This window comes from Apteryx rowi, unplaced genomic scaffold, assembly GCF_003343035.1.
Source record: "Apteryx rowi isolate R43461 unplaced genomic scaffold, aptRow1 scaffold_89, whole genome shotgun sequence".
NCBI classification, from domain to species: domain Eukaryota; kingdom Metazoa; phylum Chordata; class Aves; order Apterygiformes; family Apterygidae; genus Apteryx; species Apteryx rowi.
Genome location: NW_020451193.1, coordinates 155039 through 357309, shown reverse-complemented (window position 1 = coordinate 357309; position 202271 = coordinate 155039). Strand labels below are relative to the sequence as shown.

The window sequence follows — 202271 nt, the reverse complement described above, 5'->3', positions numbered from 1 at the left end:
CCCCCCGCCTGCCTGCGCGGCCCCGCAAAGTTTCGCGGCGCGGAGCCGAGCCGAGCCGAGCGGCGGGTAACGGGCGGCGGCGCGGGGCTGCGGCGGCGGTGGGTCCCGTCCCCGCCGCGGGGTCCCTCCCACCTGCGCGGGTTTGATGTTTGTTTGTGTTTTGTTTTGTTTTTTTTCAGCGTCTCTCGCAGCCGTAAACTTGTTTCTAGAAAGCACAGCGCGCTCCGCTATGTAGGTCAGGGTCTTCAGCAGCGCGTGGGACTTGCGCGGCGGTTCTGCTGCCGCGGAAAGGTGCGAGGCGGCTCTGCGCGCTCCGAGCCCGACGGAGCTGTTTCCCGCATACCCAGGGACTTTTTTTCTTTTTTTAATAGTTGCACGGGCTTAGCTTGGCTTTCCTGCTTTGTGCATCACGAAGACTTTGGGAAAGGTAAATTCCTAAGGCAAAGGAGGCATTAACCTACATTAAGGAATCATCCTTGATGAGCTAATTACCCGTCAGCTGTAAGTGCACAGGCTTCTTCACCGCAAGCCCCTAGATGGTGGTGGCATGCTTAAAATGTTAAACTTTGAGCCCTGGTAACGTTATGTTTCAGAGCATGTAAAGGAGAGGTAGGTGCCTGGTTGTGGTTTTTGCAAGTGCAAACCAGAAAATTCTTCTTGTTTCAGGGGAATTATCGTGAGAATATTCGTGCATGTGTGAATGCTCATATTTGTTTTCTGTTGGCTTTTGGGAAAGACTGTTAAATGAACTAGAGTGCTCTGTTGATGGATTTTAAATCTTCAGGACACTAAGTCTTTATGGTCAAGCTTGAATGGAAAAGTCTGAAAATGGAAATGTTTGAACACCAGAAAAGTGTTGTGCTTCTAAAATTATGGGCACTCAAAAGTTTAAATAAATCTTCAAAGGGAACGTTTAACTGCAGCTAACTACTACTTATGGGGGAGGGAGAAGAAAAAAACTTCCCATTCTCTTTGCTGCTGCTTTGGTGATTTATTTCACACATAACAAAAAAGAGAAGCAAAACAAGTCATCTATTGTTGTCAAGAACCTACAAGCTCTTAGTATCTGAGTGAATGAAATGTGATAGGAAATAGTAGTGTAAAAACCTTTCTGAAAAGTTGATGAGGGCATCTCTGTATGATTGTGTTCGAACTGTTGCTACTGCAGGTATAAAATGAGATGTAATGGCCATGCTCTGGTGGGAAGTCTAGGTTGCTAAAGGCAGAGTGGATATGCTTCTTGGAGCTTCTGCCTTTATGGTTCACTAGTGCATGACAGCCCCCCCTTTACTTCAGTTCTGAAAAGGGGCTGTCGAAAAGGAGAAGAAGCTGTCTTTGCACAGCCTAAAGCTGATGCTAGAAGGGTTTTGTGGAGCTTGAGAGGGTTGGATTGCTTCTTCTTTCCCAAATATGTAATCTTGCTGCTCTTTCCAGTTTACCAGCTCGGTAGATTGCTTGGAGGAGAGGGAAGGGAGACATGTTTTTTTCTTCTTTCTGCGTTTTGGTTGCAGAGATGTCCCACCATGGCTTCAATCTTGTTCTAGCCCTTTCGGTGTTCAGTCTCCCTGAATGGCACTAACAGCAGCTTTTTCTGTAGCTCGCACCTTTTCCAGTGGTCGGGGATTTATGTGATTCTTGTTAGGTAGAACCCTGAAGACAGAAGTAAAATTGATAGTTGTGGAATTGATTATCTAGTTTAACTTTTCGCTGTTGTTTGATTAAGTAATCCATGAAGTGGTAAGAAATTAGAAAGGAAACAGTCGTCTTGCTGGTATCGTCATTAAGTGACCCAGTTTCTATGCTTTTTCCTGATGAATATCTAATGGATGGTTGGTTAAACTTAAAAGTACTAATAAAAACTTGATGGTATCAAGAGTTTTTTTTATCATCTTGCCTCTTTATGTAATAGCTGGAGCTGTCCATCATTGCAAGCCAGTGCAGATAGAAACATAGCTATTACCAGATAGACAAATGTTCCCACGCTGACACAAATCTCACTGAACTAACTATTCTTCGCTGTTTGCATCATCTTAGGGTACTTTTCTTTTGGGCTGTTAAGTTTTAAGTGAGAGGATGTCCTCCTGCTTGAGTAGAGTTGCTCAGGGATAAGATGGTATAAAAACACGAAAAGGCATTGTGGAAGATAATCTTTCAGGGGAGTGCAGGCTTGTTAGCTAATTAGCTTTTGAAGTCCTTAGGTTTCAAACAGCAATGAGGACTGGTGCGTGAAATATAACATGCTTAACCATTGTTATTGTCTTTGCTCTTCAGGTTATCACAAGGGACTGTGGTTTGAGAATATTTGCTCAAAAAGCTGGAGAAGTTCTGAAATGAGACATTAGTGTTACTTTTAAAATGAACAAATGAACATATGCTGCAGCTGTTAGAGAGTCCCAAATCCTGAAACGTTTGTCAGTCTGTGACAGGACGTACCAGTACAGGACTTCAATGTGGGTTTTTTTCTAGTGTACTGAAGCACCTTGCAAACATTATATCATCTGTAGTTAATAGGGAGAAAACATGACTTTGCAATCTGAATAGCATGTGTTGTGAAATTCTGTGCTTTACCACTTCGTGATGCTCTTTAAAACCATTGAAATTCCTTTAATGTGAGCTTATAGGAGATAAGTATTTTAGTTCTGTGATTTTTTTTTTTTTTGTTTCATTCAGCAAATGGTAGTACTAATGTCACCCATCGGCATACGAGTATGTATTTCTTATCAGATGTGATTCTGTATTATCTCTGATGCAGTGAAGGTAGAGGCAGATGTTAAATGCCATAATATTGCAGTTTCCAAAACAGAAACTTACTTCAATCTGTAGACTGGACTTGCATCTCTTACTCCCAAGCGGATGTTCTCAGCAGGCTGTCAGAATGCACAGAGGGCTGAAGGAATTACAATAACTTTGCTCTACTGTGTGATCGTAGTATCATATATTGGCTGATCTTCGCCAGAAGCTCTGCTTGCCTTACATTGCAGGTGTAAGTCAAATATTGGTTGAAGGGCAGCTTTCTTTTCTTACTTTGTCCACAAGTGCAAAATGTACAGAGTCTCTTGAAAGGTGAAATTTCTCTTGGTCCTTTTTTATTGCAGCTCCACAGAGCATGATTATCTTACTATTGTAAGTTTGTGTTTTATTTACTTAACAATTGAAAATGTTTTTAAAACATTTTAAATGTGTTAGAAATTTGAGTATTCTAAGGATTTTAAGAAATGGTTTTTGTAAAATTAATGTTTTCTGATTTTTGCATAATGCACAGCAATTTGGGGGAATTAAGGCAGAAATCATATCTGCACAATGCAGTCATTTAACTGCATTCTGCATTGTTAGAAGTAGTGCTGTGGAACAGTAGCTAGTAGTCTAATGTTGCATACGATGGAAGTGAATGTTATTAAGTAAATATTGCTTAATTCATGACATCAATAATATGTTAATAAAGTACAGGATCACTTTTTTTTTTCTTTTTTTTTGGTATAATGTGACTTTTAATGACAGGAGGTCAGGATCTTACTTTTTGTTCGCAAAAAATGCCTTTTTTCCTATGCCCTGCAATACATCACATTCAGTGGAGGTGAGCTAACATATTTCCAGGACTGATGAATCATGCCCATTAACTTTCACAGTTTAATTGCGTGGTTTCTTTCTAGATGAGTTTTCTCATCAGATTGTCTGTAATACTTCTTTTTAATCTCTGAAATGTAACAGTGTATAATCTTCACAGGTATGTTGTACATTCTGCATGCAGCTGTGATTTTTCTTGTGTATTAGCTAAAGCTGACATTGCTTTCTATAAGCATATTAATTGACGAGTTAAAAATTCATTAGAGAACCTGAGCTGCCAAGGCTTGTAGAAATAGAAGCCTTGTAAACCAATCTAACTGTATCAGTGCAGCTCAAATCCTTTGCTTATCAATATTGGTACCTTACCATTTTGCTGGTGTTGAACTGCCAGACAGACCTTATAATGACAGGCTTTACTAATACATATCCAGCTACGTTAGAGTTTTACTGTTTAGATTATCTCAGCAGTATTTGGGTATGAGCAAGTTAGGTTGTTATGAAAACATTGATAATACTTCAGTTTATTCCTCAGTGAAATTATGCAATAATACTTCAGTTATTGAAAGCAACTTTTTTCTGGCATTAAACTTTTACAATATGGAAGTTTAGGGGGATTTTATCTAAACAGATTTTTTTTTTTTTGGCTTGTACTTGTACTCATGTTAGACATCCAAAAAGTCCTTTTAACCTCATGTCACCTAAATTCTTTTCAATTACATAGCCTTCTCTAAGTACTTCTTAGGTTTTAAAACCTTGTGAGTCCGCCTTCAATACAGAGAGTGCAGAAATAGGTTCCACTTTACAAACAGGTGAAGTGCACCCTCTTCTGCGGCAGAATGCAGGATCTGCATAGTTATGCATCTTGGATAGCTGAAGTTTACAATTTTCTAGACCTTTTCCAGATTATTTTGCTTCATGACAGGATGATGTGTACTGGTAAAAATGCTGTGATTCTGGAATATATTGGACAGTATTTTATTACTCTTGGTTTTCTGTGGGAGAACTGTTTGGTGCAGAGAAGCCAATGCTGAAAATGCAGAGGACTTGGGCATACCTGCAACCAAGTTATTCATTCTGCATGCAAGGTAGGGTAATCTTGTCTCCTGTGGCTCGGTGAATCATGCTGAGAGATGTCTCACAAAGTCTTGTTTTGCAAACAAACTACAAAGCTCAAAGCTTGTCCACTCTCTGATAATATGATGATGTTCACCCCATTACTCGCGTCTGTGTGGCAGGGAAGGTGATCCTGGTAAGACTAAGGTAAATCTTGTGTATAAAGGAGGTTTACATAATTGCTTAGTACAGGTATTGAAGAGGAACTCTGTATCTGACTGAAATGATGGCTGGGGAGCTAAGGTACAATTAATTGAAGTGAAGCCTGGATTAGATTGCAGTATTAAAGCATCTTTTYTTTTTCCTTAAAAAATAACTTTTATAAGTGCCATGGTATTTTTATGTTTTTTGGTGGGGCATGGCAGCCAAAATGCTGCCACTCTAGAACTGGCGTATTCTAATGTTGCGTGGTTTATAATTGATTTATTTAATGGCTGTTTGTTGGTGTAGTGCTGATTTCCAGCAGAGGATGCCACCTACTGAAGCCTTAACACTACTGAGCATTACTAAACTTGTAAGATCTAATGAGCTTATAGCGTAAGTGGTTGTAGCTGCAGGCTGCATTGTTCTATTTTTACTTGTGCAGGTACCAGAAAGTTAAACATATGGAAGGAGATTTTGTTTAATAATCCGTGCTGTTGAGCTTTAATTTGACACTTCTTAGTACATCCCATTTGAATACAGTAGACTATCAGGTCTCCTTGGGCCTATTACAATTTGATGCAATTTCAAAGATTAATTAGTTCAAGGATCAATGTTGTGACAGGCAGCATCAGTGCAGCATACTTCAAAAAGGAAGGAAAGATTAAAAACTCTGTAATGTTATTTATGTGACTTTACAGTGTTTATTTGAGGAAGGTAAATTGTCTCAGTGTTGTAATTTTGAGTTTTATAAATGAGCTCCTTTTCCTCAGTCAGGAAAAAAAATTGACTGTAGAGACCCATTATCAAGACTTATCCCAGAGAAGATGTGTCTTTTTAAGTAAACACTGAGAAGGTTCTTACTCTATTCTGTTCAGCAATACTTCCAAGGAAGGGTACAGGAACCTCCAAATGGGATTTTATAATGGAAGTGCTAACATAAGCTAGCAGAAGAGTATCTGGTCTCTATCTTTGTGTGACTGCATATCACAAGTGGAAATTGCATAATCTTTTTTTCTCTGGTTACCTGCTAATAATTGGACTGTGAATCTTTGACTTAGCATTGATTGCAGGTAAGTGCCTAGATGCACTTCATGTTTCTTTTAAAATGAGATTGTTTAATAAATATTGCTAATTAAAAAAACCCTCTTCATGGCTGTTCAAATTATAAATCAGTGTAAAAGCTTTACAGGAAATTTTTCTGCTTTTGTCCATTTCTGCAGTCTGTTATCTGCAATGCAGGTGCATTCTGTGTCGGACCACTGCGTATTTGGTAGAGTCTGGGACCTGTGCATAGTCAATACCTTGTTTGATGCTTAACTCATTCCCTTTTTAATCAGAGAAACAAGTATACCTGTATTATATACATCAAGCAGCATTAAGACAACTTAGAGGTTGCAAAGTTAACTATTTGAAAATTAGGAAACACCAGAAATGATGTTGTCCATACAACCTTAGCTGAGCTTCTTGAGACATACACATCATGAACCATTTTTCTTTTTTGTGCAGGACTGTCACAACACTGTGTGCAGCATAGGTATTGCTTGCTTGGTGAGAAATGACTCTCAGATTTCTTGGGGCATGGCTTGTCACTCAAATGTTATTCTGAAAATGAGAGCTTTTCGCTGCTGCTCAGACTATAGTAGCTGTGTGCTTAAAAAATAACAAATTTAATCTTTGCAGCTCCTCTGACATAAATGGGTGGCATTCTCCCCATTTAGACAGAGAACTGAGGCACCGTGACTGGTCTTCAGTAATGTTAGATGTTTGGCTTGAGAGTTGTGGGAGCTGGTGGGTCAGAATGCGTGGAATGGAGTTCATCTTCGTAGCAGAGTTTCAGTTGCTTTGAAAAGCAGCATGAGCATTCAGCACTGTCGTAAACTGGAGCTCTCTGTTATCTAGTTAGGCTCCCAGCAAATGAATGCACAATTAGTGATTTTTGTGTAAAAATTAAATGACTTGCCTAGCATTACTAGTAGCTCTGTGGTGAAGACCAGGCTACAATCAGATTCTGCACTGCAGCATTCAATTGCCTTAACCTTGAGAGATTCCTTTCTCTTGCAGTCTTCTGCTTTTTTTTTTTCCCCACAACTTCTACAGCAAATGAGGCAGGTTTTTTTAGGAAGTAGTTTTTTTATGACTTATATTTATTGTCTTGATTCATCTCCAAAATGGGTCTAATCTGTGAAGGGAGGGGAAACATGATCTTGTAGTTTAAGGAGCTTTTTAGCTTTTTTTAAAAAAGCAACTATGAAATTCTTAAATTCCGTACTAAGGAATCATGGTAATTTTTGTGTTGTTCATCAGCGCTTTTCAAATGTTTAGATGCAGAGCCTGGCTGTTGGAGCTTATGGAATGACTGATAGAAGAAATAGACTTGTTACTGCTGTATGGACCAGCATTAAAGGCTTGACATACTTTGTCCATGAATTTCACTGGTATTTGCTCAGATATCTTCAAACCCCAGCCTGGAAAACTTCACGGTAGTCTTTTAGACAGGTGACATCAGAAGCAGCAAAATCTTATTATAGACAATTTTGGGCAGCCAAAATGGAATTATGAGACATGCTTCTAGCCTCTTATGAAAGAATACTGAGTACAAAGTATGGTAGGAATGTTTGATGTTATCCTCTTATTATATTACATTAAACTGCTGAAAGACCGATCTGTTTTTTTCTGCAAATATATAAAGTAATTATTGAAGATGGAAAGCACTCTTCTCATGCAAGTATCAGAGACTGCTGTAGCTTTACTGGTGTAGGTTTGAACAAGACTAATACCACTGTACTCAGGACCTCTTCTGCACTGGAGGCAGATGACCTGGATGCTCTTGAGGATGCCATATTCCTGAAAGGCTAGACAAGAGCCACCTACACTGGCATTTTCTTTCTCTTCTAAACAGGTTTGAGGAATACATTTCAAGTCAAGTTCTGCTGTCTTTCCTCAGCATGTGGGTTGGTCTCACAAACTCTAGAATGCTACAGGAATAGCTTAAGAAACCAGACAATGGAGCTTATGAACTTCAGCTTGCATCAGAGAAAATTGCATTGATGTTCTCGGTGATAACAAATGTTGACAAAACTAACATCTTAATTTGATTATATTGTCAGCTATGTTATAATGCCATATGTTAACTCTGTAAATGTGATGAGTCCCAACTGTACCTTCATAATTACAATTTATCATGTAACTCGAATAGGATGGAGAGAAAAAAATGAGAAGTAGATGCAACAGGAGTGCTGTAATGCTTGCTTTTAAGTCCCATAGTGAATTTGCATTAGCCGGTATTTGTACATTAACTTAGTGATGGTTTGTTGCTGTAGTTTAAAAGAGACTGAAAAAACCTCTGCTCTTGGAGAGACCTGCTCCCCATGGAACTCGTATTTATTGCTCTCAAAAGCTTTTCAGCTTGCTTCCCTAAGTCTAAATTGGAATATTGATCAAGCTTTTGTATAGAAATTTTGTAAGAAAGGATTTGAATTTTCTTCTCCATATACAGAGCTGGGCATCTAGATCTTGGGTAAGGATAGGAAAATCTGCAAGTGTTCTTGTTAGGAGCAAGGGCTTTATCCTAATCCGATTTACAGAAGGTCGGGGGGTGGAGAAGGGGAGGACATGCTAGTTTTAAATACCGGGTCACGTGACACAGAAGGACTGCAAGGACTCTGTGGCCAGAGCGTGGGGCTTGTTATCCCTATATGCAGCACCATGGCTCTTCCTGCTGCGAACAAAGTTGACCAGAGGTTTATGGCTTTGATAACTATGGGGACTGTAATGGGGAGTTATGAGTCAACAGCATGTTTCATACTTAGTGTGGGGGTCTTGGCAGATTTGCTTTTGTGCACTACTGTATAAATGTGCTTTTAATATTGACATGATGTTTTGCATGGAATGGGTCTTGATTTTGGAGGGTTGAAGAGCACATTTTCTGTATGACACTACATCAAAGTTTTGAATGCTTTTGATTATATATTTTTGAGTGTTATCAGTTGAATCAGTTGCTGTTATTTTATATATGTTTATATATATTTATATATTATATATAGTTTATATATGTTATTATATATATATTGTTATGATGCTGCTGTCACACTCTGCCATCTTGAGAGATGAGAACCTTCAAATTCCTTTCATGTCAGTGACTCATTGCAACAAACAAATATATTTTAAAAGTGCCTCTAAGGTTGAAGTAGTTGGCATTGGACCCAAAGGGTATCAGTGTTGTTTAAACTGAATGTTTCAGCTTGCTTTTTTTGAATAGGCTAGTTTTCAAAAAAGGCCATTAATATTTTCTTTAAGCATYGTATGTCCTTCATCTCCAGAATGTTTGCTACCAAGATTTGTTTTTGTGTTTTTCAGACAAGCTATACACAGAGCTTGAAATTCACTTATTGGAGTACTGTCAAAGGCATGATGGAGCTAGTAAAATAATGTGAAGATGGAAAACTTCCTCAAGATTGCTTGGGAGCCTTCAGGTTTGAAGGTCACCTATACCCTGTAATTCTTTGGAGCAGAAGGGGATGGACAGGACTTGCCGTGTTGTGCTGTAAGGGGAGGAAGGGAAAGGGGGTGTCTGGGTGACCCCTGGCTGCCCTGGGGCTTTCTCACTGGAAGATGCAGAGTCTTTGAGGAGACCTTACACCTGCTGAGCCCTCTCTGAATGACCTTGTTGCAGTCAGTCTTGAGGAACTAAGCCTGGCAGGGTGGGGGAAGTGAAGGACTGGCCTGTGACCTTGCTTGGGTGCTTTGCTCCACCTATCATGTGTGGGAGGTGGATCTCATGAGTTTTTTCTAGGCTGTATAGCAGTCTTTTGGCTGTTGGGATAGTCTAGACTTGTGCTTTACCAGCTGCTTCTGGGGTGGAGGCCGGGCTCGAGCTGGGGGTTGGATTTGCCCTCTTTTCTGCTCAGGAAAGGGTCAGAGCGGGTGGCAGGAGGAGAGGGAATCTGTGGGAAAGAACAAGCCCAGGAAAGGTGAGAGCAGCAGAGAGGGCAAGCTGGAGGCAGGCTTTGAGGAGGAGCTGGAGAAGGAGTGGAGACTCTGCAGGGCTGACCACGGGGCACCTGTGGCCGGGCTGGATGGGCAGACTACAGTGCTCCGTCCTTGTGCTGCTCCCGTCACTGTGATTGCCTGCCAAGCCTGCCTCTGCCGTGTCCACCCAGACCACTTGTTGTCTTGGCCATCGTCCTTTCCTTCGGTAGTTTTATGTCTTGACTTTTCTGATTTCCTGACCCTGGCTTTGGCTAACTGACCTTAGTATTTGACCTAGTCATAGTAGCTGATCCACCTCCCCATTCCTGATTGCAGCCTAGTTCCAAAAATTAAAAGTAACCACCCAATAGCTGGGGTGCCCAAGCAAAATGTGAATCTTCAGGTGGATGCTGCCCCATTTTTAAACAAAAATGTTTTTGAGCCACTTTTCCAGTCAGTCAAGCCTGAAATAAACCTATTTTTCACTGTTTAAATCTTTCATGTACCTTTTTTCCCCCTCAGTAGAATAAAAAAAGCCCTTTATTTTAAAGCTTGGTTTGTGAAATGTGTATATACATTCAGAGTGAAAAATGTATGCTCCTGCTTGTTTTAAGGTATTTGGTGGGAAACCAGAATTATGAAAACTGAAAACTGTCATATATGCACTGAACTATTCCTTGCAGTTAGTTATGATTGTGACTGCTATATATTAAGTTATATGTTTTATCAAATATATGTAATTACTTTCTGAGATGAAAATTCTTGCATTTGATGATGAATTGCTGTGCTTACTACAATTATTAGGTCACTAAAAAGAAGGTGGGAAGGGAACAAATATAAAAAATATATCTCTAAAAACGCTTTATCTAAAAAGCTCTGTTACAGGATGATTTTTATGCTGCATTTTATATGGTCCTGGTATAATAGGTTTCTGGCTCACTAACAGACCCTCTAGGTTCTATAGTAATACTCTGAATACTGAAAAGCCCTCTTGGACTGTGATTTTCTTTATCTTTTCTTCAGTTAACGTCTGCATCAGATTTACCTCTAACCCTTCAAAGGTCTGTTACTACCTGACTGCACTGACTGCAAAATCTGGTATCAGGAAATACCTCTGCCCCCCACCTCTAAATGAAATACACTGATAAAGGAATCCTGTAAATAGCCTGAAATGTTCACACTTGCATCTCACTGCTAGATTTAGATGTATTTGATCAGTGCTTTATATTACTGCATATATAGACTTTGCTTGTGAATTTCTGTCTTGAAATGCATAGGAGTTTTGGCTAGCAAGAAAAAAGTGGACCAAGTGTAAAGACTGTACACAGGACTGCATTACAACACATGCATGCAAGACAGTTAAGTCTTAAAAACAAACAAACAAAAACCCCCAAAACAACAAAAAAGCTGGCTCTGAGTTTCATGGAGCTTTCATGCTGTGAAATTAAATATTGATGTTTTTTCAGATAAAGTGCCTGTTTTGTAGAAGCAAATAACCATCTGCTTGAAATGTCTTCTAATATTTGGCAACATTTTATAGAAAATATTCCAATTTTAGGTTCTCTGATATGCAACAATGCAAAATTATATGCTTAGCTGACCCTTTAATTAGCTGTCATTCTGTCTCACATGACTTAAAGCTCTGTGGCTCCTACATAAAAAATGATATATGACTTAATGAAGTGGAAAGCTAGAATGGGTTCACCTCTCCAATTGTTTAATGTTTTCCCCTAGCTAGTGACTAGTGCACTGGAGGAGAAGAAAGCAGCAATAAGCATCTTCTCATTTATTATGGCAAGGATATAAAAGTCCATATTGCTGCCAACTTATGGTTGTTTGCTTCCTTGTCACATACCCAGTTTGTTGGAGTGAGGGGGGAAGTGTAGCTCTTTCGTAAAGCATAAAACCAGGTAAGAATAGAAATGCATTTTTCTTGCTCAAACTTAATCTAATGCAGCTGTTTCACATATTCTAAATCCAGCTCTAACTTTTTCTCAACAGTAGAGATAGTGTGCTAGCATGGTTTAGTTCCAGTGGTGTGGGGAAAACCCTGAACAGGCAGTTTCTTCTGTTAGTTATGCGTTTCTGGGGAGCTGTTTTTCAAATGGCTGCTTTGACTACTTCAGTAACTTTTGTGTACCGAGAGATTATTGCTTGTCCTGTTGCTTTTGTACCACAAGTTTCTCTAATTATTATGTTTCTGTTAGTTTCATAATATTTCTGTCTTTACAAAATGTTTGATATGGTGGTTCTGATATTCACAACTGCAACACTGAAATTCAAATTAGTTAATTCTGGTTTTATATTGGTTTAACTAGTATAAACATGTCTGGCTGCTTAAAGTTTTGCCAAGTATTCTGGAGTGAGGAGGAGAAAAATCAGGGATATTGTGGTAATGAACAGGCCTCAAACTTGTTCTGAGCTCAAGTGATCATTCGTGTTCCATTTGGAGCAGCTGTTTCTTGTAATCAGTGATGAGGAAGCATTTGAAGTTTCGGGAATAGCTTGAAAATTCCATTTTATTTTGTAATGCAGTTGCATAATTTAAGATCAATTATCGCCCTCTTTCAGGAGTGCATTACTGATACACCTGTTTCTAGTATCTGTGTGTGCATGTGGAGAAGACATTTAATTATGAAGTAGCTGTGATTAATGGACACTTCCTACATATTCTAGGAAGTTCCTCTTCCTTATGTAGTTTGTAGTCCTGTCTCTGGAGCTGTGAAGTCTAGAGCCTTTGCTGTTTCACATTGGTGAGTTGCGGTCCATCCTTGGAGATCTGTAGATCCGTTCTGTGGCATTTGTGAAGTCTGGACTGAACTGCTGTTAATCTTCAAAGATCTGTGTGGTACCTTTGCAGTTTGTATGATACCACATGTTAACTACAGAGCTTACAAGTGAAGACGACTATTACCTACTCTTGTAATGGGAGATCACGTATATTTTGGGGTTCACAGGGGATAATGTGTGTTTTGCTATTGCCAAGTATTTCATTCATTAATTATTTCAGGATATGTAGAATTTACAGGTCCTTCCTTCAAATTATCACTTTCTGCTGTTCATAAATCTTTGTTCAGTGTTTGTCAATTTTACAAGCTCTTCTGGAACTTGCAGCCTGTGGCTCACTTGGTTCAGGAATTGTTAGATATCTGGAAAAAAATAACACTCCCTTATGACCAAATGGCTTCCCAGCACTGGCAGTGGGTCTAATTACAAAAGCAGGCTGCGCAGATCATAGTTACACATCTGTATCTCAGACTTCTGGGCATTGAACTCTTCGTTCTTTTAAGCGTTAGCAGAAGATAAGCCACAACTTGTGGTTTTACAGTTGCAGTTTGTGCTTATTTTATGAACTCACTTAAGACAACAGAAGTACAGTGTTCAAGGAACTTTCCAACCTTCGTAGGGTATGTGGCAGAGCTCAAGAAACTAATGAAAAGCAAAGGTTATCACTCTTGGAAAGGTAGGTCAGTTCTTTTAAACTTAACTATATTTGGTGACGTGCTCGGCTTGTCATTCTAGAACTGAATTGCAGAAGCTTTCCCAGCACACCTGAAACTGTTTCAACTTCTTCTGGGAGACCTCAAACAAGTCATAATTTCTGGTAGACTTTTCAAGGAGGTTATTCTGTAATGGCTAATAGGGATCTTGCCCAAAGTACAATTCACCTCAAAATAGACACTTCCAGAATAGATTAAGGAGTATGCACACCACTTGCAGAATAATCCTCAAAGTGCTCACTGCCAGAACAGCAAATTTCGTAATACAATCTCACTCCTGCTTTTCGTGGTGCTATGTAAGAAGCTCTGCCTCATTCTTTTCAAATCTGTATGGATGCTTTTCAAAGGTTTACTTGTCAGGCTTCTATCTCAGTTGCAAACCAGAGTTTTTGGGAAGGATGATTGCTCCTAATTCTCTGCATGTGTCTTTGTTCACTCTTCACTAAGAAGTAGATTAAGGTCATCTATTGAGAGCTGCTCTGCATGTAGGGTTGTATTTTAAGGTGCAAATTAATTAAGTGAATTTAGAGAAGAAACAGGACATTCTTGTTTAGATTGTCAACTAGGAAGAAACTTTAGTTAATACGAAATATGAGGATCTGTGTGTGAGGATAGATTTATAGATTTAAAGACAGATTTACAAGTAAATCTGTTTAGATTTGCATACAGTTAAGGTCTAGCTGTTGATGCTATTAAGATCTTCCAGAACCTTAATTTTTCTTTGGGCATCTCTTATCCAATTACCGAGTAGACGTATCCCTGCTTAACTTGAGATATGATCAGTTATATTTTACAGGATGGTATGTTTTGAAGGAGCTGTAATTTTAGTTACCCATTTTTCTGTGGTAAGAAATATATGTGCTAAGTATACATGTGAATATAGTAGGGCAACACTGGTAACATCTTCATTTACTTAGGCATTTATATATTTGTTGAGCACCCTAACCCCATTAGGTTATTAATGACCTGTTGGTTTGTTCTTGTTTCCTACTCTGGTGCCTTTTACTCTCGTGTGTTTTTAAGGTATGGATACCTTAATGTTTGTGGCTCCAGTCATGCAAGTGTATTTGTGTCTGTGGGTCCCTCTTCTAGGGCAATTGTCACGTGTTTACTGATCCACCTATGCAGAAGGATTTCTGAAATCAAAGCTGAAGTGTATTACTGCTAAGTGTAATTAGATGTTGGACTGACTGTGCAGTTTTTCTTTCAAATGTTCTCATTCATCTGTGTTCTTCAGTTAATCTTAGGTGACATTTTTAACTGCTGAATCCTTGGAAAACCATTCTGAAGAGGAGGCCTTTTTATTGAGAACTGGGGGCTGTGGGCCACTATATGCATGTGTGCTTGCTAAACAAGCAGTTCTAAAATGTTCATCATTGCTCAGACTGTATTTAAAGAATAAATATATTTTTCTGTGAAGTAATTTGATCAATAGGTAGTACTTAAGTAGGTAGTATTAGTAGAAGGCATTTTCTGCTGATTTTGTATATTTGAGTGGCTGATAAATGTAATTTTTTCTCTATATAGGAAATTTGGGGTAAGTATCCAAAAGGTAGTGTCAGTATGATCAAATCAAATATTTCCCAGGTTGGATAAAATACTCTATCAAAGCTGCAAACACTGTATGCCTTACTGGCAGTCTTTAGGCTTGCAGTGTTTTAGGAACCTTGGGATTAGTGTTTATCTGTCCTGTAAAGGACACAAATYGTTTAGATTAGAAGTAATCTGATTGTATTGAAGTACAAATTATAGCACAAAGGCCATTCAAGTGGGTTAAGTGACCAGGGATGGTAAACACCGTATGACTGCTGATTGGTTGATGCAAGAGTATTAACTGAAAGATAATGACGGATTTTAATCCAGATCTCTAAAGCACGACAGCTGTAGATCTCAAATGAGTTCTCTCTGACAGTGTTTTAGGACACTGATTTATTTGTTCTCAACTATTTTTCTTACACAAGAGTTAATTTGAAATATAATTCATTACTCCTATATAGAGTATAACTAGTCCATTTGTCCGTCTTTGATTAGGTTTTCTATCCTACTTTCAGTAAACGAGTTCACTCTGATTTTTATGCACACAGGAGAAACAGTGTTTTTCTTTCAGTGTTCTGAAGTATGTTAGGGTAAATTGTTAGTGTGAATTGGTTTAGGAAAATCAGTTGATGTTCTCCCTCGTTCCCTTCTTTTATCAATGGAATATGAAGAGTGGTTAAGTAATTTTAAAAAAGCAAACCAAAACTCATCCTGTGTGAGCATGATTTCAGAATGCTTACCACTTTAATGCCTAAGAAGGACAAGTAAATGTTTATCATTGATCATAAATGACACAAATTTTTGTAGTGTTTTTTATCTCAAAGGATCTATATGTATTTTAAAAAACAGGAATTGCATCACCCATCACTGAATTTATGGTATTCTGAGAGTGGCAAGTGGCAGCTGTTTAGCAACATAATGTAACATGGTATAGGGTGTGAAATGGAAAAGTTAGGTAGCTGGTATTTATTAATAACCTGAGTGTTGGGCCTATGCTGTGTTTTTTTGTTGCAATAAGAACTTGAATGATTGCAAAGTTTTGTTCTCTGTTAGATCTTCCTCAGAGCTTTACATCTGTGTGTGTATTCTTTAAATAAATTAGATGAATGACTGCGAAAGGGGAAAGTATTTTAACTTTGTGCTTCTGTGGTCCATCTGTCTATTTGGTTTGTGAAGATCAGCAAGAGAACAGATTGAATGGCAATAAGTTATCACTTACAGTCCAAGCAGTCAGGCACAAGAAAAAGAGTTAAGGTTCTTTAAGATGATACTATTTTAGCTTATCTGTCTTCATAGCTAGAAAATGTGCATGATTAAACTCTTCCTCAATTCTTTCTTAGGATTCATTCAGATATTCTGGATAAGGTATGCCTTCATGGCAGGAGCAGGCACTAGATAGCTCATGTACTGTAGCTACAGATTGCAGCAAGTGTAAGTAGATATGGACCTTGTCCCTTGGAAATACAGTATAATTCAAATGCAGTTTGGAAAACTTTGTGGTACAGAAATCATTGGTGAGCACCCTTGCAGAATTGGGAAGACATTGTTCAGTGTATGTTAAAGGAGACCCTGAACACAATTACCTTATAGCAGCCTGAAACATCTTCAGAAAATCATGAAAACAAAATTGTGAGCTACCTGGCTACTTGGAGCCTGTGAAGTCTCTTATTTTAATTTGCTTTCTCATAAATATAAGAGAAACTGCTTGGTACGTGAAAAGCAAGAATTTTCTTGGGGAAAACCTGAATAAAACAGACTTCCAGTAAATGGTAGCTAAATTACAGGTGTCATCTTGGGAGATAAAATCTCATATGAGCTCTGTGAGATTTTATCTATTTATTTTTTATATATATATGTAAAATATGTAAAAATACAGGCATCATTTGTCATGCTTGCTCAGGGAGTTGTGTAAGAACTTTGATCTGCCCTGAGACAGGGTAATTTGTTAGATTTTATTTATTGTGTTGACAGAGTAAACATATTATACAGCTCTTGGCAATCTGAATGTGGTTAATCCATAGGTGATTAGCTATGTACATTTTTTAGTCATTGGAATTTACAAAGTTGCACAGACCCCAGGGAAGAATTGAGCTTGCTGTCGTCCTTTGTGCACTCGGAAACCGTTGTCTTTGGGGATTTTTGCTGCGTGAGGAGCTGGGCCACAAGTATGCAATGTGAAACTTAATCAAATGTAAATGGTGACTGTTCCATGACTTTCTCCTGAGGATTTTTCATGATTCGGTATGAACTTCGAACATCTTAAGAGGCCAAGAGCTAGACTCCATCCTCCAGGCTGATTAATATCAGGATATAGTTGTACTGCAGTTGAAGGGTCTGCTGTGGCACCTGTGCATGCATTGAGTAGTACAAGTTAGCCATTAACATGCTGCTTTCTCCCTGTAGCCTGTTGTGATTTTTTGTTTTGTTCTGTTGTTTGGGTTTTTTTTGATATATGAAAAATCTCTTTCATTAAAGAGGGAGAGTGGGGATTAGGGCACAACCCCATTTCTTTAAAAATACTTGTTGATCACCTCTTGCTTCAAACTGCTGCTTGAACCAATGCCACATTTTAAAACATAAGCAGGATCGAGGAGACTTAGGCGATATCAGCCTAGCTGAAGAAGGGTCTCTGAAGAACCAGAGACCTTGTTAGCTAAAAAATGTTTGGGAACCGAACTCTCCATTTCACTTCAATTCTCTGTTTCAATTTTTATTTTTATTCTAAATTTGGAGAAAAGTCTCTACATTTTAAAAAGCAAACAAACAAAAAACACACTTAATCAAAACAATTACTTCTATAAAATTTAGATATGTTGAAAGTTTTCAGGTTTTCATTTTTAATGTTTGTTTGAAAGTAATGAAACAGGTGCTTGCGATGCTATTTAATTACTATGCAATTTATGAAAAATAACCATTTTGACAAAATTGATCCACTTACAGAGAAAACTTTGGCTACAAATCAGGATTTTCTGGGGGGTAGAAAATTTCATTGGAAAATGTTCAGCTGGATATATTTGGAAGTTTGTTCTGGAAACGAAGTCCTTAACATCCATTCCTTCGCAAGGATGTTTTGTTAGGGATCTGAAATATCGTTGCTTTCTTCTGTGGTTTCCTGTGACAGATGACAGTCTGTTTCTACTGACAGTTAAACTGGGCTTTCTTTGTGTGTCTCTTAGCTAAGGACTGATAAATATTTAAAAATGATAGAGTGGCATTTAATTGACAGTTTGGGTTACTGATCAAATCGGCCATTTAATGTAAGCTACAGGAATTACAATAGCTGAGATTCCCTCACTGGTATTTGCCAGTTATTTAATTGCTGTACCTAATGACTTGCGGTTAAATGAAACAATTTGTATATTATTTACAAGTATGTTGTTAAATGAACTGGCGATGCCTAAGCTTCCTGCTTTTTAGGGATTAGGAAGCGTTAGTGTCGTTTTGCAAATGTGATGAGTGCGCGTCTGGAACAGGAATGTGCTTTGCTTGCTGCTCTTGGTGGGTTCAGGCTGTGACGGGTGCCGGGAGCAGTTCTGCTTCTGGCCAGGGAAGCGGAGATCCCCTTTCTTATGGGGAGACGCTCCCTTAGTCTAGCTAAAGACAGGTCTGTTGTCAGAGCTTTGCGACTTTGAGGCCACTTTCTAGTGGGAATAGTGGGGCCTAATGTACTAATACATTCAAAAGTGGAGCTTGACGTGTTTAGGAATGGTGCTGGATGATAAAGGCTGAGGAATGAGGAACTGGACTTTGAGGCCTGTTAAGTCCTCTTGTTCTTAAGGTGATAAAGCACAGCAGCAGTACAGGACTTGAGCAGTGCACGGTTTAGAGAACATCAGTGCTTTTGCTTAGTTGCCAAAAATATTGCCAGCTCTGAACATTCAAAAAAGCTTGTGTCAAGTCCTAGAAGAAAATTTAAATTGATTTCTCTTTAATTCTCTTCCAGTTTTGAGCCTTGAGGGTTCATGTTTTCAGTCCCCCCTGCAAGGATTAGAGGGGTATTTAAAAAGCTAGAGTTCTGAGGGATTTTTATAGCTGCATAAAATAAAAAAGCCTGGCTTAGGAAAAATGCCGAATATTACAAGATAAAATTTTGAGAACTAGCAGCCCTGAACTGATTTGTTAAGTTTCACAAGCAAAAGAGAGAGACATCAGATTGATAAATTAGGTTATGCTAAGAGAACCTTTCTAAATGTTGGATGTTTCAAAATGTCATGTTTGTGATGCCAGCCCAGGAGCCAAATCCCACCCACTAGATCTTTTAACACAATAAATTTTCAGGCATTTTGTGTTTAAAACTATCTTAGAAGTTGTATTCAGTCACTGATTTTTCAGCTATTCAGCAAAGTATAATTTGAGCACAGGTCAACTAGGTAAGCTGTCATGAGAGAGAGAGCACTCTTCATTAATCAGATGATCTGTTAGATGAATTGTTTATCACAAGGATGTTTTGCATTATGAAGTATACTGCTAATACATTGCAAATATATTTTTTCCCCATCATAATTAATAAAAAGTTTAGGAAAACCAACAAGTGTCTCTAAGGAACTGAACAGCTTGGACAAGAGAGAGAAATGTACTGAAATAAGATATTAAAGTCAGCTTTACTGCAATCTTAAAGTTGCAAAAGGCTTTGAAAAGTGAATGACCAGAGAGAAATATCTCATGAGAATAAAATGGGATTTCGAAGGATAACTTCAGCTGTAAGTGCTGAAGTAAAAGCTTCTCGTTGCACACCTCAGCATTTTCAAGTGTGAAAAATACATACTCTGCTCACACTTCTGTCTTTTGGGGGGTTATATTTATTCAGGGGAGATTAACAGCCAATTTTCAGTGTGACTGCCTTCATCAGAAGTTTATCCCTTTCCAAAATGGCACTGTTACTTTTTATGGGAGCAGTATGCGTGAATTTCCGTGAAGACTTCAGAGTCATAGTTGTAAAGTGGAAGGTGGAAAAATGTTTATACCCCTAAGGAGATGCCAGAATTGTATTCTTTACATGATGGCAGTATAAGACAAACTCTGACTAGTATAATTTTATTTGCCATATCATTTTGTGTTAAATAACTTCATTTTGGTGTCAAGTTCTAATCCACATTATGATTACTTGGGCATTTAATAAGGTCATGTGTTATGCACATAGCTGCAATAGGGTACATAGATTGATATTTGTGGCCTTTTTTTGTAGTAGAGGAGGCAGTCTAGTATGATCTAAAACCACACAGGAGTCCACTGGTTGTAAAAACAGTCTTTTAAAGGAGACTACAGAAACTTTCTGTTAGGGAGCACAGGGAAACTGCCTTGTGTCCCTCATTGCCTTTGGCTGCTTGTGTGTTGGGCGGAGAGGAGTGACAGACCTGTCTCTTTGCATATACTTTTCTAGATTTTCTATCTTTAGGCGGCCTCTACTTTTTCGTAAGAGCTTTGCTGCCAATTGGAGGTGACTGTTTGGTATTCTCTTCTCCTGCCCCTGTCCCCTATGGTGTGAGTACTGGAGGAGGTGGTGCGCTTGTGCTGGCAGTAAGTGTCACCTTCCGGCATCGGCTGCCGGGCTTCCCCAAGGAGCTGTGCTGACACAGCCCTGTTGACATGGGCTGTAGCTGCAGGGGCTCTTATGGTACTGGGACCTTTGCAACCCCTAACTCACTGCTGTGCAGTACAGACCTGTGTGATCTGTCTTTGCTGTGTTCTGGTTTTGTTATACTGCTATTTACAGATGACTTGGCCATGTTCTGAAATTCCAGTTCTTAAGGAGTGGACTTAGGCAATATTTTTTTCATCTATGCAGATGCAGCTTCTACACTTGTACAAGGTTTACTTCCCTGCCTCGGTGCTCCTGAAAGTTTTCACATACTTGGTGGCTTAGAAATGTTAGGAAAAATGCACTGGTGGATGTGTGGCTTTTTTTTTTTTAATTATTATTTGCTCTGGTTTCTTTAGATCTTTATTCTTTAACTTACAAAAAAAGACTTAGGAGGTGGCTGAAGAAGAGAGGAAAGAATTATTTTATGTAGCTCAAGTGTCTAATGGCCCCAGACTGGGGAAATTGCTGTGTTCTCTGTTAACCATCTATAAATAAATATGGTACATGATGGTATTGAGGTAAAGTATATGTGGTTTGTAAAGCAGACAGATGTCGCCACACTGGTTCTGCTTTTTCTCTTTTCTTTACCCTCTCTCTGTATAGTAGGAGGACATGAGCAGGGGGAAGAGAGGAGTCTACAGAGATATGGGGGTGAGAAAAGATCGGGAGTTGGGAAAGAAATTGTAAGATGGAGAACAGTTATCAAAATGATAACAATAGAGAGACGTAAGGAAAGGAGTCAGGAAAAAAAATCCTGTCAGCAAAAAGAAAAACGTCTACAATTACTTCAGGCCGAAGGAATCTTTAAGTTCTGCAGAACTTAATCTTGCTTCTTGGTCTCAGTTTCCCTGCAGTGCCTTCTGAGCTGTAGGTGCCTTTTGCCACGGACTGCAATGAGAATCCTTTGCAGCTCTCAGGGTTTTAGAGGTAGGCAATGCATTAGAGCTTGTCCTTGAGATTCACCTCACGTCTGCTACAGTATGACTTACCCTTCTTTTATTGGGCGTTTAGAGAGCGGTAGCCTCCTGACCTGTATGTCTGAACTAAAATAAACTTAAACTAACCTAGTGGATATCAAAAAGTCTTATAAACTTGACAGCAGATGGCACATGCTTTTGTTTAGCCGTGTGTATACTATCTTGGTGGGTGGTAACTGCCTTAGGACAAAATCAGCATCCCACCAGTCACCATCTGGGGTGGCAGATGATATGTGGGACTGTCATGAATAAGCATTCTGATGTATGTAAATGTCCCAAGGAAGACACCGCTTGTTAGCACAGCGGTTGGTATGCAGTCAACACTGCAAAAAGCTCACTTTGTGCAGTATTCAGCAAAAACTGAATTCGTGTGCCTTAGGGCCATCTCTGTAATATGGGCGGGTGTAAGGAGATTCTTCTGAATTCTGTTGGTTTTGATGGTGAACTTGCATGGCGCTTATTTTGCACACCCTTAATCTTTGGTGCTTCTGTGATTAAAAGTAACTGTTCTGATTCTTAGGTATAGTCAGAGGTGATGTTTAGACACCTCACATCAGGTTAGACCTACTGCTGATAATGAGCATAAATATAAGGTATGCTATAAGCCCTTGCTTTGACAGTATAGTCTGAGTTGATGGGTGAAGGGAGGGGACGATTTGGGCACAAATGATGTGAAATTACTTGCAGAAGAGCAAGCAGTATTTCCGTTAGGGATGCAGGAATGAAATTGCAGGTGTCCTGGCGCAGCCCCATCTGGGAGAAGTGAAAACCAGAGTACACAAGGGTGAACTCTGAGGATACACACAAGCTACTTCCCTCACTCAGGCTGCTCCTGGCTCTGTGCACTAAACCTGATTCCTCCTGCCGTATGTGCTTTGACAAATACTATTTAGACCAGTTTTCGTTGGAAGGGCCCCTTGTCATTCATGTGACAGGTTCTTTACATAGAGTATTTGAGACAGTAAAGTTGGTCCCATAGGAAGCTCTGGCTAGTATTGAGTATAAACGTCTTTGAAAGGAAAAAATCTCTGCATCAGTCTTGTAATTTGCTTTATGTTGCAGTTAAGACATCCATTTTGGTTTTGGCTTGTGTTAAAGCATGTTTTATTTGCACTTAGCTGGTCTACATATCTGCTGAAATGAGTATGAAATAACAGTTTAAGAAAACGGTGCTTCCTTTAGTGAATCAAATAGCTGACTTCTTTTTCATGACACTTTCAGGATATTTGTTGCAGAAATCCTCTGACTGCAGAATATATGAACAGTGGGGGGCTCAAAATGTTTGCGCAGTTTCAAGCAGTTTGAGTTGCCATCTGTTCTTTGGTATGAGGGAGTTAGAGGGATGGAATAGACTATCTGAGTCTTCAGGTGGTTTTGCTTCTTCAAGTAGGCTGTCCAAATAGTATACTGATTTTGTGTTAATGATGAAGGCGAAGAAAAACAACCAAAACCCTACATGAACTCTTCCTTAATTCAAATGGTATCTTTAGCTTAAAATTTAAAGGCTAGAGGTAGGGATTAAAATCCAAAAATTTAGGAAGATACCATGGATACTTTATCAAACTCAAATTAGATTAATGTGACAGTGTGGTTGCACTGACTGTAATTTAAAGAAATGAGAGGGGTTTGTCTTTCAAAGTTGTATGAGCAAATGCACTCGAACAGGTTTGTTCTTCTTAATTCAGGGAAGATCAGTGTGGATTATCTGCAGCATGCATATGCCTTCTCTAGAGTAGGATATAAGATGTCAACAAAAACAGTAAAAGGCTGTCTTATTCTTTATGAACTGAAGTGTATATTTTAATGTGGAATAAGAAAGGTATTCAGAATGCTTTTTAACATGGAGCAGTCAAAGCAGTTGCTTAGAGCCTGAGGTGACTGCAAATTTGACTTTGAGAGAAGTCTGTGCAAGTGGGTGAATGGGCGGGTGGAATTATGGAGTGGCCCAGAGCTCCATCTCTGCCTCAGGGCTCAGAGTTTAATATCAGCACAAAATGTGCTTAACTGTGGTTCATTTAAAYAAGGAAAACGAAAAGAGAAGGGGTACATTCAGCGCACTGCTGACTTCAGCCTTGTCAGTTGCTGTAGATGATTTCAAAGTAGACAATCCACTTGCCTCTTCGTATGGTCTGTGACTCTACCATTTGGGTTGCTCTCTTATTACTTGATCATAAATCAAAAGTATTCAGTCAGACAAAACATGTAATATGTTCCCCTTTTGAGTTGTAAAATCCGGTGAAGATGCATCTAATTAATGTTTTCTGCTATTCAACATACTTTTTTTTCTACAAAGGAATACAAGAGGGATCCTCTGATTTAAAAGAATATTTGGATACAATACTTTGAAAGATGTGAGAAAAATCCCAAACCAGCAACCTGGTAGACTTCTAAAGATTTAGGAAATAGTCTTAGAAGGTTGTCTTGGAGACAATGATACATGCAGGAAACACATGTAAGTTAGTTTTTTTTTTTTCTTAATTTGATAATGAGTAGGACCATTTCATAGTCTCAGGTAAGCAGATTATGAAAATGATCAAAATGGATAACACATCTAAAGAAATTCACTTAGTGCATTTTTATTTTGGAAAATTTTGCATTTTTAAAAATTTTGATTCACTTTTCTGAAGAACTTTTTGAGGAGATTGCTATTAAGATGACTTGTACTTTTCAGATGTTTAACTTTTGAAAAGCAGCCCACTTATTCTTTTTGCTGGCTGCTCAGCATTTTGACACGTGGGATGTTTTAGTCCTGGCCTTGTCCAACAGGGAAATCAGTGAAGTCTGTCTCATTTTTTTGTGTTTTTATGCCTCATTCATGGGTGTTGCTTTGGAATTTCAGAGGATTTGGGTTGTAGGACTTTGATAGAAGACTAGAGTTCCTGGTGAAAATAAGATGCAGATATGACCTGATACTGACAATCAGTAATCTTTGGTATGTTGTGCATCCTTTTTGTATTTAAGGACACTAACACACAGATTGGACTAAGTGGCACCAGGCTGAATGTGTTACAGGCAAAGCACCAAGGGTGGCAGCGCAGTTATCAGGGAAGTATATACGACTGACTTTTTGCTGGAGAAAGCCAAGGAAGCTGAGTAGCCATCTTCTTGGCAGGTGTACTCTCCCTGGCAGGCTTATGCACATGGTAGATGAGGACAAAAGACCAAGATGCTGTATCCAACCATAGATTGAACACTTTGGGCCTCTACATGTTCTTCTGAAATTGGATAAGAGTGCTTAAGCTAGAGTGAAAGTTAACTAAAAAAAATTGTGAGTAATGGCTTAATGACAGATTCCTGAGAAGTAGCCACCAACTTGTCAAAATCATGTTACAGTGATGTTAGAAAATTATCTGCTTCTCCTGAAGCATCATCTGAAATAGCTGTCTAGACTCCAAACTTGATTAACCTTCTTGGCAGTGGTCAGATATATCATGTCAGGCCAGGACACATCTCTTTGGAAAATAAGTCCGTGTGTAAGTCCATTCCTTCTTGTTAATTTTAAGAATGCCAGCAATTTGTAAGTATGGGGCTGAAAGGAAATGGTCACCCTTCAATTTAGTTATCTACAAACATGGGTACATGCAACTGCAGCCTGTGACAAAACTAATACATCAGTTCTGTGATAATCTGAGTCCACAGTAATTTCATTTACTCCAGTTTAGCTGAACTCACAATCCAGTACTGTAAGACTAATTTTAGATTTACCAGTCTTGAATTGTCCTCTTTTAAGGAGAACGAAGAATAAATAGTAGCTGCTTGAATGCTTTCAGTTTTCTGAATTACCTTATACTGAACAGCTAATGTTTGTGTTGAGAAACAACCATCTGTTTTTGCAGTTTAAAGAGAATCGCATTCAAATGTTAAATATTCTGAAATGTGTTAGTGAAGAGCCTGTCAGCCATTTGTCATACTACACCATTCAAAATTTTCCATGTACAAGAATAGCAAGCTGACTTCCTATTTCTATTCATATTGATAAACTAGCATCAAACTACTTGCATGCTAAAACAGTATTTAACCTGGCTTGGTCAATGTGCCATCATTAACAGATTGTTCTTTATTATTTACTTTTATGAGCCATCCAGTTTTTACTGTAACTTTGAATTAAAATATTCTATGTGCTTTGTGAGCAGAGATGAAAGAGATAAAGAATAGCTGATCAGGTGCATATAGATAGGTCATAAATAGTTTGAGAGGTAGAAACATCACAGAATATGATGCTTCCTTGAGGAATTTCAGAGCAAGATGGAGATTAAACATGGCAGTTCTCTGTTTTGATTTGTACTAAAAGAAAAGGGATGCATCTTTTGAAAGAAAACTGGTCCCTTAGACATATGGGGGATCTTTCAAGGTTGGCTTCAAAATAGTCTCTAGTGCTTTCCTAACACTGTAGGATATTGAGCACAAGGCACTATGCATATGCTGTTCACCACAGTATCCCAATAGAACTTGTTGCCCAGATGGTGCAAACCATATGCCTCTCAATAGTTTATGTATGTTTAGGAAATACTGTCTAAAAATGTAAGAAAGGTCATAAGACTTACCAAAAACAGTGAGTTTTTTTTTTTTTTTTTTTTTTTTTTTTTTTTTTTTTTTAAATAATGCTCTGGAGATATCCAGGCTGGTTGTTTTCCTTCTTTTTGAGTGTTTCTTGGCAGAGCTGAGGAACTGTGGAATCTTATTTGCTCCAGTGCAAGACCACAGCTCTCAAGGCATGTGTACAGACTTCATTGGTCTGCCTGCACGGATGGCTTTTCCCCATCGGCGATGCCTAAGAGGTGTATAGTACAAGGCTCAGTCATATTCTTTTTGCAGTTGGCTGAATGAACCTTTCTGGAAACACAACAGAATAGAAAAATGATTTATGTTAGTAGTTGTGCCTGTGTCTTCCACAACTCATTTGACTGTTTCCAAAGGCTAAAAAAAGAAAATTCTGTTTGCCCATATGTAAGTTGTTAAAATACATTTTCTATTTTGCTTACCTGGCATAGATCCACAGAGGGATAGCATTCTAATTACATTTGCAGCATGGTGTTTCTTTGAAGTATGAACTAATTAGGAATGAGCATTACAAAAGTTTAGACCAGTACTCAGGAAAAGAATGCTTCATGTAACCATCACTAATTCATTAGGAGAACCAAAAGCTTATTTCCTTTGAGTAAAGATTTGCACATTCTCACCTACAGGACTGTACTATATATAATACTTCTTTGTAGCTCCTCTGAAAGCACAACTCTGTTTAAAAGTAAATTAGCTAAATTGAAAGGCTAATTGCCTTGAGCTTCAAGTACAAAGGATGTCCATGCTTAGATTTCTTTGCCAGCTGCAAGAGGCTGAGAAGATGTGGTTTCAGAAATCCAAACAGGGTATCTCATGACACCTAAGAATTTTAATGTGGTGTCATAAATCACTAATTTATGCTTGCTCCAGTATTGCTTGCAGAATCTATTCAGATAGATCACAGTTCTGTATACTGGGAATGAAACATGAGGGTGGGGACTTGTTTAGTCCGGTAACAGCTTATGTCGGATACCTGCAAAGCTCCTATGCTTCCGTTGCTTCCTCTGATGTTTTTGATTAGAAGAAAAATTAATGTATTTGGTTGGAAGCAGAACTTAGCTTTACAAGAGAAAGAAGCAGAATATTTCACATGCATGTGAAAGATGAATATGCCATACAATCCCTTTATGGACATAGATTTTCCAGACCATTTCAGCTGGATGTTTTCTAACACATTTGGATTTTTTCTGTTTCCTGCTTTTCCCTTCTTTCATGTTCTCACCTTTCAATTTTTAGTTGGGTCTAGTCCTCTAAAGTCACTGAGTAAATGCATTTACTTGCAAAGATATATCACTACCTTTGTGATATGTACGTTTCTCCAGTGGAATTCACAGAATCATGTCCTTTTTGAACAGGATATTTTAATTTGTGGAGGTTGTTATGTGTCAGCCACTGCTGAAACTTGGCCTTCTATGCTGTGCTGAATCCAGATAATACAAAAGTGAAAGCTGACAGAAGCAAGTTATATCAATATTAGTCTTAAATGGGAAGCATTAATGACTTGTTCACTAATTAATAAAGCCTAAAATATGTGAGCTTTTGAGCTATAGTTAGCTGCTTCTAAAATGAAGGTCTTAAATCCCTTGCTCCGTATAAGGAAACAGAAGACCCAGGTACGAGTAGAGGAGGGCTGGGGTAAGCAGAAGTTGAGGCAATTTGCAGGTTTCTTATAACAGTAGCTGAACAACGGGCCCTTCCCCGGCACTCCAGACTCAATCCCGGTTGTTGGCTTTGTCTAGGAAGGGCGCAAAGGATGTTGGGCTGTTGAAGGACAAAACAAATGGACCTCCTGAACTGCCGTCCCCTATGCAATTTTTTTCTCATGCTGCGCATTTAAAAGGTCCCTGCTTGTGACAAGTTGATGTCTGAATTGTGGAGCATGTGCAGATCTGGCTTGATGCCTCTTTGGAATGAATAGCGGTTTTTGTGGGTTCTGGGTAAAGGTTCAAAGTTGCAAATACACATACAGGTTGATAGTATTTCACATGCAACAGAAGCAAAATATTTGCATTGTATGATTGGTTCTAATAAAATGCAGTAGTAGGTGCTGTATGGAAAAGTGTATAAATATATTCACTTTAAATAAATAAATATGGATTCAAAACCACTTTGTTAGAAATCACACATTCTTTAAGGTTCTGTTGTAATAGCTTTTATATAGAAATCTTCTTTTCAAATAGATATCCATGTAAAATTATCCTTGTGAACATAAGCAACCGATAAATCTGGCTAGATTTTAACCAAAAAGAGAATATTGATCTCTTGTTATATTTTCTCCGTATGATAATTTTTACCTTTTCTCCCTTTTAATGAATTTATATTCTTGTTTTGAATTGTGACCCTACTTTTAAATACTTCACAATCCCATATAGAAATATGACTCTAACTGATCTTTTGATTCTGCAGAATATAATGATCATTTACTTACTCTTTATTTTCACTTCACTGGCTCTAGTCTCAAGTAGCTGCTTCTGTTACATTGCAATGTCACTGAGCTGGGTGTAAGCCTGGCCGGAACTGAAAGGCCCAGTTTCCTATGTGACTGCAGGTAAATGAGGGTGCATGCCCTTCACCGCTCCCCCAAAATCTGTCTGCAGCAAAAAGCTTTTAGAAAGACAAAAGAAAAGTCACTGGCCAGATGCTTGCTTGTGTAACTTCAAGTGATGATGAAATATAGAGATTAGAAAGAATGCTGTTTAATAAAAAATGGAATTAAACGTGTAGATACAACAGCCGCTTTCATAAAAGCGTAAAGGATTCAGATAGCCTTCTAAAGGAAGCTTCTCCTGGAAAGTACGTCTGCATTCAAGTTGTGGTTCTTATGCTAACTCCATGCAGAATTGTATTTGTTCTGTTTATGCTAGAGCCAGGACATTACAGCAGTTATTTTTAAAGGTGTGTTTTTCCAGCCCTAAGTTTAAAGAAGAAAGGATAACAAATTTTAAAGAAAAATAGCACCTTTCATATAATAACCACTTTAATTCTTGGACAAATACATACACCACCACAAGTGATCAGTCACAGTAAAAGCTGTATTGCTGTGTGCGTGCTGGGAAAGCTGCGTCACTGTTTGACACCAGCACTTTTTCCTTTAAACATTTTAGAAGGTACTAGACCAGGCTTTTCAAGCACGGATGGGCTCTGCCTGTGTTTAAGCATCTTGTAAGTGGCCTAATTTTTAAAACGTTAAGTACTTCATAGGTCCTATAGAAACTGGTGAGAGTTTTGCAGTTCTCCGTGACGTGAGCCCTTGGAGAGAGGCAGGGAGGTGTTTTGCGCCTCTGCTTGCAGGTTCGTGGGGTGCGTTGGGCGGGTTGGGAAGGCGACCACACTGGTTCCTGGAGGCGACGCGGTTCCCCGCTTTGTCACCGCAGAAGGCAGCAACATGCCGTGTCGCTGGGGCAGCCGCTGCGTTGCACTTGCCCGCTGTGTGCCCAGGGCTCGTCCCAGCCCGCCGGTGAGTGTGAAGCTGCGCCCCAGCCTCCTCCGTGCCTTGTTCGACCGGCTTAGCCATACGTGACTTTCAGGTGTCTTAATCCCCAGGAGAAGGCAGCTGGGWCTTCTGCTCAGGAAGAGGGACCTCTTAGGGCTGGGGCGGTTTGGGCTCTGGCGGGGTGTGCGGGTTCCCACCGGGTCGCCTGGCATGGCGGTGCGGCTGTCGGAGTATGCCGCCGCCTACGTGCCAGGCCCGGGGCTGAAGATGCTCCGTGTAGGTAACGTTTCAGAAGTGCTTTGCGCCTGCTATCCCAGCGGTCGCTGGGAGGCCGGTACTTCTCAGAATCAGGTCACCTTTTAATTTAGACACAGAGCTTTAGGCAGTCGAGGTTATTTTAAAATTTTGGCCTGTGCTTTCTGGGTCTTAAACTAAGTATCAAGAAGAGTTGCTTGAAGTACAACTGATTTGTCTTGATGCAAGACGGTACTTTTGTACTAAAAGTGAATTTAAAACTATTCCATTTGTAAACAAAAGCGAAACAGTGTTTTTTTGGTCTTAATTCTTTTGTCTGTTTGTTTGAAGAGTGATTTTTCTTTCTGAACTGACAGCTGGGATGCTGCCTGGGGGCGTAGGCGCTGTGCTTTGAGTCCTTGCTATGTGCGGTGGTTCCCTCTCAGTGTGTCCACGCTGTGTGTCTCCATGAATGCATTTTCGGTCAGGTCGGGTCAGGAGTGCACTTTTGAAGGAAGTCTCCTGAACTTTCTCCACTTACTTCCCTTTGGCTCATATCACAGAGCAGTCTGAGCTTACAAACTGCATTTCTTTTGGTTGAAATGAAGCCAGAACGTGCAGTCCAGGAACATCTGTGTCTCTCATGCTCTTGTGATAACGGATTAATTCAGTTCGTGGTACCAGACTAGAGCTGGTCAAAACAAAAACCCTATGAGACTGTTTTGGTGTGGTGGTCGGGTACTCGGAACCAACTGATTTGCCGTGTAAATCTGCGTCTTCTGGCCCATACTGCTTACTAATGCAGACATTACCCTCTGCCTTTTTTAAATGCATACAAACCAATTGAGTTTCATTAAAAGTTTAGTTTATTTAATTATTATTTGCTTTCTGTAATTATTTTATGGGATTTCTGATAGGCTCTGTTTTTTTAACTGTTATTTTATTATTAAATTAGTATATTCATATATGTTTATAGCATCTAAAATATATAATATAAAAATACTTTTTTTTCCCCCCAGAAACTTACTTCTGGAAATAAAAGAATACAACAGTACCTTAGAAATCTAAAAACATAGAAACAAAGGGACTAGGGGGAAGTTATTTATGGTTTAAAAAATGCATTGAAAAGTAACAAACACCAAAGCTCCGAACAGATTAAATTTTCAGATGAAAATGTCATCTAAGCTCAGCTGAGTCGAGGATCTTGGTTGCTTGCCTTGAAATATGATACTTATGCTTAAATGATTTAGTGTGACAGTGTCTAGCCTAGGTTTTCAGGATCACAAGTATGTTGTTTTAAAAAGCAGTTAGATACCTGGAACCTAAAATTTATTTTTAATAATAGTTTTTGTTTTTAACATTTAATGTGATGTATATTTTAATGAATGTATTGGTTATATTCTTTTTTGTTTATTTGATGACAAAACTAAGATGTATGAAATAAAAATATATGACAAACACTTTATTTAGAATACTTGATTAATGAATCATGCTTTAGGAGGTGTTTGTACAAATACTAAAATTTTAACCATGAACTAGAGTTAGGAATATGATGAAATACTTCCATCATCACATTTTTTATAACCCAAAGCAGGTAAGCCCTTTGGTTCTTATTTTCCGTATTTCTGAAATTAGTTTTGTTTACATTTACATACTTGTGCCAAAAGACCAACAGACTTACTCCTGGTAATATATTTGTCTGGTTAGAGAGGGGAATATTCTAGTATTGCTTAGGAATACTGTATAGTTCTTYTGAAAAATTAATATTACTGCTTCTGTGTTTCTTTTTGTGTGCCTCGACATACGCTCTCCATCACGTGTGCCGACTGGTAGGGGGGTAGGTATGCCCGAAGAGCAGTGCTGCTCACTCGGGTTCCTGGGCTGGAAAAGGGGCCTCRCGGTTAAAGCCTCTGTGCGTCTGAAAGATGGCTCGGTGCACACTTGCGAGGAGCCACGCTCCCGCTCTGGAGAGTAAATGCCTCTGCTTCTGCCCTTAGGTATTTTGATGGGGGGCATAAGCAGGGCACGTTTTACCAACAGGAAGCTGATGTGATTCTTGGTTAAAAACAAAATTTTGAGCAGTCTCAGTTGGTCTAAGCAAAATTTTGTTAAGTCTGTTATTTTTGGCAAAACTGTGAGCCATGAAACCGAAGGGGGCTGTTTCAAGTCTCAGGGAGGCAGTACTGAATCTCTTTATTCTTGTGAAGAAAAATGGAAGATAATTTGTGATCTATTGATGTTTCTGGCAGATGACCCGAAGTCTTTTTTTCTAATGCAAAATGATAGCTGCATCAAAAATCTAAAATAGGGACTCCTGTATGCTTGAGCTGGTTGATAAATCAATTTCTTACAAATTTCAAATAGCATTTGTCAATTTTATTTATTTTTACGAGATATCTTCTCTCTCTTCCATCACTGTCAAATCTAAATGGTTCATTGAAAGTAAATACCATGTTTGGGATGATCCAGAATATTCAGGATGGGAGGGAGAATAAAGTGTAAACAACAAATTGGTTAGCAAAGAAAACATTTTTTTTTTTCCCTTTTGGGTCACCCTAAATGCTTCTCCCCCTACACAACATGCTCCCCCACTCCTCTGACTTGTTTAGCTGCATACCTTAAATAAAATACGCCCACTCGCTCTCACACATGCCTGTATTTTTATGTGTAAAACTTTTTTTCTGCAGCTTGGTTCACTTATGGATGAGGTTTTTATTCTCTAGGGACAAATGCATATTTCAGGCTCTTGGATTATAGTTCATTTACTGCGTATTTGTGTAGCTCCTGCAAGGCTRACTTCTAGCTGACATTTCTCTGTGTAATAGTTTTAATGGTGAAGGTATTAAAGGTGAAGGTATTATAGACCACATCTTAATATTGGTGTGAAGGATAGAGCTTCTGGGGAAAATAAAAGTGCAAAGTGTTTATTAGTCTTACTTGAATATTCTGCTGTCTTCCAAACAATGTTTTAGTAACACCTTTTGTCATCATCCTTTTGGTCTAATTTTATTTGGGGCACTGTGTACTACTTTGGGTACTGGAAAGTGTAAAGCTTTGGAACCAATTTTTAGTGAGGCGAAGGAAAGGAAATGTAACTGAAAATACTCTCAACCTCCACTAGGGTTGCAATAATAAACCTGCTTTAAAAGAGAGCTGCAGAACAATCTAATGAGTGTGTTGTGTGCAGAGTGTGATCTATTACCACCGTATTATTTCTGAGCTCTGCAGTGTGTCACAAATGCATGTGCTTCTCTATTAAGAGAAGCTGCTGCAACTTTGCAACCTTATTTGTTGAAAGCATTTTAAAAAATAAAGTGCTGTTTTAGTAGTAAGCATTATTAATTGGGTTCTGGCAACAATTCTCTCTGTTTTGTAGGTATGAAGCGTCCATTAAGTCCTGGCCACGTCTTTGAGAATGGGATTATGAATCAACCAGCTTTTCTACGGGGCTTTGAAGAAAAAGGACTGAGGAATGACAGACCAGACTATCAATTAAGCAAAGAAAAGAAGAAGATACTGTTTTCCTTCTGTGAAGTGTGCAATATACAGCTGAACTCTGCAGCACAAGCTCAAGTTCATTACAATGGGAAGTCTCACCTGAAAAGAATGAAGCAGCTAAATAATGGAAAACTCCCTGCAAGTACAGCTCCTGGCACTTTGTTTGCAAGTACAAGTACAGGTACGTGATCAATATGAGAAGATGATTTTTGGTCAGGAAATTTGAGGAAGATCTTAAGCTGTACCTCCCCTCACCCAACATAATGATTAAGCTTCATATAAATACTAGTAATTAATAATATTTTGCCATGTTCATAATTACTGGCATACTTCTCGCTTTCTGTGAAGCCAGCTTGTAGTTAGGCAGTATTATGTTATTCCATGATTAATGAGAGGATTGGGCCTTACGAAGTTGAAGTATGGCTTATTTAAAAGTAGCTATTGTGGGTCCAAGTAGTTGAGTGCATCTTTTCATTTGGTTCCCAAAATAAAGATCTAGAAGGACAATGCATGTAAAGCAGAAGTTTTTACAGAAAGGTAGTGGTGGGAGGAGGAGGAGTGCTAGAGTTTATAGGCCTGGTCCTTCTTTCATCATTTCTGCTTTCACGCATCTGAGCTTTGATCTGTTTCATTAAAATGGGAAGTGATTTGACATAATAGTTTTTACTTATTTGGGACCTTTGTCTTCTTGCCCGTTGCTTTTGCAAAACATATGTAACGTGCAAAAGGACTTAATATACAAAAGGTTCATAGGTCTCTTTGGGTTTTGTGGTCTTTTTCTTGGTGTTTTTTGCTTCAGTGTTATTCAGAGTATTTATTCTGAAGAAGATGCTAGTATTTTCCTACTCCTCTAGGCATGTGAGAAAGTAACAAAGTGAATAAATAATTCATTTTTGTACAGTTATAAGGGTAAGGAAGTTGTGACACCTTCCCTCCCCCCCCCCTTTATTTTTAGGGATCATGATATGGCAGATGTTCTGTTGCCTTGATGTTTACAGTTTTATAAAGACTTTGCTGCAGGATTATTATTTTTCTGTGATATTCAGAAGCTTCCAATAACACTGAAGAAAACTTGTTAGAGCACATTAAGCATGCTTTTCTTGATGATAGTGAAAGTAGATGCTTGCTTTCTTCACTTCAGTTAATGTTGTTAAACAAAATTCAAGTCGTCTTTTGACATCCTGTAGAATCCAAAAGGGGCAAAGCTGAACTTTAAAGCATTCTTTGCATCTCACATTAAAAGAGATATAACAGTCATCCTTTCTTGTTCTGAGAAAAACGAAAAAAAATGCTACAGATTTAAGGAATTCTTGTCTAGAAGAAGAAGAAAGTGCTGCTTATTAATAGTTAGTACACAGATATTGATGAAGTGACAGACCTCAAATCCTTATGAAAGAGATTTATTCATTTTATTAGAAAAGTAGCATGGCAATGTGGGAGATTACTTTTTTTTTTAATGCAGTCAAACTGCATTAAAGAATAAATCAAAAACTTTGAAAAATACTGGTGGGAAAAAACAAGAAAATTGCTCCTTTTCCTTTTCTTTGTTTTCTTTCTGCTTTTGATCTTTTTTTATTGAATTTGACTTTTTTTGTGGAAGTCTGTGGTATAGTTTTGGTTTTGAATCTAAGCAGGGTATGGTTATCACTTGGGTAAGGCCTATAGTCCAAAAAATGAAATTATCATTGCATAACACCTGAATGACTTAATTGTGTACTTTCTTTAAATATCTTTGTGTATGAGACGTTCTCATTTAAGTCAAGTCCTCTGTGTGCTGAGAGAAAACATAAAATGTTTACACTGTATATTTTGTACTGGTTTATTGTTAGCTTAACCCCTGCACCTGACATCTGGCATCACTGTCCAAAGAATGCTTTAAGGCTGAGAATATTTTATGTTTGCTGGAACATACGTTTTGGAGTCACGGTATGGTGTAGGAGTTTAAATTTGTTTATTTTAGCAGTATGCTGTATCAGACTATATCCTATTTATTTACTAATTATACCGGTCTGTGCAGTGCATGTTGAAACAGGCATTCTGTTTTTATAGCTGAATGATGTTAGTTTCATATCATTTAAAGAAAAATACTTTGCATAGGCAGTTTATTATAATTGCATAGACAGTTTAATATGCTTCCTAAGAGCCAGTAGATGAACAAGATTTACCAAAATGTAGTCTTCAAAGAACACTTTCTAAAAATAAGTAGAAATCAATTGTCTTATAAATTGACGTTACCCAAGCTTGGTCCTAATCCATGTCCCTGGAGTGTTATTACCCCTTGTAAAGAGAATCTCTTTCCCATTTCCTTGCCTGACATTGTAAACAGTTAGTTGTGCAGATGGTAAAAGAACAATTATATTCATCTCACCTCGACAGCGACCAGACTTCCTTCCATGCGCAAAGGAAGCAAGCAGTCCTTCCCTTACCTAGCTGTTATAACTGCAGTACCCCTCTAATGTAGCAGGTGATGGACAGCTGATGGTTCAGCACAGCTCAGGAAGCTTTCCTGCAAAGGTTCCTGCTAATCTATGGTTGGAGTTATTTTCCTCTGTCTTTATGAAATGAATTTGAAATGTTCCTGTCACAAATAAGGTGACTGTAAACATATGTGACTGTAAATACATGTTGAAAGTATAGAAATCTGGATTACCATCCTCCTAAAACTGTCAGAAAACTGGCTTGGTCCTTTGTAACAGAATTGACCTGTGCACCACTGTTGTCTCCAACCTCCCTGATTTTTTCCACATGGTGATGAAGACGGAGGAGTTGTGAGGAGTATTTTCATATTCTTCCTCTTGTGAGGTCCTCTCTATGACAGGGTGCCTCAGAATGTTTTAAAACATCCTTTAGTCTTTGCTGCTGTTTGTGCAAGCAATGGTCAATGACCATTAGCACCCATCCTGTTTTACTGGAACCTGTGCTGAAGTCTGTCAACAATACCATGCTTACAAGCCTTTCTCTGCCTCTCTGCTAGGCACATCTGATACACTGCTGGCTTTCTGCCACAAAGAAAGAAATGATGTCTCAAAGTTTTGCAGCAATGTGCCTGGACAGAGTCTGGGCATACATCCTCCTTGCAACGCAGTGGCTGTAGGAGTTCATCAGGTCACAGTCTGGTTCTTAGGGTCCCCTAAATCACACCAGCAACCCAGACAACAAGGGCTAGAATATGTGCTCTTTGGAGGAGGAGGACCCTGGTTTGAGAGTATGGTACAAACTTGACTAATTTAAAACCGCTCACCTTATCTGCTGAAGAAAGCCATTGTTTAGGGGGGAAAAATAGGGAGGGTGGTCGTGTTTTAGTTAGTGCGGGAAGCTGATTGTGAATGCAGCACTGCAGAGCTTCCACAAGGTGGTGCTGCGGTCTGGGCTATAGATCAAACTAGTTGATCTATATTTTTGCTCCACAGCAATTTTCTTTGTTGATTTGTTCTGTTGTTTATTTTTATTTCTTAAAACCTGTTTTATTAACTAAACTCTCTGTAGGATAACAGTGAGTTGTTTGTTGTACTGTTGCCAGCTTTGTGAATGGTCTCATTCTCTCCGTTCTCCTTTGGAGACTGCTGTTGCTCCAGAACCTCTTGTTGCTTGTTCCCTGGGGTGTGTGTCTTGGTGAATCTCCTGATTATCTCTCCTTTGCTTGTGTGCTAACATAGAAGTAGTTGGTATAGTTGTAAGATGAGGTGTTCTAGAAATACYTATCAAAATCCAAATTTTTACCAATTGCTGGAAATGGGTAGTGTAGTTTCATTTTTGTTACAGAAGGTGCCCAAATTCTAGAAGCTGAAAAGTGGAATCGCTTTTTCTAGGGTCCTAGGCTGTGTTGGAGAGCAATGTGCTTTATGGTCCAGCAAGCACTCAGTAATGCCCTTTTGAAGATCTTCCTGTAGGTTTGGTAGGAAGCGAGGCTGGGATGTCTGTCCTTCAGTAGTGTACTCTGGCAGCAGCTCTACCTTTTTGCTCTCAAATTTCTGACCTCAGAGGACCGTGTTGAAAATGCTGTGGATGTCGTACTCTGACTCTTCATACAGACCAGTCCTACGATTAATGTGTTGCCATATGATACGAGGAAGTATCACAGGATGATTTCCTGTAAGATTACTGACTTTTGTGACAGTTGCGTGATATTGCTCATAATGACTGCAAGAATCTCATGGGTTATGCATAGGCTTTCACCTAAGACATCCCTCTTGAGGATGGAAGAGTGAAGGAGCTCTTTGCCAGCTATACTACTTCTCAATGCTGTTTCTCACGAGTCTCCCCTGTGAGCTAGGGACTTACTAACCTAACAAAATAAATACATAAATAGATACTTTTCATTGTGCTGTTGATTTAAATCGAGTCACAAAAAGGATCTGATAAAGCTAGTGCAAGGGAGAAAGTAAAACTATGCAATCTGGGCCATGGAGGAGAAAAAGAGAGCAGGAGGAAGTTAGGTTTCTCACTTTTGGTAATAGAGAAATGTTAGATCTACTTTGCCTTCTTGTGTCATGTCATATTAAAGTGGAAGTCTAGGCATCCTTTCAAGTTAATGGAGGCATGTAGGCTTATAATTAAGGTACTCTAAATTTCCCCTCTAAAGGATCCATGCACTATATAGGGAACTTAAGTATATTAGGTTCCCAAATTAGAAGTCTAGAGTTAGGAAGTGTGAATAATGTCCTCTAGCTATGTCAAATTAAAAGTGCCTTTATGAGGATCTCATTTAGAATAATAATTCATTTTCTAAGCATTTGACTCTTTGTTTATGTTTCTGTGGAAAAATTGAAACGACTGTTGGTAAACACTGAGAAATTGTTTTGAAAATATGCTGCTTTTAAATCTAAACCACCCACCTTCGCCCTGATGTGGATGAGGAAGACCATTTTTATTAAACTGCATAAAGAAAGTACTTTTCCAGGAGATTAGGTCAGTATACCTTTGCAAGATCAATGTTGAAAACATGAGATTAAGGGGTAAAATATGCTCTGTTACAACAGAGTAGAACTGCAGTGCATTACTATGATTTTGGTGGAGTTTTCCTTGGTTTTTAATTGTCAGCAGAATCCAATCCTAAATGGAAGTCATTGTATTTGTATGGAAGTATTTGTATGCAAGTTTGAACTTTACCTGGGCCAAGACTTTGCTTCATCGTCATCTTAAGACTGCTTTATGACAGCTTGATGGGGAGCAGAATTTTTGCTTACATTAAACCCCTTGAACTAGGTCCTCAAATTCTTTATCAGTGTTTGTATTTTATTTCCCTTAAAAAAAAAAAAAAAAGTCTAATGGATAGTTTGTTTTTTATTATGGAAGATCATTATGAACTGTTGTAGTGAATACTCAGAAGAATGCTAAATGTCAACCAAAAGTAACTTGAATAAGTTTGTATGCTGAGGAGTCCTACTATATGTGTGCATACACAGCTGTGGAATTAGTGTCCTTCTAACTAGGAAGAAGAGAAGGAGGGTAGGAAAAATGAGTGAGCTTACTCTGTCTTGTGTTATGCCAAAACCTTTTTTAGGCTTGTAGAAAGTCGGTTCCCTTTCTGCCTTCTCCATCTGCTGCCTACAACCCAGCATTTTTTAAAGTAGTCCTACCAGAGCTCCTTTGGGGACCCAGGATGGAGTAATGCCTTAGGGCTGTTGCTCCTTCTGCCCCTTTTCATTATGTGAAAGAGAGGTTGCCTCCTCCTTGTTAACCCAGTCTGGGCAAAATCTGTTTGTTGGTTTGTTTCTATTTTAATTGAAGAAGATCAGATTGTCTCCTTTGTTAAAAAGTAAAACTAATATCTTCCTCTGATGTGATTCAAAAAATGCATTCCCATAATGTATTTTAGATTAGTTGGGAGTTAGCTGTTGAGAAATTGTTAGTGTTTCACTTCTCACTATAATGCRTATCAACTTCTTTTCTTACTCAGTGTTCTTCTGAACAAGCTTGTCTTTGGTGGATGGTTCCGCATTATTTCTATCACTTGAGTATCTTCCATAATTTAATTCAAAAATAGTGATRTTACATAAGGTAACATTTTTCTTACGGTAGAAACATAATTGATTGCRGTTTTTCTTTCATTGCAGTCATAATTAGTTGCTTTGAAATTAAGAGGATTTATTATATTCTTTTGGTGCGCTTGATATTTCTTAAATGTTGATGATGAAAGTTGATGTCCGGTGACAAAGCTGATGTTACAGATAGTCTCTTGCTGATAACTACAAACTGCATCCATAATACTTTGTGCCATCTTTTAACAGCTGCACTGTGAAAGTACTGATAAAARTACTAAAAATAAATAGATGATATGTGTATTTCTGTTACTGTTTAATTAAGGTCGACTTTTAGTAATTGGGAAGTTGCATTAAAGCAGAACACTAAAAAAAATCTCCAATGGGGAGGAAAAAACCTTCTTTTAGAGTTCTTAAYGGATATCAGACATCCACCTGTAGCCTCTACTTTTATTCTCTTGGGGGGGGGAAGCATATGGCATTTGTAAGCAAACAAACTGGGTATTTGACTAATATGGAAAAACCATGGTTTTAGGGGGTTTTTTTGGGTGGGGTGGGAGTTTCAACATAAAAGTGGCTACTATGGTTGGCACTTCTTAGCGTTAGTATGCATAAATATAATTTCATATCAAAATCCTCTCCAGAATTCCTTGCTCAGACAATTTAACCTCTCTTCATGGGTCAATTATGTTGCGGTAAAGAAATATTATGTAACACATTAGATAATCCCATGATCTAGAATTAAAAAATACAGTTGAGCATTTACCACACTTTCAAACTGAGAAGGGTTGCAGAAACGGTGATGACACAATTCCTAGTCAGGTCAGGAGTCTCCCTTGTAATTCAGGCAGCCTGGGCAACTACCTGGAGAGCTGCTGAGATCGGTGGAGTTCATATTGCTGCAAGGGTCTCCACACCCATGGAAGGATGTGACCCACAGTTTATGGGGGTAGGYGGTTGGGTGAAAAGGAGTCTATAAATGCAGGGTGATCATTTTTATTCAGTGTGTATCTCCTGACAGTGATTTTTATAGTATTAAATGGCTGAAACAATAAAATAATGAAGTCAGATTTGTTTATTATTTTTATCTCTTAAATGAAAATCAGATACTTTCTGCTGTCTGGTAAGTATCCTCATCTGGGAACAGATCCTGCCAAAACTTCTCTCATAGATGTCTCATGACACAATAGTATATTTGGATAACTGTACAGGTATTATAATAGAAACTCCCATGTCTTTTTATTTCTTTGCAAACTTAACCTCTTCATGATTACRTCTGACTTGTATTACACTGTGTGTTTAAAATCTCTGTGGGTGTGAGTATGCACAGTGAAACATGCCCTCTTACTGTTTTTGCAAAAGAAAACGTGTGAAGTACCTGTAAAGATAAAAAGATTTGTATAGTGGGAAGTATCTGTGGGAGTAGAAGGAGCGTGAATTTAATAAGCCATGGAGATTTTCCATAGTAAGTAATTAAAAAAATCGTTGTCTTGAAAGATAAAGACATGTGGTCAAATAATGTCATGCTTTTTGTTGTTTTTTTAATCTGCTGGACTGTACAGAAGATTTTTGCTAGGTCAGTATTCCAGAATTTTATCTAAATATTTGTGCTACTGTTTAATATATAAACAAATGTGATACCTGATAATAGACTTTGTCAGTTGCGTGGTTAAAAAAGTASTTATTTGTTCATTTGCATAATTGCTAATTAATCTTATTTAGAAAAGCTGTAAGGAATCATTAGTTTTTATTGCAGGATTTTTTCCAATAATGAAGCTCATCACAATACAGGCTACTGATTCTCCCCTGTCTCATGTTCATTGTAGAAAAGACAGAGCTATTTTTAACATTCACACAATCTAGATAGATGATTCTTCGTTCTGTGTGGTTTGGAGCTAAATCTGTAGAGTCTTTCATAATCATATTCTTTTTATGGTTTGTTTGAATTTGATCACTGTGGCTGATTTCATGCATTGATAATGAAGGCTTAGGTTGCCTATTTCTCAGCATAAATTCACCTCAGACTTCTACTTTGACAGTGCTCTGTGTTTCGGTACGCATGAAGATACAGAACTGAAATTGCTTTGCTTTCTTTACAAATGACTCAGAGTGTGCTTGTCCTTCCCTAAAATGTTGCCAGCGTGTGAAGGATTTTCAATGAGCAATGCAATAAGCCGGCATCTGGGAAGGTTTGAAGCTGCACTGGTATAAGAGTGTACTGTCACACAGATGATCAGGGCTGGAGCCAAGTGTCTGTAGCACCGTAGATCATATTGGTCACATACTGGAAGTTTTGTTTATGTAACTTGGTTGCTATTTCAGCTGGTTAAATACTATTGCCATAATGTGGAGTGGACTTGCCAGTAGAGGTAAGCATAATTTTTATTATTAAACTTCACTGAATAGCTTTGTGGTATCATATTAATAGTCAATGCTTACATGTTTGGCATTATTTCTGTATCTGTCATTTGTATTCTAGTTATTCCAGTGGAAAAGACAGCAAAAATGGCAAGGTATATAATGCATATTTTTGTTCTCTTCTTATTTCAGTATTAAAAGCAACTCTGTAAATATGTAGCAAGCTGCCTTTCTTTGCTTGCTGTTTGCAGAGGGCATCTTTACAGTAGGTGACTTTCCTATGCATTTTAAATGGTTTTGGAACATGTCAATAATGGTGTAATTATTGTTATAGAAAGAAGCTAACTAGCAGTGTTACTAAATACCTCTTACCAGAGCTAGCTTTCTGGCTTGTTAAATCTCAAATTGTAGTTATAATAATATGTAAAATGCAAGAGCTGTTGGTTTCTCCGGATAAACAAGAAACTAAATGAAATAAATTGTATACTGGATTTGATATCTTGTGTATGACTGTCATTGTTAATATTAAAAGTTATGACCTGTCGTGCCCAGGGTAGCTTGCAGTAATTCATTCGCACTGACAACTTGCTTTGAGAAGGGTATAAAATTACTGTCGTTACTCCCTAACCATGCTTCAGTTAAATTTGACATTTAGTGCAGTAAGTTTTATTTAAGGGAACAGATAGTGTGCTAAAGGTAGCCTCTGAAGTTCTAGTAGTAAATTTTTAAGCTTGACAAAAGCATTATCGAAAACTAAATAGACTTTGTACCTATGTAAAAAGTTCTTATTGAGAATTTCGCCTATAGCAGCACACACAAAATTATTTAACTTCAGTTACTTATTAAGTGTTATTGTTCTGCTAATATGTTTAGTTTGTGATGTGACCTGCTGTGATTATGTTTGAGTCTGCTGGTATGATTTTTTTTTAATGAAAGAGGAAAGATGTTGAAAAATATTTTATTAAAATGTTGTTTTGCTTGCTAAAAATGTCTATGCTTACTGTGTAAAGACTGCTTTTTTATGAGGAACTAGGGCAGCTCATGTGTTTTCCTGCTAAATTTATTTGAGGCAGCTGTTTTATCGCTTTCAGCTCTAAAGTTATAGATAAGTGTGTATTTGTTTGACAGAAGATTCGAGAATTTCCATTTACTGCCAGTACATGTAAAGCTTGGCTAAGCAGACTGCATCAGGAGCACACACCATTTGTATTAGCCAATCTGTCTTTGCAAGTCCCAGGGCCACTATCTTGCTAGAAGCCACTGTGTGCTTTTGAAAGCATGAAATTAGTTTTATACTGAGCACATGGTTTCTCATTTAGCAGTTCTTTTTATGGTGATGGTCAATTTATGGTTCAGTGCCAGAATTTTGATGTTCTGTCAAAGCTGATTGTTTCTGCTAAGGTGTTCTATGGAGATTAAAAAAAAAAAAAAAAAAAGGCGGGAGAGGAGACCCCAATGAAGGAAAATTTTCCTCACTGACCTAAACAGCTAACGTTTTTTAGTATTTTAGACTTGCTTTGTTTTATAGTCTTTCAGATAATATTCCTAAGCATACATTTGTCATTCATGATATAAAAATATTAACAAATGCGTTGTCACCTTCTTGTACTTCATAGAGAGTTTAGTAATCAGTTTGCTCTAAGCTTCTTGCATGACATGGGAAATCCACTATAGTTCAATATTGTTCTGCTCTGTGTGCTTATTCAAAGATCAAGGACAAAATATACTTGAAAAAGGTGTATGAAGCACCCTAAACATTCAGGGGAGACATTGTCTAGAATGTATTGATCTGTAACTTTTGAACACATTATAGATTTCATTTTTAATTGGAAATATTTAACCCATAGGAGTCAAAATAAAATTTTGCTGTATATTTTTTAAAACCTCCTTTAATACATTTTATTCATAAATTGAGACAGCTTTTTTACCTGTGTTTCCCTCTTGGAAGAGGGAATTCTTATGCTGCCAAATTATAATTTATTCCCTCAGTTGCAGCTACCTTTTAGTGAAAGACTATGATGATTAACATTGTATGCTATTAGGCTTCATTTGGATTACTTTGTCCAAGTTGTATTAACGTCTCCTTATATTAGATATATTCGATAATTTTAATTGTGCTGATTTTAATACCAGGCTCCACAATTTTGACTTGTTTCTGCAATGAGCAGGTTTTATGATACAGTATTTGCTTTCTTGCCAAGTTGTGTCTGCAAGAGACAAATTCTGACTTTGCCTCTTGCGTGGAAGATCTGGTGGGCTCTAGAACCAATGCATTTCTGCTCGAAGCGCTGGAGAAAGATCCTGATTGGCTCCCGTATACCTTTTTGGGAAGGAAGAAGCTGGAGGCCATAGCTGATAAGTAAACTTTAAACTGGTGCACCAATTTCAGATTTTTTCATCATCATGGAGGAGGAAGAGAAGTAGAAGCTACAGAGGCTACTACTCCTTGTAAAAGACACTTGAAAGGAGCAACAGAGCATCACTGCAACAAAACTCCTTTCTCTAAGCTTTCTTGTTTGGATCAGCCTGTAGTCACGAAATAGCTGCAGATTGACAAGTTATTTTTTTATGTAACTTTAAAAAAATACTGTTGCTGTGTTTTTAGGACCTTTGAATAAATTTGCTTGCTATTGTTCAGTGTGTGTTTAAAGGCTGCCAGGCAGCAAACGTTGTTACAAACATTTGGAAAAGGATATGTCGTGTGTCACTACCATGACACATAAAACTTGTATTGTTTCTCTAAGTACTTTAACTAGTGTGCCTTTCCTTGGCCTTTTATTCTTTTGGGGATTCTTTTATGCATGATTTTCATAGCTATAAATACATGCTTGTTGTATTACAAGTAGGCTAGTTCTTTGTTCCAAAACCTTGTTGTATGCTTTCAACTTCAAAGACCTTGCATTCTCTTCCAAGTGTTGTTATTGCTGCATATTTCCCCTCCTGCCATTTCGTATTGATAAGTAATGAAAGAAGCAGCATCAGGAGTGCTAGTTAGGCTGGACAGAACTAGCTAGGTTCCTGGTAGGGAGCTCTATTTTTTCAAGAGAGTATTTGTATATCGGATTGCCAATTTTCACAGGCAATACCAGCATAATTTCAATTTTATCTCCTTTAGAAAACATGAATATTATGTATTAGATGTTTTGCATGTTAAGAGTGTGTTCAGAGGTTAGCAGCCCTGTTACTGCAGGTTTACTTACAAAGAGCTTCTGAAGGAGATGTGGATCTTGCAACGAAGAGGAAAAAATGGTTAGGGAAGTGGTTAGGATTTGTAAGCAATTCCATGTTGATGGTTTTGTCTTTGGGACCCAAGAATAGTCAAGCCTCTTCATGGAAATCTCGAATTTGCCTTTTTTTTTTTTTTTTTTTTTTTTTTTTAAGTGGGGGTCACTGATTCCTGCCGGAGGAGCTGAGTAAACTGAGAACTGTGAGTTCACTGTAGCAGCCTTGATGTAGCGCTACCTCTGGAGGCAGAGGTTATATATGTTGCCCTGCCCCCCATCTATAGGCTAAGGGGTTGGTGTTCTGGAGGTCTTTCCTGGAATGTTCAGCCAAGAAATTGTGTGCTTTTTTCATATGCTTTCTGCTCAGTTAGATTCTGAAGCCATGCTCATAATATGTCTTTCAAGGGAAAATGAACCTGTTAACTTCCCTCTTTCACATATGTTGTGTTGGTTGTTTTTTTTGTTGTTGCTTGATTTGGTTTTTTTATTCATGTTTGTTCGTTTGTTTTAAGTGTGAAAAGCAGTTTTTGAGGCTTGAGAAGGCAGGGTCTGAGAAGAGTGCTTTGTAGTAATACCAGCAGTGTGTTCAGATTAAAGGCTAAATTCCATGATCCTGGACCTATCATGAAGAAAGTGTTGCTTTTTGGTTTTGGGGTTTTTTTTTGGTCTGTGATTGAGCAGTAGAGATCTCAAGAGGAGATGAGGAAGTTTGTAAAATACTCTAAGAATAGACTATATAGCTGCTTCAAAATAAGGATTGAGATTCTGAACTTCATTCAGTATGTTACAGAAACTACCAGAGTGATATGATACGACTGTGAAAGCTCAGGTGAGGAAACTCTTCTTGGTGAGAAGAGTTTATTTGTGAGAAGTTCAGGCTTTTGACTGGACAAAAATTCTGGATACGATGTGTTTGATGGTGTCACTTGTCATTTTATGCAGTTGCCCTGGACAGCGTGTGGGAGATCTGTGTTCAGTTCCAGTTCCACACGCATGAACTTGAGCCCCACACTTGAAAGACTGGTGGTTGAAAGATGTTTTCAGGTCTACAGAATTCTGAGCTGGTTTTCTTCATTCTGTTGTGTTAGAGCTGTTTCACTTGGGTAATATTTATACTTCATTGGGCTAGAGGAAGAGAGAACAGGTGTCTCTACCTTGCTGAGCAAGTACCTTCTCCTGAACAGAGAACCTGTGCAGGAACTCTGTTTTTTCATGTTTTGTTTTTGTTTTTACATTTAGAAAATTGGATAGCAGCCTGCATAATTTGCTGTAAGGAGATTTAACGTAAGCCAGGGTACTGTTGTTTCAGCTTAGCTTTCTTCAAGCATTCTGTAATAACATAATTCAGAAGTCCGAACTTATCTGGAAGTTTTGGCTTCCAGGTGCCTCCATATCCTTTCTGTAGGATACTTCACATTGGAGGGGGTGGGGAGGAGAAAGGGAGAGAAGAAATCCATGAAGGATGTTCTTAAAATTATTTGTCATTTTTGCTCAGGCTGGATTCTGAATTTTCACATATGTACAGTCCTCCTCTCTGCCTGGAAGGTCTGAACCAATGATGTCCTGAACCATGTTTTGTTTCAACACAAAATGAAATCATAGTTCTAGGAGTGAGCAGTTAAGTGTGGACAGAAAAAAGAAGGCTTTTTCATCAGCAAACCCACTTAAAATAGAACGTGGAGAAAATAGAGGTGAGGAAGATTTCTAGGCTTTAGAGTGGCACATCTGGATAAAGAGTCACAGAAATCACTTCATCAAGAAAAAGCAGACTAGTTGGAAAGAACTGAAGTTTATTGTTAGGAATTGTAATTAGTGTGTGGTGGCCAGCTTTGTTAGTGGTACTGCTGAAGCCTGATATGCCTCTTGTAAGGTTCTGAATAGTGAAAATTCATCTTCTATAAAGTAATAATTGTAGAAGACTGTTTTTAAGGAAATATAAATAGCACTTGGCATCTATGCACCCAGGTTACTTCTGAAAATAAGTTTTGCACGATTCAGTCACTTAGGCTGGTGAGCAAGACACAGATTTTCAGAAAAGCCAAAGTTAGAACACAAGAAGTTTATTTACTGGGGGATTAAATCATCATGAAAACATCCTCAGTTTTTCCTATTAGACATGGTTAAAAAAGAAATGTTTATCTGAAAGTGTTGTAATACCAGATTCATTGTTAATAACTATTGACAACTGGCAGAAACAAGTAAAAATATTGCTGTCCCTTCTTCATTTTGTTTATCATTTGAAAACATTAGATCATTTTAATAATTTATCTTCTCTAATAAACATTTCTCCTTCCAGGAAAGATCTTTGTTTCTTTTTCTTTCCTCCTTCCTCCAGACACTGTTAACATACTTTGTTTTAGAGAATATTTTTTCATATTAGTTTTGGTGGAAAAAAAAATTTGTTGATATTATTCTCTTAATTGTGTAAGAGACTTCTGCTCTGGAATCATTGTTATTGCATGGTATCTATGCAGTTGGTATCCTTCTGTAACTAATATTTTTGAAGTGGTTAATCAATAAAGGTTAAACCCCAAATTATAAGGTAATAATTTACTAACATCTAATGAATTAAGTCTGTAATCTAGTTATCCTTTGTGACTGAATATTCTTGTTAATACCTGAATATTTGGATGACAAACTTATTTACTTAAATGCTGTATAAATCCCCAAATTCTAGAGGATTTTTGTTGCAAATAGTGTTTGGTACTTAAGGTGTTTCATATTGTTCACTAATATTCTACAATCCTGTGTTTTTTATCATTCAGTCAGGAGGCAGAAAAAGCCTTTTGCTATATTGATATATCAAAATATCTGCTAGCAAAGAAATAAAGTGAGAAAATTAAGAAAAGTATAATTTAGGGAAGAAAAGAGTTTGAAAGGTATTTATCCAAACTATTAAATATTTGTGAAAAAAGATTTTTGACCTGACATAATTTCATGTGTGCCTTGCTAATTATAGTTTGATAATTGTAATTTCTAATTTCTAAATGGATATCACATTTGTAAATACTTTTTGTTTGAGCTTTTACCAAAAATCATCATGTTGGTGAATTTCCAGTGTCCTGCACTTCACAGCCTGAAGCAAATCTATATCATCAACCCTGTATTCTGAACAGAGTTGCATGGAAATGTAAACCATGCTTCCCTGGTTTGTATAGCATTCCAGCTATTGCTAAAGCCATGGTCACTGTGCAAATGTGGGGGACAACTTCCCTAAAATATCATTGATCAAGCCCAAATTTACTAGAATCTTCTGAGAAATAAAATGGGGGAGGGGGGGCAGCAGAACAGCATGAGGTATTGCAAGAACGGAGAAAAATCATGTTGGATTTCCATGCTCTGAAGATGCTCAGCAGTCTAAATACACAGCTCCTCCTGCTCTCTTTTGTGCTCATGCTCACTTGTCAGAAAGTGCAAGTTCTTGGTGAAAAGGGAAAAGTTTGTGTTAGAGCTTTTAACTGTGATATACCAATTAGGTCAAGAAGTAAAATGAAACAAGAGGAAGGAATTTGTGTGAGCACAAAGCATTGCTGCATCCCACCCTGTCCAGCCGATAAAATTTTATGCCTGATAGGCATGTTATTAGATAGAGCAAAATTCAAAAGCTGAAAAAGAGCTTTATAAATAATAGTGTCAAATGATTTAATTTTTTTATTAATGTTTCAAGTAAAACTTTCAGCCACCTTTACTGAAAGTTGTATATTTTTACAGTGAAGTTTTGTCGATCTCTTTGCTTGTTAATGTAGGTTTCTCTGGGTAGTTGTCTTTTATGTACAAGAAATACATTTGAAGGTCTTAATTCATTGAAGACCAAGTGTTACTGCAGAAGTCATAGACCTGTTTGAAATTGCGGTTATGCATTTCATTACACTTAATCTGTCAAGACTGCAATGGCAGAAGGAAAGAGCAGGTGCCTTCACATAGTTTTAGACAGTAATGATCCTGTCTGTTACACTTAATTCTATTGGGCATCTACTCTAGGAAGACAAGCTATTTTTGGTACTCAAAATATGTTTATTTTGCTTAAATTCTTAGGGGGTGACAGAATGACAAAAGTATACTTTCTGTGTTAGACCAAATGCAGTTATTTTTCATACTTTTACAGTTTTGCTTCAGAAATGCTTGTTATGATCCAGACTTCAAATTAGTGGATGAATTGTGCAAATAAAGCGCTCTCTGCTTTTAAAGTATTCCTTCCTTGTACTCCTTTCTTCATTTGAAAACCTGGGATTACTTTTTAAGATGGTAAGCAAACTATTCTGGTTGCCTCAAGTCAGGCCTTAAAGTAATTTTAAATCACTTATACTAACAAACACAAAAGCACTTGAAATTAATGATGTCAGATGAAACTAGTGTCTCTACCTAGAAATGGACTATAGTTTGGTTAAAATTCTTTATACGTTTTATGTTATTAGAATTTAGTGTTTTTCCATAAAGTCAAGGGAAGAAGCTTCTAAAGAGTCCATATCAGAGCTAAGAGCAGCTTTCAGGTGTCCCTCACTCTTGGTCTAGTGGTATTTTAGTCCATCATCATCTTATGTTTGTTCCTGCAATTCCAAGTTACAGTGTCCCTGTCTTCCCTTTGTAAGCTTAGTGCAAAGCATCAAAGTTACTTTAACAGTTCTAAATAACGAAGATTAAAAATCCAAATCACAGAAATGTTCATTCGTTAATTGAATGACTATGGTGTGGAGAACATAAACGTGTGTCTCTGCTGATTGTTGATTAACAAACTGTTCTACGCTTCTGAAGTCCATTTATTCTATATGAGATGTTTTCATTCTCAGAACTGACAGTTGTGTACTATGCAGAAAGGAACAAATTCAGTCCCTGTGAAAGAGGATATGCTTCATTTGTACAGCACTGATTTCTCTATGGCAAAGGCACACTACTGGAAAAACGTAGTTTGGAAAGACTGAATGGGATATCCATGTATGTGATAGGGAGCACACCTGAAACTTGGGTGAAAAAATGTCAGTTTTTATTCTGTCTTGAATGCATTAAAAACCATGTAGCTAGAAATGGTATATACCATTGTATATGTCATGTATATGTGTGACAAAACAGCAGAATGTGATGGTAGCTGAGTGGTGATAATTTGCAAAAAATTGATATACTGCTGTAAATGCATTATCTATCCTGAAATCCATTTACTTGCTGTACTATTTTCTGGGCTATATGTTGTTTGAACACATTTTCTGCCTACCTCTACTAGGGTTCTGTAGTCAGAAATTCTGTTTTGCAAATTTAAGGTCTCAGGTATAACATAGGTGTTAAAGCAACAACCAGTAACAGTGCAGACATGCAAAAGAGGACTGTTTGGGGAGTCTTGTATATCATGATGGTCTGTCTTTTGTTCGTTCTGTCTGTCTTTCTCCTTAATGCTGAATGTTAATGGAACATGACTACTGTTCTGGTGTGGAGTGATCCACTGCCAGACTGAAGTTTTTTGAAGAGACATTTACCGATAAATTGAAAATAATGAGAAAAATGGAAGTCAATGTATTTGTAGGCCATATGTTTTCCAGCCTGATTTTTCTGATAGAAGCAAAATCAGAATCAAACTTGTATCCACTAGGATTCCTAGATTTTTGAGAACCAAAAGAATCAGCAAGTCTTATCTCCTGTACAATACTGGACAAAATAATTCCTTCAGTAGAAGCAATTATTCATCCCTAGTTTGCCAGTGCTTGCTGTTAAGTCCAGTAACTTTGCAGTTGAACTGTAATACATTATTTAGAGAGATATCCAATTTCAATGTAAGGATTTCAGGGGTAAATTTGCATCTTAGATTGCTAAATTTTTTGAGTAATCAGTTGCTTCTTCAGTTAAGAGCTGCGTTTTAATCCCAATTTGAATTTTCTATTTTTGAACTGCAAGGTATTGTTGTGTCTTTGCCTCCCTACTATTATTAGATATATTCTCCTAATAAACTATTATTAGATATATTCTCCTAATAAAATGCCAAGGTAGCTTGATTTAAAGATCGAAGTCCAACACTCTTTGTATTAAGTGAAAAATTGCAAAGGTCATGTAACATTTGGAAAGAGTATGTATTTCTCTTTAATAATATGGTTCATATCAGTAGTCTTAATGACTGTGATAAGTCAGAATGACAACCTTGCCTCTACAAAAATGGAAAGGTGAGACTTGATTTTTGAAGTCTTCACTACGTACTCTTTTAACAATAAAAAATATGCTTTCAGCCGGAACTGAGTCCATAAATCTCTGTTTCTTAGCATCTAGTTAGGAGCATGTTACTAATGCTTCTCTAGATTTTTCTGGACTTCTACTGTTCTTCTCCAACTTCATCTGGATTGTTTAGAAACAATATCATACCCTATTATATTAAGACTATTATCCTTGGGATGTCTAACTTATTTGGAGTTTGTCCCAAGTACCAACATTTCAATCCAGTGAGAGAAATGTGAAGCCTTTTTCTGTAGTTTGTGGGAAGAGTGGAAGCACAGCGTAAGCATACTAATTTCTTTGGATAACTAATTCCTTCCTGTTATACTTAAGGTAATGCTTACAGTAGCTGCACAAAACTGCCTGGACAAGATGTCATCGTTAGCAGGCTTGCTTCTAAGCCTGTGGCTGTAATTCAGAACGTTAATCTTTCTAGTACCTTGCAGGCTGGTCTTCAGGTTTTCCGACTCCAAAGAGCCTGTTGCCAGAATATGGTCTTTTTCTGATAACAGACTTTTTCCCAGAGAAGTAGGAGTGAAAAAGCTGTATGAATTTAAGTACTGCTTGGAATTTTTCTGTGATTTCTGTATCTCTGGAGGACTTCTATGCCTTCTATGATGGAATGACTGGCTGGGTAGATGAGGGGAGAGCAGTGGATGTTGTCTACCTAGACTTCAGCAAGGCTTTTGACACTGTCTCCCATAGCATCCTCATAGACAAGCTCAGGAAGTGTGGGTTAGATGAGTGGACAGTGAGGTGGATTGAGACCTGGCTGAATGGCAGAGCTCAGAGAGTTGTGATCAGTGGCACAGAGTCTAGTTGGAGGCCTGTAGCTAGCAGTGTCCCCCAGGGGTCGGTACTGGGTCCAGTCTTGTTCAACTTCTTCATCAATGACCTGGATGAAGGCACAGAGTGCACACTCAGCAAGTTTGCTGATGATACAAAACTGGGAGGAGTGGCCGATACGCCAGAGGGCTGTGCTGCCATTCAAAGAGACTTGGACAGGCTGGAGAGGTGGGCAGAGAGGAACCTCATGAAATTCAACAAAGGGAAGTGCAGGGTCCTGCACCTGGGGAGGAATAACCCCATGCACCAGTACAGGTTGGGGGCTGACCTGCTGGAAAGCAGCTCTGCTGAGAAGGACCTGGGAGTGCTGGTGGACACCAAGTTAAGCATGAGGCAGCAATGTGCCCTTGTGGCCAAGAAGGCCAATGGTATCCTGGGSTGCATCAGAAAGAGTGTTGCCAGCAGGTCGAGGGAAGTGATTCTCCCCCTCTACTCAGCCCTGGTGAGGCCACATCTGGAGTACTGCGTCCAGTTCTGGGCTCCCCAGTACAAGAAGGATGTGGCACTACTGGAGCAAGTCCAGCGAAGGGCCACAAAGATGATTAGGGGACTGGAGCATCTCTCTTATGAGGAAAGGCTGAGAGAGCTGGGCCTGTTTAGCCTGGAGAAGAGAAGGCTGAGAGGAGATCTTATCAACGTGTACAAGTATCTGAAGGGAGGGTGTCGAGAGGATGGGGCCAGACTCTTTTCAGTGGTGCCGAGCGACAGGACGCGAGGCAATGGGCACAAACTGAAACACAGACACTTCCATCTGAACATGAGGAAAAACTTTTTCACTGTGAGGGTGACAGAGCACTGGAAGAGGTTGCCCCGAGAGGTGGTGGAGTCTCCTTCTCTGGAGATATTCAAAAGCCGCCTGGATGCAATCCTGTGCAATGTGCTCTAGGTGACCCTGCTTGAGCAGGGGGGTTGGACTAGATGATCTCCAGAGGTCCCTTCCAACCTCAGTGATTCTGTGATTCTGTGATTCTGTGACTTGATCTTTCGGTGTAAGAAGCTGCTGTCTCTACAAGCTCTTTTCGCTTCTGGGTCAGAATGACCACCAATCCATACGTGTACCTGTATCCAACATAGAAGGATTTTAAGAGTGCAGGTCAGAAATAAATTCAAAAATGCTTTACGGTTTTGTATTTTAAGAATTGAAAATCAGCATGTAGGTTGGATTAAAAAAGGAAGTTGTTTTGTAACAGTTTCTTACAGTGGAGAAACTCCAACTAAGATAGAAGCAAACTTCTTGCCTTTCTGTGTCTTTGGATGTCTGTGAAAGTTAGTCACTTCTGAATAGCCTACTTTTTTCTGTCAATAAGCTCTCCATCTAGTTCCCATTACTGAAGGTAAGTAATTAGCCATGGTTGTGTTTTTTCTGAAACATGATCTTACACTCTTGTAGGATAAATTGAATAATTAATATTTTCATTTTATGTGATTATGTGCTGGTGTTTCTTCCCATTCTTTCATATTTTTCTCTGTGTCAGAGTAACTGATTTTTCCCTATAGTGAAGTCAAAAATTTCCCTGCTTTCCTGTGACTTGCATTCCTTTAGCTGCACAATTAACTTAAGTTTAATGTGTAAATTTTCTTATAAATAACCACTGAGGGCTTCCTCCTCCCCTACCCCCCCCCCCCAAACCTAATGTTGCCTGTGTTATGCTTCATCTTTCAGCACTGAGAATACGGTGTCTGAGTATTTTGACGTACAGTGGTTGGAAGTTTATAGTCACTGATGAACAGAAAGGCTTCTTTTTTTGGTAAATAGCTTGAACATTTGTAGAATGTGAGAAGTTGGCAAGAAAATATTTTCTTCTCAGGTAGTGAGCTTGGCTTGGTTCCTCTAAAATGACAACACATACAAGTTTTTTCTTCTTTGTCATCTGTCAGCCACACATACATCTGAGGCTTCTGATCTTTGGTTTAAATTACTGTTAAGTTTTTATTATAAATGTGCTACCTGCGAGAGCAAAAGGCCTATCAGCAAATATTTATTAATGTTATCTTCTCCCAGGCACATTTGCATAGTAATTTCTTGCTAGATTCTGTGCTCCTGGTTGTCAGATTTGCACTGCTTCTTGTCACTTCCACCAGAGGGTATTAAAAATAGTAATAAGAATTGGAGAGGACATGGAGCATGGAGGCTTAATAAAGTGCCTTCAAAAAAGCCAGAATGGATATCAAGAATTATAATGAAAATATCTGCCAATGAATGTCTAATAAGGGAATCTATTGTATGTACGTACTGTATATCTTGATTTCAAGATGAAAAAGTCATATAGTTGTTCAGTCTAGTCTTATGTCAAAAAAACTTTAAGCAAGACTTTAGATTGCTTTTTTTTTAAGCTAATCTTAAGCCTTGTCTTGGCAAAAAACCGATCATGATGATCTTTGCAAATGAGAGGCATTTTTCTCAGACCTTATTTGTTTTATGTCATAATAATTAACTGAATGATTATTTGTATTGCAGACATGTCTAAAGATTCACAGTTCCATTCTGCTGGACTTATATGAAATTATGGGAAAGACTTTTGCATCTGAAATTTTAAAACCTGTTTTGAAACATAATTCATGAAGACAGCAGAGCAAATTGGAATAAGAGAGGGATCTAGAAACAATTACTTTGCCAAAATCAAGTGATTATCTTGATGTTTCCCATGAAAATGAATATGTTTTGGCAACACTACTTTATATCATCATAGAAGAATGGATAGCATACAAAAAAGATCAAGCAGAATGACTTACTGAAGGTTTAATCTGTTTTGTTGCATATTAAATTAGTTTGTTGCCTTAGGGCAGTCCTTGGCTTGGGCAGGGTTGCTTTTTTTTGTGGTCTAAACACAATGTAGCTGATCGGTTAATGAGACAGCTATAAAAATTTAGTGTTTTTCCTTATACAAATTGCTAGTTGTTTCTTTCCATTCCTTGCAAGTAAAACTTGGCCATAAAGGCATCTCCTTTTCAAAGACAGGAATGAATCAATAAATCACTCTCAGAAAAAGAGTATGCAAGGTAACAGGCTATGAAGAATGAGATAGAGAGTTAGGATATAGCTGGTGTCTTCCTAGGGTTGTGATGTCCAGGGCATGTTATACATGCCCAGGTTTCCAGGAGTCCAGTTCTAAGTCTGTGATGTTAAATGCACAGTGTCCAAATCTGATGTGTTCTGAATGTTGGTAACTTCTTTTAAAAGAAGGAACGTAAATATTTAATTGCAAAAATCAGGAGGTTTTTTTAATATAAATTTGTCTCAGGGATAGGCGTGGTATAGAAGCTACACACCATATTGATTAGTGATCCTTGCACCCTGCCTGTTCTTTTCATCTGTCGCGTGCCGTTAAACCACCCCTGGTTATGATACGTTTGGATGATGTTACACAGTTGATGCATATATGGAATTTGCCTGAGATTGGTTTCCAGATTTTTGACATTGGCTTAATGTTTTACATTTTTGGTTGGGTGGAAGGGGGGGGACACACTTTTGGTACAATTCTGCGTATACATTTGAGCTTAATCAGCGCTACTGGAACACAGTTTTCATAGAACTTAAGTATCTACAGCAGATGATCCAGGAAGTTAGAATGACCACTGGTAGGGCTATACAATATGTCCAGGATGTCACAGTAATTGGAAGGAGCTATTAGGAGAATTTTTTCCTTCAAGTTTGGCACCTCTTTCTTAGTGCTCAAGGAGGGATTTAATTTCTTAAATGTAGGTATATGTTGCATGAATTATCTCTTTTCTGTTGTTTATTTAATGATGAAGGTTGAGGGACACAGCCAATTTCATATTGCTGGATGACAGGAATTTAGATTTGCTCGGGTGCTTTCTGACATGTGCAAATGAACCATTTCTAAAACATTCATCATCTTAAACTATATTTTCTTGGTTTTATACGTCAGATTTGTTAGCAAAAGCTTGCACATATGAATTTTTTGATTGCTGCATGAACAAAGAAGAAGCATGTTGAAAACCTCAGTAAATTAACGTCTTTAAATGACTTGTAAAAACTTAAAATAGAAACACATTGAATCTTATTTTTATTTTCCCATTACTGAATTATGTTTGCCTTGAGCCTCTTCCTTGAAGAGAATTAGCTGTACTTTTTTCCTTCTTATGTCTCACCTGGCTTTATGTGGAGTAGTCCTGCTTTTGGAGGGTGTAAATGACTTCTTTTCTTTGTTAGATGACTGAGTGTAGTCTTCTAGAGTTCTGTGAATCAGTCCAAGGAATATATTTGGCATTGCTCCAGGTGGTGAACACTTTGAGTGAGCTGCGGCAGTGCTTCAGGAAACATGGAGCTTGCAAGGCTCACTTTTCCATTGGCTGAAGCAGTAGGAACATCAGCTGGAGTCATTAACATCTTTCTTTAGGGGTGCCTGTAGCTGATCTGCCTCCTTTACTGGAATGGGCCACTGAAGCCAGTAAATAAGGCAATAAAATATTTCACAGCTAATAAATCTTACACACCAAAGGAAAATAAGATCTAAATGGTTCTAAGAAGAACACGGTCCTTTCAAATGTTAGAAGATGGAGGTCAGGTAGAAGGGCATGGATAAAGAAAAACTGTGCTATTTTTATAGGAAGTGGTAAAGATTGTATCACAGGAAACTTCTGAAATGCTTTTAAACATTGCAATAATGGAAAAAAAAAAGTAAAGGGAAATAGTCCTAAGCAATGTCTGAAAGAGAAAACACTTAAAGTACGTGAACGTAACTCAAGGAAATACCTGAGTGCAATAACATATCCCAAGGAGATAGTGGAAATAAGCAGAATACAGTATTACAGAATTTAAAAATAAGAAATCAAGTTCTGCGCGCAGTTTTATGGGCATGTGGAATTGTTTCAAAGGGTATTTCTTCATAACTGGGCTTTCAAGAATAAAGACGTGACCTCATCTGTTATTAAAGCTATTGTTCAAATTGTGATTTGATTTTTCAGAATGGTTTAGTTATTAGTCTTTCATCCAATGGGTTAAATCAGAAGTGTTTCAATTTATACTGTTTTATAGAGAGATATATATATATATATATACTTTTGTGTAATATACACACAGTAGATTAAAAAAAAGTATAATTCCAGAGTACAAAACTGAGGGGGAAAATGGTTGTACTCATCTATTTGAGCAGTGATAGAAGATTTCAGTGAATTATAATGGATTTAGTATTATATATATTCATAATGTGAATATGTATTCATATATGTATTCATAATATTCACAATATGTGATTCTCATTTGAGTTTATTTACTATTGTGTCTAAGCTTTCTCAGTGGAATTCAGGACTATGAAATTTAGCAAGAGTGGAGAAGACATACTAGTTGAAGTCACTGAGAGATGGATAATACTTAGCTGTCCTTTATAAAAATAATTACAAACAGCATCTTAATTACAGCTATTCAAAAACATGGAAAGCTTTTTGTGACATTAACACATATTATTAAAATAATTGTCCTGGAAGAACATCTGGAAGTGTTTTGAAATTTAATAGTTTAGGTCTTTGACCAACTGAAAACTTGAATTTCTAGGGTAGTCTCAAAATAGCCACTTTTTTTTTTCCAATTGTATGTTGTAACTGTGAAAACTGTTGTTTTCATTTGTTGGTAAAAATGAATTTGAATATATCTGTGTGTTGTGCTTGTGACATTGGATTTTTGGATTGTTTTTCCTAGCTTGGTGACTTTTATGGCCCCCATCAGCATTCACATCACTCTTATCATGACTGTCCGTCCAGAATGACTACTTGACTACAGTTGTCAGCATCTCAGAGGATAGCTTAGGCTCATATATGCCATTTAGAAAACTCCTTCCCCATAGTATTCCTTGTGAATGATGATGGTTTCAACTTACAGAGTGTACATTTGGTGACTGTTATTGTGGTGTCTTTATACTCTGAAGGATTAAGATGGTCCTTTGCTGCCGTTGTAGAGGCACTGTCTGTCTTCACTGTTTAGTATGTTAGATAAATGCTTTTCTGTTTCTCTCCATATGCAAGAGATTGCACAGCACAGAGCATGATGAATTAAAAGCGGCACCTGCTTCTCTGTCTATGTGAAATGACCTGCGTCCAGATGATTTTGTTTGGTTCGTGCTTTCAAATAAAACCTGCATCTGTGCTCACTGCCATGAGTCTAACTCTTTGGCTAGTTGATTCTTTTTGGAGAGGTGATTTAACACTGCATAGTTCACAAAAGCAAGTGTTTTTTGTGTTTGTTTTGTTTTGTTTTTTTTACTGTTGTCTTTTCCAAAGGTTGCAGTTAAACAGAATGATGTTGAAAACAGAAGCTAGATAGTCTAATTCAGCATCGGTGGCAGGTGTTGCTGTCTATTCCTCAAACGGTTTTTACAAAGTGTCATTAAGCTTAGCCCACAAATGGCTTGCAAGGGTTAGCACACTGTGGTGGCATTGTCCCTAATGAGGTGGTGTTGATGGTACTTACTGTCTTTATACAGAGTACTGCTGTTCTAAATGTATTAAAATGTTTTGCTCTTGTTTACATAGTTTGTTTTTATTTTTAGCATGTCCTATGTAGCTGCCTGTACAGATGCTCCCTGTCCTTCAGTTATCTTCTCAACTTAGCAACTGATTAAAAGAGAATTATCACTTGCAAAATTAGATCTGTGAAAAAACACTTTAGGATTGTTGAGATCAAGCCGCTACTTCGTGAAACTCAAGCTGAATTACAGTGTTTATCTTATGAGCAGTATTATGCACGGTATAGATGTTACGCAAGGATAAACTTCAGTTTATGACCACTGCCTTCATTAGTTTTTACATCTTCTCTCTCTAAGGTAGAGTTACATATCCACATGTCACAAATCTAGGATTTTGTATTTGGGCCCCTGAGATTTCTGAGAAGTTTGTAAAAATCATATGTTGCCAAGCAGCTTTCTACTGAGGTGTGTTTCTGGGAAGTTTTCTGTGGCTCTCTTGTTTTATCTAGCAGGAGTCTAGAAACAATTTTCACTCCAGAAATGTGTTGCTGATTTCCCTGTTCAAGATGGTAGCATACCCAGCATTGAGTCGAGGAGCTTGAAACTTTAGCTTTTAGGAAGATTGGACTTTCTTCAAACACATATGGAAAACATCAAGCTCTCTTAGTGTATGAAGATTAAATTGGCAGAAACCTGTAATATAATGCAAAATCATGCATTATGGCTGAATTAGGTCATGATTTTTTCAATCAATAGCTACATTTATTTGTGATAGGCCACAGTAACTACTAGTATGATAATCTTATCAGACATAACATTGATGCCACACTGCATGTTGGTTTGCAGTCTGCATTTTAAAAACTTGTTTCTTGCATAATAACATGAGTCTCTGTATTCATCTGTTAACGTGGAGTATACCTACTTGATTTTTTGGGGAAATTACACTTTTTTATTGTTGAAAATAAGGGTATTAACTTTTGAAGATTCGTATGAGCAATACAGGTATTAAATTAGCAAAGCCAGGAAAACTCAAGGTAAGCTTAGTATGCTAGTTCATCCTAGCATAACAGTTTAATGGTTAAGCTAAGTGCTGAACACTTAGGTTTGAGCAAGGACTTAATTTGTCAAGGAGTTGAGTTTATAGGCCAGCAGAACACTTAACTATATACTTAATTTTAAGTTTTTAAGTAATAGACTTGATGATTTGTAATAAAACACAGGCTTCTCTTACTTCAGTGAGTTAAAAGCAGTAAATCCTTGTAGCTGGACACATCACCATTGGTACCTACTACCACTGGAATTGTCCTTTAGGACAAAGTCTGGCCAGCAGGCTTTTGAAGGAAGCCTGTGTGTATGTAACTTATTGGAGAAGGTCATGCAAATGCTTGTATTTCTGGGTTTTGCTCTGGTTTTTGTCTCTTTGCTTTAGCTTAACTGTTACAAGGCTTTCTTAAATATTCAAACACTGAAGCATGTTCTGAGAGACTCATCAGGTGCTCTGCTTTTATTGACATATCCCTAGTAGAATGAGGGAGAACCTGGTGTGCTCAATGTGTCATACTTTGAGACTCCTTGGAACTGGTGTAACTTCATTTGAACTCGGATTGTATCGCTCACATCAGTCAGTTAAGTCTGCTGAGTTGTGAGCATTTTAATATCTGTTTGTTGCTTAGATTATTTGTGTTCATGTTAAATGAGCAAGTCTTCGATGTGTGATTTCATAGAAATACGCTATCAGTAACTGTGAAGGATTAACAATAGATGTGATCAAGTTCTACCCAGTTGATGGAGAATCAACCTACTTTTAACGTGTTTCTAGATTCTGCCTACTTTCACTTGCCAAATTTGTTTTTTAAAAAAAGTTAAATAGATGAATTTCTGCAGAAGACTATAAAATTTTAGATTATTAATACCTAATAAACCTTGACTTGTGTTATTTTGTCTCAATGTATCTACAGGACTACTTAAATGCAGGCAATATGTTATCTCTTTTGTAGTTACAGGCAAGTTTTGAATGTAGCTGATAAAAACTGAAAGGTTTATCTTTTTTGTTCTTATTTAGTGACAGACTCCCAGCTGTATCTAACTTTGTTTTGAATAATTTCAAAAGAAAGAATGGAACTTCAGTGTTGAAGTTTGCATTATATGTTGAAATAATGAGTTTGTGTTCTGTATCGATATGAATGAAATATGAATGGACAGAGCATTCCTGTATGCTTCTCTGTCCTTGCATATATACCAAAATCCACCAAAATTCAATAATACACCATAAATTGTATTTGTGTGCACACTTTCTAGCGTATTTCCTTGTCACCCTCTTCCCTCAATAAACAGCATTCATATTTATCTTTTCAAGTATACATTTCTCAGAGTAACTTAGGTTTTTTTTGAATGCAGAACATTCATAAGACTTTAAATCCTCACAATATTAGCTGTGCAGTTACTCTGGAAAGTTCATTTAGTGTATAAACATTTGCAGGCTTTAGGACTGAAGTACTGAAATCTGACTCATTACCTCCGTAAGATTTCTGTAGTCAGTGAATGTTTGGCTGATTACAATTTCATAGCATTTAGAAACTTTCTTAGCTCTTATTCCTGAAAAAATCTACAACAACTTAATCCAGATTAACCAAAGGGGAGCTAAAAGGTTCTGTATAGTACTTAATTATCGTCTCTCTTGGAAGCACAAATGTGAACAGTATATTTCCATTCACTTACTATATTTATAACTTTAAGCCTCTGAGAGTTTCAGAAATCATAGGTTTGTTATGTTTCCCTGCCAGCATGTGTAATGCATTGACATCTCTGTGAATCACAACAAATAGATGAATTTATTCTTTATTTACAAAATAAATTTTGAATACCTTTCCCATTTCTGTGCCAGTTCAGTGGTATCCAAATACCTTTTTTGGGATTGTTCCCCTTGTAGTTCTTGCTCTTTAAAACCAGCTTCTTCCTACATAAAACACAAATGTTGTTTTCTCATACTGTATATCCTCCCATATAAGTAAAATCTGAATTCATTCATATGTATTACGCTATGTTTTCATTTAAATTTCAAAGTTTGTTAGTATACTCTTTGTAGCATGTATTTGTAACTCTTTTACTGTCGCTTAAGTAAATGTCATTAAATTAAGCAAGCACTTCACTGTTACAGATTGTGCTGTTGAAAGGATAGGGGGGAATCCTCAGAGTAAAGGAAACAACTTTGAATTAAATCATCCAAAGTTTGTTCATCTGCTGTGTAGGTTAACCTTTCTTCATTTTGCTTTCAAGTTTTCACTTTTGGTATCTTACCTTTATGTGCAATAACTTCAGTATCCTGATAAAAATGTTATGATGGTGGGTTTCTTTGTCCCCGCCGTTTAGTAGTGATTGTAGGTGTGCATGTTACTAGGGTTTTAGCAGGTCTGTAGCGGGTTTCAGTCAGGGTTTCTGTTGTGCTAGGCTCCCTAATGGCGCAGCGTACAGGACAGTACTGATCTCCTGATCTACAGTGTAGTTTAAAACCAGGCTCGGTAAGTGTGGGATTACAGATAGTGGGGAAAGAACAGGGTTATAGGCCAAAATAAATAGGATTATGTAGAAAATACCTGGTGTTTATACAACCCAGATATGTATTGCCATTGCTTTTTCGCAAGCTGTACAGTATAGATAGGTTGAATATTAATCCCCTTTCCAACCATCTACTTAACCATTAAGAGTTGAGAATTTCTTTAAAATAATCCTTAGAGGTTTATGATGGCAAACAGGATGACCATGAGACGGAACAGCTTCAGGTTAAGGGTTTGCGTAAGGGGTGTGAGAAACAAATGCACCGATGTTCATGTTATCAGTGGAAGGATGGATGAGTGGGGCAGAGCAAGAGACTGCTTTGCAAAGGGCCTTGAAAGTTACTGATCAGCATTGAAAGATAGGCTATCCTAGTAATCCGCATTGTCTGATAAGAATGCCTCCACCACCAGCTCCTGTAATCGAGTTTTGGGGAGCACTGTGAAGTTCTTTGCAGTTCAGCCGTGCCTTCAAGTTGTGGAGTAGGGTGGTTCAGGTTGAGTCAGTTAGCTGCGTTTTGAGGGTCCAGTTTCTCCAGTTGTGGTCAATGAATAACAGCAAACTTCTAATGCAGGCATTTGTTCTGGTTTATAATGTTGGTCATGCCTATAGTATCCAATTACTGTCTTCCATTAGTTTGAGCGTAATTTTTTCATCCTATTCAGCGAGATTTGTTAACCAGACTTGATTTTTGATGTTGTATGTAGTGAGCAATGCCTTCCAGCAGTGCAGTTCCACTGCTGCGAGAAATGGTGCTCTAGTCAAAGCAGAACATTGACACCTCACAGAGCAAACCTCAGGTTAAACTGCAACCTGGGTAAATATTTGAATAAAAAGGAACCAGTGTGGAGAAGAATGTGCTGCAGAGACTTACTAGCAATATCTACCCAGAAGGACAATCCTATTGATTTTATTTTTATCTTGATGACCTTGTAGTTTAAGTTAATGGTTTCTAAACTCAGCTGACCTGTTTGTCTCCAGTCAAAGAGAAAGAAAAGTAATTTAGAGCTGAAAAACAGACTCCAAGACTGTGTTCACTGTCTAAATCTTTAATGTGTTTTAATCTGCATGGGTTTAGTAACAGTGAAAACATTGCAGTCCTGTCTGGATTATATGAATACAATGTAGTTCATCTGTGTTAAATAATGTATTTCTTTTTAATGATGTGGAAGTCGACTGGAACTATAATAAGCATATTTACTCTCACCTAATAGAAATTCTTGATGAAGCTGCCTTCTAAGGGGAAGAAGGAGGGAAAGGAAAGGAGTGGGGTCTTACTGATCTAAAAGCCAGGCTGCTGCTCGCTGTGGCATTCATGGTGTGGCTTCTAAGGCAGAATATGTTTGTGCATTTCTGCATGTACACTTATCTAGCAAGGAACACATTCTACTTTTGGGAAAGAGTAGGGCTTGCAGAATTATCTGAAAGAATGCTTTTTATGACAGATCGTTAATTGATTTTAAAATTGTCACAGCTTCTGCAAATTCAGACCATAAAAAGGAGTATACTGTGTTTCTTACAGTTGCTGTTAAGATGCATTTCAGTTTTCAGTTCCCACATGGCATGGTGAACTTCACCTTCATACCTAATGCTTTTAATAAAAATTGGATACTGGGCATTTGATAGCTGAAAAGGTTGTTATCCTCTCTTAACTGTTAACTATCAGAGCAGTCTGGAGAAGATCAAGAGGCACCATGGGATAATGTAATTGCGGCATTTCAAACAATTGCATCTGTCTTGAGAATGAAAACTGATGATAAGAAAAATAAAACAAAACATAGTTTCAGCATAATTATGGTCTTTGGTGGTTATTATGGGAGATTATTCCTTAAATATTTTACCCTTACCCCTTCAAAAGACTTAAGTTTGTTAGATGAGCAGATTTTTATTTCAGCAGCTACTTTATTAGGCAAAAGCAGAAGCTCTGACTCCCAAACCTGAGCTGACAAAAAGACCCAGAGCAGTAATTGTCTATTTTTTTCAAGTTTCCTGATGGAAAATTCATCAACTCTTATTAAATTATATTAAAGCATAAAGTACTTTGTCCTTACTAAAAAGTTGAGAGAAGACAGAGCCTATATAATATATAATTACAATATATTTATATATATAAAATATATAAATATAATTAGGTAAAATATAAAAAATTTAAAATTAGGTTTGAACATTTTGCTTTATTTTTTTATGGATTTAAATTATATAAATATATCTGCTCTTGAGAGCTCTCAGGGATCTGTATGAAGAATGGACTCTGACTCATTTCACATAGCCTGTGGGGAACTTGGCAGCTAGCTATTAGCAGTATAGATGGCAACCTTCCCTTACAGGTTGATAGTTATAGATTGCATGAGAATTCTTGATGTTATTTCTATGCTCTGGAAGTGTATGCTTAGATCTCCTATCTATTACTAGAAATAACTGCTCATCTTCTATGGATTGCACTATATATAGTTGCTGTATATTTCTGCCAGTCTGTGCGACTCGGGACTTGCTTAAGCAAGAAACACTGTACATGCACAGTAATGGGAATAGTCATGCACTTTCAATGGCTGTTTTGAAAAAGGACAAACAAGAGATAAGCTCTCTACTTTGATAATATTGTGCTATGTTAATTTAACGTTCTCATATTTTTTATTTTTATTTTATTTATTTTTTAGTGCATCTATTTATGGTAAGTCGTTCAGCGTTGGCAGTAGATGTATATATACTCAAACTTTACCATGACAGGCAGTTGCAAAACTGGTTAAGATTAAACATATTTTTGTTTCATACTGAGCTCTCGAAAGTGATTAAAATGACCAGCACTAGCTACACTGTTCTGCAATCTCTCTGCGTTTGGATACACAGCCAGTAATATTGGATGTGGTTTCTCTCTTATTCCCTTCTATTTATAAAGAGGTTCTTGCTGATACAGGATGACCATTGCTCTGTAAGGAAAAGCTAGGATGTCAGTCTTCCTCAAAAAGCAGATGTGAGGTTGCAAGAAGATACATTTTGATGCCAGTCTTTATTTCACTCTGTTGGCTTTCCCATATGCAAATGAAAGGTTATATGAAGGATTGAGATAAAGCTGCTCTGGCATTTCTTTGCATCTCAAGTTTCAATCTTTTTCTAAATCTGGCTCTGGTGTAGAGGCAACACTTGTCTCATTAGTCAGTTTGCTCTTGTCAAAGGCCAGTGATGAATGTGAATTGTTTGGGAGGCATAGACGGATGAGTACTTGTGCAATTCTGCTCAAAGATGTCTAACAAGAAAATACTGGATTATTGTTTATCCGATTTCTTTTTTTAGTGTGGAAATAGGAATATTTCACAATTCTGTTATTGCTATTCTTTGTTTATTTACACTGATGGTAGGCAGTTGCTTGGCTGCAGATCGAATTTATTTCCAAAAGGTATAAAGATTTCCTGTAAGGGTCCTTTCTAGTTTCAGGAGGGACCCATCTCTTTTTCGAGATGTATTTGAGAATGGCTGCCCTGTGCAGATTAACACCCTGGAGAAAGAATATACTCTGTGACAGGATTGATACTGGCCTGTATTCTTCCCACTGGTTTTGAAAGACTTGAAGTTCTTGGATTGTAGAATTTGGAGGAAGATCTGAGGAATTACACAAGCTTTTCCTTCCTGTGAGTTATTTTTTATACAGTTTTTTTTTTTTTGCTTTGTATATAAACATCTTCAATACTATACTTCTTCCTAAAAGGGTTACTTTCTCATATATGATAATTTATTTATTTTTTACCACTTGAGATACCAACTGGAACACACTTTTGCCTGTGTGTGCATCTTTCTTTAGATTTTTCTTAAGAGGTCCAATTTTTAAAATGAGAAACTAAGGTCAGTTTTACTAATATCAAGTTTCTGATTAAGAAATGAATTTTGGGGAAAAAAAACTTAAGAAAGACTGTTTTATCTACAGAACATAGACTGAGAGGAAGAAATCTTAATGTAAGTAACCCTAAAGTCAACCCTTTCTGCTCATCTTCCACTATATCTGCTTAATTACCATCTACCGATTAGATTTCTTTTGAAATCAATGAAATGAAAGATGATACCCGATATACTCAGTAGAACAATGGACAAGGTGACCTAGAAATATCTGCAAAATATAGAAACAGTAAAATAATACCCTGCTGCTTAAATAATTGCAGATAGTTTGGGGGGTTGGGGAGACTCCTTTCTCTCACTGCCCTTTTCACTAAGTGAAGGCAGTTAAGGCACTTATTTTAACCGGCAGTATCATAGTGCAATCGGCAAGCCTTAACTTCTCAGGTAATCCATTCCCAGAATATACAGATTATTTTTGTGTTTTGGGGGAGGAAGTGAAAATGAAATGAAAAATACAGTCCATTATCATTCATCTACCTTTGAAATGAGTTAGTGTGACCTAGCCTTGCAAGCTGCTCTGTGCAGCCGGATTTCTAGGTGCTCATGTCTGCGTAGCACCCCAGGGGAACAAACCAGGTAAGTAGAAACCCACCCAAGTGGAATTTATGACCTGGAGTTGTCATAAATTAGTGCAGATCACGGAATGTCAAGGCTGAAGTCCCAGGCAGCCACTACAGCAGCGGAGGGTTTGGGCAAGTAAAAGCAGGTGACTTCTAGACCAAACTCATATGCCAAAGCATTCTTAACTAACTTCTTCACTAGCCTGACTTCCAGAGCCGATTTCAAGGTGAGTAAACATGGGGCTTCAGTGTAATTCTGTTAGCTTTGTAGGTAGGTGCTGGCTCCATCTGCTGCCTGGTATGGCATTTGGCAGTTTCTGTATTCTCATTTTGACTAATATTTTGGAGGATTTTGTATTTGGAGGATTGGGGGGTGGCCATAAAAAGGTTTTTCTCCACTGTCATCCTATCAAGTGCTCAATGCTGGCCCAAGGATTTTTGGAGAAGTTAGTAAGAATAACGTGGAAATCTGTCTATATAAAATGACAAATCATAGCATTACCTGCTTGTTATTAGAGGAGATGTGAAAGTTATCTTATTGTTATTTTAAATATGTTAACTATTATGCAAATTTTATCATTTCATGGTGTTTGGTACAGTTTTACAGTTGTCGAACAGGCTTCAGAAACTGACTTATTTACAGTAAGTGGTCCTCTGCTCAAGGTAATTAAAATTTGCTTCTCTAAATTTAAGTTTGCCATTAAAAAAAACTATTGCCATTTCATGAAACTGGAAAATATGGAATGATCTCTGTCAATTGTTACCTGACCCCAAAAATGATTTCTTTTGATGAAGAAATTGCAAATGCATGTTTGTTGTGTTATTAAAAAATTATCATTGTGGTACATACCTGTTTTCTATATAATAAATTATACTCAAATTATTATAGATCACTGCAAATTAGTAGTTCAAACTATGTTTTATGGACATAAATCTGTGTCCTGTCATGCATAACAGTAGGCTGAGTATGTTGGTACTTTGCCAAAAAGGTGGCAGACTACTGTGCTATGAATCTGTTGAAGAACATAAAAAAAAAAAAATTTTTTTTCCAAGAGAAACGATAAAAATACATACCATTCTCATCGGGCAATTCCAAATGACTGAAATCTATTATTAATAAAATTAGATTGCTTAAAAATTCATAACAGGCATCTGGAATGACCTTCCTTACTACTAGCAGTGCTTAAAATGTCTCTTGAGAACTTGGGCTAGCTGAGTGAATGTCCTTATAAAGAAATGACATCCTATGTGCACAGGTTGTCCCATAGGGTTAAAACTGACATGTCTCAGTTTCCCTGTAGGAAAGATCATACCTAAATGCATGTCATAAAAGGCAGTTAAGGTATCAAAAAGCTTAGAGATTAAAACTGCAAGATCAGCATTTTATCCAGATTGGAAGAGCATGTCATTTATACATTGCAAATAACCTTCTATGCAGAAAGCTTATTGGACATAATGTGATTCAGAGATAATATTTCAAAGTGAAATAATCACTAGGAGATATCCCTATGATTTTGAGCTGTAACAGCATAGCCTACACAAAATTGATGTGATGTTTTAAAAATTATTAGCTTCAGAAGCTACAGAGCAAACTAATGGAATTTTCCTTCAAAACTGTATGGATAGAGCTCTGAAAACAAATCCAGTACTGTGGTACTGTTTCAGGGTTTTGGGACTGTTTGGTTTGGGATTTTTTTTTTTACTTCCATCCAAAGCCTGGAAATTTTTGGCCAGACTTCCATATATTTCACACTTGTTCATGCAGTTTTGGGAGCATGTACTTGTATTCATTGTAGCTGTACATACTTAGGGTTCTCACAGACATTCAAACAACTGTGTGCACCTGTGTACCTGCAAAGCTTTTAGGATGGATTTTTAACAGGTGTAAATTCCGCTTCTTACTCCAGTGTCTGCACAGATGCTGTCTCTGCAAAGGCCATGCACATGGTGTGATGGCTTCATAGAAGGAGAAGGCTGGGTGCCAAGAAAAATCATCTCTGTCAGTTTAGCAGTCTAATTGGCTTTAACATACAAGGCTGAAATAAAAACAAGATACTACATGTCATCATGCTCTGAGAGAGACTGGTCTTGGTAGAATAACGTACATGTCAGTCTGTTTCAGAGGGAATTTATTGCAACCCTTGTCCTGCTGGAATGGAGGTTTGCTGCCTGGCCCCAGGAAGGATCCCTCCAGGCTGCACAGAGCTCTTCCTTTCAGACACATCTTCTATTTCTAAAATCTCTCTTACATGGTTTCTGGTCTGCGGGGCGGCTACATTCCTTATAACTGTTCCTTCCTTCCCATGATCTGCAAAGCAGCTATAGTGATGCAAGAGCGTGTTTTTGTTCCAGCCAGCCATGAAGTGCACATCATTAAGCTGGAGTATTGCAGAAATACTTTGAGGTTCCAGTACAAGATATTGTGCAAACCCAGAAAAAAACAGCTGCTGACTCCAGACTCAACAAACAGGAAAAGGATTTGATGTTCAAGAAAAGTTAGCAAAGGAGGAGAGGCCAGTATCATCACAGTTGCACCTAATGGAGTGCTAATTAAGTGGAGAAATGATAGATAGAAGGATCAAGAAAGGGAAAATAGAGAGCAAGTGAGAAATAGGAAGGATTGAAAGGAAGGGAGTTTGGGGAATGTATAATTCCCTTCTAACTTGAAGAGACCGTGTGGGAGATGATTTGAGCCAGTACGCAATCCACAGAAGAGCAGACACATCTCTTCACATTTACAGGGCAGGGATGGAATTGTGCTTCTCAAATTGTGCTGGGTCAGCAGCTGAGCCCTGTGAATTAAGCAGGAGACTTTTCTAGGTATTTGTTTTACAACTGTAGCTTAACACAAATGCTAAATGAGTTGCACTATATCATACTTGAATCCTGTTGAAACACCCAGCTTAGGACTAGACTACGTGGCCTCCCGGCCCTGGCAGTAGGTTATCAGAAGTGCTTTCATCTCCAGATATTTCATGTTGTGCCCTGCCTTTAAACTAGAGTGTCCATCCAGAAAAAATAGCATTTCTAATCTGAACACAAGCAAGTGTTAGTATGTCAGATGAGTCTGCCAGTAAGATGCCTAGTTAGTGAACCCCTGTGAATTAGGGATGTTATTTCTTTTCATGATTTCATTCTTTTGTTTCTTTTCATTCTTTTCTGTTTCGTTTTCTTTTTGTTTCTTGTTTTGTTTCTTCTTTGCATCAGAATGTCAATCTTTTCATATCCAAACACTCCAACATCAGAGGGTAATTAGGGGCTGTTACTTCGATGAACTGAGTAAGTTGGTGGCTCTATGCTACATCAACTCTGACTATTTACGAAAGAACCCCCTGTCCTGCCAACAATAGGGGCTTTAAATTGATCAATGTGTCATTATCTACTTAATGTAAATGAAACAAATCAGTACATCTGATGGGTTTTTGTCTTTGCTATGGACAGGTGCAGCTTTTTCTTTCTCTAATGTAAAATTTTGTTCTGAAACATTCCAGGGAGAGACAAAAGGACAATAGAAATATTTTTAATGAGATTGTCCTTAAATCAGGGCATTAATGTGATTTGAGCTGTCAGCCCTTATTATGATATACCTGGATGTGTCATTTGTTTCTTATGGCTTCATTCTCTCAGTAAAACTGTCTTGATACTTCCTGCCTATGTCAAACTTTTTGGCATATTAGTCCTTGCAAGCAGTATGCACATATAAATTTTCTTGAACTCCTAAGCCTCTTACAGTCATTGGAAGGATTTGAATGTATTTTGAAACTAAATAATGTCTCAGAAGGCTGTCTTAAACTTACTTTTTTCATGTCGGTGCTAATGCCTTTCTCTTTTCTTTTTTTTTTTTATCATCAATCTGACATTTCTGTGACTATGACCTACTCTGCTTCCATTTGTCGTATGAATTGATTGGCTTGCTAACTTCTATTATCCCTTAACAACAGAGAAAGAAGCATACTGATTAAAAAAAACAATTTATCAGCATGCAACTTTTTATTGCTACTTTCCTAAGCCTTTCCTGTTTTTTCATATTTGTGATGTCAAAGGGGTGGCTCTCAGGCTAGTTGTAGAATTCCTTGCAAGGTATTCATGGTAGCAAAGTCAAATACTTTCCTTAGAAATCAGTACTTAGCTCTTACTGGTATCAACATATGATACAATGCGCTTCTCCCTGCCCATGTCCTAGAAATTTCTTTCAACACTCAGAATCCCTATTCTCTGCTCCTTTCCTCTTTTCTTTCTCTCTGAAAGCTCTCATGCTTTCGTTCACTAAGCACACAGGCTTCCCTAGACTGAGCATAAAACTCTCTGCACCAGGATTTGGGAATCTCTAGAGCATGAGTGTTGTGCTCTCAGTGACAGTACTTTGCAGTCTCAAGATACAAAAGGCATCAGACTGTTAGTGGACTATTAAGTCATTGTTGTTGTTCTTTCTTCTTTCTTTTTTTTCCTTCGTATTTGTGTGTTCACACTTCCTTGAAAAGCTGATTATGTTTCAGGAGCACTGCCTCTAGGGTTTATCTGTTGTGATGGGATAACTGTTGCCCTGTTCTGGTAAAGATCTCTGAGTAGGTCATTTTAAAATGTGATCAGAATAGAACATGCTTAGTAGCATTTGTTGTTGTATAGCAGGGCATATCACAGATTTTCTTTTTGACTTTGGGAAAGTTACAGATGCTTCAATTCATTATATATAAAATTTAGTGTACTTGTGAATCCTTTTTTGGTATTTCTTAAATTGTAATCTCTTTGGTCAGGAATTCTTTCTTGTGTATGTAGAGCTCTTAGTACTATGGAGCTTGATGTCATTTGACACTTCTCAGCATTACTGTAATACATATAATTATAAGTCATCAAGAGATGGCTTACAGAATTTTTCCTAGGCTTAATTGCAGCTACTTAAGCTTTGTGATTCCCATTATTTGTGTGAGCTCTTTCATCACCAACATAATGATGAATATATATGTTTGAATTTTGGGAGCAAAAACTGAGGAAGATAGATAGATATGCATGTATGACTTTAAAGTTTTGCTGTTTTCAAATACTTTTTTCAATTCTGAATATTTCTGAAAGATGTACAGAAAAAATACAATGCAAATACACTCAGTCTGAGAACTGAAAGGTGATGAGTGTTTCAGAATCTATGTATGCTCATTATTAAAAGGAAGGATTAACTGGATCTGTTATACTGCATGTGAAAGATTCTGTTTTTCAGTGATTTGTAGCACAAGATACAAAGCAGAAAATAAGTTTGTCATTTCTCTTTTGCAACTGCAGTGAAGTAATTATTTACTGGAATGGCTCCTAAAGTATCTGCTGTCATCTAGAGCTTATAATGACAAATTCTCATATTGGGTCAAAGCAGCAAGTGGCTGGGGTGAGAGTGATTAATGACTTCAACAAAAATAGGTTTTACTGTACATTTATAACTGGTGTAGCAGGCCTTTGATATTCTCAACAATATCTGTTAGGGTCTCGATACCGAAAAGGGCTGTGGACCTGTTGGACCCCTTGCAATCCTTGAGGCTATGGAAAGATTTAGGAAAAACTTTTACTGAGGGCTGGATCCAGCTGGGCTCTTCTGTATGACAGGAAGAGGAAGAGCTGGAATTCATATATGACTGGTTGTGCATATGTCTTGCTGGGGAATGTGATTTGAGAGTTTGGGAGAATATAATCACTTGCCACCACTTTGTTAACCTGTATTTGCATGTGCTACTACTCACTTGTATTAGCCTAATGTGGGGAAAAGACTAAGAGCAGAACAAGTGAACTCCTTGGGTTTGGATCCCCTTCTGCTCTGAGAAATTTCTGAGCAGCCTTGGGAGTTTGTGGTGTCCTTCAGAATTTATCTGTTGAGAAATGGATTTAACTGTTACTCCCTTTACATGTTTTTGGTAACATCTCCCTGCCCTGTTCCTATGTGTCTGCATGCTTTTCATAGGCTCTTAAGGATCAAATTATTCTGCACTCTTCTGACCTCTATTTTCTTCACTCAAACTTGAGCATAATTCTTAGGGATTGTAGAAAATGCACTGGATTAAACTACCACTCATCTGTGGCCAGCAGACTCCCTGGCATGCAGTGTTTTGTAGCCACAGTTTCTTCCCTTCTGTCTTAACTGCTAGCCAGAGATTCACCCACAAAAAGAGATTAGTGGATACACATTTACTGCAATTTTAAGTCCACTTACTCTGTTGCTTTTGTATAAAGCAATCAGAGTTTTGGCTTGCTGACTGTTCAGAACATAGCCCACATTGAGTCCATAAATTAGAGTGTTTGTCTGACAGCATTGCAGTATTCTCTGGAGGAAGGCACCTTGCCTTTGCTTTGAATCCCGCCTTGAATGCTAAAAACAAAACAGGGGTGATTTGGCACTCTCTATGCAACTCTTATTGCCTAGCAGAATTTGGAATAGATGTAAATCCTTTATTATAAGAGGCAGGATAGATGTGTTTTTCCTTGAAAAGATGTCTCTTTCATATACTAGCCATTAATTTAAGTCAATGTCTCTGGAGAATGCTTGCAGTTCATTAGTGTATTCCACCTATGTATTCATGAAGGTATTAATTTTCACTGAGATCTTAACAGTAACATTTGTCTGTTCATATATATGTAAAAAATTCAATGGAGAAAGCTGAGGATTAAGAATCACGATGACTAATATGCAATAACAATATAGTTAAACTGTTAACCACTTAATTTTTGATTTTGCCTTTCTTGTACATTACTACCAGATATAGTAGCTATAGCCCATTTATCCTAGGTTACCCTTTTGTCAAAAACTTCTGTAACACTTTTATATGCAACTGGTATACATTTAACTGAAGGTGTAACCTTGAGAACAGGTACCACAAACGTAAACAGTTTTTCATGCATGAAAAGCAAAGGACCAAACCAAAAGGATCCAAGCGTGGCCACACAGAGAAGCCTCTTAAAGTTTGACAGTAGGTTGTTGTTGTTGTTACTGTTTGACACTAATCTCTATGGAAGGCACAAATGCTAAATTTTGGACTTCCGGAAGAATTAGTTGCTCCATGAGAGCAACTTCAGCTGAAAATGTAGTGTATCTACATACACTGTCCATTTTTCATCAGTCACATCCTGACAGCAGAGTTCTCAGTCAGTCGAAATATAAGCCTGCTATAGTGCAGCTTACTAGGGAGGCTGTCTAAGGCAAAGCAATTTGGGGGCAGAGAGTGGAGGTGGGAAGAGTGGAAGTCTAAACTCTATGGTTCGTGTAGGCTTTGATGGATTCTAGGATTGGTTTTTTTTTTGTTTGTTTGTTTTTTGTTTTTTTTTTTTTGTTACTAAAGCGTGTTAGCCAGAGATAATGAGCAAACTGCTACAAATGCTCAAAACAGCACTTCTCCAGCTTCCACAAATGAGAGAGAGATGCCAGGAAAGCACAGGAAAACTTTTTTTGAATGCATAAACTTCAGTAAAAAGACACCACCTGCGGCTCTTACCAGTTGAGCTGCCTGTCAGCTGTTCGCACTTTGGACAGGGGGAGCTGCTCCTGGGTGAGCCTGCTTGCGCTCACCTCCGGACCCCCTGCTGGACAGGCCTTTCCCTTCGCCTTGCTCCTGGCCAGAGCAACTAGCTGCTGCACACGCGCGTGCGTGCTCTCTCTCTCTCTCTCTCTCTGTCTCTTCCCCTTGCTCTCCGTCTCCCCCCTGCTGTCCCACTCCGATTGCCTGAAGATTTAGGTTCGCTTCTTCTTGACAGAAAAGGTGGTGACTCTGGGGTCTTTGAAGGGGAAGAGGGAACCTTTCTACATAGCAGCCTCATTTGGAAAGGAAACGGATGGATGCTGCCTGTGGAGGCAAAATAGAAAGAAGGAGCAGATTAATTAGACTTGTGGTAGTAGGTACCACATTTGGAGTGAATGTCATATCTTACCTTCTGGAAGGTCAGCACCTGTCAGCTATCTGGGAAGAGATGGGTTCCCCCTTTTTGTATTTCACTTACTGTTCTTTTCCTGATTTACTTTCATTTCTCCATATTATTTTTGCTTATTCTTTTTCATCCTTCCTTCTCTGTCCTTTGCTATCTTACAATAATATTTTGCCCTGCCCTTCATTCCACTCTTCTCTTACATATTATGCTGGTTTCTTCTCGCCTGTTTTTCTCTTAATCCTCATCTCCTCTGTATTCCACTGTTTCTCTCTTTCTCATCCTGCACTTGTCCTTACCTTTGCTTCTTTAGCTCTTCAGCACCATCTATAATGCAGTAGTTGCATGATCACTTCAAACTGGTGCTCCAAAAGAAAGCGTTATCCTCCTGCTTTCCCCTCACCCTCGTCGTCTCCATTGCGCTTGCGCAAGCATTTTGTGTGCCCATGTTGCCAGTGCGATGGCCTCTCGGACTGCACGGGGGAGTCATGGCTGTAACAGCACTGGGTGTAAACCTCTGGAGGGGTTTTCTTGGGCAAAAGAATATTCAAGGGAGCTGCAAAATCCTGGGACAGTGGGCATCAGTAGGAGCAGATGGGAGTTAACAGTTGTTTTAAACGTGAGGCAGGAGAGGCGTAGAGATAAAATTCTGACCCTTTGTGTCCTGGAAATTGCTTTTTAAATGTGAGCTAAAGTGCAGGGTAAAACGTTAAAACTGCTTAGTAAATCTTAAACCTTGCTCTGCAACCAAAGGCTGATCATCTGTGAGACTGGCTGGTGTTCACTGCTGAGAAGGAAACAGAAGGGAGCTACAGGGCATCTAACCAGCTACGTGGTTAAACCTCAGCGTGCCGGTGCCTGCTAATGGCTTTAACAAGTAAGGAACTATCAGACATTGCCACAAAAGTCATTGAACAAGTGGAGGGAGTGGGGGAAGCATGCCCGCCGGTTCTGGGAAATGTAGGCCTTGCCATTTTGTTTTGCTCTAACGCATAGATACATTACGTGCTTGTGGAATGTATGAAACACCTGCAGTTTACAGTGAAATTAAAAAAAATTCCTCAGACATCACAGAAAATACAAATACAAGTATTATCAGCATGAAAGAAGGTAGTATTTGCTTGGGAGTACTGGTGTTCCTTCTAAATCATCTGAGTCTATATAAATTCCACATAAAGTTTCATAGGAGATCGATGCTGCCAATCCCAAGTGCACAACGAGAATGAGTCACATCTTCCAAGATCACAGGATTTGCCTAAGAATCAGAGGGATTTATTTCTAATTAAGTTTCATTTTTATTTGCCTTTTTATGTCAAAGCTGATTCATTTTTTCCACTGTTTTTCTGTAATCATTACTGCTAGCAATGCCTTTTTTTTTTTTTCTTCATGACAGTTAAAATCAGGTAATTGCTGCCAAGTCATGTTGTCAAGTAATTATTAAAGTAATCCCCCTTTTACAGAGAGTTTGAGGGGTAGGAGGTTGTAGAATAAAATAGGAAGAAGCTTTGGCTGAACTCGTGTGTGCTGTTCTGAGGAACCGATAGTCACACCCTAGAGAAGAGTGTAGGCACTGGAACAACGTGTCTTAGTGAGGACTGGCTACATAATTAATCTGTTCACAAATATTTTGTCTAAAGTACTTTTAGGTTTGTGAAAAATGGGCGCACCACTCATTTTTCCCGACACTTCAGGTACTTTGTAACAAGACATGCTGTGTAATACAGTAGTTCTGTAGGGGTCCCTTGCTCAAATATAAGCAAGTACTTTAAAACCAGTTGCAGGGCAGGTGTGTTAAAATATAGCACTTTAAAACTTCAGCAAAGTGACCGCTTTCTCTTTTTATGGTTTTGTTACCTCAGTTTAAGGTGGCACCAGCTACTGTCTGTCTCTGCATCATTTCTACCTACTCTGAAGAGGTCTCTTTCACCAATGAGAGTGCAGTACAGTATCCCAGCAGCTCTATGGGCAAGGCATATTTCTCAGCAGCTCAGGTTCAAATCTTACTCAAAACTTGAACCAAGTCAAAAAGGAGTTTGTGAGAACATTCCCCTTGCTAAATCTATTGTGCAGAACTTACCATTCTGCCGAAATAACTCTAGATGAAAAACATGCTTTTGGGTAAGTAATTCCATGTGGAGGCTGAAATCTGTTTTTCAACTAGCTTGCATAATAGAACACTGTATAGTTGCTCCAGCTGTATAGAAGGAGAAATACATGCAATGTTTTGCTGATATATTTTTAATAGCAATCTATTAGTGAAAGTTGTACTCATTTGCTATGGTTTAGGTACTGAATAATCAAATTATAAAATACTGGCTTTGTGGGTGCCTGTGATTTTTTTTTTTTTGATAACTTTTATCTTTAGATAAAATATGTCAGAAAAATACAAATGCCCAAATCAGCATTTGAACTTTATCTTTTTTTTTGCCTGCTCAGATGGTAATCATGACATTTTGTGAAGGAAGGCTATAAATGAAAATTCTTGTTAGTAAGCCAATTGGAAGAGATTATTTCTTAAATATTAGAATAAACTTGTTTCTTGTTTGTGAGCATGCTAATGGTTCACTGTAAAAATTTAATGCTTGCCTATTGCATGTCATTAACTTCCTTTAACAGCAGAATGCTAAAATCCTGTTGACTGATAGTATGTTATATAATAATTTCAACTGTAAATTGCAATAGCCTTTAAAATAAAGAATGCCTTCATGTGTATTTTAAAGAACATCTTCAAATTCTTGAGCTTATGCAATGTTAATATGTTGCAGATTTCACTCTACTGCTTGGCAGAAATGTTAGAAATGTGCATGATGCTTTCAGAAAGTTCTGTGGCATGTCGTGTTAGGCAGAAAACCGATAAATGCTCTCCTTCCATCCTGTAAGTCCTGTTTATAGTTAGAAAATTAGTTTGTAGAAAACGTCTTTATTTCATACAAGGCAGCCTTGTCTGGAGGAATGTCATTGGCAGTTTTTTCAGACATCTAAGTAAATAATGATAAAATGCTTCATTCACTGTGAATTGAATGTTATAAAATACTGTTTTTTGCAAGTGTGATCATCCTTTGGACGTGGCAAACTTAGATTCATAGGATTCAGATAGGATTCAGTCTTTTTAAAAAGAACACTCTCTTTTTTTTAACTAAAAATGACGTGGGTCATTTACCATAATTTTTCATTTTTAACAGTGTTTTAACTTTCCAAAAGCAATAAAATGCCCTAGGGAGATACTTTTGTTAGGCGGAATTTAGGATTAGTATAGTATTTAGTTAGTACAGCTAAATTGTTCAGATTTTAGCAAAATAGGTTGCATGTTTGTAGGTGCTTCAGGATTGAAAGCACATCTTTTTCAAAAGTATTTATCCCTTGTGTTCTTTCTTTCTCTGTCTATGATATTGTGTTTGTTTTGTTTGATCATAATATTATAGCTTGGGTACTGAATTGTTTGTGATATGGAAATGCTCAGTGATTACTGTAGACCTTTGCTTCTTTGTTATTTGTGTATTGAGGCATAGTCATGACAGTCATTTGCTGTGTTGCAAAGAAATACATGTTGTGGAAGTTCTTAATAGAGAAGTCTGAGAGAAATGTTCCCATTACTCACTGAGATGATTGCAGCATTGTATATTAAAAATATATGAGATTCTCTCTGAGCTTACAACCATTCCATACCTTCAAAGCTGCCTTCAGGATGTTTAGTTAAACATCGCTAGCCCTAAGTTCCTTGAGCTACCATCATGATGGTCATGTCAAACTTCATGTGCATCTCAGTCTTCGATGTGGTTCATCTGGCAGCCTGGGGGCCAGGCTAGGCTGCTGCACGTTGTCCACAGCAAGCGGCTCCCGGGCGGCCAAGCAGACCGGGTGGAGGTGCTGGGGGGCCGAGCGGGTCGGGCGGCCGCTGTCTCCTGCTCCAGCCATGGGGCTTGCAAGTTGAGGGAGGGAAGTGAGAGTCCAGTCCCAAAACTCATATCCAGCCCTTGGGGACTGTTATGTGATGGAAACTGTAGGGAAAATTCTATCTGCTCAGAAAATAAAAAGTAGTTTTAACTCATCAAAACTGCTTTATACATAACATCTGGATCTGTTCAGCTGAGAGGGAGATCCTGTTGAGAGGGGAAACCCAGCAAAACTTGGTAAATTATGGACCAAAGATAATGTGAATTTTGGCAAGTGTAGAGTAAGATGAATGCTGCCAGGTGAGGGGAAAAATGTCTGCTCCTTGCTGGTGGCGGTGTTTCATGCTGATCCCACTTTGCGGGAAGCAGGCACTAGGCTCCCTGAGTCACGAGAGCAAGAAGCAGCGGGAGGACAGAAAGGGCGCAGGAAAGGGAGCATTTGAAAAGGCTTCTGAATTCAGGGTGGGTATCTGGGTAGTGGGTAATACAGCGCAAAAATACTCTGCTGTGACTTTCACAATGACATTTCATAATAATAGTAGTAAAAAGTATCTTTAGGAAAGGTGAAACCAACTTTGTAGGTAAGCAAGGCTTTCAGTGATGGACTCTGGTAATGGGCATCGCGTGAATAAAATTAGCCTCATAGATTTGTGGTTAGGTAGGTGAATATCCCAGATGCACGTGTGGATTTCTAGATTTTTCTAAGCAGATACTTGGGTTGGTTCAGCACCCACACGTTTGGCTTTTGGCGAAAAGATGCTTTTTTGTGCTGCAATACTAAAATGCTTTAGGCAAAGTTGAAAATCATTGTATTTGGTAGTTGTAGAGAACATTGAGATCTTTTGGAATGACTTACTTGAATATCCTGATAGTCGATGGTGTATTCTTTTTTGAATAAATTCAGGAAAGATTCATTCTAAGCTGTTTCTCTGCAGGACTGCTTTAAAGAAACAGGAGAATATAACCATTTCAGCACTTAAAGCTGCTTAAACCTTCAGGGGGAGAAAGGGTTACTACTTAAATTCAGATGAAAAGAGTGTTTTGTGAATTCATCTGTGTCGTGTATTCATACCTGAATTAAAATGAGCCATGCTGTACTGCAGTTTCGCTGGAACATTACATAAACTTCCTTGTGCTAAACCACGCAGAAGTTTGAAATATGCAAACACACCTGAAAGAAACTTTGCAGTAGTTTCCCCGCAAGCAGGAAGCCTAATATTTACACAACAATCAATAGGGTAATGGGCACAAAGACAAGCAGTAGTCTCTCCTGCAGAACTTGATTTAACTGTTTAAAAAAAAAAAAAAGTAGAATCTTTCTGAACAAAAACTTTCTTATTAGGTAAAGATGGGTACAGTGGGGATGGTTTGGCTTGAATTCTGCAGAACCTTGTTGGCTGAGATTTGAAGCTGTGCAGTTGAAACAAGGGGTTGTTTAGAAGTATGTTGTATTTGGAACAGATTTCTCCTGTTTTATTTTCCGAGTTTTTGATCAGGTCTTTCATTAAAATTTTCTTAAGCCTTTATAGAAGGTCCTAGTCAAGGAAGAATCTGATCCTCATATGACTTGCTTTGGCTTAGTTAAAGAGTTTCTTTCTATATGATTTACTTGCATCTGCCTGGTGATTCTGTGCTATAATGTTTATTTCCGTTTGTCCTGTGTGCCTGTAGGGAGAAGTTTTGCCTCGCTGCTGACAGATAGGCAAAGGGAAGGAAGGAGGCAGAAGAACTCAGTGCAGCCAGGAAGGGACGAGGAGAGACAGGAGACGACAGCATACATATTTCTTGTTGGTGTCTGAGCTGCAGGGCTAGCTGTACTTACTGACAAAGTTGGCCATTTTCTGTTCAAGAGACAGGGTTGCTGGATCCAGGAACTTGCATGAGGAAGCTAAAGCTGTCCTGGTTCCGTTCGTCTCCAGTATGCATATCGCTAGGACTCTGAGCAATGCCTTGTTGTTCCCTAAGTGCTGGTGGGTCGGAGTGATTGCTGACAGCATGTGCTACATGCAGGAATGACTGAGGGAAAGGCTTGCCTGTCCCTTGCCGCCTTCCTGAAGGGGTCATGGTCTTCCTGCCTGCTGTAAGGGTAGCTGGACTATTGAGACACTGCTGCATTTCAGTGCTTTGGTTTGCTCTTACCCTGGTGGTTTTTCTCACCGCTCCAAAAATTGTAGGGGACCAACTACATGAAGTTTGGGGATGTGGCATAAGCTTTGGAAATGGCACGATCCATTATGAGTGACAGAGATTTTGGTAGACTGTTGAAATCTCTCCGGAACAAAGGTGAGGGAAGGAACTGATGATTTTTAGCATGTAAAAAGCTATATCAGCAGATCAAAGATTAGGTGGGCAGGCTTAGGATATTCTTCCAAATATCAAAGGACAACAGAGGTGTGAGAAATTCCCCAAAGAGGTTTAAGAATCCTTCGCAGTGGGCAGTGTTCAGTAATCCTAATAGGTGATGGCTACCAGTGTCTTTGTTCTAGCATATATGTCCTCTGGCTTATTTATAATAGCTGTTCTCAGCAGTGACTTGAAATTTAAAACAATGATAAAAAGTCAAATTAGGCAAGGAGAACTTAAACTAATAGACCAACCCATTATAAGCTCCTGAAAAACATAGTCTTATAATAAAGTATCATACAAACTTCTTAATTAGTCTAAATATCCTGTCTGTCATAGTAATGCAAGCCGGATGGTGAAGTTCAGATTATACCATGGAACCCAACTTAATTTTCTAGTCTTTGTGATTGAAATCTCAATTTTATTAGGTAATTTTATTAATAGTTATTAGTGATAAGAAATGAAGCTCTGAAACTTGCACATTTCTAAGGGCAATGCTGCAAAGAACTATATCCGTTCTTTGGGCACAGATCCAAACCAATGTCCAGTGTTCCCTGATATAACGCAGATTCCTTTGATTGAAGAGACAAACTCATATTAGAGTGATAAATGCAGTATCCACAAGTGATCAGACATCTTACCAGCATTTACAAGATACTTCCTGTATGTTATTTTCAAAAAACATCACTTGGCCAACTGAGATCTTCCTGTTGATGCAGAGCTCCATTTGTATTGCTTCCTTATTAAGCACTTTGTTTATATAGATGTGGTTTTGGAGTACTAGAATAAATGAGAATGTACATTGACGCTTTCCTATGCAGATAAACTATATTCTGTAGTAATTTAAATTTTTCCTCTCCTTTTAGCAAGTATTTAGGCAGTAACTGAAAAGTATGTTCTCTCTGAGGTAATATTGCACCTTGTACTAAACTGAAGGTGATGGATAAAGAATTAGATTGTTTTTCTATATTTTGGGGGGAACCTGAAAAAAGAGAGAGATTTCAGAACAGAGAAAACTTCTTTTTGTACTTTTCCTCTTTGTAATTCTACAACAATAAGTGCATTGTTAAATGCCAAGGCATTTTGCTCAGCACAAGAATGCTCAAGTTCCTCCCACCATATTTTGCTTCTTGTTGCCTATATTTCTTTTGCTTGCCCGTGAAGCCATACAATCATACCTTGAATGATATACAAAAATACCATATTGCTTGACAGCTGGGATAGTTTCTGTCCTAAGCTTATAGAATAGCCTATCTTGACTGAGAAAAAGCTAAGAATAAGAACAACCCCTCCTCCCCCCCAAAAATCTAAACTTATTATATGCTTCTATAGTTCTATTTCAGTTTAGGGTGCTTTGTGTTTTATTCATTGTTGTAATTAAACTGGGTTACAATATATTCTTGCATATAATATATAATTTTAAGATAGAATTATAGCAACAATTTCAGACTCTAGAGACTTAATCATGATTAACATAAAAGTAATTTATTTAGGGATATGGTCTTACAGTGTTCTCAGCAAAGCAGTTCTTGCTCACATATATCAGGAGGTCTATCTCTGTAAGCTCTGTGGAGGAGAAACATGCTACTTTATGCTGATCCTAATTATGTTTTATGAGTAATGTATTTTAGCCTCTCTGTTTCTTTGCTATTGGAAGAAACTGTAACCACTGTGTTTTTATTTTTTTTTAAACAGCTGACAGTCTGGGAAAACTCAGAGAGATACTTATTTTTTGAATTGAACCAGGATGTTTCTTGAGTGTGCTGTGATATGTAGTGAAGTTATACAGAGAATCTCCCTCATTACCAGTATGTAAGAGGTATTTCTGCAAAGATTGCTACCAAATACAATATTCACTAGTTTCATACAGTAGTCACTAGCTTCAAAATAGGCTACTTCTGGTATCAAATGCTGCAGTTTGGTAATGCTTGCAGGTCTGGATTCTACAAAGACCAGAACATATGGGTAGTGTTCTAATGTTAACTCCTAAGCCTCACTGTTTTTGCATAAATAGTTTATTCTGTCATCACAATTACACCATCATTATAGGTTTGCTTTTTAAGCTCTTTTCTCTAGTCTTTTCCGACTGCTCAAATATCAGTTTATACTTGTCATAATAATCACATTATTTTTTACATGAAATTCCATGGTAATATTAACCAATATTAGGAGAAGTTGTTTTAAGCCATACACAGTAACGCTGTGGTCATTTTCAAATATTTCATGAATATCATCTCAATAGAAGAGTATGGCAGTCCTAGAATGGTCAGAATCTTTTCCTTTAATTTCTTTCCTGTCCGCTTAAGCAAAGTTATGTAATTTAGTAAATGAAAAGACAAAAAGTAAGTTCAAAAAGAAAAGACAACTTCATATACAACAATTCTGATCCCTTACAGTTGGTGAGAGAAAGTTTTATGTAGAATGCCATTGAAACACTACATTATTAGCATTTCTTAACCAAGATATAATACCAAGTAACTTCCTTCATCGTATTAAGAAGTAAAGTTAAAAGATGGACAGTTCCATTAACAAAGGTAATGACTTCAGACTTTGATTTTCCTGAAGCTGACTTTTCTGTAAAAAGCTATGGGCTCTTGGGGAGAGGTTATCCAATTCCAAAGGAATAGAAGGACACTTACCTTCCATAATGGTGGTGTTACTTCTCCTCCTTTTGTGGTCACTGGCCTTTTTATATTCCCTGGTTGCTAAAAGTGCCAGCTGTGAGCAGGCATCATCATTTAAAGCAAACTTTAATCAACTGGAACATATGCAAGCAGTTTTGCTTAAACCCCTTGGCCATCTCTGGAATAGCAAGCACCAGTTTAATTAGGTTAAGCAAGTTGTATGTGAAGCGGATTTATTAACTAGGAAACCCCCACAACCAGCATAAAAGCTTGAAGAGCTGTGCCGTGTAAATAAGGTACATAAAAAGTGTAAAGGTTCAGTATTTTAGCTGTGTCTCGTAAGGAAAATGAGGCAGTATGGACTTCGTTGGAAGACCTGAATGTTTCAGGATATGAGGTTTTTTGCTGTCTGGCTGACCTGTGCCTTTCAGACTGGGTTTTCAGATTGATTATCCCTGGAACTTGCACATTCAGTATAGGAAATAGTTCTTCTATCTTCTCATAGACTGCACAGTCTTGTTTGCTGTGAAGTTTTAAAAATTTCTGATAATATATATATATGTAGGTAACCAAGTCTGCAGCAGTTTTGTTGCTCTCAGATTTCCCCCGAAAGTAGATCATCGACCTTTTGCAATTATATGTACTATAAAGCTGTCACGTGGCTGCCAACTGCGACGGTGTGACACGGTTCTAGGTCTGAAAAACGTGTACTCATGTTACCTCTGTCCCTCTGCTGCTGTAATGACATGACAGCCTTTTCAGCCAGAGCGTGCAGCATACTAATGTCCTTCCTAGATTGAACATGAACATCTGATGTCTTGGTCTCATGATAGCGATTAAAAAGAGTAGAGACATTAGTGCACCTTTCAGCACAACCTTTTTTCTTTTCTCCCCTTACCATAACTGGTGGCCTTACTCTTGTGGTTTGCCTCTTGTACTTCAGGAAGAACTTTATTTTTAGGAAATACAATTTTCTCCTTTGAAAACCCAAATTATTGCTGCTGTTATCAGTAGGTGTTAGTAAGTTTTGTGACTGCTTATGTGTTAGCCTTTGCATTATAAGCTGACTTCAGAAAGAAAAAAGGTGTTGAAATTGTCTATTGAGTATTGTTTTAAAGAGTGGACTGAAAGCAAAGATGGGCATATGCAAAGAGATGTGAGAGGCTTAGGCACTTGATTCCCATTAATCAACCAATGGGTTTTTTATATTTTATTTTCTGAGATTTGGTTAAAGCCCTAGCGGAAAAGTTAAACCATGGTGGGAATTATTTACTAATTCATTGCTGCTATACTTGCTTCATACTATCTTAAAGGAAGAAAAAAAATCTTGAAGCCTTCAGAAATCTAAGTACCAGTCAAGCCTGGAAGCTATATTTCTGCTAGGGGGAAACTTTGATAAAAGAGAAGACAGTAAGTACTAGCCCTCTGAACTTCTGGTTGTAAAATGCATTTCCAGTTTCCTTTTTGCAATTCAATAATAAATTAGTCAGTTTAATAACTCTCTTATTCGGATACTAGTTCATAATAATTTCTGTGGAAAAAGTACTTCCCTGATATGAAGTTCTACTAGTAAAGATGAAGCATTTGCTGTAATTCAGAGATTAAGAATGTATTTTCAGAATTGTTTATCAGACATATATATATAATGATACACCAAGACATCGTTTTTGCCTATTGGGCTTTAATTTTCAATGCCATTTCTTTTCACCACCACTTCTCTGGCTGAGGAATGCATCAGGGCTGCCCTTTCAATCTGCAGGAATTCATTTTCTTGTTTAGCAGTCCCTTTGCTGGGCTCTTCCCAATACTAGGAACTTTTTGAAACCAAACTCAGAGGACAGAATGAAATAGTTATGGCAGGAGGCTGATGAGTCAGCCCTAGGCTGGTTTTTTTTAGAAAATATGATATGTTTAGAAAGTAACATCCTACGATTATTTTGAAATAAAGATATGAGAACATATACTATTATTCTACAGGTTTTTTTGTAGCACACTCCTTAAAAACAGGCACCAAATTAGAATTCTGAAAAAGTCGATAATTCTTAATCCGAGAAAAGTGGCTAAGACATCTAAAGCATTTTGTTTTTCCCAAAATTCTTGGATCAATTTTTTTCTCTTCTTTAAAGAGCTTGAAAATATTTTGGAGGTCATATGCTGAAAACAATTTTTATTCTCATTCTCTCTCTCTCTCTCTTAATTGAATTTAAGAGTAGTATGCAGATCAGCAATTGCATTTGATAATTTTCTTCTAGGACTATTCTTTGGTTGATTCTTTTCCTTTGTTTCCTGTTTAAAAATTAATCAATTTGTTTATATTAAATGCCCTTTAGAGGCTTGAAATACCATATATTAATGTCTCTGTCAGAATACCATGGTAGCATAGCTGAAACTTAAGTAGAAAATGTCAATATTAGGTCTAAAAATAGTTCTGAAAAAAAATCTTTAAAAATCCAGTGCCAGCTTCCTGATATGACAGATAGTAGCACAATAGAACAAGAAAGCAGTCCTGTATTTTGGGTGGTTGAGGTTATGTTCTGGCAGAGAACTGAAATAGCATGTGTATGAGGAAATCATTAAAAATCAGGGCTGATTAGAAAATAAGCTTTTTTGTTCTTTCTGAAGCCTGACTATTAATTTAACTATAAAACTATTAACTTACAAACTTAACTTTCAGAAGAAAAGGTTGGAAGTTCTAAAGAAATAGTGATGATTCAAAAATCTTAATTTGAACATCCCTGCATGTGTAGGTATTACATAGTTATTCAGATTTTCAGTGAGTGTGAAAATCCTCACAGGAGTTTGTAAATTCTGTCCTGAAAGATAATGTCCATAGCTAAAGCTCTTCCTAAATCCTTGCTGTCTCCTTTTCCATGTTCTTGCAAAACAGAGAAACTTCTTTTAGTTTAATCTAAAAGCCAGTCTCTTTTTTCTCAGGTAGTGCAAAACCACCAGTTCAAATTCTAGTAGTAAAGATAAATTGGTAAAGCGCTTTGCTTTAAATAGGAAATTCATTACTTAAGGTAGTCTGGAGGCCATTTGGAGATGTGCTGGATCTAAAACCTCTTAGAGGTATGCATTTTAAAACTTTCACTTCAAGTTATGGGTAAGTATGAATCAATGACTAGTGCTGACAAGTAAATCTGTATGAGTGAAATACATATTTTGTGAGAATCCTCCCTTGGCAACTCAGAGACAGTTTTACTATGCTCTCTGAAACTGAAGGGAGGAAGAAAGTCAGAACAGGTAGGGAGAGATATGAATTACAGGCAAAGTTGGATTGCTGAAGAAAACAGAGGATACAATCAAAATCAGAACTGGGAAAAAAGAAAAGTAGGAGGAGAAACTTTACTCTGGGCATCTTAGACCTACAGGAAACTAAGTGTAAATGTTAAAGGAGAATAATTCAAAAATGTTTAAAGCTTTTGAAAAACTTGAGGAATAAGGATAGAGAATCAATCTTTTGGTTTAACAGAAAAAGCAATTTTTATGTGATTCTGATGGTGCTGAAAGGATGGATGTCCAGCCAGTGAAAGGTACAGAGAATATTTGGAGGAAAAGGGGCATGGTGTCCGTCTCTGTTCACTAGTGTTCTTACAGTTTATGCTATGTGATGGGCTGAAAAGTTGAGCTACAGGGTTTGACAAGACTTTCCTGTGAATGTTCTTAACATTAAATTGTTAGCTTCTAATTCTGGTTTCAGAGGAAGTTTTGTCACTTACTACAGGGAATGAAGAACTAGTCTCTGAAGTCATTTATTGCAGTTCTGACATGCTTGAAAACAAAGGGCCCATCAGCATCTCCACTGTGTATCTTTCCTAATGCACTTCAGGTCAACCTGTTGTGGGGCATGTGCTTCAGCTGGAAGTATTTTGGGACTGGCTTGCTTGGTCTTTTTTTTTTTTTTTTTTTAACTGGTGAGTTCTCTGAGGCTAGTGAAATTAATCTGATGTACATAAGTATGTGTGAGAACAGAAGTAGGCTCAGAAAATCCACAGATCTAGTTTTTGTCTGATTTAAATGAAAGACAAGTAAAATCTTAGGAAGGAGGTAATTTTCTTCGGAAATCCAAGAGTGTGCAGGAATCTATCTGGAGTAATGTGTGGTTTCTGCTCAAGCAGAACTCTAATGGTGGAGAAAAATCAACCAGCTTTTCACTGAGCACAACCAGTAGTAAAGGACATATACTTTAAGATCAGCAATTTTAGAGACTTCAGGAATACTTCATGGATCTGTGCTCTTTAAATCTTAAAATTATAATAATCATCACATTTAAAATGCATTTAATAACATTAATATTAAAAATACCATTGAAACAGAGGTAAAACTGATACTTTTTGAATCTGTGTTTTGATCAAAGTGATGCCATAAACACTCATCTGATTAGTACTTTTCTTAAAAATCTTAAATTTACTATGTTTTTAATTAAGAGCATTAAAAACAACAGAACTTGCTTAACCAATCTGATAGCCTTCTATGATGGAATAACTGGCCGGGTAGATGAGGGGAGAGCAGTGGATGTTGTCTGCCTTGACTTCAGCAAGGCTTTTGACACTGTCTCCCATAACATCCTCATAGACAAGCTCAGGAAGTGTGGGCTGGATGAGTGGACAGTGAGGTGGACTGAGAACTGGCTGACTGGCAGAGCTCAGAGGGTTGTGATCAGTGGTGCAGAGTCTAGTTGGAGGCCTGTAGCTGGGAGGAGTGGCCGATACACCGGAGGGCTGTGCTGCCATTCAGAGAGACCTGGACAGGCTGAAGAAGTGGGCGGAGAGGAACCTCCTGAAGTTCAACAAAGGCAAGTGCAGGGTCCTGCACCTGGGGAGGAATAACCCCATGCACCAGTACAGGTTGGGGGTTGACCTGCTGGAAAGCAGCTCTGCGGAGAAGGACCTGGGAGTGCTGGTGGACACCAAGTTAAGCATGAGGCAGCGATGTGCCCTTGTGGCCAAGAAGGCCAATGGTATCCTGGGGTGCATCAGGAAGAGTGTTGCCAGCAGGTCGAGGGARGTGATYCTCCCCCTCTACTCAGCCCTGGTGAGGCCACACCTGGAGTACTGTGTCCAGTTCTGGGCTCCCCAGTACAAGAGGGATGTGGCACTACTGGAGCAAGTCCAGCGAAGGGCTACAAAGATGATTAGGGGACTGGAGCATCTCTCTTATGAGGAAAGGCTGAGAGAGCTGGGCCTGTTTAGCCTAGAGAAGAGAAGGCTGCGAGGAATCTTATCAATGTGCACAAGTATCTGAAGGGAGGGTGTCGAGAGGATGGGACCAGACTCTTTTCAGTGGTGCCCAGCGACAGGACGCGAGGCAACGGGCACAAACTGAAACACAGACACTTCCATCTGAACATGAGGAAAAACTTCTTCACTGTGAGGGTGACAGAGCACTGGMACAGGTTGCCCAGAGAGGTTGTGGAGTCTCCTTCTCTGGAGATATTCAAAAGCCGCCTGGACGCGATCCTGTGCAATGTGCTCTAGGTGACCCTGCTTGAGCAGGGGGGTGGGACTTGGATGATCTCCAGAGGTCCCTTCCAACCCCAGCCAGTCTGTGATTCTGTGAACTGGTGCTACCCTTCTATTCTTATTCAGGTGGGATCTGTGTCTTAATTCCTGCTAAACATTATATGATGCCATGCCTTTTGAGAAGCTTCTGCTTATATTGACTGAGGAAAATGAATTTATTGATATTTCTTAAAACTTTTCCTGCAGTCAAATAAAAGAGCATAAGGCATGTTGTAAAAAAAAAATAAAAAATAAAAAAGACAAAAAGTGGGGAAAGACTTTTGATGCTGTTAGGATGACCCTTCTGAAAAACACATGAAAATAGATTACACTTACCAATTTTGTAGTTTTGTTTTTTTTTGTTTTGTTTTTTTAACAAGTCCTAAGGCTTTCCTGCCTCTCCCATGGGATGCTGTACTTCTGCCTTATTGGATATGTTGTCAGGCTGGTTTTCCCAATATCCAGCCTTAGGAGTAATATTCCTTTCTTTTTTCTATCCCATCATTCTTAATTATGCCCCAGTGTATCAAACTAAGAAATTTTGCATACAGTATATACTCAGACATTTGTGGTGCAGGGAGGGGTGCAGATACTTTTTTCTTTTTAATTAGTCCCCAGAACAGCAGTAGGAATAGTGTTCAGTGGTTAACAGTTGTACTGACTGCATTAAAAACATTTTATTTCAAAATTGTCTGTACCTAGTCAACCCTTAGGTACTTTTGAATACTGCTTTCCCTGCAATAGAGTTAGTCTGTGATTCCCATCCTGGTCGCTGGGTTTATAAAGGTGACATTTGGCTTTCTGCTGTTTGATTGTTGATGTTCTTTCATAATCAGTAACCTTGGAATTACTTAGTGGTGTTCTCTTTGCAAGTGTGTGGTGCTTTGAAACACTTTTTAGATTACATGAAACTTCTTTAAGCCAAATGCTCACTTTTAGCAGCTGTAACTGGTGTCAGTTTACCGTTTTAGCTCTCTGCTCTTGGGACATTAATAACAGTATCATTTTACCTTTTGAGTCCCTATTCAAGTTTGGCCATTAACAAATAGTATCGGGTAATGACAGGGAGGTTGTTATGACTCAGTAGTAGTAAAACAAAGCAGCAAACCAAAACAACAAAATAAAGTCTTTTTTTCCTGTTCGGGAGTCCAGTTAAATTAAAAGTAAAGGTTTATTATACCATAATGATTTTTAAGAAGCTAGTAATAGACTTAATATTTCAAAGATGCATTACAGGATCTGGATAGCTCTTTGACTTGAAAGAAATAGGCAGCTTTTATAGAACAGGGGAGGGTAGGCTGGTCACAGCCAAATAGACCAAACAATAAGACCTTCCAATATTTGATCTACATGGAAAAGATTAATCCGCATACATTTAACATGCTGAGTCAGTAAATCTAGGATTTATCCTGCTCTTAGTTGGAGGGCTAGCTGTAAGACTCAGGAAATCCTTCTGTTACAAGCTGTCTGAGGAGTATTTTGAGATGGAGCAATGCAACTCCTACAGAAATGAGGATCTCTGCATTGTCTTTGCTTTTTAAAATTAAACAAAGCAAAGACATCTCCTTAAAAGAGGAATTTCTTCTCATAAATCCAAGCATCAGGAGTTGAAATCCTAGGCTCTTAGAGCAATGAAAGTGTATTAAAGAGCACAAAGTCCCTATAAAGTTAGTATTTTATATCCAATTTTGAGTCAATCAGTACTTAAAAATTATGTAATACAGTCAGTTATGAATACAAATCCAGGAAGAATTTTAAGACCCATCATCAGAATTTTAAAACCCTTCAGATACATTTATTCCCTGAGGAAACATGAACATAAATAATGAAGTACCTGGTCCTGACCTCTGAGAAAATATACAAACTCTTATTACATTGCATCTGGAGCAAACACCAGGAAACAACCAGATGAAAGACAGGAGACATAGTGGAAGAGCAGCAGGGTTTCTTAGTTGGAGCTGGTGCAAGGGCATTGCACGGCTGCTGCCACAGCTTTCCCGTGCTTTGCTCACAGCCCATTGCTCTAGGCAACAGCGTGACTTCTTTCTAGCAAACCTCTGGAGGCCTCCTGGGCTGCCTTTACGCCAAGCCATACTTCATATCACTTACTGAGGTGCAGCAAGGAAGGAATGAGCTCGTATAGCAAGATAACAGGCAAGTCTGTATTTTCTGTTTACTGCTGTAAGTTTCTAGATTATCTTTCTGTGTGTGTGTATGCCATCTTTCTTCTTTTTCATAATTGGATTGGATACATTCTAACACTTTATACATTTGGCCTCTATTCGCCTTTTATCTTAAATGCTTTTCAGATACTATCCTTCTTTAAACCAGAAAGATAGGAGCTGAAATCCTAGGCAAACCTCTACTACTGCAAGGCAACCATCTATGATTTATTTTAGGGCATTAATTTTCCTTTTTTTAATTCAGTTGTCCTATCTGAAGTGAAAGCAAAACTCATACTTTGCCTGAGGAAGTTACAGGTTTTTTTTCAAGATGCATTTCTCCTTAAATGAAGTAGATTGACCTAGACTTCACATAGATGCTAGGATAGTGCTAGTGTGTCCTCACAGGGAGTTTTTGTGAATAGCTATGCTTTAAATTCACACTCTCTCATATTCCTTATCACACAGATTATAACTTCTGAATATATATTAATCCTTAAATACAACTTCATCCTAAAGTTATCGGTTTTCTGCTTTATTTCCTTCTGAGTTCTGTCACAATTTTTTTTCACCGAACAAGTTTTTCTGAAAGTCTTCCCTTTATAAAATGGTCTTTCCATATAACCTTTTAAACTGAAGCCCTTTTATTTCCTGCCTTGTCACACATTTCTTTAAAATGAGTTTCAGACAATGTTTTTCTCTCCCTGGGGTGGGAGCGATTCCAAACCTATTTGATCAAAATGCCAGTAGGATTGAGCTGAGGCTGCCAGTCAGCTGGTTTCCTTTTCCCTTTAAATTTTACCTTGTTTCAGTGGTGTGTGGACTTCTTTCCCTTCCCTTCAGGCTTGACAGCGGGGACACAAGGATCAGAAACTACATCATTTTATTAACAGATTTCTACCTCAATCTGTAGCTCTGTTTTAACAGTACAGTAAAGAGAGACGTGGAATTGGGCTTGGCAACTTGCCAGAAGTGATGCACCAGACTAGTCTCCAGCTCGAGACAGAAAAATACAGCATGTTGGCTCAGGCTTGGCAGGAGCTGGCAGCCTCTGGAGGCGGTGCTGACCGGCCGGTGCCTGAGCCCTGGTCCTGGCTGTGCTGGCCCTGCCATGCCCTGATCCAAAGGGAATGGCGTGCTGCCTTTGGGCATCCCAGGCATGGCTGGCAATGCCTCTGAATAGGATGCCCAAGGTCTCTGCAGAGCATGTGCTCTTCTCAGCGAGTTCCTGTCTCGCTGGGTGACTGCTGAGAGGACTTGTATAAACTGCACAATCTACTTTTGACTGAACATGTTTAAAACAGGAACTGCCTAGGTGAAGCGGGTTGGAATAATGAAGTGCTGGAAGTGGGCAAGGAGCTTGTTTGAAATAGTCTTGCCCTCCTTGAGGTGAAGGTGCTTTCAAGTTTTCACTCCTTCTCTTTGTTGTCGTGGTCATTTGCATCATATCCCTTAGACCTTAGGATCGCAGTTGTTTGAGCTGCTCAAGTTAAATGTCCGTAATAAAAATATATTTTATCATCATCTCTCTTTTCCTCCCAAGTAATCAAAAAGTTTGTTCAAAAGAACAAAAAGGTGCAGTGTTCTTTCATAATGCTATTTCCACATAAAACACCTGTGCTATAGATCTGAGGATTTGTAAAACTAGGATCAATCTGTTTCAGTTTATCAGTTCTCACTCAGCTGGAAACTTCCAAGCTAGAGGGAACAGACTTTTACTGTCTTCAGTCTGTAGGTTCTTTAATATATTCATATTTAATATTTTTGCTTCTGTGGGCTCCAAAGTTAATTCACAGCTGCTTAGCAAAAGGAGATCTTGTCCAACTTGAGTAAAGGCTAATAATCCTCAGAGTGAAATGTTCTTTCTGTAAGTGTCAACAAAATTATTTCAGGATGAAGGTGGGGTTGTTGAAAGCTGAGGGGTCATGAGAGGACTTGGAATGTTCTGTATGGGTAAGAGGAGTTACGGCTGGAGCATCAGGGCTGTGGGGGAGCCAAGGTGGGGAGAGCAGAGTAGGCTTCTGACAACCGGGGAAGGGTGTGTAGGAGTTCTTCAGGAAGGAGGTGTGGTGAGGAAAGAGGAAGAATCATCCTTATCTGGGCCTTCCTCCGCTTGCACCTTACCCCCATCATCTGCTTGCTCCCTTGCTAGAGTATTCCTTGTACCTCCTAGGAAGGGGCAAGTCAGGGTCTACCCATGGCGCAGGAGATCAAGGGGCCAAAGCTGCTCCTGCCAGTGGTAAAGGATCAGACTGCAATCCCTGGGAAACAGCATCTGTGTCCTTGCTGCCACAGAGATGTTGGGAGAGGGGCAGCAGTATCAAGTGTCTTATCTGTTGGGAGGGTGGGGGGAAGGCTCTTGTGTAGGAAAATATTCATCTCCCTGGCAGCTGCCTGCTTTGCCCCCTGGTTAGCTGTGTGGGGCAAGGCTCTGCTTTATTGCATTTTGTCCCTGACCCACAGTACCACACCAGGGATATGCTGTTACTCAGAATGATCTTTAGGAGTTGTCTGACTAACCAACAACTGGATTTAAGATAGAAGACAAGGCTTTAGATGATACTCATTTTGATCCCAGGTGTTCTATCTGTTCAGGAGTTGCAGTGAAATAGAAGGAATTAAAGAGTTAAGATGGGGATCCAAAAGGGACCCAGAATCCAGAGGCTGAGTGCACTCCGTTCCCATGAGTTGCTAGTTATGTTAATGTGATTTAATGGATTATAAGGAGAGAGCAGCAGTTGTCAGCTGTTAGTCTTAGCCTTCTACATTCTGCGTAGGAAGAGTTGTGCTAGAGAAGAGCAGAACTATATGACTGGAGGAATAAATTCAGTGAGAGGATCCTTGATTTCTTCCTAGCTTGTGTTGTGTTTCTGTGGATGGAGCAGCAATTTACCTGAACTGGTGAGGAAGATGAAGCATGGAACTTCCTTATTCCTTCCTGTTTTGAGATTATTTGCAACCTAGAGGCACTAGAAAATAAGGTGATCGTCTCTGTGCAGTGGCTGTTGTATTCTCCAGGATACAGGAGAGGGAGGCAACTTTTCTTTCGCCACAGTAGGGAGACAGTCTCCTCCTCCCTAGTGCATTATCAGTAGAAGTACAGGAGAAGATAGGAAGAAACCCAAGTACCTTTTTTTGTCTTTGCCTTTTTTTTGAGTGTGACTTTGTTTCAAAAGTTACTATTTATAATAATTTCCATTAAACTCTGAGACTCTGTACTGACAAGTAGCATCCTATTACTAAAGAATAAGCATTTCTCAACCATTAAAATTGCTATTCAGCTGTTCTTTTGTCTCCATGGCAACATTAAGCGTAACAACAAAGCAGTAGGTGTTGTCAGCCAAAAAATCTGAAATGCTCAAATGATTGTTGATAGCAACAAAATGGATGCCAGGGCAGGGTCACTTACAGCCAATAATAGATATTGCATCTATGACTAAAGTATTGCATGTGACATTTTGAAGCAGAAAACCTAGCAGTAAGGTTGATGCAATTGGCAGTTTTTATAAATTATATATGAGGCACTTTAAAAAAAAAAAAAAATCAGCAGGAAACTACCATTTACGTTCTGTAATAGAATGAGTTGCATGAAAAGTGAAGAACTCCTTGTGTATATGCAACATATGTAACCCCTCGTGGAGAGCTCAAGGCTTCTTTTCAGTTCTTCAATGTAACAGAAAACAAGCTGTACTTTAGAAAGTAGGGTCAGTTCCTAAAGCAGGTAAATAGAAATTGTTAAAGTTCTTATCTAGCTTCAGTGTTGTTCTGAAAAAGGAAGCATTTAAAAAACAAAAGGCAATACTTTTCCTTTAAAAAAAATAAGTGTGTGTGTGTTGGGGGAGGGGTGAGGATATCACAGTTTTTGATCTTAACCCCATGGTGCCAGAGATTTCGGTGTTCCACTGGTAGGTAGAGTTGCAAGTTGTTCACAGGGGAAAAAGTCTTGAGAAAAACAGACTGAACGCTACTGAGACTAGTGCTGGAAGCCTGCTAGGAGAGAATAATTTCAAGAAAGATGCTTGATGCTAATGCTGAGAGATTTGGAATTAGAAGTAGTTTTTATGTAGTTGAGACATAATATTAAACGGGCAAATCAATTCTGAACCAAGAGTACAGACAGAGTGCTACTTTCTCCAGTTAGTGCATCACGAATGTGCTCTGTATTTTGTAAAAGTGTTGCCTCATTTCTTGAATCCAGGGTGGTGTTCCCGATTGTTTGAACCATCTGTTGCCAAGAAGGCTTTTCTCTTCTACTAGAAAGAGAGAAGGCAGAGATTGCAACCAGTTGTTTCACAGTCTGACTTGACAGCCTCACACAAACCTTTTAATACAGACAAACAGAACAGCTTCACTCGGTGACAACAGTACAAGATATCGTCTGATGTCTGGTTTGGACTTCAGAGAACTGGACAAACTCGTGTGGTCCTTGGTTACTCCTGACTCCAGTTACACCTGTTTGTTTCTGTCCCTCCCAAATGAGGACAGCAGCAGTATATCTTGTTTAAATTTTTTTCAAATTATTTAGTGTGTCAACCCACTATCTTGAACTGTTTGCAGTGTGAAACATCCAACTCACTTTGTGTCCTTTTCCTATTGGGCAAAAAAGTGTTTCTTGCTTGCTGTTACGGGGGAGTGCTCATGAAACAAAACTTACAGGGCTGCTAGTATCTCCTCTCCCACCCCACAAGCCTGATTTCCTTATTTATGTATGCATTTGTCTCAGATACAAAAGCTTTCTGAGCAGTCATTTGGATATCTTTGTGTATTGAAAGTCTGTAGGTAAACCTAAATCATATACATATTTCAAATACAATAACACATTATTCTTTGAGGTTGCCAGTTACATTAGACATTCTTGAAACTCTTAATTAAACTGAAATTCTAATCTGCATAGTCCTTGACTGTTCATATGCCGGCATGTTGTGTGAACACTTAAAACTGAGGCTGAGATCTTACAGCAATTATTAATTTGTTTGCATGCAGCTTCTTCTACCATATGGTTTGAGACCAGGTTAGCAATATAGCCACTGCTGCATCTATCACAGGAACTGCAGGCTTAAAGGGAGAGAACTGTTACAAGCTATTTTTTACTTGATGTTCACAGCTTCCTAACTTTCTCATGATAAGTTTGGGATTTGTTTGAATGAAAAAAAAACATTTTTTGTCTTCGGTGTTGAATTTATGTATTTCTAATGCTTATACAAACAAGTACCCTTCAAAATATGGACCACTTCTTGAAGTTCTCTTTGTAGTCAACACTAAGGCAGGCTCTGTACAAGGGACCTCATTCAGATCAGTGTTTGAACTTATTTTGTTAACCTGCAATCCAAGTGATGATAAGTAGAATAGTCCCCAGCGGCAGGCTCTTGGGACAGCAAGGTGTGGGGCTGGAGTGGAGGCAGGGGTTCCCTCTTTGGCAACAGTCAGCAAAGGATGCTGAGGAGGGATCCTGCTGGTCAGGCAGGTGGGGAAGAATAATCAATCTTGCGTGCTCTCACCACGTCTGCTGTCAGCTCTCCAGGGGGATGTGAGGGCAAGCAACTAAGAAAATTGTTTGGAAATCTGAGATGTGAACTGCTGCCTAACTGACAGCGGAAGGGCATTGCAAGGAAGCTCTGAAGCCAGAGGATTGCTGTCATTTTTAGTTTTAACCTTTGGAGGTCGGACATCAGGGTGAAGAACTTCCACCTACCCCTTCATTTTGCAGAAAAATTCAACTATCTATAAAGTAGTAAAGGAAAAGAGACAAAATGGAGGAAGTCTAAGTGAGAGTGAAATAAATATAGGCAAAAACCCTCTCCTGTTTTTGATGAGATTGATTGCTATGAGTTGAAGTGTTGGACTGGAGTTCCCAGGCTACTTAATAAAATGAATTTTTCTCTTGTAAGAGGTAGGATAATGGCATCACTTGAGACTGAGAGACTCCTTTCATTGACAGAGTGGTTATAAGTAGTAGAGGCTTCTCTAGATTGTCATTTTGTCGCAGCTGAACTGAAGAGATTGCTATGGGCAGGGAGAGTTCATTCTTTTTATCCTTTCTTACCTGTTTTTTCTCTTGAGACAGACAGATACACATGTAATACTGCCAGATGTGACTATTAGTCTGTCATGTGTGTGCCAGGACATAAACTAAAACCACCAGCTCATTCCAAGCTGACCTCCAAGCTGAGCAATGCCTACTATAAGTCGTTATTGCTTCAGGCTGGATTCTGCATGTTGCTTTAGAGTGAAAAGTTTATATCCCATTTCAGTCCTCTTTGTTTCAGTCTGCCAGGAAGCTTTTCTCTTCTGACGTTTTCTGTATGTTAAATCTCACTGATTCCTAATTCTCACTGAGCAGAGTTGCTCAATCTATAAGCAAAGCTATTTTTTGCTCCTAAATGCAGCCCTACCAACTCTTCTGAAAACTGAAAGTTACATAGGATTCTCTTTTTGCTGTGATTCTTCACCAGTGACAAATTTTTTGCAAGCCAAATGCACATTTATCCTTTTGTAACTTATTTTTTCACAGTGTCAGCAAAGTTTTGAACAGTGGGATTCTTTTCATATAGACATATACCTTATGTCTATATAACTTGCCCTGATAGTAGACACAAGAGATCACTCCATATCTAGCCGGTATTGAAGGATGAAATTTAACAGATGTAAATAGTTATAACTCCATCTATTAATCTGTATAATTAAGATCTGCAATCTATTTGATTATTTCTCTCTTTTTCTTCCAAGTAATTAAAGTTCCAGATTATTAGCAAGATCTTGATGCTTGTCATTACTTATTATTTACTCTTCAAATATTGCATAATCTTGCTGACCCTTCTTTTAAATGTGAGGCATATTAGGGATTTTTGTAGTTTATAATGAATGCCTCTTTACAGTTCACTAAGATATATTTCAAAGATCTGATTTTTTCAGCAAAATACATGCACAGAAAATGCACTAAATTCCATGGAGCCAGTAGTACTCATCTTTTTTTCTCCTGCCAGCTTTTCACTTGCCTTTACTTTCTTTCCTTGTGTTCTGAGTGATTTTTATAGTAAAGGGATTTTCAAATAGTGTAGAGCTTTACTGACGCCATAAATCTAAGAAAAAATTCTTGCCAATTATCAGCACATTTTATTTTCTATAGATGGATTGGATGACTTCTTGAGATTCTATCTAGTCCTAATTTCCATCCTTCAGTGATCAGCTTTTAATCAAAATGCTTTGATGCATCTAGTAATAATATCTGAAAGTTGCTAGTCACCCTAGAAGTAGTGAGTATAAATTCTTTGATGGATATTTTACTATGTTGTAATTTGCATAAATCATAATATCGCCAAATGAAAGCTGTCTGTGGTTTTCACTGATTCAACTCAGTGCTTTGCATGCAACCAGTTAAAATTGTTGTGGTAGATAGGTGCAAGGTGCATGGCAACTAGCACTTGTGCTGGTGCTGTTTTACCATGAACTTTGCTGGAAATGCATTATGGAAAATTAACATTTAAAATCAGGTACAAGTTATATTTGAAAATAAAATCATAAATTTAATATTTGCTGCACAGATAAGAAACACTGCTGTTGACTATGATGCATGTTTGTCCTTAATATGAAAATACAAATGTTCCATGAACAAAAGTTCCCAGTTTCATTAAAGATGTGGAACTTTCCATTTCATGTACAGTGGTAGCAGGACTCTGTACAAATTGCTTTCACAAAAATAATATTTACAATGAGTGGGAAATTCCACTTTTGGGGTGAGGGGAAGTCTTAGCTACTTTCATTTTCCACAATTTGCAAATGCTACTGTGGTGAGCACCATGAAAATTTTGACTTGTCAACATCCAAATGTGACAAAACTGTTCATGAGAAGTTCTTCTACTTCAATTGTCTGTAGAGTTGGCACATAATTCTTCTTAGAGTGATTCTTTTAAAGTATTTATACTGTTCTTTAGATTTAGAATGTAAAAAATGCAAGTACCACAGTAAAATAAAATGCAAATTTTAAACAGTCTTATGCTTTATGTGAATTAAACTAAAACTTTATTTCTACATATAGAGATATTGTTACATATTTTCATGTTAGGATGTTAAGATTTTGATAACTGTGTTTCTCCAGGAAGGACCCTCTTTTGTGCTGGAGAACTAACCTGACAAAATCCAGTATATTGGGACAGCATGGACATTAGCTTGCAGTATATGTTTATGCTTCTATTAAATTTTATTTTATTCAACTCATGACCAAAACCTGTGATAAAACTCCTTCTGAAAGACATAGCCTCCTTGAAATCAAGCAAGGTCATATTTATACTTCATAAAAGAAAAGTAAATTACATTGGCTATAAATACCTTATTGTAATTTGTCTTTAATGACTATAATCATAGTACACATTGCTGGTCATCTAATCCTCTCCTTGCCAGTGTGGAATTGCTTCTCTTGTATGTTTAACACTTTTATTCACTCTTGATACAAATGTCTCTGCTGTTGTGATTCCTGAATTCTCTTGGGAGGTTATTTTCACAGACTGGTTCATCTCAAAAAGGGTGCCACCATGAACATTAAATATCACTCAGAATAATCTTGCTGTCGAGAAACTTTCCCTGATGTTCATTATTGCTGTTCTGAGTTATATCCTTTTATTTCAGTTCTCTCCAGCCTCTAAACCTTTTTAGAATTCTTTTAGACCTTCAAATATCCTGTCACCATTTGCCTTTATATCTGTCCTGTAATGTTACAAGCCTGTATGTATTTAACTTTTTATCTTTGCTAGACTTCTCAGGGCTTGCTGCTTCTATTGTTTTGCCTCGCCTCAGTCTGTCTTTGATTTGTAAATGCTTTTCAAGTAGAAAGGTACCTACTGATCAACAGAATAAACTAAGGGTCAGCATTGAAAGGGATTGGTAATTCCTTACTTCATGTCAACTCTATATTGATACTTTAAAGAGGTCAAAGTCTTGTCCTTCATGCTGTAGCCAGGTTATTAGGCTTTATGCATGATTGGTTTATGCAGGAGAAGGAACTGGACTTTTTATCTCCTTTTCCTTAATTGCTGCTCTGGCAGGTCTATCCCTTGCACTTGCAACTCAAATATTATTTGAAAACATATCAAACACTTTTACTATCTATACCTTTTTTCATATTTCGCACTGCTTGATCAAGATTATCTTAAAAAAAACAAAAACACAAAAAAACAAAAAAACACCCCAAACCTTTTTAGCCAGAATGACCAGATATTTCTTCTCTCTTGTCTGTAGTTTTTGTCCAAGTCTTATTTTAATTCTGCAGTGCTGCCCGATGGATTGATTTATCAAAGCCTATCTCAACATATGAAGATCAGGTGGTCTTAGACAGTTAATTGATTTACAGATTTCATTTACTGTTTTATTTAAATATGTATATGCACAAAGAGAAATACTGGACAAGGGACATCCTGTCCATTCCCGTGTTCTTGTTGGTGCACAATCTCAAAAGTAGCTGAGGTTTTCATCTTCTGACCACACTGGAATCTAGCTGCTCTTACCATTTCTTCTTTTTTCCATCTTAAATCCATTTCTCCTTTCCTTGATCATGGATGCCAAGAATTAAACACTGTTCCGCAGGTGAGATTTCACACCATAGGATGAATACTTCTCAGTTGGTGTTGGAAGTAAATCTAGAATGCATTGGAGACATATTTTCTTTATTATTCATGTAGAATGTTGGCTATTCTTGAATTCATTGTTGCAAGCAAGTGCTGTTGCATAAGTTAAATCTGGGGAGGAAAAAAAACAATGCTTGTTTGTAGGTGCTTCCTTTTCTAGCTCCAGTATTGTCTAAAGATAGATATTTCTTTTTTCTTTTTTTTTAATGGATGTATCGGTCGTGGATCTGTATTCAAATTTGCATTCCATGAAGGATTTAAAATATGCTATATTCATTTCTGTTTTTCTGTAATAGAAAAAGCATTTCAGTATTAAATTTCACTCTACACGACTGTCTCAATTTTTTTGTAACTTTCAGAAGTGTTTAACAGAAGATGTTTGAAATTCATGTCTGAGGGAAATAGGTGTTGTAGAAGTATGAATTTCTGTGTTGGCAGAAAGCTGTAAGATAAAAAGTGTCTTTGCAAAACTTGTGAAATGGACCTTAATTCTCTTTAATGTAAACATTCTACTGCTGGTAAATGGACTTACGCTTCTCTCCTTTCCTGCTTTCTTCTCCATTCTGAATACATTTTTTAAACGCCTAAGGAATTCTCTCATTGTGAAGCTGCTAAAGCTGTCATGCTTTTATATGCTTTGATTAGGTAGATAGTAGAAGCTGATGATACATTAAGTTGTCTGATCTCCTGTGCTGGCAGGCATGTGCTATAGTTATGGACAAGTTTCGCCCAAACTCTAATTTCAAATACTTCCAGAAAACTTTTTTGAAAATTCTGGAAAACTATACAGAAATTCAAAAGGTGTATATGTCACCTGTGGAGATGGAGGGTCTGTTGTAGGTGACCATGTTAAAAGTGTGGACTCCCTCTACAGGTGATTGAACTTCCAGAGAGTGCTTGTGAAAATGTAAGTTCAGAGCCTGCGTCTTAGCCACTGCTTCATAAGGAGCCCTAGCTTCTGCGTTAGGCACCTGGATTAGATTCCCTTGGTCATACAGTGGGGAGTGCTTTCTGGAATATGGGTTCGCTCTGAAAGGCTGTTTCTGTTACAGAAATATATGGCTTATTTTAAGCCCATTTTGGAATGTAGGCTTAACTATGAAACCATAATTGATGTATCCACAAGAACATATAAACCTTGACCTTAAGTAAGGAGTCAGTCTTTCATCCCTGTCTTTGCAAACTTGGCTTGCCCAATTTGGCATGTTAGTGCAGTAGCTTAGTGCCAGCAGATGTTGTGATCCAGGACATTTGCACAGAAATGGAAGGAGAGCTGCAGTGTGTAGCCCAGAGTATGTGGTAAGAGATGGGATGAATGGGCAGACTATGATCTTCTCCTTGGGTGACAAATCATTCTGTATCACTTACTTGCTGTGGTCCTTCTGCTGCAAATGCTGCCAGCAGTGTAGTGTCATCATTGTTTGCCCTTCTCCTTTCGTTGTTCATATTTTTTTTTTCTGTTTTTACTTTACTGGTTTCTCTGGGCAGCAGTTTAAGGAGTATTAGTCAATTAAAAAAAAAAAATAAAGCATGTAGCAGTTTCTGTTAATGCATCAAAGTGAAGACAAAAAACTGTGCTAACGAAAATCATGGCATCTCCTCTTATTATTCCTTTGCACTGAGAAATGCAAACTCTAACGTCTGACTCGGTAGCTGGTTTTCCTGCATGGAGCTCCTGCTGAAGTTAATGGGCCGAGCTCTGCGCTCGCCCTGCTGCTCGTCACAGCAGCGCTGTGGATTTAAACAGAACAATCTCAAATCAATGCCAGGGTAACAGGTCGAGGTTTGGGCCATTTGCAGGAGTTAGTGCATCACACGTTGTACCTCCAGGCATTAAGTTTATAAAAGCCTCAGAGCGCTGCCTCACTTCTCCCAGCTTCTTTCTCAACAGCAAGTATATGCAATTAAAAGTGAAAGGCAGAGGTCTGGTAAAGTTAGTTATTTTAAGATTTCTTGGTGTCTCAAAGTATAGCCTTTTAAAATGCTGTCAGCCATGACTTAAATCTTACAAGGATAATTCTCTCTCCAGCATTCTGCCAATCTGGGTTTCAGGGTTTTTACTTACCCTGTTACAGTGAGTGGCATTACAGCTACTAGAAACATTTGGGGTGGGCTGGGGGGAAGCTATGTCTTTACAATACAGTATTTTCCATCCTCTGTGCCTTTTTCCAGTCTTCCCCACCTCATGAAAACCAAACATCCTTTCTTTGAATCGACAATTCCCCTGTAAAGTTTTATGTCTCAATGTCAAGTTTTGAAAAGCTTAAAGAGATTTCGAGCCATGTTTCAAACAGTAAATTTTCTGTAAAATATGTATTCCTTTTCAATCAGAAAAGCCTCTTTTACTTCAGTCTTGCCAACAGCTAAGTATTAAGTGAGGTTAAATGTGTGTGGTACTCCTGAGAGAATTAAGGAAAACGTTTAAGCATGAATTTAAGGCCCAGTGCATGGGAATATAAATGCATTCTTAAAATACGCAAAGTAAATTTCAGGACAGAGAAAAAATGTGTGTGTGTTGCTTGGATCTTACTCTTCAGAATGATAGGCACGATCATTTCTCTTAGAATATAACTAAGGACTCGAAGTGAATGGGCAAGGGAAATATGTCTGTTCTAGAAGGTAGACTGAAGCCTACATACTGCTTAGATGCTTCTTTAAACTAGTATTTAGCAGACTGAATCTTAAGTACAGCTTGTTTCTTTAAACGTCTGAGTAAAATACTAAATTTTTTTAAGAAGGTGCAAAGGCTATACATTAGAAATCGGGGGGAGTAAGGTTCTCAATGGAAATAATAACAGAATAGCCATCTATATGTGATTTTTCTTTCTTGTAAATTATGTGGCAATTGTGGTATACTTAGAGAATACCAAGGAAAAAGATGGATTGTTATTCTGTGAATATTGGAGGAAGCCAGTAAGTTTGGGTTGCGTGCTACCATTTTAGCATTATCTTTCATTAGAAAGATCAATTGTGCTAAAGTTACTGTCATTATTAATACTGATTGCAAAAGGACGAGATTCCAATTTAAGAAGAACAAGTTAGAGTATTTTGATAAACTACAGTCTTCAGAATGCTGGTTCTGACAAACACCATGCTGGAACACCTGAACTGACGGAAATCTCAGCGCTGCTACCATTTGTGATGAGAAGATGAAGCCCAGAAGCACTAACAAAGAGCAGATAGGGTGATGGTATTTTAAAAGGGAAGAAAGAAGAAACAGTTTAAGAACTAATAGATTATTTTCCATTTGAAGAAACAGAAATTAATTATGCCAAAGTACACAAAGGAAAACAGGAACTGAATAATAACCAATGTGTATTACTGAGGGAGAAGTCACATTCACCTGTTCTAATTGCCTTCTCTACAAAACAACAGACCTTGTGGAAAGAGGAATCACATACCTTTACTTTAGTATGTCCACCTGACACACGCCAGGCAAGGAAGAACAAAAATAAGATAGGATGCAAATTTGGTTGAGAAACCAACTAGAGTGTAGTTACCAAAAGTTCACAATTTAAACAGAAGACGGTCTGATGTTCTGCTACCATTAATGCTTTCACTAGCAACCTGAATAAATCTGCTTAGTAGCTTTATATAGAACACCAGCCCAAGAGGCCTGCAAGCATGTTGTAAGATGGGTTTAAAATTCAGCAATCATAATAGAAAATACAGGGTGCTGCTCAACAGGAGGAAATTCAGGACACAGCACATAAGCAGGAGTCACCATTATGCGAACGCAAAAACAGATTACTAGCTGAGCATGAGTTAACAATGCTGTGTTATTAGCTGAGGCCAATACTGTCCTGAGAGATAGAAACAGAAACACAGTGTGAGAGAGACAGGGAAATCCTCTGCTACACTGCAAGGAAGGTGAGGACCAGTTCAGGTGAGTCTCGATGAGAATGAGAATCATCAGTGCTCACACAGACAGGACCTTTGAGGAAAAGACTGAGTGAATTTAGCTTATGGAAAGATAATTTAGGGACGAAATGATGATAAATACACGAGAGGGAAATGTGACTGACGGAATGATCTGATCTTGTTGGCGGTAGAGGGAGAAGGTAAGTTTTATCTTAGAAATCAGGAAAAACTCTCAAGTGGTGAAAACAGGGAAGGATTTGAGCAGAGCAGCGAGGAGTCTCATTACCGGCAGTCTTTTTGGCTGGGTTGGACAGGTGTCCATTAGGAAAGGCAGAGAGGTGGCTGATGCTGTTTGCGAGGAGGGAAGGAGCTAGATGAGTTCTTGAGGCTCCCTGTAGCTCTGTGATACCACAAATAATTCCAGGCTCCTTGGAGAAACTATCCAGCATTACTTCCATGCTTTATGCTCAGTGCATGATTGTTATTTGTGGAAGGCTTTCAGTGTGATGTGACGCTATGGGGGGGCAGGGAGGATTATGGATAAGAGCCTTAATGTAGCTTCCTGGTGAGCCTGAGTTCCGGCTCTGACCCTGGAGCATATGAATTATTGGGAAGTCTCTCTCTTAGCTCAGGTGGTAACGTCTCAGATTTCTAGCCCGAGACAACGTGTTTTGCTGATCTGTTAGCCAATCTATGGTTGTTGCATGGCTTCCAGGTTCTTCTTGTCCTAATTCTTATAATAGTTGCATAGACAATATTTGACTTCTGCCTATATTTTGTGGGATGCTCTTTAAATGGATGTTCCACTTCACTTTTAGAAGAGTTTCAGTTAAAACCCTGAATGTAATGGACTTTAAGTACAAATATAAACTATATTATAAACTGTTACAGAATAWAAACTGCTACACTGAAGGCCAGTTCAAGGAGAATGTTACTGCTCAGGGAAAGCTATGCTGAGATGTTGTCAGTCAGTGTACCTAATAAGCAAAATTAACACAATTCCTGCTCTGAGAGATCTGAGGCGGTAGAGCTACAATACAGAGATTTCCTTTGGTGGGGACAATAAGCACCAGCTGATCAACTGGAAATTTTTTCATTTTTGTTCTGCAAGCAGGGTCTCCTGAAACTGGTGAGTTGAGCTGACATTCCTTGTTTAACTGCATGAGTGCACTGTGTGTGCCTGAGTATGTGTGTGTGTTTACACAGACACATCTGTGTATACATAATGTAAAAAGGCAGGTTTGCTCACACCATTCCTGGAGGCATACTGTAATTTTGTTTGTACTCTGAAAGTTTGATGTCTGAGCAAACTTAGTGCTTAGTCCTCTGGGTATCAGCAGTTTACTCTCTCCCTCTTCCCCCCCCCCCATGCTGCTTGTTGCTTAAAAGCTTGCTTGCTCCTGCTCTATTTCTCAGTCAACAAAATCCTTGAGATATTTGGAAAACTGCTGATGTCAGAAGGCTAAGTGTGACAAATAAGAATAAGTAATATCCCCCTTTGGTTGTCCATTTAAATCAGATATTAATCTTCAGCTTTTTCAGTAAAGCTTCCATCTGCTCCGTTGCCAGTCTAGGAGGCTCTAATAGACCCTTGACAAATTCAGAACTGCTGTGAACGCACTTGAAATGTGCATTTCCCTGTTAATTGTTTCACTGGTAACGGAGTAGAGTTTGTCAAAACTAGTGAATTACTTCATCTGTCTCAGTGTAAGGTGTATTATTTTCAGAGCTGAAATGACAATGATCTGCTCTTCCTCATGGTTTTTGTTTTCAGTAGTAGTATGCAGCCGGCCAGCACTGACAAGCAGCTGTCTGGGGGTTCGCACTCTGGTAAGAGATAGTGGACTAAATCCAGCTCGGTAACTCTGAGCATCTCTTCCTGCAGAAGGCCCCTTCAGGAAAAAACTGTTCGATCAAGACCTTTTCATGAAGGAAGGCATGCTATTTTTATCTAGTGTATCAATAATTTCCTTATGCTTCGACAAAAGTCACTGCTTCCCCAGGCAGAGAGTTTGTAAATTGCTTAGGCCTAACTTTTGTGGTGGAGTCTGCGTAGGCAGACGGATGCAGCCCCGATGCTTGCTGCGGGATTGGGACCTGTGTCACTGTGGCTGAATGCTACTTGTTTTCAACATCTTACTGCTATTAATGTTCAAGGATAAAGCGCTTTGCTTGAGTGAACATTTCATTTGAAATAACAAAAGAAGTCTAAGCTATGACAGTACAATTTAATAAACGGCTGAAGGTACGATTTGACACTAGCTTTAATCTGATCCAGTTGCAGGCTTTTTCCTTTGGCATTTGTTGCAAGTTTTCTTTTCATCTGCCACCATCTCGGTACTCTCAATTGCAGAGTCATGAGTTCAGCTGGAGCAGTGCACTGAGCTGCCTGAAAGCAAGTTTCTCTTCTGTTGGTTATTGGCCGATTTGTTTCCGACCGGCTTGATGCAGCGGGTGCTTGCGTGGGGGTGCCTGGGGCAAGGGCCAGACACGGCGGGGCAGCGGGAATGCAGCGAAGGTGGCACTGCCCGCTCTGCTCCACCCAGGGCCTTGTAAAGCAGATACACTTCACTTTTCATTTAAAAACAAACAAAAAAAAAAACAAAAAAACTTTTTTTATATTGCCTCTTGCCTTTTATTTCTTTCAGTTAATTTTCAATATAGCTTTTTAAAATTATATTTAATGGTATGCAATATCTTAAATTATTTATTCATCAGGATTTTAAAGATGACTTTTTTTGAAAGCTTTATACTACCTGAAGTCCTGTTAAATGTCAGTTTGAGTGTTCTCTTAAAAATTTTCTTCTCTGGTCCAATCTCAGTTTAATTTTTCAGAAACATTCTGTTATATACTGCTTTTTTCTCCCTCTCTGAATTTAGCTGAGGGTACAGTCGCCTAAATTAATGTTGTGCAGTCTATCTTTATGAAAACATAACAGCATCAAAGCTCTTTAGGGACCAGTCCTGGCAGGGCTGGTACATTGCAGGTTCCTAAGTCAGAATAATGTTTCTAGTCAAATTAATTGGTGTTCAATAAGATAAACAGTGTTGTTTGTGCTGTTAGTTTTTAAATCTATTGCCTTTATTCCTCCCTGTGTAAGAGAGGGTAGATACCATGTATTTTAGTTTTATAAACTTTCAAATTCTTATTTATTCATCAATTTTGACTTTGAGAATAAATGAAGTACAGCAGTGCACCTGTAATTCAACAGAGACAGGTTTTGGATTTTGGACTACTTGGATTTTCTGAATTGCATGACCCTGCAGTGTCTATAACCCTGCACTCCCAGCAGAGTTATAGACCAACTTCTTCAAAAATCTGAGCAGACATTATTTCTTTTATCAGAAGTTATTTTAAAATGCAGCTCTATAGCAGTCAGCTAGCCAGCTAAAGCAGTAACCCCTAAGCTTAATTTTAAGAATAATAACTGAGGAAATGCCACTGAAATATAGATCATCAGTCTTTTAGATTATATTTGATCTGATGATGTCAATAGTAGGCTACCCTCCCTCCGGAGTCAGGTTGCAAACACTATCCTCAAGGGTAATTAAAGCTAAGCAAACAATTACAGCACCCTCAATTTGTTCAGACTTGTTGCTCGCCCACTGTCTCATAGCACCTAACATCACAAAAGCACCATACTGGAACGAAGGGATTATTTATCTGAGTCTGATGCTGTGTATATGCTCAAATGCTGAAGTGGAGGTGGACTGTAATCTTAGGAACTGAGGTAAGCATCGCGACACTGCGTAACACTGGGGAAGTTTTATGGGACTACATTGTCTGTGTCGTGTGCTTTTGTTTTGCTAAATTGTTCATGGCTGTTTGCTCTTACCAAAACCTCTCTGGATTTGGCTTCTGAATATGCCAAGGCATATTTATGAGTGGCCTTTTTTCTTTTATGAATGGCCCAAAGAACATTGGTCAGAAATACAACTCTTGTGTTTTTTTTCACAGCCAGGTTAAAGTACCCTTTTTTGTGTTTTTAGGTGAGAGAAGTGCTGAATCAGACTCCCGCTTTCTTGAGCAGGGCAAGGTCTTTGCACTTTTTATGTTTCCAGGTGCAGTGCAACAGAGGGCTAGTAACTTATAAAGCTCAAGAAACAGAGCTTTGACTTGTCTCTCACTGTAACTTTTACAAGTATGGGCTCTGAGAAGTGGGAGATGTTGTAGGGCATATGATTATGAGAAAATAGAACTCCTCTAGGAAATCATACTTTCTTGTCACTTAAGTAGGAGCAACAGATAGGGCACTAGGAAGAATTAGATGAGTTAGGGAAGGAGGAGCTTTTCCTTTCTGTAGTAAGTATTAACTAGGAAATTATAAAATTATTCTTTTCTTCTCTAAACTCCTAAGTCCTCTAGGATTTTCTTTAGTAAAACTAGCCTTGGAAAAAGGATTATATCACATGCGGTTTAAATTGAGTCCAAGTATAATAAATCTGCCACTAGCTTTACAAGTTTGACCTGTCTTGGACACGTGTTTGCTGCCTGCCTTGGTAGAACAGTTACATTCAACACAGAATAGAGGCTACATGGTCAGTACTATGAAGGTATTTAATTCCACTGTTCTTTCCTATCTCATTGTTTCTTATTTCAAAACAGAAAGACTGTGGTTCTTTTAAAAGCAGGCACCTAACTGTAGAAAACAGCAGAAAGATGGCCACTGAAATTGTGACCTTTTGCATAGAATGGGAGGAAAAATTGAATGTTCAAACACTTCTTTTGAATTTTCTGAAAAACTGAAAAATTTTATTAAAAGGAAAGCTAAATTTCATTCAGTAGACACCCTTGTTTCCATTGCAAATAGTTTCAGTAGAACCCTTTCAAAAACCTAAATTACCTGTTGCTGCAGTCTTTTGTCTTTAGGAAAAAAAAAGTAAGTAACTTAAGTAACTAAATTTCTTAGAGGTGATTGTGTGATACATGGGAAAAGCAGATGAGGCATAAAATTTTCTGAACTATGATGATTTTCAAGTGAGTTGTAAATTCTGTCTAATTTGGTTAATAGTGACATCTGTGAGCAAGTGTATGGGTATGTATGATTACCTCTATGTATAGCGTTGCCGAGCTGGACTGTTGGAGTACTGAAGTGGAATAAGGAGACAGAAACCAGCTGCAGACATAAATCCTCCAAATATCAGAGTTAAGGCACAGTAGCTTTGACCGAGTAATGAGAGAACAGTCACCCAGTAGCATTTCCTGCGATAGACGTGTTAGTTTTTCGTAGATAGCACCTCGGTGCTAGCTAAAAGAAAGTCTGTACTGAGGCTTTCTAAGCATTAGATGATGAGCACTGTGGTAGCTGAATTCAGGATAAAAGGGTTGCATTTTGAGAAACATGAGGTTGCGTGAAAGGCGCAGGGGAGATGGACTCCCTAAAAAGCAAACTGAGACCAGGCCTCATCCTGAAACCTGTGGAACTTTTAAAATAATATAAATTGGTCCTTTCTTGCTCCTGTTCTTTAATAGGGAAGCTTCAGTTTGTAATGAAACATCGTGTTAATCAAAAGGGATTTTTAGGCTCTTCCCTGATACTTTTTCCATTTTCTAAATAAAAGTACTTGTCTTTAGAAAGCTGTTTATCACCATATAACACTTCTTACAGGTTCCTAAAGGGGAAAAAGCAGTTGCATTTGGACCGGTATGGTAATACACTGTTGGCACAGCTTGGTTACTCTTCCAGGATCCTGAGCGGAGAGGGACTGGACTGCTGAGTTTCCTCCTGTGGCACTCACAGACATGATGCCCAGCAGGATATGAAATTAGGAAAAAAAAAAAAAAATAGGAAGCTGGAATGCAAGTTGCCCTGTGCTCTGGATAAAGTTGTGGCATCAGTATGATTGTGGTGATACTATGGGTTTTTTTGTTAAAAATGGCAGCAGAAAAACAAGCAAATACCCTCTTTCTCTGCACCTTTGTACTGGAGAGTAGAAAAGGCAAGGGGTCGAAGGGTCCTGATTTGAGCAAATCCAGAAAAAGTATTTGCAGGATTTCAAGGCAATTCTCCATTAGTACAGATGGCAAAAGAATGGATATCTGGAGAGCTGAAAAAGACGCAGCTGTTCTTTGTCATACTTGAACAATCTCAAAGAGGAAACAACTCCAAAGCAGCATTTCCTAGAACCAGGTAAGAACAGAGGAGGAGGACAGAGCTGCTCGTAAGCCTGTGGATGCTGGGGAGAGAGACTTGAACAAGCCAGGAGATTTCTGAAAGGAAATGGGGACAGACTGCAAAGTCCAGTTGACTTCAATGCAAGCAGGACTCCTGTAGGACAAGGAGTATTGTGTTTATCAGTTGCCACTGTTTATCTAGAATAAAATCCAGCTTAGTAGACTAGATGGTACTAAGTTATAACATGCCACTCTGCTTTCCAGTTAAACAAATAGTCTTGTTTGTTTTAGAAGTCTAAAGAACTAGCTCTTTCAAGAAACAAATGACAAATATTTCCATACTACCTACAGATAATAGCGGATTGCAGTTGTACTGAAGCCAGGATGTTTCTTCTAAATATAGTGGAGGATGTTCCTTTATTTAATTGCTTAGGCTTGACAAGGAGCCAATGATAATAAACATGCTTTGATATAAATAATGCAAAAAAAATGTGGAACAGGGTAGCAAAATTGCTGTCAAAATGAAGCTGTATATGGCATGAGTGTTTCCTTGCTCAGCTGCAGAAGCACAAGGCAGAGTAGCACCTAAAGGGGAGAGAGGACAGTGGTGTGGGTCATGCATTCTGCAAACCAAATGAGTGAGATTATTGCAAATGTGTGGGATGGACAGGGCTATTCAAAATGCTATGATCAGATAATTGTAACACAATTATTTCAGAGAAAATGCAAGATAATCTGTTCCACTTCCAATTATTGGACTTTTCCTCTCCCTCCATCTGGTCTGGTGTCTTCTGTGCAAAACCTGTAGTGATTCTTGTCTTTATTTTAAGCTATTAGAAATGCAGTACAACTGCAAGGAGACTGAGATTTTCTTGATTAATGTTTTGATTTATTTATCTCTAAAATAGTGAAATTATAGCTTTCTGTTGTTAACGCCTCTCCTTTTAAGGCTAAACATTATTTGCTTTCCGTGATTTTTGATGTACTAAATGTAGAGATAACATATATCTTTTGAACATAAATATTATTATAGCAGAGGTCTTAAATATCAGCTCTTCCAGGACTGTCTTCATAGTAACTGTATGCATAGTATTTATGATCTATATTCTACATTGTTGTTTTCTGAAATGAACGTTTTTCAGTCATAAGACTTTGGAGATGGAAAGCAATCAGATAGGCAGAGGAATCTTTACAGTTCACAGAAGCTAACGTGGTACCAAGTCAGCTCCTCAATATTGTAATGAGGCAGGTCTGGTCTCGTAATGACTCGCTTGTAAGTAGAAGTACAAAAGTCTTGTACTTGTCTGAGTGAGTGCTCGTACAGACAACAGTGAACATTTGATCAGGGTCAACCAATATGCCTGTTTATTTGGCAGCATGCTAATATGAAGCTAAAAGGTTGCTAATACTCTAGTTATGCTTTTGTCTTTCTTTTTAAATTCAGACATTGCACTTGATATGTTCCTGTTTAAAATCTATGCAACGAATACTTTTGTTAGTAGCCTGGCTTCCTTTGCTGTCATGTGCTGCCCCTTTAACGTTGTGAACTTTATATTGTGAACAAGGGAGAGAAGGTGAATCATTTCATGGGCACACAAATTACCAGGAACAGAACCTCATCAGGATTTCAAAAGACATGAAGAGAATGGTCATGCAAATTTACATCCCCAGCTGCTGGCTAGATATTTTGGTTACATTTGTATTTTCTGTGAAATATTTAGACTATGCTTTTTATGTCTTAATTTTATAATCCATATGTGAAATGCATGATAGATATATACGGCTATGCATTTTTTCTTTCTGATTATAAATGAGCTGTATATAATTATCAATATTAGGTAAGTAGGTAATGCTTGATTTTGGGGACTGATCAAATGTCAAAACTGCCATACATTTCAGCAATATAGATTTCAATTTGTTTATTATACTGACCTAGTTAGGTGGAATCCTACATATATTTGGGATATAGAAATACTTCATTTCAAGGCATCTGATTGTATACAAAGAGAGGATATAGAATTCTATATAGAATTCTGTTAACATATCTTCACCACACGTTATTTCTAGATGGATAATAATGAAAATACTGACTTCCCACTCAAGCATACTGGAAATCACATTTTAATTTGTAGGGACAGAACTAGTCTCATAATCTGCCATGTTTTTTAAACACATCATGTTTGAGTACAAGAGCTTAGAAACCGTACAATATATAGACAGTTTGTGCATTGCTGCCAAGCTGCATCAAATGCCCGTGGGTTTGTTGCAATGCTTACCTATTGAAAAAACAAGCTCGGAATGGGATGCAAAATATTTGGTGTGTCTTTTTCAATAGATATATTGCTGTGCAAGGTTAGACCTGGACTAATGCTTTCCTATAACTCGTGTTTTGCTAGTTATGCAGGGCAGTTCTTGCTTAATACTGTCCACTAGCTGTAAGCGCTACTCTAGTTCTTGCTCTTTCCTTGGGGCTTTTGAAAAAAATCTTTGAGATTGTACTGGTTTTTAATAGCCAAACATGAATGAACATGTATGGTTTGTGGTGTTAAATCTGTTAACAAGCCAATGGAAGGACTGACTGCTGCATTGATATCTGAATAACATTTAAGAGATATGAATTCAATGCACTCTACAAATTTTAAAAGCTGTGTGCATAACTAGTTCTAGTGGTAATCATATTAATTCTCAAAGGAACTGCCATTCACATTCATTAATGAATTAGCTTGTGTGGTGCCCAGGGACTATAGAAGTTCTTAGTATTTTTCCTGTTGTCAGCTGAGGGCTGTGCCGTGTCTCTCATGTGCTGGTGTTCTGCTTCGAGTTATTTTTAAAAATAAGTTCCATTGCCTGAATGGTGAATATCTCTTAAGTTCATGTTAATTTGCCTTCTGGGAAACTCTGAAAGAGTGGTCTTATCTCTCTCATCTTTACTTCTTTACATTCAACAAGCTAGAATCCCTGTGGATACAGTAAGTCTCATCTATCATAGCATATTATAAGGAAGCAATGTTTGTTCTGCTGAGTGAGTCCTGCCAAAAAAAAAAAAAAAAAAAGTCTACTAAAAGAGGTTACATTTACTTTTTATTTAAAACAGGAGAATGACTTAAAATTCACATCCATGAAGATTCTTAATTAAATACTTCTAAAATAGCTTTTTACCTAAGCATTTTGATATCAGCACCTGCTGTTTTCAGAAACTCAAAATTACATTACTTGGGCTTAACTTTTTTTTTTTAAGCAGTTTCTCTTAGGCATACGCAGAAACGCAGGACATTCTCTATACCCATGTATAGCCATAACTATAAAAATAAGATTAAAAAAACCCCTCCAAATCCTGTCAGCTGATCACACTGCGAAGGAAGAATAGTATTTCTGTCGCTAAATATTGGGAAAGATCTCAGGTGCTATGGTGATGAATGCCACATAAATACGTAAACTACAAATGTAATGATTTGCAAGTGACTAATCTTGCCTGTCATTTCTGCGGAGGGAGTCCTAGGCGAGTGGATGGGTCCAGGGCATGATGCAACAGAGGCACAGATCTTACTCAAGAAACTTATTGTTTTGGGGGTTTTGTTTGTTTGTTTTTTATGGGATGCATTTCTGTAATTAGGTGGGTTTTTTAATAAACATAATTTCATTAATCTAATCATCCCATAAAGCTGCATATAAGTAAGTGTAGGAAAATATTCAGCAAGCTACTTTTTTTTTTTTTCTTTTTAGTGCAATGTTTCCTTGCAAGGCATAGGCAATGGAGTTGGAGAGCTTTATTCAATCTGAAAGCCTAGGTACTACCTCTGGCTCTAACCTGTTTTTAAAACTGTTTCTGAACCACATGCTGAAATAAATATTTCTGACAATGTTCAAAAGTTCCACTGACAAATTAATAAATTGTACTGAAAGCTTTAGAGCCCCAGAAGAGGTTATAGATGTATGCATGCAGAATTCTCTGAGAATCGTTTCATGAAACCAATTCAAACATGTCTCGCCTGGTCCTAAGGCTTGTGGAGCTTTAAAGGCAAACAGTGTAAATTGAGATGACAGTGTGAAGTCTAAAGGCAGGGTGACTGAGCGTAGTGTGGTTGCAGTCTGTAATGAATTCAGCCAACCTGTGCAAAACCAAAGGGACAACTGTTATCCACCCTTCGAGGGACACTGTTGGCTCCCACAGTGTCTGAAAAATGCTGCACTAAAATCAAGAGAGGAAAAAGCCCAGAACTCACCCCTCCCATTAGTTATTCTTGTATTGCTGCAGTTCCCTGGCTAGGTAATGGTTCTTCATAGCTCAAAATGGTCAGACAATTCAAGGATGAGAAAACTAGGATAGCCAGTCCCTAAACTGAAAATTATTCAGTGTAACTCTGAAGTATACATAGTAGTGGGTGTTGGTAACCCAAGTTAGTTCCTCTTGATTTCCCCCCCCCCCATACTGTCTGTCTCTGGCACAAGTTAAGCAAAGGCAACCACATGCAGTCTCAGAAGTAGATGCAAGATTGTCCTGTCCATAGCAGTTTGTCAGCTAGATACTTTATTCAGTCCTGGTAATGCTTCATTTACTCTTTCATTGCTCTTGTTTAAGTACGAACTGCTTCCTTGGACCTGAGGATCAAAACATTGTAGTAACAGCTTTAGGTAACAAAAAGCAGAGAGAATCGAATACAGCTTTAGAATTCCCTGTAGTTGCCTTTGGTGAAGACTTTTGAAGAGCATGCTTTCAAGTTTAAAAAGTGTAATTTGTTTTTGGAAAATTGCTCTTTAAATATGATGACATTATTTAAAAAACATATTTTAGATGAATAAATTTTGTAATGGAATTGGGTTCTTTCATGTAATGATCTAATATTGATCCAAATCAGAGGAATTAATGTGGTGGCATTACACACTTTTTGATATTTGCAGGTAATAAAGAAAAGCACTTAAGGAGAAAAACAAAGAAATAATATTTTTATAGATAGTTTTAAGAAGGGTACAAAGTGAAAAACTTTGAGATTTTACCAATCAGATTTTACTGAAACTTGACACCACTCTTGCTAGAAAAGGATGAGCAGTGAATATGAACCACAGCAGAAGTTAACTGCGTTTGCCTCTGCCAAAACTGGGGTTGTGGCAGCCTGGGCCGCTGCAGACTCGCTGCCTTGGCCACACTGGGGAAGGGCAGGGAGTTTGCTGCCAAGCCTGGTGAGCTCTCGGTGGTGGCTGCCGCCTTGCTGGTTTGTATGTAAAGCCCATCGCAGTGGCCCAGGGAGACTAGTGCTGCCGTTGTAGTGACCTGCACAAGGCTTGCTACCACCAATTCCTTCCCCAAAATATCACTTTCATCACTTAATCTATTAATTACATGCCTTTTCTGTTAGACACGGATCAAATTTGAGAAATTAGAGATGACAGCCTTTCATAACTGTGGCAAAAACTTCAGTGGCCCAGTGAGCTATAGGATGTTTGAAGCCAAATGTATGTGATTAAAGAGAAGTAGTGCTTATTACAGAGGCTTGTTTTTGAGATGAGTATGTGTTGGAGGAAGAAAAACTCTCAATAAAATGAGAATTATTTGGGGTCATTTGCTCATATGAAGACCTGTTTTCCTCCTTTTAGACAAGGGTAAAAGGGACCAGGGAGGAATAGTGCATTTTAGCGAAGTCTGTCTGCTGCTTGCATCTTCTGTACATAGGTAACTTTTGCTGTGGGAGTGAAAATAGAAGTTACCAAAAAGGTAAAATACTGTTTAAAAATTATGAAGCTGAAATGAGCAAATGAATTTACAAGAAAGATCAGTTATATTTATGCCAAAGATTTACAAGTAGTTTAAAACAATCTGTGTTTGACATGGTAAATTGTCTTTATCATTAAAATGCTAATGAAATGGTAAACATCTGTTATATTTATAATGATAAAGATGTAGCTGACAAGCTGCATTCATTGCCAATATTCCTGCTTTGTTCCGATTTGCATACAGATTTGATGGGGTGCTGGTGGGAATATATTCGACCATTAGGAGCAATGCTAGTGTAAAACTGTGCCCTGCTGTGTGCGAGTTAGGATTCTGTCCTGCAGGGCTTCTACCTGAAATTTAGGTCATTTTTCTCTGGTAATTCCTCAGAGGTTTTTAAAGGTGGGTCTAAAAATCAAACGCCAGTCAAACAGAGCCACTGCTATTTCATTGGTAATAGTAGAACAATTTTCTATCATTAATGCCTCTACTAACCAATCTGTGAGATGTGTACATTCTTCTAGTTTGTACTGTCTTTGAATATATCCAGACCTAGTGATCATACATTAGTCTGGCAGCAGAAACACTGTGGACTGAAAAGCTGCAGGCAGAATTCAAATATATTTTTCGTATGAAATATCCATACTCAGCTAAGAAGATTGTGTTGTTGCAGGAGAGGGATGCTAAACATTTTTTAATTTTTAAAACTTACTTTTATGCCAAGTGCTTTCTATACCTCAGTTAAAGGCTCTCTCAGAAGCTCAGCTTAACTCTGTTTTTTAAATGTCTGTCACAATTTGACTCTAATCTGTTATATTTTTTTCTGTAAAATGTAGTTAAAATATGTAACCATAGCTTCACTGAAGTGTGAGTATGTAAAGAGAGGACAGGGCTTTTTTTTTTTTTTTTTTTTTTTTTTTTTAACTCAATAGATGTTTAATTGCTTATGAACCTTAAAGAGAAACTCATAGAACTTAGACTGATGATGGCAGTTTATAGACTTTACATAATTGAATACAACATAGTTGCTGTGTGCATACAACTCTGAAATCTGAATTATGTAAATCTACTGTTTCAGAACCAGCTAGGAGAAATAATCATTGCTTTTGCAGTTGAAGACATTTTCTTTGGATAAATCCTCTGAAACACTACTTTCCTGTTGATATATTTTTTCATTACAGGTGAAGAAGCAACTATAGGCATGTTAGACAGCCTTTAGCTTTTTGGCATTTGTGACTCCACTTGAATACTTTGATTTACACTGAATTAAGCACAACTGTCAATGAATTTCATGGGCTTATGCAGAATACAGGGTTTAACTGCCTTAAAGATTTGAAACAAACCTTACATTTTGAAAGTACTGGGATAGGAGAAAGGAGAAAATATTCTGGAATAGTGTGTCTCAACCACATTTTTCCTTTCAAGTGGTGCAGCTCAGCTGAGATGTTGTTCAATAGTTCTCTCTCCATAATTGTTGGGGACCCATCTTGCTGCGATCATCACACTTTTCCTGTACAAGAAACAAAGAGAATAGATTATAGCCTGCTATTAATCTGCTAGACCATTATATAATGTTTACCATGCTGCAGCTGTCATCAAAATGGCTGTCTCTCTTCCCTCTACAAAATGCAAGCTCAGGGCTGGCGGTTATAAGTGTTTGGCCATCCAGGAGCCACATCTGGGTCCTGAACTCAGCCGCCCTCTCAGGTATGATAGGATGGGTTTGAAGTGCTGTCTGTGGAGGCAGGATGGTGAGACGGAAAGAAGGAAAATGTCTCCTCTGGCTTGAGTTTCATGTGCCCTTAACAGGGAGAAAGGGAGATCCTGTAATGGAAGACTCGTACTTGCAAGTAGATGCAAATTATTTGATTTCATGGGAGAAGAGAGGGAAAATTGCGTAGTTTGCTTGCTTGTTTTCCCCCTCCTGACTGGATTTAAAAAGCTTGGACAATTTCTCTGAGGAACGATATACTGTGTACTAGTATGGTTAGCTCTGCTTGAGACCAAGGGTGTTCTCACCATAGCACTGTCCTCCCCCAGCTGATGTGCTGGCCTTTGGTAGGTGGGAGGAGGAGGGAATTACGGAGGAATTGTGGCCGAGAGGACCTGGAGGAGAGGCAGAGAAAGACTCACCCTCCTTTGCAGATGCGGGGTAACTTGCATTCCCATTCCTGTGCCAGTCGGTGTTGAATTACTTATTCAATATAGAAAGGAGAAACTGAAGGGTTTTTTGCATTTTTGATTTCAATGAGGGGAATTTTGTTTGAAAAAAATTTTTTTTTATTTGATTTCAGAAAAAATTACTCCTGCAGGCATAGCTGGCACACCAGGCACCCTGTTGTGCAAATAGGACAGACAGCTCATTATAAATGAATATTTGGACATCTGTACCTTCTCATTCCTTCGGGGTCGTGTTGGGGGTGGTGCTCAGGTGCATACCAAAGTGATTTCTGCATGTACAAATCTGGAAAGCTCCTGTTTAGAGTGAAACATCTAGGCTTCTATTAAGAAAATGTTGTTTTCTATTGCATGTAAAGAAATTTGAGTTCATTTGCATGCCATCTGATTATTTAATAGTGTATAACAGCTTGCTGTCTGTTTGCTAGTGTCATTGCATTGTAAAGCAGAAAGAATTTGTTTAGATGTTCGGTGAAAAGATATTTGTGCAGCACCTGGTACTTTACTGTCAGAAAAGAAAAAACAAACATGCTGCTAGCTGCTTGAAGCAAACCTCTTGACTTCAGCTTGCATACGCTGTCTGTGCTAGCTGATCTAATAGGCAACCATGAATTGCAAAAGCATCTGACTTCTGCAGGCGCTCATCCTGGCCTTTTTGGCACAGAAAAAATTTTCAGCTTTAGAAAGGATTTACTCTACCTGCCAGTGTGATTTACATACCATATGTCCCCTCTTTGGCCGCCGAGTAACCACAGCCATGGGAGAGTGCTCTGCCTCATCTATAGTGTGTGGAAATAGGTTTCTTCTAATGATGTTAACTCCTACAGAGCCACTTTATTACCTCTGTGTAATATTTTTTCTCGGAGGTTGTGTCAGCAAGAGATAGCTGTACTGCATGTAATATGGAAGGAGAATACTATGAATTCCTGGTTTTGTTTGCTCTTGGCAGGCACTGCGACTCTCCCCACCCTTGTACGCGCACCCACCTTGATGATGCAGCCTTCGCTGGATCTCAAGCCCTTTATGTCCTTCCCCGTGGACAGCAGTTCTGCTGTTGGATTCTTCCCAAATTTTAACACAGTAAGTAAAGGTGTTTCCACATTTAGTTTCAGTGTATGCTTTCCAAGCCAGTTCAAATATCCGGTACTTGAAGCTGCCCTAAAACTGTGCAGCACTGACACAATTTCAGAGAAACCTTTTTGTCTGTGCTATGGTAGTCGCTGTTCTTGTGTGGAACAGCGACAGACTTACTCAATCTTCTCGCTGTAAATGGGCCCAATCCTTTTTTAACTTGGCTGACTGGGATGGTGTTTGCACATTGGATGGAGAACCCCCCCACACACACAATATGGATTTAATGAGCAGTAGAATCCTTTTGAGCGTTTGTATGGACATGTGCGTTTTCATGTGTTGTAAAAATGGAAAAAGCAAAAGCTAATTGAAAAATGTGACAGGTGTAGATCCTCTGACTTAAATCAAGCTAAGTCTGTTACTACCAGTGAAGTAACTGGAGGACTTTGCTTATTCTGAACAATAATAATAAAATCTAAAATTGTGCAGCCAGCCAAAGTGAAAAATGTTAATCCACTATTTTTTCTTTGTTAAGGCATTTTCAGGTTTTTCTTAATGTTTCTGCAGTAAAATATTATTTCTAAAATAATGCCAAATGTTGCTGTAGGTCTCTAAATTTTTCAGAGCGGCAATAACAAAAATATACTCCTTTGTAGTTTGCACTTCTTTAATAGGTTCATGAACAGGGTCTGGATGTTACTAAAATCCTTTTTTTGCTATTGCCCTTCATGGTTGTTTAGTTATCATCTTGAACTTATTGAGTCCACCAAAAATGGTATTTTGCCTGTTTGGCAAGCAAGTTTCCATGTGTGCAGATAATTCAGCATGGAATGAGTCAGCAAGTAACAAGCTAAGAGCAACAGGAAGGAAACCGGCTCCAGTCACTGTGTAAATAGTTCCCATCCAGTCAGTAAATGTGATTTGTTCTTCCGTGAGTGCTGCACGAATTGCACAGCATCGCAGTTGTCACTGTTGCTGGGGGGAATGGAAGAGGGCGCATTATCAATACCACCAGGCAGTGGCTGGCTGAACTACGGCCAACTGTTTCCTTTTGCAAACTTACCTTCTGTCTGAAGTTAAACCAGCAAGAGGATTTCTTTTCTTCATGGCTTGCAAATAAATCTTGCTGACAGGCCTTGTACTATAACACACAGTGCTCTGGGATGATTATGAGGTAACGTACCAGCCAACTTGTTTCAAAGGTCAGCAGCCCAAACCTGAGCAAATATTACTAGATTCATTGCAAAACACGCATGTAAAACTTGTGTATTTAGATGGGAGAATGTGGATATTATAGATTCGGGGGTATATGCACATGCATGTGGTCAAAGAGATAAAAGTTGCAAGTCTAGATGTGTTTAAAGTGCAAACAAAACTCAATACAATTTTAGGAAGACTGTGTCATTTTCATCTTATAGGCATGGTGTAATTCATTTTCCATCCTCTTTCTAATAAACTGAAGAATTTTATTTGTTATTGATTTGCTTTCAAATGGTACTGTTATAGCTGAGGTTTTCCACTGAGCTGTACATAAAGACTTTGAGAACTTCAAGGATATTGTAGCTGTAGAGTCCACCAACATTATTTGCTTACTGCTATTACTATGTGAGTTGCAGTAGCCTCTAGAGGCAGACTAATTTGGAGATTTGGATTGGTTTTGCCTATGTACACTAGGTTACAGTTATCTGGCTTATGTTCCATTTGCCTAATTTCTAGTGTTTATCCTTCACACCTGTCACTTCCCTCCAAACCTCTAGGGGTTTTATTAAAGAGAGAGGCCTGGGGTCACGAGCAAACATTGCCAGCTCCTGTTCTACTTCCTCCCTTGGAATTCTTGATAACTACGTAAAATCATACTGCTATGCACTGCAAACACACCATGTTTTAACACCTCTTTGCTGAGGAACAGTAGTTCACTACTATTATATTTCTAATTCACAGACTTTGTCATTTGTCTTGCAGGTGTTGGTTTTCCCTAATGGTCTTTTATGATGGGCTTTAGATAAAGCTTGTTGGAAAACTGAATCATTTATGGTTGTCTTCTGACAGACACAGTGAACACCAGCTGTCATGCACTTCTTTTTTTTGTAACTTAACACAACCTTTGCAAATGTAAATTTCCATGTTTGTGTGTGTGTTTTTTATATATATGTATATATGTACGTGTGTGTGTATGTGTATATATATATATATATAAATTTCCCCTGTAAATAAGAGTAAGTGGTGGGAGAATATGTAAGATCTGTTTTTAAAGAAAAAGGGGGGGGGGGCTTTCCCAAAATATCAAATTTGACTAAACAAAACTGAAACCCAATTAACCCGTAATATATGCGTGTTCTGAAGTCCCTATCTTCTTCGTCCTGTGCAGTAGCGTAATGTTGGAAGAATTTTTTGCCCCTTTCCAAAGAAACCCTGTCATTTGCCTTATGGATTAATCTGGAAATCTACACATTTCACTCACAAGACTACTTGTAAAGCAATGTAGACAGTGAAACCCCTAGTGTGGGTCACTGAATCTCTTTGCCTTCAGTAGGGCTGAGAGGACCCTGAAGCACGTGCCAGTGCTGGATCAGGCTGCTGTTCATGCTTGCATATGCTCACTGAAAGTGGAAAAAAGAAATCTGGTCTCAAGACCAAACTCTGGATTCACCTCTTCATTTTTCAATAGCAGTCAGGTATAGAAGCATTTTTTTCTGAACCTTGTCAGGAGGTAGTTTCTAACTTAAATGAAGTGACCTGAAAAAAGAAAAGTTTCTGCCTAAGAGCTTGATACAGCAGCTACCAGGGCAGGAAACAGGTAAAATATATTAACTAGAAACATCTTTAAAGGAACACTCCCTACAGTGTTTCCAAAAAACCTCCTCCTATTTACAGAAATATATTTAAAATTTGGGGTAAACCCTTTTTTATATACTTAACTTTGGCAGTTTTCAATTCTGAAAATGTGTGACACTACAGATGAAACACGAATGTTCTTGTTTCATTTGTGAAAATGTTCTGATCACTCTGCATGGATTACTTTCAGATGAAGCACTAGGCAGACCCTGATTTTTTTTTTTTTTTTTTTTTTTAAGAAATGCCTACCCCTGGTATATTTTATTTTCCCGTGAAAATTGTGTGATTTAGTTGAAAAGGCTTCCCTTCTGTTTCTTCTAAAGACATTAATAGTTCTAAAAATGCTGTGGACGTATGTATAGTATTTATTCATTCGAGCTCCAATTCAATTTCTACTTGTGAGACTCCGTTTATGGAGGAGATAGGTACCTTAGGACTTGCTTATTATATAGGCAAAATAAGTTGGAGAATGATTGTACTAACTCTTTGGATACATGCCTTTAATCTTCAGTAAGGGTGGCTTTTTGTTGCAACAGATCGGCCGGAAAGGGATCTTCTAAGTGCAGAATAAAGGGGTTCCAAGCAGAGGGGTATGGCAGAAGAGGTACTCTGTTCTTTGCTGATCTTTTTACAGCGCTAGCAAATAGTTCTGTCAGAACAGGACAGATATTATTCTGTCACAACTTGAACCTGATTTTCTGCATAGAAGTATTGCAGCAACTGATCCAAAGGGGATGGCGTGTTTGTCCTAGCCTCAAGCTTCTAAAAGCTCTGTCTCAGTTATTGATTCCCCTCTGCCTGAAATGCACAGTTTGAATCAAATTCTCAGGTGGCATAATTTAAAATATTCCTGTGTATAGTGAAATGAGAGCTAGCCTTTTGGGAAGGAACTTCTCAAGTTGGTACCTCCAATTTGTAACAGGTGCTGTACAAAAAGACATTGTTTAAACAGAGTTCTTTTTTAGCATGTTAAAATGATTTTAATGATTTCTAAACATTTAGCATCTTGCATACTGGTTACATTGAAAGACCTGTAAGACTTTGAAGTCCGGTAAAGTTAGTTAAAGTCAGAATTAATATTACTGTGCAATCTTAATTTTGTCCCCATTACACATTTATTATAATGTAATCTTGAATGTTACACTCGCTATCTCTGTCACCACACAGCTTCACCTTATATGACATTCTTCCCCTGCACCTCTGTGATTCTTTTTCTCCTGTCATCCATCTCGTGGACTGAATGAGGAAAAGACACTACGTGATCATGTCATGGAAGGTTATCACAGTGCAGTCACTAGACTGGTCAAAAGCAAGGCTTTATCTTGCAAAGCAGACTTCATGATCACTGTCTGCACCTCCCTATAAAGGTTGCATACACCCTAGAAGAAGTCTCCAAAACTCTGAACACTCTCTACTTTCCTAAAAGTAGATTTGGAATCAGAGCAGCATTTGGTGTTTCAAATTAAGTCGGAGTAATACAACCAGGGACCTGTCAGTCTGCATAAAAGCAGTATCAGCAGTTTCTGAGATTCTGTCATCATAGAAAATAATCAGCAATGCATAAGCTTCCTTCAGAGTTTGTTATGGCCTCAGGGGTAATCAAAGATTGTAGTATCTTTTGTAGCTTTCACATCAGTGAAATATTCTCCGTCTAACTAGATCATGACTGGTTTCTAAATACTGGTTCATACCTTCATATTTTAGAGGATGCAGGGGTTAATGTGGCCTAGTTACTGCTTCAGTATCTATTTCTCTTCAAGTAGAAAGCTTACGCTAATTCTTTACTAGAGCTCGGATCTCCCCTTGCAAAGTGGACCAGAAGTATTTTACAGCTGCCACTGAAGGTGAGCCAGCTGGAGGGGGCTACAGGAAGGGAAAGAGGAGCTGACTAGTAATGTAGAAGTCTCTGAATTCTCTCCAGCATTAGTCTTGCCTGGACTATCCCTGGCCTACCCCCAAGAAGACTACTCAGAAGGACTCAGTTGCTCTCTCCTCTTCTGCATTTTCAATTATGTCCCTCATTTTTATCTACTACCTATCTAGTTTAGATTCCTTCTCCCTCAAATTTGAAGGAACCAAGCCAGAAAGGGAGGCCTGAAGCTAAGACTCCAGTGCACTCTTATCATTGACTTCTCACCCCAGCGTGCCAAGTGCCAAGTCTTCTACTTTTGGCAGTCTGCTACAGCTAGGGGAGCTCTTGTTTTCTTAGCAGGACCTGAATTTCAGCCGCTTAGTACTGTGCTGCAATGCCAAAACACACTCTGGAGCACAGCAGGAACAAATTACAGATGCAGCCAACTGGATGTCGCCAACCAGTTATCCCCTGTCGTCTTTATCTTTGCCCTAAAGAGCATGAGGTCTGAATTTCCCCTTTTCCTCTTCTGTGAAGAGCTAAAGGGAAGGGAACTGCTTATTTCAACTCTCAGAAATAGTTTACTCCAAAGAGCAGGTGACATTTTGGAAGAGCTATCCTTTACTAACAAGGATAGCTAACAGCACAGAAAAGAAATTTAAGCAATTAACTTGGAATTAAATAGTGTGGGGTAGCTGGGTGTTCTTTATTTTATTTTTTTTAATGCAGGAAATGGCAAGATTTTTCTTACAGACATTTTATATGCCCTTTGTTTATAGACAGTGCAGGCACGCAAGGCACTTAGCTTTGCCTTTCTGTTCCTTTGTTAAACACTTAAAAACATTCTTACTTCGCCATTAGTTGTTCTGGAACCTCTAGAGTTCATGTTTTCCAAATTATATGCAGAATCACGCAGCCTACAACATGAGGAATCAGCCTGTTATCTTTTATACAGATCAGGGAATAAAAGAGCAAAATACATGTTTTCCCAGATATTTACAGGAGAGGAAACCAGAGGCTTGGGAACGACATCATAAAGTCCAGGTTCTGGAAACGCGCTTCTGCTACTCTTCTCCTTAGTTCCTATTTGCTTTCCTTCTCTAACTCTCTTCTCCTCTAACATTATCTGATTGCAGACCCATTTATCTGCTGTTTTTCCTCTTTCCAATTTCCTGTAATCCCTTTTCTTTGTGTCCTTATTCTTTTTGTGCTAAGTCAGGAATTCCTCCTTGTCTCTCCGGCTTGGATGCAAGCCAGCAGAGACCTTTTCTTTCCACTGCGGTAGCAATTTTTGGAAGAATTCTGCTCAGCTTTTGGAGGCCCTGAAACATGCTTATGCCAAACAATGTATTTTCCCCACAAAATACTTGAGGCATTTCTGGTGAAACTTCCAAAAAATATTCAGCTTGAAGCAAACACCTGGTAAGATGAACCGAGTTAGATATGGAAAAAAAATTGCTGCTAAAAGTGGGGAGTTGTCAGTCAGTCTTTGTTTGACAGGTGTTACAGCTTGTGCTATTTCAATTTAAAAATGCAGGTTCCCTAGTTCCTGTCAAGGTTCTCTTCAAAGAGCAACTCTTTGTTAAGCGATTAAATATTTTCTTCTGTTTTGTGTCTAGTCCTTAATACATATTATTCTCATTTAAAAAAAAAAAAAAACTTTCTAAAATAATACAAACCCTCTTTAAAGGAGACTCTCCTCATATGTTAATCATCATTTAAAGATTCCGGTTACTTTGGATTTTCTCTGACAGAAATGAGATGGATTAGCTTCTTTCTCTAAGTTACTGCGTTAGCAACCAGATAAAAACCCCTGTCTCTAAATAGAAAGTGCATTGACATTCTAGGGAGAGAGAAATCAACAGATGTGATAGCCTTTTCCTAGCCACTGCATAGGAGCTCAGTGTTCAAGGTGTGTTTTTTGAAAAATTGCTGTTCCTAAACTGCTACTTTAGTTATTGTGCATACAAGTAATTTGGTCATCAGCCTAATTCTTTACAAAATTCCAGCTTCTGCATCCAAATCCTATAATTTCCCAAGTCCTCCAGAAAATCTGTTCCTCAGCTATATGTTTCATCTCTGTATTTATAGAAAGCTTGGATTTAGTCTCTGACATTTCAGCGGTGTTTATTTCTTTTACTGGTCAGCATAGGGAAAAGTTAAGAAGCTTTTATCTTCATTGAGTTGCTTTGTTCTCAAGTTAGTAATGTGTTCGTGACACAGGAAAGCTGTTTAAAGAGTGAGGTTTGTTAGCTGTAAGTATTTTGCACATTAGAGCATTGAAGGATGTTTTGCAAATATGCTGTGAGGGAAGCAGCCCCTCTCACAGCTGGCAGTAACAGGTTTACAGCCAAAGACAAACAGGACACGGGTTGCACCCACTGTACTTGTAAAGATTTCAGTAGTTTCTACTTATAAGATCTCTTGTCCTAAGAAGAATTCTAGAAAACCTTTAGAAAACTCTAAATCCTCAATGTGTGTCTAATGAATACAAAGTATCTGCTTATGCAACTTGCCAGCTTTTCATGGTTGGCTTTCCCGCCTCTCACTTAGAGCTGCGTTGCATCGTTCTGTGAGAAACCAAGAACTAATGCAGTGATTATTAATTGATAAATAATAAGAATTTAGCTAAGAATTAATTTTTTGTACTCTTTCTTTCTGAATGTGGATATAGCTAGTGGTATTTTGATTTAGATACTCTCAACTTTATGAAAATTTTAGAATGCAGTATGGCAATTTAAAGTCATAGCGTGGAACTGTCTCTCTGTAGCACATCTGAAAGCTGCTGATATGCAGGTTTGAAGCACTGAGCAGCCCATTTCAATCACCTGAGCAGAGCTGATTTGAAGATCTGTCACTCAAGCTGGTCTTCTACTGTATTCAATCCATGTGGTCTCACAGTGGAGATATCACAAACTTCAGCTGCTTCACCGTGTCAGCACTAGGGAAAGAGGATTGCATTTCTTGTTCATGTATTTGTTGGAAAAAAAAAGGTTTCTGCCTTTGCCATCTTTGTGTCTCATTTACTTAGATTAAAAAAAAAGCAGATTTTGATTTTTATATTAAGTTTCAAGACTTAATGAAGAAGAAATGGAATGTTCTTTCAAAGGTTTGTTTCTAAATACAGGGCTTTTTTTAATCAAAAGCATTTTAAAAGCTATTGGTGTAATGCGTGCTACTGATCGAAAAAAACAAAATTGAAAACCTCATTATTGACTTTTAAATGAAGAACAAACTATTATTCCTAACTCACTGCAAAGAGTGGATGACAGTTGTCAGCTAAAACACTTAGGAAATTCTCAGTTCTGAACTGCTTCTCATTGATATTCAGGCATTTTATGCATTGATATTCAGGCATTTTATGCATTGATATTCAAGTGTGTATTTATATAACTTATTATCTTTCTAGATTTTTATTTCAATATTTGGAAGGTAATAGCATTAATTCATTTCAAACGATTAGGCTTCCTGTGTCTTTATTCTCTCTTGTTCACAGCTTTAATCAAGGCTATGAGTTTGACCCTAGCCTCTCTTTGCGCAGTTCAGAATTAAAAAGGTAATTCAAATCTAGTTAATGGGACACCATTTACTTTTATGTATTATTGGTGCTCTGAGCAGGCTGGGAGCAAGAAAACTTCCAGGAAAACTTAGAGCAGACCCTCAAGAGGAAAAGGGTCATCTCCAAGATCAAATCAAATATCAGGAGTCTTGCTTAGCCCACATATTATCAAAGCTTTTCCCGCTATAAGCTCCTAGGCTTGAGTCTTTTGGCAGGATACTGCTGAAAGGTAATTTTTCATACTGTTTTGCTGATTCATGTTATTTTATTGTCAAATGGTAATAGTGTAATAAGAATAGCTTTACTCTTGGGGTATGTTCTTGGTTTGAGTTCCTGCAAGTCTCAAACCGTGGAATGTTTTTATTTTTTGCTGCATCTGAAGGCAAGATGCTTTTGGTGGTGTTTTTTGTTTAGCTTAATAAAGCTGAGTATTCTGAATAATAGTGTGCTTAATAATAAATAACAGTTATATAGCATCTTCTATCAGAGGATTTTGAAGAGTTGTAAACATGTTATTTAGGCCTTCCAGCCTTTTTGTGGGTTGTAAATACTTTTCCCCGTTTTAAAGATGAATAATGTAAGGCTTAGTCAGGTGAAGCAACTCACGTACAGTTAAACTTGTGAGCCAGTAGAGCCACAAAGGGATGGGAAATTGTCGTATTCCTTAAGGATTAGCTAAAACCATCAGGTTTTGTACTTGACTTTGTTCTGTTTCTCAGGTTGGGTCTTTCATGGTCCTAAAAACTTACCTTACAGGTACAAAGTCTTGTACTGTAGCAGGAGAGTGGTCTGGATGGATTAAAAAAGAAGCTGCTGATTTAATACTTGCACCTGAATTCAGTTTAGTACAAAACAAAGCATTAAACCTCAGATATTTACATTTTTCCTGATTCTCCATTTGGGTGTGTGAGAAATCTCTTTTGTCCCTGCTTTTGTCCTAAAACATTTTCAGCATCTTTCTGTTTCTTTACATCTACTAATAAAATCTCTGATCTTGTCTGGAGCAAAAACTTTTCTACTGTAAGGATTAATTCTACTGTAAACAGAAGCATCACCAGTGCTTAGCTGGTCAATAGCACCAGTTGTTGTTCGCATTACAAACGCAATCCTTTTAGGTATCCAAGCCCTCACCTACGAATAAGCCATATAAGAAAAGGAGACCTGATTCAGAAATTTTTTGCTGTGATATCTCACCCATTCTTCCTTTCTTTGGATTAAGTCTTTCACAGAGATCAGATATAAAATTCTAATTATCTTTTTCATGACTATTTCTAAAACACCAGTAGTAATTCATTTTTAGAAGTTTTTTCTAAGGTTCCATAAATTATTTTACTAAACTAGAATTTATTTTTAATACCTAATGAATATATACATGGGTGAAGAGGAGAAATGGGAGAGAGAACAGTCCCAGCACTGAAATAAATAATTAAAAACATTAAAAGACATTTTCTCAAATTTCTTTTGACCTCTCTTCTTAATCATAATTGCATTATATGGGCAGAAGGGAGGGGAAAGGAGAGATTAGAATATTTACCTGTTTTTTGGTTTTTGTTTTTTTAATATCTGAATTTTTTAATTTAAGCCAGTGAAGCACAAAGTGAGGGAGAGGACAGAACAGCAAAAGAGCTGAAGATCCATGGTTTTTTTTTTTTTTTTTTCAGTTGGACATCATGGAACACTGTTCCCTTTGCATACGTTGGTCTAAACCACTTTCGAACTGATTTAGGAGAAACAAAATTCTACTGAGACTGGGACTCATTTTAGGCCTCCTGAGCAGGGTCCAACAAAGTGTTGCAAAATTCAGCTGAGTGAAAAACCTATTGAAACAGTATCTACTCCAGCTGAAGATTCACAGTGTGGTGATATTTCAGGCAGCTCCCTCTATAATTGGGTCAGAACACATCCTAGGATGTGGAAGGATGTGTGATGGTAAAATCCAGAGTGTTAGCGCACGAGATGGATAAATGGTCATGCTAGTAAATATGCCGAGCTGTGCCTCCCAAGGTAATGCTGAGGCAAAAAGGTTAATGCAGTTCTTGTTGAAAGAAATGAGTTTTAATTAAGTAGGTAAAGAGAAATTATACTTGAGCATACTGTTTTCACTTCTAGTGCCTATACTTCTATGGCATATTGAAAAGCTGAAGAGGATTCAGAGAAAAACTACAAAATGAATCAAGGCCTTGATAATGAGAGCCTTAAGGAACTTAATTTATTTAGTTTATCAAAGAGAAGGTTAAGAGCTGATCTGATTGCAGCGTATAAATACCTACATACTCAGAAGGAATCTGACATTAGGGTGCACTTTAATCTAATACAGAGAGGCACAACTAGGTCGAGCAGTTTATAGTAGACACTGTATAGCAAGGATTTTTAACGGTGGGAATAATCGACTGTTAGCATAGCTTCCCCAGTGATGTTGTACATTTATCATAGCTGGAAACTTTTAAATCAAGGTTTGGGTTTTTTTTTTCCTTTTCCCCTAAAATTTAAGCTCTGGTTGACCACAGATTATTGGACTTCATAATAGGAAAGGCTGAAACTCTCCAGTGGGTGAAGTTGTGTCCTGCGTTATTCAGGAAATCAGATGTAATGGTTCCTTCCGGCCTAAAACACTATGAATCTGTAAGATGTTTTTTTTAAAAGGGGAATATGCAAAAGGATAGCACAGCAAGTGATTCTGCATCGTGCTGTAGAGCTGAATGTAGAAAAGCAGGGAGGGGAGTCTGCCTGCCCCTAGCAGGACACACAGAAGCAGTGTCCCACATGCTGCTATTCCAGCCCTGCAGTCCTGTTGACAGAAATAGTGTAGAACTTTCAAAAATAAAATTATCTCAGCCTATACTTCTGAAAGGAAAATGATGAAGCCGAATTTATTAGTATTTCATTTTTTTTGAGACATAAAAGGTTATTCCCAGGTCTAGGTGCCCTTTTAGTAGTCTTGTAGTAAGAATGAAGTAGAAATGTAAACTCCCAATTTTTTTTTTTTTTATTTATTTATTTTTGGGGGGGTACTCAGTGTTATTCCAAAAACTCTTCATGGATGTCTGTGTTATCTGACATGTTAGCAAATGAATTACAGCAAGATTTTTGTTTTGTTTTAAGATGCCTTTGGGCTGAATTCACTGACTAGTAGCGTGTGGTGGTCACGGCTATCACAGCACTGTTCACCTGAGGGAAGGTGGCCCTTGGTGCTGAACTGATCAAGAGAGGGAGAGGCAAATGCAGTAAGGCGTTGCATTCAGCTAGTCTGTCTGCTAGAGAAGTTTTCTGTCAGAGTACAATGTTGCTTCTGTATTTTGGGAACCACGTGGGAGGGAAGGGAGACGTTAGTCCCTGTGGTCTTTCTTCTGTCTCAGCCGTTGCACGAAGCTCATGCTGGTATCTTTCTACGCTTGGGGGAAAGATATCAATGTAGAATTAAAAAAAAAAAAAAAAAGAGAGAGATACTGATATAAAACCATCCTCAATTACTAGCCATTTACCTCTGCCTGACTTTTCTGACCCCAAACCACTGTGAGGAACATTGAGATAGAAATGTGGGAGGATGGTGTTTAGGGGAAAAAAAAGAAAAGCTAACCAAACAGAAGTATGTCCTGGCAAGGATACCCACACTGAGCTAGTCAAGCAGGACAGATAAGCAGGAAACACCGGCAGACTTCTCACAATAAAATGAAGTAGCACAAGTCAGCAGCGCTGACTCCAGTGTTCCTTGTAATGCAAAATAAACAAGGACATATATAACAGTATAGTGCTCACTTCAACAGTAAATTACAGTTAGCATTAGCCCAGTGAGAGATATGTTCTCTGTTGTGACAAAAGCAGCACTAATGTAAAAAGAGATTCTTGCTAGTTTGCATTTGCCAAAGTGTATAAGCTATCACATCACAGTGTTAGATTTTCTGGTTTTATGTTAATTTTTCCCCCACACTGTTTATTTGATTATACACTGGACATTTTAAATGTGTTCTGTTGAGTACATATATTCACTCATATAACTACATTAGTCATCATAACATGTAGAATTCTGGTAGGAGGGTGTGTAAATGGCCGAGTTCATGATAAGCTTCAGTATAAGCCCCATAATGGCAATGTGCCCAGCTTTCCTGAAAACTGGAGTTCAAACACAGAACGAATTCATGCTGGCGTAAGGTCTTATGATCTGGAAGGATGTTTGTTGCTGTTTGCCTGGTTACTTGTTTAGAATGGAGAGAAAAAAAAAGGGGAGTCACACAAAGTAGGAGTGTTGTCAAACAGTGTAGAAAAATCCCAGAACTTAATTTAGATGCTGCCACTGTTTGCTCCCTTTAATTACCAGAGGAAAACATTGGATTAAAGTATCAGTTCGTTCCATATACTGTTTAAAATTTTGCTTTATCAGAGTGAAATGGCATAGTATGCCTCAGGGTCAAAGCTTCTTAATCACCAGTGGTTAAGTGATACTCATTTAAATCTTTTATTCCCATTTATCAACATTCTGTTTACAAATGCTTCTCTAATAGTCAACTCTAGATTTGATCTAAGATTTATATCATGATATGAGGCAACTGAAAGGAGGGCATAAATTCCCAGTAACAATTTTAAACTTTACTCTGAATTGAACAGAGATCCCATCTAACAGAGTTCCCTTGCTGTGAAACAGAAGCATTGTTATTGCTAGCTATTATGAGAAGACAGAACTTTTGGGTGTAGATCTTGGTAGGAGTGATGGCAATAGTGTGTATGACAGTTGCTTTAGCCTGCTTCAATAGCTAAGTAGATTAGGAAGAGAAAGAAAATTTAGAGATTAGGTCATTAAGTAAAAATGACTAATGTAGATCAATGCTCAGTCACCAACCCAGATGTCTAACCAGCAATTTATCATGCTACTTCATCAAAGTTTCAACTCATACAAGAATCTGGCCTTATACAAACTTTTAAACTGGAGATTGCAGCCAAGCAAAACTAATATTCTGGATTTGCAATACCATGAAAACAGCTTTTTTTGCAATATAGCATCACCTCATTTAAATAATAGGCTTAGAAATGATCCTAACCTTTCTGTTGTAGTAGCTTATCCCTTGACAGGATCAGTGTGATTCATCAGCTCACAAATTGGGGGTTTTGCTGTCAGCTGTGTGTAAAGAGCCTGTTAAAATACCTTATAACCAGAGCTTCAGCTTCATGGAAGGAGTTCTCCTGATGCCCTTACCCAATTTATTCTTTTTCTCCTTCCAAAACATACTTTGCCGTCTCTTAGAAGTCTGGATCAGTTCCTAAAAGGCATCAGGGAAGAATCTGTGGGTACCAGGACATACAGTTGGGCAGGAGAGAGTTTCCAATAGTAAAATTTAGGCTGTTAGGAAGAAAACTGAAAACAAGATTTTCTCCATTGCATTTTCTGAAGTGCTCTTGGTATCCCGTTCAGGACCAGAGAGAGTTAGAATTGTAATGCCTGGCTGAAATGATGATGCAAGAAATTAACGTTTTAGGGTATATGCAGGTGGATGAATTTCATTTGAACAGTAAGGGAGCCTACCTGTCATGAGTGGGAGAAAGCCAAGATGTGGAAGACCATATGGTTCTGGATGAAGACAGGGACAATTCTGTGTTCTCGAATAAAAGAGAGGCCAGAGGATAAAAGTAGCCAAATAGAAAATGGAAAATAGAGGAGTGCTGTCTAAATAGGGGAGCAACAAGAGAACTTAAACTGTGGTGCAGCTGATTTTCAGGATTGGTAAAAATCTAAGAAATAGGAATGGAAGACTTGGGAATGTCAAGCTGACAAAATGGTAGGTGAACAGTTGGTATATTGGAAACCTGATGAAGGGAGACGACTGTCTACTGACAAGGCTGTGCTGGATGTGGAGTAGTGCTGTTAAACAGCAATGTTTGCCTAATGTAATACTGTATATTAGAAAGCTTAGACTTGAATAAAATTATGAGTAATATAAAATCTTCAGGAGATAAGAAGTATATAGATTTGATCACTGAAATAGGATGGTGACACTGACTTTGACATGCTGATGGAGATCAGAGATGGTGGTGAGGATACAGGGTGAGGCCTCAGTTATCTCTGCCTCCCTTGCAAATCACAATGTAGTGCTGGACCAGGACTTCAGAGACGATCTGGACTGCTTTGTGGAGCAGCCAGTTTAGGAGCCCAGAGGAGAAGATGCATCTATTATTTCAGTCTTAAATAAAGCTCAGGTTCTGTTTCAGAATCTTACAGTTGAAGAGCTACTCTGTAACCATGACCATAACTTAGGAGAAACATTCATTAAGGAGCAACAAGGACCAAAAATCTCACCATGAGTGTGTTTGAGTAGATCTAGCTAAAAATGAAGAATGCTGTTAAAAAGAAGTTAGAGGTAGCTAAGAGAAGCTTCTAAGTGGTGAGATTGCTAAAGGGCACCATGGGTTCAGCATGTACCACACATTCAGAAAGGCTTAAGAAAAGGTAAAAGGAAGCTGGGCATAGCTGAATAGAAGAGTAAGGGAAGCTGTTGGAAATAATAAGATGTCCTTTGAAAAGCCGAGGTTGTGTCCCACTGAAGACTATAAAAAAAGGTCACAGACTTTAGCAGATAAAAAGTAAGAACAGAATAAAGAAGGCGAAAAAAAGTTCGAGGAGAGAACAAGAAAAGCAATCAAATATAATACTAATTGTTCCTCAAACACATCAGGAGCAAGAAGAGTTTGGGAAACTCTGTAGGGCCAGTTAGTGATCAGACTTTAAAAGGCATTTAGAGGGCAAAGCCACTGAAAAGAGCTACTAATGACTTTGATGAGAAAGTGCCAGGACCAAATGGTACTCTCCCAAGAGTCCTAAGAGGATTCAAGGATGAAATTGCTCAATTACTGATGATAATGTGTATCAACTCATCTAAAACTGCTTTTGTACCTGAGGACCAAAAGGTGGCAAACATGATGCACTTTTTTAACACAATTCCAGGGGACTACGTAAGTTATTGAGAGGCATATTTGTGCTGGGCAAATTAGTAGAAACTTCGATAAAGACTAGTATGAGGGTACACCAACTTAACTGTAAACTCTCTGGAAATAGTCAACATAGTTTCTTTTTAAAGGAAAATCCTGCTCTGCAAACATGTCAGAGGTCTTTGATGGGGTCAACAAGCACATGGATAGGGGTGTCTTGATTGACACATTTTGAATTTCCAAAAGGCTTTTTCACAAAGTCTCTTGGTAAAGTTTTTTTAAAGAAAAAATGCTCCAGAGATAAGAAGTCAAGAGAGTAAGCAGACCAGGAAATGTCAGCTCTTGCAAAGGGGACATTCTGCAAGAATCCGTGTTGGGACTTGTGCTATTCAACACATTCATAAACAATCTGGAAAGGGAGTGAACAGTGAGTTGAGAAAGTTTGCTGATGGTCTGAAGTCCTCCAAGGTAGTGAGGACAAAGAAAGACCAAAAAATTGCAAAGGACCTTAATGAGACTGAGAGGCTGAACAATAAATGGCAGGTGAAATTCCATCTAGATAAATGTAAAGTGGTGCATGTGGAGGGAAAACAATCGTAACTTCACGTATAAAATAATGAGCTATGAATGGCTGTTAACACTTAAGAGTGAGGTCTTGGGGTTATGATAGGTGATTCCAGGAAAACATCAGCTCAGAGTTCAGTACTGATCCACCTTGAATAGTGTTTGGTTCCTGTCCATTTCTTCAAAATATTTAATTGAATTGTTAAAATGTGATAGAATTGAGAAGGAATTTGCATTTGAAGTGGCTGTTCAGCTTCTGTTATTATTTTATTTTATAGAACTGTTTTTTAAAAACTGGTACTCCCCACTGGGCAAAGCATGCTGCGTCATTTCCTAATATACACCTCAACAAATTGCTCTCTCCCTCTTTCCTACTCCCTTCCTCCCTGCAATGAAGAGGATAATTTTGTGTAGTTATCTGAGATCAGTTTACCCTGCAGCATTAATCTTCTAACAGAGAGATACTATTTTACTTTTCCAGCATGCTGTAATCCACCCCGGTTTCTGATATATTTAAAACCTATTAATTGTTAATGTTGCACTTCTTGAATTCTAATCATGACCAGCCTAGGTTCGGGGCTCCGGTTTGGGAAGGATCATTAGCCGTTCCCCTGGGGATGGTGAGCGGTGCTCTCGGGAGGCAGCCTGGGCTTGGTGTTCCCGCGAGTTTGTCCTCGTGCTGCTGCTCTGTCTGAAACGGGGCTTTCTCTGCACTGAACGCTTTGAACTGACAGTTGCCTAATGTTAGCGCTGTGGATTGTTACCTGGAATACTCGGAGGAATCACTCATCGCTTTTTCTTTTTCCCTTTTTCTTTTTGTAAACGGGACAGCAGACACTAGTGGGTATTTTTGCTATTTCTTTTCACTGATCTCACACTTTGAATGGTTGAGGTACTTTTTAGCATTACTCTTTGGTCTAGATTAGTCTAGTAATTAGTAGTTAAGTTGAAAAGCAAAATGTATCTTCTGTTCAAGAAAAAAAGTCATGCTATTCCCTAATGATACAGTAATTTTTAGCAGATACTGTAAATGTGCTAATATACATTCACTGGCATCTCTATTATAAAATGAATGCTCAAAAAGCTTTTAATCTGCACGTATAATTGTGCTATATTTTTTATGCAGGATGATGCAATAAATGGTATAAGTCAGAAACAAATTGTTTTGTTATATTTTAATCTGTTCAACTTTGTTCTGACTTTGAACATAGTGTTTTAAACACTTACTATATTCTAGAAACAGAGGAAATGATACTTCAGTTTTTATTTTAGACTATATCACATTCATTGTAATAAAGCTGTAATGTCATCTGATAGTTCAGTAGTTCATTCTAGATAAGCTGTTTTTACTTTTGTAATTATTTGTGTTAATGTGACACTTTTATAGCTGTGAAATACAGTATTTAATGGCAAAAGCTGATAAAAATATCATCTCTCCAGAAAAATTGTTAGCAATGACGTTTACAAAACCAAGCATTTGATTTTGAAGGATTGTAGCAAGAAACCTATCTAACCTTAGTCCAAAAATATTGTTTATTTAATGTTAAATGTTAGGTAATAGATTATCTGAAAACCTATTCTTAGGCAGGTATTCAGTAGGCAGACACAAAACATTTTTTAAATTTATATATTTGTGCATGTGCATAAATGCAGAGAAAATCCTCATTAGTGTAGTTTTCTTTTCTCTGGAAGGATATAACCTGCAATAAGGGAAAATTACAATATTTATCCTTTGGGTTTAGAAATTCTGAAAGCACTTAATTTACTATTTTAATTTTTTAATTAATGAATCATTAACTTCAATTTTTTTCTCTTCCTTTTATAATTCATCTTAGTATCAAATGTGATCTGTACCATACAAGATTAAATAGCCAGATTTGGTTTCTTCAAATAGTGCTGTAAAGGGAAAAACATCACTGATGTCACTGCAAAACAAGCTTCAGAAAAAGACAACTTTATAGCAATTTGAACTATTTTCTCTGATTGGGAAACAAGCACTTATCTTTTATTGTAGACTACTATTTTTCCTCTCTCCTTTCCAGAATATATTTGTTATCTTAAATAAGGATGGAGAACCACGCGTGTACACATGTGCATAGGATAATTCAGATTGGAAGGGACCTCAGAGGCTATCAGGTCCAAGCTCATGCTCAAAGCAGGGTCAGCTCTGATACCAGACTGGATATTCTATTTTACGTGAATTGTGAAGATACTTTTGAATCTTTTGAGTCAGGGAATTTATTTTAGTCTCTGTTCATATTACATCATGAATGACACATTATGCTTAATTGAGGCCGCCTCTGTGCAGTAGCAGTTAAACTCTTTTTCCTTAACAGCCAGTGCAGTTCTCCAACTCCAGCAGTGCTAACAACAGAGCTCTCTGGAGTCTTGAGCTAATTCTGAATTGGTGACCAGCAGGAGTTCTGATATTTAGCAAAGGTGTAAGCAGCTTCCAGTTCCTGGAAATCTTCAGTCAAATTTAGGATTACTATATTCAGTGATTCGCTTATCTCAAAATTTTCACAGTGTCAAAGCATTTTCTGAAGCATGGTAACTTCTGCAACCTTTGCTGGTGCAAACACTCCCTGCGTGCTCTGCTAACCTGGATGTTCTCCCTGATCCCATCTCTCGCCAGCTCTGCTTTGGAAATGTTTGGGGATTGCGTCTACTTTTCCCAGCAAGTGATGGTTCTGATGAAGCCTGCAAAGAACCTCCTCTCACAAAGAGGTCTTCATGGGAGAATATTTTCCAACAAGTGCTAATATTTATCATCAAACAGAAAAACAAACAGAGATAAACAACTCTACTTTGTTAGGGACCAAAAATGGTTTTTAATAATGTGTCTCTTGAATCAGTAAGTTGTGCAGGAAAGCTTTCAGTGAGCTCTTTGCATTTTGGATGTGACACTGGGGCCCTGAGAGCGCAGAGCATATGCAGGGTTGGCGGAGGGACTGCGTAGTAGCCTGGGGGTGGCAGCAGCAATGGAGCTGCCTTTTTTTCATAGACTCTGGCATGCTACCGATTCCCTAACCTGAGTTAAATCTAATTATTATGAAGGCTGAAATATTATTTCCTCTTGTTTATCTCAAAAAAAAAAAAAAAAGAAAAAAGAAAAAAGAAAAGAAAGAAAAAAGAGGATAGAGAAAGCTTGCAGCAGAAAGTGTTATTTTTTAGCTTTTTCTGTAATGTATATTGCCCTGAGAAGTTATAAATTGATTATTGTTTGTTCTCCAGATGGATCCTGTGCAAAAAGCAGTCATAAACCATACATTTGGAGTGTCCRTTCCCCCAAAGAAGAAACAAGTTATTTCCTGTAATGTCTGCCAGCTTCGTTTTAACTCTGATGTGAGTATTGGCTATTTCCATTTCTCTCCCCCTCTCTATTTTTTTTCTTTTTTCTTTTTTTTTTTTTGTCACAGTAGGTGTGATTAATCCAAACTTCTTTTGGAGAAAAAAAAAATCTTCTGTAATTCTGCCTACATTCTGAACAGCTTGTTGTGCTGATATTTTGTCCACTCAGAAGTGGAAGTCTGTAGTGGTATCCCGCTCTTTGATTTTCTTGCATGTTCCTGGCAACTAGTGGTTTTTACATGTAAACTTAATTGATCAGCAGAGACTGCCACTACTAAGGCAAAATGACTAGCTGAGCACCTGGAGCCAACTAACACGCACCTTCTTTCTTGGGTTTGAGGACTAGGCAGTGTAATTTTTTCTCACGGTCGAGACAGCAGCTCTGTAGATACCTGCTTTTCAGTTGAACACTGGCTGAAGTGCTACCCAAACAGATCGCTGTACTTCTGGTCAGATGCAGAAAAAAGACTGCTGCGATGTCCAATGTCATGTCCATTGATGATATTCCATTTGGCAGGCTATTAACCTTCAAGAGGTACTGCAAAAGAAATCCTTTAAAATAAATGGGGGAGCAGGGGGGGCAGCAGACTTTTCCTATTTGTTCTTTTCATTTCATACCCAGTTTTCTTCTAGAAGTATGGTATCTCCCTTTTTTTCCTATTCTTTCTACATGCTTTCTGATAATAAGTCTCCAGATTTCTTAATAAAGTCACCTGTCCAGTGTTTTAGTTCCAAGTTTTAGTGGTAATAAATATAAACCTTTACTTCTAGCAGTCTCTTGAGTGTGATCAAGTGCAAGGAAGCTGTCTCCTGAGGTGTAATTCAGAAGAGTATATTCCAAAAGAGCACATTGACTGATATTTTTAAAGTAGATATCCAACTAAAAGTTGTCTGGCATAGCTGGAAAATTAAAGAAATTCAAGAAAATTATCTTTAAGAAAATTAACACATTCAACACTTTGAAAATATATATTTGTTCATGGAAAATATTCACTAATGACATGAAGCTAATAAAAACAAAAAATTCTCAGATTTCTTGAATCTCAAGTGTGAGAACAAGCACTTAAGTGATGTGTGAATATTAAATATTTTGCTGTTATTTTATTCTAAGAGAAAGTTTGAAGACAGCAATTCAAGGCCACTGTACCTTCTTCGGTACCACTAGTGTGTCACAGTGTAGCCCCCATACCTACTGCTCTGTTTTTCTCTGCCTCTTTCCACTTTGAAAAAAATCTCTTGAGATGTGGTTTCCTTGCTTTGGCTTGTCTAAACTGGCAGAGATTTTAAAGTATTGCTTCCTTACCTTCAAATTGATTTCTAAATGAAAAAAACTGTTGTCCTTTGACTAGCTTATTTACTTAAACTTTCTTTGAAGTGGCAATATCTATGTAGTTAACATTTCAGAAACATTGCATAAAATTTAGCTCATCTGTCTTTCCTCCTTAAGGCTAAAAAAGTCTTTCTGCTCTGATACTTGGTCCTGACCAATGCTTTTTAATTGTTTTTGTTTTGTTTTTAATTTCTTTTTTTAATTCATAAAAACAAGGAACCAAGAAAGTTTATATATGGGCATCTATGGATCTGAACATTGCTTCTGAGTTGGACCTTATTCTGTCACAGAGGAGGCAACTTAGCCTGTTTCTGCTCTGCTCTCTCCCTTTGAGGTCAGAGTTCCTGTGATGAGTGATCCTGTCCCTAGAGGAGCAGCTTGCTCTGTCTGCACTGACATTCAGGTGGACAAATAGCACTTCAAGGCAGTCATATTGATTCACAGCTTAATGGTGCAAAACAAAGAAGAGCTGAAATATTATATTGTTTTGTGCATCTGCCAACCAAGCAGTTTTTCCTATTTAGACTTATTCACAATGTAGAACAACAAATATCATGTTCCACTTTCAACAGTGGTGTCACAGAGCATGGGAGATTATATCCTCGTTTCTTATTTTGGGATGGATATATTCATCCTGTGTTGTCTTTCTTTTTTTTCTAAATTTTCTAAAAATACTCAGTTCTGGTTACTAGAAAATATATAACCATGCTTTTCTAATGGATGGTTGTAAGAGGGGATGAAGCATCATGACCATGCCACTGTTAGCATTAAAATACAGTTCATTACTTTCTGCATCAGTTTGCTTTACCCCAGGACATTCTCAAACATCCTGCAAATTTTATTTTAGAAGATGCTGAGATTCTAGTGATGTTGTTAATACTAGAAAATACTTGTATTTATATGAAAAATTCAAAAACATTTCATAACCAGAGCATACAGGAGTATTTGGAGAAAAGTTTTCCTAGCATTTTTATTCTAAAAGTTGTCTAGTCTCTCATTGGGTTATTCAGTTTCTCCTAAGAAGCTTGTCTCCAGGTTCAGTCTTCTGACCTTAAGAGTTGAATATCAAAGTGTTGCCTTTTCTTTGACAGTGATAAATCTTATTTTATTTAGATACTCCTCTCCCCCCACATAATCTGCATTGTCATAATTTCACTGAAATAATGCTAATGCCCTTTTAACTAAGCTCTGAAGACTCTTACGTAGGTAGAGTCGTCTTATATACACACACACGCATGCACTCATGTATATGTTTATGAATACATATATACTTACACATATGCACACGTTTTGTTGTGGCAATTATTCCTTGAAAAGGTGATACATAGTTCTCTCAACTTGTTATAACATTCTTCATCCAAATGAAAACACAGATCTGGGCTTCTTACTTGTTTTTTTTCTGTTTGATCCCTTTACAGTGAGAAAAATAACTTCCTATTTAGGGTACAGAATGGTCTTTACAATCCATACTGTGCTGGATTGGGGAAAAGGCAGTCAGATATTTGTGAATAGCTTATCTGTTGAATTCTTCAGTGGATCAGTTCCACTATAGAACATCCTAAGAATTTGCTGAGACTTTTTCTGATAGTTTCTGATAGAAATTATGATAGTTTGCATTAAAACTTTGGGCGCAGAAGCATAGCACGTTGTAGTATGAGATTTGTAGTACAGCCACTTCACATTTGCAATTTCTTCCCCTTGCTCTCCAAGGTTGACATGGTCCTTATTGTTGATGGCCATTTTGTTCCTTTGAACTTCCTTTGACCTAAATTATGCAAGCAAATGAAATAAGAATGACAGAAGTAAGCTATGAAGTAATTTTTTTTTCTTTTCTTCTCCTAGCCGAATTTCAGTGCATGGTATTTGAAGCTTCTGACTTGATTCTCATAGTGCTTTATATATTGCATGAATAACATCTAGGCAAGTGGATATTCATCTGTGAGAAGAAGAAAATTGGTTTCCTTTCCTGTAATCATCTTCTCACACTGTGGACACCCACTGGTCTGGATCAGTAGACCAAAATATTTCTGACTACTCAGTTTATAGATTTGAAACCTCCCATTGAATAAATACAGTAAATTGCAAAGTTTTCAGGTTTCTTTTCTTCTGTTAGCCTCTGCAGACTCAGTTTTGGCTACAGTGGTCTGTCATCAGAGACAGAGACAGGGGTCTGCAGCTGTCAGGAGGAGAAAGCCTGATTTCAGGAATGGAAAAATTTTTAATTGTTTTTTATTTAAAAAAAAAAACTGCTAACATGTTATTTTTCTTCTACCATATTATAATTTGAAAAGAGAGTTTCCTCACTGAATTCTTCAGGATTTCCCAGTCTTCTGTAGTTTTAAAACAATTTTTAAAAAGTACAAGAAGAAAAGATCTGTATACAAACTCTAAACTTAGATTAGTTTTAGCCTGATCTCTTTTATCTGCTTCCAAAAAAAGAAATGATGGGTTTTGACTCATACTTTTGAAACCACACTCTATGCATTGGAGATTAATCTGTGAATATACGAGGAAAATAAATATATCTCTTCAAGATAGCCTGCTTCTTATCCTGGCTCTCTTCTGTAAGTCTCAAAAGAGTCTTTAAGGAACAGCCATATGGAGTTTGTGGAGAGGGGAGAGGTTTGGGGTTGTTTTTTCCCCAGTTCTTTTCTTAAGAGGAAAATGTAACAAGATGAAATTTGTTAGCAAAGAGAATATGTATGATCTTTAAGCCAGTTCAGTAAATAAATTGTTTGGCTTGGGAAGGCAGGTTTTGGAGGCCAAAAGTGATTCCTCTCAGTAGTAGTTGTGTCATTGGCCCTCATCTGGTTTCTTCTTCACAAAAAGATTTCCAGAATTGTTTGAATTAGATTTTGTTCTTGATCGTGCATTATTCGTAATTGTGTTTCAAAAAAGCAAAGCCTAAATTGCAAAAATAGGTCCATGCAAGCTTATAGTCAGTGTTTACTGGAAGATTAAGTTCTGTTATGAAATCCATTTATATAATGGGTCCCTAATTATAAGAACATTATATAAAGAGCCTAACTGCAGTTTCTAGTACTCAGGCCCTTCAGAAGTTATGAACAATCCTGTGTACGTGCCAAGTAAGGATGGCTGAAACCAAACAAATGGTCAGTGGTGAAAAAGGTACTTATAAAATGATTGAGGTGACAGCCTAAATTATTTTAACTATTTCCACTTCTCTAGGTAAACCAAAGATCCCAATTATCTACCAATAGAATAACTGATAGCTTTTAAATTTGTAGAAGAATCAAAATGGCATGTTACACTTTCAGGTTGGTTTACTAGAAGTAGAACAAGAAACACAAATCATTTCTTCACTAAATGGATGCTGGGCCATTCATTGAACTTTAGTTGGCAGTATGTGAATTTTATGCACATTTGCTTTAGATTTTAATAAATCATCAATGTTAGCCATCTTCAAAATGTGAATACAGGGAAGGGTGAATGTATGCCTGAGAGAGAAATCAAAAAAAAGCTAAAAAGCTTTTCTGACATGGTACAGAAAGAAAGTTTCTTAATGAACAGAATTAGACTCTCAGAAAACTTTTTAAATCCCTGAAAATCTACAGTAGCAGTGGTCTGCTATTCCATGTATACATGCTATATAAGTGAAAACATTATATTATTTTGCATTTGGTCTTCCTTGGTTGCTTGTTATTTATACTTATACTTTTTTTTTTTGCATATGTACACAAAGAAAATCTGAATGAACATTTGTAATGGTATGAAGAGACTAAGATGATGTAGGTTGTGAAGAAGGTTTTGAAAACTAGAATTAAAATATAGTTGATCCTTTTCTGGAATACTACAGTTTGGTACATGTAAGTAATTTAAGGAAGGTTCTATACATTACAATTGGGTGTCAGTGTGACCCACTGTCAGTGTCCCCTTTGTCCTTTTTTCCATCCTCTCTGCAATACATCATTGTTAGAAGGCAAAGGCTACACATTTTAATTATGCAACATTTATGCAAATGTACAAGTGCTCATCATGAACATTTCCCAAATGAACCTTTAGAAATTAGTGCTATTAACTTTGCCAGTGGGCAGACAATTCAGTTAAGGAACATCATGTCTTTCTCATTTGAAGAGGATCAAATTTACATATATGTGTTTGTGTTTGCATACATTCAGGCACTCAGTATTCTTCCTTCATAGAACATAATAAGTTGTTTGCAAATATAGTTGTAGGGAGATGCCCAAGTATTTGGCATAAGGCATCAAGGTGGTACCTGAAATTATTTTGTTAAAACCAGGCAGTTAAAGCTGTATTTCAGCACTCTTAAGTCCATCATGTGGCACAGTGGGCCTACTATGGTCTCTGATAGCCCAATTTTACACTAATACCTTTCCATGAAAATCTGCAAATGTAAAACAAGAGCTGTGCAACAGCACATCAAATCTTCTCTGTATATTTAATGAAATATATGCTGAAACATTCAAAGAAATGTTTTGAGCTGCTTTAGCTGGGGACTGTGGCTATGCCCAGCTAATACTTATTTTTGGTTTGGTTTGAATTTTCATAACAGTGAAAATAAGTAGACCAAAATGGAATGAAACATAGTCTTTTACCAAAATCAAATATTTTGCTTTGAATGATGTTAAAAAAAAACAAAAAAAAAGCTGATATGCAAATAAAGACCTGTATTTTGGGAGGAGATAGACATTCTTTTCACACTGTTGAAGGGGCAGCATTGGAAGTGTCACACTTTCATGACTCTGGATATGGGACTTTTTTTTGTAGAAGACAAGCCTTAAACACTGCCTGTTCTAAAATAAAAATTTTAAACAAGGCTTTCTGGTTCCCAAGAAAACACAGTTTGGGGATATCCTAGAGGAGCTCTTTCTCCTTATTGTTCCTGCTGGAGCCATTCTATATTGTTTATAAGTAATAAAATGCTCCCCAAAGAAGGGGCTGAAACCTTCCCTTTGTGCAGTTAGACATTCACCATCATACTCTGACTTGCCCTTTCAAAAATTCATTACTAGCCATTTGGTCAGTTTGGAAGCTGTATTTTTCTGTTAATAAATCCTGCCATAAGCAGTTCAAACAACCCTTCCAAGCTCTTTCAAATCTAGAGTAAACTCCAGAAGTTTCAGAGAAAACTTCAGGAGTACAAGATGATTAAAAGCCTTGAGAAACAGAAGGATGAAATACCATCCCTATGAATAATACCAAATTAAATTTGTAATAACCTGAACTTTGACACCCTTGACTTGGAATTACTTATCTGTAGTATTAATATTGATGTAACATCAGCAATAACTGAGGTTGTTTCAACAATATTTATCACATAACCTAATTAAGATGCTCTAGCTGATACTTAGGGTGGGCTTAGGTGCCTAAACATGTCTCCTACCTGGGGTACCTGGAACATCCACGCTGGGCTGGTAGATCTGACAGAGGACATGCAGCTGGAGGTCAGCCAGCACATCTAAGGACATCGCAAATTGTACAGGATGCATGTTTCTGGACACTTGAATCCCAATTGAGTCTAAAGGGAACTGATTAACTTTGCTTTTTACTTTCCTTTTCTTTTTTTAAAGTGGGGAGGGGAAAGGGTTCAGTGAGAAGAGAGAAGCATTAAAAAAGCCAGAAGAAAGATAACTTACCCCAAGATTATGATCTGAGAAAACTGGAAGGTTAGTAGAGCTCTCAATGGTTCAAGGAAAGTGAATGAAGAAAAAAGTTAAGAGGGAATAGAGAGAAGATAGCTTCTTCCTAAGCTGATTTCTCATGACAGTAGATAGCCAAAGTCAGCTGGTGATGGGTTAAGTAGGAAAACAACTTAGGAGGGGCAGCTTTATGAGGATTAGTAGCTGACGAGATTCATTAGTCAGAATAGATGCTCAACTGAGATACTAATTTCATCCTGTGTAAACTTTATTCTGTTATGCAGATGGACATGCTTCGAAAAACTAATTAAAACAAAAAGCCTACCATCAGTTGATAGTTGCATTTGGATTTCCTCCAGTATATTAGAATAAACATACATATTTTCATCTTTGCATCAAAATATATGTTAACACTCTTTTTATCTTTTAATTTCTACATGATGGTGAAACAGTATGTATTTCAATGCAGTAATGTCTAGTGTGTCAGTAAAGTTCAAGCTATGGTCTTGTGTTATAATACAGCTAAGAGAAATTTAGAAATATCTCAGTTATATTCACTACCATCAGAGAACATCGAGCAGAAGAGGAAGAATCCATGTGGAACAAATTGTTATAGTGAGTCAGATCTTACACTCCAGTAAAGGCCAGCAGAGCAAGGGGCACAACTCTATTCCAAAAAGAGGAAGCAAGACATTCTGAGAAAGATCGAGCTTAGCCTTTTTAAAATATTTTTTTCTTCCAAGAATTCTGGGAGTCCTTCCAAACCCATGGTATATCTGTATGGACTACAGATAAGCTTTGCTAAATAAGCTTTCGTATTAACTATATAGGCCAGGTTTGTTGTTACTATTTATGTTACAGACATTCTTGCAAAAACAAAAAGCAGCTTGAGTGAGTTTGCTGACTTTTTATGATACCCACAATTTTATGATACCCACAAGAGGGTCCAGTAGCAACAGGGCAAGGGAAAAATGGCTTATTCTGTATCCCACATAGATTCCTTTTCTGCCTGCTCTTGGCTCAATCTTCTTCTTCCTTCTGGCCAGCAGACAAATCTACAGCTTCTCCTGCAGCTGCCATGTGGCAGCAAGTCCCTCTAGCAGCTGTGGAGCTTTGGCCAGATTGTCCCTGAGTTGTCTATTGTATTCTCTTATAGTATCTGACACTGTAGCTTGCAACCATAAGAGGAAGGTAAGTCATAGTTGCAGGGACACCTCTTTGGTTTCTGAAAAATTGCTTTTTCTCCATCTATGAATCATTGTCTTATGTTTAAGTAACTTCTCTCTGTTCTTCTCTCTCACTATTTGTATTGATGCTCACAAAATTTTTGGAGCATTATACAATAATGTCAGTGCTAATCCTTTCACTTTCCTAGTCTCCAGGCCTTTGTGTACTCCATGCTTGATTACAAATATATTATGTCAGCAGTCAACTTTTTTTTTTTTTTTTGGAAAACTAAATTTTTTCATCTGTTGATCAGATCTAAAAGAAAACCGTGCTATGTGTATGCCTCCTCCTTCTCTCACTGCACACTTTCTGTTCATCGGATAAAGCCTGGTAGGTACCACCTTATTGATTGGAAAGGATGTTATTTGATTAAAATACACTTGTGTTTGTGTAGTGTGCTGCAGTCTGTGAGTGATGACGRTAGGTCAATACAGCTTTTCAGGATCACCCATGAATACTCAGAAATCAAGAAAAAAAAATCATAAAGTCAGTTCAGAAAAAGCAGCTGTTGTAACAGTTGGGCATTAAGAGATGCTGAAGGTCACCTTATTATTGAATACGTTTAAAGCTAATAAAAAAGATGGCATGATGGCGATCATGTTTTAAAAAAGCCAAAGGCAAATTTTTAAAGTTTAGGTAAGTGTTACTAAATGTTAGCTCTGCAAATTTGAATGAATTACTCATGCTGTCAAAAAGATAACACACAAAATGATCAACAGCTTCAAATAAAAATTTACAGAACTGTCATAGTCTTTTGTCAAATGTTTTACATTTTCCCTGTAAACAAGACTGTTTATATTGATTCTTTGGGTTTGGAGGGTAGTGAAGCAGCTAGGAGGTAATTAAAAGCATAAATTTCAGAAACTTGTGAAGGTAATTCTGTTTTGTAGACAGAACTGACAAAATGATGAAAATTTTTAGCTTCAACATGACAGAAATATTGCACGATTATAGGGTGCATGTTATAATGTGCTGAAAGTTCTGCTCAAATAACAGCTATTTAACAAAGCTTTTAACTAAGTTTGGTTAGAGAGTTGATTTCTTATTACTTGGCTGATTTGCACAGATTTTCTGTTCTTTCCATGTCCTCTTGAGTAGTAATATACCTCACTATTTGGAGAAATTAGATTTTAGAAATCTCTTGAGAACAGAATTTAAAAAATAGCGGATAGCTTTTGTACAACAAAAATATGAACACTGCAGTTTTGCAGATTTCTTCAATTAAATCTATGCTTAATATCAAACTACAGATAAAAACTGAAAATTTTCAGCCCCATTTCCTAATTATCACATTATGTAATTTCCACTAAAGTTATATAATTCTAGTCTGATTTGGGGTTTGTTTTGTTTTTTTGATTTTCGTACTCCTCACATAAATATGCATGCTATTCTAACATGATACTAACAGGTAAGCTAGATAATCAAATATTTCTTAAACATTTCTTAAACATCTTACTATTTTAAGAAAGGGAGCTTGATAATTTAGGACTTGTAAATTATAGTTTATTCTGGAATTAAATGCGTCTCTGGTGCTCCAGTCTTGCAAAGATAGAAGCCTGCCTTAGTGAGACCACTGCCATTGCAGCCCTGACAGAAGGTTTCTTACAGAGACGCTGCCCATGCTTTACTACACCACTTCTCCTAACTGCCTAATCTAACACAATTATGGTTAGCCTAGCTACTTCCACAGCCTTGTGTAAATGGAGTGAATTTTTCATACTTGAGACTATATAGTTATGTTGGTGGTTTTCTATACTAGATACAGGCATATATCCATCCTTAACTTTATACATGTGTCCAGTCCCAATGACTTCAGCTGAAAAATGTCCATAAATATCTTTGGATTCAAGATCTAGAAACCTTGACTGCAGCACTAAATGTGGTATAGATACTTAATTATATCACTATCTAATGGCATAGTATGCCTGATACCTGGAAGCTATGCACAATGTAATAATGTACATTAGTATAATATGAATTTGGGGGTTTTATGGAGTATAATTCATGCTGTGAGGCTTCCTGTAATCTCTGCTTCTGCCAGTTTAACGTAGGATAATAAACCTGGTACTTGTCAGTGCTAATGAGGTGTATGTATATAGTGGATGGTTTTGTGACAATGTTCTGTGGACAAATGTATTTATCTTTTAACTTTTTTTTTTTTTTTTTTTTGGAATGCTAGGAAAGAAGGTTTTCCCACTTTTTGTGGGAATTGTCCATTTTAGTTGCAATTACGGAATCTAAATTCTCTTTAGTTTTTCCATGAACTTGGGTAAGTCACTCAGGGTTGGCTTTCAGAGGTTCTTAGAATCCCTGTTCCTACTGAATTAAAGGTAAAAACTATGAATTATCAGCACTTCCAGAAGTCATGGCCATGCTTGGATTCATACTTTTAGTAAGAATGCTATTACTTATGTTTCAGCACTTCTTTAGGTCTCATTTTATAACTTTCAGACACAAATTATATTGATTTAATTAAGCTTGATTAATTCAAGCATTTGGTGATTTAGGGTTAAAAAATTGAATATTACAAGGATAAAAATACAGAGATCAAATTGCCTTTGAGAAGGCTTCCCATCCAGGGTGGAATTCCTGCTTTAAAAAAGGCGCAGTAGTAAAGGAGAAGAAATAGGAGCTAAGAACCACCATATTCAGTTGCATATTGGTCATGACACTCACCTGATATTTCAGAGTGTAAGACATGAACCCGGGCTTCCCTTGTTGGATACTTCAGAGTCTCCCTTTCTTTCTTTCTTCTTCCTACTAGCCTCCAGCTCCACATATATTTCATTTTATGTGTTAATTGTCAGACTGGATAACCTCGTAGTAGGTTCAAGCATTCAGCTTAAATGTTGGAGGTTCAAAGATCTGTTTCCTTCCAGTGAAACCTGAAAATACCCCTGACTGCACACGCATGCACGCTTAACCAGAGACCTAAGATCTAGTCAAACCTTGCATCAAATCTGGTAGATTAATATTTCATCTCTTCAGGTTGTAATAAATTCAGTTAATTAGTCATTCACACACCAGATAGATTCTCAAACTCACTCACCTGTGAACTGTCAAAATGAATAGTGCTGATTTCAAATACACTGTCAGTCATCGCTCCTGACAAGGATAATTTTCTGTCATCCTTTGTACTGCAGTCTTTCCTGAATTTTAAAGATTTCTTAAAGGTAATACCACTATCAAAGAATCTGTATGCCTTTTATGTTTCCTGGTTATTTATATCTATGTCTATATATATCGGTACTTGTATGCATACTTATGTAGGTGTAAAGCAAGGCTACTTAGGACATTTTGAACACTATAGTATGCTGTAATATTCTCTCTTAGAAAAGCTCTTTTAGAAAGCTAGTTTACAGGTAGAAAACAAAGATTTGCATTGTTGATGTTTTATTAGATGCAGTCTAGTATGTAAGACAGCATATCATATAGCTTATGTATTGTATGTAATTTCACAGTTTCACATTCTTAAATAACTGGATAATAACAAACTTAATAATTGGGATTTAACAGTGATATTGAAAATTAACAATTAATTTTAGGTTTTAAATAAAAGGTACTATCAGGATCATTTGTTTGTCTTTATGGAAAATACTTCCAAGAGCAAAAACCTTATCCTTATTTACAACCAAATCCGGAATCCTTATATTTTAGAAGGCTTCATAACAAAAAAATATATAAGGCTTAGTTGCTTGGGTTTTTTTACTTCCTGCTTAAAGAGTTTGACTGGAATTAAAAATATAGATTCCTTAAAGATAAGACATGCAGATGTTTTAAGATGTAGAATTTTAAAAACCATAGTTGAAAATTGCATGCTCATTTTTGTGTCAATAATATTCTTAATTAATTGTGACCGAACTGTAAATACAGCTTTTTCAATAAACCATGATCTTCTGAAGGCTTAAACATATGTTTAGTGTCTTGCTGTATGCATCCTGTTGAACAGTACGTTCAAAATGTAGAACTGGGCACGTGCAAAAGCTTTGTTGTAGAATTTGACACAAGGCAGTAAGAAAGTATTTTTCTCAATTTATTATTTAATTCCACATTTATTGCAGCTTAAAGTTGTTCCTGTTCCTTAAACTTACTAGCTGGTATTTAATAGGTTCCTATATTTTCTAAAAAGGAGGGGATTCCATTTTAAATTGTAGAAATATGTATGTTATCAAGTTAGTAGACCACAGTCTTTTTTAGAACTGAGCAGGAATTAGATTTTCCCTTTGGGTAGGGAGTTCTTTCATATGAATTATATCTGTATCTATATATACTCAGAAAATAGTAGTTGTCCTTAACCTAGTCCATATTTCATTGAAAAATAATAGTAATAAGAAAAAAAAGTTCAATGGTGACTTTTAATATTATTTATATAAGCAATAAATGCAACTTAATTCCAATAACATTGAATTGTGGCAGTGACACCACCAAAATTCTTTCKCTGTAGAATCCTGTTTCTCCTTACAGTAAATGCAGCTCTGTACACTGAATGCAATCATGTCAGGTGGAAAAAAATATTATGCAATTAAAATGCATCACAATGCATAAGTATAGTAAGACTCATTAAGATTGTCTTTAATTTTGACTATTCCTAATTTTAGAGCTCTCGTTCTCGCAACCTAAATATTACTGTTGCTCTTAACATTATTAATTTTCACAAAAATTGCTTTGATGGTATGGAGTTTGCATAAATGAATTGTATTTAGTTTGGTTAGTGTTAGTGATAATCAAAAAAGTACATTCAGTATCCATTTAAAATACTGTATTTCTAATATAGTTACTTTTTTATATATTGTATTTTTTTATGTTGAAATATAGTTTTGTACAACATTTGACTTTTAAACCTTGTGTGTACAGGACTTTTTTGGACTGTCAGAGCAAATGGAAAGAAATGTACTGCTTCTCATCTTAACTAAAAATGAATGTTTTATCTGTAGTGACAGATCTGTAGTTATATATAGTATTTCAATTATCTGTGTAATGGAAGCTTGTTACCTGTACTGTATTGCTGTATTTGTGTAAGAAGCAAGTATTTTTCTTTCTTTAAAGGACATGGACCAAATATGTTTGCCTGTAATGTGGTGTCTGTGCAAATATCCTATAAAACTGGGCTTAACAACAATCAAGACGTTAATAGTCAAACTAATTAACACCAGTAATAATCCAAACTTTCTTTAAAATTTCAGATTGTAGCAACCATCCCTTTCCTTTTTTTTTATTCCAGAAAACACTAAAGAGCAGTGGGTTTTGTAATACAGCTACACAGAATACGGTTCTATGCTGATATTGTATTTTAGTTTCCAAAAGGCAGCTGAATAAAATAAATTGTATAGGAACAGAAATAACTTGAAACTGCTTAAGAATAGTGGATTAAATTCTGCCCTTCACTGAACTTGTGCATTTTGTTTTAAATTATTGCTTCTAATTACAAAGAAACTAGTGCACTGACAAAAATAAAATATAATATTATTTTTAAAAATGTAAGATCTGCTTTTAAATCCAACTACTGTATAGGATGCTTGGGTGAAGTATGGCAAGTAATTAGCAATTGAATATTGTGTCCCTGTTATGACAGTTTTATATACTGCACAGATTTTCTCTTTACTTCATTGTCACTGAGCTATGCCAATGAAGTTGAACCATGATAAAATTATGAAAAACATGATAATCTAAAACTATAGTTGAAGTTCATTGTATATTGTGGGTTATATGCCCAGACAAAGACAGGTCATTGATATAGACCGGTCTGCATCAGTTCTTGCAAATTCTGCACAAACGCATTGTTAATATTAAAGCAGACAAATGCATAGGGATGGTTTTAGCAACAATAAATTTAGGCCAAATGAGGTGGGAGAATCTCTTCCATGAAGCAGCAAATCAGAAAGTGATTTGAGTCCCGCAGTGGATAATAAGTAAAGTCTGAACTTTTATTGCATCTGAAGGAGTTAGAAAATAGTGCTTATGTGTTTAGAAAACATTGCTTCGGGATCTCAGGGGATGCCCCTGAACTTCACGTTGAAAAGACTGTCCGTGTTGCCACTCAGGGAACAGAGATGTGTGGAAAGAGCCTAACAAAGGTTCAACAAAATCCACTCACTGCACGTTGAAGCTAGATACATTCAAAGAAATAAATGGTATGTACTTAACTGATGAAGTGAACCACTGAAGCAGTTTACCAAAGGTGAATTTTCCATCCCTAGCTACTTTAAAATCAAGATTGGACAATGTTTTCCTCTAAGGAATATGAGTTAGTGTCAAACAGTTTTGGAAAAGGTTGGTGTTTTCAGAAGCCACACTTGGATTATCACAGCTGTACCTTTTGGCTTTATACTGTGCAATTACAAATTTGGTAATATAAAGATTATAATTATTATGTCATTGAAATCAGAAGGGAGGCCATTCACCACATTTCCTTGAGGCTTTGCTTGTATTTATGGAGATCTTAATTTTAATTCTGCCTGGGCTTGTTTGTTCTCAACAGGTCTCATGTACACTATGTGAGGATTGAAGGAAGGGAATCAAAGACTGTAGTAGGTTATTACTGATATTGCAGGCATTATTATTGCAAATATCAGCAGAAAGGCTTATTATCAATGATCTGACTTACTAAGCCTTTCTCTTGGGTGCACCTATGTCTCTTATGTTGTAGCTTCCACCTCAGGCAGCATATGATCCTATCAACAGCACATGTGCGCACGGAGCATAGTTATTGTCCAAATATTTAAAGGGTCATCATCAACTGGAGAACGTTTGAGTGGAAAATCTTGTTCATGCTATTATTTACAGTTAAAAGTATTAGAACGGACAGGGTATATAAACATCTCAATTTTTAGCTTCACATTTTTGTACATCATATTGTATGCATAGTTGATTTAATTTTGTTGATGGTCAACACTCCTTCTGGTGCTTCATGTAGCGACAGTGAAGCTGAAATGAAATGGGCAAAGCCCAGCAAGGGTGGAGAGAAACGGGGTGACAATACCTAGCTCCTTTGCCTGCCTAAGGCACACGTGTGTAACAAGGTGCAAACAGATCTGTGCTCCTCTGCCTACGTTCAGCACTCAGTAGCTCCAACCCACAAGTTGACAAGTGTGCCTTTAAGTAGTGCACATAGCAGTGGTTGTATAGTCATTTAGTTGTCTCTTTATAATCTTTTAATTGTGTTCGTATACATGTTAAATTCCAAAGGTTTTAAAATCATAAAATAGTTTAATAGCTATTGATGAGTAAAATCTTCACTGTTTTTATAATGAAGATGAAAAAAAAAMCCCTCAATTTCAAAGGAATTAAAGATAAAACTGATCTAGCAGCATTTCTTAGTGAATGCTTGCTTACTGAATCTCCCACTAAAGAAAAGATGCAGCCATAACATGTCACTTACACTATTTCTTTTGAGGTAGAAAACATTGAGTTTCCCAGGGTATGTAATCACTTACAACACTTCAGCATTTAGGAACTTCACTCCCCTGTTTTAGCTGCAGTTCTCCATTAGTTTTAATGGTGCATATAATTTTTGTGATGACTCCAGCAGGCATAGTTTTGTATCTATTCACTTACCTGTTCCAGCTTGTTTGCTTGCACTCTACTGTGTGACAAAAATTGTTACTACACGTTGTCCCGAGGTGACTTTATTGTGATGCCTATTTCCACTGGCCTTAAAACAAATTTCCTCATTAAGGCAGTGCTGTTTACCACGCCTAATGTCTTTAGTTGCTTTTTATAAAGCGTGTAATTTGTTTCATGCCATGCTTCATTTAATACAGTGAACTACGTAAAATAGTCCTAATCAGTTGCAGAGAGATGATGTGTTTTTGCATGAACATAGCAAAAATTTCCTTGTGCTGATGTTTTTATATGCCAGGTGCCAAGATGTATTCATCTTGTTACCTGAAGCATGCTTTCTCTGAGCCTTTTATTTTGAATTAAACTACACTATTAACTTGTTAGTTAATATGTAACCTTCAATAGAGGCACCTAGTAGTGTATCTCAAATCATTAGAACAGTGACGTTCATAATACTAGTAATGCAAAGCTACTGCTAAATAGTATAATGTACAATGTTACAAAAGTAGATTGTGTTTTATATAAAACTGTTCTTTGTTCATTTTTGATAAATTTTTAGGAAGTCAGGAAAAATACTGAAAACTCAATAGCTGAAATTTCCAAACTTTGGAGTTTGGACTGAGCATGTAGTTTCATAGCTTTGCACCTAAAGAAGTGGCCTGATTTGTTAAGGTAGCTGATCATGTAAAATCAAGAAGAATAATGGAGACTTGAAGTCACTGAAAAACAGGCATTTATTTACTTGTCTAGCTTTATATGCAACTTTGAAAACCCTGACCTAGTTTCTATGGATAGTTTTACAACAGAAGTGAAGTAAATGTTACATCTTAATATGTATTTCTACTGTTATGTTTGAGCAGACCGAGAAGAATACATTATATATAAAGCATTTTAGCAAAGAAGCTGGTAATAAAAATAAGGTCCTCCATTTCCTGTCCTTCTGGTTCCAATTTTCTTAGTCTTTGGAAAAAACTGTGCCAGGCAATTTATAAAACAATCAACACCAATTAATAATTTTTTTCTTGTGTTTCACTTGGGTCTATTGAAGTTTATAGATATCATGTTTCTTTTTTTTTTATCCCTTCCTCCTTGATCTAATAGTGAAGTCATAATGTCATTAATGGCTGTTTCAATTGCTGTTAGTGTGATGATGAAAATACTTTATGACTTTTGTACTAGGTCAAACAGAAGGGAAGAGAATGGGTTGTTTGTTCATGTTACAGCGTGGTACATTTTTCTAACTATAAGCAATAAAGAGTAGGGAACAGTACGTGAAAACTGAATAGTATCTTTTGCAATTGGATGTGTTTACATATATATTGTATAACGTTTAAATCTTTAAGCAGCTTGGAAGCAAAGAATTATATTGGAACTGACAGAACTTTATTTAATCTTGAAGCTTCTTGTTCCAAGTTACCAAAAACATGTACTGTTCATTAAAATCCTACCCTTTGAATATATAAGAATTTACATCTAGAAGAATTGTTAGTGTTAAGCTACTAAAATTTTCTAGGTGGAATAATATGGTGCCTACTATTGAAAGTGTTGCTTTTGTGCCTTATCCRTTGTGTTATATATAAGTACAAAACAAAGTGAGCCTGATTTGTTCTCCTTTGTAGAGCCAGGCCGAGGCCCACTACAAAGGAAGTAAACATGCCAAGAAGGTCAAAGCACTAGAGGCAACGAAAAATAAACCAAAAGTTGGTTCTTCCAAGGACAGCGCAAAGGCTAACACAACCTGCTCCATCACGCCAGTCACAGCCAACCTCTCTGACAAATCAGGTCAATGAAATTTTTTTGTTCTATACATCCTTTATTTTCTCCTTTTTTGATTGTATGAGAAAATCTGATTGCATGATACTGATCCATGACTTGTATTTTCTAAACTGTTTACTATGCTTTCTTATACAGAACTATTGTTTTTGGTATTATCAAAGCATTTTTCACATCTTTGAAACATCTGGTAAACCTGAATGCTAAAGTAGCTTTTTTTCAAATAGTTAAGACCCTCTTGTGAAGTTTAGTTTTATAAACTATGGATGTTGTTCATCCGACAACAATGAGGAATGGATGGGGCTGGGGCAGGGGGCAAGTCTGTGGTGTATATATTTAGGCGACTTTGAAATCTGAGGCACAAGAAATCTCTCTAAAAAATGTTTCCTTTCTGAATAATATTGTTCAAACATGCATGTACACCCACAGAATATTGTTAAGTGAAGCCTCCGGGCATGGATATTTCCTGACTTCCTCAGCCTCACTGATGCTTGAACAGCGCTTTTTTATTTTTATTTTTTCCCCTCCATGTTAGTAATCTGAGGAAGATCATTAACAGTAATTGCAGGAGAGTTGTTTGAGTCTTTCTGTTCTGTCAGCGTTGTGTTACTGAATGAAACAAGAGAATTTCCTGACCTTCCTGGCAGTCTAAAGTATTGTTCTTGTCATCCAGCAGAAAGCACCTCCTGTGGGTTTCCCAACTGCTGGTCTAATAGACTGCTGCTGATACATTTGCTTCTGCCTTGGTAGCCATTTACTAGCCTCTTTTACTATCCGGAGCTGAGCTTGACTCAAATGCCATAAGGTGAATGGCACGGGCAGTTCTCTCTCTCTCTCAAAAACAAAAACAAAACAAAACAAAAAAACCCAGAGCATTTCCAGAGTATTTGCTATTTGTATTCGTACTCTCTCCACAGCAGCAAAACAGTCTAGGTCTGGGCCCTTAGCAATGACAACAGGTTCTTAATTTTGGTTTGATTCACGTAACCACTGTGTCTTTTAGGTTTGAGTGAGGTAACATGAATTCAAGTAGTATCTTCAAGTAAACGAGTGAACTTACTATAAAACAGTAGCAAACTACTGTTTGTTCTAAATAAAATAAGAATGTAAATCACTGAATGGGAAAAGATTTAAAATATTTGATAAAAATTTTACTCTCTGGAATACTGAGTTAAAGTAGCTTACTACATGTGTACAGTGTAAAAACTCTGACAAGGGCTTAGTTAAGAAGACTTCAGTTAAAACTTTAGTTTTTAACGTCTTAAGAATACATTCTGTGATAATTTAATTGTACAGTGCCTCCCCCCATGCCAAAGGCTCTGGCCCCAATAATGTAAGTTTCGGAATCTTTTATTAACTCCAGCATCATCTCCAACTCTATTTTACGTAAGTCTGGAGCTATCTCATGCATTTCTTATGCCAGACTACAAGATCTGTCCCTAACATAGTTTTCTTCTTCTCTGTGCCGTATACCTAAAATCATTCACTACTGTGTTCAGTTTTTGAGAGGGAATAATACAATCTAATCCAATGACAAGGGAAATATGCTCTTGAAATTGTTATATTGTCCTGTTGGCAGTAGGTCGTTATATGGCATATAACGACCTACTGTCAAAACAGGGGCAACTGATTACTTCACACAAGTTAGTCTGATTACCATCTGCATCTATTGGATTATACCATTGTAAGTGTTCCTACATGCAAAATAAATCAGAGTGGCAATTTAATTAAACACTTTCTGCCAGTAAGGAGAAACATAGAATTCTCTATGAAAGACAGGCTCCTAAAAGCCTGTTACTGCTCTACAAAAGATTGCAGGTAGGATCTGTACCACTTAGTGTGCCATGATTGTCCTAACTGGTATTTTCGGATAGGAGTATCTGTGAGGGATAGCATGATACGGTAAACTTTTTGTATGGCTGCTCTGAGACAGGGTTACAGAACAAAGCAGTGTTAACAGAGAGCTGCTCTCTAGTGTGGGACAGAGATTCCTTTCCTTCCCCTCCCCGTGGAAAGCCAAGATTTTCAGGGTGGCTTCATACAGAAATGCATGTATATGAGGGGGAACCTAGTTGCAAAGTCAGCTCTTGTTCAGCAATTTGAAAAGTCCTTTAAGCTGAAGGATGCTGTATGAATGTTAAAAAAAAAAAAAAAAATCAGTCACAGTGGAATACATTCCTTTAAAAAAGGGCAGGGGTAGCAACATAACAGTTTAGAGTATTTAGGATGCATTTAAATATAGCTCTGAGAATGCAATAAAAGACTGGCATCTATGATCACAGGCTAACATAGTCTAGATGCTTACAGTGATGAGTGCTTTAGGAATGCGTTTAATAATAACTGGGCTGAAATGTCACTGTTTACTTATCAAACAAAGAGGAATTCTTTGATCACACTTCCCAGTCAAAATAAATAGTCCAAAATGAAGCAGACAAAATTGCAGTCTCACCTTCTTTGCATTTTGTTTTGATATAAAAATCAGAAGGTAAATGCAAATGTTTTAAACTACTCAAAGGAGTCAGAACCAGGTTTCAGAGTATAAAAGAAGACATTTTTCTATCTTTGATCCATTTCCCTTGTGTCAGTGAGAGCTGTTTGTGAAATGATATATGTAGGCATTTCAAGTTCAGTCCTCATTCAAGTAAGATGAGAAGGCTCTGCTACTTGGGGCTTTGTAGTTACAGATGAACCATTTGGACAATGCGACTATGAAAACTGCTTTTTTTCAGCTGGTATAGGGATATATAACATTATGACCTCAACTAGGCCAAATTTTGAACCCTGTTTCAAATCCTGGTGGTTCTTAATACTGCTTTGTTCTGTAACTGCGTCTCAGAGCAGCTAAACAAGCAGTTCATAGTGTCCCACTGATGACATGCTAGCGTATGAACATTTCTGTGCTGATTTGCTGTACGGGGCAAGGACCGCAGGAAAGGGACCTAACTGGAAAGTTGTTGTTTTCCAGCTTCTTAATCCTAGCCAGTAATTAAAACTGTATAGCTAAAACCAGCTGCAGGTTGTTCTAAAGAACGCGTCAGCATGGTAGGGTGCAGTGCTGTGTCTACCACTGAATGGGCTAGCTCAGATTTTGAAAGCAGTCTGGACACACTGATTCATGCAATAATTACCATTTTGTCACATAGACATACCATAAGTTGGTCTGTTAGACTGGACTGGCAACTCCCAAGCTTTATCAGACTTAGAAAGGTTGATCTTGATGGTCTTGTCTGTCACTTTTGCTTCAGTAGGGGCTCTCTGTGAGTGCTTTGACAACACAACTGAATATTCCTTCCTTCTATTCCTAAATAGTAGAGTGTAGTGTTGAATCACATTTACTTAGGAACATTATGAGGGATTGGTTTTCTCCAGTGTGCCAATTACCAGTGCTGTTTATTCATCGACTACCAATGAGATGTAATGTCCTAAGAGAGGGCTCAGTTCATATTTCACAAGAGCACCATCAAGGCACTCCCAAGTAGTGTCATTTTTATTGCTTATTTTAAAAATCTTTCTGCCAATGCTAAAATTATAAACTTTTCCATATGCATCTCTGCAGTTCAAATATCCTAAGATAGCCAGTTCTCTTTAAAAATCCCTTTTCTTCACCTTAATGTTTATTTCCACTCATCATTTTATTTTCCACTCATTTTAAAGAAAATACTTGTCTGCATATCTGCAATAAACACCTTTTTAAGTGATAATCCTCAAGAAATACCAAGAAGGAAGGCACATGAGGCCTCCACAGCTGAACTGTACTGTATTTATTCTGAGGAATTCTAGGTTATTTGCTATATGGGTGTTGTCATAAGAACCTCAAAATATACAGTGTTTCTAGTGTATTTATTCTCTTAATATTCTTGTCCTATTGACTAAAATGTTCCCAAATCATGCAGACCTCAAAATTTCTGCTACTTAGGTTATGACAAAATTACAATATATATATTTTATCACTGAGAATAATAATTGTGAGTCAAGCCCAGAAACTGTGTTGCCATCATATGCATTCAGCTGTGGGGGAAATGGTTATTCAGGAATGAAAGCACCCTGAGTTTTGGAATACTTATAAAAATTAACATTCGGTGCTCTTTATTGACAGCATAAGGTGAAAGAATTTCTTCCATTAGAAAAAGACGTTGGTTTATGGTTAGCTAAGTTAAATTCAGTCAGATACACCCACCAAGGAGTGTCATTTCAATGACATTTTTTCATGAAACACTCTGAGGATGGTAAATTTTGTTCTCTTTCCATTCAAGATTTCACAGCCCTCTGAAGATCATTCTGTATTGCCACCTGTTGAAACTCTGTCGCCCAAATGGAGGTCAAGGCACAATGCAGGATTTGCCGCTTGAAAGCAATGTATTTTTAGTTGATAATGCAGTAAAATTAATAAAATCTCATAAATTCATCACATGTACTCTGTGATTTCATGTGCAAGTACCATGCTAGGATTTACATAAACATTATACTGTCAGTATCAGAATTGATTGTGTAAAATATGTTGTCAGTAGCATATATAATGTAAATATTGGGTCTATTAGCAAATAGCTTGTGGGCATTTCTTGTGGGTTATTTCAGCACCTGTTTGAGGAAGTTGCAATTTATGTTCTTAAAATGAAAGGTCAGCAAAAAGTACGATTAGCAAACCAAAGTCCCTCAACAAGAAATGGTTATATTAGGTTTGATCTTTAAATGCTCTCTTTCCTGTCTCTTTTACTGTTGATACTTTTCAAAAGAGGATTTTCAAGCCTCATCCTTCCATGTCTGTCTTCTTACAAATTGAACGGGAGGGCAGTTATTTTGCATATTTTGGTGTTGATGAACTTCTGAAAGGTCCTTGAAGTATTCAAGTATTTCTTCAGTCTGTCTAAAATAATGCTAAATAGCACGTATCAAACTCTGTACCTCTACTGAAAACTGATTATAGGTGCCATTGGGTGAAAAATAAGCTCTGTGACTGGCACAATTACATTGATGAGCTGTTGCAATTCCTGCTCAAATTGAAAAAGGTCAGTCTTTTCTTTCTCCAGTCATTACATCAATCAAAAATACATGCAAGCAGGAATTTATTTTGAAGAAATGTCAGGCTTTTCCTCCTGCAGTTATTTAAATGCAGAAACTCTGCATTAAAAATATATTGTAAGATTAAATTAACCTCTCTTTGGGTGTTCTGTCCTTTGCCTGAACATTCGTGTCCCATATCATTAAAAAAGTATGTTGTTATTACTTTCTTTTACTTAATCTAATGCTAAAAAATGGAATTTCCCTGCATATTTTTTCATTAGCATCCTTAAAAGTTATTCAGGTTTTCTTACTTTGAGGAGAGGTAAAGATAGGTATTGACTAACAGTATTGACTACTAATATAGCTGGGCAGTGGGAGCAGAGCCAGGGATGCTCTCAACTACTATCTTTTTAGCTAGAGGTAAATGGTCATTTAAGTAATCCACTTATACATTTGATCTTTCAGATCAACTTTGTTAGATTGTGAGATCAGGCATCTCCTTTTCTCATCTGTGGTGTTAATGATGTGTTTATTGAATATTCAAAGATTTTTTTTTGTATTTTTAGAGAAGATAAGATGAATGTGTAATAACAAAAATTACTAACAACTGATTAAAAAGTTATATATTTCCTCAGAGATAAAAGAGAATGACAGACATGGACCGTAACATGCAAGAAGTATAATGTATCACATCATTCTCAATTCATCATTACTTTTGCAACATGTTATTACAAGAGTTCTTGAGTCTTCAGGTCAGAAAAAGGAGAAATCAAAAGTGGGACAAAAAAGAAGCAGCCAGCAAAGAGAGAGTATGAGACAGAGATATTAATGTCACTTATCTGCTTTGCAATTTTCTGTTCTGGGAAGGAAGATGAAGTATCTTAAAAAGTGAGGGTTATGGAATGAAACTTTGTAAAAATTCCAAAAAGAAAAATAATATGTCCTCTTTTGTCACCTTAAAATAGTGATTATTCCAAACATGAATGACAATATTATTTGTGTAAGAAAAGTTTAATTCATGAATCAAGCACTATGCTTTTAGATGAGTACAAAATTCAAGTAAGTGAAAGCCTTGTCATTTTAGTAGGATTGAAATTGGGTGTCTGAATTCATTAGAATGCAAAACTCCCAATAGAGACAACTGCTCAGTTTGGGAATTGGGGGGGGGGGGGGGGGGGGGGTTGGGGGTTTTTTTGTTTGCTTTGGGAGGAGTCTGTGCCTCATAGTTTCCCAAAGCTCATTAAAAAATATATTGCTAAAGAAGTAAGGCCATTTTTTTGATGCCAGAGATTTAGGTTTCTTACATCATCAGAGAATATATAAGGGAATGCTGGTGATCACTCATACAGCTGGTAGTTGAATGGAGTTTTGTCTGGTTTTGGCTGGTGCCAGTTGTGCCACAATTAGAGGTTGTGCTGAGTTTGTAAAATTAGACGTTTAAAATTCCTCCTTTTCTCTCACTCTTTGAGTGAATTTAGTCTCCAAATGTAAAAGAATGGGTCAGACCCAGGGGTGGTATTGCTTCAAAATGCTTTGGTTTAGCCTCCTACACAAGAAAATATTATCCCATTTTTGAAGCAGAACCGTCTTATTGGAAAAGATGTACTTACAAGTGGGGCAAAACAGGCTTGCTGGTGGCTTTGTTCTGCATTTGTTATCAACTGTTATCCAAGTAAAGGAAAAAGCCTTGACATATACAAAATCAATCTAGTGGCAACTTCCACACATCAATAGTGCAGCATTAAGCCCCTGCTGCTTGATTTTGCTTGTTTCTTGAAAATGTTATTTTTTACTTGTATTTATCTTAATTTTTGCAATATAAATCCAAGCAGCATTTAGAGTACAAACATATGGAAAAATTACCTCCTATTGCATGTTGCTAAGGGGAATGCAGGAGATGGCGGGAACCTGGGAGACCTAAAATTTGATCAGTTTGTTTTGAAACAAAATTGTCCAGACATCCAGTATCTAAAAGCAATGCAAAAATATCCTTTCCTTAGCTGGCATATCAGACATTTAAGTAGGTCTTTTGAAAGTATTCCTTTGTTTTCCTTTCAGCCTTAATTCTACAGTTGCTGCTTTATTGAATTAATACGAGAAATATGCTATATTTCCTGTAACATAAAAATTACATGTACAAACAATAGGTTACTTATTATTTTCAAAGGCAGTGAAAATACTATGAAGTCTTTTAGGCAAATGGTATTTGAAATGCAATCTATCGGTCAAATCTTGAGGGCATGACCGAATACTCACAGTACTCGGGCGAAACTGCTGCTGAAATCAGTGAGAATGCACAATTATAGATGTCATTTAACTGAAATGAAGGTGAGTGTTTCATAGTTGACTTCAGTGGCAGTTCTGCCTGGGCAAGTACTGAATAAGTAGTTCAGACACAGTCCCATGAGAGCATACTTGCATGCAGAATGTCAGTTCTTCTTGATTCATTTGTTTAGACTCCCATAAATTTTGTATTGAGTTCCAAAACACTTTAGCAGCTGTGGGTAGAATTTTAAGATTGTTTTGCACAAACTGCAAGTGAAATATGTTTCTAGTAATATATTTCAGTCATAGATGGAAGTGGTAGCATTATTTTTATAGTTTAGGAGACGAACCAAGGCTTTCATAAGCAGATGTGAAGGATGCCTGGGCAGAATATAGTATGTTTGTTGTAATCTTTGAATATTGTATTTCTAAACATTCCTACATTATTAAAACATTAAAAAGACAAATACAGTACCATAGAAAGTTTGCATTCCAGGACCTCTAAAATAAATGTGACATAGTCCATGATGAGAGTATAAGATACTTACAAAATAATGTCTGGTGTCAGGAAAATGTAGGTTAAACTAGCATATACATTTACCTTTGCCTAGATAAAAGATCATAAACCATATATCAAGCTTTGCCCAAACTGTATTGTGATTTTCTAAGTCTACATTAATTTTTTTTTCATTCCAGCCAGTACAAAGTGGCATGGCTTAGAAAAGATGAAAGGTGAAGATAGCTTTAAAATAAATTTGGCTACCTGTATAGCGAAAGAACCCAGGAATGCTGAGTTGTTTGATATTCTCACTTTATGGATACTCCTGAAGCTAAGGTCTGGCCTTGTTAGCTGTGTATGATTAGAAGATGTCCCTTAGTTAGATCCACCTTGTTTTCAACTGCTGGCAGAGTGGTGCTACTGATCTTGCTGAATTTTGTGTACAAATTTCTAGTGAAAGTTTTCCCAAGCTGTAATAGGGATGAGGTGTGTAACTGAAAAATTAGACATCTGCCATGTACACTAAGAAGATGGTGTGTATTTGTGTTTGTAAGTGAGCTGGTTTTCTCCAGAACTAACACACTGTTGAAATTACATTCACCGTAGTTACCGGTGATCACACTATTCAGTCTGAAAATGGTAAAGAAGGGGAAAAAAATGTATTTAATCTCTTTTCAAATGAGGAAAAGGGAAGTACGATATAACCTAGTAGTCCCGATAAGAAAAGGGATCTAGGAAAAGCCCCTGAGTAACAGAACTGATAGACTCTGATAGAGCTTTTCTCAGCACTGCAAATACCTGCTAGGATGCAAAGGAAWCAGTTGGGCAAATGAGTGACGGGTGTATTTTTAACCTCACAAGCCAGCTGGGTGGATATAGCTCTGCAGCCTTCGGTCCTTTCAGAGGGAGCAGGGAAGGAGCGAGGGAAAGGCAAGTTACTTCTGTTGGTTTTACCACCCAGGAAGAGGTTCTTCATAAGTGAGAGAAGGGACAAAACAAAGGAATTACAAATGCGAAAAAGCAGAAATGGAGACAAGCAGGTGAAATGGAGACGCAAAACGAGCTTGCTGCTGTATTTGCTTCAAGTGAGTGTTACAAGTTAGTTTGTGTGTTCCAGCTAGTACACAATATCATGCGTTTTGGCTAACAGTGCAAAATCAAACTGTGTTCTTGTTCCTTATTCTTTTGGACAAATTAATTGCATTGTGTTGAAACATTAACTAACAGATTTTTTGAAATGCGAATGCTCTTTGTTGATATATAACAACTTTTGCGCAATCCGTTGCATATATGCTTTTTATGTATGTGCCAGCATAGCTATTTTTGGTTAGGGTACCAATTTTTTCTTGGTCTTGGTCAATAAAATAGATATAAAACACACCAACCAACCAAAAAAATCCCCCGGGAAACAAGGAACCAAGTAAGAATAGTATGTGAAATAGTAAGGTTATCTCAGAACTGCCTAGTACTTGGAACGACAAACATTCTCTGTTCACGAAGGTGTACAGATAGATAAAAAATTAGATTTTGGAGATGAAGATTTTAAAGTTGCAGGACTGTGTGGACATCTTAATATTTTCTGATTCCCATCAGCCCACTTTCATAAGAATTAAACCCATTCAAACTTTCAAAACCAGACCTTTATAACATTGTATCTGCAATCTGATTAGTTACAAATATTTTTGTACTCTGAAAAAAGCCAGGTGTTTTGTACAAAAAATCCCTAGGGTCTTTGGCATGCCAAATCAAAAATAAACTGTCTAAGAAATCAACAAGTATCAACATCACTGCTGTAACGTAGCCAAGCAAGCAACACTTCTGAAATGAAAATGATACTTTGGCTTAGCCAGTTGGAGAGTAGCGTTGCAGTTAATCTAATAATCAGTCTAGCTACAGAGTTAACTCAATATTTCAGAGCCATCCAAGCATTTCCCGATGTAGCTTCAGTATCTCCACAAAATATGTTGTAGCTTATTTCAACATATAACTGTTTTTTAGATGAAAAGCTTTATATTTGTAGTTTCCATTTGTTTTTGTCATTTTCATATAGAAACAAAATTGTTTTTATTAGAATCCGCCAAATACTTATTTCATGTAACAACCTTTCAATTATACAAAACTTTGCCTTTTGTCAAATAGGTTCAAAGTACAAGGCAAAAAGTTTCTACAAAAACTGAAGGTAATGAGAGGGTTAACAGACACACTGTGCTGTCTGATTTGCATGTAGGTTTGCAATGGAGTTTTTCTAGAGCAGAGCCCTAYGGGTTTCTCAGCCTCATTTCTCAGCAGACTGTACAACTGGTGAGAAAGTAGGTATTCTGTCTGACACCCATTAGAGTCTCGTTATTGAGCAATGTGGAGATAAAACAAGATTTTGGAATCCCTTATCAAAGTTAGCTGACTTTGTCTTAACGAGTGTCAAGAAATCATGTAATGCTCTTTGTTTCCTTTGAATGATGATGAGTTGAAGGACCGAGTGCTTATGAGTGCTGCAAAGGTTGTGACCACTTGTGACTTATTGCTTTCCTGCTATTGCCTTTATGGCACACATTACTCATAGTGTTCATCTTTTTCTTCAATAAAAAGGAAAATTAATTGTTCAAATGCATGCTTTATTCCTTTATAACAGCGTGGGCCACCAGAAGGTAAGATTTTCCATGAAGAACAATGGTTTGGTATTTGCTTTTTTTTTTCTGGAGCTACTGTCTGCTTTGCTATTCAGTAGAGATTTTCCGGTAGCATGTTGAGGAAGGCCCTTCTTGGCCTTCTGCTAGTTCTGTCACTGATCCTCTTCTGCCTCCATACCTTACTTCTGGGCAAACTGATCTGCAGTGACTCTTGTTTCTGCTACGAGGACTTGTGAATCCTCTCTCCCTGCTCCAGACCTGTGTCCCAGTGTAGATCTTAGGATTGTTTAGGCAGCCGTTCAAGCACAATGTGGCTAAAAAAGTTCTTACCCCACTTTGGTTTTGCTTTGTCCTGGTTTTCTCACCATCTCCTTTATGAATATTAGTCAGGCTTGTAACCTCTTTGTGGTCTTTCTACCTCCCTGTTTTTGTGCAAGTACTGCAAATTTTGTTACAATATTTCCGAGGTACAGCTTTTGATCTCCCACTCCTTCCTCTTCCTTTCCCATCTCTTGCTAACTTTTTTTTGTAGTTTTGCATTCTGGTAGCTGCATCCTTTTTCCTGGCTTTGCCAAACGCAGCTCTGTCTAAGCCAGACCACTCAGAACCACTGCTGCAGGGATGCTCCCAGACTGTCAGAGTGAACCATGGTAGCTTTTCTATGTTATTTACTCATTTTATCTCCCCAAACTAAAGCTACTAGTCTTCTCTCTCCAAAATCTTCCTGTTCTTCACTTTCAGAGCCCTTCAAACCTTGTACCTGTATGTGTAATGTATCTTCCAGATCCTGACTTGCCATTGAAACCAACTTTTGGCACCTGCCTATTCACTCCCCAAACAGCTTCCTACTTTTCCTTTTGTCGGTCCTTTTATTTGGGAAGASCTCCCTATAAACATCTGCCAGACTTGTTTTTGTTACTCTGACCTCTGAAAATTTCTTTTTTTGTGCGATGAATTAAAAAACAGAAAAAAGCTTGTGAGAAGTTTGGCTGCCCCACCAATGCCTGTTTTGCTGATCTATTGTTCTGTCTTTGTTTCTTTTGTAATTTCATATCTGTCTCTCTGCAGCTGTGATCTCTTCTCTTAAACCGATGCTCTTTTGGCTCTTTTGCACCATCTTATTGTTCTGTTTGTGGAAAACTTCGGACAGTGGGATCGAATGATAGTTTATAGATCTCTCTTCAGCATTGTCAGTGTGGATATTTTACAAAAAAGTGTAGGAAGAAAAAATGTAGTGGAAAATAAGGATCACTTTTTAGTTTTGTGACAAGCATCTCAAATGTCAAATTTTAAGTGATTTAGAATTTTATTTTTCAATAAACACATTTTCACATTGTCTCTATTGATGCCAATTTAACTACAGTGGTAAGCATTTCAGCCAAAGTTTGTGTGTTCTATACAGTTGTAATTAATGTAACTGTTTTTCTTTGCTACGCAGTTGATCAGGCAAGTAACAGTACTCTGACAATGTGATTCACTTCCTTTTCTCCATCACTGTATGCTTCAAAGGTTGCTTAATGCAGCCTCATATTCATAGTCATATCTGGAGCTGTCGAAATTACAGGGAGAACTTTAAAATTGGTTTTGCTCAGTACAGCTCTGCTGGTTTTGCAGATCTGCATGCTTTACCTCAAAGTCTCAATTTGTCTCCAGAATCAACACTTGAAACTAATACCAGTGTCCTGTAGCACAACTTATGTGAATTCAAGGGTATCATGAGACAATCTTTGCACTGCATTTCTAGAGATGACATAAAGCTGTTAAGGATCAGTGCTATGAAACCCCTAAATAAAACATGAACCCTTTTCAGAAATCACTTTGTTTTTAGTTACCACAGGAAATGGCATAGTCAGAAATTCATGTAAGGTTTTCAGAGTCATCAAGCTATCTAGCTGTTTTAGAAAGTCGTTCTTTCAGCAGTGATGTGGACTTTGTAACATGCCACAGTAACCAAGGCTGATAACGCAAAAGAGTTTACACCTGGCCATGCATCAGTTTTGCTATTTGGTAGCAAAGCACAGACAACCATGCACTGATTGAATTATACGTTAAATTATTTTGTTCCTTTTTGTCTCCTCACATAGTTGCTGTTTTCACATTTTAGACAGGAAATTGCATTGGAATTCACCTGGCTCTTTCCCTCAGGTTTTTCAAGAAGAAAAGGAAGACACAAGTATTTACTATTTTCTCACCTTCACAAAGGAGACTCACAAATATTCAAACTTCTGAAAAAGTTTTTCCATTACACTCTTTTACAAGCTAGCGATATGTTTTGTTATGCAGGCAGGTAGATGAATTCTAAAAATAAATCTCCATTTCTAGGACAGGAAACTAGCAAATGCCTCAAAAGAGCTTTGGTGCAGGATTGTCTCAAGCAGGGGTGGTTAGTTTGCAATTTTGAACTGCACTTGTGTCGTACGTAGTTTGAATGTGGCTGTTGTGCAGTGCCTGCAGCTGGGGGACACGGTGAATGACCTGACACAAGGGTAGGGATGAAGCTGGAGCTTGGCAGAGGTGCTTATAAGCATGACTCTGTCTCTTCCCCCTGGGGCACAGATGCACATGCTTTGGGCAATTGCCTCTTATCTGTGAAATATTCCTGAAATTTCTGTGTCTGCTTTAGATCCTCTAAAAAGTTTTGTAGTTTCTCCATGAGACTGGCACACCACCAGTTACGTCGCTCTGCGTGAAAGTTGCCCGCGGGGCAGCCCGCAGCCCTGCTCGCAGCTTGCCCCGCTGCAGCCAGCACCGCTCAAGGAGTCTGTTTTCTGCCCAGATCCTTGTTTGTCCGGGCCTTTGGCAGCAGTCAGGATGAATGGTCCCCTCCTCTGGCTGGGGAGACAGGCAGGCACGTGTAAAGCCATACCTTTTCTCACATGCACACACAAACATAATATATATACTAAGTAAACAAGATATTATTTCTTTTGTTATGATCCCAGTAGGAGCAGATTTGCTTATGTATGTATTTATTAACGCAGGCAGAAAATGTTTGTAACAATTTTGTAAAGGTTTTTCTTATGATCATAGTAGAACTTCGTATCTAAAAGTTGATGACACAGATGTGATGGAAAGGGCTCCTGCAAGGGTATCATCATGTATACACATGTATCATCTTTGCCTTGGATAATCTTTTGATTTTATATCAATAGCTGTTTGAACAGGCAGTTGTGAAACAGAAAATTTATTGTAAAGTTATATTTTGCCTATCTTCAGTGATAAAAACTGTTCAGGTAGGCATGTTTTAGGATGCAAGAAATATTATTGATACAGAGAGCGTATAATGTTTTATTTTCTAATTTATTTATACACGCATATGTGTTTTTGAGTTTTGCTTGTGTTGGCGATCCCAGTTTTTATCAAAAATCTGAATTTTGAGGTTGCTTTTCTACTGAAAATAGCACATATATTTTGGTCATGAAGTCCAAATTGCCTTTTGCCTTACACCTTTGCCTAACACGTATCAAAATCATCACTCATAGCCAAGAACATAAAAATGTGTTTTCCTAACTCTAGAAAGCAATACCTATAGGCACATTTTAGTACCATAAGAGAACATTTTAAAGTATAAATTTCTGATGTGCATAAATATATGTATGAGAATATATTGTAAACACCTCACAGAAATCACAAATAAACCAAGTGAACTCTTTGAAAAGTACCTTGAAAATCAAACTGCTTAATAGAATGGTTAGGAGAAAAAATGTTCTTTTTGCATTCTGCACCTCAAAGAGATACTCTGCACGGACTGCCCCGATCACTGGGCTGCAAGCGGGGCACAAAGCGTTTGCATGCAGTTGTTCACCAGGAATCAAGAAAGAATACAACTGAAAAAAAGAAATGTGGGCTGACTGTCACAGGGAAGATGATGTATGGTAACATTTTCCCCCCCTTTTTAAGCTAAGAGCAAAACCCGTTCCCTTAGCTGGGCTAGGATTTCACCATTACCAGGTAGTCTGTTAAATTGTGTGGTAGCTATTGAAGTGAGATTGGCATAACCTGCGCATAGTAAATCATTTTAAGCTGATCTTGCATTGGGAAGGAATGGAAAGTTTGAACCTGTTTAATTTTATCCTACTGCATGTTCTGACTTTGATACACAAATCTAAAATGTGGCAGTGCTAATTAGATTTTTAAGAAAAAGTCTTGAATTCTAGCATGGTGCTGACACAAACAGAAGCCAAACAATCATGAACATATAAAAACAACTTCAAAGCAGATCGAAACAATGGAGGTGGGCAACAAGAGCATTCAGTATTACTGAGCCCAAAGCAGTACTTAATTAGCTTGCTTTGTATTTTCCCTGGCCTCTCTTTCAAAATAAATTCAGGCTTCAGTAAGAACTTGAAGTGAACCAATGATTTACCCCTCTGGAGTCTTGAGGAAAAGGGAGACTTATTTTAAAGACAGGAATTTAACACAGACAAAATAGGTCTGTTCTGCTATTGTAACAGAACATGGTCCCATGCAGTATGAGTTAGATTTTCAGTGAACACCTTGTATGTGAGTACTGACATGAGCACTTCAACCTGAACCCGAGCCAGCTTGAATCACAGCTGTAATTTTCTGGGAGGAGGTTGGCACGGTCACGGTCTCCTGCTTCCAGCTAGCAGCAGGGGCCGTGGTGGGGCTGGAGCCCCGGTGCTGCAGCCTGCTGGGCTGCGTAGCAGGAGCTGGATCGTCGGCGGTGCCAAGCCGAAGGGACCTGCTCAGGGACTCGTCAGCCTTGTCTGAATCGGCTGAGCCTAGGGGGCTTGGGCCGGGTGTAAATCGGTGCAAATTTTGGCCTATTCTCACCTGTTCTCAATTCTTGCTGTCAGAAATAGCAAGTGCCCTATAATCCTATAGCCACATCTAGCCATCCGCCTGTGTTTTAAAGAGTGATTACAATTGTATATGTATGTTTAGGCCTAAACAGTTACATTTCTTGTTTCTGCTTGGGGGTATTATTTACTAAATCTGTGCTATAAATACCAATAAAGGAGTAATCTTCTTCGTGCTTCATATATACGTATGATTTGCATTTCCTGTGCTTTGCACAGTTGAATATTTGGTAGGCATTTCTATCTCAAACCTAAAAGTGTAAGTAATGGTGTTTTTAACTCTATAGTTTGAAAACAATAAGCTGTTATCTAAAACCCGCTTGGAGAAGTGTAACTTTCTGATTTTAGAAGCCAAAAAAATGCAATTCTGGCCCTGCTGAAGTGATAAGCACGCACTTTGCTCCATGTAGTTTCTGTGGGAATTAAGCTGTATAATAACCTTATAATTACGATTTTTGAAGACATTCCGCATTAAGCATTTAGAATTGTGAAAAGAAATGCCAATTCATAGAGGCGCATGTGTCTTTCCACATACATGTCTATCCACACAGATGAAGTGCTTGTTTGTGTTGGGAAGCTTTCCGAATGAGGGAGCGGCAGTGTGAACTGAGGTCCTTCCCAGGAGCTAAGGAACTGACAGAATTTTGCCCAGCTGGGTGCTGGTAACTTCTCTCTAGTTTTCTAGATGTTTTCTTGCCAGGTTGTTGCACGTTACGTACTGTAGAATCTCTCAGTATTATGAATAGTGAAAACACTGTAAATTTAGGGAATATTTTAAATACTGAAGTACTACATCAGCTGGCATTTGAGGCACAGAACTAAATCCCCCTTATTAGTGGCTGTCTAAGCAAGTGGAAGTGGGAAATGAGGTCTGTCATTTCTCAATCACCTGTTAAATCCAGCAATGGAAAACTCACTCTGTGATGGTAATTGGTGGCCTGTGTAAAATGGATCTTACTCTGTTGTTTAGGATCTCAGTCCACAGACACTTAATGGCAAAATAAAGAAATAAAAATCTGTTCCCTGTTGTTACAGGCAGTTTGAACCCGGAGGTCAGAGGCTGCAGGCAAAAGTGAACTGTCCCCCTGCTCGGCAAGGCAGTCTGTTACAGCAGTGAGGGCCGTCCCGGCACGGAGGCAGGACGTTGCCTTCCTGCTTGCCCTGTGCTGTTCTGTCTCTTACAGAGTGAGGTGATTCTGTCTCCAGGAAATGTTTCAGAAGCACTAAATGTGTACATTTATATTAAAAAAAAAAAATACATTGAAGCTTGGAAAGCCCAAGCTAGAAGTATAGTCTATATATATTAAGATACAGCTTGCAGTTCTGCAGGTATCTTATTTTAGAATTTTTGCTATTTGGGAGCTTTCTTCTTAATTTATTTCAAACCTTTATGACCTGAAATGCAAGATACCAAGGAAGCTTTCTTTCTGGATTCAAGTTCACATACCTTTTGGCATTATGCCTTTTGCAGTTTGGCATAATACTACATAGAACAACAGCAATAAAAAATCTGTTTTCCTGTAATGCCAGTTCACAAACAGTAACAGTTCAGCATGCTTCATTTTTATATGTTAGCACCTCTGAGAACCTTCCATATTGAAAACACTCTAATTTAGAATGTTAGCAAACATATTTATTGAAAGCATGTGTTTTATAAGTACTGAATGTGATATTATCTCTGTGTTTTAGAATTTTGCAGATGTCACCAATTACTACAGCGGCATTAAAATTGAACAATGAATTATGATTTAACATCACTTTTCACTTTATCAACCAAAAATATCTTCAGAATCTGGCTTTATCATGAATTTGGTCCCAATAGTGGTCTTCATACTTAATTATTTTATATGTTTAGTATAGTTTATATTGTGTAATTTGAAAGTGTTTTACAGGTATTTTAAAAAATAATTCCTTTATTTAGAAATTCTTTTCTTCTGGTTTTAACAATCTAAAATTGATGCGCTGCAATGCCTTTCTGGGAAATATGCCAACAACTGTGTTTTTTAGTATCAACATTCCTGTTCATAGTTTGTATGCACTCTCAAGTGTTTGCTATTGCCATATATTGATAGAGGGTCCAGTCCTGCTTTCAGAATTCTCAATAGCACAACATTGGCCTGATATACAGAGCGACGTTAAGACAGAGTCTAGTAACTGTAAACATAAATTGCAAGAACCCATATCTAAAAATAACTGAGTGCTCAAAATAGAACCTAGATTTTCAAACCAGTTCAACACATTTGAAACTATGTYGTAGGATTCAAACAGGAGATAAGTAGTTTTTAAGAGGTTGCTGTTACTTAGATGTTGTAACTTCCATGCTAAAAAGTTGGTTCCTGTTGTGGCTGCTGAATACTTAAAAGTATTCTTTCAAATCTGAAGGCCGTGAAAAATGTCATTGCTTAACCAGAAGCAAATGTCATGTAAATCAAGGCAGAATTTAGCAGCGGTCATAAAGAAGGACCGAGGACATTACTTAGTTATCCAAAGCCATTTAAATATTAATTACTGTGGGCACATGAGTAAGGAATGCTCTTCCCTCCTCATCCCTTTCTGGATTTTCCAAAGTAGAGGGAGCAGTCATCATGTGGAAGTGACAGCAATGATAAATCCACTTTGTTTCTCACTAGAGATGAGGTGTCTTGAGGTATAAAGTAAAAGCAATGAGTATGAAAAAAACAGTGCACAATGTAAGTGGAGCTATTTGGGTTTCTAACTTTTCTGAGAAAATAAGATATAAGCCTGAACTTTGAGGACATGCTTGTCTGCATCATCACTCACACTTCTTTCTCTATACTTCATCTGTATGTCATGCTCTCTTTGTGCTTGTGCTGCAAGTGATCCAACTATGATTAATCCTAAATGCAGAGCTGGCCTTTGGAATTTTGTTAATCTCAGAACGGAAATGTCAAGGCTAATATTGGTTGGTATCTAAGAAAATTAGTTATCTAGTCCTTTTCCACTTACAAAAAAATCTTAAAAATGCAAACTGTCAGGTGCCAATGTTATTTAATCAATAGAACTAAAATTTTGTCAAGGTGATTTCTTTTTTCTTCTGATGATGGCAGTTTATTCAGAGTGATAACAGGTCCCAGTCCTATGCAATCACTTCCCATGTCCCTTTTGTAAGGCTTGCTCACACTAGACCCACTGTATTTTCCTGTTCCCATCTCAGGTCCTTTATAGGTGAATTTGCTTTTCTGCTGACGATTAGGATGGCTTGTGGCCACAAGGACTGCAACTGAATATCTTAAAAAGCAATGAACTCTTATAGGCAACACACTGGCAAGGAGCAAGGTCGTTGTACATTTGAATGTTGGCTCTGGCCCACAGTCCCTCCTAAGAATCAGTTAAGACATTTAATCTCTCTGCCTTGCGATCACCATCTGTAAAATGAAGTATGCCTACCTGTCCCAACGGAGCACAGATTATTGATTAGTGGTTGTGAAGTGATAGAGGAATGCACTGAATGAACATCAGAAGCATCAGATCTCTGAATATGTGGAGAGTTATTCTTTGAATAATCTAAAAATATTAGCAGCTGTGTTCATGTGGATAGTGTAGTACTATATTCAACTCCTGTAACTGAAATGAGGGAAATCATATATCAAGTCTTTGAGTGTCATCCCAGTGACTTTGTGAATTTTGGGCCGTTCCAAAGGCAAATATATTGCTTTTCAAAAGCATTTTTATAATCCCCAGGACAGAGCCTTGTGTGTTTCTGAGTGCTCTCCGGCCTTTCACCTCAGCGGCTTTGGGGGCTCCTTTCGGGCTGCCCAGACCTGCAGCATGATAACAACAGTGGCTGACATGAATCTGTTGAGGGAAGAGTCCTTGGTACTCACTGCTACCCTGAAAAACAGGAAGATCACCCCTTCCCCCAGATTACATACATTTCACGGTAGGATTTTAGCAAGGCTTCACAGATATTGCTGTCCTGTATAAAATAGATGAATTAGGATCCTGTTGTGCTAGATTCACTAAAACCACAGAACAATCACTTAATGCTTTGTCATGTGCAGCATATTATGACATACATGTTTTTCTTCTTTTAGAAGATAAAGGTCAGCATTCCAGTACAGAAGTGGGTCCTTTTCTTCCCAAGCCCGGAGTGGCAGCAGTGGCACCTGTAGCACCTACACCATCTTCCAAGAGCACAAATGGAGCTCCTACCACAGCTTCCGAGTCAGAAGAGGAAAAAGCCAAAAAACTACTTTACTGTTCATTATGCAAAGTGGCTGTGAATTCCCTGTCACAACTAGAAGCCCACAATACAGGTAAGTATGTACACAATGCAAGTGTGAGCTGTGAGTTGTTTTATAAAAACAAGCTGATTTTCTGACACTATTGTAGCCACACTTTACTGAAGGGAGTCTTTTAATGTAGACTTACATTGGCAAGTTACAGAAATGTTTCTGTTGATGGCAATGGTGTGTTTGATATTTTATTGAACTTCTCTACTAATTTTTGAAACTTCATGTACTCTATAAGATTTTAACTGACAAAATCATGTCACCTAATCATATTGCATCATGCCTCCATCGTGGCTTCCATACAACCAAAGTTCCTAAAATGACAATTCTGTATCTCTTTCAGTTCTCAGTTCTCTCTGTCTCTGATGCTTGTTTTTTGCTGGCATAGCTAGTAGTAATTTTTTTTGCAAAGATGTATCTTTTATCTGATATTTTTAAGGCGGGCTCTTTAGATTTCCTAGATGTCCTGGAATGTTTGAAATTTTCTCCCCTCATTCTTCTCATAATTTCTTTATAAGGTCCCAAGCAACAATCCCTAATGTACTGTGGCTGCTCTGTGATGTGCTGGTGATGGAAAGCCTCTTAACAAACCAGTGAAGCTGGTTTTACAGCTGTAGTCTATTCTTCAAATGGCCAAAGCAGACATTCCTTCCAAATCAAAGATACTAAAGGACTGCTACAGTCTCCATCATCATCACCTCTATTTGCATCTGGTGATATGTATAGCTCCCTTGTTCTACACCTTCCTGCATGGTCCCACAGTCACCATTAAGTTTAAGTGTTGGAAGTTTAATATAGATTTATTTTCCTTAAAAGCTACCTGTACTGGAGAGAAAATGGCCATGGTGACTTCTGCATAAAAGTATTCTTAAAGTGGTGAATCCAGAGGACTTGTGTCTCTGGTTAGTATAATCTTCCTGGGCACTGCAAGTCTCAGGGTGATCAGGACCTCCAAAATCATGCAGTGTTCAGGAGATCAGCCTCTCCTAGTTTGTTATTTGTTTCTTCCCACAGTTGAAGCTAAGAGTTGAATTCTGATCCCAGTTAAGTTTATGGAAAAATTGTAATCAAATTAACAGAGCCAAGATTTCATGCGGTGGCTTTTCCTCCACATGTCCTCCAGTATAGTGGCTGTAGGCTTAATCACGGCTTTTTGTGCAGGAGTTCTGAGCGACTGCTATGGTTCCTTTTCCCTGCTTGGCTAATGCCCCTTTCCTGATGTGATCCATCAGCTACATGGATGTTGGCAGAAGAGCAAGTGACAGACACCTGGGCCATACAGCCACACGCTGCCCCCCAAACAGAGGGGCAGTATCCTGGTGTGCTTATATTGATTGTTTGTACAAACCCTTCTTCCATTCTTTGGTTTCCCTTTGGATCCAGGGATGCTGGAACTACGCTGACCAAAAGCAGCATCATTATTAATCTAGATTTATTGGTGATTTTAACCCTTTTATCCTGAAGATAAACATATTGCAAGAAGTCGCAAGACTAATGGATACAATTATATATTGCCGTTTATTAATTCATCTGCATCTGCTTGTCCGTTAGGCTCCAAGCACAAGACAATGGTTGAGGCTCGAAATGGTGCTGGTCCCATTAAGTCTTATCCTAGACCTGGATCTCGGCTGAAGGTTCAGAATGGCAGTAAAGGCTCAGGACTGCAGAACAAGACATTTCATTGTGAAATCTGTGACGTCCATGTTAATTCAGAAATTCAGCTTAAACAGGTAGCTTGTGTGTCTGTGAGGTTTCTTCTTTGTTTTTAGCTATATTGCAGTATTATAGGTTTCACGTAGGTTTGTGCGAAGATGTTTTGGCAAAAAGTGAACTCAATGAACATTTGTTTTCCATCGTCCCAGAACTATTTCTAAAGGTCCAACAAATTCATCTAATTTGTTTCAGCTGGAAAAAAATGGGCTGAGAGTTGTAAAGCAGAAGAGGTGTCAGTATCAGCAAATAATATAGTAGATCTAGTTTCAAAGTTTGTCATGGCTCAGGAGAGAGCAGATTTGAACTTTGCTCTCCCAAATGCAAGAAATCCTGGGCTGAGGTTCCCTAAGTTCCTCCTTTGGTGCTTTTCTAATCTGCTGGGATATTTTTTAATACTCATTGAATGTGAGAGGGAGAATGTGGCTTGAATCTTAGTTTAAGACAATCAGCAGGAGGATAACACACTCTAGATTTGTCTGTCCTGTGTAGTACCATACAGCAATGTTATCATTAGCCCTGGAAGCAGCACAGCTGTAGCAACATACAGTTCTGCTCTGTCCAAGCTAATTAGCCACAGGTTCAGACCTATGCCAATACAGCTACATTGCATCTGATACCCAAACTGGAATCTCTGAACTGGATGGTGCTGTGATATGTCAATGTATCCTCTCATTCAGTTGCTTCAGTTATCTCTAAGATAGTATTAAACTGCATGGCATAGACATATCCCTGGTTACTGATTCTTCCTTCAGTTAATATTGAATTATGTATACGACTGGAACAACATCAGTAAGAAAGACTGGAGTGTACGTATACCCCTACTTCTGAATATCTCTATGACCTAGTGATTACAGCTCTGTCTGGTTCAAAGCTCCTTGAGTAGAAAAGGAAAATACTAACCAAAATGTCAATTATTTGCAGAACTAGTCTCGGATTACAGAAGTTGCTGTATTTGATTAGTTTCTGGTTCTCTATTTGATGTGCTCCAAATTGTTAATTTAGCAAAACTCATCTTTTCCCTCTCCAAAGCACCTACTTTAGCTTACAGAGGCTTAAGCATATTCTGCTACCACATCAGTTTTAAACCGAAAACTGAGAAATGTTTAAACAGCTAATTAAATGTGGTGATATTTATTTCAGCATATTTCCAGCAGAAGGCATAAGGACAGAGTTGCAGGAAAGCCTATGAAACCTAAATATAGTCCTTACAACAAACTTCAGCGCAGCCCAAGTATTTTAGCAGTAAGTATTCTTATTTGTCATCACTGTCTATGTGAATTTGTGACCTTGGGGACTCCTACTGCACAAAGACAAGAACATGACAGACCTGACACTTCCACAGAGTTTCTCCCCCTGCAGGCTGAATCTGCATTGGGATCAGATTTTAAGGTAGTTGTGTATTCTGTCTGCTCAGTCAAAGGCACTCAAACAACAGTGTGAGTGTTATTTACTGTTAGGAAGAAGCGAATAATCAGTGGAATGTGGAATGAACTGTGTGCCTAGTGGAAAGGTATGAACTGTGCTGCGTTAATGCACTTCTCCTTGAAGGCCGAAATGCATATACTCTCTTTTTCTGGGCACTTGAGATAACTCCCAGTTATGATGGATGCTGTCAGGGAAAATGATGTAAGGTGTTAAAATATAAAAATACTAATGTTCCTTCTTTGCATATAGCAAAACAGAGCGCTGGATTAGATATGCCAAGGAGCTATAAGGAGTTCAAGAGAACCGATGGTCTATCTGCACACTTGGGCTATGTCTGTCACCAGCTCTCAAAACACTACTCCTGTCTTTGTGCCCCCCAGCCATTCCCCTTTCACACCTACCTGCATTTCCAAGAATTCCCCAAGCTGGTTCTGCCGGTCAGATGCAGACGGAGTTCAGGCTGACTCTAGCACAGCAGAGACTGTATGTTTATTTGCTTATGACTCAGCTTGTATTTTATTCACTAGGGAAAAGTGCATGCCATCTATGGTACAAAAACAATTTATAGGTTGGAAAGAAAGAGGGGCAAATATGTGTATGCAAGAGTAAGCGTGTGAAAAGCCTTTAAAGCTGAAATATTAATGTGTCTTTGTAATCGTATAGAGCTGAATGAAAATGCCGTAGGCTTTTTCTACGTCTCCCCATTCAGTAGGTTCTGCACACAGTAATCTTGTTGACTTGTGTAATACATCATTTTATAATCTATTGGGTAAGAGGAGACCTGCACTAACAAAAGAAGGATGTGAGTATCTCTGCCCACACACACACATGATTGTGAAACCTGCCATTTTCAGTGGAACTGTACTGTATATATTTCTGGTTAGTTTATTTTCACCATGAGCACCAGCCCCATTGTAGTTCTGAGAACTGAGTGATAATTATTTCAGAAGGAACTTTTTACAGTATTGATCTTAAAAAATATATATATATATATTGAAAAGAACAGCTCTGCATTAACAGGGGAATAGCTGGCTGAACTAATACTGGTTTCCCTTCTCTGACCTTTGTACTTTTCTGCAAATAATTTTTGCAAGTGTAAATAAAGGAGGAAAATCTAACTTTCTGCATTGAAGTCATGGTCATGGTTTTTTATTATTTCTTGCACAGTAGTGAGTTATAGAATTTGATGTTACTCATTTACAAATTATGCTTCCTCCTAAACTCCACTGTGACTGCCCCTATGCTCAAGAGATGTATATGCATTTAAATATACTGTTTGATTGCTTAAATTGTCCTGGGAGTAAGAAGACAATGTGGGTAAAATTTCAGAACAGCTGACAGCAGGCTTCCATGGAAAACGACAGTGTGCACTTTGTCAGGGTTAATGTTTTYCCTCATGTAAAAATGGGCACAGGGAGGGCTGTATTTACACTGATTTTTTTTTGTTTGTTTGTTTCATTGCAGGCAAAACTTGCATTCCAGAAAGACATGATTAAACCGCTGGCACCTGCTTTCCTTTCATCTCCTCTTGCTGCGGCTGCGGCTGTTTCATCAGCTCTGTCCCTTCCTCCCCGTCCTACGGCCTCTCTGTTCCAGGCACCTGCAATACCCCCGGCTCTCCTAAGGCCGGGCCATGGTCCCATCCGTGCAACACCTGCCTCGATCCTTTTTGCACCATACTAGTTTCAGTGATGTAAAAAAGAGATAACTATGGCCAGTAGAAGGGGTAAAAGGAAAGCAAGAAAGGGGTCGATACTTTAAAATGTCTTTCTCTTTTGAAATGCCATCCAGTGTGACACCTTAACCAACCACACCACAAAATTCATCGTTGACGGGTACTGCGTTCTAGAAGTCTAGACAATTCTCTCTATCTCTTTGTCAATCTCTCTTTTTTTTTTAAATCCAAATAGAGTGATTTACTAAAAATTTAATTGCTTATAAAATTATATCGTTAAAGATTCATGCATCTATTAATGGTGTTTTTTTTTTTAAATGTGTATGATGCACCTTGGAAACAAGGAACGTAAAATATTTTCCTGACTGACTTGAAAACTAGGGTCTTCCTCGCTCACACTTATGTAAATAGGTCTCTGAAAACCAATGGGGTATATTCTAGTGTGAAAAAAGGTAGATGAACCAAGTGCTTAATTGTGGATAGCATCTTAAAAATGAATTGTGTCCTTTTCTTTTCAGTGTGCTCTTGTTGACAGGGATTGTGTACTGTCCTAGACCCCAGTACTGGTGTATCTTGTGTAGTACTAAAGATGTATCACATGTCTGATTTTAAAATTTTTAGTTTCTGTGCAGAGGTTTGGAAGCAATGAAGCGCTGAGGCTTTTTTTTAATTATTTCTTTTGTGTCACACTTTATTTGGAGAGATTAAAAATAGAAAGCCATATAACATATAGTTAAGATTACTACTTGTTTGCTACTTTCATTTAACTTATTTTGTTGTTTCCTCACTGGTGTTGCTAAGCAATGTTTAAAGAGAAAAAAAAAAAGCTTTACAATTGCACATTACCACAGCTCACATGCATTGTTTGAGAAGACAATGGATCCATGTATTTGTACGTGAATATCCTTTCTCTTCATTTCTAACTAGTGTCCTTTGTAACAATGCTGCATAATGTTGTGGCTCCCTAATGCAATAATGTACAGAACATAAAATATTTATAATTGACTGACTGTCTTTTCTGTTTACTAAATATATTGCAGTAATGTCCCACCTCTCTCCTTACCTCCCCAACCCTTTTATAAAGGTGATATCAATATGCAGTACTCAGACTGAAGTCATTATGTGATAATGGGGACAACAGGTGGAAGAAAGAAAAAAATTGAATTAACTTTTAGAGCATCTTTATCAGCAATCCATAATAGTAAAATGTCTGTGTATTTTTTTAAATGTACCTTTTCAATAAAATAATAAGAAAAATATACATGCTTCTTGTGTTTATTAACTAGTACAGGAAAAAAACGCCCAGAACAAGCAAACGTAGCTAAAAAAAGTCTTTAGAAGCAGACAAAGCATTAGAGTTGTAATAAAACATAATTAGAGAACCTGTATTCCCTTACGTCTTAATGTCTTTTCCTTGCTACATCTTGTTACAGCCTTTACTGGGGCTTTTCTGTAATAGGACTCTAAACATTCAATCCTTTGGAGATTGAGAGAACGAAGCAGTGGAGCCAGGTGGGTGGTGATGGTTTTTGTTATTGCCCTACATCAGGAAGCTACGAAGGGGTTATGCCGTCCCTTGATGAGATTAAGGGCCATCTTTAAAACCAGCCTGGGCATGGGCAAGACTGGAAGCAGGCCCCTTTGCAGCCAGGGCTTGCTTGTCAGCTTTGGCAGAGCAGGCAGCTGCTTGGGGCTGCCGGCTGGTGAAGGCAGGTGTGGGGGCAGCTTTGAAATTTCCTTTCCCCTGCTAAGGAGCTTGAGTTGTTCTGTTGAAAACAGATCTTGGTTATTGCTGAGCAAAAAGAGTTTAACTGTTAGGCTGTTATGATTAATACAAAGCCAGCGTGGGCATTACAAATCCACAAAAGCCAAGGAATTAAAATGTTGGGAACTTTATAACACACAGCTTACAGACCAATATATGCCTCATGGCTGCAATGTACTAGAGAACATTTTCCTTAAGTTTAAATCTGCCCGTTTCCCCTATTCAGTATAGTAGTAGACTGTGTTGGGAGAAGTTGCTAGAGAATCACCTGCAAATGGGTACGTCAGGGAGCCAGGCTTTTACCATCCTTCAGGGAAGCAGTAAAGGTTGTACTAATCGTGTGGAGTGTGAGAATTACAATGTGCAGATAGACACTCTTCCATGGGCATTTGTTTGTCTGATTTTGTAACTCATGCTCATCTCGAGTCAGGTTTAACCACTGAGCTGCTTTCAGTGGAGTTACTTGCATGAGGAACCTATTTCTACTCAACATGGGACAAGTTTACAGAACTGTATATTTTAATTGGTTGTTCAGGAAACAATAATTTTCTATGTATTAAAACACTAATTTGCCTGATTTTTTTAACCCACTATTGGTGATAAGGGATTTAAAGCAATTTTAAGTTAATGCAATTGACAGTGTTCACATACAGAATAGAGAAAAGCTGTACTGAGGYGGGGACCTATCAGCAATGTGTAGATTTTCGGGGCAATTGATTGTTTCAAAGAACATCTTATATGGGAGAAATATTTATGTCACTAAGAGTGAAAGAATGTGTCGTGTCATCCAGCAATGTGTGGAATTATTTAACCTATGAAACACAAAGAGCTAAAAGACCAAGACTGTGAGCCAGGAAGATTCAGATTCATATTCAAAACCCTTAGTACTCTTTGCTGTGTTAACTTACACTTTGTGTGCTGTAACTCCATTTTCCACCTAAGTTTTGTCCATGATATACAGGACTGAGCATTTGAGTTAATAATTACATGATAAATGGTAAAACCTCCCATTACACCTGCTGGGATCTTGCATTTTTAGAAACAAACTGTAGATGAGAAGGAAAAATGATATCATACTTGCACAAAAGATATCAGCTGCCTTTTCGATATGTTAGGATGGTCTCTTCCGAAATGTAATATCATTACAGACAGCTAGCAATGAAATTAATGGATTTGTTAGACAGAAATGCAATACTTGCAATGCAGTCACCATTTTGAATGAATACACTGAATGTGCAAATCAAATATTATTGTTAAGGTAATAGGGTCCTGTTCTGTCGTATGTCTGTTAATTCTAGTTGTGTTCACTGCAGGAACGGCTATGGTGTATAAGGGCACCAGTAGTGGGCACCAGCCCAACCCCCGAGCTGCAAGGCGTTCCTGCAAGAGAAGCTGAAAGTTGTGCTGCCAGAGTAAGGCTTATACGGGCCCTGTATYAGTGAGGGGTTGTCGCCAGGCACCACCATTCCTTCTGTAGCAGAAGAAAGAGGATCCAGACTAGACACAGAAATATGAGCAGGAATTCTTTGTGCCCACATCACAGTCCCTGTACTGCAAAAGATTTCTGTAGAGAGGACTGAATAGAGGATGTGCTCAAATAGTCTATACAGGTAAATACTTTTAAGACATATTACAAAAAACAGAATCTCTTGAGACCACTAAAGGATGCTAGAATGCCTCTCATTTCTACAGGACAAAAAATTGATAAAATCTTTCACTCTGATTTTGGTCAGATGGCAGAGGGAGGAAGAGAGAAGCTAGCACATACATTCTACTGTTCATATCACCACTTGAACTCTTATGATAATGTTACACTGGGAATTAAAGTCCATCTCTCAGCATTAGATGAACTTGTAGACATTTCCTGTAAGAAAGAGATCATTTAATTAAAGAATAAATTTGCTTATTTGCTTTACTCCCTTACTCTGATTTTGAGCAATACATTTTAGGCTCAGAAAAGTTTTGTAAAAGAATTTCCCTCACATTTGTGGGGGGTGGGGGGAAGGACATGGTTGTTCTAAGCTAGGGGAGAGAAATTCTTTGCAGGAAATATTTCACCATGCAGTTGGCAATAATCCAATGAGCCCCACTATGTATCTTAACAAGTCACCTTGAATAAGTGAGGTACTGTACTATTTATTCATGCTTGGTTGGAGAGTAAATCTCCACAGCTGTCACCTTCTGGTCACAGTGGTCATGATGATTATCTTACTGTGTGTTTTTTATTTTTTATTTTTATTTTTTACCATTTTCTCTTAACATCCTTGTTTCCAGTGACATCCTAAGCATCCTCAAGTATTTCTTAAGCATTTTTTGGAATGAGCAGCTTTTCAGGTAAAACTATCTTTTTTTAAAGTATCTATAATTCTTAGATAATATAGTGTTCTTGAATAAAAGTAACATTGACCTAACAATGTAAGTGACCTTAGCAATGGTTTGGTTTCCTTTTAATATTTATTAGTATTAATACAGTACAGTGCTAGATACACTACAGATCCAATGAGCTTGTACATTTCACACAGTGCTGAGAGCGATCTCCAGCCAAGCATGAGAAGTGCCAGCCTTATCAAGCCTCCTGTCATCTTTGAAAGCTTGCAGTTGAAGGGGGTCCCCAATGGTTGGAAATAGGGCAGTGTTATACCCATCTTCAAAAACAGCAAGAAAGGAATACACCAAGTACTACAGATTAGTTAGCTTAATCTCAGTCCTCATGAAGCCATGGAGCAAATCCTCCTGGAAGCCATTTCCAGGCATGTGAAAGACAAGCAGGTAACTGGGGCCAGCCAACATGGGTTTACTAAGGGCAAATTGTGCCTGACCAACCTGGCTGCCTTCTGTGATGAGATAACTGGCTGTGTGGACAAGGTGAGAGCAGTGGATGTCATTACTTTGACTGTAGCTAGGCTTTTGACAGTTTCTCATCTAATTCTTGTAGACAAATTGGGAAAGAACTGGATGGGTGGGCTATAAAGCAGGTAGAAAAAGTGGCCGGGCCACCGAGCTCAAAGAGTAGCAGCAGTTTTCAGTCTGTGTGACAACCAGATATGAGTGGTGTTCCTCAGGGGTCAGTAACGCTTGACATAACACGTACGATGGGAAAGAGAGCGCCTGAAGCAAGTTTGTGGATGGTACCAAATTGGGGTATCCACTTTTCCAGCCAATATCCTGGAAAGTAAAGCCGCCATTCAGAGGGACCTCAACAAGCTGGAAAAATGATTTGACAGGAACCTCATGAAGTCCTAGACAAATGCAAAGTCCTGCATCTGGGGTGGACTAGCCCCGTGCAATGTTACAGGCTGGGGACTGACTGAGTAGAAAACAGCTTTGCAGAAAATTACCTGGGGGCTGTGGTGGACAAACTGAATGCAAGTCTGCAGTGCGCCCTTGTGGCAACCGAGGTTAACTGGATACTGTGCGGCACTAGCAAAAATATGGATGGCAGGTTAAGGCAAATGATCGCTCCTCTCTATTCGGCACTTGTGAGGCTGCATCTGTAATATTGTGTCTGGTTTTGGGCCTCCAATATGAGAGAAATTTTGACAAACTGGAGCAAGTTTAGGAGAAGACCACAAAGATGGTTAGGAACTGGAGTACATGATATACAGGTTACTGAAACAGACGGGTTTGTTCAGTCTGGAGAAGGCTAAAATAGTTCTGACCACTGTCCTCAACTGTCTAATGAATGGTTTTAGAGAAGGCAGAACCAGGCTTTCCTCAGTGGAACACAACAAAAGGACGAGAGGCAGCAGTCACAAGCTGCAGAAAAGACCATTCTGACAGTTTCCACAGAACAGGGGATAAGAGCTGGAACAGGTTGCCCTAGAAGGTTATGCAATGTCCATCCTTGGAGAGGCCCAAAGTCCAACTGGACAAATCCTCAAGCACCCTCATCCAGCTTTGAACACTTTGAGCAGGAGGCTGGATATGGTCACCTTTCGAGGTCCTTCCCTCGGAAATGGTTCTGTAATTCTGAAAGGTAAAAAGGTGTTCTGTTGAGTAATTGCATTACAGGACAATTACGGACAGAAATAAACTTCTGAGTATTGAATACTAATTCATCATAACATGGTGGGGACCTACTATGAAATGCTGAAAAAGTGAAGACAAGCATCTTACCTGTAATGTGCTGAAGAAGGGGAGCTAACAGAAGGACATATGTGGAAGGATTAGTGGGTCAAAGCGATAGGGTGGGGAAAAGGTTTTTACTGTAATATTGTGGCTGGGTTTTGTGGGGAGCTGAGATTGTATTTTTCAGGCCAAGAAAATGACATTGCAGTAGTTGGAATGTAAGCTGATTCAAACCTGGACGAGTTTTGCTAAAACTAATACATTTTCACAAAAGTTATTTGTTTAGATGAGCTGAAACTGTTTAATCAAAAATCTGTTTTGCTGAAAATTTTCTCACCAAATCTGGGTTACATCTTATGTTCATAGCAGAGCAGCTTCCATTAGTTCATTAAGCACCATGGCTAACAGCTGTTATGTATTTGTCTCTGCGTGCATGTGTTTGGGAACAATGGACTGTTTTGGTTTTAAATTGCATATTTCTTCTATTCCCTATCAGACTTAAAAAGGTAAAGATTAATTTAAAAAGGTCATATTTTTAGACAAGTATTGATTGTTTAAGGAATATGTTGGCAATAAAGTAAAGTAGCAGCAAGAGGATGCAGTATAATAGGGAAAAAAATACTGTGTGCAACAGACAGGCTGCTGCTGGCTGAATCTGATGACTAAGCACTGGTCTATGTAGATAAGATGCTGATTTAAAAAAAGGGTGCCTGCTGACTCAGAAGTGGGGTTGCACAAGTTAAGAGAATGATTTCTGGGTCTGCAGAACTGACCAACCAAATCCATATAACATAGATATGCTGTGAAACATAAATCCACTGTACAAATGTTTTCTCTCTGAAAACAGATCTAGGTCTACACATCAGTACAAACAGAAATAATTCCTTTCTTCCCTCTGAAACAAAAAGAGGCAAAATATTCTGATTTTATCGTGCAAGCCAAACAAAAATGGAACCAAACTGAAAGGTAGAGTTCACACCATAGCTACTAGTTATTTTTCAGTCATTGCTGAAAAAATATTTGAATGCCTCCACTATTTGACTAAATTCCATGACAGGTGAGGGCAGCGGAATGTTAAGAACGCAGATGGGAGATATAATGATTCCTGTGAACTGGGGGAAACTATTACACCAGAAAAAAACAGTCTGATTTGTATTGTGTGAGGGAGACAGGATCAGGCCAGTCTCTTTACCTGAGACTAAGTAGATTTAGGTATTTGCAGTGTTTTTTTTAGTTGAGAAATCTTTCAGAAACAACATATGGCTTCATCTTGCGCAGAAGTCCCAAGGCGCCGTGGAGGAAAGGAGTGCTTCCCCCRCGCGACGTGCTGAGGAAAGGAACAGGCATAGCCAGGCTCACAGGCACGACATGCTGGCAGCACAAGTGCCAGGTCTGAACTCCTGAAGCAGGTTGCATCAGGAAAGGGGCTGCGAGTTTAGGTCAGTCTTGCATTCTTTAATGAAAGAATGAAAGAGTTTGACTGTAGTGGTGTTGAAACACATTGTTTAGCAGGTGTTAGCTAGTTTGAGCTATTTTCCTAGGCCAGGAACAGCCAGTGTTGCCATCAGCACACAGGCTTCTTTTTCAAAGACTGTGGCTTATGCTTTAGATATGCAATGTAATTTTGGCAGATTTGTATGTCCAACAGGCATAGCAACCAGGCAGTTACCACAACTGCACTGTCAGGTTTTCAGGACACTTCAGACAACAAGCTCTTCATTCCTGCATTTGAGATATGAATATGGCTTTTGTCTAGCAAGGGAAATTTCCATTTGTTTTCCTCAGGATTTTATGTTTCCTTCGGTAACCTGCATGCTCTTAACAAAGATAACGGTTTTGGTTAAGCTTTCTTCCCAGAGTCCCCCATCCAAGTTGCATTTACATTCTGACAGTCCTTCCTATACTCCAGCTCTAAAAACAAGGGTTTTCCCATTGTTCAAAAACCTATTTCTGCCAGCCAAGCTCTTGCCATCCCATGTCTCAGTCTGGTGCTGCATCTTCCTTCCTAGCCTTCTGATTATATCAGCTGGCTCGTTGATCCTCTCCTTTGACCACATCAAACCATGTTTTGTTTCTCTGGCTTCTATCAGCCTCTTAAGTATCAGTTCTCATATTCTGTCAAGATGTCAGCTCCCTCCTCCGTTCCCTGAGTGAGGTCAGTCTTCATTTTCTAGCAAGTGCTGGTGAGTTTTTTTCCATTCTGCCCTTAAGCTTGAAAGCAGCTCTCCATATTACAAAGTCACCAGACAATCTGCCTTCAAAATCTTCCATATAACTCACTTACGGCAGCATACTTAAAAATAACTATGATGATAACAAAGAAAAAAAATCCACCACCGCCATTACACCTGCAGGGAGAGTAAAACCGGCAGGAGCTTTTGTGATGCCAGATTTTAACACGCAGGAACACCTAAGAACAGGGAACAACATAACCATGACCCTTCTTATTTCATCTGTCTAAGCGCTGTCAACGTGACTATGCTAAGCACATTTTCTGGCAGATCTGATGCTTGCCTTAGAGGGTCGGTGATGCCTGCAAACACTTCCTTTTCAGGATATGGCAGGTGGTAGCTTCATTCAAAGTTAATTTCCACGTTCAACTGCACCAAATCAGGTTTTCACATGCAATTCAAATTTTAAAATGTTCTCTAACATTTTCTGCAGAAGTTGAATGAAAAATGGATCTTCTGCTCCCCAGCTTCACCAGAGCTCTGAGTCTGTCGCTTGTGGTGGAGTGGTGTGGGTCTACCTGTTGCCAAACAGGGCAAGCGAAATAGTGGAATTGTGGTTTCCGTAACACAAAATCCACTGGTTCCGCTCTTGCTTTTCTTGTCCATATAATTCCTTATAAGATCACATATGTGCTCTTGTTTTGAAGCGAGTCCACCCACCCTTTGAAACAGCACTGTTTGCAGTGAAGCTGTGGCCTGCCATATATTATGGGAAGGGGCATACGTAAGGCAAGCCTTATAATGGATGTTGTGCTTTAATTTCTTTTCCTGCTAAATATCTGCCGTGCATTAGAGTGACAAGAGATTTGTTTACTGTTTTCTAACAGCCACTGAGTCCAGGGCTACAGGAACCCGCTTTTTTCTCTTGAAAAGTTAATCCTCTGGAGTGCCTGGAGGCTCTGCCTCGCTCGTCCCCTGGCTCAGGGGTGCATTTCATGTGTCTCTGCCCTCCTTCTTCCCTCCCCCAGTGGAGGAGCAGTCACAACGCATTTAGCAAAACCTCCAGTGTGAGATTCACCTCTGACTTTCACAGGTGAGTGTTTGCTGATGAATTATTCAGCCCCCAAGAAAAAGGAGATAAGAACAGGAACACAGTGTCTATCCTGCACAGTTTGGACTTCATTAATGAATGCTTCTCATGTGTGACAGCCACCAACCCATAAATCCCAGGCTCCAGGTTTTTGCCAATGCTAAACAGACTCCAGTTACACTCCTAACCCTTCTCTGCTACCCATCGTGCAAGCACCGACACTTCCTGCCAGCTGAGCCCTTTGGGGTGCCGCATATGGCACCAGGGCTGTAACTCAACTGCACTGGTTGCTCTCTGTAAATGATTTAGTGCTGAAGAGACTGATCAGTGTTACCAAAGGCACCAGAAATGTTCAGAGGTAGGGGATGCTAAGAATTACATCCGTGTTTTCAAACACAAAAGTTAATTCTAAAATTTATGACTTACTGTTCCATACGTGGAACTGGATGCTGGGAACGCTCTTGTGCCTTCTAAATCACTGTGGCTGGCCTGCTCTGCAGTCCCCTGTCACTCGAATTACACACCCATGGAACAAAGTTTTAGGCTCTCCCTGAAAACACTTAACTACTCGCATGTGTTGCCTGTCACTATTTACATCTATTTTTAAAGGAAATTAATGGAAATTTGAGACGTTTTATATTTAAATTTTCCTCCTGTAGGGACTGGTCACCAGGTGCCGGGGTGATGCTCCATCAGCAGAGATAGGAGACAGATTTGTAGTTCTGTTCTGCTTCTAAAAATGAGAGGGTCAAGGAGGAATGCGGCAAGAGGGGGAGCTCTCACTGCACCAGGACAGTGTGTGAGCAGCTAGCAGGTGCAATGCAGTCGGGCATGTTTAAGGAGGACAACATGTTTATGAAGGTATGTTTTCAAAATGTCAGTGTTTGTTTTACGTTGTGAGCAAGCAAGAATTCAATTGTGATTTGCAATGCATTTCTGCATTGTGACAAAAATAAACTATAACTAAGAGTTAAACCAAAAAGCTGCTTGATAGATTAGTATCTTATGAAGTGAAAGTCAGAAGGCTCTTCTAGCAGCAAGAAGGGCAGGACTCTGCTCAATTCCAAGGACTTTACCTGGCTGCTCTGACCCACTCTATTGGCACCTCTCTTTCTGTGCACCGTGGTTTGATCAGCTAAAAATATATTTGCACACCAAAACCCTAAAAAAAAGGTTCAAATTTTTTTTTGCTGGAGCTATACTTTTAACTGCTAAGTTTGATTCTATGATTTGGAAAAACTGAGTTGTGAAATAAGTTCAGAAGAGATCTCTTCATTTTTCACAAGGCACAACTACATTTATTGTCAACATCTCTAGATTCAGCATATGTTCCAAGTTAAGCAGTTGCCGGAAAGCAGTGAAGAAACTTGACCAGTCCTGCTTACTTCCTTCTATTAGTATGTTCATTGCATGTGTTTCCTCTAAAGTAGACATTCAGCTCAACACTTCTGTGGTAACACAGAATATTGATGATGACAGGAACTTTAAGACTAATGGAACTTGTCAAATATTTCCACTATTTTGGTAAAAATGTTGCTGAGCACCAAAAATAAAACATTTTCTTCTTGGCATGAGGGAGGAGGAAAGAAGTTTCTCATCCTGATACCTTGGCATTATTTGACCTTGGCACAAGGAAGAAACACAAAATGCCTATTACATATTATTCCTGAGGAGGCAGCAATAGAGAACTTGAGATTACAGATAAAATATGGGCTTCTTAGCGTATTAGTATGGAAATAAAAGAGAAATACCAACATTTTTGCATCATGTTCTTAGATTGATCTGACACTTGTTCATGTTTTGGATGCAATCTTCCACTGCTAATGCAAATCTATTAGGCTGATGACAATTTTTGAATGGGGTAACTGTTCTTACGGGAATAACATTTATGTGGTTACAATGCAGAATTCAAATACAACATATCTACTTTAGAAACTGTAATCCTCCCAAGACTTTATCGACAAGACCAGACATCGTTTGGAACATCCCACATGGAAAATTTATCTCTGCCTTGACTACATCTTAAAGTATCTGATTCTTCCAAAATATGCATAGAGTTTTTCAAAGGACTTAAGGAGAGGCTAATAGAAGCAAAGTCCAGATAGCAAAGAAAGTTTGTTTTAAGAAAATAATGAAGCAAAAAAATAAAGAACTTGCTCTCTCACATTAGAAATGTATTTCGCTGTATTGTCAAAGGACTTGTCTTTTCTCATCATGACAGAGAGGGAAGATTAAAATCTTCAAACCTTTTTCACTTCAGATTTGGAAGACTGATAGCATATGATTATTCCCACCCTCTCTCAAAGCTTGTCCACATGCTTTCAATGAGCAGATCATACAATGATGCATTTCAACATCACCCCCTTGCTTTCTAGTTTCATTTAAAATAAGAAAAACTTTGACTCCATGAGTGTCTCATTCATTTATATTTAATGAGACAAAGGAAGTTTTTGGTATTGCCAGTTGATGAAAAGAAACACCATGACTTTAAAAACAGCTAGCAATTCTTTACAGAGGAATACATGAGCAGGTCTACCAGGACTGCATCAAAGCAAAACAGGCTGCCAGGTCTCTGTGCTGATGGGAGATCATGCTCTCTCCATTTTATCTATTATTAAAAGGAAGAACTAAGGGAGCGAAAGGGAGCTCACGCCACAGTTCTGTTCTTTGCTTTACAATGGTATGGAAGAAGGGGTGAAGCCAGCCTCTTCAACCAGGTGGGTGCCCTGCCAGTAACTTTGGGAAGTCTTGAATGTTTGGCTTGTCTGAACTCTGGACAGAGCGACTGGTATTTCCTGCAACTTGTGACTCTGCAGCCAGCCTGCACAAGGCTGCTTGGTTGCTGCAGAGAACCTGGAGCCATTTAGAAGCTTATCTCTAGGAAGTATGTACAGATATTGTAAAGAGAAAATCCAATTTTCAAAGAAAAAATTTATATCTGACATATAATGGTAGACCAGTCTGATTCACTTTCAAGTTTTTGTGCACTGCTAAAAAGGCATGATACTTGGTCTGCAGATACTACTGATGGTGGTGGTGGGGGGGTTAATTGCTGGGAAGGATCTTCCTATTCTAGTGGCATTAAAACAAACAAACACAAAATAAAAACATTTCTGCTGCACTGGAATTCTTTTTTTTTTTCCAGAGTTTAATCTTGGAATAAGCAGACTCTGACCAGCTCAGTACACCCAGAATCTTTAGAGGGTAAAGAAGCAAACAAATTAAACCCTCTTTAGTAGAAATATATTTCAACTTGGCACAGATTAAATATGTGGAGGTTTAATATGTACATCCAAAGAAATCTCTCTGTAGTCATTGTAGGAATTGAGAGCTGCTGCCAATTATTTCTGAAGTTCCTACAGAGTCTTCACACCAGGAAGACAGCAACAGACTCCACCTAATGCTCAGTAGAGCTTGTCAGGCCTGGAAGAGCTGAATGTAAGTTTATAGTAAAAATAGTGCAGTTCTGCTAAAAAGTGTTTAGGTTGATTATAAATATATATATTTTACTGCTGCCTGAAAAGTTCACATTGATCAAGCTTCTTGGTTTTCCATTTTATAATTTTTTTAATGTGTTTCAATGCACTGAAAATAATAATATTCTGAAGATACAGCTGATTTTAAAGAGCTTTTCAAGCTTTTTAATTAATTAGAACTTGAATTTCTAATTATTCACATTTTCAGAATCTTTCCATACTTTTATTGATCCTTTCAATGTCTGCACTTGGAGGTATAGCCTTGGCTGCCGTAAGAAATAGAGGAACAGAGATAAGCAGCTTAATTTCATGTCTGAGGTGTTTTCCTTTGCTTGGTCACCTGTTGAAGGAAAAGTAGAGTGGAAAAGGTGTTACAGAACTTGGTAGCTGCCGTTTTCTGTGTAAATAAGTTAGATCTAAAGAATTTCCTTTTCTAAGTCTCTAAACTAGATTGAGAAGAAGAGGTGGCCTCATGCTGTTGAAATAAGCAGAGAGGCCAAGAGCACATCTTTCACTCTGCTGAGCCAGCAGCTTGTCCAGCCAGTAGCAATAAACATGCATTAACCCAGAAAAGAGGGAAACAGGAAATAACGACACTCCTAAAATCTGTAAGCCTCTGCTGAGCAGAACACTTGCAGGAAACTCCATGAAGTCCCCCCCACTGCAGCTTTCTCACCAGTTGTGCTCCTCCCAGAGGCATGTCCACTGAAAAGAAAAATATGGCTCTTTATATCCAAAGCTCTGATTTGTTATGCATATAAAGACCAAAAATCTGTGATTCCTTCTGGCACTTCATGCTACCTTGAACAGCAAAACTTCAGGAATAAAGTGATTCCTAGTGTAACTTCATTGGATGTCAATGGACTCAGCACTAGGGAACAGCAGTTCAATGCATGCATCATATTTGATTTACATGGCATTTCAGAGTAAAGGAAGTAATGTAGATTTTCTTATGGCTAACTGCTGTTATTTTTAGACGAGTAGATGAGCACATTTAAACTTGCCAATAGTTTTGGGGGGGTTTTTTTAAGAAAAAGTCATCTTGTTTAAAGAACTGTGTCACGTATCTTTCACTCTAAAAGAATGATTTTATTAGGGGAAGCAGCTGTATCAATATTGCTTCACTAAAAGCACAGATTAATCAGAGCGAGCACATCATCAAAAGAAAAAAAAATACTATTTTAAAGTACTTTCCAAATTACTTTCCTAAAGTAATTAACTACTTCAGAGTAAGTTGCAAGTCAATAAACTTGTTTGCCAGAGAACCTAAGAAGACATTTTAAAATATAGTATACAATAAAATGAAACATCCTGTAAAGACACATACAAATTTAACATGAACTGACATTTAACTGTGCTATAATAAAAATAGTAGGGATCCTTTTTATAGGAAAATACTTTTATACTTAATTAGTCAGACCCCATAAACTAAAAAAAAAGCCAGAGAACCAAAGATGCAGATCCTTAAATCTGAAATTATCTGTCTTAATCTGGATCCAAACTACAGTGGGCTAAGCTCTATGAACGGTGGAGATGCATATATTGTGTAATGTGCCGTGATGCACATATACTTCGTAATATTAGAAATTCTATTAAAAGTGTTCTGAGCTGAACACAGTTATTGCAGTTCAAAAAAAATGCATGTAGGACCAAAGGCTTGCGTTCCTCTCCAGCTGGATTATTCTAGATTTTCAACAGAAACTCAAGACGTAGCTCATAGAGTTAAGTTGAAGACTGAAGAGGAATAAAAGCTGAACTAGCCTGAGCATGTTGGGTTTCATCTTGGATTCAGACTTTACCTGGAGCCAGCATAGCAGAGAGGTGCAAAAGGGTTTCAACGGTGCCACATGGATTGCAAAGGTCAGTCATCCACAGCAGACTGCGTCTGGTTCAGCAGCCCCTGAATTGCAGCGGAAAGACCCTCCGGAAGCCCTTTGCAAGCCCCGGCCTCAGGCGTTTGCTGCGTAGCGAAGCGAGGCGACGGGTCCACGTCCACGCCAGCTGCCACCTCTGGAGCAACCCAGAGCCCCGGCGACATTTTTTGACCCTTGTCGTCTTGGGTCCAAAAAATAAGTGAGTCAAAGAGAATCTAAATGGGTACATACCTTTCAAGATGTATGCTGTATGCCAATTTAGACTCATTAGCCAGTGTGCAATTATGCCTAATTTCGCATCACTTCTCAACTTGGCCCACTGAGAAAGCTGAAACTGTATAACTTATGTTCTCTGAGGCAGCAGGAATCTGACCTTAAATGAACTGAATGCGAAATTGCCCAGTGACTGATTTGTCGATTTAATTATTTTTACTTTAGAAGTTAGATTTAAATGCGGCACTTTGCAGCCTACTGAATCTAGGTCAAACAGACCTAGGGCTATTAATAATAACCAGTCCTGGGTGAAAGGCAGGGGTTACTTTTAGCAATAAATTCAGCGTGCAGAATCCTGCGAGGCCCGAGCTTCACGTACACGGCCACCTCGCACAGGGCGAGGACATCGGCCAAAGCGACCCAGGCTTCTGTCAGGATTTGAAACCCCTCCATAATTCTTCCTCCCTCGTACGCTTGCCCCCTCGGGGGAGCGTTCGGGGGTCACAGGCCAGCCCAGCCCAGGGCTTCTAGGCTGCTCTTCTCCTRCTGTTGTTTAATCAGTTTTCTTTCCCAAAGGAACTAAAATGAGTGGAAGAGGCCCCGCTAACTGCCTCAGATAAGGGTAACTGCAAGTGACGGCTTCAGGCTGCTTCCCTCCGACCCAAGAGGAAAGCGGGATCCCACCCCGACCCGGGCAGAAGCAGGGCAGTTAAAAAGCACTGGGTAACGTTCAGTCCCACCGAACAACGTCRCAAGGTGAAACAGGAAAACCAGGCCTTGCAGGAATGGTAAATCAGTGACAATGTTTTGGCTTGTGTGTGCTGAAGCAAAATAAGCACCTTGGAAATACAGAATCTATTTGTGTGATGAACTGGATTTGCTTTCCTGAAAGATGCTAGAAGCTTTGGTGAAGCTGTTCTTTTTTTACTGCATCATGCGCTATAATTTTCCAGTATTTAAGATACCGATACTGATATATAAGAAAACGAAGGTGTGAATCTTTCCCTGAGCTCTTGCGAGTCGTCTGGCCGGTGCCAGAGAGACGAGCCCAGCGCAGCGGAGCCRGGAGCGCGGGGCAGGCTGGGGGCTGGCCGGAGCACGGGAGCGCCCTGGGAGCGCCCGGAGCCCAGCGCGGCTGCAGCCAGCCCGGCCCGGCGGCTCTCGAGCAGCTCTTGCTCTCACTGCCCTGGTGGGGTTTACTTTCCCCTGCACGCAGAGCAAGCCCCGTAGTCCTGGCCATCAAAGGGAACTCGGGGCAAGTTTGCTGCTGCACCTGACATAATGTTTTTGTATCAAGGATCTGATTAACAGCCCTGGTGAACTCCTATAATTTATTAAAATGTCTGGTCCAGATGGTTTAAAAAAAACCCCAACTTTATATAGAATACTGAAAATAGAAATGAAGAACTGGACAACTGACAGCATAAAGAGATGGGCATTTGGAATATAATAGGTAGGGAGAAAGAGCATTTTAATTTTTTTCTTTTTAATATGTAAAAACAATTTGGGGAGGAAGACATGGAGAACAAAGAGGAAGAATTATATTTGTTTTGAGAAGGAAACTGCTTCAGAATCTACCTTTTTTTATTTTTAGGTGAATCCCTGCAATGAATGAATGCATCCTGTCTGATGCCTCTTCAATTCATGCTTTTTTTCATCTTGTAGATGTAGTGTAATTGGATGGCTTGTTGCGAAGCCAAGAGGGTCTGACTGAAGCAGAAAGATCTTTTCCAGGAGTGCTGATGAGCAGTATAAATCTGGACACACCGTAGAATCACTCTCAATGAAATTACAGGTGAGCTGGTGTCGCCCTCATATAAATACGAGTGCTTTGAACGTGCTGCTTGCAGCTTATTGCTGTGATGCAAAGGACCAGCTACGCAGAGGAGGGGATGGGCAAGTCGGGCAAGCAGGGTGCCCCGCTACTGTGGTGTGAATTTAGTGGTAGCTAAGGCGAATTTCTCTTTTTCCCAGAATTCCCAATTCTTATTCTCAAGTAAGTGGAGAGACACTGTGCTGGTGTGAGTTTTGATGACACCTAGTGGCAATATTGCAGTAATGCGCCCGAGAGAGAAGACACAAATGGGTGAAATCGGCATTATTGACACTAAAGCAAAATGAGGTTCAGGGGAGCATATTGTGAACTAGAGGCTGACAGCAAGAAGTGGAAAATAATGATATGTTATGAATGGGATAGAAAAAAAAGTTACTTTAAGTAGCAAAAACAGCTCTGATGAATACATTACATATCTTTATAAAGTATTCCATATAAAGGAACTATAATGAACCCTGCAGGATCAGTTACCGTCTATTTAAGAACAACTGTAAACAGCAAAAAGATATGCCCAATAAGCTTATCTCAGCAAAATTGTCTCCTTGGATACCATGCAAGTAACCTCGACCATTGTTCATGTAACATAACCTGGGAATACAAGCTTCAAGGTAATAAATATAGCGTTCTAGATAAAGTGGATTTAATGAGGAAAATCTCAGTTTCAGAGTAGAAGTTTTGAGCTGTGCCTTTAAATCCCTTGTACACACTAGGAAAAGAGGGCAGAGGAGGGAGCCTGCCCAGAGCTGGTCTTCTCGGCCCCACGGAGAACGTGCTGCAGCATTTGGGGAAGGAGCCCCATGCCTCTGCAGATAGCTTACGTTAGCTTTGGACAAGCTGCTTAAGGATGATTCCTATGTATTTATCCTTATCACCAAGCTGGGTCTGTGAGGCTATCAAAGGGAAATGCCAGCATTTCTGTAGATGAAGACTTTGTTGTCATGTATGGTCCCTGAGAAAGCCCTTTTATTGAAGAAGTATTTTAGTGTTTTGTTTTGCTCTGTTTCCTTCTTTACAGCTACTCTTCCTGCATCCTGGAATGAGCTCTTTAGGGAAGTCTGCCACCATTGTTACAGACCTGCAAAACAGATTTTTACTGTACCTTTAATAACTTCTTTTACTATAAAGGTTTTTTCAGCACTTTTCTGTAGCTTGCCCATGTTGCATGCTATGTTTGTGTGGTGTCTTCTGTTTTCTGGATAGAAAGAGCCCTGAAATTACCTAAGAAGTTTTAGCTTGGCTTCTACTTCCCATATGAAGTCTGCTAATAGATTGTATAGATAGGGAGATGCTTACGCAGAAAAGGAGGCTGATGTAGCCCTGCCATTAGCATTATCCTCTGCATCTCCRGTTCTGTGCCATGCAATGGAGAGGTTTTCTCCTCCAGCAACACTGGGCTGCATTCAGCCTGCAGTAGATATTGCTGAGGGCACAACTAAACTACCAATCTGAGTTATTAACTCGGGCAATTGAACATTCATTTAAAAAATGTAATAACTTATACTTCACTGAGAAGCAGTGAAATTGATCTTTTTCTCTTTCTTTTAAATCTCTGATAACTTCTTGACTGACTCCTCTTTCCCTGATTCCATATTTTCTGTTAACTTAATTTGTATTTTGGGCTGGGTTTTTTTTTGGAAGACAGAGATTCTTCCTCTAAATGATGGGTCTCTGAGTTGAAGTATTTAATTATCTTACTGCTTATTAGTAGCTACTACTGATATGATTTGCAYACAGTGACACACAGCTCCATTTCTGTATCAGAACGTCCTCATTTTCACTTTGTAATATCAGAGTTAGAGGTCATCAACTACTTCAGTTTCAGGACTTTCAGATAGAAAGGAAAGAAAGCAGGAAGCTTTCAAACACCTCCCTCCAGCAACAGCCACTCAGTTTTCTCCTGTTTGGACAATATCACAAACTTAACACTTTTGTCTTGGGCTTTTTTGTTTTACTAAAATTTGTCCCAAGGTAGAATAAAATATCAGTCTTCCTTATACTTTTTTTCTAATCATATGATTTAAATAGGTCAAACAAAAAAATTGTTAAGAAAAAATGTCACATTATGGAAGTGACGTCTGTGTATAAGAGTAGCCTAGAAAGTTGGATAAGTTCTAGCCAAAGTAAGAGTTACTTGTGTTACAAATAAGGAGAGAATTAACCACATATTTCCAACTGAAAGAAGTTATATATAAGGCCAATACCTTATAAAGACCCAATGAGAGCACCCTGGATTTTTAGCATGCTCTTCTATGGGATAAGTAAGAGACCCTGTATCGGCTTAGATAGTAGAGACAGGCAAAGGTACGTGGCCTGAAGGGCTGAACTAGTTACTTGCATCTCTGGCAGTGGCAGGGACCCCATTCAAACCTGCTGCCGCCTGCTGCAGGAGCTGCGAGCCACGCTCCCCGGCAATTTGCACAAGCTTGTCTAAAGGAAGGGTCTAGTCCTTACCGGACCCTATGCAACATATGTTTATATATGCAGCAGAAAAGAAGGAAACGAGCTGTTCTTCCTATTGATTGAGGCTAGCTAGACATTAGGAAGAAAATCTCGTGGTTTGGGTGAGTAAGCATTGGCTTAAATTGTCCAGGCTTTGTTCTTAAGGCCTACAACAAAGGAGATTTCACAACCTCTCAGCAAACCTTTCGCCAAAAATGACTCAGTGCAGAGCAATGTGTTGACTGATACCTTGAGATCCCTTCCCACTCCAGATTTTAATAGTCTGTATATGCACAGTTCATTGATCTGCTGTTTGTTCAAACATTTGACATCTTAGCTCTTGTAATTAAATCAAAAGTCCTACATCAACCACTAGTGTGGTGGTATTACAGAGCATTTTGATACATTTTTACTAGTTGGCTGCTTCTGTATTATTATTTAGTGAGAGTGAACTTTTAGCCTGACTTATAGAAAACATTTCAAGTGCAAGTACCAAACAATAATTAATGCTGTTAAAAATACATTGCAGCAGAAACTAGAAACTGAGGGCACTGAGTGAAATACTTGCTGCTCAAGTTCAAGATTTTACTGTATCAGCTGGTCATATAACAACCAGGGCTTGTGGCTTTCCTGTTAGATCAACACATTTCCATCAAGGATTCACTTACTTTTTCCCAGAAAATCCTAGTTGTTCAAGATTTCAGAGTGCCAGAATTTGTATTAACATTTGTGAAGTGCTTTTCCCGGGCAAACAGTCTTGTAGTCTACCAGGGCCACTGACCTCTTGCAGCCTTTCTGTTACTTTTCCTGACACATACTGGTAGCCCAGAATTGATATGGGCTTGCAGACAGTGACCATCAAGGGCAGCTCTTGATTTAGAGGGACAGCTTGTTAACTGAAAAAGAAGTTACACTGATATCAAAAGTCATCTTTATTTTGCCTCATGAGAAGATGAGAACAGCTGTCTAGCTCATGTTGTGAAATGTGTCAGGAAAGCTGTGGGGACACAGTTTTAAGAAACTCGGTCCCACTTCCCCACTACCTGTAAATTAATAAAGACCCCAAGATGTCTGTACTGCTGCAATTTGCAGCTACTAGAAGGGGTTGTCACAAATATGTTTTTCAGCCTCAGACACAGGTCTGCGTGATGGATAGGGAAACATAAACTGGAAAATAAATATTTATGATGTATAGTTGCTCATATTCTTTTATTTATAGATTGTTCAGTGCAGGTGCCTATCACAACAGTAAAACTAAATCTGAGCTAGATTTCAGCATTTATGATTCATCTGCTGTAGAAGGCTGAAATCACCAGTCCGCTAAATGGAATGGTTCTGAACTAAATCATGAAATGTTTATAAATGTCAGTCTTACAAAAGAAAATAAATTTATGTTATGCAGTTTTTGTACTGACCAAAAAGGCTGTCTTGAATGCAGGGGGTTTACTACCTGTCCCTTGAACCCCAGCAGCAAAGCTGAGAATAACTGATACTGGAAGAGCTACTGGAGTGGACATTTTTCCAAGAAGAACATGGGGTTCACCAATCTACTTATACACTGAAGAGTTTTCAAAAGTCACTTGTGCATATAATGCAGTTTCTGTCACAGACACAGTGAAAGCTATTGTGCTAAGCAAGAGGAGTTGACAGCTGATTAAAAACATGCTATTCCAGACACTTCATCTCTGTTGTCTGAAACCCCAGGTGAATATTTTTCATGCAGTTTAACTTTTCCAAGATAAATCTCCAGGTCTGGCCGTCCGCGTTTCCTTATGGAAACCTTCCTCTGGTGCTGTAACTCTCTGTCTGCTTTATGGGCACTGATTGCAGCTAAAATACCTTCAGGTAACAAGACTGTGTTCTTTGCCTTTAACAAAGCGTCTCTGCCCAGCATAGGTTAGGTCTTTCATCAGCCTCTTCTGACAGGTCAAAGGACTGTTACTTTGGATCTACTGGTATGAACCATCTTAAATAGACAAGAAATGCTGTTTCAAAAACACAAAAACCATAGGAAAATGGCTGACAATGATTTAGATTCCAACATAAGGAGCCTTCCTGCTTTTACCATATAGTGTTGGGAAAGCAGAAAATTTCTTCTGTATCAGGCTGGAGTATCCATTACAAGCATTTATGTGCTAGGCTAGGTCACTCCTTAATCTCCCCCCAGTATATTTTAGGAGTATCTTTATTGCAAGTAATGTTAGTCAACAGTCAGGGATCCCCTGTGCTCATTACTGCTCAGACACATAAAAGATGATCTTGCCCCAGAAAGCCTACAGTTTAGGTATATGACAGATAAATCAATATAAAGAATTACTTTGTGGCCTCTGGAGGGAAATTAATTGCACAAAATAACAGAGGATAATAGATAAAAATAGAAATGGCACTCCCCATTCTTTTAGCATGTGACTATTGCAATACTATGACTGCATCTCTCTTCTACAGAAAGATGTCTGTTTTGGGGGATAAAAGTTCTTCCAAAGGGCTTCTAGAGTAATCAAATCTCATCATCTTACTCTTTTTCCCTTAGTTGAAATTGGTCTCTTGCTAGTATTTATTGTTCACTCTTGGTCTTTTTCTGTAATTGTTTAAGTTACCTTAACACACAGCATTTCATGCTGGTCTTCAGCCTAGGTACATTTTTTCTCTGACCCAGCATCTTACAACCTCTTGTTTACAAAGTCCTTTCCACTAAGCTTTCTAATATTATACTTTTAAAGATACAAAACAGTAAAGAATTCTACCTCCAACATCATGCCCTCATTGTGACTCCCCACTCCCATGTCCCAAGATGCATCTTCCTCATTCTGAAATTGTGAGCCAGTTTTACTGTTTGTTTTCTTTATTTTTCAATTCTGCAGAGGCTCTTGCACCTTTTGAGACAGGAATTAAGCTTCAAAATCAGGTTTGTCTCAATAATTGATTTTATGGAGACCAGATCCCCTGCTGTTCCCTTGCTACCTTTCTAAATGGCCTGCATAAGATCACTTCATTGCAGGTACCAGAGAGGAAAAGTTTTCCATCAAGAATGTTATTACCTCTAAAGTTGGATCTTTACTAACCTATATAGAGCTTCTACGTTTGTATAATGCATATTTGATGAGCAGTAGAATGAGACGTGTTTCTTTGCATTGAACTGACATGAGATCAGTGAGATTCAAGTGCTGAGGGAGCTGGCGGACATTATTGCTAAGCTACTCTCCATCATCTTTGAAAGGTCCTGGAGAACAGGAGAGGTGCCTGAAGACTGGAAGAAAGCCAATGTCACCCCAGTCTTCAAAAAGGGCAAGAAGGAGGACCCAGGGAACTACAGGCCAGTCAGCCTCACCTCCATCCCTGGAAAGGTGATGGAGCAGCTCATCCTGGAGGCTATCTCCAAG

The 202271-nt window shown here is 38.1% G+C and overlaps 1 protein-coding gene across 2 annotated transcripts; it reads left to right on the top strand.

Annotated features, from left to right (window-relative positions):
* The first annotated feature begins 32988 nt into the window (after positions 1-32988).
* ZNF385B (zinc finger protein 385B) lies at positions 32989-179969 on the top strand. 2 transcript variants are annotated; one of them, XM_026090998.1, is made up of 9 exons: positions 32989-33293; positions 113316-113323; positions 118972-119102; positions 138053-138163; positions 155527-155689; positions 174951-175172; positions 176700-176878; positions 178002-178103; positions 179751-179969. In XM_026090998.1, exons 1-9 carry the CDS (start codon positions 32989-32991, stop codon positions 179967-179969), a joined length of 1440 nt encoding a protein of 479 aa, XP_025946783.1. The 2 variants fall into 2 exon arrangements, with proteins under 2 accessions (XP_025946783.1, XP_025946782.1); XM_026090997.1 differs by lacking the exon at positions 113316-113323 and having other exon boundaries at positions 32989-33289.
* Positions 179970-202271: the final 22302 nt, after the last annotated feature.